This window comes from Cupressus sempervirens, chromosome 4 (assembly GCF_028749045.1).
Source record: "Cupressus sempervirens isolate cs-2001-9-10 chromosome 4, ASM2874904v1, whole genome shotgun sequence".
Classification (NCBI taxonomy): domain Eukaryota; kingdom Viridiplantae; phylum Streptophyta; class Pinopsida; order Cupressales; family Cupressaceae; genus Cupressus; species Cupressus sempervirens.
The window spans coordinates 221,618,457-221,906,814 of NC_143121.1; the positions used below are offsets into that span (position 1 = coordinate 221,618,457).

The 288,358-nt window shown below is 34.9% G+C and overlaps 2 protein-coding genes across 2 annotated transcripts; both read right to left on the reverse strand.

Moving 5' to 3' along the window:
* Positions 1 to 167,869: 167,869 nt before the first annotated feature.
* LOC149560798 (heavy metal-associated isoprenylated plant protein 2-like) lies at positions 167,870 to 168,949 on the reverse strand. Its single transcript, XM_089823668.1, has 3 exons — positions 168,757 to 168,949; positions 168,596 to 168,674; positions 167,870 to 168,366 (listed from the first exon to the last, which is right to left on the reverse strand). Exons 1-3 carry the CDS (start codon positions 168,760 to 168,762, stop codon positions 168,230 to 168,232), a joined length of 222 nt encoding a protein of 73 aa, XP_089679794.1. The 5' UTR covers positions 168,763 to 168,949; the 3' UTR covers positions 167,870 to 168,229.
* Positions 168,950 to 209,984: 41,035 nt separating this feature from the next.
* Positions 209,985 to 212,764, reverse strand: LOC149560799 (C4-beta,C20-epoxidase-like). Its single transcript, XM_089824821.1, has 2 exons — positions 212,141 to 212,764; positions 209,985 to 210,744 (listed from the first exon to the last, which is right to left on the reverse strand). The coding sequence occupies exons 1-2, from the start codon at positions 212,518 to 212,520 to the stop codon at positions 210,147 to 210,149; spliced, it is 978 nt and encodes a 325-aa protein (XP_089680947.1). The 5' UTR covers positions 212,521 to 212,764; the 3' UTR covers positions 209,985 to 210,146.
* Positions 212,765 to 288,358: the final 75,594 nt, after the last annotated feature.

Consider the following 288,358-nt stretch of genomic DNA (forward strand, 5'->3'; position numbering starts at 1 on the left):
ATGCTATGTTCTTAAAGAAAAAATTTAATTCCTTTCAAATGTTTAAGTGGTATTTGGCCAAGATTGAAAAGGAAACAGGGAAGAGTCTAAAGTGCCTAACATCAAACACAGGAGGAGAGTTCAAATCAAAAGAATTTGAGACATTTTCCAACGATAAGAGAATTAAGAGACAAACATCAGCACCTAGAACTCCCCCATAGAATGGAATTGCAAAAAGAAGGAACTAATCAGTGATTGACTATGCCAAAACATTGATGATGGAAAAGAATGTTGCTCTAAATTATTGGAGAGAAGCTGTAAGTATAGCTATCTACACCCTGAACCTAGTGCAAGTCAAAAAGGGTACTAATGCAACACATTTTGAATTATGGTATGGTCACTTACCCAATGTTAAAAATTTCAAAGTGTTTGGTTGTTAGTTCTATATTCTTAAAGATTCTAGAAATGGAAAGTTTGATGTAAAGAGTGATGAAGGCATATTCCTTGGATACTCCACTAGAAGTAAAGCATATAAATTTTTGAACACTAACACTAACAAAATTGTGGAGAGTGCAAATGTAAATTTTGATGACCATATAGAAGTTCAAGTTGATGAAACTAGGAAACTAGAAGAGTATAGAACCTTTGTATACTTTTATGAACGAATGTCTGCTGAAGAAGAAGTTGTTAATCAAGTTGGAGATCAATAACAAGTTTCAATGTCAGTTGAGTCACAACCAATGAATGTCAAGCTGCATTTAGAAGTCACGTTATAGAATGAAGACAATGTACATTTTGATTCTGAAATTAGTATACATGAAAGCGATGTTGAACTACCTGAAAGAGATGTGCATAGTGACTATGAAGCATAAAGACAAAATATGGAAACTAGGATAGAACCAAGGTTATTCAAGTAAGTGAGAAAACATCACCCTGCTGAACAAATAATTGGTGACAAGGAAGCTAGACTAATGATAAGAAACATACTAAGAAATGAATTATGTCTGCTAAGAAAAATTGAATCCAAAATAGTGAAAGATGCACTACTAGATGATGACTATTATAAAGCTATGGAAGAAGAGATTGATCAGACAAAGAAGAACAAAACTTGGACTTTAGTTCCAAAACCAATTGATAAGAATGTGATTGGTATCAAGTGGGCATTTAGGAACAAGCTAGAAGAGAATGGTGAGATCACAAGAAATAAGGCTAGACTAGTTTGGAAAGGTTATGCACAAGAAGAAGGACTGGACTATGGAGAAACATTTGTCCTTGTTGTAAGAATGGAAGGAGTAAGAAATTTACTTTCATATGTTGCCTATAAAGGATTTAAAGTCTAACGAATTGATGTAAAGTCTACTTTTATGAATGGTATACTAGAAGAGGAACTCTATATTGAACAACCAGAAGGATTTTTTGATGAAAAAAACAAGGATATGGTGTGCAAACTGCATAAAGCACTCTATGGTTTGAAACAAGCACATAGAGCATGGTATGAGAGACTTCACAAATATCTTGTGAAAATAGGATTTGAGAAAATAAATGAAAACAAAAAACTTTATATCAAGGAAGAGAAAGGTAAAGACATTTTAATATCTAAAATTTTTGTTGATGATATAGTATTTGGAGGAAAAGATGCCCTATGCAAAGATTTTGCTGATTAGATGAAACATGAGTTTGAGATGTCAATGTTTGGGGAAATCAAATTCTTTGTTGGACTGCAAGTACATCAACTAAAACATGGCATATTTGTGAATCAATCAAAATATATCAAGGAGATACTCAAGACATTTGGCTTAGAGGACTCAAAACTAGTCAATACACCAATGGTCACAAGACACAAGCTATCAAAGAATGATGATTCAGCTGAACTAAATCAAAAATTGTATAGATCAATGATTGGAAAGTTACAATATGTGGTGCATAATAGACCATACATTGCATTATCTCCTAAGAGAAAATCACCTTATTGCAGTAAAAAGAATAATGAGGTATCTAAAAGGAACAGAGGATTTAGACTTATACTACAAGAGGTCTAAAAAGTTTGAGTTGAAAGCCTACACTAGTACAGACTAGGGAGGTAATATAGATGATAGAAAAAGTACCAGTGGAGGAGCTCTCTTTTTAGGTAAAAGTTTAGTCACTTGGACTAGCAAAAAGAAAAGTTGTACCTCACAGTTCACAGTTGAAGCCGAGTATGTTGTTGCTACTATCAATTGTACCAATATTGTATGGATCAAGCATCTATTGAAAGGTATGAAGGAAGAGATAATTGAACCTTTGATACTCTATTATGATAATACAAGTGCCATCAACGTATCAATGAATCTTATAATGCATGCCAAAACAAAGCATATTGCAATTAAGTATCACTATGTAAGAGAATTGGTGGAAGACAAACAAGTGAAGATGGAATATGTCAACTCAAAAGAAAAAAAAATTTGACATCTTCACAAAACCATTATCTAAAGATGCATTTCATAGAGGTAAGTTAGGGGTGATACCCCTATCCAAGGCTACTTAAGTAATAGCAAGATTGTCCCGCATCAAATGAGTTGATTCTTAATATGATATAAATTGATGCAAAGGTTATTTACTTTAGGTTTTTGCTTGAAGTAATTACAGTTACTAAAATTCCAAATAAGTCACAATCAAGGTGACAGATGGAGAAATTGAAGTTCCTATAAATGATACACTTGCATGATAACATGTTGAAATAATGTGTCTTTGGCATTATTTTCAAAGAGGGGGAAATATGCAAAAACTGATCAAAGTGGAAAGCTATAGTAAAGAGGGAGAAATATGTAAAGAAAATAAAATGTGAAGAGGAAAAATAGTAGAAAAGAAGGAGAAAGTAGATAATAGCTCAGAGGGAGCAAATAGCATTGACACAAAGCAATCAGAATGTGGATGACAAGATCAAAGAGGGAGAAGAACAAAAAGGAGAAGACAATGTATCGGCAAAAGTGATATCTCTAATACCTTGAGAGAGGAAGCTATCTACAAAATTTAGAGGGAGTCATAAGTAATTCAAAGTTGCTGATAGAATGAATAATTTTGGATACAAAGTTTTCTTTTTGGCAGTTGACTTATTGTTTTAACCTAGTTAGCATTTTGATAACTTGGTTGATCAGTTTGGTTTGCCATCAATACCAAAGAGGGAGATTGTTGAAATTTGATTAAAGAGAGATCATTAAAGAAGAGAGATTTTTGATAAAGAATTTTTTGAATCATTATTTTTTCATTGATGTCAAACTTTCTGTTTGCTAGAATGACAATTGCTTATATGATCCAAGTACTATCACTTAGTTGATTGATGAAGAGGATTTAATCAAAAAGATGTAACAAAAGAACCTAAGGGAAAGGTTGAGTTATGGTTGTGCAATGAAGTGCAAGGATTAGTTAAGACAATGGTGAAATGATATATTGATAATATACTTGTAGATACAGAGGTTGGCCACACTAAGAAACTCTAGAAGAATAATTTGTAATAAAGTTGTTTGCAAAGCTTGACTGAAGTCATAAGTGGGTGTTGAACAAGTTATTTCATGCCAAGTAGATTTTTAGTTGGTGCCGAGGAAATAAAAAATCTAGTGTGTGCTGAGTGAAGTAGAAGGAGTCGAGCAAGTTTAGGTGCCGAGCAAGCAATAGGTACCGAGCAAATAACAAGTGCCAAGCACTAGTAAAAACTTAGTTGATGCCAAGTGAATCCATAGTAGATGCCAACTAACACAGTATGTGCCAAGCATCAAAAAATCAATAGTGTCAAGTTGCTAAATTATTTGAAAAGTCAAAAGATCACCAAATTTGAGCCAATAAGTTTGTTACCTTGAATTTTGTGAACCAAGTGGAAGATAAAGATGATGAGCTGGTGGCACAAAATTCTAAGTGAACCATTTTTGGGTGAATTTAGATGGATTCTTAATGATGATTCTAGATGAAAAAAAAGATAAGGGGTAGATACATTATATCTTACCTGATCCATTTCAAACCCTAAATTAAGAGTGAGAAGAATAGAGCAAAAAAGTATTCTAGACTTCTATTTAAGGAGTCATAGGTCAAGAAGCAGAAGGTTGGTCAGAGAGAGTATATGGTGTTGAGGAGAAGGCATTAAGAATGAGGAACATAGTACAAAAACTTTGCTTCGATAGGTGACCACAGAAGTGATTGCATTGGCATAACGAACATGGAGACTCAAGGAGACAAAGCTTGAAAGAAGGACAAGCTATTAGAGCTACAAAAGCTAAAAGCTAGGCAAAATTGGAGAGATCAATAGAGATCTAAAATTTACAAGTTATGTTGTGAGTTGTATTAGATCAAAATCCCTTATTATTACTCTCTAGAAATTGTATCAGTTAGGGATAACATCCTATGGACTTAGGTTGGTTTAACAGCCATGTTGTAAATCCTTTAACAGGGTGACATTCCAAGTGAATGTTTTGAAGTCCTTTAACCAAGCTCACTTCTAACAGAGTGGTTGAAATCCCTTATCTGGGTCACATTTAATAGTGTGTTCTATAGCCTTTAAGAAGGCAAGCCTTTCACAGGGTATCACTTTAGAAGAGTTAAGAAGGAGTAGCATGCTACTAGTGGTTTTTTCCATATTTTTTTTCCACGCAAATCATTGTGTTATATGTTGATCTTTCATGTCTTATTCTTGCATGTTGATTTTTCAATAACTTTCTAAGATGAATGTTTAGCTTGGATATATGATTAGTTTAAAGGGCTCACTATACTTTATGAAAAAGTTTTATTAGGACATTTGGACCTTGAATAATTGATTCACCTACCGCCCTCCCCTCTCAGTTATTCTAAAGCATTTCCAACAGATGATGTTTCTTTTCTAGTTGATGCTAATTTTACATATGTGCAAGTAGTTGTTCCTAGTGTCAAATGGCTTAGGCCACTACCCTATGAAATCACTTTGGATGAGGCATCAACATCCATCACAACTTTATTAGTATAGGAAGTGGACAAGGGTGCAACCTCATTTGGCAATTATGAGGAAGCCAAATCCAAAATCATAATAGATTTGAAGAATTCTATGGTAAGAAAAAAGAAAAAAAATATTAAGAAGCTACAAGAAAGATTTGGTGAAGGAAGAGAAGAAGAAGAATAAGAAGATGAGGATAGCTTCTGCAAGTGAGACTATGAGCACAATTGCCACATCAATAGCTCAATCATCACCTATCACCTCCCAGCTGCAAGTATCTTCAATGTAAGTGTCAAGCACTTCATCTACTAAGTTGCAACCCTCTTTATCAGCTCCTAACTCATCTGTTGCAGCATGTATAGTAAGTTTGCTAGTTTCTTCTATAGTTTTGTCATCCATAGCTTCAACTATACCAATTTGTGTTCCAGTTAGTACTTTAGTTGTAAATATTTCAATTGGTACATTAACTATTGATACTTCATTTTTGGGAAGCACATCAATTTTGGATACAGTTAGTACCCCTCTCAATTTTCCTCTAGTTGGATCAATTCAAGTTTTTTCTGTTAGTCTAACTTCATCAACTATTGTTTCTATTTCTAAATCCAAGGAAGTAAGCACTGAAGTAAAACCAAAGACTCCACTAAAACTTCTACTTACTAGCAAGGAAATTGATGAGGATATAGACTTGGACAAGGAAATTATTATACCTAAGATAGATCTAGATACTGCCACAGTTGATGGAATGAGACTGGTCAGTCAGCTTTTAGAGCAAAGAGCAAGGCAGAAACAACTAAGAAATGAGAGAGATAGAGAATTCACTATAGTTGAAAATGCTAAAAATATAATTACTGAGGCAATAGGTGTTGATGTGGATTCATCTCAGCACATTCTATTACAATTAGAAGAGCTCATACAAAAGTTCAATGAGGAAACTTATGGCCAAGATAAACTTATAGAAAAGGCAGAGAAAAAGTTTGACAATAAACTGCTTGAGCATATTGCTCAGCAAATAGCCATTAAGCAAACAAAACCTTCTTCAATTTTAGCTAATCTTGAAAATTCTTTTACAAATGTAACATCCCTTTTTGCCAAGCTATGTGATGTTACCAAGTACACAAAAGAAATAAAGGTAAAATTGAAAAAAATTGATGAGGATCTAAAGGCCTGTGCTCAAAAGTTGCAGCTTGACCCCAGTTCAAGCTCCACACATCACATAAAGATTAGATTCCTATCAGACATGCAGTCAGAACTCTTAAGAGAGGAAGCAAGGATCCTGTCTACACTAATAAACATCCAAAACATGATCCTTTCTATCATGGACACAATGCAGAAGCACATTGCTTATTCAAAAACATTGATCCATGATAACAATTTTTTAGTTGCAAATCATATGATAGAACTATCAGCAAAAGTCTAGGTTGCACTTCATATCTGTAAATTTTTGCAAGAAAAATGGGATAAGACATTAGCTCTTATTCTTAAGGTACATTCTGAGTTTCTCTCACATTTTGGTGTCTTTGTATAAGTATGGTTACCTTTGGCATTATTGTCATAAAGGGGGAGATTATTGTGAGTGAGAGATAGTAAAAGTCAAGAGGAGTAAGAGACAATGGAGAAAATAAGGGAGAATATAATAGATTGATATATGTACAGTGATAAACTATGTATATACCATGCCATATGTATGGGAGAGATATGTAAAGACATGTAAGAAATGTATATACAACAAGTTTACAAAGATAAATTTTGAAAAATTAAATCCAGTATGTCAGTTTACACAATGTTTGGCTCATAAGTGTTTTTTTTGTCACTAATTCCAAAGGGGGAGATTATTGGCATTATATTTTATTTATCATTAGTGACAACACTTATTTGACTCTAAATGATTACCAAGCTCATCACTTAGTCTACAGTGTATACCGAGCATTTAGTGGTTATCTTGTAGCTTCATTACTTAAGTAGTTCACACTGAGCATTCCTGAAGCTACCAAGTGAGTGTGCAATACAAAAATTCACACCAAGAATTCCTAAAGCTACCAAGTGAGTGTGTAGTCCAGAAATTCACACTGAGCACTCTTGAAGCTACTGAGTGAGTGTGCAATCCAGCAGTATCTACCGAGCCTATAGTGTTCACCAAGCTTCACAGTGTCTACCGAGTCATTAGTTTGAGTGATCAAAGCTAGTGTTTATTGAGTGCATGATGATGTTGAGTAATGCAGTGGATGCTAGATATCAAAAGGTCACCAAGTTAGCTTGAAGAACTTGAGTTTTGTACTGTTTGGCCGACTCAGTAATATTTTGTCTACTTTTGTTTTGGCTGACCTTGCAATTGTAATTATTGGAATGGTATATATGTAATGTATTATATCATTTGCAATGTGTAAATATTTATGAATGTGTGTATCAAGGAATGGACATGTAATGCTTTGAGAAGAATAAATGTGAATTTCAACAAAGCAGAGTATTCAACAAGGTCTACAAGGAGCAGTAAAGATTCATCAGTCACAAGAGGTGATTTGTAATTCAAGGATCTAATCAGCAATCAAGTTGTAAGTAGATCCACTATTTAATCCTAACAGGTGAATCAATTTTGTAAATCCTTTAATAGGGTAGACTTAACAGTCTCTATATAAATCTCCTAACAGAGTGCATACTTCATTGTATATTTGTAAATCCTCTAACAAGGTGGATCTAGTAGTCCAAATTGCTCTTAACCAGGAAGATCATCAAAAGTGATCAATGTAAGCCCTAACAAGGTAACTTCATACTACAGTAGCAAAGTTTTGTGGGTATCATCCCCACCCCAGTTTTACTTTATATTTGGAAGGTTTTTGGGTCACCAAAATTTTGTTTTCATGTGTTATAAATGTTTATCTTTCTCATGCATACAGTAGATTAGATGAATGAATGATGAATGGATCAAGTATTAAATTGATTTAAAGTTTTTGAGGTTACTGATTCACCCCTTCCCTCTTAGTAACCTAGCTAGTCTTGATTAGTTCCAACATGAAGAAGATGAGCAACCATCTCTAGCCCCACTTGTACTCACACAAGGTCAAGGAGAGGACCAAGAAGAAGAGGAAGTAGAACATGATGAAGGTTTTGAGGGAGAAGAAGCCAATGAAGCACCTAAACCTACAGAGAAGAAGAAAAGTAATTCCAAGGAGCCAATAGTAAGGAAACCAAGGAAGGTTGTGAATCCAACAAAATAAAAGCTAGCAGTACCTATTACCAAGGCTAACACAAGGGCTACTAAAAAGAAAAATAGGAAGTTGACAAACCCAAAGGAAAAAGGACAACTGCTACTATAGAGAAGAGTCAACAAGATCAACCAAAGAGGAGGAATTATATAGCTCTAGTTGAATCAGATGAGGAGAGGACCGAGTGAGATAACAATAGTCAATTCCAAGTGGCAAGCCACAGTCCCTCTTTTTATTTAGATAACTTATGTGGTAACATTAAGAATAATGCAGATTTGTCAGGGTTCACACATGTTGAGTTTGAACAACTTGGAAAGGTGGAAATGAATAAGGTTGAGGAATATATATATAAGATGATGGCCACATTTAAGAAAATTCCTACTGAGCTTTACAAATCTTTACCCAAAAGTCTATATGGTAGAGTTGAGCAAAGGTGGCAATACAATTTAACTACTGAAAGGAACATAAGGGAGACTACTCTAGCTAGAGTAATGCCAGAATTGGATAAGTCATCTATGACTAAGGCCATTAACAAATACAAGGGGATATTTTCTCCCAAATACAAAGCCTTTAACATTTTATGGAATAAATTTGAGGAGGTTGTCAAAAAAAGCACCCAAATATGGAAATTTATCTATGGGTTGCAGATAGAAAAGGTAATTGAGCAAGCACCTAAGGAGGTAGGTGAGGACAAAGATGACCAAGAGGTAGTTGAGATTACCAAAGATGGAACTATCAAGGATGGACATGAGGGAGGCACTAAGAAAGAAGCAAAAATAGAGGCAATAGCTAAAGAAGAGTGGTAGCAAGATCAGAATATACTTGAGATTCATATGTTGAGTGCTAATTGTCCTCATGTGGAACAAGACAGTCAACAAGATACTATCAAGATCAAGGATGTTTCTAATAACACAGTGCAAAACATCAATCTTTTAAAAAAGTAAGATTTGAAGGGGATTCTACATTATTCAAATTTAGTTGCTAAAATTTTCAATAATCCTGTATTAATTAGTACAGATGAAATTGACAAGGTATCAGTAGGGGAGAAATAGAACACTAACACATCTAGTGTACCCCTTTCATCTACAAAGACAAGAGGTCCAAAAACACAATTGGGTGTCACCATCGACACTCATGTTTCAATTCTCATTGCGTTATATCAAAGAAAGGACACAGTGACATCAAATGTCAGCACATTGGTGCCAAATGCTTCAGTGCAAGTAGTTTCAACAGTTGAGAAGGATGGGACACAAGTCCAAATAGGTTAGGAAGGTAGTATTGCACCTAACTCATAGATTCAAGGTGAAGAAAATATAGAGAAGGAGAAGGATAGGATTGAAGAGTCAATTTTAACTGCAAAACTATAGGAATAGATAGCAATTTAGACATTGGTTACCCTACCAAGCTATGCATCTCCTATTCTTAGTCAAACTCTTCAAAGGCCAAATGTAGAAACTACACCATTGCAATCATCAAGGCCTAATCCTAATACATCTAAGGTTGGTGAAGGCACATCTTATGAAGATGTCACCTTAGATGAGGTGATTGAACTTTCAAAGTTTGATCTAGCATCAATCACCATAGAAAAATTGAGCATATTGCAAGAAGCTCTATCAAGGAAGATGAATCAAGAAGAAGGGAGCACAAGCAAAGATAAGTGCTATATGACATCAAAGACATATTTCTTGATGCATTCAGCCTCCTAGATCCTAATACAAATAAACTTATTCTTGAGAAAATAGTAAATTTAGTGGATCAAATCAGTGATGCAGACCTAGACACAAACACTAAACTTTTAGAATGGTCTAAGATTAGATTTTTAACAAAGGTAGATGAAAATATTTCTAGTGCCATTGTAGTTAGACGGGTTGATTTAGAAACCAAGATGGAAGATGTGAAAAAGGTGTTAGAGAATATATTTTCTCTATACACAAAGCTTTATGATGTGAAATTGTTCACACAAGAAGCACATAGGGATATTGACTAGTTGTAGGGATATTTAAAGACAACATGTAATATTCTTAAGTTGTCTCCTGATCATAGTCAAACTCATTTTCAAAGGTTGTTATATACTCAAGGTTGGCTAGCTACACTACAAGCACAAGATGCAAATACTAGAGCTACCTTGATAAATATTCAAGCCATGTTGACCCCACACATGGATGTGTTGCACAAGGAACTAGCCTTTGTAGAAACATTGATGAAGAAAGATGCTCATCTTTCTACTCATGAAGGTCTAGTAGACCTTGCTACCGAGCTAGAAGTTCAAATCCAATCTCTAGAGGTGACATGCAATAATTGTGATGCATCACTTAAGATTATAGTGGATTTCCATCAAACATATTTGGACAAACATACTATTCATGACATAAGTGTCAAAAAAGGGAGATATTAAGTAAAACAATAATTGAGATAGAAATGGAGAGATTTCCCAAAGGGGGGACTATATGGAAAAACAAAGTATGCCAATAGTTGAAAAAAAATTACTCAACAAGAGTATCATATTCAAATACAGCACAAAACAATCAACTCAAGGGGAGTTATGAAGTTTTGAAGTATGACTGATAAGTCATAATTTTTTCAAAAAATTGAAGATTTTGAAATTGTGTATGTGAGTCGAGTAAAGATTACCAATTATCTACATTATACTTAAGGTTATATATGCACAAAAAAGTGTTTTTCCACTCATGTCAAAGGGGGGGATTGTTAATCTATGATTGGATTTGGCATATGAGTGACCACACACTTAGTCATATTCATAAAGTGTATTCTAAGTAAGTAGTGCATATCGAGCATACGTTGTTAGATAATGCATGTTGAGCAATATAAATAGTATGTGTCTAGCACTAGTATGTGCCAAGTAGATAGTTAGTGCCAAGTCACTCTAGTGCCAAGAAAGTTAGTAAATTCCAAGTGAATAGTGGATATTGAGTTACAACATTGAAGATATAGTGGATTTCGAGCATTAGAGGCTTCAAGTGCCAAGTAAATAGTTTTGGACATAATTGTTTGTAATGGCACAAACTCCTATTCAAGTCATTTTTTAGTAGACTTAAGGATTATTTTGTGATTCTAGATGATAAGAACAAATCTATATTGAGCATACCTATGTAGTACATGTAACCAATTAAATTGAGGGATGTTCTTAAGTGGAAAAATTGGTGAATCACAATCATTGATTCTTACCTAACTCTAAGTCACCTAGTTCTTCTTAAGGAAACCCCTAAAGAGTTTGAAGAGTGAAGAGAAAAGTTTGCATGCATAAACAAAGAATTTATGGTGACTAATGACTTGTAAATTGAGATATAAGTTGCAAAATTAGTTAGAGAGATAGAGGAAAGTAGAGAAGAGGACAGAAGTGATACATTTGATTAGAGAGGATCAAGTATACACTAGTGAAGAGAAGATTTGATATCTAGGAGACCAGTGCCAACTGAAGGGTCAAAGCTGAGACATTCTAATAGGTGAATTAGTAAAATCTCTTAACTGAGTATTCCTAGCAGGCTTTTGTAAATCCATTAATAGGGTGCTTAATTCATTGTAAGTTGAAGTTCTTTAACCAAACACACTTCTAACACGGTGTTGAAATCCTTTAATAGGGTAAGATCTAACAATATTTGTAAGCCTTTAATAGGGTAGACCTTTCACATGGTAGATCATAGTTTATGATCAAACATTGTAACCTTCATTAGATACATTTTACAACTGTAGTAGTGAAGATTTGTGGGTATCATTCCCACCCCAATTTTACATTCTTGTTGGAGGGTTTTTGGGTAACCAAATATGTTGTGGCATATATATGTTGAATATTTATTTTCTTTCATGCTATGGATGAACATGCTTAGTTTGGTATTTCAGTTTACATGCAAATTGTGAGATGTGTGTGTGATGAATGTTTTAATGGATAAATTTTTGAAGCACTAATTCAAACCCCCCCCCCCCCCCCCCGGCTCCTCTCAAAGTTTACTTTCCCTATTGTATTTCCAACATATTCTTCTTCAATCACATTATATTTTACCAATCTTCCTCTTGGATCATGCCTTATGACAAATGATTAACCAAGTTTATGTGGAATGCCAACGTAAAAGACTTGCTCACATTGGATTAGAAGAACATAGGGATCATTTCTAGTTGGCTCAAATGGCCTTGTATTAATCATTGTAAATCCATTAGCATGTTCAATAAAAGCTCTATCAAGATCATTTTGATTTAGTTGTAGCTTGTACTATTTGACAATGAATAGAACTAGTTTGAAGGAATTAAAGTCACACTCAATTATATCGTCCAAAATTCCATAGTATCTATTTTCAGATTTTTGAGGATGAATTTCATTTCTAGATAAAATATTAGTTACCTAAAAGACTATAGTTATCTCATAATCACAAGTTCTCTTTGTGTTGTCCAACCTTTTATGCCATTATGATACATAGTTTTGTGGTGCTTGACCTATTATTTTTCAAACATGTCAAAATTATACATCCATCTATAAGTTGATATTAAACAAATAGGTCATGATAGATTAACTTATGCATACCTTTCCACCTCTTAAACCATTTTCTAGATCAATTACCATTGGTGTAACATTGTAATCTCAATTACGATGAGCTTCTTTAACCAATGAAGCAACACCTTCCCATATTAATGAGCAACCATTTTGTTGAGATTGTTCAATCCATATCATCATCCAATCAAGATTGTTTGCAATATACAAATGAAGTGCATCCCATTCACAAGCAACTATATAAACTAAATAGACTAGTTAGAAAGAACTTATATCAATAATGGATAAGAATTAATTAACTACAATAATATCTTATAATTGTTGGTAAAAAATTATTAATTGTGTATTATCTTTGAGGTTACAAAAAATGCCATATCATTACTAGTCAATATATGTAGAGCTCAATCAAGAATTGAAGATAGTTTCTTGTATTTCTCAAGCATTCAAGAGTTTGCCTAGTTTAGAAGATAGTGTCTACTAAGTTCACTCGAGTGACAAAGGAAAGTTTACAAAAGTTGAGTGTTAATTGAGATCACTTAGCTAATGAAAGAAATGTTGCATGGAACTAGTATTAACCAAGCTCACTTAGTTACCAAAGAAAATTTGTAAATATGTAGTTTTAATCGAGTTCACTTGGTTAACACATAAAAATCACTTTGAGTTGGTATCTCTTGAGCAGGGTTAGCTAACAAAGGATTTTCTTATTTTGGCATATTGAGTTCAATTGAATTCTTTGTTAGTTCTAGCCAACTGAGAAGATGAATACTAATTATTCTAAGTTGTTTTCAAGCTAACTTGATATTGTGTAAGACATAAATATAAGGTCAAGTTGAGGATTGAATGTGTGAAACAGAATTGAAGATTTGATGATGCTTAGAGAAAGTGAATTAGAAGGATAAGCAGTATATCCTTGTTGAGATTAAAAGATACATTTGATCAAGAAGGATCAAGTATATAAGCCAGAAATGAGATCTATAATTAGTAATTCAATTGCATCAAGAAATCAAGTCATCTCATTGTTACTCTCTAAACATTGTATCAGTGATCTAAATCTCTTAACAGAGTTGGCTTAACAACTATTTGTAAATCCTCTAACAAGGTGGCATTTCTATTGAAGTGTTTAAAGACCTCTAACAAGGCCACTCCTAACAGGGTCACACCTAACAGTGTGTTTTGTAACCTTTAACAGGGTTGGCTCCTAATAGGACTCACTTCAAAAGAGTGAAAATCAGTAACTAGTTACAATTGGTGGTTTTTCCCAAATTGGATTTCCATGCTAGATCTTGGTGTCACTTATGTTCATGCTATTTCTTTTATGTGTATGCAACTAAGTTCAAGTAATATCGATCATAGATAATTTCTTAAGATTTTCATGATAAGTAGATGCTAAGTTATTTTAGTGTTTACCGAGTTACAATATTTGTTAATATAAATTGAGTGCCTATATATTTGTCGAGTTATGGCAGAGTCTTGTTTACACTAAATTTTGATTTGTACTGGCATCTAAGGGATCTAGGATTTAGTTTTGTGGTAACTAATTCACCCCTCCCCTCTTAGTTACTCTTATTATATTTCCAACAATAATTATCTCTCAATTTCCTCAATCTACCTTTCCCCATCAAGTACTCCCCTTTGAATCTATTAATGGAGTTAGGATCCCAAATGTAATCTAAATGGATATTTGATGCAAAATTGGGAAGATATTCACTAATGTACACCATGGTCTAGTATACCATATATCCCTCCACCATGGAAGTTCTCTCAGGACATGCTCTTTGTTGAACCAAGCGTTTCAAAATTTTCAAATGCCTCTCAACCATCCACATTGACCTAGTTGGTACATGTCCACACAATTAAATCTCCTCAACTAGATATATGAGATAATGTTCTTGTGCATTGAAACAAATTGAAGGTAGTCACTTTTACATCTCACGCAAAAGCTAGGGAATCTTCCTCTTCCACTGTCTTATGTCTTTTTTATCAATTTCTTTAGATGAAAACCACCTAGAAGATATTCATTATTTAAAAATATATTAACAAGACTCTACAAAAAACTATACAATAAATTATAGAAAAAGAAGAGAAAGATGCAAAAATAATATCTATACAAAAAATCTAACAAATAACACTTATAACCTCATGTATTTCCCAATATTATATATAACATGTTTGACACTCATTTTGTCAAAGTTGTGTGGGAGAGATAGAGGTAACATGTACTGCAATAATAATAAAACTATCTTTTCAATATATTGTAAAATAAAATAATGAAAATTACATAATATTTTGCAAATTTATTGTAAATAGAGAGGAACATGACTTATCTTGAGGAAGGATGCCAACCACGTGTTTTCAACCCTAGCCCAAAATCACATTTCTTTGATATGAGACTATTTATGTTTGTAGAAAATCCAATCAAAATTTTTATTTTATGGCTTCAAATATGGTATCAATCTATTGATGTGTTAATAACTAGGGAATGTTACTCGTATTAATCAAGTTTCCATTTTTATATGATCCAATGAAAAACTTCAATGCATGATTGGATTCAAGAATTTCATTACAAATTTTGACCAAATTTTCTTTGTCATGCCTTCCATCCAATAGTTCCCATAGTTATCTTTGTTATATTCTTTCCAATATGCATAACATCAAACAAATGCACAATTGAGAGGTACTCATAGTACAGAAACCTACTAAATTGTTTAGGCTATATTAAGTCCTTTTGGAAGTTTCTCATAAATGCCTTGATGACCTTCTCGAACATCAATTGCATCATTACTAAACACAAGATATTATCCAAATTTAAATTTCATACAAAAACCTACATTAGATATGGAATGACATTACCTTGATGATTCATTCTATTGTATTCCAATGTCTAAATGTGAGGTGTCATTCTTCATGGCTTTTATGTTGTCTCTTCTTTCCCATTGAAAATATGTTTTTTGGTAATTTGATACTTATATTTTTGTGGGGAAAGTGTTTATGCTCATTAAACACCTACTTTCCTAAAAAAATTGAATGATGAGAGTTCATCTTTGGACTACAAATTGGACATGTAATTTTTCCCTTTGTCTAAAGACCTACAAGATCGTGTATAATTGCATGACATGTGTACTAGAAGATTCATATTTACAATTATTACACGCAACTTAAACATAAAAAATAAATGTATTAGTACTATTACATACCAAAAATATGCGTGAATAGTTTTACATACCAAAAAAATGTGTTAGCCCAATGGAGGGTGGAAGCACAAACTTGTGTCACCTTTGGTGATATCCGTAGGGGTTCTAGCCAAAATGGTTTCGACCGTAATGGTTTTAGCCCTAACATTTTTGGCCATATAGATGTGGCACTTTCCTGCGTCGATGTGGCAGTACGAGTTACAGTTGAAACCATTTTGGCTAAAAGGGTTTTGGCCATAACCCCTCTGGATTTATAAATATCTAAAAATTCCTCTCGGTGGTCATTTTCACTATTCAGTTTACTGTCGTGGCTACCAGGCAGTTAGAGTGTTTCAGCCATAACAAGTAGGTGATTTTTTTTTTTTAACTTTTTAGTCTTATTTTTATGTTTTTTAGTTATTACATGATAATATTAATTAAATGAATTGCTTTTAAGTTTTTTATTAATTAAATTAAATATATTTTAATTGTTTTTTTTATTAGTTGATAATATTTTAGTTACATTTTAGAAATCATTAACATAGTAAACATTCAACAAACCTATTAGTTACATTTTACAAAACATTAACATAGTAAACATTAACAACAAACATATTAGTTATATTTTAGAAAACATTAACATAGTAAACATTAACAACAAACCTTTTAGTTACATTTTAGGAAACATTAACAACAAATATATTAGTTACATTTTAGAGAACATTAACATAGTAAACATTAACAACAAATCTATTGGTTACATTTTTTAAAACATTAACAACAAACCTATTAGTTACATTTTACAAAACATTAACATAGTAAACTTATATGTCCTAAATAACATTAAATTTTACAAACCTATTAGTTACATTTTAGAAAACATTAACATAGTAAACCTAGATATGTTAAATAACATACATGCATATTTTTTATTCACACACGAGTTAGATGTGCATATTTGAGCTAGATGTTCACATACATGAGCTAGATGTGTTAAATAACATGTGCATATTTTTAGTTACATTCAAATTTGTACATATTTGTATACATACATGGTTTAAATTAAATTTAACTTTCAGTTTTATATGTACTTATGTATGTATATCTTAACTCTACATTTATAGATATCTAGATCTTTGCATATATCATTATGGCATCTAGTACTAGTGGAGCACCTACATCCTTAGGAGAGGCTAGTGTTCATGGAGAGGGTCCTAGTGCTAAGTCAGCCATAACACATAGACTGACATCATCTATTGAGGAGAGACAACGTTTATTTATAGATACTATTGCTAGATTATCTCGTGCTCTTGAGTATCTTGATTCTACATTGTTAGCTTCTACCACTCTCCCTAATAGGGAGAAGGTTGTTTCTATTAGATATGAGTTGTACTAGATGATCAAGATGATCTTTGTGTACAACCCATTTGATGATATTAGTATTGAGACATTTTACTCTTCCCTTTCTCACAGTGTCACTAGCACTGTGAAGTATTCACAGATCGATAGTCAGGTCTCCATTATTATGGTGAAGACCATGTTTTGCTTTAATATAGATAAGGCTAGGGTTAGAGGTTATTTAGTGAAAAAGTGTATAGATCAGCTCATCGCTCCATTTATATATCCTCAGTAGTTAGCCGCACATCATAGGTGGCCACAGAAGGATGAGTTTCCCCTTTATTTCTGCAAAAAATTGTTTGCAAAATTTTATTTACATCATGATGTCAACTATACAGATTTTCTAGGTCACATTGGATAGGGCCGAGGTCGATTATCAGAGAGATTTAGACCTGCGGACACCCTTGCACCTGTTAATAAATGGGCAATGGTGGGTCCAAACCTTTTGTTCATGCCGAGAGGTCCACAGATGACTGCTGCAAGCTTGAGCATTCCCAATGATATAGTCAGGACTCAAATATATTCTAGCATTTCCATAGTTGTCACATAGTTACAGGAGATATCTTCAGATAGATGTGGCAGATACATGTTATGATCTCGTGGTCCCATTTTGACAAGTGCATCCTCTAGCACAAGAGCTGATGATCTATATGAGATGGCAGATATACCATCACCACTAGAGGTTTCAGCCATATCAGATGTGCATGCATTGCACTGTATGGCATCTTATTTAGCATCTGATCTTTTTGGATCATATCAAGCATTTTCGACGTTCATGAGGATTCCTCTTTGTGACATTGGTGGACACATCAACTATATTTTTCCACGCACAACAAGACCACATCCCTCACAGAGATAGGAGGATATCCCTGCACATTCTATAGCACCTACTCCTATAGAGGGTCATACAACACCTATCCCTACAACACTTGTCCCCACACCTACCTGGGATCCTATAGAACTTGGTCCTGCTCCTAATCCTGCGCCTGCTCCTACTCCTGCGCCTGCTCCTACTCCTACTCCTGCACAACCTGGCCTTAGACCACCTACATTCTATGATTCAAAGATTACTCTATCACTACATGACCCAGATATCAATTAGATTGGCATAGCATTGCATGATGCTACGGTAAATATTGTGAATTTATATATGTCTATATTTATTTGTTACTATAATTTATACATACATATTCTTGAGTGATTCAATTTAACTTGTGTACATGTACATGTGTGTTCTATAGGGTCTTAGTGATAGTTTTTTTGTATTTTGGAGATCTTCAGACCCCGACAGATCCTCCATGACATGAGTCATAGGTATGTTATGTATTTTTTATTATATATTTGATGGATATATATATTGTACACATATGATATTTAATACATGCACATATACACATGAATATGTATAATTTTATAATTAAATACAAATTATTTTCATTTGAAATAGGGTGCAGATCCAGATTGTAGAGCCTTTTGGGGTCAAGGATCAGTAGGGGGATGTGGTTGATGTTAGTTTACACATGTGTCTATTTCATTGATGTTGCTAGGATATTTTATATATATGCATGTCATTTTAGATACTTTTATATCTAGAGATGTATGCTATCTCAGATACATGTGTTATTCTAGATACTTTTATATGGATATGTATGTTATTTCAGATACATGTCTTATTTCAGATACTTTTATATGGATGTACATGTTATTTCAGATACATTTCATTCATGTGACCTATTTTAGAGATATTTGATGTCTTATTTTGGAGACATTTTATATGGTATTTTGGATACATTTTACATGGGTATGTATACATTATTTCATAGATGTGTTATTTTACATAGATGTACATATTATGTTGATGTCTTATGTTCATGTTGAATGTATGTATGTTTTCAATATTTAATCAATAAATTTAATACATATTTAAGAACATAACTTGAGTACTAGAACTTAATGTCCTATGTACATGTTAAATTAATTTTTTAATGTCTTAATCTTTTATGTTTATGTATGTGTTATTTATGTTTCTATATATGTTATTCATCTTAATGCCTTATTCATGTTTTCAATATTCATGTAAATATGTATATGTTACTATTTTTAATGCCTTAATCTAAGTATAATTAGCTATATTTAATGACATGTCTTAAGGGTAACATATACATGTACATGTAACATATAAAGATTATAACATAGAATATAACATATACATGTAAGAACATTTAAAGAGTATGACCTAAAGAATGCATGTTACAACATTTAATTAATAAAATTTAATACATATAAGAACATAAAGATTATATGTACATAAATACATAAAAATAATAAAGGGGTTGTCTTAAGGAGAGGTCCTAAAAGGTGGTACTAAGGGGATGTCCTAATAGGTGGTCTTAAGGGGAAGTCCTAAGAGGTTGTCTTAAGGGGAGGTCCTTAGAGGTTGTCTTAAATGAGATATACATGTCTAATTTTGCATATCCGAGATAAATGATCCAATGTATATAAATTTATAAAACAAATATCTTGTCAACATTAAATGTGAAAGTATAAGAGCTATATAAACATAGCTGAACTAGAGCTCCACAATAAGTACATAGGTAAACTAGAGCTCCACAAACAATGTATTGTTACGATCCTCTCTAGTTTTTATTATCTCTAGAAGTCTTTCATTTTCTTCAATAGACAGCTTCAACTTTTGATTTCCATGACATCCTCTTCTTTGTATTGCTTCAAATTGTAACTTGGTTGCTATAACATGGTTACTGTAATGTAAAACCTTTCCTCTAGGCTTGTATTCAATAAATTCAATACCACTATCAGTTACCCTTGTTTGTTGATAATATGTTCCTTTGATAACAACTGATCCAATTGGATATGATTATTGATCAGCATCTGTAGTTCCTTCTAGCAACTTGTTTTTTGCTTTTGTGCATCTTAAAAGATAATAGTCCACATTTTCCACATTATCTGGTAAGGCTTTAACCACAAAAATATCTCCTAGATGTATATAAAAATATAGATAAATATAAATTCATTTTAGAATTAATATACATGTATATTAATTTATATATGTATATATGCACACAAACCTGCCATAACTAAATCAGAAATGTGCTCATAATCAACTAAATATATAGGATCATGAATGTCAATGTCAATGTCAGCATCTTCAAAAGGAGACTTTCTAACTATCTCCTTCAAATCCCAATGTGAAACATATCCATTCCCAAAATTTTCACATGCACTCACTAGATTGTCCTTAATGCAGTCATCACAAAAACATGTTTTCTCTCTTACTTTAATTACTAGAAGTTTATGGTTTTTTGTAGTGATCACTTGATGTAAACTTCTAATACCAGGAATCATTTGACAATTGTAAGGATTAGATCAATCAATCTATTACAAATACAAAAAATAATTGTCATATTTCAAAATATTTATATTTAATAAAAAACTCAACAATTTGATTTAAATACATTAAGAATAAATATAACTTAGTTCACCTTTCACTTCCCAAAAGTAACACTTATTGTATTTAGTATCTCGAGTAGAAAAATGAACTTTGCACCATTCAATAATTTGATTTGAACTCTTCAATAATTTGATTTGCACTCTCTATCATATTCCCTGTATGTACATACAATATGCATATATATATAATTTAAAATTATATATGCTACTAGTATTAAACATGCACATTAAATGCATATTTATTTACCTACAAGTCCATGTCGAAGTGCACACTTTATACATGCTCCTTCTCCATCATGCTCCCCTTTTCCATGTCCACTTTCAAAGAAATTCCATAAAAACCTAACATTGGTTCTAGCATGTTGCATTGCTAACCAATTAAATGCTTTTGCATATTTGAATTATCTTGTGAACATGAAACATGATAAGTATCTACAATTATCTATGTACATGTATCAAATCAAAATAGGCATGTACAAATAAATATAAGTTAAAATAAAGTTAAATAAATGTGTAAGTTCATGTATACTAACCTGCACATCCATTAGACCAAATCCAGTGCTCTAAAACATTTATTCCATGATTTCTAAGATCTTCAGAGAACATTGAAAAACAATGAACCACATAACTCCTATCATGAACTCTATCATCACAAATATAGAAATGAACCTCTTTGATGATGATGCGTTCATTTTCATCCAACCTTTCTATCTGATCCACTTCAAATTGTGTAGGTCTGTAGGTCACTTGCACAAATATTGCAACTTGTTTAGAATGATAATATTGCCCTTGAAGCTCTATTTGAGGTGCAAATGTATAATTCTTATAAAAATCTACAACTGAGAGTATACAACCAGGTGGAAAACAATTTTTCAAATCACGAAACTATTTAGCTTGCCATCGTGCACCATGACAATGTTGGATATGTGGATATATCAATGGAAAAAACTTGGTCATAAACTCATCATAACACAATTCACTCTCCTTCAATACAATTATTTTGGATTTGTCTCCTGTCTTATTTTGGTATGTCTCATATTCATATCTCATCCATGAAACCAGTGTGGTTTCACTAATATTCTCAATTTGCATTTCAAAAAATTTGTGTAAATCTCCACAATTTTCACACTAATTTTTGATGCATTACACTTTGAACTCATCTGAATCTTCTAATTTATGACATAATATGGACTTCACAAATTGTGTTGTACTATTAGGGATGACCAAATTAGGATCAAGTACTACCATAACTTTTTTATGTGATTGCAAGTGTAGACCAAATTCACCATGATTTCAACAACAAAAAGTTTCACACATCTTATTTATGCATACAAAGGAAGGATGTAAACTCTCAAACATTCTCTGACATATTTTCACATTTTACAATTCTTGCTTGAATGTTTGAAATAAATCACTTTGAGTTATATCAATGAAATGTTTTGGATGTTCAATTTTGGCCCTATCTCTTGATCTTTAATTTGTATAGTATCATGTTTCTTGGAAGAAACACAAGAATGTGTGGTCCAAAATTCAATAACTTGTCTTTTTGCATCTTCAAAAATTTTTTCTTTACAAGGAACTCTACAAATATTCACCTAGTTATTCTTAATGTTATCATCTAGCATATTTCTCCTCTTGATGTATCTCTGAATAGTTCTTCTAGATATAAGCAGTATATCAAAAATTGCATGTACCTATTTTCTATGTCAATTTTCTACTAGATATAGTAGTCATCAATGCTCTATGTGCATTACTCAAATCACCTCCTCGAGTTGTGTTGTCAATTTTGTTATAAGCATTTTGCAAGTTTTCAACTATTGTTTTATTAATATTATGTGATATAAAGGCCTCTCTCCCTCATTATTAATACAATGAGGGAGAGATCACTTATAAAGGCCTCAACAAATCTCCTAGAATAAGCTAGAAGACACTAGGAGATAAGTGTGACAACTAAGCATACATCCACATGAGGTGGAAAGTCCTCGAACAAGGTGAGAGGATAAGTATGACTTAGGAGAGAACAAACTCCTATATTGTCAACAACTTATAACAAACTCTTAGACTATAACTAATAAATGAAATGCATTTACCTGGTAAGCTTGAGTAAATAGAATAAATAGTTAATAATTAATTATTTACTCTAACATCCCCCCCTTAAGTGCAACTTAGGGAAATTCTTTAAGCTCACAAAACTAAGAAATGTAGAAATGGGTCTCGGAAACAAGGCCATGCTAGGTACCCATGTACAAATGCAAAAGATGCAACCTCTATAAATGGGGAAAGAGAGAAAATCACATGGGAATAACCCTCCCCAAAAAAGAGGTAAAAACCTAGTGAAGAACTAAAGAAGCCTCCAACTAGGGGAATGTCCCCTAAAATAAGAACAAGGAGTGATCATGAAGAGCATCACCGAAGCATGAAGAAGCTGCAAAGTCTTCCATCAGAAAGAAAACTACTGATCTGAAGAACCTCCAAGGAAGAAGAAGGCACGAATCAAGCATGTCTATCTGGTAGATGATCCATCTCACCAAAATGAATAGATAGCCAGCCATTGCAATCGCCTTGTATATGGGATTAACCACTGAATACATAGCTCACACTAACAAAACATTGAACCAAGGATGCATTAGAACAACAGTATAACCTCCCCTTAATGTAGATGAGGTGAGATGATAGGAAACTAAAAAAGGTGGGCCAAAGTCTCCTACAGACGAACCAAGAATGATGAGAGAGGAAGAGGGACAAACACCTATAAAGACACAATCACACTAACTCTGCATGGGGTTAATGTCATGGAAGGGACACTCACTTGACAAAGGGAGAAGACCTAAAATAGAAAACACCTATCCCCCCCATGGTGCTTTATAAAAATAGTGCATGTACAACTAACTCAAAAACAACGTTCATGAACCCGAAATGCAAAAGTGACACTTTATCTTAGTGCATATACAAAAGAGCTTACAAATGATGTTTACAATGATCAAAACTAAAAACAAGCTAATACAAAACATAGTACAACCCAAAACAACGGATCTCATACCAAGAAAATGACCCTCGGACCTAAAACACTCAAGATATCCAACATGGATCAAAAATGCCAAAACAATGATAGAAAGAGCATGGGGCAGAATCTGAAAGAAATAAAAGCATTTCTAAAAAGTATACAAAACCAGCTATAGACACCTAAATTTGATTACACCGCTTTAGTAATCTTATTTAGCTATCTCTAAAGGTATCATTAATTAAATTCTTATTTAATTAATCCTTTGCCATCCCCTAGCTAATTAATTTAATTAATCATCTATAGTTCTAATTGATAAATCAAATAACCTATCATTTATCAATTAAATCCTATTCTTCTATCTAAATTCAAAAATCTCCATTTATTAAATAAATCTATTTGATAAATAAAACCCTCAAATCTAATAACCCCTAAAGTATCCTAAAATCCCCTTTTTAGCCTAATCCACTCCATCCACCCATACTAACCAAGCTTAGCCACTAACTCACCCACCCTCATTGAATGCCATCCACTTGCATATCTCTAAAAAGCTTAGTCTAATCCTAAATCACCTCTAATCCCCCCCTAACCTTGTCACATTTTCTAAGTAAGCTTATGTTAGGATAAATCACGGACAGAAATAAAAACTACATGCAAATATAACCAATAACAGAAAATAATAGAACACACAAAAATGAACACAAGGCACCAAGATTTAACGTGGTTCACCCAATCCCTGGGCTACATCCACCAAACAGTAAGTCCGATCTTATTACAATCCAATGATTACAACCTGATTACAATCCATAATTCCTTACAGCTCAATACTGCCGCAAGAACCAATTTTGTATCACCACATATAAAAAAATACCCAACCCTAAGCCCTTTTATACAAGTATTAAACCGCTTTAGGGTTATAACATGTCGGCCATATGTTGGCCATAATATGTTGGCTACCATGTCAGCTACTACCCAAAAAAAAAAATTCGGGGCGATGCCCCAAACCCCACTATTTATGAAGTATGTACAGTACTTTCCTGATCAGTCACCACAATCTAACAATCTCCCACTTGGGGACTGATCAGGCTCCACACTAAACAACAATCTCCCACTTGGAGACTGATCCTGTAGCAATACAACTACCACATGGAGCTCCCATTGGATCAAACCGCCCTGGACTCTGTTGTTCTTTTATTCACATTTAGTCTAAAAGACCAACTGAAGCTAAAGAGGAGTTCAGCTTCTCCCTTGTTACAACCTTTGTCAACATATCTACTAGATTTTCATTGGTATGTATCTTCTCTAGCTTTAACTGTCCATCCTCCAAAACTGACCGAATGAAATGGTACCGCAACTATATGTGTTTGGTCTTAGAATGTAGAGTTCAATTCTTAGCAAGATGAATGGCACTTTGACTATCTATAAACAAATAATTATCCTTCTGAGGATATCCCAATTCTTCCAAGAAGAACTGAAGTCATATCATCTCCTTGGCTGACTCTATAGCAGCAACATACTCTGCCTCTGTAGTGGATAAAGCATTAATCTTCTGTAACCTAGAAACCTAGCTCATGGCTGCCCCACCAACAGTAAAGACATAACATGTAGTACTCCGTCTGGTATCAATATCCCCAGCCAAATCTAAGTCAACATAGCCCTGTAAATTAGTAGTAGAGCCCCCAAAGTGTAAACACTTATTAGATGTTCCTCTCAAATATTTGAGAATCCACTTGATAGCATTCCAATGCTCAAATCCTAGATGACTCATGTACTTGCTAACGACTCCCACTACATGTGCAATATCTGGCCGAGTGCATACCGTAGCATACATCAAGCTTCCTACAGCTGAAGCATAGGGTACCTTGGACATCTTATCCTCCTCTTCCTGTGTCTTGGGACACATCTCCTTAGTCAATTTCAAATGACCAGGTAAAGGTGTGCTGACAGCTTTAGCATTCTCCATAGAGAAACGTCGCAACACCTTCTCAACATAATCATCTTGAGATAGCGTCAATGTTTTGTTCTTCCTATCTCTGCAAATCTTCATACCAAGAATTTGTTTTGCTGCCCCCAAATCCTTCATAGCAAATGCATGTGCTAATTGGCATTTCAGCCCCTTAATATGATCCATGTTAGACCCAGCTATAAGCATATCATCAACATATAAACATAAAATAATGTAGCTATCATCATCCAACCTCTTAAAATAAACACAGTAATCTGAATGACACCTATTATATCCATGCTCGTGCATAAAACTGTCAAATTTCAGATACCATTGCCGAGGTACTTGCTTCAAGCCATATAAACTTTTCTTCAATTTTCACACGAAGTTCTCCTTACCTTTGACCTCAAAACCTTGTGGCTAAGCCATATATATTTCTTCATCCAAATCACCATGAAGAAAGGCTATTTTAACATCCATCTACTCTAAATGAAAATTTTTAGTAGCCACAAGACTTAAAACAGTACGAATAGAAGTCATTTTAACAACAGGAGAAAATATCTCATCAAAATCAATTCCCTTTTTCTGTGCAAATCCTTTTACAACTAACCTGGCCTTAAATCTTTTCTTACCTCCTTCCTCTTCGTTCAACCTGTAAACTCATTTATTCTGTAAAGCCTTTTTACCTACAGGCAACTTGCACAAATCCCATGTCTTATTTTTCAGCAAAGAGTCCATTTCATCTTTCATTGCAGACTCCCACTGAATCTTAGTATCCACCTGCATAGCTTCATCATAACTTTCAGGTTCACCAGCATCAGTAAGTAAAATAGAATACAAAGAGGGAGAAAACCTTTGTGGAGGTCTAATTTGCCTTGTTGACCATCTAACATTCACTGGTGTGTGTGGTATTTGTTGTTGCAGTTGTTACACATCATGAGGAATGGCTGGAACATCAGCTTTTGGAGTATCATCTAGCACTACATAATCATCTTCTTTCTTCTCATGTTGTTGCAATAGATCTTTGTACAACACTTTCTCATTGAATATGACATCCTAACTTCTAATAATTTTAAGATTTTCAAAATTCCAAAGCCTATAACGAAATTCATTAATGCCATATCCAACAAAGACACATTTCTTTGATTTAGCTTCTAGCTTGGTTCTATTTTCAGAGTCTATATGAGCAAAAGCTTCACAATCGAAGGTCTTGAGAAAAGAATAACTCACCTTCTTACCAGTCCATGCTTCCTCTAGAATACCACAGCCCAAAGGAGTAGAGGGACCTCTATTAATCAAATATACTGCAGTATTGACAGCCTCCGCCCACATGTGTAAGGGCAACCCAGCATGCAACCTCATGCTCCTTGCGCGCTCCATTATAGTCATGTTCATGCGTTCAGCCACTCCATTTTCCTGTGGAGTCCTTGGAACAGTTTTTTGTCTACGAATACCATTAGTGGAGCAATAATCTTCAAATTCATGACTGCAATACTCACCACCATTATCAGATCTGAGACATTTTAATTTCTTACCAGTCTCATTTTCAACCAAGCATTTCCATTTCTTAAAAGTTTGAAATAGATCAAATTTTTGTCTAAGGAAATAAACCCATACTTTTCTAGTTGCGTCATCAATAAATGTAACATAATAATGAGAGCCACCAAGGGAAGATACCTGGGCTGGTCCCCATACATCTGTATGCACAAGCTCTAATTTCTCCTTTTTGTTTTCCTTCCCTGTCTTTACAAAACTCATTCTCTTTTATTTTCCATACACACAACTTTCATAGAAATCCATATTCACACATTTTAGACTTGGTAAAACTTTCCTTGAATGAAGTACTTTCATACCTTTCTCACTCATGTGTCCAAGTCTATTGTGCCACAGCGCTGTATCAAAATCTACAGCAGCTATTTGTTCTCCCTGCTCAACTGCAGTAATTGTTCCTGAATATTCATTTTTTTCTAAAACAATCAAAGTAGAAGGAAAAATATGACCTTTACAAAGATATAAGGTGCCTACTTTCACACCTTTTTCTACTACAAGGGAACCTTTTGAAACCTTCCAATTTTTATCATTAAAAGTAACTACACAACCCTCATCACTGAGTTGCCCTGCTGAAATTAAATTCTTACTCAGCTTTGGAACATGTCTTACCTCATGTAGTAGCCAATGATTCCCATTCTGCAACTTAATCTTAATTTTTCCCTTTCCAACAATCTGACAGGGTTCATTATCCCCCAAATAAACAAGCCCAAAATCCCCTTGGACATAATCAATGAAATAACCTCTATGAGGTGTAGCATGAAATGAAGAGCCAGAATCTAAAACCCATGAATCATCAACACTCTCTAAAGACAGAAGCAAATCATCCTCTTCAGATTTGTTACTTACCACATTTTCCTCCTTGTCTCCATCTGATTTATCTCCTTCATTTTACTTTCGATTCCAACAATCTTTCTTTTTGTGCCCTGGTTTCCCACAGTACCAGCAATTATTTGGTCCTCTCGATTGAGACCTCCTCCCTTTTGACTTTCCTCTTGATTTCCCACAATTTCAAGAGTTACTTCCTCTTTCAGTCATTCTGCCCCTGCTTTGTGCATTTAAAGAACTTCCTGATGTAGATCCACCTAAGGATTTTCTATGAGTTTCCTCACTTAAAATAACACCGATCACATCATCATATTTTAGGGTACTAGATCCAGGAACAGAATTACTCACCACCATTACCAAGCCATTCCAGCTTTCAGGCAAAGAACACAAAATCAAGAGAACCCTAATTTCTTCATCAAAATTTATACCCACAGAAGATAATTGACTAGTAATAGTATTAAACTCATTTAAATGATCTGCAATAGATCCACCTTCTGCCATTTTCATATTAAATAAACGCTTCATGAGAAATACCTTATTTGAAGCGGAGGGCTTTTCATACAGTGTCGCTAGGGTTTTCATCAAATCTTCTGTCGTCTTTTCTTTTGTAATATTAAATGCCACCGATGGTGCCAAGCATAACCGAATGCTTTCGAGTGCCTTTCTGTCCAAAAGATCCCATTCAGCCTCTGACATAGTTCCCTGATTCTTGGCTTTTGCTTCCAACGGCTTCCATAAATCCTTCTGATATAAATAGTCTTCCATTTGCATCTTCCATAACTGGAAGTTCTGCCCATTAAACCTATCAACCCTCAACTTACCCTCATCTGCCATCGCTCCCACTCAACTATGAGACTCCCACTTAACCATGAGACTTTCCTGCAGAGGATAACTGAAAGACAACCTTTCTCTAATACCACTTTTTAGGATAAATGTCATGTCCCCTTTTCAAATAATTAAAAAATAATAATCTTTGCTAAGGCAGGCAGGCCCAAGAAAGTGAAGTTTCGGAAAAAGGGGGTTAATCTTTGGAAACCGTTGGACTAATAAATGAAAATTATTATTAAAATATGTTTCATTAACCTCTCTTGGATGTGAGTTATAGTTATACCCTTTTTTAAGGGGTTTGGAGGCATTTTGGGCTGATTGGAGAACTTGATTTTTGCTCATTCTTTGTTATTCTTCAGAGGCTGTCAAACCTGTGGAGAAGGAGACCCAAGAACGGGAGTTTGCAGGTTTCCAGGGAGACCCAAGAATGGGAGTTTGCAGGTTTCTAGGAAGGCTAAGGATGGGAGTTTGAAGCCATTCCATGTGCATGCTCATACAGAGTTTGCCTTTGTGCTGAACAGTGTAGATTTGTGGATTTTTGGGTGTGTTTTTTGCATGAGTTTGGTGTTTTCAGTTGAGCATTTCATATCAGTTTTGGTTGCTTTTGTATTTCAGACTTTAAGCTATTAAAATAGAGCTGAATATATGTATTGGGACATGATTAAACTTCTGAGATATTTTATTAGTGTTGTGTGGTGTTTCCGGGCATTTTTGTATTAATTTCGGGAGCCCGATGAGCATAGTTTTTGTCCTACATTTGAGAACTGTTGTGTAAAGGTTATATGGATATGGAAATTTCATTTTGTAGGCTGTTATGCTGCTGAAATTTCTGTAAAAATTTCCACTTTCAGATTTATTAATAATTGGTGAAGCTGTGAAGCTTTTGGCACAATTTCTGGCATACCCGATTTGGGGTTTCTTGAGAAATTTGGAGGATTTTTGCGATATCAGTTGTTTGATTTTGAAAATCTGATTAGAGGCATGAAATACCATATCAAATCAGAAAAGGGGACATTTCAGTGGTATCAGAGCCATGATCTTGCCAGCCTGAGGGTTTGTAGAAGTTTGTAGGTCAGTTTTGACAACTACCCAAATCTTGCATTTCAGTTTTGAGAACTACCCAAATCTTGCATGTCATAATTTATGATTGCATGTTGCTTCTAATCAGCTGCATGTCAAAATTTATGGTTGCATGCTACTTCTAATAATTTTCATGTTAGTTCTTGGTGAATTTTGTGGTTGTAGAAGTTTGCATTTCAGTTTTGACAAGTACCCAGATCTTGCATGTCAGTTTTGACAACTACCCAGATCTTGCATGTCATAATTTGGTGGTTGCATGTTGCTTCTAATCAGTTGCATGTCCAAATCTATGGTTTCATGCTACTTCTAATAATTTTCATGTTAGTTCTTGGTGAATTTGGTGGTTGTAGAAGTTTGCATGTCAGTTTTGACAACTACCCAGATCTTGCATGTCAGTTTTGACAACTACCCAGATCTTGCATGTCATAATTTGGTGGTTGCATGTTGCTTCTAATCAGTTGCATGTCCAAATATATGGTTGCATGCTACTTCTAATCATTTTCATGTTAGTTCTTGGTGTTTGAAGAAGTTATATCCTGTTGGGGTTACACTCTACTTTATCCAGAATGGACAAGTATAGTATAGAGTCTCAGAGGGAACGATCTTGGACAATTGATAGCTAGAGTCAAAATAGTAGAAAGGATGGTTATTTAGACATTCGAGATAAACTTATGAAAATAAGCCATGAATTGTCTAAACAGTTGGTTGAGCACCATCGTATAATGAATGACATGTTATCTGACCCAGCTAAGGTGGATAAGTTGACTGGATTTCTATTTGGCAAATTTTCTCACAGGACAGATGACACAATTCCCAAGAACTTGCATGAGGAGTTTGAGAAACTAGCTGATAGCCAGGTAGAGGTCTCAGATTCTACTCTGCCACAGGAGGTGGTGGGAAAGGATATTACACAGATTGATAGTAACGGTCAACTTGATACTCAAATTGAGACAATTGTTTACAGGTTGTCAAAGGGTGATGCCACAAGTATTCAGGATGGTATAGTTACAACAGGCAGTGACTACAGTGTAGTGGGTTTAGATGATGATTATGAGGATGTTGTTGTGTAGGATGGTGAGATACCTGGTAGAAATGAGAAAACATTGAGCATTCATGACTTTGCTGAGAAAGAGTACCAGGCACAGTTAGATGCTTCATCACATGAGGTTGAGGCAGGTAGTACTTCACATGATTTATCCCACCAGCTAAAGGTGAGTGAAGATAGTATTTTGACTTCATTATCTCATCATGATAGGTATGTGGAGTTAGTTGGTATTGGTCATATTACTCAAGTGAGGAATTTTCTTGAGTTACCAGCTGATTCTAGTTTACAGATATGGACTCAAGATTGTTATATTGGCATTTGGGATTTAGTTGACAGGAGATCTTTAACACTTTTTGGTAGCAGTGTTTGTTTGGGTGCTATCATGGATTTGATTAGCAGATTGCATGGTGTTGTCTTTTCTTGTGCTAGCAGCTTGTCCAATGTTGGTATTAGTTTTTATACACCAATGTTGGGCTTTGTTCATATATCCAGTCGACCATACTTGCTAGAATGTGTTGATGATATTTCATATTTGGCAGTGTGTATAGATGAGTTCCAGGATCATATTGGCATTGATGACATTCAGGAGGATGCAGTGGGCAATTTTGAAGACTTAGTTTCCTTGGGTATAGAGGAGTTGGACAGCAATGCTAATGTTTTTGATACTCTGTATGTTGATATGAGTTTTAGATTTGATTCACAGGATATGGATGGTAATACTCTAGAGACTAGTAACTTTGAGGATACTCCTTTAGACAGTGCATCAGAGGAGGTTTGTAGGAGACAGTCAAGCCAATGCCATCATGTGTCTAATTAGTTGAGAGTTAGTGACGAAGACATTGCTATCACTTGCCAGCATTTCGATGCTACTCGTCAATTGTTAGCAATTTATGGATGGGGTTCTCCTACTAGTGATGAGCAGGGAGGTAGTTATCTTTCCTTGACAGAGTTCCACTCTTTATGGGAGGCTATCCAGATTCTGAGATAGGATTATATGCAGTTGGTAGCCGACAGAGATTATCTTATGAAGTGGGGCAGTACAACATATGATGCATTGTTGGCCAAGGAAGATGAGGTGAGTGAGCTTACTGAGCAGCTTGTGGTGACTTCTGAGATTCTTGAGAGTACATAGTTGGCTTTCAAGGAGTCACAGTTTCATTTGGAAAAGGTGACCATGGAGTTAGAGTGACTACAGTCTTCACCTAATTCTATACAGTCACAAGCAATGGTGTTTGGTGATCCGAGGATGTCCATGGCCGAGATTGTCAGAGACAGTGGAGATGGGGATGCATCCATTCTTGATACTAACATTGGAATATCAGGTTCATTCCCACTAGAGTTAGGTTCAGTTGAGTTGGGTGTTGTAGCAGATTGTTGTATGCCTGACATGGTGGTGGCCTCTAGTATTGATGGCACAGAGACTAGAGATTTATCAAAGATCATGTGTGATGTTGGTGAGTCGGCAGTTGGCATGGTTCCTACTAGTAACACTACTCCCTTGGTGATATCTTTGGAGGTAGTAGTTAGTTCCAACATGGTTAATGATCAATTACAGTTAGTTTCATCTGGATTACAGTCTGAGCCACTGAATGAGATTGGTGCATTCTATCAGCATTACACTGTGAGGTATGCTCATCAATTTACCTTTGATGACCATGTTGATGAGATAATGATACAAAGATGTACTTTGGTTCCTAGTGCTTATCATCAGTTATGGGACAATTTGATGCCTCAAGATGAGAGTTGTAATGGGCATGACATGGCGATAGGTTCTACAGTTGACAGCTTGATAATACATGACTTAGAGTAGGAGTTTCAGAGTGATGCTTTAGCGGGTGTTGTTATTGATTCTACTCCTTTGGCTATGACATCTCCTGACTTAGCTGGTGATCAGTCATAGTGGGTTGTATCACTTGTTCATGGTGAGTTGTTGACTAAGGTTGGTTTTTTTTATCAAGATTATATTGCAAGGTATGTACATCAGTTAGCATTTGATCCTTGTGTTGAGGAGTTGATGGCAGGAAGATTTGGTTTGGGTTCCAATTCTTGCTATTTATCTTGTGATGGCTTTTCACCATCAGGGGTGCATGGTAGTTATGGTTATGAGATAGTGGTCAGTGATTTGCAAAATTGTGTTGACTGCAGGAGTTGTACAGTGTGTGGATTCTCCATACTTGGTACACTTTCATTCAAGAGCATTCACCATTGTTGCAGAGTTGGATTGTGCATTCCATATAGGCCAGTGGGATGCGTTGATGGTATTTACTATGTTGGTAGTTCGATTTGTCCACTTTGCTTGGGTTCTAATGTTCTAAGAGTTTGTGCCTCATGGGTTTTTGATTGTGGTAGTGGTGATTTCGGAGTTTGGTTGAGCTATAATTGTCAGTTTGATTATGGATTCCTCTTGGTCATATTGCAGAGGATATTGCAGGAGCCTGTGTTAATTGATAGTAGTGTAGTTCATGACTACATTTGGGATCCAGGTGGATTGATTGGTTTATTGTTCAACCATTGCTTGAGGACAAGCAATGTTTGAGAGGGGAGGACTTCTCATGTTCCCTTTTCAAATAATTAAAAAATAATAATCTTTGCTAAGGCAGGCAGGCCCAAGAAAGTGAAGTTTCGGAAAAAGGGAGTTAATCTTTGAAAACCGTTGGACTAATAAATGAAAATTATTATTAAAATATGTTTCATTAACCTCTCTTGGATGTGAGTTACAGTTATGCCCTCTTTTAAGGGGTTTGGAGGCATTTTGGGCTGATTGGAGAACTCGATTTTTGCTCATTCTTTGTTATTCTTCAGAGGCTGCCAAACCTGTGGAGAAGGAGACCCAAGAACGGGAGTTTGCAGGTTTCCAGGGAGACCCAAGAATGGGAGTTTTCAGGTTTCTAGGAAGGCTAAGGACGGGATTTTGAAGCCATTCCATGTGCATGCTCATACAGAGTTTGCCTTTGTGCTGAACAGTGTAGATTTGTGGGTTTTTGGGTGTGTTTTTTGCATGAGTTTGGTGTTTTCAGTTGAGCATTTCATATCAGTTTTGGTTGCTACTGTATTTTAGACTTTAAGCTGTTAAAATAGAGCTGAACATATGTATTGGGATGTGATTAAACTTCTGAGATATTTTATTAGTGTTGTGTGGTGTTTTCGGGCATTTTTGTATTAATTTCGGGAGCCTGATGAGCATAGTTTTTGTCCTACATTTGAGAACTGTTGTGTAAAGGTTATACGGATTTGGAAATGTCATTTTGTAGGCTGTTATGCTGCTGAAATTTCTGTAAAAATGTCCACTTTCAGATTTATTAATAATTGGTGAAGCTGTGAAGCTTTTGGCACAATTTCTGGCATACCCGATTTGGGGTTTCTTGAGAAATTTGGAGGATTTTTGCGATATCAGTTGTTTGATTTTGAAAATCTAATTAGAGGCATGAAATACCATATCAAATCAGAAAAGGGGACATTTCAATAAACCACGGACAGAAATAAAAACTACATGCAAATATAACCTTTCTCTGATTTTGAGCTAATTCAACCTCTTCTCTTTGCCACTCTAAGCCTCCTTGCTCATCTCAAATTCTTGTACTTTTCAAGAAGCCATCGAGTCTCACTTTCTCTCCCCATCGCCTTCTTGAGGGGGCATCTCTAAGTTTAGTCTCTCCTCTTCTTATTTGAGACTGGGGCAACTTTGTTGCTAAAACATCTTCCTCGTGTCGTCTCCATTCAAACTTATTTGAAATAGTGTTGTCTCAACACTATGTCAAAGAGGGGCAAAATGTAGACACCTAAATTTGATTACACCACTTTAGTAATCTTATTTAGCTATCTCTAATTAAATTCTCATTTAATTAATCCTTTGCCATCCCCTAGCTGATTAATTTAATTAATCATATATAGTCCTAATTGATAAATCAAATAACCTATCATTTATCAATTAAATCCTATTCTTCTATCTAAATTCCAAAATCTCCATTTATTAAATAAATCTATTTGATAAATAAAGCCCTCAAACCTCTTAACCCCTAAACTGTCCTAAAACCCCCTTTTTAGCCTAATCCACCTCATCCACCCATACTAACCAAGCTTAGCCACTAACTCACCCACCCTCATTGAATGTCATCCACTTGCATATCTCTAACAAGCTTAGTCTAATCCTAAATCACCTCTAATCCCCCCCCTAACCTTCTCACATTCCCTAAGTAAGCTTAAGACTTTCATAAGCCATGCAAAGTCAACAATCTCAACTCCCTCCAAAATATCTCAACCACTAAGCTTTGAATGCTCTTACAAAGGCCATAAAGACTCTTACAAGCCCATTCATTTTTCTTACAAGATATTTATGAAGGGTCTTTATGAAGATATTATCTCTTGAGCCTCCTTTGTTGACTCATCCATCCCCTTGCCTCCATCCACTCACCCTGTGACATGTGTCACTCCCTAGTTGGTGCTGACCAAGCATAATCCATGTGCTCCCCTTTGAGTGCATCCTAGCCCTCCTTAAGATTTCATCTCTCCTTGCATCTTAACCCTCCATCCCTCAAGCCCTTAGCCTATAAATTGAATCTCCTCCCAAGCCATTTCATCACAACCTTTAAGCCAAAGTTATAATGCTAGTTTGAGAAACAAAGCCTTTAAACCATACCCTTATAATGTCAAATTGAGAGCTCACAAGGCTACCAATTTTTCATTACCCATCCATCTCCATTGAAGCTAGTTTTGAGAACCTTGAGCATACATACCAAATTTAAGCAAATAGACTCATCCCTAAATCAAGTGACCATCCTCATTGGGAGAGCCATTCTATGGCTCATATTCTCATTTGAGGGTTTCACTTTGTCTCTCATATATGTTATGATTTTTATGCTAGTTAATGCTTTGTTTTCTTAATAGATTAGTATTTCTTGCTAACAATTTCTAAACTGATGTCTCTGCAGTTTGGCATCTCTGCCTGGTCTTTTGCTATCAGCACCACCACTATACTATCATCTCTGCATCCTTAACTATCATCTCCATAGATCAGCATCTCCGCAATTCAACATCTCTGCTCGGTTTCCTATTTTTTGTGCCACCAACCTAAACTTTCATCTTTGCAGATCAGCGTCTCCGCAATTCAGCATCTCCACCTTTTTCTTTTTCATCTCTACAGATCAGCATCTCCGCAGATCAACGTCTCTGTGGTTTGGCATCTGCGCCTGATGAATTGTCGTCTCTGCCTGTTTTTGTTGCATTTCTATTTTAACATCTCTGTTCCTGCACTTTTTAGTTTTAAAAAAAAAAAGAGTATAAATCAAATTTTAAATTTTGGTGGTTCCATAGAGTAGAAGTTTTTTTAAGCATTTTTACGCCTATCAAAAAGAACAAAAAAAGTTGATTTTATTTTCCCCATAGTTAAGCTTCAAATTTTGAAATTTTTGGGTTACTAATCAAATTGGCTTTTGTAGCTTTGCAGGTTGGAGCATAAAGTTGGCTTTTGTTACTAATCATGTTTCTTGCAAGTTCACCTTACATGGTTTAATGCTCTTGAAAAAATGAACTTGAATGCTTAAACACATTTTTCTTTGAATGAATGTTGCTCAAACACAATCTTGAATTCCATGGGTTAAAATTAAAGTTTTTCTTGGAATGCATTATTAAAACAAACAAACACAATCTTGAATGCAAAAGATCAGTTAACCATTGCAATATCTCACACTTCAATTTTTGGGCATAAAAAAAATCTAACTCCACATTTTAGAAATTTTTTAAGTTATAAAAACTATTAAAGACGCTTTGAGTGAGTTTGTAGTTGGACTCACCATCTTTAATCACCCATCAATTTAACCATTGGTTGCAATCTCAATGCCATCTATGGGGATGGGTCTACCTAAGAGGGTGTTAAGTGCTCCACAAAGATCAAACTCCACTCACTTAGGTCTTTGTAGTGGTTTTTCTAAGTTAGAAAATCTCTTGAATGCACATTAGCTTCGCTAACACTTCATTTGAGTATAATAATTGAACAAATCTTGAAGTGGAGGGTTTCCAGGTGCACGCTTGACAAATTGAGTTTCACATATCTTTGTTTTGGGCTCAAAACAAACTCACACTCAATCTTGAATGCCTAACAATCAATGAACATCGCTTGGTTTTGATCCATTTTCAATGACGCTTGCATTTTTTATGTTGATGATCTCTCGGCTTCCATTATGTTGATGACGCTATCAAGTTGGAATGAACATTGTATGCCATAATCACAAGTGTCTTCAATCATAACTTGCAAAATCTAAATCATCAATTGGAATGAATGTGTGTCTTTTAAAAACCAAGATCATGTATGTGGTCTTGTTTTACACTTTTTAGGAGGCCTTCTTGGGGATTTCATCACCCCTTGGATGACCTCAACTCCAGCATTTCGACAGAGTATAAAGATTGAGAGGTGAATCCAAAGACACCTCTCTTGGGATCAAAATTATGTCACTCAGGCTAAGCCTCAAGGAACTTTATACCCTTGAGAAGTGAAAGAGGAGAAGTGGGTTACCGCTCCTCTCAGCTATGTGACATATTTTTGGTTTCATCTATGAATTTGGGCCTCATGTACCTTGCGTATATCGAGGACTCCTTAGCTAAACCAAATTTCATCCTTGTAGAAAGCTTTCAAGGATGTTGGTGTGTTTGACGTGCTTGCTCCAAAATTTTGTCTGCTTGTTTGTTCATAGCTTTTGAAAGAATGTTTGCCAACTTTGGTCAAAATCCCAGAAAAGAAAAAATTTCCCTGCTCAAGGCATACTTAGTGTAGTCACTACCTCATTAGAAAATCATCCAAGCTCCGCCGCCGCAACTGAATCTGTCTAGTTCTTTGCTTTAGAAAAATCCCAAATCTAAAGTCCATCCAAATCATCCCCCCATCGAGCTAGCAACGCAATCCAAAATCACACCCAAGCCTTTAAAGATTTGTTTTCACTCTACCAAAATTTTGCTATCCAATCAATCCTACCAATCAACTAATCTCACCAAGGTTATCCCTTAGACAGAGCATTGTCTAGGGTAATCTAGCTTTGTCACTTGTATCCCTCATCACCTTGAGCTAAAGGTTGGGATCCACAAGTGGTCAATCTCATGTCATGCCCATAGGATCATTAGTCTATCCTCAAGTTGACATAGCCACCACCAAATCCAGTGCAAGGGAAAGCAAAAATCTCACTTTGGGACAGCATGCCCTTGAAGTCTTCCATCCACAGGAAAGCCAAAAATCTCCAGCCAATCCTCCTTAGGTCTCTCATACAGCTTTGACTCTCCCTAGGAAATTCTTCATCAGCCAATCCAAAATCTATGCTTAATCCAAATCCAACCATGAGCTTCCGTGTTCATCCATATGCAAGACCCCATCCCCATCCGACTCATTATCAAAACATAAAATCCCAAACCTATCATGATGTGTTCTGTCATATTTTCCTTGCTCCAGCCACCTCCTATTCCAATGATGATGAAAATCTTGTTGACTATGACGGTTATATTGAAAGCCTTAGAAACATTCCCCCAAGCATCCCCCAAAATCCACGTATTCTTCCAAACTATCTAGTCATGCCATCTGATATCCTAGCTTCTCCTTCATCACCCAATCAACCAAGCTTCCAATCTTCCACCCCCATCACACTAGCTATTCCTATCAATCCACCTCCACCTCTGACACATGAGTCTCCAAGGAATTTCTTAGAGGAAATACAAGAAAAGTTGCCTCCAGCAGTCGATAAGCCATGTCATCTAGTCCAACCATGTGAAGTAGTTAGTGATGAAGGTTCCCCATCTATAATATCACCTCCATCTCCCATTTCTATTATTGCCATACCATCCATCAAATTGCTTAAAATCCTTCCACTTCCCACAATCATCAAATCCCAACACCTGTCAAATCCCTCCAAATCCTATCCACATCACCTCCAAGCATTTCCCAAATCTACCATAATGACCCTTATGCATCCATCTTCTAGTCACCCATCTCCACTACCAAATCTTCCATCTATCCATCTGCTACCTTTGAAGAATCCATCTCTTCACCTCTTATCGCACCATCCACTCCAATCCAATCCTATCAAGATCTTGCCCAAAAGCATGTTGACATCCCCCAAAGCATAAATGAGGATATCATCGTACCATGTCTTCCATCCATAGTGCAGTCACCACCCCCTCCATCTCCCAAACCTTAAGCCATACCTCCTCTGCTATAGGATATCTTTTCATCCCATCAGCTAAATCAAGATCCTATCCTACCATCTCCTCTGCTCCATGCTTCCATCCTACCACCCATCCAAGCTATTCCACCATCTATAATCTATCCTCTTGGTTTACTTACATTCATCCATGGTGGCCCCCTCTCAGCAAAAGAATTAAGAATAGTATCTCCCCATTGTAGTACATCTAATAAATAACTTCTACCATTTTCTACAAGCAAAAATTTTCCTCGGCTCATTCAAATGCTCAATTGATGGCATTATCAAGGTCAAGGTTTAGGACCACAAGAGCAAGGAATCAGAATGCCTATTATCGCACAAAAGAATCCATGATTTAATGGTCTTTGATATGTATCCAAAGGCTCACCATCTAAAAGTATTGGTATATGCCATCCCCAAACCAAGCCTATCTCTAGGCCCACCATGTCAACTTCCCATCACTCCTTCAAGAAATCTTATGTCATCCCCCCTCCACCAACTTTGCAAACCAAAACAACCTACCATATCCCCCCTTCATCCACTAAATCCATTTTGGGTCCCTATGTCCCAAAATCGACCATCCTCCATCCTCCTATCAGCTGTCATAAAAATCCTATTCCATCCATTCCTACGCAAGATCAACAAAGGCACATATCAGGGCACATCATCCATCATCATCCCCCTACATGCTCTTCCATATCCTCTTCATCTCACAAAGCTTCTCCTAACCATCTTCCCAAATCTTACCATAACAATGTTAATGCCAACTTCAAAATGCATAAAGCTAAAAATCCGCATCCTAGGCAATCATATGTCTATTCTAAAAGACATACTCCAAAAAGGAAAAATCCAATCAAAGAATACAAAACAATACAAAAACCTATGAAAAGAAAATCCAAAACCATGTGGATCCCAAAAAAAAAAATTTCAAACCCAATGCATAATAGCATCCACCATTGCTAATCCCCCATCCAGTGACTCGTGTCCCCCATCTCCTAACTCCATCTTGGGTGCTTATATCCCCAAGCATGCTTCCACAAATCCACCATCAAGCCTGCATCTACCATCTATCCCCCATATGGTCTTTTCACACCCATCCCAACATTTTCCAATGTTGATCCTGCAAGCATCCCCATCTCATGCTCCTTTCCAGCCTTTTCATCCCTCCATCTCCTACCATCAATCCCATCTAATCCAATCTATTGCATAAATCACACATCCGGTGTACCAACAGCTAGCAACAAAATTGAACATTCCAATAGCCAATGAAAAATCCCAAAAAAGCCAAAAATAGATGAAGAAAGCCAAAATCATTCCAACTAAGTCCAAAGTCAAAAAGTCAAAAAAATAAAGAAAAATAAAGCGTCCACTGGTGAAAACTTGGCAATTCAAGTGCCTTGGACAAGTGCCATGATGAAAACTTGGCAAACAAGTGTCATACGTAATCCAGCCATCCCCAACTTAGCTTATCATCCTCATGTTGTTGGTCACATCTTGCCATCCAGCTACATCTCCCAATTTATCCACCTATCTTTCATCCTCCAGGTTTTATCTATCACTATCCACTTATCTTCTTCAACCTCACCCCATCATCCTAGCTATCATCCATCTCCCTAGTGCCTTCAGCTTTTCCATCCTAGCTTCAATCCTACCATCGTAAGACCTCCTTCCACATGTCATTTTCTGACTGGGGGCACTGTATTCCTTAGAGATCTTGTCTTTTCCATCCCCCCTTGTCATTGGTATCTCATTCTAGGCTATCCTCATGCAAATCCAATGTCATCCTCTCATTAGCCATTCACTCTAGTTCCATCTATCCTCTCAGCTACCACCAACCTTAGCATTGTCCCCATCCTTGGTCGCACATCTATCATCATCATTGGATGCATCCTGCCAAATCCATATCTTTAGCTATCACCTCATATTTAGCTTCTACATCTTGCACCAACTTGAGCCATCCCAGTATCTTATCATTCGAAGCTCCTGTACAGCTTGTAAATCTTGTACCTCAGCTTGTAACTCTTGTACCAAAGCTTGCATTATACCTTGTAAATCTTGTACCATACCTTGTATATCCAAATCTTGTCCAAAGCTTGTACCATAGTCCAGCTTGTATTATATGCCAACTCTTGTATCCTAGCTTGTATCCTATCACATGCACACAAAGAATCCCATTTTCCTTAAGCTTTTCGCAAATCATCTACCTATCTGCCTATCAACTATTGCAGACATCCCACTCTTCATGAACATTTCCATCTCACAAAAACCAAAACATGAACAACCTTGTACATTTGTAACATATCTTGTCCGTTAGCTTGTACATCCTCTTTAGCTTAGTACCATTGTATCTATCCAGCTTTTGTGTCAGTTCCTCCTTGATCAGCATTTTGCACACATCACACAACCCTTGGTTAGCTATTCCAATGCATCCTTTAGCTAGATTTCCTATCACCAAAGTGTTATCCTTCTTAGTTCAGCTTGACAAATGCATCACTCATCCAAATCCATTAGCTCAGGTGCTCTCTGATATATCCTTGTAGGATATAGCTTTCCACATGTCTGATCTTGGTCTGTTAGTACCTTGTCCTACCCATCTCGTTGGCAAATGGTTCTCTTTTGGATTTTTACTTTCTTTTGATTTGGAATCTTCCCTTTTGGGTCTTGAAATATCTTTTCCAAGCAATTTTTTTTTCCCTCCTCAAGGTTGCCATGATCTTCCATATCATGGTATACTACAAATGGGGCAATCTTAGCGTAAGGTCTTGATTAGGTCTTTTGTTTGTTTTTCTTTTCTGCTTGTGAGTTACCCAATGTCGGTTCCACTCTGATTCTTTCGAGATTCATGTGTGATGTTGGGGCAATCTTTGTGTGTTGTTAGTTCATCAGTCCTATGGACAGTTGGTGAAAAGGCCTTGATGTTCTTGGTAACCTTGGTAATTAACCAACAGTCCTATAGCAAATTTAGTGCTCAACTACATGGTGGTACTTCTCTTTGAAGTATCCCCCTACTCAAAAAGCTTCAATGGATTCCCTTCATCTCCATTATCCCCCATCCATATCTAGCATCCATCTCTCCTACCCCAGCTTGTGCCATCGTATCTCTTAGAATCAGTCATCACTCCTAGTCTTAGGAATCCACCAATCCAATCAATCCACCAAGCCTCATCTTTCGAGATCCACAATCCTAGTCCTAGGGATCTTTGAAACCCATCTTTTGCCAATCTGACTCTTTGAAATCATGTTGCATCAGCTTTATAATCCCATCATCCATCTCCCTATCCTAGATTTCTTTTGATAGCACTTTGCTCCTTCATCCTCTGTAATCCCTGAAGTCTTAAGCTTGCTTCCTTTTGAGCATCTGATCCTCCCTTTATCATTCTCCCTTAGTGAGATTTTGAGATAATTCAACCTCTTCTCTTTGCCACTCTGAGTCTCCTTGCTCATCTCAAATTCTTATACTTTTCAAGAAGCCGTCAAGCCTCACTTTCTCTCCCTGTTGCCTTCTTGAGGGGGCATCTCTAAGTCTAGTCTCTCCTCTTCTTATCTGAGACTGGGGCAACCTTGTTGCTAAAACATCTTCCTTGTGTCGTCTCCATTCAAACTTCTTTGAAATAGTGTTGTCTCAACACTATGTCAAAGAGGAGCAAAATGTAGACACCTAAATTTGATTACACCACTTTAGTAATCTTATTTAGCTATCTCTAATTAAATTCTCATTTAATTAATCCTTTGCCATCCCCTAGCTGATTAATTTAATTAATCATCTATAGTCCTAATTGATAAATCAAATAACCTATCATTTATCAATTAAATCCTATTCTTCTATCTAAATTCCAAAATCTCCATTTATTAAATAAATCTATTTGATAAATAAAGCCCTCAAATCTCTTAACCCCTAAACTATTCTTAAACCCCCTTTTTAGTCTAATCCACCCCATCCACCCATACTAACCAAGCTTAGCCACTAACTCACCCACCCTCATTGAATGTCATCCACTTGCATATCTCTAACAAGCTTAGTCTAATCCTAAATCACCTCTAATCCCCCCCTAACCTTGTCACATTCCCTAAGTAAGCTTAAGACTTTCATAAGCCATGCAAAGTCAACAATCTCAACTCCCTCCAAAATATCTCAACCACTAAGCTTTGAATGCTCTTACAAAGGCCATAAAGACTCTTACAAGTCCATTCATTTTTCTTACAAGCTATTTATGAAGGGTATTTATGAAGATATTATCTCTTGAGCCTCCTTTGTTGACTCATCCATCCCCTTGCCTCCATCCACTCACCCTGTGACATGTGGCACTCCCTAGTTGGTGCTAAACAAGCACAATCCATGTGCTCCCTTTTGAGTGCATCCTAGCCCTCCTTAAGCTTTCATCTCTCCTTGCATCTTAACCCTCCATCCCTCAAGCCCTTAGCTTATAAATTGAATCCCCTCCCAAGCCATTTCATCACAACCTTTAAGCCAAAGTTATAATGCTAGTTTGAGAAATAAAGCCTTTAAACCATACCCTTATAATGCCAAATTGAGAGCTCACAAGGCTACCAATTTGTCAGTACCCATACATCTCCATTGAAGCTAGTTTTGAGAACCTTGAGTATACATACCAAATCTAAGCAAATAGACTCATCCCTAAATCAAGTGACCATCCTCATTGGGAGAGCCATTCTATGGCTCATATTCTCATTTGAGAGTTTCACTTTGTCTCTCATATATGTTATGATTTTTATGCTAGTTAATGCTTTGTTATCTTAATAGATTAGTATTTCTTGCTAACATATTTCTCATATACACCAGCTTTCTAGAAATATAACATTTTCAAAAAATGGACATAGGACGCAAAAGATAAGTTTTTCGGAGTCAAAATAAGGACTTCAAACTTTGACTATAAAAAAAAGTATAAAACTACATCAAAGCCTGAAAATACCTACACCAATATCTCTATCTCAAAACTACCTTTTCGATGCTTCTTTTGAATTGAAAAATAACCTCTGTATGCTCAAGTTATGGCCAAAAAACTGAAGGTAGGTCAAAAAATGACCCTGGAGATGTGAAAGTAAGTTATGCTAATGTAGGATGATGTCATGCTAACATTAGTAGAACATCGCATTAAATTTGACAGCTTGAAGGTTTTCACTACAAAAAAGATGCCACATGGTAGGTAGATGATGTGGTAGGGGCCACATGGCAAAGTGCCATGTGGCAGACCTACCATGTGTCACCCGCAGAATGGGTGACTGCTGCTGACGAGGCTAAAAATGGCTAAGGCAAATGTTGACTATTCAAAACTAGTGCTATCACCATGTGTATGGTGACATGTATAGGGTGTAGCACAAAGTCGATGGTGCTAGAGAAGTGGAGGTGGTGTTACCGCTAGCGGAGCTTAGCAGTGAGGCTGCCTCGCTATATCATGCTGCCTACGGTACTCATCGACCTGTGCCTGATATGTCGCTCACTCGGCATGCAAGGTAGCCACCTCTCCCTGTAACTTAACTTGCTCCTCAGCATCAGCATGCACAGTCATACCCGCAATATCCCCAGCATCCACTCGTGCCTGTAAGGATGCTAGTGCCTCTTGTGTGCTATCTGCTCTAGCTCTCTGCAGCTATACCTCTACCTGTAGCTTGGCAACCTCTGTCCGTAGACTATCCCGCTCAGCCCTGACTATGTTCGGCTCCTCTCCTGGTACCTATCTCTATGGAGGCACCTGTGGTGGTACCTGTGCCTGTATCTGAGGACCCCTCTGTGGTGGCACCTGTACTGCTACGGCACCCCTCCTAGCAACTGCCCTACGACCATGTGGTCCCTGATGTGCTCCCTAAGCTGGCACTACTACCATAGCAGCCTATCCCCCATCTCCTGCACCATCTCCCTCTCCCTATGCCTGCTCTACTGGTGGCACTACTCCAGGCACTATCAATCTGACTGGCTGGTGTGCTGCCCACCACTGCGCATATGCCGGTGCCATACCAGCATCTCCTCTGTCCTAACCATGAACCCATGGCACTCTATCCAGCAGTAACCATGATGCTCGAGCAAATCGTAGTGTCATCCCCCGACCCCACAACCGACCATACTCACGGGTCACTATAGGATACAGGAATCTGTCTGGAACCACATCCTGGGTATGCCCAAACTACCGTCGCACCTGAAAAGGCATATATCGCATAATCACATGCACAGACTGACCAATAATCCAACAATCGATCTGAGTAAATGGGAGATACATCTGGTCCTTCGTATCGTCCTCACCCCTTGCTGCCTGTACTATCCCCCAGTGCTCCACTCCATCATAAGGAGTCTAGTCAAACATGATGACCTCGTCTAGGCACCTGCGCCAGAATTCCACTGACTCTGTCGATGTATACTAGATAGGCGGCCGATATCTGCATGCGCATGGCTCTCCAGGCTGCCTGGTCTCTCTCTGTGTGATGGGTCGAGTAACCTCGATGTGCTCCCACGACCAGACCATCAATAGTGTCAGACCTGGTCCCATAGTGCGCTGTGTCCGGTATGCACACATTTGTAAATCATGGTATAACTCTGCTAAGATGGTCTGTCCCCAGTAGTAGACCTCGCCATCCTCCTGTAATAGGGTGCTCAACACCCTTGCCCAGCCAATAGGCCACCCATGCCCTGCATGATCTAGTAGCATCTGCCATATCAAAGAGGCTAGATATACCGCCAGTGTCGATAGTCTCTGCTCTAGGGCTCCCCGCCAAGATAACCAGGATCATTGTATTGGTAGTCTCTGTCGTCGCCTACCAAAACACTCTCTCAGGAAGGGATCAGCTCCCTCAACTACATACTCTGGATATGTGCCTCTGATAGGCACTCTCAGGATCTGCCATACATCCAAGAGAGTGACGGTAGCCTCCCCTATCGGTAGATGGAAGCTCCCTGTGGGTGTATACCATCCCTCTATGAGAGCCGATAGCTGTGTTGTGTGAGCTCTCAAGTCTGGCCACTCATGGACATGCTCCAATCCACACAGTCGCACGTGTCCCCAATCTGCATCTGTCAGTCTCTCCTGTATCACCATAGTCAGTGGATAGTGCTCCCGTGACCTAAAAAGCATCGTGCCCTCCTGCAGCATGGACATGCAGTAAGTTAGTCTTTTCATTTTTAGAATGGGGCATTTTATGCTCGCCATTTCTTATTTTTCTTGTGTCGGGCGAAGACGTCGATCGGCAGAGACGCTGATCAGCGCAGACGCCAATTCGCGGAGACGCTAGTCTGCGCTTACGCAAAACTTGTGTTTTTGTCTCCACTTTGCTCTCAAAGATGACATGGCCCGCTCTATCATCTTCGACGCTGCTATCCCTTGTGCAGATGATAGACTATAGTCTGTCGTCTTTGTTGGTCTCGTCGCAGCTTTAGCATCTGCGCAAACGACAAGATGTTCCTTGTCGTCTCCACAAGCGCCGGTATCCTTTTTTTGTCGTCTGCGCAGACGACAAGGTGGAGACTGTCGTCTTCGCCCGGGATAGGTTTTCACCACATTTAGGGCATCATAAATGCATTTAACCTAATCTACCTATCAAATTATCAGGAGGATCAGATGACTCACTGGTGCCCCTATCGCGGTTGGCCTCTAATGCTCCCGAACGCGCTCACCAAGCTACAATCTCTCGATCAGGTCCATAGCTGCTCTGGATGCTCTTCTCGTGGTGTGACAATGACCTTCCTATGGGTCCCTTGGCGGCTTATGTAGGCCCTATGGACCCCGCTTGCGCCCTTCTCCGCTCTGCGCCGTGTCTGTCTCATGATTTCTCCATATATTCATCTTGTTTTTTTTCATTTCTTTCTTTTCCTTCTTTCTGTTCCATAACCTTTTCACAAAAATTGCCCAAATTTGTATTTTTTGCACAATTTCTGTGAGGGGGCATTAGGATTCTCCTTCCTTCTCTGGGGCAACCTGTATGTTCTTTGATATGATGCCGTGCCGACATCACATCAAAGAGGGGCAAAATGTATACACTAAAAATTGTCCTAAATGACTACATTAATCTAATTAATACTAGTTACATTCCTCTACTTATTTAATTAAATTATTTTAATTAAATAAGTTCATTTTTGCCTAAGTATTTAAATTTAATTTAAATACTTCTAGCTCTAATGTGTTAATTTAATTAACACATAATTCTCCACGTATTTCTTTTTTTTAAATAAATTTTATATATTTAAAAGCCTCCATGTTCCCATTAATTCTTCTAGACCTTGATTAAATTAAATTTTATTTAATTTAATCTTTATTCAAACCGCCTAGACGTACATGCATTCATATGAGTTGTCAGCACATCTTTTAAGCACATGGTGTCTACAACTTGAGAACTTTCTACACACATGTGCCACCTCATCATTTTATCCTCCCAATTAAGGATATGAGATAAGGAGATAAGGTACTTAATCCTTATCCTTATCCTTATCCTTATCTTCTAGACACCCTCTAGATGTTTCCTGAGAGTCTTTAAATAGAAGTCTTGTCTCAAGCATTGCATATAGAGGATTATTGGATTGCATTGATATGCCGTCGCTTTGAGTCTAGAATCAACACATTGAGAGCTTGCATTATAGGTACATTTTCATATGGAGTTCATAGGCTGCATCTTAGTGATTTGATAGTTGGTAAGATTTACATCTTGTATTGCATCTTAATTTTTGTTGTGCATGCATATTTATTTTACATTCTAGTTTAGCTTTCATTCTAATTGTAGCTTGCATTTTGCATATTTAGTTTACATTCTAGTTTTAGATTTCATTCTAGTTATACCTTGCATTCATTGATAGTTTTCATCATTTCATGTTCATTGCATCATAAAGTACCTTTGAGTGTGACTTCCTCCATAGTCATATCTTGAATGTATTTGTCTTTTCATATAGTCTAGGATCATATTGCACACTCACATTTGCACTTCCACACAAGGGATTTACTTATTGTTGTGTTTGTGAGAGCATACCAAACATACCCTCCATCAAGGATACACCAACAATGGCTACACATAGCTGCCCTTGTTGAGTATTAGAGGTGGTTGAAATTTTGGTTTGTTGGTTGCTTTTGTGAATTTCTTTTAGATTAGCTTGATTCCTTAGGCTTCTAGCAATTTGCACATTTTTCCAGCACACAGATGTAAAAACTGATTCCTATGATATTATCATCCTTAAACATGTAAAATATTATATTTAAAGACTAGTGTGCAGATTGGGACAAAATACTAATAGGTGATCACCAAAAGTGCTTGGGAAAAGAATGGCTTTCATGGCTATAGAGAAGCATCTAGAGATCTATCCATTGGAGGGTTATATTTTATTATTGGAATAATTTTGGTATGTCCAAGGGATGGTGTAAAAACTCAAATCAGGTCAAGATTGTGTCTAGAGAGGTGACATTGAAGAAGCCCTAGTTTAGGCAAGGGGTTGGAGGGTGATTTTGGGCTTATGGGTCTACACAACCAATAAACTAAAATTGAGGCTATATTTACTTTATTGGGATTGAATTAGAATACTGTAAAAAATCTCATGGTTTGGGAATAGGTATTGTGAGTACTTCCTTTGTAAGAGTGGGTATTTTTAGGCTTACAATAGGGCCTATAGTGTAACAGCAAGGACTCGGCCCAAAAAAACCATAACCAAATTTTTGATATGTTGTATTAAAGACAAATGGGTATCCAAATATAAAATTTATTTTTCTTATTTTTTGGAAAGTTTTGGAGAAAATAGAGGTGGAACATCATTGAAGGGCTAATTGTGAATAACTAGTCCTAGTAGGTCACATTTTGGGTTTGGGCAACAAATTAACATTTGGGGTTTTGTATACAATTGTAGCACCACTTCATCTTTACATTCCTTCTTTCATCTCTAGCATGAATCTTGGAGGATTTTAAATTAGAATAAAATGATCACATGATTTGCGTAAAATGGATTTACTAAAATGGATGTTCTGGAAATGCTTTTGAAACTTTCAAGCAAACACAATTGGAAAATAAAACTTAGTTTGCTAATGAAGCCAGTATAGTTGTAGAAATAGTTGTATCTCCATCACCAATGATCTATCCACTAGTGGAATCTTTTTTTTCAACAACTAATGAAAAATTAGAAAGTATTTTTTAATATCATGCTTAAGATTAGCATAGAGAAGACTATCTATGAAGATAGGTGAGACAAAAGAAACTAGGTCTTCTCTCTATGTTAGCATAAAGACATCTTAATCATGAAGGATTCATTTGTACTTCTAGCAATACAATTTGTACATGAATATATGGATGGTTAAAGCATAGAGAGTTTTGGAAGTTCACCTTTCTTCCATGTAGAAGGGTGCATGAAGGTAAGGCATAGAATTGAAAATGTTGGAGAGAAAGAAAGGAACAAGAAGTAAATGGAAATCCATCAAATAATGAAGGCTTTGTGTAGAATAACAAAGGTATTCTCAAATTCATAATGTATATCCTATAAAGGAGATCATTAAGCTTTCCTACTTTCTATGCTTCTGAGATATCTTAATACACCAATCATGATTTTCCTATTTTGGTGAATATAAAAATGATCATAAAAACAATGTGAAATGAGGGAAATAAAACTACCATTCTTCAATAGTGTGAGAAGGTGTCTCAATGAAGTATTTGTGTTCAATCTATTTGTGCATCCATTTCCATAGAGACTCGAATAAAACTAATTTCAACTCTTTATTGATCAGAGTGCATAGTTGCATCTATAGTAAGTAAGACCTCAATATATGAGTCTACAATTGTTTTTCTTCAATGCATCAATATTTTTTTTAAAAAATATTGGGTTAAATAAATATTATTTTGCCAAACATTTGTTAGTGTTAATTATATAACTATTTTTTGAAGTGAATTATACATAACATCTTTATATATTTATATATTGTGAATGATATTTCACATTCAACTAATCACCTCTAAACCATCTTTTTTTTGGCTAGATGTTTTAAACATATTTGTGAATGATGGAAAAACATAAGTACATTGTTGGTATTTCAAGTTATGGTAGTAATTATATAGATGGAGAAATCCTAGTTATAGTTAGTTTTTTTGTAAGTAAGATAAATGAAAGAAAATTTATCGTGGGAATCAAGCTATTGAGGAAAATAATTATAGGTAGATAAATGGAAATTATTTTAAAAAGATGCCTCATTTATTTACCTAATTGAGAAGGGAAAATTGTCAAGCTAGGTAGGAGATGCTTAAAATATTGTATGAATATTCTCTTTGTCAAGAGAAATTTTGAAAATGTTGGTGTATGGAATGGGATAATTGCATGTGTCTAAAGGAAGCTTTTGAGTATGGCCTTATAGATGTAGTGATTGATAAAGTATTTATTGAACTCATTATCCCTCTAGTGGTACTTTTTTATTATTAAGGGTTAATGATTGTTAGTTTTGGAGATTTGCAGCATCAAGGGATGAAGGATTTTTACAAGTACAAGTTAACTTCTTTTTCTAAGTTGAAGCTCTTATGAGAATCTTTTCTAAGATTTTTGGTTTATGTTTTTATTTTTCCTTTTATGTTGATGCTGATAAATTTGATGGATACATGTGTTATGAAGGTAATATTTTGGAGAAGGGTTTGAGGTTTTGTGAAGAGATCAAATATAGATGGTTTCTCAAAGAGCTAATGAAATTGTGATTAAGAATTATCACCCTTATATAGACTAAGATACCACTTAGAGGAGCTTTATCTAGAATATTTTAGTGTTTGTTATTCAATATTTTTGGACTACAAGCTCAATGGTTTAACTCAAAGCTCCATCTTATGAGGATTATAAGGCAATTCAAGGGATTTCAACTTGATTTTTTATTTGCATTTTTGATGAACTATTTTCTCAAAAATATGTACTATTTTATATAATAAGAATTTTCTTATGTGAGATTTAAGGAACAATCACTGGGAAAAGATGGATTTCATATTTTTTTGGTTCAATGTACTAAGGAAGGATTACGGCATAATACCTTTGGTAGAGTAATATCTACCTTTACATTTTCTACATAACTTTTGTTCAATTGTTGTCAAATACTATTGAGTTCTTGTATAAAAATATGTCCAAGGTTATAACAAGTCATTAATTTTTTTTCGTTCCCCATCGAAAATAGTAAAGTGATAGCTTTGAAAATGGCAATATGATAACATGGGAAAGATATTGATAATTAAAAGGACACAAGTGATTTACCATAACCTCTTTTTGATTCAAATTAATTTGGTAGACTAAAAATCAAACATGCAAAAACATCAAACTATTTCCCTTTTTTCATTGCTCAAGAGGTGAACCCCTTGATTAATACTAGAAAGAATGTCCTTTAAAATGAAAATTAATGTAATGAAGTGAATCAAATTATTTTTTTGAAAATAAATTGATTCCATGAAACTCCCAATTGAAGAGGTAACCGACTTACAATAATTCTCACAACATGAGATTTATTCCATTATATAATTTAAAATATAATTCAATGGAAGTATACCATTTGTATACAATTGTAGCACCACTTCAATATCTATAATCACTTTTGGCTCACTTCTTCCACTAGCTAACCCACTAAAGTTTACACTACATTACACTTCACACATAACTTATGTGGAAAGACCTATTGTGATGCAGGAGCATCTTGGCTGTATGAGCAATCTTGCATCACCCAAAAATATTTTTATTTCCAGTATTTTCTATTTTAATAAGGACTAGTAGATAGGGAGGTTGTTGTTTCTAGAAGCTTGCTATTTTTAGTAAGTATGTCATAAGAACTCAAAATGTTCTCATTTTCAATAGGAAGGTTCATTTTAGAGATATAAGCTTACCATAAAAATCTCATCTCTCCAACTTAAGTATCAGAGAAGTTATTGAGGATTTTCGATAGAAAAAATTGTAGAAAAATCTTCAAGCTCACCGTTGGAGGCCTTAGAGTGCCTAGATGAGGTCCAAAAATTTGATTCAAGGGTGCTAGCATGATTTCTTGCCTATAGTTCAAAAGCTGGCATTTCTAAAAAATGGTTATAATAGCCAATTGGAGCAATGGTTTGTGAGTTATGGCTTTCCAAAGTTGGGCTACCCAAAATTTCCAAAATAATTGTCAAAAATGTATTTGGCTGACTCTATATGTTTTATTAGAGTGTATCAGCCCTAGGTATTAAGTTTGAGCATCTAGAACCTTCTCAGGTGGCATAAAACTACCTATTTAAGAAAGGCCCAAACATTGTCTAGGATAGCTTTGGGTGATAGTTCGTAGCACTATCCTGCAGATTATTGTAATGAAGGCACCCATTTGGGTTAGCATATTGTAATTAAGAATTTTGTGATTTCAAATTTTCAACAATAATAAGAAGTCCATATTTTGTTCTCGCATTTCCTATTGTTTCCTTGTTTTTGTTACAAGTTTATGGTATTAAGGGAAGTCCCTTGCATCAAGTGGTATCAGAGCTAGAGTTCTTAAGCATGTGGATAGATCGCTAATTGTGAGGCAATTTGCACTAGGACCATGGTTTGGGCTAAGTGTGTAGAGAAATCACTGATTGTGAGGCAGTTTGCACTAGGGTTTTAGCAAAAGCGCAAAAATTCCTCCAAGAAGAGAGCATGGTAGAAGAGCTGTAGGTGTTACACCTAAGGTTTTTTGAGCCCTCTAAAGACAAATACAAGCATTGGAAGAACAAATGCATAGAGGAATAAATATTCCCATAAGAGACAAAAGTGAGGATGAGGATGGAGTAGAAGAAAATGCCAAAGCAGAGGTTGTTCTAAATCCAAAGGAAGAGAGGCTTTTTAGGACCATCTTCTAGATTGGAAAAAGACCTAAGTTTGAGGTTCCCACATTCTTGGGAAGTCTTAACCTAGAGGAGTTGATTGATTGGATCAATGAGCTAAAGGAGTACTGTGAGTATGACGATATTGATGATCTTGATAGGTTCAAGTTTGTGAAGGCAAAACTAAAGGGACATGCGAAGATCTGGTGTCAGGAGGTTCAATTGGAGTGAAATAGAAAGGGAAAGGACAAAATCACTAGATGGGATTAAAATGAAAGATAAATTGAAGTGAAAATTCATTCCCATGGATTATGAGCTTGATCTGTTGAAGAAAATGCAAGGGTTGAAGCAAGCGAGAAAATCTATTCAAGAGTATACTAAAGAGTTCTACTGAGTTCTCATTAGAATCGGCCATGTAGAAGTTGATAAGGAGAAAGTTTCTCGTTATCTTAGTGGGTTAAGGCTAAGCATTTAGGATGAGCTAAGTCTAGTTTGAATGAGTAGTATTGAGGAGGCATACCAATTTTCCCTAAGAGTTGAGGAGAAATTGAGCAAGAAGATTGACAATAAGAATAGTGGAAGGGGTTGCAGCAGAAGATCTGGAAAATGATCTTACGGAGACCATAATGATGATCAAAAGAAAAATAATGAGGCTAGAAGTAGCAATCAGAACCAAAGGGGAAAAAATTCCAATCATTCCCATGAGCAAAACAATAGAGATCAGAGAGGAAGATATAGAGGCTAAGGATCTAGAAGAGGAGGCTTTTGTGGAAAATGTTTTCACTATGAAGAAGAAGGGCATAGAGCATTTGAATGTACACAGTGCCAATGTAGGACAGATCAAAGAACTAAGGGCCCAGCTAGAGTTGTGTATGTTGATGAACATGCCAGATCCTCACATTTTGAAGACGCTGAAAGAGGAGAAGTCCTAGTCAACAAAAGAGTCCTACTAAGTGGTGAGAATGAACTTTATCAAAGAAGGAGTTTGTTTTGCACAAGGTGTAGATGTAAAGATAAGTGTTGTGAGGTGATCATTGATGGTGGAAGTACTAACAATCTAGTGTTAGAAATGATGGTCACTAAGTTGAAGCTGAAGAGATAGAAACACCCACACCCATACTGTGTTGCTTGGGTGCAAGATGACCACAAGGTCATGGTCAATGAGTAGTGCACAGTGAAGTTCAAGATCGGAAGCTACCAAGATAAGGTACTATGTGATATCATACCTATGGACATATGTCATATGTTGTTGGGTAGGTCATGGAAGTTTGATAGACATGTTGTACATGATGGGCGAGCAAATACCTATACTCTAACTAAGGATGGAGTGAAACATAAGTTGAAGCCATTGAGGGATAAAGAAGAAAAGGAATGTAGTGCTATCAGAATATGTTTCATTGATGGAAAAGAGTTCCTTAAAGGTATGAAACATGAGCATATGTGTTTTGCTTTAATTCCTAAAGATAGTAAAGAAGAAGAAGAGGAGGTACCTGTAGAAGTTGCAGAGATGTTGGAAGAGTTTTTTTATATTGTATCAGATAATGTACCCGATGGATTGCCTCGAATGAGGAAGATTAGTCACCAGATGGATTTGGTTCCAGGAGCTAGTTTGCCAAACAAGGCAATGCACAGAATGACACTAGCAAAAAGTGAAGAGTTGAATAGGCAAGTTCATGAGTTACTATAGAAGGGGTTGATTCAAGAGAGCCTGAGTCCATGTTCTTTACTACTAGTATTAGCACCAAAGAAGAATAGGGAATGGTTTATGTGTATAGATTCTCGAGCTATTAACAAGATCAGAATAAAGTATAGATTTCCATTGCCAAGAATGGATGATATTATGGACTATTTGAGTGGAGCTAAGTATTTCACACAGATAGATCTGAAGAGTGGGTACCATTAGATTCATATCAGAGAAGGTGATGAGTGGAAAATTTATTTCAAGAAAAAGGACGGACTGTATGAGTGGTTAGTCATGCCTTGAGTGGTTAGTCATGCCTTCTAGGCTAACCAATGCACCAAGCACTTTCATGAGGCTCATGAATGAGGTACTGAAGGAGTTTCTAGGTAAGTTTGTCATTGTTTACTTAGATGATACATTGATATTTAGTAATGCATTTGAGGAGCATTTGAATCATATCCACAAGGTATTTGAAAATTTGATGGAAGAAAAGTTGTTGATAAACTTGAAGAAGTGCAATTTTGTAAAGAAAGAGTTGGTGTATCTAGGATTTGTAGTCTTAGGAGAAGGTCTAAAAATGGACCCAGAGAAGTGAAGGCTATCCTTGAATGGCCTACTCCAAGGAGTGTGACAAAGGTAAGATCTTTTCATGGACTAGCTACATTTTACAAAAATTTCATAAGGAATTTTAGCAGCATTTGTGGACCTTTCAATGAAACAATGAGAGGAGATAGGAAAGAGTTTAAGTGGACTATAGGAGCAGATAAGAGTTTTAATTTTTTGAAATAGAAAGTTACTAAGCAGCTTGTTTTAGCACTTCTTGATTTTAACAAGGTGTTTCAAGTAGATTGTGATGCTAGTGGTACGACAATAGGAATTATTTTGAGCCAAGAAGGTAGACCTATTGCTTATTTCAGTGAGGAATTGAATGATGCAAAAAGAAAATATTATGTTTATGATTAGGAATTTTATGCTATAGTTCAAGCATTGAAGAAGTGGAGACACTATCTTCTTCCTAAGGAGTTTATTTTGTATACTGATCATTAAGCTTTGCAATATTTGAATATTCAAGGAAAATTGAACCAAAGGCATTTAAAGTGGGTTGAGTTTTTGCAGAGTTATATGTTTGTTTTGAAACACGGAAGTGGGAAGTCTAACAAAATTGTAGATGCTCTTAGTAGAAGACAACTTTTGCTGACAGAAATGTAGATAGAGATGGTTAGGTTCAAGGAACTTAGTACATTATATCCAAATGATCTTGATTTTGGTGAAGCATGGAAGGCTTGTACAGAACCTGTTACACTTGATAGGACAAAGTGGTTGGATTTCATGATCTAGGATAATATGTTGTTCAAAGGAAGCCAGTTGTGCATTCCTAGAAGTTTAATGAGAGAGAATCTTATCAAGGAGAAGCACAGAGATAAAACCATAGCTTTGGTTGCTCAAAATTACTACTGGCCATAGTTACAACAAGATATGATGAAGTTTGTACAAAGTTGCAAAACATGTCAGATGGAAAAAGGAGTGAAGAAGAATGCAGGGTTGTATCAGCCATTACCTATACCAGAGAATCCATGGGAGGATGTCAGCATGGATTTTGTTCTTGGATTACCGAGGACACAGCACGGGCATGACTCTATCTTTGTGGTGGTTGATAGGTTTTCAAAGATGGAAAATGTTATTCCTTGCAAGAAGACTAGTGATGTTGTTCATGTAGCAGAGTTGTTTTTCAAAGAAGTGGTGAGACTACATGGTCTACCAAAGAGTATAGTTTCAGATTGAGATACCAAATTTGTTGGGTATTTTTGGCATACATTGTGGAAGAAGTTGAAGATAGATTTGAAGTTTAGTTCATCACATCATCCACAAATTGATGGAAAGTAAAAAGTTGTGAATCATAGTTTAGGAAATTTGCTGAGATGCCTAGTTGGAGATAAACCAAAAGGATGGGATATGATTTTACCGCAAGCCGAATTTGCATATAATAATTATGTCAATAGGAGCACTAGTAAATCACCATTCTAGATTTTGCTGAACATTTAAAGAGCATTCATGAGGAGGTGAGGAAGAAAATCATAAAGATGAATACACAGTATAAGGCTAAGGTAGATGTAAAAAAGAGATATAAGGAATTTCAGATTGGAGATGATGTCATGGTTCATTTGAGGAAGGAGAGTTTTCCAGTGGGTACATATAAATGCAAGATAGTGAAAAGGCATGATTCTAGAAATGCTTATGAAGTGGAGTTGCCTACTCAATTGAATATTTTACCAATGTTTAATATTTCAAATTTGACCAATTACTATAAAGGAGGTGATGGAGATGAAGTTACAAAAGCACAGTGGAATATTCTAGCAACGAGTTTAGCTACAAAGGAGATTGAGAAGATACTAGATAGTCGTGTTGGCAAAAGTACCAAAAATAGAACTTATGAGGAATATCTGGTCAAATGAAAAGGGAGACTAGTTGAGGATTCATCATGGCTAGAAAAGGAGGAGGTAAACCATCTTGGTTTTCCTCTAAACACCTGAGACATGACAGGGTCACTTCTCAAATTACCCAAGGTGTCAGATTTAGGAACATCCTGGGTGTATGAGCAATCTTGCATCACCCAAAAATATTTTTATTTCCAATCTTTTCTATTTTAATAAGGAATAGTAGATAGGGAGGTTGCTATTTTTGGAGGCTTTCTATTTTTAGTAAGTTTGTCATACAAGTTTAGAATGTTCTCATTTTCTATAGGAAGGTTCATTTTAGAGATATAATATTACCATATAAATCTCATTGCTCCAACTTAAGTATTGGAGAAGTTATTGTGGATTTTTGGTGGAAACATTTGCAAAAAAATATTTAGGCTCATCGTTGGAGGCCTTACAGTGCTCGGATGAGGTTTGAAAATGAAACAGAAGGGTGCTAGCACAATTTCGTGTCTGAAGTTCAGGAGCTAGCATTTTTGAAAAATTGTTATAATAGCCAATCGAAGCAATGGCTTGTGAGTTATGGCTTTTTGAAGCTGGGCTACCCAAAATTTCCAAAACAATTGTCAAAAATGTATTTGGCCAACTCTATATGTTTTGTTAGGGTCTGTCGGCCCTAGGTATTAAGTTTGAGCATCTAGAACCTTCTCGGGCGACATAAAACTGCCAATTTAAGAAAGGCCCAAACATTGTTTAGGACAGCTCTGGGTGATAGTTTGTAGCACTATCTTGCATATTATTGTAATGAAGGTGCCCATTTGGGTTAGCATATTGTAATTGAGAATTCTGTAATTCCACATTTGCAAAAATAATATTTCCATATTTTGTTCTCACATTTGTTGTTGTTTCCTTGTTTCTGTTATGAGTTTATGGTATTAAGGGGAATTCCCTGCATCATATTGAGAATAAGAATATATTATTTAGTGGAGTTACATGTTTCAAATGCATTAATTTTGGACACATTTCTAGATATTATAGATCACAAGTAAATTAGAATGGACCAAGGTATGGAATTTCAATTTTTTCACATTACAAGTGTAATAATCTAGGGCATAAAACTAGATATTGCAGATTTCATGGATTTGTAAGCAATAGAATAAAGGCTAATGTTAGAAGGAATAAATATAAAGCAAGAAGTAATAATAGTATTAATTTGACAAAATATGAGAATATTAATAATACTTTTGTAAATGAAAATAATGGTGGAAATGAGAAGGTAGATAAAGGAAAAAGAGAAGAATATTACATCAAATAAGGGAGTATTGGTGCCAAGTTTTGAACCCTCTTCATAACCTAGTTGTCTACAATTTTTTAAGGTGGAGCAATTATACAAAGATTGTTCAACCCCTAATTTAAAGAGTTACATAGTACAAGATTGGATTAAGGTATACTGAGGTAAATAATTGATATCTCCTATCACAAACCTTGATATGGTGATATGAGACATTGTAGTGAAAATTCATGACTACCATATTTGAAGAAATGTTTTCTAGGTGATACTGAACTTATTAACCATAGAGAAAATTGAAAGGATTTAATAGAAAAAATTGGGCCATTCTTCTATGTTTATGTCGCTAGAGCTAGAGAAGAGTGAGCTAAAGGTGATTTGAGCATGATTTGTGCAAGAGATTTTAAAGTGTCTTGAGAAAACCCTACTTATATGATCCAAGAGGTATTTTATTCTTGCAAGCTTTGTTCAAATTTATTAATAAATCAAAATGAGCTAAGAAGGAGAAAATTTGTTTGGGGGTTTTCATGCTGCTAGGGTTTCATGTGATCTTTGAGATTCCTTGCATATGGTTCTCTGTCTGAGCTTTCCTTCTATATTTTCCACCTATCAAACTACATTTAATTTGGGATTTTTAGGCTAGTTTATAATGGCCCCAGTCAGTGGTGACCTAGTTGTTGATACTGGTGTTCACACTGCTACTTCAAAAAGCCATGGTGCCTCCACTAAATAAACATCCTCACAAATTCATCCCAAAGGTTTTTCATGAGGTAATCCTAATATTATCCTTCCTTTGCAAGAATATGATGCTACTTGTGATTGGTTAGAAAAGCATACCTTGATAGGGTATTTTTTGGGTAGGATTCCTCCTGAAGCTATGCTCTGAGAATGGGTTAACAAGAGCTAGACTCCTCACGAAGTCTACCTTGATTCTATGTAAAACCTTACCAAAGGTTTTTTTTATTTCATTTTGCCAACCAGTCTCAAGCAGATGTGGTGATTAATAATGGCCCTTAGTCTTTGCACTCCTCCCTACTTTTTTTTCAAAGATGGTTGAGAGACTTTGCCATCTCTGATGACAAAAACCTTACGGTCCATGTGTGCGTTGGGTTCTCGAGTTTACCAGGTTGCCATGTTGGCCTTTTATTGAGTTTATTACCAATACTCTTGAAAAAGTTATTACTAAGGAACATGAAATTTTTTCAATGCTCATCCTTAGAAATGCATATGCATTGAGGTTGATCTCTCCAAGGATCTCAAGGATTTTGTGGAAATATAGACTAGTTCTCAAACCTTCTCTTAGAAGGTGCTTTATTTGAACCTTCCCAACACCTATTATAGGTGTCAACCAGTGTAACACAAAATTAGGGATTTCCCTTTGGTTGTGCCTAGGGTTAAACCCTTTCCTAAGGAGGTCCCAACTAAATCTACAGAAGGGAAATAGAAAGATGAAGGGCTACGACACAAGGGTCAAAATCCCTTAGGTCCAAAATAGTCATATGTGATTATTGTTTTGGTTCCTCCTATTGCCACAAGAGTGCAAACTCTAGCTATTGTAGGGCCAAATCTAGTTTTCCTAAATTCAAACCCTAGTGTTTTAGAGGTTTCAAACCCTAGAAGTTCACAGGGGATCAAGGTAGCCATAAGGGCTAACACTTTTGTGGTGATTCGCACACCTCTTGTGTCCTCTTCCATTACAACCCAGAATGTGTGGCATTCTCATAGTCCTCTTGAATGTGTTGAGACACCAGAGAAAAGATAGGTCCTTAGTCCAGAGGATTTTCCTATTGGATTCAACCAAGCTTCCACTTTTTTGCAAAATATTTATTCCTCTCTTGAGGACAAGGAAGATATGGAACAGTTTTCATGAATTTTTTATCATGGAATGTAACAGGTCTTATGGACCTCTCTAGAAAGTACTATGTTAGGGATACCCATCATAGACTTGGTAATTTAGATTTTCTCTGCATGCAAGAGGTTAGAATTTTTAGTTTCATGCTTTCTTCTGCATGTCGCATCATTTGGTCAAATGGCATTATGTTTTCTTCTCAAGAAAAAATTGGTAAAGGTGGTGAAGTTACTCTATTGTCACCTCATCTTCATTCTGCTATTATTTCACATGGTTCTCACCCCACGCACAGAATAATTTGACTTGTGCTTTCTATCAACAATCATTCCTTAGAGTAGTTAATGTTTATGCTTCCAATGATTTTGTGGAAAGATCTAAATTGTGGGGTTGGATGGCAAACAAATTGCCTCCAACTACTTGGGTTATGTGTGGTGACTTCAATATGGTTGGGGTGGCCTCTAAAAAGATGACATTTTACCTTTTTGCTAGACAGTTGGGGAAAGGGAAGACTGGTACTACATGCATAATAAATTGGGCCTTTATGATCCCAATTCTAACCACTACCAACATAGTGGGGTCTCACACACTTGGTCCAACTTTCAAGTTGGCTCTAACCGCATTCTAAAATGTCTCAATCATTCTATGATTACTACACAATCTTTTTTCTCTATTTCTAAGGATCGAGATCTACCTATCATTCCCTTGCCAAATGTGACATTATCATACCACTATCCCATTTATTTTTACATCTCTTAGCATAAAATTGTCTAATGTGTTGTCAAGACTCAATTTTTCTCAATATGTTAGTGCTAACGCATGCCACCACTATTTCTCATATCCTATGTGTCTAGAATTTGGAGCCATGTCCACATTCCCAAACCAGTTAGATTCAGTGGTGGAATGATGCCATCATCAAAACTATAAGATTTTTGTACATCTATGGGTGGCAATTGGTAGTTTTCAGATACCACTCTTATGAATCCACCACCACAGCTCTCAAAAAATATTTTGAAGCTCTCACCCTCAACCCTTTTGATGTTGATTTGCAAATTCAACTTTCCAAGTTTCATCATGACAAGCAGGTTGCAGATAATTATGTTTCTCATGGGGCCCAAATCAAAGCTTGCCTCCATTGGTTAGAGGTTGGTGATAAGACTTCTAAAGAAATTTTTTCAAGCTCTTAGAGCTCATCATACCAATTTTAGGATTAAAAAGATTAAACAAGGAAATTATGTTCTTTCTAGTGTTAGGATTAAACCTTAGGCAAAAATAATAATTACATGTAAATGTAACCAATATTAAAAAATAATAGATTACACAGAAAAGAACACAAGACACCAAGATTTAACATGGTTCACCCAATCCCTAGGATATGTCCACCAAATAACAAGTCCAATATTATTACTATAAACTAATTACAACCTGATTACAATCCATAATCCCTTATAGTTCAATATTGCCACAAGAATCAATTTTTGCATCACTCCTTATGAAAATGCCTAACCCTAAGCCCTTTTATACAAGTAATTGTATGTTGTTTTAGGGTTACAACATGTCAGCCATATGTTAGCAACGTTGGCCATGGTCAAAAAAAAAATTTGAACCCCAAAGATTTTATGAAGTATGTACAATACTTCCCTAATCAGTCCCCACAAACTAACATCCAGTCTCCCTAACATCCTACAAGCTTTTGTGCACCACTATGAAAATGTGTTTGCTTCATAGGGAAATTTGATTGTTTGAGAGGAAGCCCTTAAAAACTGTATTATTGTTACTCCAAACTGCCTAGCAGTCAAGCAATGAGCCTTCTGTGAGTAGCTTCTCACCATATGAGACCTCAAGTAGGCAATTTTTTCTTGGCTGATGAAAAATCCCCTAGGTGTGACAGGTTCCTCTGTGAGTTTTACAAACATCTTTGGGAGGCTATTGGTCCAAACCTACATAAAGTTTATCTCAAATCCTATCATTCCAAGAGTCTAAGAGCTATTATTGACAAAGGAAACATCAAATTCATACCTCAAGCTAGAGATCCCGAAGATATCTATAATTAGCAACCCATTACCTTGCTTAATGTGTCTTATAAGATTATTGCTAAGGAAATTTCTCTCAAAATCCACCATCTCTAACCCTTAATTGTGCGGCTAGAGAAAATTGACTTTATTATATCCAAGTATATTCTTGACAACATCATTGTTGCCTAGGAAGGCATGCAGTTGGCTCACAAGTCCAATCAGCCATCAATATTTTTAAAAATTGACATTGCTAAAGCTTATGACTAGATCAAATTGCCTTTCATTTTGGCTATGCTTCAAGCTCTTAGTTTCAGCCCCAATTTTCTTCAATCTATTGAAATGCTTTTTGGAGATGCTAATGCTTGTATTACTATCAATAGCTCTCAATCTAAATCCTTTGGGCTCTTTCATTCCATCTAATAGGGTTGCCCTCTAGCTCTGGCCTTATATGTTCTCATAGCTGAAGGTTTTTGATACTTGCTAGCCCACTCTGTTTCTTCTAGTTTAGTACATGGCATTTCCTTACTAAATTCCTCCTCCTAGTTGGTCAATGGTCACTTTGCTGATGATTCCTTTCTCACTCTTTTTGAGGATGAGGAAAACATCATTAATGCCTTGCAATTCCTAGATACCTTTTTTCAAGCTTCTGGCTTTGCTATTCAATGGCACAAAATGATCTGTTATCAGTAATCTTTTCTTCCAGCTCCACCATGGCTTCACTAGTTCTAATGGAAATGGGTCACTTACGAGGAGATATTTCAATTTATGGGCATTCCTTTTGCCTTTCAAGCCTTGCCAGTTAATTTGTGGAATGTTGTTTCTTATCAAGATTGAAAAAAAGATTGACTATTGGCATACTAAACCGCTTTCTCTTGAGGGGAAATTCCAAATTTTCTCAAAGCTTTTGGCAGCTACACATGTTTATTATTATTCCTATTGGGCTCCCTCTAAAGCCTCTTATTTGAAATTAGAGAGATTACTTTGTGACTTTCATTGGGCTTCTGGATCTAACCATCATGTCTTCCATAGAGTGGCTTGGGATAATTGTTTCCTCCCCAAAGAGTTTGGAGGCCTTGGCCTTCTTTCCACTCAAAAGAAAGGGCTTTCTCTTTGTATAAAATGGATCATTTGCACCATAACTAGAGATGAAGCCTAGAAAGTTTTGGTTCAGAATTGCATTTCTTCTGGCTTTCCTATCAATCGACTTGCATGGAAGGGCATTAGCTTTCAAACCCTTCTTATCATGTGGGAACTTGTGCACATATAGGGATCTTTTGTTATCAAGAACATCTAAAAAGCTTGGGAACCTATCAAGCCTTGGCTTTGTTAGTCTAGTGATGGGTTCCGAGATGGACTATCTTTGAATCAACAGAATATTTGGCGGTCTCCTTTGTTTTCCACCTAGGGTATCCTTTTGGCCAAGACTCAAGGTGACTGTGCTCTACATTTTTTTTAAACATGGCACCAAGACCCCTAAGGACCTCTTTTCTAGGGTCACTATGAGCCTCAGATTATGGGAAGATATGGAAATTTAGTTTCATATTGCCCATTCAGATTGGCAGACTTTTGATCTATTGGTTTCTAATTTTCCAGATCATTTACTTCATAAGGTGGGTATTCAGTCTATTCATCCTTGGTGGACTGACTAGAAATGGTATTCTACCACTCCCTTCACTATCTATAAGCCTAGCTTGGGATATCATTGGCTTTCTCCCCATATGTTGATGGTGGATACTATCAACTAGTGTTGGCATTTGTAGTCTTCTCTCCCTTAGTGGAGAAAGCATTTTGACACTATTTGGAATTCTATTATGAAGCCCAAGATTTTCCACTTTTCTTGTTGTCTAGTTTATCAAGGTCTTCCCCTTGGGCCTTGGCTCAAGCATATTGGGGTTCTGGATCCTTATTGCCCTTTCTATGGGCAGCCAAAGACTTTTTTGCATCTCTTTAGGTTCTATAGATGTGCTTAGCAGTATTGGCATATGGTTATTTTGGGTGATTGCCCCAAGTTTCCCAAGAAGTTCACCCAGATTTGGCATACCTTCAAGATGGAGATTTTGTTTACATTATGGAAAGATAGGAATGATATTATTTTCCCTCATATTTTTCTTAACATAAATGTTACTTTGTATACTAAAGCATGCATTTGTAATAATATAATGATACATATTCAAGTACAAGCCAATAAGGTGGCTCTGGAGGTGGTCCACCTCAAGGAGCTACTTAACCACTGGGGTAATGTTCCTTGTATGATCACTAGAGTTCTACCTGATGTCTCTACTAATGTTACTCTTCCCAAGGGCTGTTGCTAGGGGTGTAGCTCTTTAGGTTTCCACTCACACACGCCTTACTCATAGGCTTCCCATCACTGCTCTCTTAGTAGTGGTGATGGTGGTTGGCATTGCCACTCAGTTTTTTCCATCCTAACGTGGCACAAGGTGGTCTCTAGGCTTGATGGCTCCCCCTACTAGTGCTTGGCATATTGTACCTGGTAAATGGCCCATTCTTCTAGATTTAGCCATCTCACCCCTAAGGATTGATAAAAAGGATGAAGCTCAAGCTCCTGACAATGTTGCTAATGGTTGGATTGTTCCTAGCCCACCTGCCAATCCTAGGGATGACTAGCAATTTCATGATCAAGATGAACCACCACCCTCGGTTGGAACTACTTTGGTAGCCTAAGGATGTTTCTTATAAAAAATTTTGATGAATAGTTGTTGATTCTAGTTGAGGTTGTGTGAACTTTCACAGGGTGATCTTGTATCCCCCAACCCTTTTTTGGAAATTGTAACTTAGTATATTATTTATTAATTGAAAAGGACTATTTATCAAAAAAATTATTAATAGTTGTTCATAGTTTAGTATTATATAGACACTTGAAAAATTTATGACATTAAGGAGAGAACATGATACCATTTTAAGAAACACTTATTTTTCTCAATGGAAGATGATCTAGGAGTGCATTTTCAAAAATCCCTAATGATTTTCTTCATGTGGAATATATATGCATATACATCCACTACAAGTATAAGACCATAGGGAATTTAGGCATTTGGAATGATTTGAATGATGTTTATAATGAGGAAATAACCTTTAAGGATGAATTCAAGTACTTAGAAAACCTAAATGTTGTGCAAATCATGAACTTTGTGGAATTTAATAAGATTTAATGGATCAAATTCATGGTAAGTATAATTCATGATTAGTTCTTTTGGTGAGGAGATAAACTAATCAAAATAACCAGGGGACTTATCTATTTGGTCACTAGATTTGGCAATGCTATAATCATTCCCATTGTGTCCAAGTTAGTGAAGAAGAAAGTGGAAAGGAACACTAGATCTAAATGGGAAAAGTGAGAAGTGACCCTCACAAACATTAGACAAAAATAAGTGAGATTAATTTCCAAGATTTTAGGTTATAGTAGCTACATAAATATTCATCAACAAAAAATATGCATACAACTTATAAGATAGTTTTTTTTCTATTAGATATAAGGAAAACTCATTTCAACATTGGGTTACCACCTATCTAATAGAAAAGGGAGGAACAAGTAAGTAACTAATCTATGGTCTATATAGATCTTCATTAAACATCAAACCCTACTACAAAAATTCAAAAATTTATAGATTTTTCATCAAATAAGAGACTAATAGCTTCTTTTATAACACTTGTCAAATTAAATTTCTATCCAAGACATCCATGGTAATGACCCATCTGACCGCCTAAGCCTTAGGGCTCCATCTCTGATCACTATATTTGAAGCTCTCATTAGTTATTTCTAGGGTAATGATGGTGCATGGGGAGATGCATGGAGTTGTCCCCTCATTTAATTCTTCTTTTTTTCAATAAATAATATCATATTTAGGGCATCATAACTTTCAGCAATTTTTTTCACCATTCTACCCAATTTGGTTTTACTAGAGCATGGTCCTATCACAGTGTCATTGTTACTTTTTTGAACTCCACTATCCCTATGTCCATCCAAATTTTTAATTAGTTTTCTTATCTTGATTTTATATACCATTTCCTTGTGGATACCCTCAAAGGTGTATGGTTCATATATCTCATCCTTTATATCAAATTTTAGTCATCCATCTTTCAGTATCTTAGCACATGCATTGTTTATCCTCACTACTTGTTTATCTTTCACTTTATAGTTAATAGTGACTTGCACACAAATTTTATGCATAATGAGTCTCTATAGAGACTCAGTAAGGATTTTACTCCTATCTTTAAATACATCATGATTCCTAATTAACCAAATAAACCAAAGCAAATAAAAGGAAAAGACAGCCTAGGATGCATTCAAGTGTTTGGGAAGTCTAGGGATGTTTCCAGTAATAGAAAGGAAAGAGAGGAGATCATTTTTTATATGGATGTCAAACCAATTCTAGATCTCTTTAGTGAAATCACATTCTAAAAATAGGTGTGACATGGTCTCAGGTTTGGAGCAGAAGGAGAAGGTGAAGGGAAAACCATCAACATTGTTTAGATTTGGTCCATGTATTATGATCTAAATTATGATTCCACTTGACATTGAGATACTCAAAAAATTCATTTTTATTTGATAGCATACAATATAGGTATTTAGCTTTGGTGGGAAGAGTTTGGTGCCATCGAGCTAGGAAAGGAGGGTAAGTCTATCAATCTCATTGCCACAAACTTGAGGAAGTTTGGCTTTTAGCTAGGCTTCCTTAAGCACTGCAGATGTTCTTTTTTAGACGAAGGCACCTAAAATTTTGAGGCAAGGTTCACCCAGGATATCAATTGGTTATTCAAACTTAGGTTGCTAAAAGAGTGAATTCTTATCCTATCCCATATTTTTGTTGAACAACCTTGCAAGAGAGCAAGAGGTCTTCCTTTCCTTTCTAGATTCTACCATGGGGATCTTTCTCCACACAACTTGGCTTGGTTGTCTATCAAATCAGCCCCAACCACCCATTGTCTCACTTTGTCCCAAGCTTTCTAGGGAGTTTTAAAAATGAAAAAGGTTTGAACTTTAATCATCCATTTACTAGAGATTAATTCATGAATATGCATCCCTTTCCATTCTTTTCCACTACAAGGAACACCTCTTGCAATGTTATGTCTTATCAAAATCTTCCAAGGTTCATTTTCATTTATAGACCTAGCAATCCATTTAGCTTCTAGTATAATTCCTTGCAACCTTAAGTTCTTCATCCCCATCCCGCCTACTTCTTTCCTCATAGTGCACCAGCTCCATTTAATTTCATGTCTCTTCTTATTACCTCTTCCATTGGACCACAAGAAATCCCTAATATTTTTTTAAATGTAGCAAATATGATATTGGTTAAATAACTAGACAGAGGAGTAATATATGGTGTATATTGATAATATCTTTTGGAAACCTTGTACTCTTCTAGCTAGAGATAAGTAAATGTTATTCCATTTGCTAAGTTTATTGATAATCTTCTCTTTAATTCATTCTCACATTATACTCAGATTTGGTGAGACTGAAAATGGTATTCCCAATTATCTCACAATGTGTGTAGGGCCACCCCAAGAGAAGCCAAATTTATAATACCATGATGGAGGTTTCTCCTCCCATCCCAACATTGTGGACTTTACCAAAGACACTTTTCTTCCTAAGGCTTTACAAAATATATCCATCTTGTTTGATAGATTAGTAATATTCTCCTCCATCAATTCAATGAGAAGAGAGGTGTCATATGCAAATTGCACATTGTTGATTTCCTCCTTGTTAGGTAACTTAATTCCTCTAACCCTAGGTGATAGAGTATTATCTCTGAGGGTATAGTGCAAACTATCAATTGCAATTAAAAATAAAGAAGGGGAAAGCAAGCATCCTTGTATTATAGATCTTGTAAGCCAAAAATATTCTGATCTAATGCCATTAACTTTTATAGTAGCATGCGCTTTTGCCACTAGAATGAACACCATTTTGATGAATTTTTTGGGGAATCCCATACATTCCATCATCAATTCTATAAATTTCCACTCGATTCTATCATATGCCTTCCCATAGTCTATCAAAAAAATACTTGCATGTTGCCTAGAATCTTGGGCCCATTCCACATTTTTCCATTAGGTAATTAGGTTTTCCAATATCTATCTTCCTATGACAAATCTAGTTTGTGTGAAATTAATGATATAAGGTAAATCTCTTTGATCCGAAGGGCAACAATTTTTGCAAGGATTTTGTATGAAATTTTGAGGAGTGTGATAGGTCTCTAGTTCTTTATCAGGGTATTGTCACCATCATTCGGTATAAGTTTGATAAGTCTTGAAATAACATTAATAAGTCTTGCCAAATCCATTCTATGTGAGTCTTATAGAATTCCACAAGTATTTCCTCTAGTCTCGGGGCCTTATCACTATTCATCTTGGATATGGCTTGAATAACCTTATCTTTAGAGATGAGAGAACTTAGTCTATTTTTTTCTTCATCTGACACCTTTTCTAGGATTAGTTTCCTAATTCTGATCCTTTCACACTCCATGTCCAACTTTTGTTCTTCTAACATAAAGAGATTGTTGCAAAATTAAGCAAAAGCTTTTATAATCTCTCTAGGTTTAGTAATTAGGTTATCTCCTTCTCTAATAGTTGGGTAAGGCCACAATAATGGTTCCCACTTTTCATCACAAAGAAATTAGATGAAAAGTGGGAAAATCATCTTCTAGGGGCTTCGATTAAAGTCTATACATTGAATGAAGCCCCCCTAGGGCTTCATTCAAAGTTGTGGTCATAGGGGCTTTTTTCAAAGCCTAGGGCTTTGAATGAAGCCTTAGGGCTTTGAGAAAAGCCCCTGGGGCCAAGAGGTGGTTGAAAAGTGGGCCAGGGGGCTTCATTGTAAACCCCCTTGTGGCCAATAGGTGGCCAAAATGTGGGTCAAGTGGCTTCGTTCGAACCCTCCTAGGGCCACCAGGAGGCCAAAAAGTGGGCTAGGGTGCTTCATTTGAACCCCCCTAGGGTCACCCATATAAGCCCTTAGGGGGCTTTGAATGAAGCCCCTTCATTTGAAGCCTCTCCAAGGGCTTCATTCGAAGGTTGCAAAATTGGAAATTTTACAAACTTACTCAAATTTCTATCAATTTATCCCTTTTGAGGGTTTAAAAAAGGGCTCAACAAGTCCATATTCTAAAACTAAATATAGATAATTGTTTTACTCTAAATAAGCTTTCCAATGACTATATTTTTAGTATATATTATTTTTATCATGATGTTTAATTTTTAGTTTTATTAAATATAGGTTGTCTAGCCATTTCACAAATCTAGATTTGAAGCTTTGAGAAAAATAGATAATGAGAAAATTCAAAAATTCAAAAATATTTCTAGCAAAGGTATGTGTGTTGCCTTTCTATAAAATCAAGAAAAAAATCATTTCAATAAATACAACTAAAATTATATTGATAAAAACAAGTTATGTTTAAGTTATAATTAGCATCCCTTTGCCACTAAATAAAATCTATATTTTTTAATGAAATTGAATGAAACCAACTAAACTTGTTAGATATTGATGTAATTATTCTATCCTTGAAAGAATTTTGTCATTATCATTTTTTAATTTTTTTTATTATCTCGATCAAACGACTCGTCACTCATTGAAAATGCCAATTTTCATATAAACCACTTCTTAATGGAGATGGAAAAATGGACTTCAATTGAATTATACTTTTAGAAACTAGATAGAAAATTCTAAAGGTCACTAGTTTACATCATCATCAAATTATTTACGGTTCTGTAGCAATATGCATTTAAAAATCAAGTTTTTCTTAAAAATATATACTTTAGTGTCAAACTTGGCCAAAAAGAGGGAACCATTACCATGGCCTTACCTATTTCCAATTTTGTCTCTAGCTTCCTTATTTTTAATAATCTAGAAGAAGTATTAAGATCCTTTATCTCCATGATTAATCTAATTAATTATTGCTCTAGTCTTGGCCTCCTAGATCTTAATATGTTGGATTCTGCTCTGCACATTTCTAGCTTCCACTAGAGCCTATTGGTGAGAGCAATTGTGTTTCAAACTAAGGTATTATGCAATTTTGTCTCCTCCCTTCTCATATCTTTGGGCCTCTTTTTCCCCATAGTCTTAAAGACTTGTCTCCAACTCTCAATCATTATGTTCCAACTTATGGTAGCATCCGAGTGTTTAACCACATAGTGTTTAAACCATCTTACCATAATTTTGGTGGCTTTGAGGTCATAATCTTTTAGAAGAGTAGTATTTAGGGAAAACCCTTTAGCTCTATGAGTGTTATCCTTTGGTTTTCCAATCTAGATAATATGAGCAATAATGGAATTGTGATCAGATAGTGTAAATGGGTGAACCTGTACATTGGATGCTTCCTCTAAATTTTGGAAGGTAGAAGTATTTCTATTAACATAGAATTTGTCTAGTCTAGAGCAGAATTTGTTTTTCCCTTTCTGGAAATTGGTTCATGTATACCAAATTCCCTTATGGTCATCTTTTGTACTAGCCATTGGATCAAATAATAACTTATAAGATAGTTGTTGAGCATGAAAATATTACAATTTGTGAGATCCTAAGGTAACAACTACTTGAAAACATAAGAAGGATAAAGCATGAAAAGTCACAATTCTTTAGATTTGTGATGCAAGAGCATCTTGAGTTAGGAAAAAAATGGAGAGAGAAAGTGACAAAAATTAGAGGGAAAAAAAAGAGAAAAAAATGAGAAAAGAGGAATTTCCATTTTCAAGGTTCGTAGGTGGTGTAAATAGAAAAATAAATTAAAAATGGTTGCCATTCCATTTATCAAGGTGTGTAGGTGGAATTCTAGAAGTTTGTGGACATTCCCTAAATCATGCATTTAATATTTGTAGGTCCACATGGTGGTGCTTAGTTGTATTTGGGTGGGAATTAAATATTTGTTGTAAGGTAGTTACATTTACCTTTTGTCACACATTGGTTGTGTTTGTAACATCTTGGGTGGTAAGTGCCTATTTAAGAAAAGCATATGAGCATTTGTAATGAAGCTTCAAGGTGTGATCTCTTCTTAATAGAAGCTTGGCAAGAAAGAGGAAGCTAAAGGGTGAGTTTTCCTGAGTCTGTGGAAAGAGAGCCAAATGTGAGGCAATTTACAGCAAGATTATGGTGGAGTTGTGAGTGTGTCGACATAGCGCCAAATGTGAGGCAGTTTACACTTGGATCTTGGATTAAGTTGGAGAAGACCTAGTGGATGTGGTTTAGAAATAAGGAGGTTTCTTGGTGGCTTGTGAGCACAAGTTGAGATCTTGGAGGTTTCTAGCAAAGTGTAGATCTAGACTAGCTAGTGTTTGGGTTGCATCTTGAGGGATCTTTCAAAATTGTTATTTTAATTGCTATTGTATTTGGTTATATTTGGGAAGGCCTTATAGTCTGGCACATTGCATGTAAATAGTTATTTGATGAATAAAGAGTTGCATTTGGTATCAGATCTTGCATTGTTATTGTGTTTTCATTGTGTGATTATTTGCTAGGGGCTAGAACATCTCCTTTTGGAATTCTCCTACCTTGCACTATGTCAAGTAGTATTAGAGCCAATTTGTTCCTAAGTGTGTAGAAAAATCATCAAAGTTGAGGCAGTTTGCACTAGGATCTTGGGAGGACATGTTGATTGATCTATGGTTGTGAGGATGGAAGGTTGATCTTGTTCAGGAAGATTGATCTATTGGTGATTTTTTGTAGAGGGTTTTGTTGTGGTCTCCACAACACACACCCCATTCCTTACTAGGAATGGGGACCCCCTACCTTTTTTCGACTCCCAGACTCATAGTTCAAGAGTCAGAAGAAGAAAAACTCGATCAAATAAGTTAGAAAGTTGAATAAAAAAAACACAAAAAAAAATCAAAAAATGGAAAAAACAAAAAAAAAACCCAAAAATTGAAAAATCACCCCAAATTTATTTTTTTTTAAAAACATCTCTTGTGCATGTGCATCGAGGCACACGCTTTGTAAAGACAAAGAAGAAGGGAGGTTATAAAACCTCATTCCCCTTCTTATCATTTTATTTTTCTTTTAGAAGAGTAAAGAAGGGAAAGGTATGAAAACAAACCTCCCCCCCCCCCCCAACCTCCATGCAGCCTCCATTCAGCCCCTACGCACGCGTACGCAAGCAGCGCATGCCCTTTGGGCCACATGCAGCATAGTGCTATGCACACTCTCTGAGCCACGTGCCCTTCTAGGCCACGAGTTGCGTGCACCCTTTTGGATGCAGGCGTCGCCACCATGCCCCTTTGGGCTTGGGCTATGTGTGATGCGCGTCTTCTGGGCTGTGCCTGGCATCGTTGTGTGCCCTTTTGGATGTGCACACGCGACCACCATCATGCCCTCTTGAGTGCACGCACACGGTCACCACCACGCCCTCTTGAGCAGGTGCACGCATGATCACCACCCCGCCCTCTTGAGCGCGTGCACACGCGGTTGTCGCACTGCCATGCCCTTTGGGCTGCCATCGCGTTTCAAACCCCATTTTTTAAATTTTTTTTAATTTTAATTTAATTTTTTTAAGTCAAAAAATCCAAAAAAATAATAATAATATTATTAATTAATTAATTAATTAATTAATATATATATATATATATAAATTATTTTTAAAAAAACATAACAAATAAAATAAGTTCTAGGAGATCTTTTTTTTTTTAATGTTTTATATATATCCAATAATTAATCATTCTTTTTCTCTTTGTGATGTGTAGGTAATATAATCAAATGGCGTCCATATCTAGATCAATAGAAAAACCAATTGTGTACAAGTTCCAAGGCATAACCTTGAAGTCACGGTTGCACGATGAACACTCTGAGATCAAAGACACAAAACTTGGACACATGGGCTTGGGAGAGTTTTTGAGGGTTTGTAACAACCCAACTTAAAGATCTTCTTTGAGATCCACCTTAATCTGGTCTGGATTAGTAAATGTAGCATCACATCCTAGGACCGTTTAGTCAGCTGAATTGATTATGACCTTATCTCGACTTTTTGTTCTTGAGGAAAGGGTGGTAAAGAGCATCACTAGGGAAGTGGTCTTAGATCTACGACCTGATAATATCAAGAGGTTTTTTCACCTACCTAGAGCTGATCATTTTATCAAGCTTTCAAATGAAGCATCTAAGAGGTGGCATAAGGATCATCACCAAGATGCCATCGACATCATATATTCCTCATACTTCATTGAGAAGCCATCTCGGGGAAAGACAATCAGTAAAGTAGATATGACTCGAGGATACATGAAGGATGACATTGGATATTCAATCATTTTCCTGAGTAGAGTTATGGGATTTCCTGCAACGGGTCATCTAACTCCATTCATGGTTAACTTCATTGAGACCATCAGACACACAAAGATGCCACTGGATTGGGCCACCATGCTTAGTGAGAACTTGTGTGATCAGTTGCGGATAGTAAAGGACAAAAAGAAGGTCTATATGACTTCTTATGTGGTATATCTACTTGCAGCAAGAGCCACTGACTATCTCGGGTTGTACAAGAAGGACAGTATGTAGTATCCTAACACATGGCCATATATAGTTTATCCTCAACTAGTTAAGAAGAAGCTCTCACCGCAAAGCAAAGAGTACAGGATTGTGAATGATGCCTTCATCTTTGCCATCATTTGATTCATCGAAGGGGATTATGGGAAGAGATTGTCTAATGAGGCCAAGGCACAGATCACAGCTCTTGGTGCATATTTCATCCAATTTTGAACATTCACATAGATTCAGGTTGGTGGTGCATCCATCCATCCAAAGAAGTTCCCAAGATACCCAAGTCACAAGTTAGTTCTAATGGAAATTTCTCGGCAGATTGAGTCAGCTTATGAGAGGATCAAGAAACAATGAAGGCCTTGTTGGGATTGGCCTTTTGTAATTGGAGCATACCAGGTAAAGAGAAAGCAGGATATCTCAACTTTCGAATGGAAATGGAAAAATTATCCTCTCGAAGAATATAACTCTCCCCAGCCATTCTTTGACAATGTTGGTAAAGTGGAAAATCTAGTAGGAAAAGAGTTCTACCATGAAGATGCCATTGAAGATCATTGGATGAATGCCACAAATGACTATGATGTTCCTATCAGGGACTATTGTAGAATGACTTTGTATTTAGCAGAGAAGGCTCTCCATTTGACCATCCCAGATGAGATAAGGTTACAAGATTCGTAGGAGCTACTGGATCCCTTATTCAATACAGATAAAGTTGGTGAAAGACCCATCCTAAATGCAAAAATTGATAGAGAGGAAGGAGATGATATTATTCATCAAGCAAGATATGTCATCAAAATGACAAAGAGTTGGATCAAGAAAACCTTTCCACTTGATCCAATTCTGGACATAGTAATATTCCATGCACATGCTCACCTAAAAATGGTAAAGGGGAGGAAAGTCACAGTTCCTATCTTTGCACTCCAATCTCCTATCAGGCCAGAAATAGTCTACCAGCTTGATTTCCCAGTGGGATACTACCATCCTTCAGAGAAGAAAAAAGAAAAGAGGAAGAGAGCCTCTCCTCAGAGGATCTAGATAGAGCATGTTGAAGAATAGGCCCCTTTGCATCAACATGAATCTACTCCCCAAGACCCTCAAGACCCTGGAATTTCTCATATCTAGGTTGATTTTCCATTGCCTCCTATTTTGTCAAGCCAACAAGAAGAGGGAGAGATTCCAGAGACATCCATTCATCTAATGCATGAAGAGCTCGCTTCTCCTATGGTTCCACAAAAGCAAAGGAGGGTTAAGGTTAGAATGAACAAGAGGCAAAGATTTCATAAAAGATTAGTGCCTAATCCATCTATTCCTGAAACCATTCCAAAGGAAGAATCAGATGAGGATGAAATAGAGTCAGATGGGGAGAAAGAGAAAGTGTCTCTACAAGGGAGAACCCGACTAGCCAAAGCCACAGAATTGGAAAGAAAGAAGAATGTCACAGATACCCCACCACCCACCCAGGCTGAAACAGTAGAACTATGTTCTTTGGAAGATGAATTACAATGATGGGTGAATGAGAAAAGGGAGCTAGGTGATGATATTCTCTCCATTCCAGATTTTGATTTCATGCCAATGGGTACAGAATTGGTTGGAGATAAGATTAGAGATACTCCTACTGGTGAATTTCAACAGCAAGATTGGATGTAGATGCCACCTGAGACACAAGGTCCTCATCCAACACCCCCATCTTCACCTCAAGATATGATGGTAGATAAGGTTTCAGTGACACTTCCACCTCTGAGTTTAGAAGGAATTATCATTACAAGGAGAACTAGAACCAAGGGTTATTGATGAGCCCTCAAAAGAGGCACAGGTAGTAGAATGTATACAACAACCTCCCCAAGAAGTTGACGATCAAACTACGAGATCTATAGAAATTGAGACTACAGAAGAAGAACCCTCATAACAGGAGACTCCGAGTAAGAGCGACAAAGGGAAGGAGGTAGTTGAACACATCCCTTCATCATCTAGAGCCAAGGTTACAGAAAGACATATCCCAAGATGGTTCCAGAAGGAAATAATGAGAAGTGCTAAGCATCAATTCCTTGCTTTAGAGGATGATATTTGTGACATTGCAAAGATTTTGAACAAGCCTGACTCTCCATTACAAGATGCAACACCATTTGCATTCATTACTACTACTTGAAACCAGGACTTATTTGCACAGGTGGCTCACCCTCTGAACGGTATAGATGAAGAAGTTGTTAGCCTTTAGGACTATGAAATGAAGGATATCATGTTAAGAAATCCTACACAGGATACTTCTCAACAGATGATGACCATGGGAGTCAAGGAGGTTCTTAACCATATGAAACATGATGAGATTAAAATTAGAGCACTTCGAAGGCAAGTTGAGATCTTGAAAGGATATCTAGCTGAAGTTATTGGTCCTCTTGATTCTGAATGCCCTGAGGAGACTTTGACACCATTCTTAAAGAAGGGGAAGATGTATGGCTCAGTCCATTCTTGAGAGCTTGTCAGGATTGGAGAGACAACCTTGAGGATAGCGATGTCACTATAATTATAGGAAGTTTGAAGTTATTACATGCTACACAAGACAATATTGATAAGATCGTGGCAATTTTGAGGCAGGACTTCAGTATTATGGATGAGGTATGGGTTTGGAGCAAGGATTTGCAAATTTTACAAGCCATAAAAGGACAAAGGTACCGCATTCTGATTGATGTATATATTGGAGAAGAGCTAGACATGATAGATGATTGGATAGAAAAGATTGCAGAAGGAAATAAAGTGATGGAAACATTGCATGATGAGATACATAGGCTCAAGGACCAAGCCTGAGAGTGAATTTTGGAAGCAGAAAAGTTATATAGTGATGAATGCTTGGATATTTTTGAAGATGAAGAATGAGAGAAGCTTTTACCAGTTGAGGTAGTTGTGGAAAACTTTAGAAAGACTTTAGAGGAAGCATCCAGTGATGAAGACATTAGACAAGCCTTGAGGAAAGAAGAAGCATTGTTAGAGTTGGATACTAAACTCAAAGATTTTACAGAAAATCAAATTAAGGTGGACAACTACAGACAGAAGGTCAAAGATAAGTATGAGGCTTTGGATCTTCCTGATGCTGCTAAGATTACTAAGATTATAGAGAAATTCAAGGGCAAACATCCAAACATATCTTTAGGATAAAGATGAGCAAAACCTAGATGCCAGAATTTCAATTTTGACACTTAGTAAAATTTTGAGATTTTGACCTAGTCGAGGTCCGCAGCTTCGTAGGTCTGTAGCTCCACAACTCCGCAATTCAGAGGTGCACTGACAGTTGACTGCCAGTTCCAAAAATAGCACTTTCCATGCATTGGAAATGCATTTTGATGGTAAGTTAACTCCGACACACATTAAGTGAAGGGCCAACTTCTATTTTTGGTGTCTCCATGCACTTCTACTTCGACTGATGGCTTCCTCCTACTTTCTCTCTCATGCTTTCATTGTTTTTGACATGTAAAGGGCTCATGCATCCAATTAATGAATAAAATATGGATGAAGTCCTTCTAAGCACCAGTTAGATTACCAGTTTGTATATATTTAGTTTGTTTTAATGTTTTAAAAGCATTTTATTGCATCAAGATATCTCTCACTCTCAACACAAATTGAGGAGATGATTTCTTATAAATACCCCATTGTAAAATGTAAAAAGGGCTATCATTATTATGCAATAAAGTTATGCTTTTGGTGCTAGCATCCAGAGTGTAGTTATTCTTTCCTGAATGTGCCATTGATTTGTGGATTTTATTTATGAGATTTTAATTGAGCCAAAGGTTTATAGCATTGTTTTTGGTTGTGCGATCTTTTAGTTCTGGTGTTTGCTACAAATATATGAATTTTGTTGACATAACAAGCTTGAGAAGAGATCATCCGATTGTGTCTACATAGCTTTTTGTCTCGAATGAACGCACTTTCTATGGCCTTGCAATTTGATGAAGAGTGAAACATCATTTGATTTGTTAAAGATTCTCACCGACAATTGCATCAGTGGATTCTAGGAAGCGCTGCTCCTATTTTCATTGGTTTCCTACAGATTTCTTCAAAGGTTTAACTCACAACATTTGTGTTCTATAGCTTATGTCCGTTTAGGAATTTCAATTTCAAGTTATTTGATTTCATGTTATTTTCTTTCAGTTTCATTTTTTTTATTTGCTAAACCCCCTGTTAGAATAGGACCTCATAGTAGTTGCATTGTTAGAGTTGCATTCATCGAAAAATAGAAAATACAAAAAATATTGTTCTTTTGGTGTGATATTTTTAGACAGTGAATAGATTTTACTTGATTCCAAGGTAAAAGAGTTTTTGGAACCAGCAAAGGCCTCCTCATGAACATTCACATTTATCTTCTACTGAGTGGATTTTGGTACGTCGCAAGACAAACACTGAACCTTGGAGTAGTTCCTTAAAAGATTTTCTTTACAAGAGAGGAATTACACTATGGATTCTTGTCATTGACCTCATGCAAAATGAACACCCAACAAGTTTGTGAAGATCTTGGAAGATGGCTCTGAGAGGATTGGACCCTAGGATTATTGTAAATCTCTGTGATATAGTAGAGAGGAGGATTCATGAGACAATAGCTCCAATGGATGTTGTTGTGGATCCTACTTTTTCTAAAAGAGATGAGAAATAGAAGAAGGAAGTTGTGTGTTATTGGACTTGGTTTCTACCAATCTACAAGAGAGTTTTCTAGTTAGTTAGAAGACTTTTTCTAGAGAGAAGATGGCATATCAAGGTCGAGGTGGAAGATTTTGGTTTTGTTGATTAGTTTGAGGAGCCTGCTACAGAACCTACAGAGTAATTGGAGTTTGTTGCTAAGGATATTCCTAACCTTGTTGATGTTGGGATGGAGATTAGTTTTCATGATCAGTTGGTTGAGTCTGACATGGAGATTGCAGAGCACTCAATCGTGGATGATCTGATTTCTATTGGTGGTGACTTGTATGTTGCAGAGCATCTTGTTGTGAGTAATGAGATTGTTGGTGTTGTGAATTTGGAATGTGTTGATGGAGATCTACATATTGCTACCGATATGGAGTTTTTTTTTGCTAGTATGGATTCACTAGTTGCTAATGTGCATGAGGGTTTTCTGATGAAGCATTATGTTCAATTTGTTCCTGGGAGTGAGCATGTTGATTGGATGGTTGAGATTTTAGTGTTTGGCATATGGATGAAGATGTGGATGATGTGCAGATTGGCTTTCTTGTCCTTGACGAAGTCGAAACCTTTGGTGAAGATGAAGATGGTTGTAGATCTTTCTTTTGGCATCAAAGTGTGGGGCACACTTTTTTATCTACTTGGGAGTTCGATGCAACAACATCTTGCATCAAGAAAAAAAATTGGAGGAGAGAGAAAGTGACAAAAATTAGAAGGAAAAAAAGGAGAATAGAGGAATTTCTATTTTCAAGGTGCATAGGTGGCATAAATAGAAAGACAAATTAAAATAGTTGTCATTCCATTTATCGAGGTGTGTAGGTGGAAATCTAGAAGTTTGTGGACATTTCCTTAAATCATGCATTTAATATTTGTTGGGCCACATGGTGGTGCTTAGTTGTATTTGGGTGGGAATTAAATATTTGTTGTAAGGTAGTTGCATTTACCTTTTATCCCACATTGGTTGTGTTTATAACATCTTGGGTGGTAAGTGCATATTTAAGCAAGGGATATGAGCATTTGTAATCAAGCTTCAAGGTGTGATCTCTTCTTAGTAGAAGCTTGGAGAGAAAGAGGAAGCTAAAAGATGAGTTTTTCTGAGTCTATGGATAGAGCACAAAATGTGAGGTAGCTTATAGTAGGATTGCAATAGAGTTTTGAGTGTGTTGACAGAGCACCAAATGTGAGGCAATTTACACTTAGATCTTGGATAAAGTTGGAGAAGAGCTAGTGGCTACAGTTTAGAAACAAGGAGGTTGTTTGGTGGCTTGTGAGCACAAGTTGAGATCTTGGAGGTTTCTACAAGAGTGTGGATCTAGACTAGCTAGTGTTTAGGTTGAATCTTGAGGGATCTTGTAGAATTGTTATTGTAATTGTTATTGTATTTGGCCATAATTGAGAAGGCCTTACAACCTAACACATTGCATGTAAATAGTTATTTTATGAATAAAGAGTTGCATTTGGTATATGATCTTGCATTGTTATTGTGTTTCCATTATGTGGTTATTTTCTGGGGGCTAGGACATCTCCTTTGGGGATTCTCTTACCCCTCACTACATCAATTTGGTTCTTCAATATTTCACTCATTTTTACATATAATTTACAAGTTTCCCAATATGTATCCTCATGCATGGAGAGAAGACATTCCTACTACTGAATTAATCACAAAACACTATAGAATGCAAGATAGAAAGATGATTGATAATGATTTATTTAAAATATTCAAAGGTTTTTATACAAAGATGAGACAACAAGTAAGGGTAGCAAAGAAATATATTTAGAAGTATGTAGGAACTGTTGGCATAAAGTTATTTTCCATTAGTGACAACACTCATCTTACAGTTCACACCGAGTAATACAGTTCTAACCGAGTAATACAATTCACACCGAGTAATACAGTGCAAACTGAATGATGGCAACACAGTTCAAACCGAGCACTGGCAACACAGTTCAAACCGAGCACTGGAGACATAGTTCAAACCAAGCACTGAAGACACAGTTTTAATCGAGTAAAGTTGCACTTAGTGTCAACCAAGTAAAGTTGCACTTAGTATTAACCGAGTGAGGAAGCACTCAGTGATAACCGAGTTGAGGAGGTTATTGAAGAAGTTAGTTTCTACCAAGTGACACTATATCTACCGAGTCATAAATGGTTACCAAGTTCCAAGCAACGTTGTATGACTAGTATGAACCGAGCCCCTACCTCTATCGAGTGCATGACGATGCCGAGTAATGTAGTGGATGCCGCATATTAGAAGGTCATCAAGTCTGTCTGAAGAACTCGAGTTTATTTTACCATTTGGTCGACTCAATTATATTTTGTTTACTTGTGTTTGGCTGACCTTGCATGAATAATTATTGGAATGGTATATATATGTAATGTATTATAGACATTCAAGTGATATAGAGATTCAAGAAGACATACAAGATATCTGGATGATAGTGCAAATTCATTAGCAGAAAAGAATACTCAACAAGGTCTACCAGGAGCAGAAATGATTTCATCAATCACAGAAGGTGATCTACAATAAAGAACTTAGTCAAGTTGTAAGTTGATCTATTGGTTCATCCTAACAGGTGAATCATTTTTGTAAATCCTTTAACAGGGTAGACTTAACCATCTTTATTCAAATCTCCTAACAGAGTGCATACTTATAAAGTATGTTTGTAAATCCTCTAACAAGGTGGATCTAGCAATCCTCTGTGCTCCTAACAGGGCAGATCACCAAAAGTGATTATTGTAAGCCTTAACTGGCCAACTTCATACTGCAATAATGAAGCTTTGTGAGTATCATCCCCACCCCAGTTTTACTTTCTATTTTTGGAAGGTTTCTGGGTCACCAAATCTCTGTGCATATATGGTTTAAATGTTTAATAGTTTTTATGCAGCAGGATAGATAAGTAAATGTTGTGTATGGTTGACTTAAAAAAAATTATTGTTACTAATTCACCCCTCCCCTCTCAGTAACCTATTATATCTTGAATATTTCCAACAATTGGTATCAGAGCTTTTTGGTTCTCAGGAAAAAGTTTGACAGCTTGAGCAAAGATCTAAGTTATGGAGATATTCAGATTGGAGAAAGTGATTGAAAATGAAAAGCTAGATCTAGAAATGGCCATGGTTCAACTCAAAAAAGAAAAGGAGCATCTTTCTCAGTCCCTAAAAAGAAGAAAGGAACTTGCAAGACAAATGAATGACCATCACTATGTTGAAGAAAAGATTGAAGATTTGTTAGCATCAAGTAGTTTAGAAGAAGCTGACAAGGCAATCAAAGAACTTCTAGAAAAGAACGGATCTCTGCAAGAAGAGGTGAGAAAGCTCAAAAGAGAACAAGAAGTCCAATCCATCAGGTTATGTGAAGTTTTGGAACAGAGAAACAAAGCAAATGAAGACTTAGAGGTAAGGAATAATCTATCCCTTCAGCATGAAGATCTTATAGGACAACTATCTAATGCAAATGAAGAAATCATGATTCTAAGATCTGAGAATGAAAGTTTGAGAAATGATTTAATCACTGAGAGACAAATCAATGTAAGTTTACATAGTGATCTAAGAGCTGAGAGACAAATCAATGAAAGCTTGGAAAATGACCTAATCTCTGAAAGGCAAGTCAATGAAAGAATGATGAAATCCCAAGCAGATATGAATCAATTGAATTTGCAAAATGAGCAGAATCTTCATAGACAAAAAGGTAAAGCTGGTTTTGGATACAATGAAGAAGGTGAATCTTCAAAACAAAGTACCCAAAAGAATCAAAAACCTACTTGCAATCATTGTGGAAAGTTAGGTCATACATCAAAAAAATGCTGGAGCAATGGAAAAGCAAAATTCAATGGTAAATGTTTCAATTGCAATCAGCATGGTCACAAAGCAAATGAGTGCAAAGAAAAACCAAAATTTGAAGGCAACTGTCACAAATGCAATAAACATGGTCACAAGGCATTTTAATGCAGATCCAAATCATTCAATCTAGCTGAACAACTTGTCAAAGCCATATTTGGATGGGACTACAACACCTGGTGCATATGTCATTATTGTGGAGAATATGGACATACTGGCATAAATTGTGCAAGACATCACCTAAGGAAGAAGGACACTACTGTAAGGTGCTATACATGTACAAAACTTGTTCATATAGCTAGAAATTGTATGAATATAAAAAGAATTGAAGATGAAAAGAAAATGAAAGCAGACAACATCCGGAAGCAAATGAAGTAACAATGGATTCCTAAATCTACTGAACAAGATAAGTCAAGCAATGGCTATGTCACTCAAGAAATGAGTGACTCCATCATTTCTAATTAATATTCATAAAAGAAAGTATGGAATTGCATCCTTCAAGAATCATTCTAAGCAGTTCCAAAGGAAGAAAAATGATCAGATTAATATGCAAATACACTTTGATCCCAAATCAGTTCAAGACTTAATCAAGTTTGGTCGGGTGCAACAAAGTTTCACTCATCGAGTTGTATCTACCAAGCGAGGTCAGTTCATGACCTTATCGAGTTAGGTTGGTACATCAATATTTTGTTTTGATAGTCGAGTTGATAGTATCTACCGAGCAAGTGGATGACAACCTGTCATTTCATCTACTGTTGTACCAAGCATTTATGATGAATGCTTCGTCAAAAAGGGAAAAATTTGATCCCATTCTTCACTACGAACTTTGAGCTAAGTTATCTTTTGGGATTCCAGAGAAAGCTTAAAGCAATTTTGAGCAAAAATTTTTTAGAGCAAAGAATCTATTCAGAATTTCTCTTCACCTACCGAGTAGCAATGGCATCCGATAGCAACAGCTCCAAGGCAAAGAGAGGCTCAGAAATGCTGGTTAAAGGTGTGGAATGGAAGGCACTGAACTTCAAATTGGCACCAGTAATTGCAGAATCACTTGACCCTAACGGTGCTCAGTCTCAAATTCCTCCAAAGGTACTCCTTATAAATGACATTCACTCTCATTTCAAATGTTCCATTCAAGAACTTGGAAACCTAGAAATTGATAATGCCCTAGGTGAAATGAGCATAGATGGGAATTTGAAACCTGAGCATAAACACCTTGAAATAAAAGGGTTAGCCCACATTTCACATTTACCAAGAAATTTTCAAATTAAATGGGTTAGGTATGTACTCAGCCGGGTTCACAACAGGCAATTGTGGTTAGAGCAACCAGTGCTTATCACAAAGAAAATGATTAACAAAATTACTGGCCTTCCCATATTGAGCAAAGCTAAGACTACCAAAACCATAGGTCGGGAAGAATTGCAAAGGCTAACCCAAGCAGAATGGGATGGTAGAGGAGTTAAGCTCAGTACAGTAACTGACGTTGAATTAAGATTTGGTATTTACATCATTGCTCATAAAATTTACAGTTCCAATCATCCAAACAGTGTACCTTGCAAAGCAATAGATTTAGCATTTAAGATAGTAAAGAAGAATTTTGAGTTTGATCTATCTGAATTGCTTTTGTCTCAATTTAATAAAAATATGGAAAGCATAAGGACTTCAAAGAACAATTCCTGCAAATTCGGTTCACTTTTGGTCTATTTATTTTTCTATGTTCAAAAGTCTTTTCTGTCAAAAGGATCAGTAGTATGGAGAAAAGATATTCCCATTCTTTATCAAATAAATGAGTTTATTGCAGAGTTAGGAGAAAATTTTGACAGTGTTTTGGATAATTACTTTGAAGATTTTAAGGAAAGAATGAACAATAGGTTCCGAATTCCACCTAAACTGGTTGAGGAATATAGAGAAGATGTATGCTTTATGGTAGATTGTGACAAGGTATACATACAGGTAGTCAAGCCCCGAGTTGCATGGGTGAAACCTCTTCCTTATGAGGTTAATATTGATGAAACCAAAGACATCATAGAATCACTGGTGAATGAACCAGTAGACCCAAAGCAACCAGTCTTTGGAACTTATGATGAAGCTAAAGCTAGAATTGAGCTTTCAATCAAAATCCCTCAGGTCATTAGCAAAGGAAAGAGGAAGATTGCAAAGTTAAAAATAGAAATTGGTCCTTTGATGATTATTGAAGGGAAAGGAGAAGATGATGAAGAAGAAGAGGAAACCAAGTCAGAAAAAGAAGAGGAGCCTCAATGGAAGAAAGGTAAGGTGATTATCACCAAACCTAAAAAGCAAACCACTGCAGTCTTCTCCAGGAGAACAAGATAGGGGAAGAAGGAACTTGTATTTGTCAAGCCTCCACTCACATTTGAGGCAAGTTTGAAGCAATTAGAAGAAGGTACTAGCTTCACAAACTTCAAAGCATTGAAGTTTGAGACAAGAACAGAACAGGAGAAAATGCAGATTGAAGAATTGGTATTGAATAAAATGGGAAGATGGAAATACTCTCCTGAAGAGATTGCCTCTTAGATCCCTACAGAACTATTGAAGAGGTTGCAACCAAGATGGGAAATTGCAACCAAAACTTTCAAAGATATCTTTGAGCGAACCCTAAAAAATCTCCTGTCGAGTCTCACTGATGCAAAAGTAAAGAAATCACTGAAAGATCATGAAGGTAATATGATGATTAGATTCCACACTTGCTTGATATTAATCAAATAAATTGAGCATGTTGTCAATGATGCAAAAAATATGTGGAAACATGCCTATCATCTACATAAACCCAGTGAGGATATTATTGAAATCAAGGACAATAACAGCAGTGATGATGATATTGAAGATATTCCAGGGGATCTGCATTCAATGATGATAAATGTTGAGGAAGAATTCAAGGAAGATGAAATGGAGGAAGAAGACAAGGAAGATGAAATGGAGGAAGAAGAAGCTGATCAAGCTAAGGAGGAAGACGATCCTATAAAAATTGCAGCCAAAGTCATTGCATCTCTTCCTCACTCTCCACCTAAAGAAACTACATCAACTATGGAGATAGCCTCTACTAGTGAGATTGTGTGTACAATAGCTTCATCAATTGCTCAATCTTCACCTATCTCCTCTTAGCTCCGGGCACCATCTATGCAAGTGTCTACCACTTCATTAATCGAGTTGCAGCCATCTTCATTGACCGAGGCATCATCAGCTACAGCAGTAAGTTCATCAGGTATATCAACTTCTACTGCAGAGTGTTTAGTAAGTGTACCCACTAGTACTTCAATTTTGACAACTTCATCTGCTCCAATTTTTGCATCTGTTAGTTCTCCCATTCCAACCTGTACATCAATCTTGGGAGGAACATCAATTTTTGATACTGTTAGCACTTCTCTTAGTTTTCCTCTAGCTAGTCCTATTCCAGTTTTGTCAACCAGTCCAGCCTCATCAACTATTGTTTCAGTCTCAAAGGGAAAAGGTGAAGACACTACAAGAAGAGCAAAAAGATACATGATTTCTAGCAAGGTAGTGGATGAGGAAATAGACTTGGATAAGGACATTATCATTCCTAAGATAGATCTAGATAATGCATCAGTTGATGAAATGAGAATGGTCAGTTAGCTATTAGATCAGAAGGCAAGACAAAAACAACTGAGGCATGAGAGAGACAAAGAATATAGTATTATTGAAAGTGCTAAGAATATTCTAATAGAGGCTATAGGTGTTGAAGTAGATTCTACTCAACACATTTTGAATCAGTTAGAAGAGGTTGTATATAAATTAAAATGAGGATACCTCCGGCCAGGAAAAATTGATTGAAAAAGCAGAGAAGAAATTTGACAATAAGGTGCTTGAGCACATTGCTCAGCATATTGCATTAAAACAAGTAGAACTGTCTACAATTTTGAGTAATTTTGAACATTCTTTTAATAATGTAACTTCACTTCTTGGAAAACTTTGTGATGTTACCGAGTATACTAAGGAAATCAAAGAAAAGTTGAATAAAATTGATGAGGATATGAAGGTCAGTGCACAAATGTTGCAGCTTGACCACAGTTCAAGTTCATCCCATCATCTCAGAATAAGATTTTTGTTAGAGAAACAGGCAGAATTGTTGAGAGAGGAAGCAAGGATCAGGTGTACCCTAATTGACATCCAAAATATGATCCTTCCTATCATGGACACAATGCAGAAGCATATTGCCCATTCTAAAACATTGATTCATGACAAAAACTTCTCAATTGCAGATCATATGATTGAACTTTCTGCAGAAGTTCAAATAGCACTCTCCACCAGCAAAATTTTGCAAGAAAATTGGGATAAGACATTGGCTCTTATTCTCAAGGTACATTCTGAGTTTATCTCTCATTTTGGACTCTCTGTGTAAATACATATTGTTTAATTTGGCATTATTGTCAAAAAGGGGGAGATAGCACACTCCAAGAGATAAATCATTATGTAATGACTTGTAAATACTGTGCATGTTGTATGGGGGAGATACATGTAAGAAAGATATGTGTAATAAGACTTGCAAAGATCAATTTTGAAAATTCTGAATTGTATGTCTATTTTTGCACATAATTTTTTTTGTCACTAATGCCAAAGGGGGAGATTGTTGGCATAAATTTATTTTCCATTAGTGACAACACTCATCTTAAAATTCACATTGAGTAATACAGTTCTAACCGAGTAATATAGTTCACATCGAGTAATACAGTGCAGACCGAATGATGGCAACACAGTCCAAATCGAGCACTGGCAACATAGTTCAAACCGAGCACTGGAGACATAGTTCAAACCGAGCACTGAAGACACAGTTTTAACTGAGTAAAGTTGCACTTAGTGTCAACCAAGTAAAGTTGCACTTAGTATTAACCAAGTGAGGAAGCACTCAGTGATAATCGAGCTCAGGAGGTTATCGAAGAAGTTAGTTTCTACCGAGTAACACTATATCTACCGAGTCACCAATGGTTACTGAGTTCCAGGCAATGTTGTATGACTAGTATGAACTGAGCCCCTACCCCTACTAAGTGCATGACAATGCCGAGTAACATAGTGGATGCCGTGTATCAGAAGGTCATCAAGTCTGTCTGAAGAACTCAAGTTTATTTTACCATTTGGCCGACTCAGTTATATTTTGTTTACTTGTGTTTGGCCGACCTTGCATGAATAATTATTGGAATGTTATATATATGTAATGTATTATAGACATTCAAGTGATATAGAGATTCAAGAAGACATACAAGATATCTAGATGATAGTGTAAATTCATCAGCAGAAAAGAATACTCAGCAAGGTCTACCAGGAGCAGAAATGATTTCATCAATCACAGAAGGTGATCTATAATAAAGAACTTAGTCAAGTTGTAAGTTGATCTATTGGTTCATCCTAACAGGTGAATCATTTTTGTAAATCCTTTAATAAGGTAGACTTAACTGTCTTTATTCAAATCTCCTAACAGAGTGCATACTTATAAAGTATATTTGTAAATCCTCTAACAAGGTGGATCTAGCAATCCTATGTGCTCCTAACAGGGCAAATCACCAGAAGTGATCATTGTAAGCCTTAACCAAACAACTTCATACTACAATAACGAAGCTTTGTGGGTATCATCCCCACCCCAGTTTTACTTTCTATTTTTGGAAGGTTTCTGGGTCACCAAATCTCTGTGCATATATGGTTTAAATGTTTAATAGTTTTTATGCAGCAGGATAGATAAGTAAATGTTGTGTAAGGTTGACTTAAAAAGTTTTATTGTTACTAATTCACCCCTCCCCTCTCAGTAACCTATTATATCTTGAATATTTCCAACAGGAACCATATGTATTATGGTTGATAGAGATAGAAATTGTATGGAGGTAGTTGAACCAAGGGTTTAATGGATGCCTCCCATGGGTTATGAAGTTGACCCCTTCATTGTTGTATAATATGTTGATGCAATTCTTGCATTAAAAAATACCCTAATATAGAGAGATGTGAAACTTGTGAGGAAAATTATAGTAAGGTTAAAATTTTCATACTAGAGGCTCTTTGTTATGAAGTTGACCGCTTCTTTATTGAACAACTCTACTACTAAACCACATGACAATAGTAAATTTTGCAACATGAAACATGAAGGTTATACCCGAGCCCTCATATTAATTTTTTAGTGCCTCCTCTATAATCCTCCTTTGTTAGGGACTGGTAGCCACTAGGATGATTTTCTGGTGAGTCACACATTCTATGAAAAGGATTACACAACTCCTTAGATCATGTGCATGTTGTGACCAGGGCACTGAACGTGGGACTTATTGACTTGAAGATATAATGATAGGTGAAGATGCAAATGAATTTCTTCTCGAATAATATGAAGATATTCATGTTGGCTCAAAAATCAACTAAAGGGATTTGAGCCATAAAAATAGACACTATATCATCTGAATGGAAATCATTCAATCAAAATTTAATGACTTTTAGTTTCCCTTCCATTCTCAAAAATGTTATGGACATTGATCTCTTACCTGAATGAAGTCGCACTTTCCCTTGTGTGAAGGAAATAGAGTGCAAGACCCCTCCCGGGCACTTGCAATCTGGAGGATACAAAATGAAATGTTTTCTTTTCTTTTCTTTGTTTATATACCGACAACATCAAAATTTTGACAATAAACTTAAGTGTCATTGAAATTTGGATGAAAATATTAAGTGTCATCAAAATTTTGACCAAAAAACTTAAGTTTGGTCAAAATTTTGACCTTATCAGGATCATATTAAAAAAAAAGTGGATTTGACAAGCCAAATTGACCTGTCATCAAAAATTTTGGTTGAAAATGGAGGCCTAATGTATTTAATAAACTAGAAATAATTTTTAATTAAAATGAAAAAAATTACTTAAATTAAGATGATTAATATCTCACCTCATAGTTGACATGCAATCATCATTAAAGATCTTTTTTTAATAGATTTTCCTTTATAATTTTTTGTGCTAGGCTACATATTCCACTCTAAATTCACATCATCATATATAAATCATCATTCAATTGAGCCATCCTCTCTATTAAAATGATGTAATTCGAATATCTTGTCTAGATACATGTTAAATGATAAATTCCTTTTTTGAAGGATTGTTGAAGAGAGCATTGAGGTTTGGTGGTTGCAAATGAATATTTGGATATTTCTAGTTTGCATCACCACTTTCTTTCCACATTCTAATTCTCCTATGTCATTTAATATATTATTTAACATGTGAATAGGATCCTAAAATATGTTCTTGTAAGCATTGTTTGCTCATTCTCTCAAATCTAGGCATTACCTTTTGTTTATTGATGTTGGGAATTTGATAAGGGAATATCTCATACATCCTAAGTTGTCCTAAGGATAGCACATTGTCTCCAATCCCTTGCTTAGTTGTTTCTACATCTCAAAAAATGCCTCCTTTGATTTTAGTATGCTTGAGGATGGCTAGGAAACATTACTCTCCCCTAGTCCCCATAATAATTCATGACTTTTTTAATTCAAAATGTGAGTTATTGTGAAAACACATCCCTCATTAATGTTGACTTTGTTCAATTCAAACAAATCTAATTTAAAATTCATCACTAAAATTGATTAAGATTTTAAAAGATAAAAGAATTTTAAAATATTGTCTTTCACACCTATGTTGATAATATTTTTTATCTAAGAAAAATAAGCATATTAAATCTCATTTTAAAACCTATAAAAGTGTTGGTATAATTTTTTGAACTATTTTTTGTTATATTATAATTTAATTTGGAAATTAAAAATTTTCATCTTTTATATGTATTACAATTTAAAAAGAAATATAGCAAATATGGATTTTGATGGAAATGGCATTATCTGTATTTTGACTTATATAAGTGTGCCATTTGAAATCATACAATCTAATATTATTTTATAGGATTTCAAATAAATCAAGTAAATAATATATTGTTTGAACTTATCTTTAAAGTGTTGATAATTAAAAATTTCTAGTTTCTAAATATAGAGCCCTTCAATTTGTATCTATAATAACAATGATAATGGAATGTGGCAACAATGAATTAGTACCACTATATGTGCCAACAATGAATTTGTACTATTTTATTCAATATTCATTATCTCAACAACTTTGAACCCTATCATTGGCTTCTAATAATTATGTGAACTTTAGCAACTCATGATATAGTATATCATTTTTTTATAGTTTCTAAAATGCATAGAGATTTAAAAATAAATAAAACTAGCTTATATATATTCTATAATGTATATATATAGGGAAGCCGAGAGATATTAGGGTAAGTGCACCCAGTTGTGGTGCCAAAAGGGGGGTATAAGTGGCCACTTTTTTTTTCTAAAAGCAACTATTTATGAACTTTGACAAGAATTTAAAGATAGTTACATCAAAATTTTAACATATGACAAAAACAAAAGTAGTAGTCCTTTGAATCTAGTTTGTAAACTACGAAAAGAATTTCAAAATGGTTTCGTTTTAGGTCCTCAAAAAAGGGGGCCACAGAAAGTGGTACTATTTTTTCAGAAAAAACATAACATAGTGCAAAGTGTGGCCCCCCTAAAATTTTAACTTTTTTTTGAAATTATTTAATCGCTCTGGTCAAAAGTTACCTAACACCATGTAGTTTATCACAGATTTTTTAAGTAATTTTATTATATGTATTTTTTTAATGAATTTTGCAATTGGACACATCCCAAAAATGTGAAATATTTGTATGCTCCCACTAGAAATGATTGAAAATAATCTAAAATCAAAACTTCTTTTTTTCAAAGTGTGTAGAATGGAGTCTAGTTTCTTAAAAACTAAGTTGTTGCAAAATTTGATGAACGAGCTAAAATCTACACCCCAATTAGTACATATTGACTTTTGACAAAAAAATAGACATACAATCAAAAGAAATTATATTTGAAAGGCTTGAAATAGTTCAAATTCAAAATAAATTATATGGTTAAATAGCTAACACGAAGATCTACAATGTCAAGTAACCTAATTTTATTGATGGTCAACCATGAGGAAACTTGAAGGAGAGCACACAAGAAAAATCAATCATTTTTTGTATTTTTGTTGCAAAACATGTCTCAAACTAGTTTAGAGAGTCCAAACCTTTGGGTTGGATCTCCAAGGAAAATCCAAGCCTTAGGCTTGGTAGAATCCAAAGCTTTAAATAGTGTGTGTGCACCATAGGGCATGTGCACTATGTAACATATTTTTAAATTTAGGCTTATATAGTGTCTATTCCCTATAGTGCAAACACACTTTTTAAGCCTAAATTTCAATAGAGAGGGAAGGAGAGAGGGTATGAGATAGGGTAGAGAGTAAGAGAGTAGAGGATGGGGAGAGAGTAGGAGATGGGAGAGGGAGGGAGAAATGGAGAGAGAGAGAGAGAGAGAGAGAGAGAGAGAGAGAGAGAGAGAGTAGGGGATGGGAGAAGATGGGATAGTGATAGAGGGGTAGAGAAATGGAGAGAGAGAGAGAGAGAGAGAGAGAGAGAGAGAGAGAGAGAGAGAGAGCAATGTGTGCAAGAAATATATAGTAAAAGAGAGTGGGAGAGAGATTTAGCTATAGAAATGGAGAGAGACAGAGAGAGAGTGAAAAAGGATGGTATTTGGGGGGAGAGGGGGAGAGAGAGAGAGAGAGAGAGAGAGAGTAGGGGATGGGAGAGGGTGGGATAAGGGGAAAGAGAGAGAGTAGGGGGTGGGTAGGGGGAGAGAGAGAGAGAGAGAGAGTAGGGGAAGGGAGAGGGTGGGATAGAGAGAACATAGGAGATGGGACAAGGTGGGATAGGGAGAGAAAGACAAAGAAATGGTGAGAGAGAGAAAGAGAGTAGGGGATGGGAGAGGGTAGGATAGGGGGAGAGAGAGTAGGGGGTCAGACAGGGGGAGAGAGAGAGAGAGAGTAAGGGGTGGGAGAGGGAGAGAGTAGGGGATAGGAGAGGGTGAGATAGATAGAGCATAGGGGATGGGAGAAGGTGGGATAGGGAGAGAGAGAGAGAGAGAGAGAGAGAGAGAGAGAGAGAGAGAGAGTAGGGGATGGGAGAGGGAGAGGGAGAGAGAGGCTATGGCATGGGAGAAGGTGGGATAAGGGGAGAGTGAGAGAGGGAGAGTATGGGTGGGAGAGGGAGACAGAGAGATATTAGGGGATGGGAGAGGGAGAGAGAGATAGAGAGAGAGAAAGAGAGAGAGAGAGAGTAGGGGATGGGAGAGGGTGGGAGAGAGAGAGGGAGGGAGGGAGTAAGGGAAGGAGAGAGATAGTAGGGGTAGGACAGGGTGGGATGTGGAGAGAGGGAGGGAGAAATGGAGAGAGAGAGAGAGAGAGAGAGAGAGAGAGAGAGAGAGAGAGAGAGAGTAGGGGATGGGAGAGGTTGGGATAGAGAGAGCATATGGGATGGGAGAAGGTGGGATAAGGAGAGAGGAATAGAGAAATGGAGAGAGAGAGAGAGAGAGAGAGAGAGAGAGAGAGAGAGAGTGTGGGAAATGGGACAAAGAGAGAGTAGGGATAGGAGAGGATGGGATATAGAGAGTAAGAGAGGGTGGGATAGAGAGAGAGAGAGAGAGTAGGGGTGGAAGAGGGAGAGAGAGTAGGGGTGGGAGAGGGAGAGAGAGAGAGAGTAGGGTATGGGAGAGGGTGGGAGAGAGAGTGAGAGGGGGAGGGAGGGAGAGAGAGAGAGAGAGTAGGGGATGGGAGAGGATGGGAGAGAGGGAGAGAGAGGGAGGGAGGGAGGGAGGGAGGAAGGGGGATATATATTATATATATAAAGAGAGAGAGTAGGGGGTGGGATGGTGGGATAGGGAGAGAGGGAGGGAGAAATGGAGAAAGAGAGATTGAGAGTAGGGGATGGAAGAGGATGGGATAGAGAGAGCGTAGGGGATTGGAGAAGGTGGGATAGGGAGAGAGGGATGGGGAGAGAGAGAGAGAGAGAGAGAGAGAGAGAGAGAGAGAGAGTAGGGAATGGGAGAGGGGGAGAATAAGGAGAGAGAGAGATAGAGATAGAGAGAGAGAGAGAGAGAGAGAGAGAGTAGGGAATGGGAGAGGGAGAGAATAGGGGATGGGAGAGGGTGGGATAGAGAGAGAGAGAGTGAGAGAGAGGGTAGGATAGGGAGAGATAGAGATATATAGAGAGAGAGGGGGGGATGGGAGAGGGTGGGATAGGGGAAGAGAGAGAGGGGGGAGGGTGGAGAGAGAGAGTAGGGGATGGGAGAGGGAGAGAGAGACTAGGGCATTAGAGAAGGTGGGATAGGGGGGGAGAGAGAGAGGAGGGGGAGGGAGGAAGGGAGGGAGGGGGAGAGAGAGAGAGAGAGAGAGAGAGAGAGAGTAGGGGTTGGGAGAGAGTGGGATAGGGAGAGAGGGAGAGGGGGAGAGAGAGAGAGAGAGAGAGAGAGAGAGAGAGAGAGAGAGAGAGAGAGAGAGAGTAGGGGTTGGGAGAGAGTGGGATAGGGAGAGAGGAGAGAGAGAGAGAGAGAGAGAGAGAGAGAGAGAGAGAGAGAGAGAGAGAGAGAGAGTAGGGGATGGGAGAAGGTGGGATAGGGAGAGAGGGATGGAGAGAGAGAGAGAGAGAGAGAGAGAGAGAGAGAGAGAGAGAGAGTAGGGGATGGGAGAGGGTGGAATAGGAGGAGAAAGTGAGAGTAGGGGTGAGAGAGAGAGATTAGGGGATGAGAGAGGGTGGGAAAGGGAGAGAGATTTTTTAGATAGTGTGTACACGCTATAGTGCATACACACTATATGCACTATATGAAAACACCAAAAAATGGTTATAATGAAAGATTGGGTCCCTACTAACCCATATTCTTTTTTTTGTCTATTGTTGTTCTGTTGTTCTAACAGAAAACATGGGTTTCATGTTGTTGGAAGTTAGCAAACACCAAATTCAATCATTGGATAAACTATTTGAATGCTATTTGAACATTCTTTAATGCTATTGGAAGCTAGAAAACACCAAATTCAATCATTGGATACACTATTTGGAGGCTATTTGAACAATCTTTCTATAGAAAAGGTTAGTGTTGTATATGAGCAATGTTAGTATGCTAATAGAAACCAAATTTAAATAAAGCTTCTACAAACTAAACAAAATTCATAAACTTCAAGATAGACTAAGATGAGCTCTCAATTGAAAATATGAGCTATTAATGGGCTCTCTCAATGAGAAGCTCTCTTGTTGAGTGGCTTTATCTAAATGGATAGGATGTATGCTCAATATGCTTCCAAAGGCTTCAATGGATGATTGTGGATTTTTGGTGTGGATAGATGGCTTTAGTATGGATTTGGCTCTCAAAATAGCATTATAACTTTACTTCATGGATTGTGTTATTTTGAAAAGGGGAAGGATCCAATTTATAGGCAAGAGGCTTGAGGGATTGAGGGCTAAGATGCAAGGATGGGAAAAAGCTCATGGAGGGCTTAGATTGCATGAGAGGAGAGCACATGGATTGTGCTTCCTTACAACCAATCAAGGAGTGACACATGTCACATGGTGAGAGGATGGAGGAAAGGGGAAGGATGAGTCAACAAAGGAGGCTCAAGGGATAAAATCTTCATAAAGACCCTTCATAAGTGCTTTGTAAAAACATTTATGACTTTGTGGGCTTTATAAAGTTTTGTAGTTGAAGATATTTGTGAGAGATACCCTGAAATTGAAATTTGAGGGTTTAGGGGGGTTTTAAGCTTGCTTAGGGTTGAAAAAATGATTAGAGGAAGGGTTAGAGATGGCTTAGGACTAGGCAAGTGGATGGCAAGTGGATTGCAATTAATGAGGGTGGGTGAAGGAGGAGATATTTGTTAACTTTGGCTTGGGTTAGTAAGTCTTAACCCATGTTTAGGGAATGTGACAAGGTTAGGAGGGGATTAGGATTAGGGTTAAAGACATCTTCTAGAAGAGTCTAGGCTTTGGATGAGGATGAAGACTTTCTAGAAGAGTCTAGAATTTCCTAGGATGAGGATGAAGACTTTCTAGAAGAGACTAGAACTTCTTAGGATGAGGATAAATTAGATTTTTAGGAAATAAATAAAGTTTTATTTATTTCAAGGGTTTGGGTTGAGGAGATATTTATTAAAATATTTTTAATAAACATGAGGATTAATATTTAATCTTAATTAAATATTTTGAGTTGGGATTAGGGGTAGCAAATGATGGGATTAGCCTTTAATCAAAATTAAAGAAGGATTAGAAGATTTTGGAAGAGGTTATTGGTTTTAAGGAAATTGGCCAACTTTTGGAAAAAAATAAATAAATTATTTATTTTGGGATTTTTGGTCAATTTATTAATTAAATAATTAATAAATAAGGAAATAATGTTTAATTAAGATTTAAACATTTTTGGGAGGGATTTCTTAATTAAATATTTTTAATTAAGATAAAGAGATTTAATGGCATAAAAATAAATTAATTAATTAAATAATTAATTAATTAATAAATGATGATGTCATCAGCAATTTTTTAGAAAATAAAAATACTTTATTTTCTAAAGGTTTTTTTAAGTGTCTACAAGTGCAGTCCATATTTAATATTCTTTGTTACTATAGAGATAAATTTTATTATGATTTGACAAGTTATTTAATATATAGTGAATTTATTGAAGTTTGTATGTTTGAATGAATTGTTATTTGGAAATGGTTAGAAATTTGACAATTGTTTAATATATATTATGTATTCATTGATATAATTGTAATTTATATATGTATTTGAATGATTTTTAATTTACAAATTGTAGGTAATTCAAATGTTTGAATAATTTGACATATAGAAATCATCATCATGCCAAGGAAGAAATCAAAAACTCAACAACAGAAGAGAGGGAGAGAGATTTGGCAATTAAAAGAGAAAAAATGAAACTACTATGTGAATAAAGAAAATTACAATGCAATAATGAAGAATTGTCTTTTGAAGAGGAACATGAACTACCAATACAAAGAAGAAAAGATGAAGAATTAGAAAGACAAAGAGAATGAATGAGACTCTTATGCTCAAGAAGACAACTAAATTGTGAAGCTACACCAACTTTCAATGTTGGAGTCATGTCATCATCTCATGTTGAAGAGATGCTAATTTCTACATCTGACAATGTACACACTCCATCATGTCATGTTGAAGGCATAACATCAACATATCAAGTAGGTGATATTTGTATCTTTCGCATCTTATTGCCAAGGCACACCATCTTCAGTTCAAGGTATGCAAAACACTCAACCTTATGTTGATGTTCAAAATGTTGAGGGAATGGAAGATATTATAACACCTTCTAGAATTCATTTTGGAAGACAAAAATATTTGATTGACATTGATACTAACATATTGAAATCAATGCCTGACAAGATTAGCAAGTCTACTTGTCAAAGCAAAGTTAATCGTATGTGGAGATTATTATTTGAAGAATTAAATATTATAGGTCAATGTCAATTATTTGTTGAAATGATGAGGAATTTGAAATTTAGGCCCGTCATGAAGATTATTGGGCTAAGAACGATGGATGATTCAAATGAAAAAAGTAGTGTAAAGAATCTAATGAGTGCATATGAAAAAGTGGGTTCTAAATCATAAACCAAAGATAGTAATATCACAAGACACGTACTTACATCGACAATAGTAAGTACCCAAATGAAGAAAGATTGATTCATGAGAAAGACAAGAAAAATATTGAAAATTGGTAGAGGTACCTAAGGAGAGCCATGGTAAGGCATGAGAGATTGGAAGATCCAACAAAAAATGAGTGATAGACATTTAGCAATAAACTATCATGAAAGGATAAATAAATTAGTGAAGATTTGAAATCATTGATTGAAGATTTTTGCACAAATAACATGCATGTTTCCCCTAATCAAAGAGATGTTGTAAGAAGGAGGATTGGTAGCTGAAATCATGACCCACATGCGAAATATTTTTTGGACTCAACTCAAACAATTTTTTGCAAAATTTATTGGTATTTATCCTCAAATTCAAATAATTCAAAAAATTTTTGAGATGGGTAAAACTTTTTATGTGAAGATAAATCACACATGCACAACTTGTTGTAAGATACATGTTGAATTTTCTAACCATTTTGATGCTTTTAGGCATATATGTTTTTTTTTGCATTCTAAGTTTGTTTTTTAAGATTGTAACATGAATGAGCCACCTAGATCTTTAATGGAATTCATATCCAATATTTAATGTGAAATAGGGGACGGTCAACAATTTTACAAGATGTTATGCTTGGATTGTACATTCTTATTTTGTGATTCTTTGCAGCTTTTATCAACTTGTAAACATATGGATAGTACACATGCAATTGGAAATGAAATAGTAGACTACGAAAAATATAAGATAGTGATATATACTTTAAAAGATGAGAAACAATGTAAAATATGTGATTTAGGAGTTCATGAAGATTTTTCATGAGAATATTATTTATGAGTATGCAAGGCATACACATAGAGCTCGATAGTTGGATTTGTAATTCAAATTGTGCAAGGATAAATTTCCATTGGATACCATTATTTTAGTTGTAGACTTCCTAGAGAACTACACACTACAACCACAAAATGAGGCGCAAGCAAAGTATTATACTTCTCAATAGGTTTTCATATTTGTTCACATAACATTCATGCATTCACGTACAAGTATAGAGGATGATAGGAAGATATTGAGGGAGTACCATTTTTACATCAATGATGATTGATCATATTCTATAGAGTTTTTAAATGGTTGTTTTCTAATATTCTATGGAGATTTAGCTAACAGGGGTATACCATATCACTAACACAATATTTGGTCAGACAATTGTACATCTCAATTCAAGAATACACAGATGTTCTATTGGTTGAGAAGGATGCACAAGTTGTCTAGAATTCAATATATGTGAAATTTCTTAGAGGTTGGTCATGGAAAGGGAGAGCACAATAGTGCAGGTGTTGGATAAAATTGCTAATTGTGTATTTTCTTTGATGTTACACAAATGTCATATCAGCCACCAAGACAGAGTCTACCGAGCTCAGATGGTTAGCAAAGCAATTTATAGTGACTACCAAGCATTCCTGAACATTACACAGGAAAGTTATCTTTTACTGAGCTCACTTGGTAAGCAAAGGCAAGTTAGCTTTTACTGAGCTCACTCGGTAAGAAAAGGCAAGCTAGCTTTTATTGAGCTCACTCAGTAAGCGAAGAAATGTTATCTTTTACCGATCTCACTCGGTAAACAAAGGAAGGTTAGTATTTACCGAATTGACTCGGTCTCTGAAGGAAGTTGAAAGGTTTGCAGTGTTTACCGAGTTTCACTTGGTTAACATGGGGAAACCATTTTGAAGCAGTGGTCACCGAGCTGGGTCGGGCAGCAAAGAATTTTATGATTCCAAAGAATTAAGTTTAATTGTTTTGTGCAGCTGACTGATTTATTTAGTTTTGTGTTGTTGTAAACTTGTAATTGAGATGACTTAAACAATCTGTAAGGTATATATGAAAATTCAAGTTGTGAATTCAAAAGAAAGGAAGTGAATGGATGCAAAAAGTGCGAATGTATAAGCAAATACATGAGCAAATGTTGAGGAAGAATTTTTCATCCCTATGAAGCTGCAAAGTTGCATTCGATCAGTGAGGATTTAATGAAGCAGAACAGAGATCTGTATTCAGCAAAGATAAGTTGCATATATCTTAGATCACTTCATTTTTTCTTTCTAATCATTGTAACAATGATTCAAAATCTCTTAACAGAGTTGGTTTGATAGCCATTTTTTAAATCCTCTAACAAGGTGACAATTTAGTTGAATTGTTTTAAAGACCTCTCGCAAGGCCACTTCTAACAAGGTGATCAAATCCTCTAACAGGGTCACACCTAACAGTGTGTTTTGTAACCTTTAACAAGGTTGGCTCCTAACATGGCTCACTTCAGAAGAATAAAAATTGGTAACTAGTTACTTGGTGGTTTTTCTCAAAATTGGGTTTCCACGTTAAATCTGGTGTCTCTGGTGTTCATATTATTTCTTTATGCATGCATGTTAAACACTTTAAAGGCTTAATAAAGTTAATAGAACATCTATCTAGTTTCAGCATTTATTTGTGTGGTTATCTAGTGTTAACAACAGCTGTATTTTAAGACATCTAAGGATCTGTAAGAAAATTTTTGTGGTAACTAATTCACCCCTCCCCTCTCAGTTACTCCATCTCTATTTCCAACAATTGGTATTAGAGCTTTTGGTGCTTGCAGGATAAGATTTCAAGGATCTAAGCCAAAGATTAGGATGTCTTACAAAAGGGAAATCCCAAGACTTAACAGAAATAACTTCTCAGCATGGTAAGGACTGATGAGACTTCACCTAGATCCATTAGTGATATAGGACTGAAGTACCTTGATGAAAAATATGCAGAACCAGCTAGTACACTATCTGTCAATGATATTGCTGAAAAGAAGACTCACAACATTATGATGATAGATATAGCATCTGCTTTGAGTTATGAAGAATTTGATGATAGCAAGGACTACAAATCTGCCTTTGAAATGTGGGAAAAGTTGAAAGAGATATATGGAGGAGATGATAATGTTAGAAGAGCCAAAGCAAAAAGTCTAAGAGGACAATTTGATCAAATGAGAATGAGAGAGGATGAAAACATTGCAAAATATGTTGAAAGAGTTAAAGCATGTGTCAGCACAATCAAAGCTTCTGGAGGAGATATCAGTGAAGAGATAGTTATAAGAAAATTTCTTAGAACTCTCCTTCCCATTTATGCAATCAGAGTCTCTGCAATTCAGGAAAGAAGATGTGAAGCAAATCATAAGATAAATCTAGAGGCTATAGTTGGAAGATTGACTGCATTTGAACTGGACAAGTTTGATAACTATATTCCAGCTTCCAAAAATATTGAATCAGCATTTGAAGCCAAACTTTCACTCAAGGAGAAAGGAAAAAGGAAATCTCAGTCAGAAAGTGAAGATGAATCAAACCAAAGTTTAGACAGTGATCTTGAAGTAATTGAAGCCCTTCTAGCAAGGAAATATTCTAGAGGTAGAGGAAAATACAAAGGTAAAGTACCCCTAATCTATTTTTCATGTGAAGAAGTTGGTCATATAGCTGCTAGATGTCCAAACAAGCAAAATAAAGATGAAAAGAAAGATCAAAAATGGAATGGCAAGAAAGATTTCAAATCATTCAAGGACAAAGGTAAGAAAATGTGTTTTATGGCTAAAGATTCTAATGACTCTAATGATGAAGAAGAAGACGAGATTGTCTATATTGTTGTAAAAGATGAATCTAATGATGATGAAGAAATGGCACTCATTTCTCATATGAGAAAAAATGATGCATGGATCATAGATAGTGGTTGTTCTCATCACATGACTGGCAACAAAACTAAGTTTGAATACTTTGAAGACTATGATGGTGGCAGTGTAAGATTTGGTAACAATGAACCCTGTTGTATAAAAGGAAGAGGAAGAATTCCCCTAACCAAAGAAATTATATGCAATAATGCCTATTGGGTAGAAGGACTAAAGCATAATCTGTTAAGTGTGGCACAACTACTAAATAATGGAATCAAAGTAGAATTCATGCATGGTAAAACAAGACTGCTGGATGCAAAAGGAAAGCTGATTGGATTAGGCACTAAAACTAAAGGTAACTTGTTCTATCTTGAACTAGGTGAATGTTCATGTTTCATTGCTCAAGTTGAAGAAAGTTGGTTATGGCATAAAAAGTTGTGTCATGTAAATTTTAATAATCTGGTACAGATAAGCAAATTCAAAAAAGTAAAAGGCATTCTCAACATAAAGAAACCTAAGGTCGGTCTATGCAAAAATTGTTAAATTGGAAAGATGGGAAAGACTAGTTTTAAAAGTAAAAATTATTAGTCTAAAGACATATTAGAAATTGTGCATACTGATTTATGTGGACCCATTGGAATTGAAAGCTATACTGGAGAAAAGTTCTTCATTCTTTTTATTGATGATTACTCAAGAATGATGATAGTCATGTATCTAAGAAATAAATCAGAAGCATTTGAAAAGTTCAAATGGTATTTGGCCAGAGTAGAAAAGGAAATAGGAAAAAGATTAAAATGCTTAAGGTCAGACAGAGGTGGAGAATTCATTTCACATGAATTCAATAACTTTTGCATTGAAAGAGGAATCAAAAGACAGGTATCAACACCTAGAACACCCTAGTAGAATGGAATAGATGAAAGAAGAAACAGATCCATCAAGAGCATTGCTATCAAATACTGGAAGGAAGCAATCAGCACTACAGTCTATATCTTGAATCAAGTACAGCTGAAGAAAGACTCATTCAAAACCCCCTATGAGTTATGGTATGGCTATAAACCTAATGTAAGTTATCTTAAAGTATTTAGAAGTAAATGTTACATTTTGAAAGAATCTAGAAAAGGCAAATTTGATGCAAAAGGTGATGAAGGTATATTCCTTGGATACTCATGCACAAGTAAGGCATATAGATGTTTGAACTTGTCTACTCACAAAGTCATAGAAAGTGCACATGTGAAAGTTAATGAGTTTGTAGAAAGGATTGAAGAAGAAAGCAAAATGGAACCAGAAGATTATAAAAGGTTTTTCTTCAGTGAACTTGATACAGTACTAGTTACATCAAAGAATTAGGAAACTTCTACTCTCGAGTCATATGAAACCGAGTTACAAGAAGTTCAAATCAAGCCATAGCAAATCGAGTTAAATTCAGTATCTACCAAGCAAGTATTTATCGAGCAAACATCTACCTAGAAAATATCTACTAAGCCAGAACAGAAAGAGCCTGAATTTGAAATGAAAAAAGATAATAATGAAATCCAATCAAAAGGAAAGGAACTTGTATTAGCAAAGTATGTCAAGAGACATCATTCAGCAGATCAGATCATTGGAGATAAATTTGAAGGAACCATGACAAGAAATAAGCTGAAAAGTACTTGTTTACTTGCTGATTTTGAACCTAGAAATGTCAAAGATGCATTGGATAATGATAGTTGGATTGAGGCTATGAATGAAGAAATAGAGAAAATAGAGAAAAATAAGACATGGACTCTTGTACCCAGACCTCAAGACAAAAATGTGATTGGAACTAAGTGGGTATTCAGAAACAAGTTGGATGAAGATGGTAAGGTATCAAGAAACAAAGCTAGACTAGTATGCAAAGGATATGCTCAAGAAGAAGGATAAACTATGGAGAAACTTTTGCTCCTATTGCAAGATTGGAAGGAGTCAGAACCTTATTAGCATATGCTACTCACAAGGGATTCAAAGTTTATCAGATGGATGTCAAATCAGCATTCCTCAATGGTATACTAGATGAAGAAGTCTACATTGAACAACCTAAAGGTTTTGTTAATCTAGATAAGAAGAACATGGTCTGCAAATTACACAAGGCATTGTATGGTCTGAAACAAGCCCCTAGAATATGGTATGAAAGATTGCATAAATATCTTATTCAGATTGGTTTTCAAAGAACTAATGATAATAGTAGCTTGTATATTAAAGAAGGACTAGATAATAAGATTGTCTTGGCAGAAATATTTGTAGATGATACTATTTTCACAGGGAATGATGATCTGTGCAAAGAATTCTCAGAACAAATGAACAAGGAATTTGAAATGTCTATGTTTGGTGAGATCAAATTCTTTGTTGGTCTTCAAATTCAACAAAATAAAAATGGTATCTACATTACTCAATCAAAGTACATCAAAGAGATATTGAAAAAAAATTGGAATGGAAGATTGTAAACCAGTTGGGACTCCTATGTGTACCGGATTAAAACTTACCAAGGAAGATGAATCAAAGGAAGTAGATCAAACATTGTATAGATCTATGATTGGAAATTTGAGTATGTAGTTCATACTAGACCAGATATTGCCCTTACAGTTGGTATTGTAGCAAGATTTTCAGCAAAACTAAGAGAAAACCATTTGATGGCAATCAAAAGAATAATGAGATATTTGAAAGGAACTGAAGAGTATGGTTTATGGTATAAGTTTGGAGGAAATTTAGATTTGAAAGTATTTACTGATGCTGATTGGGCAGGAAACCTTGATGACAGAAAAAGTACAAGTGGAGGTGCATTCTTTCTTGGAAAAAGGTTGGTTTCTTGGACAAGCAAAAAGCAGAATTGTACATCTCAATCAACAGCAGAGGCAAAGTATGTTGCTGCAGCAGTAAACTGTTCTAACATTGTTTGGTTTAAACAGTTGTTGGAAGGCATGAAGATGGAAATCAAAGAACCAATTGTTATGTTCTGTGATAATACACGTGCAATCAACATATCTAAGAATCTAGTGATGCATTCCAAAACAAAGCATATTGCAATAAAATATCATTTTGTCAGAGAATTGGTGCAAGATAAGGAGATTAGATTGGAATATATTCATACAAAAGACCAAATTGCTAACATATTCACAAATTACCTAAGGATGCATTCTTGTATCTAAGAGGTAAGTTAGGGGTCACTCCCCTATCTGAAGTTCACTAAAATAAAGTTTTAGTGATGCATCAACTCATACCAGATTGAAGATCTATCAGTTGATGCAGCATAATCAGGAAACATTGCATATGAATCAGTACTAAAGGTACACTAAAATTCATATGAGTTTGAGTTTTCTTTGGCATGTGTTGTCAAAGAGGGAGAGTTTACTACTGTCATATCTCTCTGAAATTTGTTCAAAAGAGTTTTCTATCTTAGAGGGAGAATTGTTATATTGACATATTGTGTTGCCATACAAGTGAAAGACTTGTTTTCAAATTTCATTTCTGCTATGACATGTTGTGTTGCCATCAATGCCAAAGAGGGAGATTTTTGGATACAATTGTTAATTGTGTATTGTCTTTGATGTTACACAAATGTCATATCAGCCATCAAGATAGAGTCTATCAAGCTCAGATGGTTAGCAAAGCAATTTATAGTGACTACCGAGCATTCTTGAACATTACATAGGAAAGTTAGCTTTTACTGAGCTCACTCGATAAGAAAAGGCAAGTTAACTTTTACCGAGCTCACTCAGTAAGCAAAGGCAAGTTAGCTTTTACCGAGCTCACTCGATAAGCAAAGAAATGTTATCTTTTACTGAGCTCACTCGATAAACAAAGGAAGGTTAGTATTTACCAAATTGACTCAATCTTAGAAGGAAGTTGCAAGGTTTGCAGTGTTTATCGAGTTTCACTTGGTTAACACGGTGAAACCATTTTGAAGCAGTGGTCACCGAGCTAGGTCGAGAAGCAAAGAATTTTATGATTCCAAAGAATTAAGTTTAATTGTTTTGTGCAGCTGACTGATTTATTTAGTTTTGTGTTGTTGTAAACTTGTAATTGAGCCGACTTAAACAATCTGTAAGGTATATATGAAAATTCAAGTTGTGAATTCAAAAGCAAGGAAGTGAATGGATGCAAAACTTGTGAATGTATAAGCAAATACATGAGCGAATGTTGAGGAAGAATTTTTCATCCCTATGAAGCTACAAAGTTGCATTCGATCAGTGAGGATTTAATGAAGTAGAATAGAGATCTATATTCAGCAAAGATAAGTTGCATATATCTCAGATCACTTCATTGTTGCTTTCTAATCATTGTAACAATGATTCAAAATCTCTTAATAGAGTTGGTTTGACGATCATTTTGTAAATTCTCTAACAAGGTGACAATTTGGTTGAATTGTTATAAAGACCTCTCACAAGGCCACTTCTAACAAGGTGATCAAATCCTCTAACAGGGTCACACCTAACAGTGTGTTTTGTAACCTTTAACAGGGTTGGTTCCTAACAGGGCTCACATCAGAAGAGTGAAAATTGGTAACTAGTTACTTCGTGGTTTTTCCCAAAATTGGGTTTCCACGTTAAATATGGTGTCTCTAGTGTTCATTTTATTTCTTTATGCATGCATGTTAAACACTTTAAAGGCTTAATAAAGTTAACAAAAAATCTATCTAGTTTCAGCATTTATTTGTGTGGTTATCTAGTGTCAGCAGCAACTATATTTTAAGACATCTAAGGATCTGTAAGAAAAATTTTGTGGTAACTAATTCACCCCTCCCCTCTCAGTTACTCCATCTCTATTTTCAACATTAGGTGCATGCATCAAAAGAGACTTAGCTCATGAAGAACTAAAGTACAAAGATGGATCAACATTGATAGATGCAAAATCCATCATCTAGTAGTGTAACACTACAATGGCTCCAAGTAAGTAAGGTGAGTCTATGCTTCATAGATTTTTTTAGTTGATAGATAATACTAACATTACATCATATGAGGATTGTTGCACACTAATAGGATCAAGTGAATTACACTCTTTTAGAAGCTCTGATGCAAGTTCATGGAGTATCTACACACATAGAATGGCATATTATTGTCCATCATGTGTAGAGGAAAGTTGGGATGAGTGTGAGTCAATAAATGAGTGGACAATTGAGATATATAGGTTTTGGACCCAATTGACACCTATCATCCCCCACAAGAACTGGAAATGGTAGAGATGGATTCATCCATTGACTTTGACCACTTGTCTGATCTAGTGCAACCTGGTAATATATATCTTTGCAAATTCAATATGTAACTTTATAACTTTTACCTAAGTATTTACTAAATTAATGACCACATTTTTGTACGTTTATCACTACAGGTCATGTTTTTTATGTTATTGCACCTAAAGAGAATGAAGAAGGGACAAATTATTATTTGTGTCATTGTGTCTAGGCCAAAAAAAAATTGATCGCTTAGTTATAGATGGTGAAGTTTTCAAGTACCATATCGATGCAGTGGTTGTAACTGGCATATGACTTAGACAATATTCTATGAAGAACCCTAACTTGTGGTTATTCGAGGATTGGAAAACAAAGAGGAAGATTCTTCATTATTCAAACCTTGTTATCACATCAAATGTTCACTTGATAAAATATGATGGAAAACCACATAATAAGACTCTTTGGAAGTTTTGCAAGTCAGACCATGAGGCAATATTTGAGAGATTAAAATGTCGAGCAGATATAGTTAGTTCATTAGATTGAATAGGGAGAGAGGGAGGGAGAAATGGAGAGAGAGAGAGAGAGAGAGAGAGAGAGAGAGAGAGTAGGGAATGGGAGAAGGTGGGATAGGGAGAGAGGGGATGCATGGAAGAGATGCTACTCTTGAGGAGACGCTGAAGAGACACAACCCTCTAGTAGGTAATAAATAGTCATTCTGAGAATCTGAAGCAAGTGCATCCAATAAAGAAAAGGAACATCATTGAAGGATATATGCATATATGAACATTAACCAATAAAAAATATAAAGGAATACCAATATTGAGTATTGTATATAACAAACATTTTTCCAAACCAAAGGCAATAAGCCATTCATAATAGTCAAACAATTAAGAACTAGATATATATAAACCAAATTATTCTTATATTTGTATACAGTATTATTGACCAAATCAGAATTAGCAAAATGATATTAGACATAATCTCCATTACAATAACATGGAAACTTTTTTATTTTAATAGTTATATTCTTTAGTCCCAAAAAGGGACATTACAAATATTGCTCACTAATCCTTTACAAAAATGTTTACAAAAAATGGCATGTACTTAGATGAGGACATCATATATTGCAAAAATCCCACACCGAAGTAGTTGGCTAGCCACTCAAAAAATACTAACTAAATGCAAGTGGGATCATAAAGATACCTTAATAAGCTAGTATTCCCTTTACCCATGTAACATCTTGGTCATCTACTTGACCAAGACATGTTTGGGAACTAATAATCTCCATTTAAACTAAAATCTCTAGATGCAATTATATTTGTTAGTAAAGGAGATGGACCCATTTGATCTACAATAACTTTATATTCATTAGGATTTCCACTTCTCTTTGATTGGGATCTACCCTTTTGCCAATTTGGGAAATCAACGGGTTTATTCATGGACCTCCTGGAAATTGGTCACCTAAATGAGAACCTTAAGATTTATTAGGAACTCCATGAAAGAAATTAGTACCTTAAGAAGCTCTCCATTTTTTAGCTAAATTAAAACCTTGGATTATAGATGGTTGGCCTTCATTCTAAAAGAGTGAGATTGCCTCACCAAAGGTGGCAATGAGATTTTTGTTTTTCTGTTAAGATCATTAATATATTTTCATGAGAACTTTGACGGATTAGGCCCAGCTTGAGTATCTTGGCTTCCCAAGTCTTGTAAATGCAAGGCCATTGATGAATAGGCATTTATAATTGAAACATCTATGGTGCTAGAATGAAGTGTGTAACTAGATTATTTTCCTACTAATGAGCCAATTTGAGGCTTCACTTCACATTGCTTCATGGATAATTCTATAGCACTTGTTACTTCTCTATCTAAAAAAAAAAATTATATATACATGTGCATTAAAGAGCTTCTGTCACTACTTGAAATGGTTTGTCATGGGATCAAACTATCTATTTTTTAAGCTCTAGCTAGCTGGGTAAACTCTAGTCCCAAGCTCATCTCGTCGTGTTGAGTGCTTGAACGTTCTCAAGCATGCCAAACTGAATTGACCCTAAGAATCACTAAATGCCATAGGGAAGCAATTTTTGACGAAGCATATCCTAGAGCTCGTGCAAGGTATGGATACAATTCTAGGTGCTGCAAGGTTATGTTGCTGACACCTACAATAACCTCTCTCACTTTTTGAAGATTGGATTCCATTTTGATTTTGTGGCCCCATCTCGAGTGATGTTGAAACTTGTAGTGTTGGCCAGCACAAAGTTGCCAACTAGTGAACCTCTCCAACCATTTATTGTGGGATCAAACTATCTATTTTGTTAGCTTCAGGTGGCTAGGTAAACTCTAGTCCCAAGCTTGTCCTATCCTATTAAGTGCTCAAATATTCTCAGGTACACCAAACTAAATTTGACCCTAAGAGTCACTAAATGCCATAGGGTAGTGATCTTTGATGAGGCATATCTCAGAGCTCATGCAAGGTATGGATGCAATTCTAGGTGCTACAGGACCATGTTGCTAACACCTACAATAACCTTTCTCTTTTTTTGGAGATCGGATTCCATTTTGATTTTGCAGCCCCATCTCAGGTGATGTTGAAAAATTGTAGTGTTGGCCAATACAAAATTGCCAACTAGTTCTCTCTCCAACCATTTATCATGGGATCAAACTATCTATTATGTTAGCTTTAGGTGGCTGATTAAACCCTATTCCCAAGCTCGTCCTATCCTATTCAGCACGCAAACATTCTTAGGAATGCCAAACAGAATTGACCCTAAGAGTCACTAAATTCCATAGAGAAACTATCTTTGAAGGGGCATATCCTAGAGCTTGTGTGAGGTATGGATGCAATTCTAGATGCCAAAAGACTATGTTGTTGACACCTACAATAACCTCTCTCTCTCTCTCTTTGGAGATCAGATTATGTTTTGATTTTTTGGCTGCATCTCAGGTGATGCTAAAACTTGTAGTGTTGGCCAGTATAAAGTTGCCAACTAATGAATCTCTCCAACCATTCATCATGGGATTGAACTATCTATTTTGTTAGCTTTGATTGGCTGGGTAAACCCTAGTCCCAATCTTGTCCCATTCTATTGAGTGCTTGAATGTTCTTGGGAATGCCAAACCAAATTGACCTTAAGAGTCGCTAAATTCCATAGGGCATCGATCTTTGATGAGGCATATCCCAAAGCTCATGTGAAGTATGGATAAAATTACAATTGTTGCAAGACAATGTTGTTGACACCTACAATAACCTCTCTTGCTTTTTGGATATCAGATTCCATTTTGATTTTGTGGCCCGATCTTAGATGATGTTGAAACTTGTAGTGTTGGCCAGTACAAAGTCATCAATTGGTGAATCTCTCCAACCATTCATCATGGGATTGAACTGTATATTCCATTAGCTCCAAGTGGTTGGGTAAACCATGGTCCCAATCTTATCCCATCCAATTGACTGCTCGAATGTTCTTGAGCACACCAAACCGAATTGATTCTAAGAGTCACTAAATGCCATAGAGCAATGATCTTTGATGGAGCATATCTTAGAGCTTTTGTGAGGTATGAATAAAATTTTGGATGCTACAGGACTATATTTTTGACACCTACAATAATCTCTCTCTCTTTTTGAAGATTCTATTCCATTTTTATTTTGTGGCCCCATCTTAAGTGATTTTGAAACTTGTAGTATTGGCTAGTACAAACTTGCCAACCAGTGAATCTCTCTCACCATTCATAATGGGATCAAACTATCTATTTTGTTAGCTCTAGGTGGCTAGGTAAACCCTAGTCCCAAGCTCTTCTTGTCCTATTGAGTGCTCAAACATTCTCGGGCATGCCAAACCAAATTAACCCTAAGAGTCACTAAATGCCATAGGGTAGTGGTCTTTGATGGGGAATATCTCAAAGCTCATGTAAGGTATGGATGCAATTTTGTGTGCTACAGGACCATGTTGCCAACACCCTCAATAACCTCTCTCTCTTTTTAAGGATTGGATTTTGTTTTGATTTTGCGGCCCCATCTCGAGTGATGTTGAAAATTGTAGTGTTGGGCAGTACAAAGTTGCCAACTAGTGAATCTCTCCAACCATTCATCATACGATCAAACTGTCTATTCCATTAGCTCTGGGTGGCTAGGTAAACCCTAGTCCCAAGCTTGTCCCATACCATTGAGTGCTCGAACGTTCTCAGGCATGCCAAACTGAATTGACCCTAATAGTTAATAAATGCCATAGGGTAGTGATATTTGACGAGGTATATCCCAGAGCTCGTGTGAGGTATGGATGAAATTATGGGTACTACAAGATTGTTGACACCTACAATAACCTCTCTCACTTTTTGGAGATCAAATTCTATTTTGATTTTGTGGCCCCATCTCGAGTGATGCTAAAACTTGTAGTGTTGGCTAATACAAAGTCACCAACTGGTGAATCTCTCCAATCATCCATTATGGAATCGAACTATTTTTTCCATAATCTCTAGGTGGTTAGGTAAACTCTAGTCCCAATCTTGTCCTATCTTGTTAAGTACTTGAATGTTCTCAAGCATGCCAAACTGGATTGACCCTAAGAGCCACTAAATGCCATAGGGTAGTGATCTTTGACAGGGCATATCTCGGAGCTCATGCAAGGTATAGATGAAATTCTAGGTGCTACAAGACTATGTTTCCAACAACTAAAATAAATTCTCTCTCTTTTTGGAGATCATATTCTATTTGGATTTTGTGGCCCCATCTCGGGTGATGCTGAAACTTGTAGTGTTGGCCAATACAAAGTCACCAACTAGTGAATCTCTCCAACCATTCATCATGACATTGAACTATCTATTATGTTAGCTTTGAGTGGCTAGGTACACCCTCATCCCAATCTTGTCACATACCATTGAGCACTCAAACATTCTCAGGCATGCCAAACTGAATTGACCTTAAGAGTTACTAAATATCATAGGGTAGCGATCTTTGATAGAACATATCTCATAGTTCATGCAAGGTATAGATGAAATTCTAAATGTTACATGACCATGTTTCCAAAACCTAAAATAGCCTCTCTCTCTCTTTTTAGATATTGTATTGCATTTTGATTTTGTGGCCCCATCTTGGGTGATGCTAAAACTTGTAGTGTTGGCCAGTACAAAGTCTCCAACTAGTGAATCTCTCCAATAGTTCATCATGGAATCAAACTATATGTTCCATTAGCTCCATATGGCTAAGTAATCCCTAGTCCCAAGCTCATCCCATCCCGTTGAGCACTTGAACCTTCTTGGGCATGCCAAACTGAATTGACTCTTAGAGTCACTAAATGCCATAGGGTAGTGATCTTTGATAGGGCATATCTCGGAGCTCGTGTGAGGTATGGATGTGATTCTGGGTGCTACAAGAATGTTTTGCTAACACCTATAGCAACCTCTCTCTCTTTTTGTATATTATATTTCATTTTGATTTTGTGGCCCCATCTCGAGTGATGTTGAAACTTGTAGTGTTGGCTAGTACAAAGTCGCCAACTGATGAATCTCTCCAACCATTCATCGTGGGATCAAATTGTGTATTTTGTTAGCTTTGGTTGGCTAGGTAAACCCTATTTCCAAACTCATCCCATCATGTTGAGTGCTCAAAAATTCTCGAGCACACCAAACCAAATTGACCCTAAGAGTCATTAAATGTCATAGGCCAGTGATCTTTGACAAGGCATATTTCAAAGCTTATGCAAGGTATGGATGTAATTCTAGGTGCTACAACATCTTATTTCAAACACCAACAATAACCTCTCTCTCTTTTTGGAGATTGGATTTCATTTTGATTTTGAGACCCCATCTCGAGTGATGTTGAAACTTGTGGTGCAAGGCAGCTAGGTGGCAACTAGATATGTCATCTCATCCAATGATGGAGACTCATGATAGAAGGTAAAGGGGTGATCATACACCTCATTTTGAACATGTTATTTTTTAATGGTAATAAGGTAATCCTTGTTTGTAAGGTCAAGGAACTTGAGGTCATCTATAAACCCAAGTTGCCTTAGTCCTAAGGATTTTTTTCTTTTTTGTTTTTTTTGTTAATAAGTTGACTTAAGAAATGTTTTGAGAGTCATTACACCTTATATAAGTGCTATATATTACCAAAAACCACTTGATTAAGTTCTAGGAAGTGTTAGTGCAAAAATTGTATTTTGCAATAAAAATTGCTAACTTTTTTGCAATTTTAGCAATTTTTTGGAAAACGTTGAAATTAACCTTGTAACCAATCAAACCAACTAATAATTGGTTGGAATGGATGTCAAATGTTGAAAATAACCTCCATGAAGTTAGAGGAGGCATAAGGTGTTGGTGATTATTAATTTCTTTTTATATGGCAAGGAATCACTGCTGATGTTAAACTTGTATATAGGATCATTGAGTTTTTGTCAAATATCATTACTCCCTATTTTAGAACAGAAAACTTGTAATTTGTTAGAATGAAACACCACTTTAGCTTCATGTTATCACTAAATGGAGTTAGTGGAAGATGTTAAGGATCTTCTTGGTTGTCTTAATAGCGATTTCATGGGTTTGAAACATAATCACTTCCCTTTGTGAAGAGTTGGCCAAAAATTAGAAAATTACATATTGTTGCAAAGAAAATACAGTCATAGGATGTTGGAAGATTTTTTTCACTCATAGGATGTTGAAGAATCTCTTGTAAGGATGGAATAGATGATAGAGTGAATTTTGTGAGATAGTTATTAGGTGTTCCTTGAAGTGTCTAAGGTGTTAGTTTGAAGCAAGGAGTTGATTATGATCCATTTCTCAAATTTTCTCATTTTTCTCTTATTGCTTCCCAAGTCTTGAATAGGGAAAGTGATCAAGTAGTTTTGTAAAGTTGGGTAGAAGTTTGTTCAGTGCTATAACCAAGTTGGAAAGAGTCTTTGAAGACACTTAAGGTGGCAAAGGTAGTTTGCCTTAAAAGTGTTCTTGTTGGGAATCCACTAGTTGTTGGTGTGAGCACTCTACATCATTTTGGATGCAAATTGCATTAAAATGAAACACATGAAATGTACTTCAAATGTAAACAAGAAAAATGAGATATATATTATGACAACCAATATTATCATACATGAACAAACATATAATATATTATGATAACCAATAACATCATACATGAACAAACATATAATATATTATGATAACCAATAATGTCAGACATGAACAAACATATCATATATTATGATAACCAATAATGTTATAAGTCTAATAATTTCATGCATCAAATATATGTCATATATCAAATATAAAATGTCATATATACATCAAAATATGTCAAATATGTTCACTAACATAAAATCCAAGAAATATGTCCACTAATGCCTATACATGTGTGTCTATCCCTATATCTTCTCCTTCCCATGAGGGGAAGGAAAAGTCTTCCTATAAGTCTTCGATCATTGTGTGGAAGGAGATGATGGGGATGATGGGGTCTTCCTCAAATCCTCGCTCGTCCTCTTATTTAGGCTCCTCTCTAACTGGAGCTTATACAAATAAAGTAGATATGAATCAATAATTATTATACATTGAAATCAAATATATGTATACACAAAATTAATTATTTTCTTACCGCCATCAAATAGTCACTCTATACATCCACCTCAAAGGCTCGTGGATGATCAAGAGTAACAAGGCCCTACAACAATTCAATAAATATAATCACTTGATCATACTTATAAATACCATTTGAAATTTCAATAATAACTATTATAAATAACAACTAAAACTATGAAAACTCTTTCATACCTCAGTCAATGGCTCTAAACTAGCCATCATGGCAGCAACTCCATGATCAATGGACTGGCGAAGATGAGGAGTCTCGGACGTCAACAACTACAAATCATATAATACAATTTACATGTAACATGAAACATGAAACAAATATAATAAAATGAATTAAATTAACATGAGACAAATGTACCTCTACGAAGCTTATATCATGTCTAGGCTCAGAGTCCCTTGTGAATGTCTATGGTCTAGTAGAGAACTGATTTTTTTTGTCAATCCTTCATATGATTACTTAATAAATGTATGTATTAATTTAAATGATTAGATTGATACATACCTTTCAACTCATTGACAAGATGTAAAATGGGGTTAGCCAATCTGTACTAGGGCCATCAACACTCTTACCCTAAATTTTGAACAATGGCAAGACATGCTAATTAATTTTTCATTCACTGTACATATGAAATGTGATCAAATTATTTTATTATAATTGTAATTTACCTATGTGTCAATGCCAAATATGTTATTGAGGAACTCATCAATGACTAGCCCATCATCCATAGTGTCTCCAACATGACTGCCAAATGTGCATAAGGATCCACATGATGTGCACATGTGACTATGACACAAAGAAGGCTCCTCCTCAACTAATGGACTGGCACATTGAATGAGGGTCTATGTCAAAGCATTGATAGTCCTTAGAGTATTGGTCTCTACATGTTCCTTCACTACTAAAAGAATAATCACATGCTCATCCTATAGCTTGACAAGGGGCATCCTATTTACATTAGAGTCATGATGTGCCCCTAACCTCTCAAATGATGACCCCCCACCTCTACCCTGAGAATGTAACATACCAAAATAATTGGGGATCTCTCCAAGGATAAATTCACAATATAATTTCTTTAAGAAATACATTGGAACCTCATGATTATTGCAGGGAGGGGCATCAAAGACCATCCACCATCTATCCCAAAAGTTATGTCTAATATCATCATGTATGCACTAATGGATGGGGAACCTTTTAGTTGTATATTTAACAGTGTCTTATTCTCCAAGTTTTTTAAACAATGCACATATGCTACCTTTTGCTATTTCATTTTTTCTTACATCTTTATACGATAAAAAAAATTCATAATATCTTCTTTGTTCTTCTCTCTTAACATGCAAAATATCCAACTGACCACTAAAAGAAGCTACATGGCTCATAATGGACTCAAGAGAGGATGCCAATTGTGCTCTCATAGGATTAGTATTTCTGCAAGCTTTCAACCTACCAATGATTGCTTCTAATTCATTTTTTCCTCTTTCTATTTCATTCATTATATTTTCTTGAGTGCTAGAAGGAGGTCTTTGAATCGGTGGACTTGCAGAAGTTGATTTTGATCTTGTGGAGGGTTTTGATTTTGATCTTGTTGATCAGGCTTGGGATTTGGTGGTTGATTATTCACATTTCCTGATAAGAAACCAATTCTATTTTAAATAAATAAAAAAATTTGAACCAAAACTAAAAAAACATATAAAAAAATGAAAAAACAAGAGTAGAAAATATACTACATGATCCCGATCTTGATCTCCGACAATGAGGAGGCATTTTGAGGAGGATATTGAGAAAATTATTTAACTTTTACAAACCATGTGCACATTGTTGAGGGGAAAGAAGGCAGCAACAAAAACAACTAACATGAAATGAAATGGGATGCGGGTTTGCAGCCCATAAATAAAAACTTCTAAGTTTTTAAACCGTGCAAGCACTTTGGCTTGGGCTCCACAAGCCTAAGGCTTGTGGAGCCCAAGCCAAAGCATGTGCACACTTTTAGAATTGTAAAAATCTAAGTTGGGTTTCATCTTTTTAGCACCGCAACTTGGTGTATTCACCCATCAAGACTTCAATTTTTAAAATATATATTATTTTATCAATTATTAAAGTAATGCCTTGAGAACTCTCACCTTCCCTATATTTATTATAGAATATATATATATAAGCTAGTAGCAACAACATACTAATAAGGAAGAACCAAAAAATTATTTGTTGGTAATTTTCATGTCCAATAATTTATTCCTTTTTCATCATTAAAAATAGTTTTAAAGAAAGATTTACCATATAGTGTGGTGGTGAACTTGAGGTTGTATTATTGTGCTAACCAAGGTTCAAATCCTTATAATCTTTTCCATGTCCCCTCTCTCTATATGTATTAGTTTTTATTTAAATAAATAATATTTTACAATAAATTTTCCATAACTATAATAATAGTGGTAATTATAAATAGCTTTTTCACTTAGTAATTTAACATAATAGAGTTTTAAAATTAAATATTTACTTTTTAATATCATAATCTAATATATTAAATTAAATTGATCAATATCGATATTACCAAATTAGGGAGAAAAAAAAAAGTGTAGAAGGAAGAGGTGAAAATAATGCTTGTGGAACCCAAGCCAAAGCACGTACACGCTTTTAGAATTGTAAAAATCTAAGTTGGGTGTCATCTTTTTGGCACCACAACTTGATGCATTCACCCATCAAGACTTTAATTTTTAAAATATATATTATTTTACCAATTATTAAATTAATGCCTCAAGAACTCTCACCTTCCCTTTATTTATTATAGAATATATATAAGCTAGTAGCAATGACATGCTGACAAGGAAGAACCAAATAATTATTATTTGTTGGTAATTTTCATGTCGAATAATTTATTTATTTTTCATCATTAAAAATAGTTTTAAAGAAAGATTTACCATATAGTGTGGCAGTGAACTTGAGGTTGTATTATTGTGCCAGCCAGACTTTTTATTGATGGTAATGAAAGTTAAAACATTTTGCTACCTTTTAATAGACTCATATTTAATATGATTTTATAGCATCAAATTTAAAAATTATTTTATTCTTGCCATTCAATTAAAATGATAATGTTTAACTACATTTTCCACGATTTGGCCATCTACATACAGGAAAAAGAAATATAATAAACTAATATTTGATTACCTTAAAAAAAACTATACTATACATAAAATATAGAAATTACATTATCCTCTTCATAGAAAATATATTATATTTTTTAATATTAGTATACAATTCAAGATAAATTTTCATATCATTTTGTAAATAAAAGTTAAATGAAAATAATAATTAAATCTAAATTCTAAATTACAAATGTAAAATGAAAAATATAATCTTATATTACTCAGGAAAACCAAATATAAACCAAAGCTTTGTAGCATCTTCACAACCTTACTATCGAAATAAAGAAACCTAATTATAATCATCTACCATAATTCCAAGAGTAAGCCTTGTTCTTTACATGTATTTTATTCTTGAATTGAAACAAAGACCACTGGCACCCGAGCAAAATTATGCTATAAAATCTCTAACACCCTTTGAATCTTGTGCTATTGGAATAATGAATTTATTATTATCCAGCCAAGGACAAATAGATAAGTAGATGGTATTTCATCACCGCAAAATGGTATTTCCTCACTAGAAAATGGTAAAACATATAAAGTTATTTTGCAATAAAGTTATTCTACAACATCAATGATGATGATGCTTTTTCACAACGAGGATAAGACATGTTGCATGATGTGCATAGTGATCAATCACACTCGTTAGTAAATCCCTTTTTATAGTGCCACAATCATGACTCCCAACAATAAGAAAATGTACTACAAACTTTGTGACTACTTCACAAAGTCTATGAATGGTCAAAGATATTGCAATTAAAAAATTTCATTGATGTGTTGGTAGTAAATGTCAAAATCAAGTAGGATTTTAATGAAGAGGGAATCAAAATGCAATAAAATCTATACCTAAATTTTTTTATGAAGAAAATATCACAATGCAAGAAAATTTGTACCTTAATTTTTTATGAGCAAAGAATCAAATTGGCTGAATAAATAGTCCATGCTTTCTAAATCAACACTATAATTTCATACCGAGAGAAATCATTTTCCCCTAAATTCCAAAACAATGAATAGAGACACTAAAATATGAACACCTAGTATCATGCAAATGAACAATAAATCTATGGGGAATGACATTAAAAAAAATTGAAAAGGATTATATAAAGAACCCTTTTATACACTACCAAAAAAACCTTCTTATAAGCTCATCAAAAAATGATTTTTCCCCTCTAAGAAATTAAAATCCCTCAATTTTTTCCTTATCAAAAAGCCAATTCGCAGAAGCACTATTTATTTTGATGTTAATCTTGTCAAAACACACAGAAGAAGATGTTGAAGACCCTCCAAATGACTACATGCAAGAAATGGTTATCAATGTACTGAACATTAACTGGTTGGTGAGAAATGGTTATCAATATACCAAACATTAACCGGTTGGTGAGAGAAAAATTAAAAATTGTGAAAGAATCTATGTTCCAACGGATATATTATTAATAGTTAGAAAATGGTCTCATCTGGCATTGATATTTAGTTATATTTTGGTTACAACTACTCATGCTCAAAAAAAATTCCTATTTTTGATTCCGGAGTTTCACGATTTTCGATCCTTCACAAATTTAAGGACCTTTATGTGACTGAAGAGCCTCTCGACTAAAAATAGAGTTGTGATTCTTATTAAGATGATTTCAATATTTTATACTAAATATCAATGTTGAAGATAAAATTCTTATTTATAAAAAATAAATAAGAATTAGCTCCCCGAGACAATTTCTCACCATTAATCCTCAACAAATACAACATCTGAATAGAGCAGAGTCGCACTCTCTGCCTGAATTGATTTACCAAATTTATCAACAAACATAACCTGTGACCTCTGAATAGCCATGTAACTTAAATTAACTATTTCTTTTATTTCTACTAAATCCCACCAAAAATTGTAACCTATGGCATTTCATCATTGAGGAAGGTTACTTTGGGCAATTTTAACGGTTACCATTCCTGTATTCTTCTGACACTTTCTTATTTTGTTAGCAACTTCCACTAGATCTGCTTCTCCAATGACAGTCACAGTGCCTTCAGTGTTATCCACTTGTATAGACTCACCACCTGTAAAATGCATAGCATACAAATTATTCATCCAACAATAAAAAAAATCTATGTTTGAAGTTGAATTATATATACCATCTATTCTTGCAGCAGCCTTCATGACATCTTGCTTGCATTTGCAGCAATATATCTCCACTAAAATCACTACGATCCTCTACAATAACAAAATGCCTAATAATCTTAGGATGAGATAAAATAAAGTTGGCTTCAAACTGAATAGAGTAGAAATCCAAATCTTCATTATAGAAGCAACTAAAGAAAAAACTGTGAAGAGTTATAGTTATTCTTGGATGCTTGAGAAGATCTTTGAAGAGCCTATTTATTCTAAAATTTTGTTCCATAGTTGAGAGAGTTAGGAACATATATTTTCAAAGTCAGTGATAGAAGAATACATTACATGCTTACAACTTATTGATGTAATCTTATAATAAAAAGTATACAACTAAAGTGAAACAAGTAATTATATTTAAATTTCAGCTTCTTCAAGAACAAGAATCTTTTTGATGATTGGGATTGTTGGGTAGATAAAGTTGTAGTGCTTTAATCAATTTAGACAAGACTTTCTCTGATAATTGTAATAGTTTGCATTAAGAGGGTTGTACAATGATGAAGTTTTTGTAAAGACTATAAATTTGGTTTTGAGTTTGTTTCAAAACTTTTTTGTTTCATTGTATGATTAATTTATTGTTCATTTCGTTGAAATCTTTCATTTTTTTAGTTGAAACCTTAGAAGTATTGATTTTGGACACGTTGGACAATTTCCACATTCTGTGAGCTTTGTATGGATTAGATCTAGACAATGGATGACAGTTGGATTGAATCTTAAGTAATTGATCTTTTCTATATGCATGTGCACTTTTTTTTTTACTTGTACACCACTCGGTGTAGTGGTGTCAAAATATTGGTCCTCGTGACTGAAGGAAAAATTTCGATGAATCATCTTTATCAATCTCATTGGCCCTTCCATTCTTGATGCATTCGAAGTCAGCTATGTCTTGATTCTCTATACAAACCAGCACCTTGTATCTTCCCATGATAGTCCAATACTGTTGATCTTTATTTGACTAAATGATTACCATTGGATTGGGATAAGCTTCAACAAAACCTAAAGGTATTGAACAACCATAGTTAAAAAGCACATAATTATTAAACAAAATCGGTGTTTCAAAGAGCACATAAATATTTTGTGTGGTTTATTTCTTATTGTAGGATCTTTAATTTCTCTCTCATGTTGTTGATTTATGACTCTTGAATTTTATAATTAGAATTGGCTAATATCTATTAAATAATTTTGTTGTTTATTAATCAAGAAGAAAATATCATATTGATAGTTATCATACCATTTAGGATCGGATAATAGATTAAATAATTTTATTACCTATTAATCAAGAAGCAAAATATAATACAAGCAAATGAGAAAGAAAAAGCCGGATGAGTGCATTAATAGTATATTTAGAAGGGGAAGGTAATATATGAAGAGACCATTTACTTCGCCCACCAAAGTGAGTCTATCTGAGCTATTAAAATGGGTGTATAAAATTTTTAGTAAAGTAATGTAAAATAATAAATGCTTATAGTAACAACCCCACTTAAAATTATGGGTGTTGCGCTAGGACATGGGGATACCTCCTACCATAGAAAAAAACTCCCACTTAAACACTACTTCTAGGTAGGTGGAGAAATGAGTTTGATCAATGTGTAGCTTGATGGGGTACCCATATAAAATGGTGCTTATCAGTCCAAAAAGAGAGAGGTCATCGTAAAGAGAAATTACAAAGAGAAAAACCATGTTCCAACCCATTAAGTAGCACCTCACATTGGAACTGAATGTGAAGGAAGATGAATGTAGGTTTCATGAATCATGTGCCCATACATGTGCCAATGTTGAGGTGTAGCAATACAAAATATTTCAAATAGTTGCCAAAGAAGATGAAGTAATGATGCAATCATAAAATCACTCATATAGTTAGTAGTAAAATAAATTTCTGACCTTAATTTAAAACAAAAATATGTCACTTGTAAACTTATTACATAAAATACAATGTGATAGAAATGACAATGGGTATGATCATGTAGTTTTCACCTTTGGCAAGTGGGAAGGTGTTGGAATTTGTCAAGGACAACAGAAATTTAGGAAAAGTATCTAGACACAACCTAAAAAGAAAAATTGATGCTTTACATATTAGTTCAACATTGACTAAATTTTCTTCTTCGAAGAATGATAGGATGTCATTTTTCGTCCTTTAGTGAGTTTTGGATTCAAACTGTCTTGAAGTGATCCTTGTCTCATTTGATTTTGTAGGTTTTGTCTCTTGTTTGAGAAAAGGTTTGTTTGTCTTCTTGGTTGTTTTCTTTTTGGGTTTGGTAATTTTTCCATTACCTTGTTGATCATGTTGTATAAGATTTTAGGGTCCTTTAAAAACCCATCTTCAATTAGTAACACCCATAAAAAAATATTTTTAACTCAAGCTTGCAACTCGCTATTACATTACTAAATTTTTATATTAGAAATAAGGAGATCAAAAATACAAGAGATCGCACAGTATCAAAGTTCAGAGGCCAAGCCTCACACCATCAAAAATGAAGTATATACAACGAAACAAAAAAATAAAATCATAGACCATGACACCAAGTAAAGCACATCAACCTAGGTGTCCACCCAAGCCACCTAGCCCAAGGGACCATCCATCCACACCTTGCTTTTTAGATCTTGAATTTGATTCTACACGTAAACCATCTCACTAGAAGCATTGTGAGGTCTTCTTTTAATCTCTTTGCTAAACCTATGGAAGGTTTGATTGAAAACATGTATATTATCCAGGTGCAACCTCTAGAAATATCCATTATTAACCTCATTCGCAAAAAAGGTAGCATGACCGTCCTTGAGCAGCCTCTTGAATTTAGCCTTGTTGATTTTCATGGTCATCTGAATCTGCGAAAAAAATTTAAAATATGTGAGACTTCGAAAAATCTCAGTAAGCATTTTGGGGATATTTTGAAACCTTTCTTCATTTCTACACTTCCAAATTTGCTATAAAATGTAAGATGAGGTAATATCCCAAAACATATATTAACATCTTTTCTAGCATTAGGGATAAAGCCAGTAATAACTTCAAAAATACTGAAATTAGAAGGGATAGAAATACCAAACATTAACCAAACCTCTTTGGAAAAAGTGCACTCAAAAAAAATATGATTTCCCATTTATGGGGTTTTGCAAATGCTGCAATAGTTAATATTAGAGAAAGAGTTCCTAATAGGCAGCTTATTGAGAATAAGTAACCATTTAAAACATTTAATTTTAGGGTCAATAGAACTTTTCCAAAGATAATCAAAAACCTTCATCCAAGAAGAAATATCCAAATCAGTATTACTAAATTAAAAAAATTTAAGTTTTTAATTGTCATATAATTTAAGTTAAAAAATAAAATGTATCATTAATATAAATAGTGGTATAGAATATAATTTTAAAGTCATTAGTAATTTTTTAAAAAAATTATAATTGTTACAATTATCTATGAAAAAAACAACTTATTATATAATTATCCAATTTATAATAGAATAAAAATGATATGACGTCTTCATTATTAAATATAAAATATAATTAATTAATTAGATCGTAATAAATACTTAAGTGTGTGTGTGTGTATGTGTGTGTGTGTGTGTGTTTCTTAATTATTAATTTAAGGTGGTATGTATGTGGATGGAATGTAGGCCTAGAGTTTTATGGTCTATATGATAGATTCACATGTATTTTTACAAAATCCTATGAATGACATTTTTATTTTATTTTTAATATTAATATAATGTATTTAACTATGTTTACTGGTAAATGATAACTATTGGGTTGCACCCTTAATATTACTATAAAACATCTAAATATTACATCAATTCAAATTTCCTTCATTCTAGTTGACTTAATCAATAATATGTCCAATAGATGCGTTGTCAAAAAGCATCCCTTCAAAGAAGTCATGTGCACACACCAAAAGGTCTTTTGGAAAACAATGGAGAAATGCCCTAAATAACATTTACATATCTTCCTAAAATATGTTATCTTAATGCACACTCTAAACTTTATTGCAACATAATTTTATAGGACAAGCTACAATCCTTAACAAAAAAAAAGAAATATCACCCCTAAGATCATTACCCTGGCCTACTCTACCAACCTATTTTCCACCCTTGTTTTGACTAGATATATCATACCACAAGTTACATGCTCTTTTGAATCTCCCTCTATCATGTTTACATTTGTAAAGCCATGATGACGAGGCGCTAGACTAGATTAAAGGTTCTTGGTTGATGGACCCTTGAACGTGTTGAATGGGTGATACAAACCCTAGTTCCTTTTGAGCTAAACTAAATGACACACACTCCCTAGAGAAAACTAACAAATGCCAAGACTCCTATATGTCTGACCTTTCAATGATTTGTGTGACAAGATCTAGAAGACCTTTACCTTGAACAAACAATTCTATCCAAAGTATGAAAAAAATGAAAACTACAAGTCAAATATGGGTCGACCCATGATACTCCATCCTTGCTCATTTGGATTCAAACTATCAAGATTTGACAACTCATTCTTCTCTAAAACTAGAATTTTGCAATTCAAGCCTAGAAAAGACTTAATTCCTACTATCCCACTTAATGCACTTTTTTCCCTTGTAATTAAAATTCCTTCCAAACAACCACAAAATAATCACTCACTCTCTCTCACACACACACACACAGATTAAAAGTGAATTTATTCTTTATGATTAACTAATTTTGAAAAATGCACTTGAGAGGCCATTGTGTAGAACATTAATCCAACCAAAATTTGCATAGAGCCAAACCCAACACCATTGGGAGAAGGGTCATTTCAGGTGAAGGTGATCAATTGGATCCTCCTATTCTTTACATTGATTCCACCTTTGAGAACCTTGAAAGATCATCACCTTAAATACTTTTTATTGTTAAAATATTATTTGCAATATAGCCCAAGAAAATAAACCTACTTTGGGTAGGGCAGTCTTATCCTAGCAATTTTTCAATGGAAAATTATTATTTTTCCTCTTGTTCATCAAAATAAAAACCTATAAGGTACTTTTTAAATATTGCATATATCAAGAAAATAACATCAGAAGAGGTTCATATAGTGTTAATGTCTACTCAGTTCAACTACAAAGAAAAACTTGTAAGGTACTTCCATTTTCATCCTTGCAAATTATCCTAAGAGTAAAATTGTACATAATCCCTAATCCAAGGGACCTATCTTTGGATTAGAGTTTCCTTGATGGGTTGTAATAAAATAATAAAAGCTAGGGTATCCTACCAAGTGTCTATCCAAAATAGATCATTCCCACCATCACGGACATACGAAGAAGTATAATATGTAAGACCATATACTTAATTTTTGCATAAAATTCCTTATGCAAGAAACCTTTAGGAAATTAGGAGTTATCAAAACACGTTCCAAGAGATCAAGTTGTCCAAATATTTTCCTCCAAAGTTTAAACCCATTTCCTATGAGGTTTCTTATGCATCATTTGTACTAATTTATCCCCAATATGTTTTTATAGGTGACTTTATTTCTAAGACCAATCCCACCATTTTATTTAGTTTAACATATCTTCCCATGCCACTAATGCAATTTTATGCTAAATTCCTCCAAACCTTCAGCCAAAATTATTAGGATTAACCACAAATAAAAATAACAATTACATACAAATATAACCATTACTAGAAAATAATAAATCGTATAGAAGAGAACACAAGACACAAGGATTTAACGTGGTTCACCCAAATCCCTTAGCTACATCCACCAACAACAAGTCCAAAATTATTATTATCTAGTGATTACAATCTACAATCCCTTACAACTCAATACTATTGCAAGACACTACAATATCATCATACATTATGAAATCCCTAACCCTAAGCCATTTTGTACAAGCGTTTGTCGCTTACAAAATAAGGGCTAGAATAAGTCATCCAATAGAAAAATAATAGTCAATGCCTTTTAGAATAGTGAGTCATTTTTTGCTCTAAGGGCATTGTCCCTCAACCCAACCCTATACTGTGACAAGCAACGTACTTGGGGCACTACCCCCAAATCCCCATATAAATAATCTAGGGGGAAACTGCATCGAATAAACCTTCATGTCTGATTAGTCTCCACATCAAAAAAAAATGATTTCCTAAGAATCTAATTCCTCTTATTGTGCATGCCTAAAGGTAGGGTCATACATAAGGTATATGTGAATACCCAAAATGATAGAAAAGTATGCTTAGCATAACCACCCAAAAAAATTGCTTATCCTTCCAAGAACCCATGTTGTATCTTGTTCTATTTTTTACATGGTTGCATAGCTTACTTATTCAAAGACCCTTGCCAAGTGGAATACCAAGATATGTGCATGATTCAAGCTATCATTGACTAAATCCCATGATCTATAATATGTCCCTTTCTACTTAAGGGTTTCTGTTGAAGAAAAGAACTAGGGATTTATGTTTACTAGCCTCTTGAGTATTACTTGAGGTATGTCAATTCAATGTGTTTTTTATATAGTGGACCTCCCTTCACTTGGTAGTGCTAAAATAATGGTATTATCCATGAATTATTAATTTGATACAAGGGGTAAAGTGATTATGACTTTCAAACCTTGAATCAGGTCTATCTCTACATTTTTGGATAGAGATTGACTAAGAACTTCAACTATTTCTATGAAAAGAAAGAGTGATAATGGATCATCTTGGCAAATGCCCCTATATATTTTGGAAAAATCATTGGGTGATCCATTCACCGGGGAATATAATATTGATGTAGAGATGCATGTAAAGATTGTTGAGAATGAAAAAATCCACTATTTTAAGAAGAAATTTCTCGTCAACCCAAGCATAAGCCTTCTTTATCTCTAGTTCAATAGTCATGTGTAATGTTTTAATTGTTTTAATGAAGTGTATTTCTTTTTTAGCATAACTATGTTGGAAACTACAATTGGAACAATTGTAATGTTTTCATTGATGTCAAACATTATTGATAATACATTTTGCTATCTAATTTCAATGCCATATCTAGATGATTGATGAAGAGGATTTGCAAAGTTGGTCATGGCAAAAGCACCTAGAGGAAAGGTTGAGTTATGAGAAGAAACTACAATGGGCACTTGATTAGTTAGACTTTGACAAGATAAAGTGATTTTTTAATCATGTTATTAGTGAAGAAGACCATTGAGCTAAAGCCTTGAAGAAATTATCAAAGATTGACCAAATGCATAGGCTTGACTGAGTAGTAGAGAATAAGATTAATGAAGTTGCATTTGATGTCGAGTGATGTTAGTGTTGAAAGAGTGCTAGTATAAGCTGAGAAGAATTAGTATCGACCAAGCATCAGTATTGACTGAGAGACAATATATATGTCAAAAAAGAATGATAGTAGTGACCAAGTAACCTAGTGATGACCGATTGTCAGATCATAGTATTGATCGAGGAACAACATTTTAATAGTCTATGAGAAATCATGATTTTTAGCCGACAAAGTTGATTTCTTAGAATACGTAAAGTTTGTTGAAGATAAGGATGGATGACCTAATACATTTAAAGAAAGGTAAATTGTGTTTACACATAATTTCTATGCAATGATTCAAGGAGAAGTTTGGAGAAGTTTCTAGAAGAGAAAAGAAGGGATGACATGATGGAAAGATTCGATGAATCTAAGTAAACCTAAGATCTATGGTGATGAAAAAATGAAAAAGACCAGAATTACAGGTATTTAAGGAGGTATAAGGGCTAAGTTTACGTGTGTGTGGAAAAGATTAATAATGCATGTGAAGACCTAAAAAGGTTGGAGCAGTTTGTTGATGTTATTGATTGGTGAACTTAAGTAGAAGGTTGAGAAGAGCTGAGAAGAGGTTTAGTGTGATTGCTTGAAGGGTTGCCAAGTGAATCAAAGACTGAGATGAAAATGAAAGCTAGTTAGTGGATCAACATGTGAGCCAAATAAAGATCTATATTTGCAAAGTGAGTTATGTTTATCATATTAAAACTTATTGTTACTTTCTAACCATTGTATCAGTATTGAAATCCTTAATCAAGGTTGACCTAACAGTCATGTGTAAATCCTTTAATCAAGGTGGTATTCTAATAGAATGTTCTAAATTCTTCTAACAAGGCCACTCCTAATAGGATGATTAAATCCTTTAACAATGTCACATTTAGTAGTGTGCTTTGTAACATTTAATATAGTTGGCTCCTAACAAAGCTCACTTTAGAAGAGTGAAAATTGGTGACATGTTCCTGGTGTTTTCTCCCAAATTGGGTTTCCACATTAAATCCTAGTGTAAAACTTGTGTGAATGTTATTTGTGATGATTTATTGTTAATGCTTATATTCTAAAAATCTGTTATATTTAGGATAGTGAATTGCTATTTTATGTTACTAAATATTTACTATAGAGACTAAGCTAATGGATGTTGAGATCTAAAAAAGTTTACGTGTTTGATTGTTCAATTGGCACCTCTAAACCTTGAATAACTGATTCACCTCCCTCTTATTTAATTTGAATATTCTAACAATTGGTATCAGAGCATTGGTGCTTGTAAAAAAAAGTTTGAAGGTACTTGAAGTTAAAGATCAAGATATACAAAAAGGAGGTACCAAGATTGAACAAAGATAACTTCCCTACATGGAAAAGTTTGATGAGGCTACCTCTATCTAGAATTAGGGATGTTGGAATAAATTTTGTGGACAATCAATATGTGGAGATAATAATCTTTCCCCTGACAGCTTAGCAACTAAAGGAGAAGCAAGAACACAATCAAGAAATGTTGGAGATTGCATCAACCTTAAGCTATGTCAAGTTTGATGACATAAAATATTGTAAAAATGAAAAGGAAATATGAGACAAACTAAAGACCATCTATGGAGGAGACAAGAATGTCTTGAGAGAAACATTATAGAGATTGAGGGGTAAATTTGATGAAATGAGAATGTCAAAAGGTGAGAATATAGTCCAATATTGTGGGAGAACCAAAGAGGTTGTAAATTCTATAAAAGGAGCCAATGTAAAGATTGATGATGAAGTTGTGATTAGCAAGGTATTCAGAACTTCCTATTTATGCTATTAAGGTATTTTCAATACAAAAACTGAGATGTACTCTAGGTAATGACCTAACTCTAGAAGTTGTGATCGGTAGACTTACTACTTTTGAAATGTCAAATTTTGATAATTTCACTCCTACCACTTTTGAATCTACTTTTAAATCATAGCTTGTTTTTAGAAAGAAAGAAAAAGGGAAATATGTAAAAAGTAAAATTGATGTTTCTGATGATAAACTTGATAAGATTGAGGCACTGATGGCTAGAAGACTTCCAAGAGGAAAAGGAAAATACAAAGGTAAACTTCCTATAATCCATTTTTCATGTAACAAAGTTGGTCATATTACTGCAAAATGTCTTGACAGAGAAGATAAGGATGAGAGAAGGGAAAGCAAGTACAAAGTAAGAAGAGATGACCAAGACAACAAGAGAAACAAGGATTACAAGGGAAAAGGTAAGAAATCATGTTACATTGTTGAAGAATAAATTGATGATAAATCTGAAATTAAGGATGAATAAGTTGTCTATGTTTCTATGAAAGAAGAATTTGGTGAAGATGAGAAAACTACATTAATTTCTTATGTTAACAAAAGTGATAGATGGATAATTCATAGTGGTTGTTCAAATCACATGACTAGTGATAGAAGTAAATTTGAGAACATTGGACCATACAAGGGTAGCTATGTTAAATTTGGTAATGATGTACCATGTCTTCTGAAGGGAAGAGGATCAATGCAATTGACTGATAAGATCAAATGTGACAATGTTTATTGGGTTTATAGACTTAACTATAACTTTTTGAGTGTTTTTCAGTTGAACAAATTGGGATACAGATTTTAAAGCTCATCATAGAAAGGCCAAGATATTTTATGTTTTTAGTAAATTGATTGGAAGTGGTGATCAAACAAGTGGTAACTTTTTCTACCTAAATTTATCTAACGAGACATGTTTGTTTTCACAGTATGAGGATATATGGTTATGACACAAGAGGTTATGTCATGTAAATTTTGACAATTTGGCTAGCATTAGTAAGATGAAAAGAATAAGAGGATTGCCAATGCTGAAGAAACCTGGTAATGCTATGTGTAAATAGTGTTAATTGGGAAAAATGACAAAGTATAGTTTCAAGAGAAAGACGTATTCATCTAATGTTAAATTTGGCAATGATGTCCATGTCTTGTGAAGAGAAAATGATCAATACAATTGACTACTAAGATCAAATTTGACAATATTTATTGGGTTTATGGACTTAACTATAACTTGTTGAGTGTTTCTTAGTTGAACAAATTAGGATAGAAAGTTGAATTCCATCACAAAAAGGCCAAGATATATGATGTTGGTGGTAAATTGATTGGAATCGGTGATCAAACAAGTAACTTGTTCTACCTAAATTTATCTGATGAGACATGTTTATTTGCACAATATGAGGATATATGGTTATGGCACATGGGGTTATGTCGTGTAAATTTTGAGAATTTGGCTAGCATTAGTAAGATGAAAAGAGTAAGAGGATTGCCAAAACTAAAGAAAATTAATAATGCTATGTGTAAACAATGTTAATTGGTAAAAATAAAAAAAAGTCTAGTTTCAAGAGCAAGACATATTTGTCTAATGATATTTTGGAATTGATTCATACTAACCTATGTGGACCTATATTTGTTCAAATCTATTGTGGAGATAAATATTTCATTCTATTTTTTAATGACTATTCTAGAATGATGACTATGATGTTTCTTAAATAAAAATATGATGCTTTCTTGGTGCAATGTAGTGCAAGTCAAAAGTATTTTGCATTTTTGGTCATTGTAGGAGTTGGTCAAATGAGTTTGATAGTTGTATGATTCTATTTTTTCTCACTTGATGTTCCCTGGTTGAAAATGCAATGCTTTTTATGCTTGTACGACATCATAAGGCCTGTGAGATAGAGAAGAGAACTTTTTCTATGATGTTGCACTACAATATCATTTTGAACTTTTCACATAATCACAAGTTAGTTTTAAGAGATAGGATTTCATGTTGCGATATTGCACTATTTTTTATTTTTGTTCTTTGCACGACATTGCAGGTCTTTTTTTCTGAAGGAAACATGTAGTGTAGTGGTGTGCATGCTAAAAAAGTAGTGTGTTTTTGTGCCTGTGTTAATTTTTTTAGTGACTATGATGTGACCTAAGAGCTAAATATTTATTGCCTAACTAGTTTTTGGAGGTTTTTCACACAACATAAATGTTTTTTCTTCCTATGTTTCCACTTGAAGAGAGTATGGGCATGAATTTATTGGTTGGGGAAATATTTATTAGCCCATTTTCTATCACTTCATGAGAAGAATTTTGTACAACATTAGATTTTTTATAATTCTTTCTTGACTTGCACTTTGTAATCTTAACCCTAGTTGGTGGGAGTTTGAACTATATTAATGTAATTAAGTTGTGTCTGGTCTCTTTAAAAGGCAATTTTGTACATATTTTCTAAGATCTTCTCTATTTGCATTTTTGCAATAGCTTTATTCTTCGCAACTATAATTCCTTTTGTCTTTCATTCATGAAATACTTGTTTCACCTATTCTTTCATTTAGCTATCTTGTATATATTTATGCCTTGTGTTAGATGCTTTTTCTATGTTCTTATTTTTCATGTTTTGTTTATTATTCTAGTAAATGTTGCAATGTAAAGTTCTCCTTCCTTTCAACATTTTCTTAGCTTCTAACCTGCATACAAGTCCTTTGGAGATAGATTAGATTTTAGAACTATGTAGTTTAGTGCTCCATTGATGTGTAGTGCATAGTGCCTACCCTCGTTTACCTTTTTCTAGGCACATTGTTGCTATTATTATCGAACTATGTTAGACTAGTTTTATGTTGATGGATTAGTAGCATTGTTTTGAGACTATCAGACACTATGTTATGGATTCAATTGATGTATGATGAGATTATTTAGACTCTACATTTCATGTATGCATGATGATTATTACATTGCTTTCAGTTATTGATGATGATTAGTTAGATGGTTTATTATCACATGTGTTTTATTATGGATACTTACCCTATACTTGCATGTGTATGGTGTGTGTGTTTGTTGTTATGTATGGCATTTCTGATGTGGTTAAGGAAGGGAGTCATAGTCACCTGCTAGTCAGGATCTACACGATGTACCACTTCCTTCCATTGTCTGTTTAGCTTAGCATTATATATATTGTATGTACATGTGTGGTTTTTATGTAGGTTGCAGGTACCGAGTATCGACTTCCCTAAATTGCTAGGATGAGCGTACCCTATCGCACTATCTCAATGGTAAGAGAGGGGAGATAAATTCTCAAGTCCAAATCCCAAACCCTTAAACCATTTGTTCTAGAGAGATAGGACAAGTATCTGGATATTTTACCTTCCGAATGTGTCGGATGACATAATTGGTGATTTTTAACCCTTTAGACTAATTTTGTATGAATTGTTCTATGATGGATTTTTATATTTTATCTTGGAGGTCTATGGTGAATTTTCTATTAATTAAGTCTAAATTAAAAGATTTAATTAATAATTTAATTATTTGGGAAAAATTAATATAATATCATGATCTTTGATATTTTGATTATAATTAATTAAATGAGAATTAATTGAGAAAAAGAATTAAATAAAAGAAATTAGAAATTAATAATAATAATAAATAAATAAATAAATAATAATAATAAAAGTTATGAGAGAATTAAAATAAAAGTTATAAGCTTGCCTAGGAGTAAACGCACCTCTTGATTGCACATATGTCAACAACACAGGAGTTAGTGCACCAATTAAGCACATGGTGTCTACAACCTTATGACTCATCTAGAAGGTTGGAAAGAGCTCATGCTTAGTTGTCAACACCTTCTGGTTGTTTCTAGAGACATTCTAGGTGCTTTCTGAGAGTTCTTTATATTCAGGCACTCCTAGAAGCTTAGGGAGAGTGTTTAGAGAGCATTTTTGGAGGACTCAGGAACATGGGAGAAGGAAGGAGCTTGCTCTACAATTTCTAAAGAGAAGTGAATTAGCATTAGAATCTGGGTAGACTCTTGTGATTTTACCTATGTTATTTTTGCTTCTTGCACTTCTTGTCTTCTTCGTGTCTTCTAAATGCTTTCTAAAGATTTTGCATATCTTGCTTGCATGCTTTTGTTATGGGTAGTTAAATTCTATATGAGAAAATCCCCTATGCGTAGATCTAAGAATTCTATGGGCTAGGATTTTAAAAAAATTGTAGGCAAACCTATTAGAATGATTAATAGGTAAATCTAGAAAAATTATGCTATATTTGCAAGCGTTATTGTGAAAGGTTCCTTGTTTAAAATATGCATATATGTTTATTAATCTGCATACATATACACATACATAAATATATATGTATATATGCTATGATATTCAATATAATTTGCATATATGTATATATACATATATATATATATAATAAATTGCAGTTAATAATTGTAAATCGCGTTTGAGAGAATACATTTTAAAAACATTATTTGAAATGCATTTTTAAAAAATATATTTTTTAATGTGCAGTGGAGGGACGAAATTCCCATGCCCATGTGCTTTGTATTACATAGGGTACCTGCAGTCGCAGGAACTGCGACATCAGTAGGTACCGTGTACCCACTGTCGTCGTAGGCCCTGTGACAGCAGGGTACCTGCGTGCATGCCACGGGTTTTATATATATGTTGCAACATTTTTAAAAAAGATTTTTGTATCAAAAACTTTACATTCGATTTTTCTTAATGATGTTTTAAAACATTATTGATATTGTTAGATGTTGTTAGTTTTATATTTATTTATTTATATATCTATATATATACATACATATATGTACATATATATACTAATAATTAATATATTATATATATACTAATAATTTATATATATATAATTTTAATGAAATTTTAAATATTTAAGATTCTAAATAAATAATATAGTTTTAAAATTAATCAATTTTCTTAATTAGAATTTGATCTAATTAAGGTTAATTGAAAGTTATGATATTTAAGTTATTTAATATTTTAATTCTTCTCAAAATTGTAAATTGAGTTTTTGAAAAATGATAATTCATTATTAAAATAAGAATAACGTATAATTCCTAGAACATTTAGGAAATTGAATTTTAAGAGTTAGAGGGAAAAGTTTTAAACTGTCAAAACAATACATGGGTTAGGAATACGTACAAAGTGTTTCTCCATTCTATATCTAAAACTGAAAATGAAAACTTAGACCCTTACACATTACTCAACTATGTATTTTTAGCAAACCAAAACATGTGTTTGCATTATGTATTCTCTATGCTATCTGTTTTGGGTTTTTGGGTTGACTAGTGTTGACCAGTTATAGGACATCTACCAGAGGCTTGGGGGTTATGATTATGATGTCATGATGATGTCTTGATTTTGATCTTTATAAACCCAACCATGGTTATGTGATGGTATGCTCTATGAGATGTTGTATTTACTGATTGTTAATGCTTTCCAGTCTTCTTGTGTGAAGCTGAGATTCATATGTATGAGACATTTGACTTAACCATTTTGAGTCATCGATCAATTATACTTGAGTTACTTTTCAGTCATTTGATGGAATTGAAATTGTTATCTGATCTTGATGATGTCATGTTGTGACATGTTTTGACTCAACCATTTTGGAGTCTTCGATCAGTATTATTTTGAAATACTTTTGGTTGCTTATTAAGAACCAATGATTATTGTGATTCTCAAGGATACCTTCAGTTTCCAATAGAAAACTATTGTGGTCATGATTATCTATGATGCTTTTCAGTTGACTCATGGAGATTTGATGTTTATATTGTGGATTATCTTTTGTGATTTTGAGATTTATGATTCCATGAGCTTAGGGTAGGTTATCTACTTGTAGTGTCAGGAAGTGGCTTGCAATGGGGGTCAGGGCCCTAAGAGGCTGCCAGGGTAACTCATTATAAGTTTCCTTGATAAGTGAAAACATTCACACCTAATACTAACTAAATGAACCTAAAAAGATAATTGTTTTGTTCTTGCCCATGCCTCAAGTGCTAGTACAGACTAGGATGGGAGCAGAGAGAATGCTTCGTTGCGACCTTGCATTTCGTAGTATGCTTCATCTATATGAGAGGATACTAGTGGCCGCACAGGGATCACTAGGGGGCCAGGGTCTATTGGGAGACTACCAGGGTAACTCTAGCGTGATCCGTGTGATGACACTTTCCTGCTTGCATAGTAGGTTTTCTACATGTCTTTGTGTGCCTCTAGAAATTAGATGTCAAATTTGTGTTGAAACCTTTGAGTTAGTATACTTTTAGGATTCCTTGACTTCGAGAGTATTTATTCTATGTGATTTGAAAACCTATTTGGAACTTGAGATTATCTCCTCAGCGTGGCGGGAGTGGACCATTTAGGTTCCACGCGGTCGGGTGGTAGTTCTTTATTACTCTTATCATTTGAGATCCGTTTGAGACACCATAGCTAATGCATTCATGATTATGATGGTGGACATGTATCCTTACATTGATGATTTGCACATTTTAGATGATGTTATCTTATGCTTTACTTTGCATGTTAGATTAATTTTTGCATATGATGTAGTATGATTTAGGAGTGACATTCCTACTATGTTAATACTGATGATCTCTTCGATGATTTGGAATGTTACGCATGGAGGGATGGCTAGGACCCACGATGGTATAATGATGCTATTAACGGTTGGGAGGAACCATGCACTTAAATATTTATGTTGATTACTTATGGTTATCTCTTATGATGATGTATCATGTATGATGTATGATTTCATTTATGTTGTTGCATCGTGGATTAGATTCAGAATGATAATATACTTTATTGCACATATGTATATTATTTTATGCCTTTCATACCCTATAACATGTACAGTGGATGATTAAGCAATCTGAAATGTAATTCTAAAAGGACACTTGCATATTGTTTAGAACATTGGATTTATCATTATTATTTCATGGGGATGTGATGTTAGATGAATAGTTAATTTAGATGTAATTCAACATTGAGGGATCCATAAAGAATGTAACCTGTTATGTATGTTTATGTTTACTTTCATTTGGATTGTTGCTATTGCTTCCGTTATTGTGTATAAGTGGTATTTACTTTCATGTATTTTTAAAATAAAATAAAAAAATGCTACCAAACTTAGTGAAACTTTAAGTTAATTCTTTGGATCCCTTGGCGGGGCATTACATAATGCATTTTTAGGCAAAGGTAGTAACCAAGTTTAGATTTGGTGCATCACCCCCTTTCCCTTTCAACATTTTAATTTCATGCAATCCTTCTCCCTTTTCCTTAGAAGTGGCAGTTTAGGTGCACCCTTCTTGTTAGGAAGTCAATTGTTTCAACCTTAGAGTGCAAGTCCCACACTTGGAGGTTGTTTCCATGTTACATGAGATCACTTGAGGGTCATACCTCGAGCAAGGGTGCAAAATTTTGTGTCAACAGTTACTTTTAACAAAATAATATGGCCTTATAGCCATATTAAGATCACTCTCTTCCCTAGTAAGGACTCTCTTGATCTTAGGTCATTGACCATATTAAGATCGCTCTTTTCCTTGGTAGGGAATCTCTTGATTTTAGTTCATTGACCATATTAAGATCACTCTCTTCCCTAAGGGTTTCTCTTGATCTTAAGAATTATCTATGTTAAATCATGTGTATCATTTTCTTATAACTCTAGGCTACATGTACATATAGACTTTCATATATAAAGTATAAATTATACATAAAAATAAATTACCATAAAAAATATATTCATAATTACAATAAAAATATACTCATGATCATACCTTCCTTGTCTTACTCGATCCATGTGTCTCTCCTTAATTATTCCACAAAGAATTTTCCTTAACATGAGGCTGCATTATAGTAATTTAAAGGTGATATTTTGTAAGATATCCATATTTTCTTATTTTTGATCGGGTATATATTTTATATCCTCTTTTTATCATATACAACTCTTTTCAACTTTGTTGATACATTGGGATTGGGCATGAGGTCATGTAGTGTCTTCTTCAATATATTTTTTCCATGAATAATTACTTGATTTTTCCTTACTAACACTTTTGATATTGTCTTCCCATATATATATATATATATATATATCCATATTTTAAATAAGTTAGTGATATGATTTTTCTTGCCTCCAAATTCTTATGGACCCAATTTAAATATCTTTATCAAACAGTGCAAACCTTGTCTTTTAAACCTTTAGCCTTTTTATGGGATTGATTTACTAATAGAGTGAGTTTGATTAATAATATGTTTGATTATAATATGTAATTGGTGATTCCAAATGTTATTATGTTTATTGATCATCTAATTTTATTATTACTATATTTTGTTTATTAATTTAGATGCTAATTATACATATTATTTTATTATTATTATTAGAGTATTGCTAGGTGTTTATTTATCAAATATTGTTTAAGACTAATATGAGCAGTATTTTAGTTAATAATAATAAGTATTTATTAACCACTTTCCTATATTGATTAATATTGTTGATTAAGAGTTTTAGTAATTAAATATATTTTAGACATTTAAGATAATTAAATATGCAAATATGGGGTTATGACAAACTCCCCACTCTTACCTAGTTGGTGCTTTCATCAAGCTTAGTGACACTCACAATTTGAGGATTCCAAAAATATTCAAGTCCTTTAAACTTGGTCATTGAAACCATTCCATATCTTTAGTTTTCTCTTGAATACATAAAAATCGATGTTGGTCAATTTTTTTTCCTTGAGTAGGACTATTGATCCCTTACAAAATTTCAATTAATCATTGACTAAGTACTACTTGTTAAGGTCATTAAGACCACTAAAATCCCATAGTATATTTCACGCCCAAAATTTTGGGCAAAACATAACTACAATTTTTTTTGAAAGGTAAACTTAGGGTAAACACACACACACACATATAACAATTCATAATTAGGTTGTCAGTGTGTGAAATGAAAAATAGCTTGGTGGTTGCACCTAATAGGAGGGTTGCATGTTTACTTACATTTATGATCATTGTGATTCAAATGATACACTAAGATATGTAAATCATAATGGTTTCGTTGATGTGACATGTATGAACTAATTTCATTTCTCTCTAAATCCTCTTTGTAATCAAGGATGATACCTTATTTGGTTAAATTTGAGATACTCAACATTCGTCGCCTTATTCAATAACATGTGCAATTAGAGAAACATCACTTCTAGGTTTGCAATGATGTATTTTATTAGCCTTAGGCATTAAGTATGTATCACAATTTAACAATTCTCAATATCTCTCTAAGATATGTCAAATAGGTCTCAAGGACAAGAGTGACACCCAATTAGAAAACCCTAACATTACTATAGCACAATATAGATTCCATCTTAATTGGCTTATGGTTTATTGTTTAGTTTCCACGACCTAGATACATGTAGGGACCTCACACATAGATAGTACCTTGTATATAAGAATTCAATGTCGATCACATAATACGTAGAAACCTTATTGCAATTTTCTCCTAATTTGATTTTATGTTCATATGCAAATTACAACTTCAACTATTAGAACATACAACACAATTTTAACTGCTAAACATCTCATGTGTAACTTTACTTATAAAATTCCCCCATAATAATTCACTGATAATATATATATATATATATATATATGTTAGAACCTATATACAAATTCCTATCACAACACATCTTATTATGCCTTATTGAGTAGATATGCGAGTCTTAGCAACAATCCATGTCCTACTTGAAATAAATATGACTACATTCAGTCTTTATAATATCGTTAGGTATTTACTTCATAGTTTTATTTTAAACTTACCTGATATAGTCTACTCTCTAATGAACATATATGCATCACACACTTAAGTTAATAGTTTGTTCATTGACATGAGCAATTATGCCTCGAGTAATATGTATGCATTGAATTTTATATCAAATTTAGGCTCCTATATAAGTTCAAAAAAAATCTATTAAATTATACATTATAAAATATAATATATGTACATTCCATGTATATTTTATATAATATAATATATAATGTTATATAATCATATACATTGCAAGTTATATTAATCATCGAAATATAAAGTTATATACATATTAAATAATATATAATATATATTATATGTATTAAATAATACATAGTATATGCTATTTAACATATACATTAAATGGTATAAGACTAAGGCTAAATTAAAGTTTCAAATATCCTAATCTACTTTATTCTAACCATTTACTAATTGTTATTATTCTAATTAATTTGATATACCAATCACCTAGTTTCTAATCATAATTTATAAACCCCTAAACTAATTTTATCATTTCCTAAACTATCCCTAACTATCTTCTAACATACATCCTCATTCCCTATACAATCCCCTAATAACTTCTAACCAACCCCTACTTCCTATTCCTAACCTATCCCTATCCAAGCCAAGTAGCCTAACCACTTCATGAGAACCTCCCTAGAGGTGGGTACATTGCCCAAGCCTGACATGACTGGGTAGCATACTAGAGCCTAAAAATGCATAGGATGGAGGTTCTTAGGGTGTTCCACCCAAGACATGGGTCGACCAATGAAAAAGGAGTGAGGTCAGTTTGCTTTTTTGACTCCTTGTAACCTTTATAAACTCCCTTCCAAGTCACATTCATGCCTAGGATGGTAGAGAAGGGTGCCTAACCAATGAAAATATGAGGATTAAAAAACACCCAAAAAATTATAACACAATCTACCCAAAAAATATAGCAAAGAATAGAAACAAACAAGTTAAATTTCCTCAAAACCTTTCCTTGCTCAAGTCAACATCCTACCTTGGGAGATGGTACACACATGGGGTCATGGATGAGAGGGGAGTTGCATGTAGTATGAGGTAGGATAGGGTATGGCTATAATGTTTATATATTAAAAAAACATGTATTTCATTTTTTAAAAGCGATGGCCGCCTTGGTGAGTGGAGGTGTCATGAGTGTTTATAAATATATTTTTCTTTTAAAGCTACTTTTTATACCTTATTTTCTTTGAAAGGGAATTAGTAGATTAGAAATTTATTGTCTTCTTTTTTTTGTTATAAGAAACCTTATTAAGTTGACATCAAATCACATGATCTTCAAGAGTTGTTGATATTTTCATGTCTTAGGCTAGTTATGAGATTTTATTATTGGTTTTCTATATAGGGGAGTCTAAGAAATATTCCCAATGATTATTTTAATGGACTATAATAGGGAATAAACTAATTATGTCTTCTCCATACAAAATCTAGAGAGTGAAATACACTCTCCCAGCACTTGTTTGCTCATGCATGCTTGCAAAAATGATTTTCCACTGGTTAATTTATTTTTCACCTAATGGTTTGTAACATGGATTTTAATTATAGTGTTATCTTTAAATCATCTAATTGCATTTCTTATTGGTACCTATTGGATCATTTGAGACTTAGAACTTGAGAATTCATAACTTGCTCTTCTGTTGCGAGATAAATAAAACTGAGATATGTATTGCACTTTGAACAAAAATACTATGGGACTATGATTAAAATTGAATATTGAACTAATTACATTATGAAAACCATTTTCAAGATCAAGTACAATTTTGTAAACACAACTCCTCTTCAGGAACATACTCATTTATTTCAAATGAACATTGAGTACAATATGTCATCTACTCGAGAAGATTACTTGCAACATTTAAACTACTCCTACAATGATATTTCAACTTTTCAATTTCATTACATACAAATGCATATCAATGCAATAATGATACAACTACTCATAATTCTTTCACAATTCCTTCATTGCTACCATGCAATCATGCATCACAACAATATGAGTAAGATGGAGAATTTTTCATTTCAAGTACAAATGTACAATGACAAGTTTTCTCCTTCATGCTACATTCACATGATAATCAAATATAAACTTCTCTTATTGATTTCTTGAGCCCAAAAACCTAAAAATACATGAAAATGAGAACCATGAAGGATCACCTCCCAACTTAGGTCTCATTGAGGCCACCCATTGAGCTAAGAGAACCAAGACTCAAATAGGATTACAACCATACAAGCTCACAAATGAATAGACAACACAAATTATAACATTAACATCCCCAACCTTGCCTTCATAATGATTCACAATTGGAATCATAAACATAGCATGAAGTTGGGCTCTTCAAGAAGAGATTTTCCATAGGAATACAATCACATAATTGAAATTTACCATGCCTCTTCAAAGCTTCTCACAATACATTCTTCTCTCCACAAAACTTCACTTATCACCCCCAAAGCACAATGTCAACAACTGTGGCTTCAATGGAGCCCATATTCCATGAAATCTATCTCTTCTCCAACAGAAGAGTTTCTCAACTACATTGTTAAGCCCGACTAACCCCTTCACCCCTGGCTTGTCTTCCCTCCCAAGAGTGAATGAGGCCTTCACACCCAAAAAATACATTAATTTCAAAACAAATAAAATCAAGAAGAACAAATTGCAACAATACATCATACCCTTTCAACACAACACAACAACAATTTGCATTCACATTCCTACATGAACATAATTGCAACACCATTATTCGAGATTCAATGGAAGAACAATTTCATGGCATGAAGCACCAACCTTGATCCAATCAAATGACAATGAAAGTTGAGTAGAGCTCCCTTTTCAGTAGCTTCCAATTCTCGAATAACCCTAATTGTCTCTAGAATTAGAGAGTGGGTGAACATTCAACTAGTTTTTCCTCAACCCTCTAAAAAGGTCTCAAGCCTCTAACCCACCCACTAACTCAATTATGGTAAAAACATAAGGTCCACTTTCTCTTACACCATTGTCCCTTGTAAAAATTAAATCTTGGCCAAGTGTGAGGGTGAGAAAAAGGTTATGAAACAACTCCATTTTCGAATTGCTTAAGGAGTGATGAGTTTAGAGGGTCTCCAAAGTTATCTAGACCATTAAATGGTGGAATTTAGTCCCCTAACTTATAATATTATCATGTGGATACCTAATTTCCACTAAAATGACACTTTAGGACCACTTTTAAGCCTCCTACAGTCACTAAGAAGTTTGAATTCGAAATTCAACATGATGGTGACTTCTCCTAACCATTCATCCAAGTGGGGTTAACTTGAGTACTTCATTGGGTTTAATTTTAGGTTAAGTGACTTCTTGCCAAAAACCCTAATTTGACATGTCATCCACACATGGACATTACAAGTATCAAGTGACACCTAAAACACATTGCACATCACAATGACATGTCTCTACTTACAAAATGATCTCAAATCTATTACACACATACAATTCATGTTTACACAATAAACACATAACAACGAGGTTTTGAATCTTTCCAATATATTCAACCTTGGCTTTGTTGTGTTCACATAAGTTTGGGTCATGGTTCTCCAATTAAATTCCATGGTTCAATTACATGCACACTAAATTTGAGCATTAGTTGTCCAAGGAAAAATCATATAAAGATACATGGATGAACCCACAATAATGGGTTCCACTTTAGTGGGACGAAGGAACAATTGCAAAATTGCAAAAAATTGAAATCGAAACTTTCATATGTTCAATGTGAACACTTCAAATATGTTCGCAGCAAACATATTTTAAAGTATGTTCACAGTGAACATCGAAAATGAATTTAATGGACATTCGCAACAAACATACTAATTAATCATGTTCGTTGTGAACACATTGAAAATAGAAATTCGACATAAAAACACCATTTTTTCCCATTACTATTCATTTTTATGGCATTGACACAAGGGTTGGAGCGAACGTACGATACTAGTGAGCACCCACCCGTCATTTTCCTTCAAATTCTCATCCTCGCACTATTCAGGTATGTGTATATAGTATTATTTCAATGTTTTTCATGTGTTTAGTGTTTTCAAAGCATATTTTAATGTTTTTAATGTTTTTAATGTTTTCAAAGCATATTTTAATGTTTTTTCTATTTTTTATGTTTTCAAAGCATATTTTAATGTTAATTTAATATTTTTTTTTTTATTTATTTATGTTAAACTTAATTATATTAATTTAGAAAACATTAGAAAAAACATTAGAAAAATATTATATAAAAAATATTAGAAAACAAATTTAGAAAATATTATTAAAAAAATTATAAAAAAACATTATAAAACAAAATTAGAAAACATTAGAAAAAATATTAGAAAAACATTAGAAAATTTATAATAATATAAAATTTAGAAAACAAATTTAGAAAAAACATTAGAAAAACATTACAAATTTTATAATAATATAAATTTTAGAAAATAAATTTAGAAAAACATTAGAAAATATTAGAAAAATATTAGAAAAAACATTTAAAAATATTTTTAAAAACATTAGTCTTGAAAATTAGAAAACATTAGAAAAATATTTTAAAATATTTTTTAAAAAATAGTGTAGAAAATAAAATTTAGAAAAATATTTTCAATATTCATATAATTTTATTAATGTTAATGTACATGTTATTGATTTTTTAGTACATCTTAATCTTTTATGTTTACATATATGTTTTATTCATGTTTCTGTATATGTTATTCATCTTAATGCCTTATTCATTTTTTCAATATTCATGTTTATGTATATGTTATTCATCTTTATGCCTTAATCTAAACTATATAATTAATTATATTTAATGACATACATCTTAAAGGGAGATCCTAAATTATACATAAGAATGCAGATTAAAATATACACATAAGAATGCAGATTAAAATATACATACTTTAATTCATACATATATGTATATATGTTCATGTTAAATGTAGACATGTATGTTTTCAATATTCATGTTTATGTATATGTCAAATTCATCTTAATGTCTTAATCTAAGTGTAATTAAATGGCATTCTTAAGGGTCCAGATCCTAAATTATACATAAGAATGTAGATTAAAATATATTTTTTATTTTGAACATAGATGTATGTATATTTTTTCATGGTTAAAAGTAGACATGTACATGTGTTCAATATTCACATTTTTATATGTACATATATTATTGATCTTAATGTCTTATAACTAAGTGTAATTAACTATATTTAATGACATGTCTTAAGGGGAGATCCTAAATTATACATAAGAATGTAGATTAATGTATATTTTATTTCATAAATGTACATGTAAATATGTTCATGTTAAATGTAGACACATGTATGTTTTCAATATTCATGCTTATGTATATGTTATTATTTTTAATGCCTTATTCTAAGTATATAATTAACTATATTCAATGACATGTCTTAAGGGGAGATCCTAAATTATACATATATAAGAATGTAGATTAATTTGCATAGGTAAGAATATAACATACATACATACATAAGAACATATAAAGAACGTATGACCTAAAGAATATATGTTACAACATTTACTTAATAAAAGTTAATTATAAGAACATAACTTGATTATATACAAACATAAAGAATGTACATCATATAAGAACATGTAAAGATTATATATGTATAAATGCATAACAACATTAACTTGATCATAAGAAAACATAAACAATGTCTAGACATAACCCTAAAACTAACTATAACCAAGCTAAAAGATAACTCTAACCATATAACCCTTTAACCCTAACTCAAACTCTAACCCTAATTTCTAACCCTAACTTGAAAATTGTAACCCTAATTTCTAATACTAACCCTAATTTCAAACTCCTACATATTTACACTTTCTTAAGACCAATTATATATACATGTCCACACTAACTTAGCTCAAAAACAAAGAGAGGTACCTAGATCTACTTCTATAAATATGTTAACAAAGAGAAGGAAGATATTATACAAGAAGTTCATGCAAGGTTCACAACATTATCTATCCATTTTAATTCTTTTGTATCTACCTAGAACTTAGTCATCACCATCATACCCATGGCTCTAAATTATCTAATTGTAAAGTTACCAGTATTATGTTGCCCCTAGAAAAATAATAGTCAAAATGGAGTATGCACATGAGTTGTATTTGATATACCTGATCATTCGCCAAAGACCATAATTCACAATTCCTCACTATAAGTTTCGTCAATCCTCAACTAGATTCAATAAGCATTATTTGATACCAAATGAGAGAGTTGATCTCTAGTTTCTTAGATTTGAAGCACAAGAAGCAATTGTGAAGGTTAGGTTCTAATCTCGTGGCTTACTATTCAATTTTCAAAGGTTCAACTACATCATCCTCTCTCACATAGTAATGGATATTTCAAAGTCTCTTTATATTGGGGCATTTAGAAATTGGTCTACTATCAAATGTTCTCTTATTGCTCAAGGGTTAGAGTGAATCCATTTATCTCTCCAAATTAATGAAGAACAAGGGAAAATATGTGATATTTAATTTTTAGTTTTGAGGATGACATTAAATTTATTTCTCTTCTTTGTCATTGGTCATTATGGAACTTTTAGTCTAGCCCAATTTAGCTAAGGTTGCAAATGAGGGATCCCATCTCAGGTGAATATATCATATTAACATGAATAGTCCTAATCCACCAGCTCAATATCTTGTTAGGGGTACAATTCCCATGGGTATACTAGCCCGACAAGCACTTGAGTACTAAGTTGTAGATATGAACTTTAACAATGTCAACTTGAAGTTTTAAATATGCAAGCACATTGAATTTCTTAGGTCATAAGGACCGAAATCATAAAAGCCCAAAGGTTGTTTGAACCTTAGTATAAACATTAATAAAGAATTATTTAGCTATCATATTAGACCTTGGACAACATATCTCATGATAAAAGATTGAGATTCTTGTAAATGATTTAAAAACTATTTTGGATAAAAGCTTGAAAATAAGGGATTAAAAAAGGTGTCAAAAGTTAACACATGCATTTATTATGATAAAAAATTGAGTGCACATGCATTTTTTATTTCATAAATCTAAATTATAATACAACATCTTTAATCAAATGATACTATTTTCACTTATTTGAAAACAACACACATTAAAATACATTATTATATATTATGACACTGTATTATTTTTATTTTAAGGAAAATATAGAAAATCTAGCTAATTTAACACATTTTTAATTAATAATAAGTAAATATATTATCACTTTCTTATTATATGTTTGAAATTTTATTTTGAATAAATTATTGTTAAATGAAATATAGAAAATCTTATTGGTAAGAGGTCAAAGCCAAGATTAATAATAATTATTAGGTGTTGCCATTAACTATTATTAGTATTTATGAATCTCGAGTAGACTCAAACCCAAGACCTCCCAGATAAGAGGCTCACAATTTACCATTGTGATGTAGGTTCATGCCTAAAATATAGAAAATCCAAGTTTACTTATTATTTGCTTATTATATTTACTTATTATTAATTAAAAATGTGTTAAATTAGCTAGATTTTCTATATTTTCCTTATAGAAATAACACAATGTCATAATATATAATAATGTATTTTAAGTGTATAGTAGACTTAGCTAATTTTTAATTAATAATAAGTAAATATATATAGCTAATTTAACACATTTTCATTTTTGAAAGTTTATTTTGAATAAATTATTGTTAAATGAAATATAGAAAATCTTTTCAAAACATGTCATAATATTGATAAACTTAGAAGACATTCTCGTGAGAAATGGATTCATGTGAATCACTACTCTTGAAACATGGATCAATGAGATTGACTCATAAACTATATGATTAATTCCTTATAGAAATAACACAATGTCATAATATATAATAATGTATTTTAATAGAAAACTTGAATTGCTCTCATATAGTTCAATGTTTTGAATTGCACTTCTTAGAAAATTATAAAAACATATGAACCCTTTTATATTTCTTATACAATTAGTAATCAAACTACAAAATAGGAAAACTATATATATATATATATATATATTGATGGTTTATGGACCAATGTGTTCAAATTTATAATTAATTACACATGTTTAGACTAAATTTAGAAGGATGACCAACCTTTGTGACATCACATGTGATGTCTCAACAAAATGAATTTACTTAGATTATCACATGAAATCGAGCAATATTTTGAATTGATCAAACTTTTAATTGCATATTAGCAAGTTTTGATTATCCCTAAATAACTCTAACTCTAACTCTAACTCTCATATATGTATGTATATGCATTCAATCATATATTTAAATTTTATTAGATATGTACATGTTATAGATTATCTAGACATGTGTGATGTACATTCAATTACATGTATAATTTTTAATAAAAAATAAAAAATTGTGTGTATAGTAGACTTAGCTCTTGATACATTTCCACAGATATGGCTTCACATGATCAGCTTGTTGTGGCTCCTGTTGCAACACCTGATGCAGTTCCTATTGCAACACTTGATGTAGTTTCTATTTTGGCTCCTCGTATAGCTCATCATGTTGCTCATGGTGGGGCTCATGGTGTACCTTGAGGTAGGGCTCATCATGCGGCTCATGTTCTAGCTCCTAGTGTGGCTCTAGGTGGTGTAGGTCTTGGCGTGGCTCCTGGTGCGACTCTTGTTCCAAGTCAAGCTACACCTGCAGCTCCTACTGGAGGTCCTACTGCACCACCTCCATGCATCAAAATTGATGCTTTATTTGCATTTTTAGAGTAGGAGGTTGCTAGACTACAATGGTGTATATTGTCCTTTGATGATGGTCTTTATAGAGACATATGTGCTACTATATGTAGGAGTTTACATGATCTAATAGCTAGATTTAGAGCTCACCATTCATTTACTCCTGACATATTAGCTTCCATATCTAGGGAGCTTAGGGCTGAGATTTCAAGAGATGCATCTTTTGATGACATCAAGAGGGTGGCCCCTAAAGATCTCAGCAAAAGAGATCTCTTTCCAAGATATGAGGGAGCACTGGGTAGGGTGAGAGGCTACCAAGTCACATGATGTAGATATCTTGTTATTGCTAGCATGATCTATCCTCAATTTTTAGTTGCACATGGTCATTATCCTAATAATGACCAGATACCTCTTTATTTTGCACAGTAGTTGTACACTAAGTTCCACGTGGGGCTCAATGTCAACTACTTGGACATTCTAGATTATTGTAGATAGGGGCATGGTTGGATCATAGATCCTGACCAATATCACAGTGCACATCATCTGCCACCTCCAAATGTCAGACAGTTTGTTGGACAGAGATTGCCTCCCATGACTCCAGCACATGTGCCTATTGCAAATAGAGTTGTCATTGCTTCCCAAATAGGAGCAATTGATACTATTGGAAACATTGCATCTGTTAGAAGTTGTAATATTTCCTTGGTGTGTTTATAAACCAAGGTTAGACCTCCTTTCTTTATTTTTATAATATATTAGGATATAAGCCAAGGTATCCTAATATATTTCTTTTTGTCCTTTTTCCACTACATCTTATTTTGGCCTCTAGTGGAATATGTGAGGACAAATATTTATTGTAATTTGTAATTTAGATTATTCCTCCTTAAGAGGAATCTCACACTTGGCCTCACACACTTATGAATGGTGGAATTCATAGACATGGGAGTTACATTCTAACTCCTCTCTCTCATCTCTATTTAAGAGATGACCCTCCTCTCTCATTTCTAATGAAGTTTCTTCATCTTCTCAATTATTGTATGAGCGATTGCTCTCTTGCTCTCTCTCTTTTTCTTCTTAGGCTTTTCATGCCTCATTCATAATGTCACAAGGGATTTTCTTTGCTTTCCCCTTTCCAAATATCTTGTCTCATGGTGTTGGATCTTGAAGCTTTCTCTCTCCTATCCTATGGTAATATCTTTTCATGCATTAACTCGCTTAGATTTTTTCCTGGTATTGCTTTTTTACATATTTCTTTTTCCATTTCTAACATGGTATCAGAGCAGTTTAATATTTGTTTTGAGTGTTTGCATGAAGGTACTATTCGAAGGAAACTCTTGAGAGAGATTTCACTAATTTCTTTTTTAAGCTTTTTAAGTTGGAAGAAAATGATTTTTTCTTTTCTTTTCTTTTTGGGTTTGGCTAGTTTACCGCCAAACTCGATTAACCTCTGTTTGCTCTAATTTGTGCAGGTTACTTCTTATTTTCTATTAATTTTCATCTAACCCTCTTTGGAAGGCTTGTTCTATCTTTCTACAGTATCATTTTGTTACATTAGTTTTTAATTTGAAATGTTCAAAATATATATATGCTAGCTTTTGATGGGTTATAATCTTTTATAATATTGAGGAAAGTAATCCACGACGGTCCCTGCACTTCCAAATCCTGTGACCTACCAGAGGGTTTTCTATGCATTTGTTCACTTTTTTTTTTCACTAGAACAAGCAGCAGCAGATTGCACTCGTTTTGGGCATCGAGCAAGCGGCTGATTTCAAGAACCAAATGTTGAAGACAAGAATAGCTCAGAGTAAAACCACTAGCCCCCTCCGGAATGAAGATTTGGTTCCCAAGCTGCACCTCCTCTTCCTCCACCTCCATCCCCTTCCTGTTCTTGTTTATCTTTTCTCTGTCACCTCTCCATCTGTATCAGGCCCAAGTTATGTACTGTTAGGAATTCCCGCACCTCAAATTATTGACTGAATTTTATGCTTTTTCCTATTGATTACAACCAAATTTGTAAAGCCACAAAAAATGTAACAAATTTCCTGTGTTATAATTTTGTATGGCTAGGGTTAATTGAGGAGCGCACAGGGCTTTTTTACCATCAAAGGCACTTTCTCATGCACCCTTCGCGAAAGCTTTCATAGCAGGATTGGGCCCCTGAATCGTTTGAATTTAAAATTGATTTTTGAAAGACTTGCCAATCCCAACAAAGATGACAGTTACTGGCCAGACAGTTGACTGTGGGGGACGTTAAATGATTCAAGGTCCACCAGATTTCCAATCTCTGGTGTAAGAGAAGCAGATAGCCTGTTCCGACTGAGGTCCAACCCTTAGCAATGCTTCTCAAATCTAGTCATCTCTCAGGCTTACTGCAACGTCCGCAGCCCATCACGTTCTCCCTCTCCCTAAAATGTGTGATAGATAAACCTTTGACCTAATGTTGGCCAAGCCATCGCTGTGAACAGTAGCTGCATCAGAATGCCATGCTTCTGGAAATGCCTCGTCTGCTTGAGTACCCATCCACACAGACAGTATCCGCTCCCCCTTCACCTTCGATTCTCAATTCTTGTCCTCCAACTGGTACCACTGAGGCACCAGGGGATTATCAGGTGGAACCCTTGTGGGCACCTCGTTCAAATCAAAGCTAACCCTACCAATAAATCATCCTTGACAAAGCTTTTATAATTCATTTACGTTTTTTTAATCATAGTAGAGAAACTTACCTATTTGGGCCAAAATGATAAATCTGTTCAAGTTTTTAGGGTTTTTGAGTTACCCATTCTGCTGTATTCGCTATGCTTGTTCTTACCATTGGAACTGCACTATTTACTGCACCCTTTGTAATCTAATCAGTCGAGTGTTGTGTAAAATGACGACTATAGTGGAGACTTCAAAGGATGACGCTACTCTTGCCGTGGCTCGTTTCACTGCAGCAATGGCACCAATCTTCCATTTCAATAAGGTATGCTTGCTCATCTCTATAATTATATGTTAGATTTACAGTAAGTCCAGAGTTAGGAGGATTGGGCCCCAACATATACAGCAGACGAATTTTAGTTTTTATTTTTCCACTATAAATTGAGGCAAAAATTCTGCCTCTTCTGCCCCACCTTCGTGTGCCTCCCTCTCGCCTTAGCTATTTTTCAAATTCAAGAGAATCAATCCTTAATTTAGAACTGATTTTATTCTTTGTGTGGGTTTCTCATTACTATTTTATTCTGTGTTGTTTCTGCAGTATTTGCGTTTAAAACGTCTCTGCCATCTCATTGTTTTATAATTTCTTTTCCTACCTAATCATGGTCAAATCTATTTTTCTTGTTTCAAACAAGTTTTTAAAAAAAAATTAAAAAAAAGAGTACTTCTTATTGGTTTCCTTTATGACAGATTTAAGAATAAAAATTTTTTATAAGAGTTTTTTTTTTCAAAAGACTAATTTTCAAATCTTAATTAATTGATATTTAAAATCTTTTGGTGGGCTAAGTTTTCCTTACGTAATTTTTTTTTTCTCAAATATAATATAATTAAATTTAAGTTGATATATTTAGAATAAATATTATATTTAAAATAATTATTATATTTAAATAAAAATCAAAAGGGATATGTGGTTTGAAAAATAAATTAAGTTGCTCAAAAAAATTAAGTTTAAAAGTTATCAATTTTTTTTTTTTTTTTGCTTATTTACTTTTTTATATACTAAAGTTTAGTAATCTAATAAATAATTCAAGTTTATTATTCTTCTCACTTGTGTTCACCTTGCATGGAGATTTTAACTGATATCTAATAATTTATACTTATTGCTCTTCCAAATACTTCTTATTTATCTAAAATTATTCAAGTTTATGAGTTATCTTACACTATTGCCTTCATTATTTAATGATTTGAGTTAATTGATCTATCTGCACATGGTTGCAGTTTTATGCTTTTATAGCATCGTTCCATGCCCATGTTGGCACTTTATGGTTTTATACCATTGATATATATATATATATATATATATATATATATATATATATATATATATATATATATTGTAAGTTGCATCAGGAGCCAATTTATCAAGGTTAACTATGGTGGACCCGACAGTTTTTAACTGACTCATAGTTGCCTTATCTAGTCGTGGAGTATCCCTCCAACCTATAATTGGTGTGCACTTACTTCAATGGAGTTTCCCTCCATTTGTTCCTCTTTGTTCCTCAATGTGAGGATGATATTTTATGGGGATTTCCCATTTCAATCTCCTTGTCTCCTTGGTGTATGCTCCTAGTTTTGATTTATTCATGGTATGACTTCCTACACCTTGCTCATTTTTGATAGGTGACGAGGCTACCATATCTTGGAGCACTCCTATATTGGAGACTCTATTTGAGAAGTTGTTTTGACCCATGTTGATCTTTTTTCCTCATGGCAATGGTGTTGATTGTCCATGATGGATTTCTTATTTGAAGGCAATATGTTGTTACTCCTCATAAACCCTTCCTTTGGTCCACATCGGCAATAATTCTTGGAAAAATTGTAACTTGAATTATTTGGTGCTTGAGGCACATGTTCTACTTATTTATTATTGTCTCTCTTATATTTCTTTGATAAATATACAACGTGATAATGTTCTGCATACTTTATTGCCTAGATCGTGGGTCATGTAGGTGATGGAGTCGCGACCCATTCACTTGTAGTGGGTGACTCATTAGTGGACTATCTATATCCATGTGATTGACGCAATATTGATGCAGGTTTCATTTGTTGGCCTTGTCTATGGTCATTTGTGTATTCATATGTTCTGTAATGAGAGATTTATTGCATCTATTTTGATCATTTGAGCTTATGGCTTATTTTTTAGATATCATGTTAACTCCATTGCATGTTGGTGAACACATTCATTTATTCTCATCTCTCTTAGTTCCTCCTTGATTAAATTATTATAACTTCATTTTTTTTACTAACTTGACCATTCAATGTAATTCTACTTGTGGATAGTTGTCTTGTTTTTTGTTCTCTGCTTTTTTTTTCAGGTGATCCATCAAGGAACCTTCTCGATTTTTCACATATGAAGATGTGTCTATGCTTCCACTTGATCACATTCAAAGGACTCATGTACTTCTTTTGGATCTGAAAATGTACCATATGGCCTAAAGACAATCAAATTACTTCATATTGAAGATTAAGTTGTAGATTGTTGTGAATTATGGGTTTAATACCCCTTGATATAATTACCCCAAGTAAAGATTAAAGGGGGGTGTTAGAAGTTGTAATCTTTTCTTGGTGTGTTTATAAACCAAGGTTAGACCTCCTTTCTTTATTGTTATAATATATTAGGATATAAGCCAAGGTATACTAATATATTTCTTTTTGTCCTTTTTCCACTACATCTTATTTTGTCCTCTAGTGGAATATGTGAGGACAAATATTTATTGTAATTTTTAATTTAGATTATTCCTCCTTAAGAGGAATCTCACACTTGGCCTCACACACTTATGAATGGTGGCATTCATAGACATGGGAGTTACATTCTAACTCCTCTCTCTCATCTCTATTTAAGAGATGACCCTCCTCTCTCTTCTAATGAATTTTCTTCATCTTCTCAATTATTGTATGAGCGATTGCTCTCTTCCTCTCTCTCTTTTTCTTCTTAGGCTTTTCATGCCTCATTCATAATGTCACAAGGGGTTTTCTTTGCTTTCCCCTTTCCAAATATCTTGTCTCATGGTGTTGGATCTTGAAGCTTTCTCTCTCCTATCTTATGGTAATATTTTTTCATGCATTAACTCGCTTAGATTCTTTCCTGGTATTGCTTTTTTACATATTTCTTTTTCCATTTCTAATAGCATCTATGACCACTAGTATCACATCTGATTCTATTGGTCATTATATTCATAGTCGACGTCCTTGTCCACCTAGTCGACCATCTCCAGAGGCATCTAGTAGCACTTCAGGCACCTCCTCTGATGATGCATATAGAGTTGTTGGGCTACCACTACCAGGTGATGTTCGTGCTCTTTCAAGACATCAGACACGTATGGATTTGGCACTATATTTTTTGGAGGATATGTTGCAGATTATCAGTTACATTTTTGATACACAAGGGATGCTAGTTCACTTAGTGATGGATGCTATTAGACAGCATCAGAGCCTTGTAGTTCCACAGACACAGGCTGCCACACCAATGACAGATGATACACCTATGCGTAGCTCATAGTATTCGGCACCAGGCTCATGGCACTCTACAGATGACTCGAGCATACGAGTTGGAGATGTCAAGATCGCAGATGAGGGTCTTGATGATTTTGGTGAGAAGTTGCAAGGCCTGTCTGAGATTGATACTAGTTTGAGCATGGGTATTTCATCGTACATGGAGATGTTATTCTGACCTGACAACCATGATTCTACACCAATATCCAGCCAGTTAGATAGCCCACTTCACTCATCATTGCTAACAATTGGACATGGTGCTGAGGGTGGTTTAGTAGGTGTCAGAGTTTCAAGAGGTGCATTGATAGACAATACAATGGAGTCTGTTGATCATCCTCCACCTTTGGAAACCCAGGTGTGTGTGTATATATATATATATATATATATATATATATATATATATATATATATATATATATATATATATATATATATATATATATTTGGAGGGCTTCGTTGATGCGCCTCGACGAGAGAATGTACAGGAGACTCGATCAGAGGGTCATTCTGTTAGTATGTGTCTTGAGGGGTCCCTCTAGTAGTAGTAGATCTTTATATATTTTTTGATGCATTTATTTATTGGAGACAATTTACATATACATATATGTGTATTTTAGTACCTTGACATGACACATGCATACATATGTTTTACTATTTATTTGATTATTTAGTACTTCAGTAGTTAGATGATCACATGCATATATGACTTTTTATATTTTGCTATGTACATGTATTTATTCGAGATTTATAGTTTGCATATGTATGCATTTCAGTTGTAGAGATATATTAGATGTAGATGTTTATTCTTGAGACGTGTATATATGTGTATGTGTTTTTTTTTTTTTTGTATTATAGCTATAGAATGTTCATGTTCTTGAGACATGTACATGTGTATATACATGTGTTATTTTTTTTTGTATTATAGTAGACCATGTATAATTTTTAGATTATAGCTTTTAAACTTTAGATTTTATTGTCATCATTATAAAATAATCAAATTAACTTCTCTAAATACCTACTTCAATAGATAAATAGTCAAAGAAGTTCCAAATTGATCTCTATGAACCTAATGTAAAATTTTCAAAATTAATAATAATTTATAGGGTGATTGAATTGAATTAATATAGGTGCTTTAAACTACTAAATTAACCCAAATGATTTAAATTAAATAAATTTAAAACATTATATTTATTTGTAATCATTATATGATATAAACAATTAGTGGGACTAAAGATATGTAAATTTGGTAAATCAATTAATAGGAATAAAGATACAGTTTTTTTAAAATTTATTAGTAGGAAGTTAGAAAGATACATATTTCTTAAATTATCAATTACTAACCCGCTAAAGTTAAATATTACTTTTATGTGGATAAAAATATGTTAATTAGGTAAGCCAATACATTATTTAGAAAACTTTTACAAAATATAATATTTTAAAACATATTAATTTAAACTAATTTAAACTAAGAGTATGACCATAGATGTAATAAACTAATGATCTAACTAGATGAACTTATTAATCTTACAATTTTAAAAGCACATTTAAATCACTTATGAAATTCTTCAGTTTGAAAAAAAAGTTGATAAATGAATTTCAAAAAAAATATTAAATTATCTTTGATATATACATATCTATCTTTAATTAATTATTCTGTAAGTTCGAACTAACTTGTATTGGGCCTATTTATATCAATTTGTTAAATTATTAAATTCATCCATTGTACAATTAATTTATTATTAAATTATATAGCTTTTTAATAAATTGATGATAATTAAGAACTTACGATCATACAATTAAAAACACATTTAATTCAAGATGAAATTCAATAGTTTGAAAAAAAGTTGATATTTAAGAATTCTAACATATTAAATTATCTTTGATACATGTGTATCTATAGATAATGATGGTGTAAGTTCGAACTAACTTCTAGCCTATTTATATATCAAGTTGTTAAATTATTAAATTCATCCATGGTACAATTAATATTATTAATTATATAGTTTTTTAATAAACTAATGATAACTAATCTAGTATGATTGTACAATTAAAAACACATTTGATATAAGATGAAATTCAATAGTTTGAAAAGATGTTGATATTTAAGAATTCTAACATATTAAATTATCTTTGATACATATCCTAATGATTGTGCAAGTTCAAACTAACTTGTATTGCCTATTTATATCAAGTTGTTAAATTATTAAATTCATCCATGGTACAATTAATATTATTAATTTATATAGTTTTTTAATAAACTAATGATAACTAAAAGTATGATCGTACAATTAAAAACACATTTAATTCAAGATGAAATTAAATAGTTTGAAAAGAAGTTGATATTCAAATTATTATAAAATAAATATCAAATGTTAGTTCAACTATGATGTATACTTATAACATGTAATATCTTCTCATGATCTTCACTATCTAGTCTCCACTTGCGACATGCACGCTTAACTTTGACTGGATGTAGACAAAGCTTGGTACCAACGACCAGACGGTTGTATTTTAAAACCTTTTTGTTAGGTTGATAATCAACAAAGTGTATTCCATGTTAGACTATTTTGTCTTGCTTCAAATATGTTCCCTCTTTCACAACAGAACCTGCATCATAGATTTAAGTATTTTAAAATTTGATAAATATAAAGTTACATACATACATACATACATACATACATAAATACATACATATATATATATATATATATATATATATATATATATATATATAAAGTTACCTATGGGGAACAACATTCCATCAATTTCTTCAAGGTCATATAACTTTGTCCTCTCTACAGTACATCGCAATAAATAATAATTGACACCTTCATGATTTCTAGGCTCAACAATCACTGCAAAGACATCTCCTACATAACAAGTATACATGTGTATGTGTACAGTACATATATAAGACATTTCAAATTAATAATTAAATAACACTTATTGAGATTAATTTTTATGATACTTACCTACTTTTACCAATCCAGAGATATGATTATAATCATCAGAAATCAATGGAATATCATCAAAATTTTCATCATCTTTATCAAATGTATCAGTAACATCAAGTGGTACGAAAATCCATGCACCTGTATATCTACGTGCTTGATTGATGCATTCTTTATAATCTTCATCAATGCAGTTGTCACAAAAACATGAATATTCTCTTGTCTTCAATGTCCAATTGCAATTATCTATACTCATGACTGAATGTAAGGAACGTGTCTTTTCTATCGTCTTGCAACCATGCATGTTTTTTCTATTAACACTTGAAAGTTCATTAAATTGAAAATATGGACAAATTAAATTTAAAATTCAATGAATTGAAAAATAAAACTTAACAATAAAATTTTATAACTTAATTGCATAAAAATTAAACAGCTGTACACATCCATATCTGATATCTCCCAAAAGACTCCATATGGTACTTGTCGACTTGTTGTTGATGATGTCCCGACCTCATCTAATGCAAAATGTGTCTTACACCATTCAACAACATCATGTGCATCATTTACATAAACTCCCTGATAATTCATTTGATACTTTCGTAGAGCACATTTGATGCAAACTCCAGCACCATCATGTTCACCTTTTCCATGGCCACTCTCGAAGAAATTCCATATATGTTTTATATTCTCATTGCGATCATATCTACATAATGCATAAAATGGTCTAGATGATTTGAACTATGTGACACATTCATCAGACCAAACATAATGTTTATCAACATTTATGTTTCTTTCTTTCAAATAAGGAAAAAAGATATTGAAGCAATGTTCGACATAGTGAATGTCATGTTCTTTATCATCACTTATATAGAAATGATATTCCCTTTTAATTACTCATGCTTGAACTGTACTTTGAACACCATCCAAATCTAATTGCTCATGTCTATAACAAAAATGTACCATGATAGTGACCTGCTTAGAAAAGTAATAATTTAATTGAATTGCTTTCTGATGAACAAAGGAATAGTTCTCTGTAAAATCAACAATGGATACAATCATTCCAAGTGGAAAATTATCTCTCAAAGTTTGAAACTTTTGTGCTTGCCACTTTGCAAAAATTGCATGATGAATATAAGGTTGAATCAAATTCTTAAATTTGTCCATAAATGTTAGAACAGGTAACTCCTCTTCAACATATTCCAACCTTTTTGTCTCTTTTCCCAACTTTGTTTCATTCTTGACATACTTGTAACTTTTGCAATTCAATTTTTTTATTGCATCAATATTTTCAATTTTCAAAGGAAATAGAGCCAATTCACCACATGTTTCACATAATCCTTTGATGCAATTTATTTGACCAACTAGATCATCTATTTTGTCACATAGAATGGATGATATAAATTCACTTCTCCTACTAGGAGGATCAACATGAAAACCATATGTGTCTTCTACAAACTTTCGAAATACCTAATAGTGGAGATCAAACTCAATATGATGATGACAACAACATGTTTCAAACACTTTTTTTGACCTCACAAAGTATGGCTTCAATTTTTCAAACAACGTTTGCCCAACTTTTACATTAGGATGTTCACTGCAAAATGACACATATAATTCATACTGTGTTGTGTCCAACCAATGTTTTGTATGATGTTCATATTGACCAAATGCAATCCTATGCATGATAACATCTCTATTATTTGATGAAGGACGAGTGTTATCAATCCAAAATGATATGACTAAATTTTTTAATGACTCTTCAATCCTATCAGAATGAGGTGCTCTACACATGATTGCCCAATTGCCCTCCATAGTACCATCATCCACAATTAATCTTCTCTTAACATATTTTCTCATTGTTTTCCTACTAAAACCCATTTCAGACGAAATTAAAGATATTTGTCTATTTTGGGTCATATTCTTATTTACAACAGACATCAACATCACTTTTCTTGCCACAGACTTATCTATAGTTCGAGAGTATTTTCCTATGTTTCTCAAACTTTGTTTAACATTTTCAATCAAATTAGTTTGCATGCTAGAAAATCTTCTCTTCTTTGATGTTGTGTCTACACCTAACAATTTCAATGCCTCTTGCAACTTCTATTGTGTAAGAAAAAGTGAAAGTAACTGAGCTTGTTCAAGTGTTTCAGTGTTATCAAATTGAGTCATAATTTCGCTTCTCTTCTTATTCATTGACCTTTTCTTAGACAAATTTAATGGTTGAACAATAGTTGCAAGTCTTATCAATTTATCCACATCCATTTTAACTAAATGATCTAATTTTTTTGGAGAAATAACATTCTTTATAGATTGGAAAATATTTAGGAGTTCATCCATACCAGTTCCTACACCTGATCCCGAACCTTCTTTGACTTTTGTTATTGGAATTTCCACAGGGAGCGATCTTGAGCCTTCTCCAATACTCATTGTTTGAGATTCTACAGGGAAAGATTTTGACCCTTCTCAAATTTCTATTATTTGAACCTCTGTAGGGAGCGATCTTGAAACTTCTTTAACATTCATTGTTTGAGATTCCATAGAGAGAGTTCCTGACCTCTCTCCCATATCCACTTCTTCTACTTCTGTCGAGCCTTCTTCAACATTTCCTTCACCTTGTTGGTTGGCTGCAACAAATTTATAAATAAATCAAATTAGATAAAAAATAAGATTGAAACATAATTAAATTCAAAATCATAAAAAAAACTAATATATATAATTACATACTTTGTTTAATTCGATAATAATGTGCCACAGTCTTCTGAAGATATCTTTGTTCTACTTCATCATATCTCTTCCTTGCATATTTGTTTTGCCTTCCTTTCTTGTTTCCCATTATAAAATCATTAAAAAAAAAAATTTACTCCTTGCCTCAACATAAATTTCATGCAATAACTATATAAAAATATCATTTTATGAATTCACAATATGGCTTCATTATTTTTAAGCTGACCTATTTGAAGCCGACGTCAACATTTTTTCTTTTTTCATGTTCGAGCGAATGCAAAGAAGTGAATATGTTCGCGTGAACATATCAAGTTCAATTTATGGTGGTCAAAAAATTTTGGACCTCATGTTCGCTACAAACATGTGTTTACAGTTAACATACGTAATATGTTCATAGCGAACATTACATTCGTAGTGAACATGCAAAATTACATTTTTTGGGGCCCTTTTTTCTTTTAATTTTTTTTTTGCTCTTTCAACACCCATAATTGCAAATAAATGATCTCCTACTATAAAATAAAAAATGCCAAAATGTGCTACTCGGAGCAAGCTTTCCAACGACTATAATTGTAATACATATTTTAATCATTAAGACTTTCAAAAATGAGTTTAACTCATTATAGGTTCATTACCGATTGAACATCAACTGAATTCGAAACTTTGGAAAAATTAGTAAATTAGGTCAATTTTTTTTTGAAAAATATCTAGGAAATAGCTTAATGAGTTAGCTTTCTATTCAAAAAAAAAAAAAAAGATTTATGATAAATTGACTTCAAGCTATTTGTGTCAAAACGAACGTATGTCTGAATTACGATTGGTGTCACTTCAAAATTTCATAAACTATACAATATTCAACCAAATCGAATCAAACCAAATGCATCCTTTGGATATTGATGTTACAAATACAAAGCTGAAAGAATTACCTCATTATCTTTTTTAGAAAAAAAAGTAATGTGTGTTAAATGGATTGTCACTCTTTAAAAATATTGAATTTTATTATGTACCACTTTTTGGAGGAGAAGAAAAAATTGACATAAATAATTTTTTTTTTAGATTAAAAAATATGGTTAGAAAGTAGGAACAGAGTACTAAAAATCACTAGTTTATGTCATCTTGAAATTATTTATAGTTTTAGAGATATAGTCACTCGAACGTGAGGTTTGTTTCAAAAATATTGATTTTAGTGTCAAAATTGGTCAAAAAGTAGAACCCATTATTGTGGGATCACCCATTGTATGTATATATGTGTACAACCAATTGGCATTATATGATTGCATTCACATTAAACATACATATAAATTTATCACAATTAACTCTTCTATTCTAAACAATATCTTATGAAATACTTGTAAGATCAAAATATCATAATCTTCACAACAACATTAATTCCTACTTAAACATTACCACTCTAACATTCCAAGTATCATCATGATTTATTTTCTATCATAACAATGAAGCGCCACAAGCATATTCATTAAATAATTAACATATAAGGTGAGTCCTAGTACACCACATCAATAATGATCATCAAAATGTAAACATCATAAGTAAATGGATAATGTAAATCATTGTCCAACCAAAACAAAAGTGTGTCAAAACATCAAGTCATAGGTGTCAAAATGTGAATAAATCATCTATGCCATGATGGCTCAAAGTGAGGCCTCACAGTATGAGCCCAATGGTCCCTTGTGAAGTGGACACCCTTCCCTAATCTTGACATCCATGAAAAGTTTCTTTGAACCTTTGACTCTCCATCCAGGGTTCACAATTCCTTGCAGGAATTTTTTACATGGTCTAACATTTTCTATCCACAATTAGGAACAATCTTTGTGGATCTAGTTTTTAACTTATACCAAGCTTTACACCAACATTAACCCTTATGTCATTTGTGGCTACATCTCCCTAGTTCCCAAAGAGAGACTCTTCTTAGTTTCTAACACCTCATCATGCACATCATTCAATTAGAAAGATTAGAAAGCTTTCCATTTGGAGTTGATTCCAATTAGGGATAATTTCTAACTCTTCAAGGAAATCTTTTCTTCTAATCACATTATTCATAACCTCATAAGATACTATTATATGTTCTCCTAGTTGTTCTCGCCCCCACCCACCCAAGATTAAATTGGGTCTTTCTCAATATCATCTTGTCTTGTTTCCTCTTTTGATGATATTGATGTTTACACAATTTTGTGAATTCATCAACAAAATTTCCCCTCTATTCTTGTTTTCTCCCCTGTGAAATTTTTTAGAGCTTACAATATCCTCCATAAACCCCTTCTCTCTTTCTCCCCTATATTGTTTGTGGCAAGAAATATTTGTATCCTGGAGGGCTTCTCCTAAGTATTCTCATTCCAAGTCATATTCAACTTTTGCTTCTTGTGGCTTTCTTGCTCATACATATTCAAATTCAATGCAACATTCTCCACCAAGCCTTTGTACAATATGGCACCTCCCTTAGCTTATAGTTGATATGGACAAACAATTTTCTATGTGCTATCTCTTGATGTATTAGGGTTAGGTTTTCTTATCCCCTTTTTGAGATTTTAGGTTTTTGAACAACTAGGCTCTAGATGCTTACATGTAAGGCATTTATCCTCAATTTTAGCCTTATACAACTATTTGTCATTCTATACAATTATCTTTGAATCATCCGCATCATCTTTGTTTACAAGGATCTCCTCAAGCAATCAAGCTTGGAATTCACATTTCCAAAAATGGCATTTTCCTTCACTGCTAAAAAGTTACTTAGGACATCGCTTTTCATAACCAAAGATTTAAAATTCTAGTATTCTATTGGGAGTTCATCCAGGGTTACTTAAACTAGTTTTGTCCTATAGTTGTGATTTAGAGGATTGAAATCTAGAACCCATTCTATTTTGAGAAAAGCTTGTCCCTTAAAGAGTATATCTTCTTTCGAATCTATGCTAATATATTCTAGATGAAGAAAAATCCATTAGAAAGGGTCTTAACACATACTTGATTATTGAATTTCTTGATCCACTAGTCTTTGATATCAATTTATCAATCTCATCTTTCACACTATTTCACATAGAGGGCTATACCCTTGGTTTTTGTTGAATGTTCTCTCGCTCAATGACATTGCATTTGCCCTTGTGGCAAAGATATGGATCTTCGAAGATACTTTTCCTCGTCTTTCTACCTCTGCCCCTTGCCTAAGGATCCCTGTATTCTCTACAAAATTCACATTATTGGCTTTTTCACACCACATTTTTTATTATATTGAAATAAAATAAATAATAGACCTATAAAATAAATGTCTTAATAATGATATTTCTAGGCTTCAGTGATTTTTTACAAAAAAAATATGATAGTTTATACTTTTTTAAATTTCAAACAAAGGATAGGGGAAACGAGTCAATTGTTGCCCATGTGCCAATGTTGCCACATTAACCGTTACCTTTCCCCCCCAATTACCGTTGGAAAAAATCCCTAGTACTTGCACTCAGACATGCCAAAACAAATCACCATGAACACCAATAGTCGTTCACTTCTGTTCATTTTTTAGTTTTCTTAGTTGCTGATTGGTCCATTTGTGCAAAAAGTACTATTTTTTAGGTGAGTGGCTAATGCGGGGTCTTAATGGGCGAAAATTTTAAAATGGTACTTTAAGATCACCTCGCACTGTAGAGCTCCGTAAGTGTGTGAAAGCCTAAAGGTAGCTTTAAGCTCTTCACTCACCTATGGAGGTTCACCGAAACAATGTGTGGCTAATGGGTCATTTCTCCAATTTAAACACCAAACCAACATTAAATTTTCGTAGACAAAATGGTGTGATCAGAAACATTGATGATAAAATCACATACACAATGGAATCCAGAAATCTATGAAAATAATAGTGGTAACGGTCAAATTGTAGACCTGTATAAAATAAATATTTAAGAATATAAAATATGCGATAAAAGTTGAAAAATTAAATTAAAAAGATGGCTCCCGCTGCTCGATCTGCTCCCGCTCAAACGGCCCCTGCTCTTTTTGCGACAGGAGGAGCCGTTAATGGTATGGATGCATGTTTTCCCAAATCGACAAACAGGTCAGCTCTCACGAAGTCTTCAACTAAGGTAAGGGTTTCTGCTTCTAATAACTCTGTTTTGATATCTGATGGCTCTTTTCCTGTTCTGGCCACAACCATTTTCAAGGATTCAAAAGCGACCAAACCCCTGAAATATGCTGCCAAATCCCCTGTTTTAGAATTCGGTGATGAAGTTGTGGTAGGAGAAAACTAGTTTGATTCTCATGGTTTGATCTGTCGTTTCTTCCGTTCATGGCCAATTATTCCAGACCTCAATAAATGGATTACCGATCACTGTCAGCCGCACCTGAAACATAATATGGAAATATACCCTTGTTCTCGAGGGTTTTATTTATTTATTTATTTTTTTGCCTCATTTGATTCAACCGAAGATCGAGATTTTATATTTAATCATGTTTGGGTTTGGGAGCAGAATTTCTTGTTGCTAAAACTTTGGCATGCAGATTTTAACCCTCCAACTCAATCTAGATTTTAACCCTCCAACTGAATCTTTCAATGTCTTAACCTTCCTCTTCAATTTTGGATTGAGTCTTCTTTTCAAGCAATAGACAACTCCTTGGGTGCGCTGTTGGATTTTGATGAGGATACTTTATATTTTTCCCACACTAAAGATCTGTTAGGAGATATCACTCTTAAATGACTATTTTAAAACATCACACATTAAGGAAGAAATTAAGTTGGGAAAATAAATCAATTTTTACTTTAAGTACTTTTAGTGTAGAAATCAAGCTTTAATATATGATGTTTGAGGAATTTATTCTTAAAATCACTGACCGTTCTTAATCTCAAATCTTAGATTATATAGGAATTCCCTTGGGTTGTAAGCAATGATGCATGTGCTATTCCTTTGCAAGACCATAAAAATCAAACATCTACAAATTTAGATCATTTATCAATTCAAGATGCAGCCAAAGTTGCAAGTTCTCATCCTCTGCAGGATCATAAAAGGGAAATCTCTTCTATTCAAGTGAAGGCTTCTTTTCTTTGGGTTGGAAACATTAGTTTCAAAGGGAACTGTCCAGACAAAATGCACCAAAGACAAAAAAAAATCAAACATGATTCTTTTTCAGATTCACGAAAACACATCAAAATTTTCTCAAAAAATTTGTTGTTTTCGATCAAAAAATATACAGATATGAAGATTAAATGCTGAAAATTTCAAAAAATTTCATTGTCTTCATTTTTAAAAATTTAGTCAATAGTGCAATTTGTACGAAAGATAGCCATGTCCATTTCAAAGCAAGTGCTCCCCATAGCCCAAAACACTTTTTTTCTGCAATTGCTCAGATTCTTCTCAAAGAGAATAAGAAACAAGATAGAAATAATTTTATGAAACCTCCTCCAGACTTGGCAAGAGTTGAAGACTATTCATGGAGATATTTAAAAAAGTAAAATCACAAAGTAAATATTCATAGGAGGGTTGTTCAAATCTGGTTGATTCTGTTTCTTTGGTTGCTTAAGCTCTTTTCTGGTACTGCTCTCTTGTTCTTCCCTTCTTAATAAAATTAAATTTATATCATTCAAATTTTTAAAAAGAATTGATAAGTTGTCTTAATTTGCATTGTTATTTACATGCCACATTATTTATGTCATATTTTTATGCTATAAATAGAGGTTTTCATCCTCTAAAAACAGCTTATAAACTTAATCACATGTTTTGTGGGTATGTTTCTTAAAATGCTTTTTAAAAGTACAGTTCATTCCCTTCATATGTTCGCATGATCTTTTTCCAAAAAGGTGGGTATGTTTCTTAAAACGCTTTTTAGAAGTACAGTTAATTCCCTTCATATGTTTTTAATTCTCTTCATATGTTCACATGATCTTTTTCCAAAAAGCTTCATGGCTGCCCCTTTTCATCACTGACGCCATTTTTTGTCCTAACTTTCCTGTTGGAACAGGATAAACTTTTCTTAAAATAGTTCATGTTTGGTACATTTAGATATTTTAAGTTTATATTAAAAGATTAATGGGTTTACTCAGATTTATTTTGTGAGGGATTTTTATTACTATAATATGGTAGAAAGTAGTTAAAACTTAAATTTAGATTAGTTTTTTGGTAAAATAATTCAATTTGTAAGATTCATATTTTTCTAATATAGATCTATGAATCTAGTATACTTGATAACTGATCTATTTTCACAATTATAAAAAAAATCAGCACATTCACATTCACAATTTTATTTTTTTGTGTTTTGTATTGCCACGGATTTGTGCTGGATCCTCAAGCTGAGGCTTGGATCCTTGAGGATCTGCTGCTGATGGATCCACAGGCAGAATCAAGGCTTCTACCCGGATCCTCAAGGATCCAAGCACAAATCCGACAACTAAGTCAAATATTAATGAACTTGAATTTTATATCAACTAAACACTGAAAAACATTGAGTTTTTGCTGAAAAACTGATTTATTTTATAAAAACTTCATATTGTATCAATAAATATAAAGCATATATAAAATTATAAAATTAAAAAGTTTCCATTCATTACTTTTGTATACCCATCAATGCTATAAATTATCTTTATCAGCAAAAACATTTTTTCATTTAATTTGATTTGTGTAGAATTGTTACATCCACGTATATCTAGAAATCGTAGTTATAACTGTTTATGTATTAATCTAATCATTCCTACAAATATAGTTATGAATTATTCTTTGGTTTGAGTCTAGATCTTTTCGGGGGCGGGGGGTGGGTGAGAGACGACTTATGGGTTAGTCTTTGTTCAAACTCAACTTTTTTGGAGTTTTGAGATTATTGTCACTATTTGGTTTGTCTTTTTATCAAAACAATGATACCACAAAACAATGACAACTAGTTATGTATTAATCTAATCCCTCCTACAAACACGAGTATGAATTATCCTTTGGTTGAGTCAAAGATCTTTTAAAAGAGTAGGTTTGTTTCTTCTATAGGTCAGTGTTTGATTCAAACTCAAAGTTCTTTTAAGAGCTTTGGAGTCAAACTTTCATGATTGTAATGGTTTTGAATTTATTGTGAGTTATTTTTTTGTCCTTTTCTTGTGAGGCATTTGTTAAATTTTTGAATTATAAGATTTCAACATCAATTAAAACTCTTTACAAACCCTCTTCCAATTCATAAGTCTATACAAAAATACTTAACTAATCAAAACAATAAATCAAGAACTATTGTGAAACACTCATCTCTCTTACTAAGAAAAAATTGACAATAGCCTAACATGTGTATTTATTGTTAGTGAAAAAAAGACTACAATGCTATTTTCAGTTAGTAGATTGCTCATGATCATAACATTCTTAAATTTTTGAAGGACAATAGAATAATATCAAACATAAAATATTTCACATTAATCCATAATTATAACATTCTTAGAATTCTAAAGAATAATAGAACAATAAATCTGTTCAAGCTTTAGTCCCTGCCTTTTCTAACTAGTGGGAAGAAAATTTTGACCGAACAAAGATTTTTGGACATAGTGACTCGAATTCGTAATAGATCATATTTTGTTGGGCAAGAGTAGCTCCTTGATTTGGAATGTTAAATGGAAATCATATTGATGATAATGTAGTCTGATTTCTCTGTGGGAAGCTATCGATTATCTGAGTAGATTGATTTCTTTTTTGCTGTTCACAACTTCTATAAATACAAGTATTGACTTTGTATTCATTCTCAATGTTAATAGAAAGCAAATTAAAATTAATATAAATGCAATAATTTTGCTTCTTAGTATTCTTGTTCTTGTATGTCACATGAACCATTTAGATATATGAAGTATCACTCTATATACTAAAAGGCATTATGTACAATTTGAATATAAATAATCATTCATCAAATACATGTAGATAAAAATTAAGTGCAGAGTATAGGATGAGCCCTATTTAAATAGTTCAGTTGAGTAAGTTAATCGATAGCAAATGTACAATACTTTTGTTGGTTTTATATAACATATCATGTTTAAATTTATTTAAAAAGAACTATTTATAAAAGAAGGGCGAAAACCATTGTGTGATGGTATATGTGAAATGGATAGTACAAGAACCGTACAAATAGTCACAGAAGAGAATTATAAATATTTGCACAAAAGTATGAGGTAAATAGAGTCTAGAGTATAAGAGTACTCTATTTAACTACAATACAAAGTGTTAAAGAAAACTAAGATAATTGGCAGACTTAAAATTTTTATAACTTACATAGCTAGATTTCACATTTGCTATATAAAACAGACCACACATAGCAATTTTCATCCAAAGAGAACTATCCAACATGTAGAAATTGCAAATACCGACCAATGTCAAACAATTTATGAAAACAAAGAGAATTTCAGAAATATGAAAAAACCTTCTAACACAAGGGATCAGACTCATGTTAAAAATAAAAATAAAACTGTCAATAAAACATAATTTGAATACTTACCAGCCCATGCCGCTTTCCAGCTTGAAAAGCAACCTTTCATGATAGTATAGGAAATTCAACAATAAAAAATGAAAAATGTATCCCATGCTAATGCAGGCTACCCACATCAATATATCTTTGTAGTTTCTGAAAACTAATTTTTACACATGTCGAAAAATTTGTTGATAACATTAAGAAATTCTATACCTATCCCAAACCTTTTTAATGAGTATTTTATACCTTGCAAATTCCTCAGTGTATCGAGAGACTGGCTAAAGCTGGTACTAAGATCTGGGTTCATATGGTGGAAACTGCCATTAATACGAGAGCTATTTAAATTTTTTTTACTTGCAGTGGTTTCAATTTTTTAAAGTTTCCTTTCTATATGCTTATAAAAGATTTGGGTTTTTCTGATACTTTGATATGTTACACATGAATTCTGCTTGCAGAGTTGCATGCAGTTTGTTTAGACAAGGAATAGAACAATCATTGATTACATTCACACCCAATACAAATGCAATAGAGGCATCAAGGGACAATAAACAGATTGCAAAGGTAAATAATTGAAGTGTTTAATATTTCTCACCAAAATGGAAGGCACTATTTAAGGAGTGGCTATTTTTTAGTTTAGGGTTCCATTGGTAGAAGATGGTATTAAATGTTCGTAAGGAATATAATGTTGGAAGATTGTTTGATTTTTCCAGCTGGCAAATATAGAATCCCAAGCTTGTGGAAACTTAGTTTTCAAACCCTCATCACAAATCCAACTACACTCACAAAGCCCCTAAACCATACAATTCCATTTGGGTTCTTGCTAGAACATAATCCACGTATTTGCTTGATTGTTGATGTATTCGATGCTGATTTCCCTAATGAAGGAGAGAGGTTGTTGCCCATCCAATTGCCACCAAAATAAAACATCTAGAGGTACATAGCATAAGATTTATGTCCGTAATCTACAAAAATTTGAAACAATGTAGCAGAACCCAAACCAGGTAAAACGAGACAATTGTTTGAGCATAGAAATACAAGCAGAAAACTATGAAAATCAAGGCAAACACTTCTGAAATAAAAAGACTTCAACCTAACATTTTATGGGCACCATTAATCCTAAAAGAAAATGAACCAGAACATAAGAATTGGAGGAAAAAAAACAAGTCCAGTCTCAAATTTACCTTAGGTTGTAACATCATTTTCTTCAGATGATAATGAGAAAGTAGATTCAGATCAAAAGATTTGTAAGGAAAATATTTCTTTATTTCAACTTACAGAGAAGGCAAATTTGGTTCAGATAATATCATTTAATAGACAAAATAATCAGACTTGGGTTCTCCAACTTTTCCAACTTTAAGAAAAATCTATTTTATGCACCATACTTCTCATTCTTCTTAGAGCAAAATAATTTTCTCTACATGACTACAGTCAGAAGTGGACAGGTGCATAAAATGAAAATAGAGGTGTAATTCACCAAGATATGCCAGCTGTTCTTACGATAAATTTTGGAGAATTCTTACTAACTAAAACAAAAAGACTCCCCAAAAATAGCTTCATTCAATAAGAGAGCCACTAATTGAAATTAATATTTCAGTGAAAATACTGCACTATGCAAGAACTTTGCTTTTAGGCATAAATAATTACTCAGTACTTATTTCAAGAATCTAACTAATATGAAAGTGTGCAGTGAAAACTATAGTCTCCTGTCTTAAAAGCAGGCACTAATAATTAATTACACTGCATTCCACACTAATCCATCATCATAGATTAACATTCTTTGAAACCCTTAAAAAAATCCATTATCATAGACTAACATTCTTTGAAACTCTTACAAATAGCAGAATAATTTTTATCCTGAAAAGAGGACTTTACAGCACAAACTCACCTTTTCTAATTGAACAAGTTATGAAAATGAAAAAATACCATTCTCCTTTAAAACCCCCAACAAAGAAAGCAGCTTAACGAAACAAACCCAAACTCATTGGCTCAATTGATTTAAGAATACTATTAAACAACATAATCTGTGGCCTAATTTCAGATTATATTGTAGCACACTCCTAGCAAGATCGAAATCTATGACATCTCCATTATACAGAAAATGCACCAGATGGTTGTTTTTGACCTTTCTTCTTATTAGCCTGCAGCTTTAACAGTCAAAAGTTTTGCATTATTTTTGGACTTTCGTAGTTTCTTGGCTATTTTCACAGGATCTGCTTCCCCAGTGACAGTTACAGTGTTCTTGGAGCTGTCCACCTGTATAGAGTCAATGCCTGCAAAATCACAGCATATAAATTATTGCATTCATCAGTAAAGATCTTTTCTTTCTTAAGAAGCAGAAGCTGAGATTAATTATCATCTATTATGATAAATTATTATTATTATTTATTAAATTTAAGTACATCTTATTCCAAAATTTTTTAGATAAAAGACTCACAATTTACTGTTATATTGTAAGCTCTGACCTGAGAAAATTTTATATTTAAAGATTGAAGTACATACCATCTATTTCTGCAGTAGCCTGAAAGATACTCTGCTTGCATTTCTCACAATATATATGTACAGAAAATACTACAATCCTCTGCAAAAACAATCTATACATTATCCCCATGAACAAAATTAAGCAAACTTGACTTCAATATCATTGGAATAAGAATCCAAACCTTCATAGTAGAAGCAGATTAAGAGAACTTCTGAAGAATTATAATTATTCTTCAACTCCGTGAAAAAACCTTGCTATCCTGAACACTGTGTCCCATTCTTGGTAATGTCGAGAATATATGGCTTCCATTTACAGTCAAAACAGGGAAGATGCTTGCCTGTTTCCTTCAGTCCCCTTTTTCCTAGAGGAAGCTTATTTCTGCCACAATTGATAGTTAATTAAATGGGTCAAGAAAAGTAAACAGTAGGACCCATTTGCACAGTGGTTGAATACATCACTTTCAGTCTCTTGAAGGTTATGAGAACTTTCTACACAATAACCTTGCAGTTATGATCCGTCATTGTAGACTTTTTATTCATATTCCTCTCCCCTTCGAATGTCCATTTTTCGCCGTTGTCACACTTGCGTTTTCACACGGCCACACATAATGGTTGGTACTTAATCTTTGCAACCCTTAAAAAACAAAGATAATGTATTTCTGAGTGTTCATTTTTTTTGAAAAATGAATTAATTTTTAAAAAAGTCCGTATCATTTATATAGGTAGAATATGAATTATGTCATTGACTAAGAATATAATTTCAAGTATTATAATTAGATGTAAAAACATTTATAAAATTTAATACGTTCTCATTTTTATAAAATAAAATAAATTTAATCTAAAAAAATATTTCATAACGACAATATATTTTCCTATAAAAGTAATGATAAGCATTCAATCAAAAAAATATTTTTATTTGATTAGTGTCATTATATTTTATATTTTATATATTTAATATTTTACTTAATTTTGTTTTCAAGATATATATATATAGTGCTAGTATACTTCGACTCAAGACCACCTCAAGAATCAACATTTAGAGTTTGTAGGCTCTTTTCAGTTTTTGTTTTTAACTCTTACAATTCAATGGTAAGTTCTATTTTTCATTTTTTCTTAAAACTAGTAAGTTCTATTTTTTAGTTGCCTTTGTCAAAGAAAATTTCTAGATTTATTTTGAATATTTTTTAAAACATTTCTTTAATTAAATTTAATGTTTCACGATTCATATAAACAAAATAATGTTTTCCATGTGTCGAGACTCAAAATTGAAGCATTGATTTTGGGTATCATTCAAAAATTTGAGTCAAATTAAGGCCTTATAAACGTTTTTCATGCATGTGTACCCGATCGTCATTTTGAGGCCTATGATGTGTCTCATGTGTATAACACCTTTCATTAAGTATATACATGCATTCTATTATGATAAGTTGTCATTTTGTGAAGTATCATTTTGAGCATTGCTCAAATTTACATTCTTGCCTTAGTGTCAAACATCCTCAGGAAGCCTAGTTTGCAATTGAATATTTTGCACTTGGTAAAGCTTCATGACTCGCTACTTTGGGAGTGTTTAGTATGCATACTAGAGAACCTATCTTTCAGATTTCAAGTCATTTCGATATGTTTTGACTAGGTTTTGAATCTCTCAAAGTTGGTTGTTTATTGTTGTCATGCTGATGCATATTACTCTGTATTCCAGGTAGCTCTATTTGACCAGCTGTAACTTTGACTCAATTGACCCTTTTGAGAAAATTCTATTCGCATTGCATTCTAGGGGTCAAAGACATGCTATGCTCCAGATTTGAGCCTATGATGAATCTGTTTGATTAGTTTTCAAATGTGATTCCAAATACAATTTCTAAGTTTATTGGTGTCTAAAAGTGAAGATTGATTGGTAGCCCTGTTTGAGATGTTATAACTTTGAAACAGTGATTGTTTGAGCCAAATGGATTGCACTATTGTGTTCTACTCTAAAAACACTTCAAGTATGCCAGTTTTCAAGTCTTGACGAATCCGTTTGCACAATTTCTCAGGTCCATTCTATTTGTGAAAACCACTATTCTGCTAGTGTTACCATTTCTGCAATTCCAAGTACCCAACTTTGAACACTTGCCAAATTTGCCCAATTATTCGTCATTAGCCCAAATCACAGACTCATACTCTCCACATGATAGTAAACTAATGCTCCAGATTTCATGATTTGATTAAGCCAGTGGTCCAGTTTATTTTTAATCAGTAGAGAGCTCAATGGATCAATTGTGAGGAGTTTAATGGATTAATTTGAAGTCGGTTGTTTGAAAAACATTTTTTTAATAGCCGGACCCACTTTGGAGTTTGACTAATTACATCAGATTGATAGGACATCATTGGAATTGATTATGTCTAAGGAGATTGTAGTATCCTTGATCATTAAAAATGTCTTTCATTCTGCCCTTGTCATCATTCAAGAATGAATAGATGTGTGGGATTGTACACAGAGTGAGATACAAAGGAGGGAGAATGTTAGAGTGAGCTCTTGTGATGCAAATAGTTTGCATTCAAATTGGTCTATCTTAGCTATTTTGTAAGGAAAACTAACACATTTGGGTGCCTTAAAAGAGTGATTAAAACACTTAATGAAAGGACGATGAGGCTTATTTCAACCACTAAAAGATGATCAAGTTATTGGAGCTTTAAATGGTTATATGTTTTATCTCCCAAATGGTCTGACACCTAATGCAATGGACACTAAAGTGGACAAATCCATTTTTTTGTGTAGACATGAAAAACAAAAACCATGACAGAGCACATGGAATTTCCAATGTCCCCCATCTGTTTTGCAGGTGTTAGCCTAGTCTTTTGCGAAATCTGATTGTGAGTTATGAGAGGTGTTGGATTGACTTCAACTTTGGGGTTTGCGATAACAATTATAAATGAGTTTTTAGTTTTGAGAGGGATCATTGTCACTTATAGATACATTGTGAAATTGGAAAATGTATAACACTGCAGGTGGTGAATTTTATGGTAGGAGCTCATGTTGTTTTGTTGGAACAGTTTTGAAATGTGCATTTAGCTATTTGTGATGAAGGTTAATGGAGCCTAAGTCAAAGGAACTTGTTTCAGCAATTACCCATATCTAACACTACTGTATGACTTTAGTCTTGTAACAATTGGCACTAGGATACCCAATTTGTCAAATATCCATTCATCTTGTTGCAACATGCGATAAGCACAAACATACAGTGGAGGGGCTCAATGTAGAGATCAAGAGGGACTACAACTTTCTTTGTAGGGAAAGCTGGAGGACGATGTGTTGGTGCATCAAAGTTTATTGTATAAGTTAAGCTTTGTGTCATGCCCAAAATGTAAGGGCAAAACACACAATTTTGTTTTTTAAAAATTAAATTGATTTTGATCTTAATGTAACTTAATAAGGAATATGATCCTAAATTCAGAATTCAAAAGGGTGATGAATAATCCTTAATCTAATTTAATTGTATTTCTAATGAAACTTAACAATGAATGTGATAACTTGGTGATCACAAGGTGGGATTATTATTTCATGTCAATATTCAAAACATCGCATTGAAACTCCAATACATCAATTGCCTTTCAATATCAAGATTGAAAACTTAAAGATGCTTCATTCAAAACAACATCTATCATCCATTTTCTTACATACATATGCACAAATTTTAAATCACATGAGATCAATACAAGGAGTCTTTCATAATCATTTTCCTTTCTCTATTATGCATCCTGGTTCAAGGCTCCATGGGGAAAGAACCAGAAAGAAAACCCGATGTTATTGCCAATCATTCACAATATAATTTACATATAATTTACAATTCAATGATAAACTCTTCAAACTTCTTCACAAGACTTCCTTCTTTTAACTTCAAATCTTCATGGAAACACAAGGAGAACAAGAGCTGACCCAAGGTGATTCAACACAACACAAATAAACAATTCAACATACACCCAACCCGGTTTAACACAATAGATCCATCCATAGGACCCTATTTAGGGGGGAGGTGGATTTTCCCAATGGGAGATGTCAATCACCATACCTTAATATAGCCCTTTCGGGGCTAAAATCTCAGGAACTTTCTTTGTTCCACAAATGCCCTTTCGGGGCCAATCCAACAAGGGATTTCTTTCCTTTCCATACTCAAGATTTCACAATATCAACAAGGTATGTGATGTCCAGTAGGGGCCCATACACCCTACCCTTTTTTCCCTCCTCTCACCATGAAAGGAGACTCTGCACCATTGAGGTCCAACTAAAGCCCTACCCCCAACATGGCCACTTCTTCCCTATCCAAGGGTGAGTAATGCCAAATACACCCCATGAAAACCCCTCAAAACAATACATCAAGACATACAAGGAAACATCAAGAACAACACAAAAACCCCTCCAAATCAACCCAACATACAAGCAAGCAACATGTAACAACACAACACTATATGCAAGAACAAGCATGATCAAACATGGAGAAAGCAAAATACAAGAGCCAAGAATCCTACCTTCCCCAAGGAGTTATGGTAACAATGGAGGTTTGAGAAGAGCTTATCCTTTTCTTCCTTCCATCCCAACTATCTTCCAAACTTTCTCTCCAAAACTCGAGATTGGGTAACCCCCTCAACTAGTCCAAGAAAGGCCTCTAAAATCCTCCTCAAACTCAACCACCCAAAAGGGTTAATAACTTCTCCCACCCACTAGCAATTCTAGAAACTCCTCACTCAACCCACACTATGGTTAGACACTAAAAGGAGGTGGGGTAAGACAACTCATGATAACCACATGCAATTTTCGCACAAAGGCAAAAAGGGACTTTTTGAGTGACCTCAAAAGTCAACAAAAGGGGCTTAGGGGTTGGAAAAGACCCCTAACCCATACCCATACCCCTTGGGTAAAATAATTACATGTTTTAAAGCCTTAGGAATATGTTTGGAACCAAACAAAAGCTAGGAAATAATTAGGACCATCTAACAACTCTAGAAATGCAGATTAAGCACTAATCCGGATTAAGGGTGACTAAACTCGATTAAAAACCAAATTAGCAAACTGACACTAACTTATACCAACTTGGGTCCAAAAGTTACACACCTAACCCTAAACAACATGCTGAAGAGCATAAACAATTCACGAGTGCCAAGTGCCACTATAAGAACATAGTTACGAACATTAACATTTATTGACCATGGAAAGATACATTCATACATCTCACAAAATAATTAAGTTACGAGCAACATGGTTTCCACGAATGACACATAGGGATCAGTTTCGTTCCTCCGTCGGGTTTCTCAGCTAAAATCCTGCACACTCATTGCACACATCAGTAGCCCCAAAAATCAAATGCACATATATTCAACACTTATTTGGATCATTACATAAATCAAAACATGAATCTCTCACATAATTAACTGTTTAATTGATTTCTACTCACATTTAATCATCAAAAATCACATAAATCAATAAAACACAACTTATTCATTAATTTAGATTAAAATGCTAGAAAAATCATCGTTAGACATGCATATACTTAACATCATAAGCATTGCCATTTAAGGAATACGGAACTATCATGACATAAAACTTAATCATCGGGATATCAAAATCAACACCCTTACCATCAGGTGAAAATGCCTCGTATCATCGTTAGTAAAAAAAAATCTTAATGTTTAAATAGTCGAGATAATGTAGTTTGTTCTTGAATTACTTGATTATTTAAAACATGAATGTATTAGGATCACAATTCTTATTAGGACGTCTAAACCATAAAACATCATTTCATATCCATTCTAATCGCCTACAACAATTTTAAAAAGGAAATTCATATTTAATAAGTACATGTGAGGAGGGACCTTACACTTTGTCATGGATAGGTCTAGGCACTGTGACCTATTGTAAGTCTAATTCAACATCATTCCTTTCAGACCCGCCCAAAATTGTCAAATAATGTTGGGGGTTGATTGTTGGAACATCAAGGTGAATAATGGAGCAATATGAGTGAGTACGACATGATGCACACAAAATTGCAGAGGTTCTTCTTGCATAGGCCAATGTTAAAGCATAAATTGTGGCGACCATACCAATGGGTTGTTTTAGCTATCCATGTGTAATGGCAAGGCAACAATGTATTTGAATAGAGATGCAGATTAAGGATGAAATTGCATCCCCATTTGCAGTGCACGTAAAAGCATAAAACATAAAAGCTTCTCTCTGCAATCTCACATGAATCATCGTTGGATTGTCACCTTGATATCCTTGAATGGTGCATAGGGAGACATACGACGAAGGCGAATGTAATTAAATTGATTTAAAGGTTGAATTAAATCCATGAAGCAAATAGAGAAACTCGAGACGTTTCAACAAGTCAAAGCCATTAATGTTTATGTTTCCCCAAAGAATTTGCATTCGATTGAGTTGTTCGTGGAACTTATGGACTGTGTGAGTCAAAATGGATCATCTGACTTGTGTCCAAGTGGATGTGATAATCCGTAGGAGGCATTGAAAAGTGATTAAAGGCCAAACCAATGCAAAAGTAGTTCCGACCAAGTGACTGGCAGTTATTCATGTGTTCAACGATTAAAAGCATGGTTAGAGGATACATGTTCTGACCGCACGACTAACGACTAGGTCACTTCAGTTAATGCACAATTAGAGGTTAGAGCTACGAAGGCGCGAGAGCACATCATGTGGTTTCAGTTGGTGGTTTTGTGCAATCGACAGTTAAGGAACTAGTTTTAGGCTAGTAGTTCTGACCACACGACTGCAGTTATTCACGTGTTCAACAATTAAAAGCGTGGTTAGAGGATACATGTTCCAACCGCACGACTAACTAATAGTAGTTAGTCGTGCGGTCACTTCGGTTAACACACAGTTAGAGGTTAGAGCTATGAAGGCACGAGAGCATGGCACATGGCTCTGTGGCTCTTGAGCAGATAGGTGGTAGATCCATGAGCCAATTAGATCATGATATGTGGTGATAATGTGGTGGAGGTGCCAAGAGGATGCTAACATCATCAGTGACTATGTAGAGCCAACAAATCAGAGAGCACCACGTGTCAAGTGGCTGGTCAACGAGGTTTGACTCAAAATGGAAAGTTGAGAGAAATTTCAAAGTTGCAAAAAATAGTTATTTTATTCATTTTTTTAGAAATGAACGTACAAGATTTTTAAAATTGAAACCTGATTTTATGTATAGTTTGAACTTTAGCATAATTTTAAATATTTGCAAGAAATTAGGGCCTCTAAACTAGTTTTCAACCTATAAATTTAAATGGCTTCCTTGGACATTTCTTCGAGGCCAATATAGACTTATCATATATCGTCGAAAAGCTCTTGACGTTTACTTTTCAAATATACCATCAGATTTTGCACATGTATTGGCGGGAAGTAGCAATGATCAGTTTTGTCCGAGGTACTCTTTTTCAACTACATCTTGGTGTAGGCAGTTCAAATTCAGTTTGTGGCTAATCGATTAGATGGGTATGCGCCAAACTTAGAGAGATTCATCCTAGTAGTATTAATTTGTCTCTAAATGAGTTTGGTAAGGGTTTTGGCAACTTTTGTCAACAAATCATATATTTTATTAGAAAGGGGTTTTTCCCATCGCTTAGAGAGATATTTTCAGAGTTTTTTTATTTAGAATAAGGGGATTTGATCCAGTTTTTAGTTGTAGAGAGAAGAGAGAGGCTTGGCTTCAACATATTGAAGATTTTTAAGTGGACATGTGTCGATTCTAGATAAGATTCAAGAATCCTTCCTCATCTATATCTTTCTTTCTTCTTTCATTATATAGGGTTGGTTCCAAACTTATGGAGAGGGTTCCAGAATTTTGGACAAGTTTCCATAGCTATGATACCATGGAGGTTGGATTTTGTTGGATCCAAACTATTGAGCAGAGCTCTAGCTATGATTCCACGATCTTTTTGTAGCATTTTTCTTGTATGAACAACAATAATAAAGATAGAGTGTTGTTCAGTTTTATTAGGTGTTTCATGAGTCTTTCATACATCTTGAATGTACTTGTTTCGAAGGAATGAATACAAAGATAAAAAAAGTTATTTAGTTTCATTCTGAGTCTTGTCTCCTACCTCTGATGTTTGCAAGCTTTTGTGATCTATGGACGAAGAACATAGGTCCAATTGTATCTCGTTTTGAGTTGTATACCTTGATGTGTTTTTCTTTTGGTTCAAAGAATCAAGTAAATGCTTGATATATTTTGATAGGGTTGTAGATTTCATGAGAAGGACGTTTGATAATTTTAGGTTCAATATGAACATTGATGTCTGATTCACAAAGTGATAGGATAGATCTGATATCTTGATGTATGTGATAGATCATCGATATCTTGAATGTGTGTTGTGATTTGTGGGATACGCAATGGATAGAGCACTAATAAGCTACATAATCAATTTAGTTTGCTATTGCATATAGGGTTTTTCTGATTCAAATTCAAATACCAATTATCCATTTTCTTTTTTTGTTTAGGAGTTGAAAGGATACCCTCACTCAGCTTATGGATTTCATAGGTTTTGTAACTTGCTACTACATACCTTTGTTATTGCATGAGGATAGGAGAAATAAGGGTTTAATCTATTATGTATAGATTTATATGTACATTTTGAATTGGTACCATATGAACGAATCTTAAGGTCAACCCGCCTAGGTTTTGCAGAGCCTGAAGTAGAAGGAGTTCAGCCGTATAGTTGGCCCAGGTTCTTGACAAAGTGTGTCTATCATAGGAGATAGTTGCCCTTAGATGCAATCTTGTCTTGGCTACCTTGTATTTAAAATCATTATTAAATTAGGAGCCAATGAAATAGCGACTCTGCTGGGGAGTATGTGAAGCAATTCATTGTTAAAAGTACTATAATCTTTGGTATATTTTATGCATTTTTAGTCATGTCTTCAACTATGTTTTTCCCATCCGTGTCACCAACAAAATGACGACTTTGTTGGGGAAGTATTGAATTCGAAAAGAGATTTAATACAAGAAGAAGAAAGGCATGAAAAAGTTTGCTAAAATAGTAAAATTGTGATGTGTTTTCCATTTCTTTGCTGAAGATTCATGTCTCCTTGTGGTTACCTTATTCAAGACAACAACAATTTAAGAGTTGGATGAAAATTGTGTGCTACAACCATATTAAGTTTATCACCAACCAGTTTAGTTGAGTGTTTTAAAGTGTTGTTGTAAAATTTGGAGTCAAGAATGATCAAATGTATTTTCCCCCTTTTCCTAAGTGTGTAAATTTCCAAGAGTGGTTTGATGATCTACAAGTTTTCCTATAAGTTGAAGGTCTAGTTCAGATTTGTCAAGTGACATCTTTTCTCACAAGTGTGAGTGTCGACTCTAAAATCTCTATACCAGTTGCAAATTATTGTATGTAACATATTTTAAAGGATTTTCTACTTGTGTGGGTAGATCTAAAGCTTTTGTGAGTAGTTCTTGATCGGAAAAGAGAAGTTATAAGTTCTTGATTGATAAGTTTAAGTGTTGTATGCATCTGGTGTTTTAAGAAGTTGAAATGTTAAAGTGTAAATCACATAAGTGATTTCATTGTTCTCATTCAAGGAGGTGGTGGCTCTACATGGTTTTTTAATGAATGGTGTGAAGAAGTTCATGTTTACACTCGTGCCAAATCATCATATCTAGTTGTAGCATCAACACTTGAAGGTGATTTACTTTTAATGAGTTTTCCTTTCATGAAAGTTATGTGATAAGAACCATTGCCTCTATTCAGTGATTTCAGCATTAAGGAAAGATGTAGAAGTTTAGTTTTAAAATGGAGTCAGAACTTAGATTTGAAAATCTTTGTTTACTAAGTCATGAAAGGGTGGTTGAAGATACTTTAAAGTTAAGAAAGGAACTTCGTAATTAGGTTATCAGCTTCATAAGAATTATAGTAGGAAGCATTCAATGTCTAAATGATGTTCAAGTTTATACGAAGTTTAAGTCAACGCTCACAGAATTGCATGTTTCTTTAAGAACTAAGGAATCTTCATTGCCCATTGCTTTCCTAGAAGTTTTCATGCCCGATTCAATTGATTGGCCAACACATTTGAGATTACAAAAGCTTTTGCAAATTGAAGAATATATCAAGAAGACGAAGAGTGTTTTTTATAAAAATAGAAGTCATTTTGAATCTTCTAATAGTGATAGTGAATTTTTTGATATTCAGAATGTGTGATGAATCCATAGATAATGAGAATTTTTCATTTGATTGTGGAGAAAGGAATTCAAGTTTTAGTAAATCAGATGATTGCAGTCAACATAAAAAAGATGGATATATAACTGAGAATGAATCATGTGATAATATGTGTGAGTGAAGAAAACTATAGCAACATTAGAGATAACTCTTCTTGTGATGAAAATGAGTATGGTGATGTACCTAGTGATGAGGTATTTTGTAGAGAAGAGGAAATATGTTGTGATAAGGATTCTAATTTTTCAAATTGTTCTACCGATGATACTACTATTATAAGTATTTTAGATCAACCAAATTATGATCATAGCTAAGGAGAAAAAACTTGTGATGAAGTCTTGCTAAATGTTGATGAAATTTCAGAATTATTGGTTCGTAATTATGAAAGGTATGCAAGTGTTTCTAAGGATGCTCCTAATTTCCCAGTTTATGTTTTTTCCCACGATGAAGTCCTTTCCCCAAAGTTTGATGTTGAATGTAACATAAAATTAGAATATTATGTGTCAAGTTTGTGAGGTGTATATGACAATAATTCACATGCCAATACACATGACAACTTATATGATGTGGGAAATACTACTAAGGGGGGATTTAGTACCGATTCAAATTTTTCTAATGTTGATGCTGCTACAATAAGTTTTGATTGTTCATATGATGAAAAGGAAATATTTGGAAGCTATGATTCTGATTCTAAGTTTTAGTTTTGTGTTGATGGGTCTAGTAATGATAAGTTTGATAAATTCGAAGTTCATTCTAATGAGTTTTTGAAGAAAGATTGACAATAATCAACATGTTGTATGTGAACACTTTCATGATATGTTTTGTAACTTGGCAACTAATCCATTGTTTGAAGAATGTAAAATATTTTCAGAACTTTTTGTATCTGATTGGATGAGCAACATGATTGCAAATAAGGAGAAATCATATTTCATATACCCTTCATATCCAAATACACAAGGTGAGATTCAAATCCATGATATATGTGACTCCTTGAGTCAAGTAAAGTACAAATCCTTTGTGTTTCCATGGGATAGCATGCATAGGTCATTTGATGGAAGTGAATTTCAGTCTAATTTTGAAATTCGAGGGCATGTTGATATGTACTTTCATAATGAGCAAGTTGTAGGGAATGATTCTAGTTTTTACATACATTATGAAAGTGAAGATGTACAGTTTGTTTTGCTAAGTGAATTGATTGAAGATGCTAATTTGATTGGTGAAACTCATGTAAGTGACATTCTCATCTTACCTCATGAAAATGGAAGTGAAAATCAAGTTTATGATAGAGGTAAGAAGTTTTTTTGAAGCTTGGTGGCCTGAGGCCATCATTTGTAAAGTTTAGAAGTAGTTTTCTTGCTTTCAATAAAGTTGTTCGAGAGAAAGTTTTGGAGTGATCTGCGTCTTCCAGAGATCTGAATCCTTGCCATGCCCGCAAGGGGCATGCATCCCCGAATAGAACCATTGTTCAAAATCGAAGCACTAATTTTGAGTACCATTCTAAAATTTGAGTCGAATTAAGCTCCTATAAACACTTTTCATGCATGTGTACCCTACCATCATTTTGAGGCTTATGATGTGATTCATGTGTTTAACACCTTTCATTTAGTATATGCATGCATTCTATGATAATACGTTGTCATTCCGAGTTATTATCCCAATTATGGTCAAAAGCACTAAAGTTATTATCCCACATTCACAGGGTTAGAGTTCTTTGAGCTATTTTTATATACAAACACACAATATCCTTAGTGTCTTAAATACACATGTCTTATGGACAAGTGGAATCTTGCGTGTGGGGCTCCCGCCCAACTGGTGGGATAGGAAAGTTAATTTTGATAGAGAAGATAGACGTGGTAATGATGACATGTGACAACAATGTGGACCAATGATAGAGTGCCATGCGACACACAATTCAAGGAAGTTGAGCTAGGTGAGTAGATGACTTGACACATATTTTGAGACAGAGGTGTGAATATGAGCGTGACACATGGCATGCATCTTGAGGTGTGCCCAGTGGTCTTGTGGTCGATAGTCATTTCAATAGTTAATAGTTAGCAATTTTGACCAAACAAAGTGGTTTCAATTGGCAGTTTTGTGTGTTCGACAATTAAAGAAACAATTTTGACTGCACGACTTGTGGTTAGTCACGTGGTCGGTGGTTAAAAGCATGATTAGAGGATAAATGCTCTGACCATGTGACTAACCACTAGTTGTTAGTTGCACGGTCACTTCGGTTAACACATAGTTAGAGGTTAGAGCTGCAAAGGCGTAAGAGCATGACACTTGGCATTATGGGCCATGTGAGCAGATGAGGTGGCAACTCTGTGAGCCAATCAGATAATGACACATTGTGATGATGTGGCAGAGGTGCCAAGTGGATGTTGACATCATCAATGGCTGTGTAGAGTTAGCAAATTAGAGAACACCACATGTCAAGTGGCTGGTCAACCAAGTTTGACCTAAAATGGAAACTTGGGAGAAATTTGAAAGTTGCAAAAAATAATTATTTTATTCATTTTTTAGAAATGAATGTACATGAGTTTTTTAATTAGAACTTGATTTTATCATATAGTTTGAACATTAGCATAATTTTAAATATCTGGAGGAAATTATGGCCTCTAAACTAGTTTTCAACTTGCAACTTTAAATGGCTTCCTTGGGCATTTCTTTGAGGCCAATATAGGCTTATCATATATTGTCAAAAAGCTATCAATATTTAATTTTTAGATATTCCATCAAATTTTGTAGAGGGATTAGTGGGAAACTGCAGTGATCAGTTTTTTCCATGATACTCTTTTTCAACTGCATCTTGATATACGCAGTTCAAATACAATTTGTGGCTAATTAGTTAGATGGGTATGCGCCAAACTCAAAGAGATTCATCCTAATTGTATTATTTTTCCTCCAAATCAATTTGGTAGGGGTTTTGGAAAAGTTTGTCAACAAATTAGATATTTTATTAGAAAGGGGCTTTTCCCATCATTTAGAGAGATATTTTCAGAGTTTGTTATTTAGAATGAGGGGATATGCTCCCATTTTCTATTCTAGAGAGAAGAGAGAGGCTTGACTTGAATAGATGGAATATTTTCAAGTGGACAAGTTTCAATTTCAGCTAAGATCTTGTATTCCTTCCTCATCTATATCTTTCTTTCTTCTTTCATTTTAGAGGGTTGGTTCCAGACTTATGGAGAGGGTTCCATACTTTTGGATAGGTTTCCATAGAGGTGATACCACCAAGGTTGGATGTTGTTGGATCCAAATTATTGAGCAGAGATCTAGCTATGATTCCACCATCTTTTTGCAACATTTGTCTTGTATGAACAACAATAATAAAGATAGTGTATAGTTATGTTTTATTAGGTATTTCATGAGTCTTTCATGCATGTCTAATGTACTTGTTTTAAAGGAATCAATACAATAAACATCAAGTTATTTAGTTTCATTCTGAGTCTTGTCTCTTGCCTCAGTTGTTTGCAAACATTTGTAATCTGTCGACAAAGAACATAGTTCCAATTGCATCTCGTTTTGAGCTATATATCTTGATGTGTTTTGCATTTGGTTGACAGAATCAAGTAAATGTTTGATATATTTTGGTAGGCTTACAAATTTCATGAGAAGGATGTCTAATAAGTATGAGGTTCAGTATGAAAATTGATGTCTGATTCACAAAGTGATAGGATAGATATGATATATTGGATGTACGTTGTGATTTGTGGGATACCCAATGGATAGGGCACTAATAAGCTACATGATCAATTCAGTTTGTTTTTGCATATGGGGTTTAGCTGATTCAAAATCAACTACCAATTATTCATTTTCCCTTTATGTTTAGGAGTTGAAAGGATACCCTCACTCAGATTGTGGATTTCATAGGTTTTATAACTTGCTACTGCATACCTCTATCATTGCATGAGTATAGGAGATATAAGGGTTTAATATGCTTTGTATAGATTCAGATGTATGCTTTGAACTAGTACCATATGAATGAATCTAAAGGTCTACCCGCCTAGGTTTTGCAGAGCTTAAAGTAGAAAGAGTTTAGCCTTATAGTTGGCCTGAGTTCTTGACAATTTGTGTCTATCATAAGAGATTGCTACCCTTAGATGCAATCTTGTCTTGGCTACCTTACTTAGATTAAACAAGCTAAAAGTGAGATCTCGACAATTAAGATAGAAAAATAAATTGATAATGAAAATTATGATTAAAATAACATAGTACAATTGATAAAAATTAAATTATTCTCATAGTAATCAAAAAAATTTCCCCATCTTGTCATATGTAAGATTGAACTATAATATATTTTCAACAACATTCAACTAATGTTTATCCAACCTTATATTTTGTATCATTGCATGGTTTCTAATTTAATTAGGTCTCTTTTTATGAGGTCCCCAAGGCCTCCTTTGAAAGAAAATAATATATCTGTGCAAGAATGGTGACTAACAATTCTTCATAAATAACAATAAAAGTATTATGACTTCACAATGGGCTCCCTTAAACCTCTAACTCAAATGGGGAAATAGAAGAATAAAGTATGTTTACAACGTAAGCCATTTGATCAATTAGATAGCGATCTCATCTAGCGAGAGATTAGGAGTTGCCTAAAGTCTTCTTGGTTGTGGTACACTGCTTCTCATCTCTCAAGTATGCACCACTCCTTGGGTCATTTATGAATATCTATAATAGAGGTGATTGCACAAGTATATTTCCAAAAATTACAAGGATCTCACAATTATTTTTTTAGCATTGATCACCAAGACACGTTTGGAAATGGTTAGAATATTTATTTTGTCTAAAGAATGCATTCATAGAGTGATCTTTTAAGTCTACAAATGACTAGTCTAGCATGGCACTATTATGTATTATTCTATAGAGGAGACTTATATGAGACTATCTTGTATTTTATTTAAAGGGCATTTAATTGTTTACTAAAAGAGACATACATATTACATTTCTTGTAGGATTTGAACTTGTAACTTCTCTTTTAAGAATAAAAGTTAACTACTATTAGGTAGGGATTCTAATAATGGAGCTTAATCTCTATTTTTTGAGGAAGAATTTAGTCTTATGAACAAAATTCTATTTTTGCTACATGATTATTTAGAAATTTCTCCTCCAAAATAAGAACTTTTACTTTTTAGTGTTGCATATTTAAGCAAGTTAAAAAGGGGTGGAGCAAGAAATTGGCCTAGCCACTGTATACACTTTAAAATTGTCAAGTCAATTGATTAAATATTTTATTATTTAATTAATACTATTCCTTTATTAGCCATAATAAAGTATTTAATTTTTAAGGTTAATTTGCCTATGTTATGCCATACCGTCATAAGTCTCTAAGATTAGTCCTATTAAGTGATTTAATTAATCACTTAATTATACACTCATGATATGACTAATTCTCCTAGTCCACATCCCTTTTCCAAGTCACATTATACATCACACTTGCCCCTATAAATAATTTAAATTAATTATTGACTAATCCTATTTGTTATTATACACAAACCCTACTCCTAAGGGGTCAGAAAGGACCATGTGTCCTCAAAGAAATGACTTTGTCCTAGAGACACTTGCCTTCAAGTGACTTAAACCTATGGACACTAGTATCTTTGTGAAAAATTCCTTGCCACCTCCCCTATAATCTATTGGATGTTCAATCCACCTCACTTAGTCAAGGGTGACTCATGGGACACTTGCACCAAGAGTCCCCATGAGAATTGATTCTTACTACTCTTCTCTCAAAGGTTTTTGTGAGATGGATGACACATGGCTTCCCATTCCACATCAAACTCCTTTGTGTCAATGTGAGAGGAACATAACCCCTATTCTTCCTTTCACATTCCAACAATTTCTCATTTTCTCTCCACTTCCTCCAATAAGTGAATCTCAACCCTCCACTTGTCCAACTTTCACTCATAATCATTGGGTTTTTGGAGCAATAGGAAATCATAGAAACCTAAGAGAAAATTAACATCCTAAGAGCATTTCAACATCATCATATCATTCTAATATCATTAGCATAGTATCTTCATAATATCATTAGGATTGTAATTAATTCATTTTGTCCCCCATCCATCTTACATATTAAGCATCATGAGATTTTCATTTTAGTATTAAATTGGAACCACACAAATCTCCAACACCTTCAAGCTTCTTGAAGGAGTTGGTCAAATCTGAGAGCTAACCTATCAAGAAACTCAAAGCTAGGAGGACAATGGAGACAAGCTCCATTTGGTAAGTGAAGGCAAAAATCATATTTTTATTCATTTTACATTTGTATTCTTCATGGTGTATGCATATATCAACTAGATTTAATTGTTTTATTTATTGTTTGTTATTGGACACATATTTTGCATACATTTTTTGGCACCCAACGTGGGGTCTAACCCCTAAAATTTATTTTTTCATTTTAGTTTTTACGTGTGCATATTTTCATAGGTCATTTCTATGCATCCATCTAGTAAAGATGCACATTTATATCTTCTAGCAGTGCTTCCATCTTTTCACCAATTTCTCCTTGCATACTTGCGCATTCATTCAAGCTTTTTTGATAGAGCCCTTACTTTCTACGCATATTTTTATGACATTTGCACATAAGTTGTATTTTGCCATGCATTTATTCTTCTTGCACTATTATCCATCACTCTATGCACTTTCATAATCTTGCATATATATCATGTGCATATACTTTCTATTGCTAAACCTGTGTACTAGAAAACTATGTATATGTTTTGTTCTTTGGCTCATTTGTTATTGATTCACATATTTTATTTTATTTGTAACAACTTGACTAGTTGTTGTTTTGGTTTCTAGATAATAGGTTATTTTGTAGGTGGAAATACTGAAGACCCCACTTGATTTTTCTAACCCTTATTTACAAATATTGTGAAGGGGTTGTTAAATGAAAACCAAAACTATTATTTGGAGTTTAGAATACAACATGCTCTTTAATTTTCATATGTCTTCATTAGATTAGAATATCTTTGTTTTATGTGTTTTGTGTATTAGACAATTTTCGTTTACCTAGATTGATACATCCATATCCTCTCCCCGTTCCATTCATGGATCCTGGGAGTAAGATAAATTTATATTAATCTTTAGAGGACTTACCTTCCAAGCATCCCATAAGGATAGGTGATAGGGTACAAACCAAGTGGTAATAGGCTAAGGCCAAGCTCTTCTAAACCATTATAAATAAATATCCATTGTGGTTAAAGCTACATGGAGTGGATGATGTTATGTCAGGATACAATTCTCTCTTAGTACCCGTGTGGTGCATTAAACCCTATAGAGTAGAGTGTAACCTCTATAGGTCGAGGGATCCACTTAATGGGTGTAAGTTGTTGAAAGAATATCCTTCCAAATGGATGACCTTACTAAATACCTTGTTGTATAGTCCAAAAACCTTCTATCTATTGACATTAAGGTTCCTAAATACATCCCACACTACTCATGGATTTTTGCAAAGATAACGTTTCCTTGGGATTTCATCACCCTTAAAATTTGAAGATTGATGTGCTTGAGAAAATGGTACATTGTAAGGGGGAGCCTATGCCTCCAAGCTTCTAGGCTACCTACATTGAGTTGGTACAACTGGACCTAATCCAAGTGGGAATTCAACATATATTGTCCTTGATAAGTTATAACCTTAGGATTATAGTGAATTTGTGCATTTCATACTAGAAGCAAATTTTAGGGATAATCATTCTATTTTACATTGTGTATAATTTTCTTTCCAAAAATATTTAAAACATTAAAAAATTTAGGAAACCAAAAACCAAAAACCTTAGTTTTTAGGAAAAAAAAAAAGTAATTTCACAAGATATGCACATTCTTTCATTATTCATGTGGATCTATTCACTATATTTTCACATTCATCAACACTAGATCTACACATTTATTCAGTAGTTGTGTGCATCTATTATAATCTCTCTACCCATACATACCTAAATACACATCTAGAATAATGAGCACATAGGGACATTTTGAGTCAAAACAAAAATCATTTTCAGATAACCATTAAGCTATTGTTTCCGACCAATAAACATTGGATACCTTTAGTACACAAATTCTAGTTTGAACCTCATTTTTATTTCCCTTATCTTCCATATCCAATATCACTTTGTCATAATCAAACCTTTAGTGTTGAACATATAATAGCTTAGCAATTTATCATCCTCAACTTACAAGCCTACATAAACTTTGATAATTTGTCAATATTATAGTGAGTTTATAATCTCCTATATAATTAGGTTGTCATTATCAACCTGATTCATTCAATACTTAATTTTTTTTTTTCATCATTCAACGAACACTTTCATCTTCAACATTTAATAGTAGTTCAAACTAGATCACAAAAATTGAAGGAAAACAATATCAAGACAAAATGGAAGGAACAAGTGATAATGAGAATGCATGACCCACACAACTTGCTAGGACTTCTTGATATTCAATGGATGATGAACCAATAGATTAAGAGATTAAGGATGCCATGAAAGATCATAGATTTCATAAAATTATGAAAATAATCTTATACATATACAAAGATATGTACTTCCTCATACTTTCTCAACAAGGTGTTAAATTACCAATTAGTTTTGACCATCTCAACTTAAAAACACCTCTAGCTAACAAGGTTCTAATCAAGAAGGTTCAACCTAACAAGGTCCTACTTAAGAAGGTTCAATATAACAAGGCCTTACTCAACAAGGTTCAACCCAACAATGTCCTATACAACAAGGTCCCAACAAACAAGGTCCATATCAACAAGATCCAACCAACAAGGTCCTAATTAATCAACAAGGTTATAAACTATATGGTTCGAACATGTATAGTTACAACATCAAAGGATTCAACACATAAGGAACAAACTTTAATATAGAAGGAACCAAAGGAACAAATACCCAAGGTGTTAATACATATGGGGCAACTTTATCTTTGGACCCTCTTTTACAATAGATCCAAATGCTTTAACAAAAAATCAAAGATATTCAAACTGGATCTTTAATAGAAAGCTACACCTCAAAGGTTATCTGTCCATGTCCATTTGACAAAAAAATATCAATGGTTCCATTTCCTTCTTAATTTGAGGTATTGAAATTTGACAAATATTAAGAAAATTTATATCCTCAAGTTCATGCTAGTTAATTTTGTGTCACCTGCATTGAAGTAGCTTACAATGAGGCTTATCTTTGGAGACTATTTTCAAAAAGATTGAGAGACCAAAATATGCAATGGTTTTCTAAGTTACCACCTGGTATTATGTCTTTTAATGAGATAGTTGAGAAGCTTGTGACACATAATTTCTACAGTATTAGTGAGATTACTATGCTTTATTTTTGCAATACACAACAAAAGAATGGGGATCCATTTCTCACTTTCTTGCAAAGATGATGCCAAAAAGTTTCTATTAACTATACCTAAACTAGAAAATATGGATTTTTTTTCACATAACCTCACACTTGAAATGAGCTATATAGTACAACTTCAATGTCCCCCAAATTTCAAACAACTTATAGAAAATGGTATTAAAATGGAGGAAGCTATGATCTAGAAAGGTGAAATAAAACTCTATTCTAGAGATAATGGTATCTACTCAAATTCAAACAATAATAATAATTCCACTAGCAAAAATTAGAAATCAAAATATTGGAATAAGAACAAGAACATTGTGAATGTAGAGTTGTGGACAATCAAAACGTTAAATGATTACAATTTTTTTTGAATCTTGCAAAAAAGTTGACTACTCCTCAAGCAAGTCAAACTACTCAAAATGTTCACAATAACCAATGAAACAATAAATCATTTTCAAGACAACATTTTATACCAAAAAATGCACATTCTCTCCTTTAGGTGATTCTCTTGAATCCACATTAAGAAGTTAATCACAAAGAAACTTGTCACTCTTCCTAAAGTTAGAGACTATGAACCAAGAGTGAAACAATATTGGTGGAATGATAATGATTATTGTCAATTTCATGAAGGAAAAGGACACAAAATAAATGATTGCTAAAAATTGAAACATATAATTCAAGACTTGAAATACAATAATGATGTTAGGATTGAAAATACCTCAAATAAGTCACATAGTGCATTCAAAGATCCACTTCTTGGTGCAGGGCACCTCCCCTCTTTTTGGTTTTTGGAGTTTTTAAGGGTTAGTTAAGAGGTTGTGTTTGTTTAATAAGATCCAATGGTCCTTGGAGTCCAACTGGTCCCAATGTGTTTGTAAAAGAGTCAAAATTTCTCTTAAGGTCCTAGAGTTGTCAAAAGTTTCTCAATGGGTCAAAAGTTGCTAGGGATGGGAAACTAAGGTATTTGGTTAGTTATTAGGTCCTAGGAGTCCTAACTAGGGTCCTAGAATAGGCCTAGATGTACCCATTTGATCAAAATATGTAAAGAGCAAAAATTGTTCAAAAGAGCAAATTTTACAATTTTTGCAAAAAGTTGCAAATGATGGTTTGGGCAGTTGTAACCACCCATGCTCGGGTATTTGAGCATGGAATGTATATTTTGGAAGGTTAGAATGATTTCCACTCATATTACCCACATGTGATCCTATCATATAGACAATTACTATGATTTTCATTATTTTTGCAGAGTTTTAATGCCCTAGTATGACTGTGTATGGATTGGGATAGATGATCCGACTTCTAGATTTTTTCGTGTAGTTTTTCATCTTTATTTTTCATATTCAAACTTAGTCTCAATTTTTAGGGTTGGAGAGGTGTGGAAGTTTTCTTGGTGATTGGTTTGTGATTCACATTCACGGGGCTGCTATCACTTAAATGGCTCTAACCTGATCATCCATAGTGGAAAATGTATGAAACCTTGTGTGATGATAGGTTAGACTATTTACATATGTTTTTTCCTTTCTTTTTGAATTTTTATGTTTGGTTTTCAAGCTATGGAGTGATGCCTAATGTTGACTGCTGGGAGTAGGTGAGCTAGGACATCGCAAAGATGTTGTTGTAGGGCACACCCATGATCATACTTGGTCAATTCAATGGTATGTTTAGAAGACCTAGGATGTTACCTTGATGAATCAAGTGGTTGGGAAAGTTGGGTTGAAGTTTGAAGGAATCTAAAGGTCTTTTGGTGAAAACTAGTCCAGAGGCCTAAAAGATAGCCTAGAAACTAGGGCTTGAGGGTGAACAAGGTTTTGTGTGTTTTGACACTCTATAAATTTGGATTCTAGAAGTGCTATGTGATAGCTTTCTGAATCAAAAATCCTTTCATGGGGTTATGTGTAAGGATTTGGAGAAATGGAATAAAACAATGTTGTTAGACCTAATGCAAATAGTCCTAACTAGCCCTATTTGAAGATACTGAATTTTAATGATTGTTGATGTGACTAGAGGTGTTAGGCAAGGTCAAGAATGATATGAATGGTACCTACAACATCAGTAGGAGCCAAGGAAGGGTGAGAGTAAGATCCTAAGCAAGGGTTAGGGTTCTAGAGGAAGGAAGGGCTAGTAGGAGTAGTGCCTTAACAAGGAGGATTAAGTCTACACCAATCCAACTACACCTAGGAGACAATTTGGATAAGGGTCTTGGAGGCCAAGATTGGTGGAGAGGAAAAGAAAAAAAGAGCCATTGGATTGTTCAAGGATTAAATTCTTAATTAGGAGTGGTTAAGTGTTAGAGCCCTCGTCCCTTTGCATTAGAGTGGTGTCAAAGACAACTTTCAATTTGGTTTATGTTATATATGGAGGATAGCCAAGAGGTTGATAATATTTCACCCAAGGCAATGAGCAATGGTGCCATAGTGGAATTGGTCAAGAATTTATTGTGCAAGGCCAATCAAGCAGAAATAAAGAGTAAGAAGAAAATCACAAAATGGGGAGATGAGATTGAGGAAGATGATGATAGGCAAACAGGGGAGACATTTGATATGGGCAAGGATCCAGAGATGGAGAAGGAAAAGAAGGCGTTCTTGGATGCCTTTAAATCTCTTAACAAAGACAATATGGGGCATATTCCTTATTACAGTGGTAGCTTGAATGGAGAAGAATTGTTAGATTGGATAGAGGCCATTGATAATCAATTTGATTACAAAGAAGTATAAGAGGAGTAGAGAGTTAGCTATGCCAAGGCTAGACTCAAGGGATCAACATTAGTATGGTGGAATATGATGCCAGATGATAGGGTAAGATCAAGGAAGAAGAAGATAGTGTCTTGGGAAAGGATGAAGATTAGGTTGAGGGCACAATTCCTACCCATAGACCATGAAATACATATATATCAAAGGTTGCAAAACATAAGGCAAATTGATCTCATAGTGAGTGCCTACACTAAAGACTTCAACAAACTAAGTCAAAGAGCAAAAAGACAAGAAGAGGAAGTGGAAAGAGTGGCAAGGTACCTCAATGGGCTAAGATAGGAGATTCAAGATGAGATTAGCATGATGGCTCCTGACAGTATGCATAAGTGCTTTCATCTAGCCTTAAGGGTAGAAGACAAGGCTAGGAGAAGACATGATTCACAACAAAGGGGAAGAAGTAATAGAGGTTTTAGAGGTAGGGGTAGCTTTGGCAGAGGACAAGGACCAAGTAGGCCTAAAGAAAATCAAACAAATGACAACAATGGGGGTAATCGAAACAAGGGAACATTTCAGAGAGGTGGATATAGAGAAAGAGGACCACCTAGAGGTAGGTTTCAATCCCAAGGTAGAGGCAATTCAGTCTTCACTAGCAGGTGCTATAATTGCAATCAAGTAGGTCATACCATGGGAAAATTTTCTAAGAAGGGTTCCACCTCATCCATGGGAGAAAGGAGAACACAATTGGTACAAGAGGATGACACCCAAAATATCACATCACCTATTTCCAAAGTAGGACCAATATTTGATGGTGAGAATTAAATGTTGAGAAGGACTTTGCTAAAGGTTCATAGTGTGGTAGAACCACCTCAGAGGAAGAGCTTGTTTAAGACCACTTGCAAGTCACATGGGAAGATTTGCAGAGTCATAGTGGACTTTGGTTCCACTAAAAACATAGTATCAATAGAGATGGTAGATAAGTTGAACCTCAGGAGGGCACCCCACACCAGTCCCTATAAGGTGTCTTGGTTGAATAAGGGCCAACAAATAGTGGTGGATGAACAAACATTTGTGGAGTTTGAACTAGGGGAATATAAGGACAAGGTTCTATGTGACATAATGCTTATGGATGCTTGTCATCTGTTGTTAGGGTGTCCATGGTAGTATGATGTGAAGGCTATACATGATGGGGAGAAGAATAGTTATGTGATCACCAAGTAGGGCAAGAAGTTTCATATGGACCCTTTGACTGAACCTAAGGAAGAGAAACATGTGGGGACAAGTGTAATGTTATTGAGTGGGAAGGAGTTCCTAAAGGCTATGAAGAAGGAGAAAGGATTTTTTTGTGCAGTAGTGTAAGACCTAGGGAAGAAACTAAGGAGAAGGTCCATGTACCTCAAGAAGTGCAAAAGTTGTTGGAGAAGTACCATGAAATAGTGGACAATGGGCTACCTAGTGCATTACCACCTATGAGAGAGGTAAGTCATAAAATAGACTTGATACCAGGAGAAAATCTACCTAACATGGTAGCCTACAAGATGACTCTAGAATAATCAACAAGATCACCATTAGATACAGATTCCCTATGCCCCGAATTTAGGATTTGTTAGATAATTTGGGAGGATCTTGCTACTTCTCCAAGGTGGATTTGAAATTAGGGTATCATCAAAGTAGAGTTAGGCTTAGTGATGAGTCAAAGACAACCTTCAAGACAAATGAAGGATTGTATGAATGGCTTGTAACGCCCTTTGGCTTGACAAATGCCCCAAGCACCTTCATGAGGTTGACGAATGAGGTGCTAGAAGACTTCATAGGTAAGTTTTTCATTGCATATTTGGATGACATTTTGATTTTTAGCAGGTCCAAATAGGAGCATATGAAGCACTTGGATATGGTCTTGAGGAGGCTACATCAAGAGAAGATGATGATTAATCAAGAAAAGTGTGAGTTTCTAAAAATTGAATTAGTATATCTTTGGTTTGTTGTTTCTAATGGGTGTATTAAGATGGATCCTAATTGGAGTGGATAAAACCTAAATGCATAGGAGATGTTAGGAGTTTTCACGGGTTCGCATCCTACTACATGAAGTTTGAGAGAGGGTTCAATCATATATGTGCACCCATTCTTAACACTATTAAAGGAGGTATAGAATGTTAGTTCAAGTGGACATAGGCAACCTATAAGGGGTTTGAACTATTGAAAAAGAGGATTGCAACCCTACCTACCCTAAGGTTTCCAAACTTCAACCAACTCTTTGTTGTAGAGTGTGATGCCAATAAAGTAGCCATTGGGGTAGTGCTAAGTCAAGAAGGACACCCTATGGCATTCTTTTTTGAAAAATTGAATGAGGCAGAACATAGATTCTCCACTTATGACCTTGAGTTATATACAATAGTCCAAGCCTTGAAAAAGTGGAGGCACTACCTCCTACCAAGGGAATTTCTAGTGTATACAGACAATCATGCCCTTAGCTTCTTGAATGGGCATGAGAAGTTAAATCAAAGACACCTCAAGTGGGTGGAATACTTGCAGACATTTACCTTTGTGGTCAAGCACAAGAAAGGTGTGAGCAACAAAGTTGAAGATGCTCTTAGTAGGATAGTACTAGCTATATAGGAGATACAATTACAGAGTGTGGGAATGGATGATCTAAGAGACCTCTACAAGGAGGGTAAAGACTTCAAAGATGCATATGAGGTATGTGAAAAATTCAAACAAGGTTTCAGAGTTGATTTAATTGATTACATGCTATAGGAATGTTTTCTATTTAAAGGACACTTATTGTGTATTCCCCAATGTTCCATGAGGCATAATATAATCAAGGAAAAGCATCAAGGAAGTTTAGGGGGACATTTTGGGGTAGACAAGACACTATAACAAGTCACTAGGTACTATCATTGGAGTGCACAAGGGGAGTCATTTGCAAAACAAATGAAGGAGTTGCATGAAGAAGTTAGGAAAAACTTGCAAAATCAAACCAAGGCTTACAAGGCAAGGGTAGATAAAACAAGGAGGGACTTATAGTTTAAGGTGGGGGATTTGGTGCTTGCTTACCTAAAGAAGGAGATATTACCAAAGAGGTAGCCAACTAAACAACTGATGAAGAAGATAGAGCCTCTAAAAATCTTACATAAGTTTGGGAACAAAACCTATGAAGTGGAACTTCCTCCTGAATTGGGGATCTCACCCATTTTCAATGTGTGTGATCTGTTTCCTTACAAAGGCAATCATACTGATACTGGTTAGCACACCATTGCATACTTGGAGGAAACTAATTGGGTTAAAGACTTTCCCACTCCCCAACCTTTGCAATTAGACAACATAGTGGACTCCAAGGTGATTAAGAAGACAAGGAAGGGTGCCTACAAGACCTATTTGGTGAAATGGAGGGCACTATCGGATGCTGGAGTCACTTGGATGACTGAGGCAAATATTCTGAAGCATGGGGTCAGCATTGAAGACCTCCTAACTCAAGGGAATTGAGTTCTTTGTCCTCAGGGAGTATGGTGTGGGGCACCTCCATTATTTTTTGTTTTTAGAGTTTTAAAGGGTTAGTTAAGAGGTTTTGTGTGTTTAATAAGTTCCAATGGTCCTTGGAATCCAACTGGTCCCAATGTGTTTGTAAAAGAGCCAAAATTGCTCTTAAGGTTCTAGAGTTGTCAAAATTTGCTAGGGATGGGAAACTAAGGTATTTGGTTAGTTATCAGGTCTTAGGAGACCTAACTAGAGTCCTAGATGTACCCATTTGATCAAAAGATGTAAAGAGAAAAAATTGCCCAAAAGTTGCAAAGTTGTTCAAAAGGTTGCTTGAGCAACTTTTGCAATTTTTGCAAAAGTTTCAAATGATGGTTTGGGCAATTGTAACCACCCATGCTCGATTATTTGATCATGGAATGCATATTTTGGAAGGTTAGAATGATTTCCAGTCATATTACACATGTGTGAGCCTGTCATACAGACAATTACTACGATTTTCATTATTTTTGCAAAGTTTTAATGCCCTAGTATGACTGAGTACAGATTGGGATAGATGATATGATTTTTGGATTTTGTAGTGTAGTTTTTCATATTTATTTTGCATATTGAAACTTAGTCTCAAGTTGTAGGGTTGGAGAGTTGTGGGAGTTTTCTTGGTGACTGGTTTGTGATTCTCATTCACAGGGCTATTGTCATTTAAATGACTCTAACTTGATCATCCATGGTGGAAAATATATGAAAACTTGTGGGATGATAACTTAGACTCTGTAAATATGGTTTTTTCTTTTTTTTGCATTTTTATGTCTGGTTTTCAAGCTATGGAGTGATGCCCTAGGCTAACTACTAGGAGTAGATGAGCCATGATGACAAGATGTTCTTGCAAAGCACACCCATGATCAAACTTGGTCAATCCAATGGCATGTTTAGAAGCCCTACGATGCTTTCTTGATGGTTTGAGTGGTTGAGAATGTTGGGTTGAAGTTTGAAGGGATCTAAAGGTCTTTTGGTGAAAACTAGTCCATAGGCCTAAAAGATAGCCTAGAAACTAGGGCTTGAGGGTGAACAAGGTTGTGGGTGTTTTGAGATTCTGTAAATTTGGATTCTAGAAGTGCTAGGTGATAGCTTTCAGAATCACAAAGATTTTCATTGGGTTATGTTTAAGGATTTGGAGAAATGGAGTAAAACAATGCTGCTAGACCTAATGCAAATAGGCCTAATTAGCCCTATTTGAAGATAATGACTTTTTAATGATTGTTGATGTGACTAGAGGTGCTAGGAAAGGTCAAGAAGGATATGGAGGGTATCTATAACATCAATATGAACCAAGGAATGGTGAGAGTAAGATCCTAAGAAAGGGTTAGGGATCTAGAGGAAGGAAGGGCTAGTAGGAGTAGTGCCTTAACAATGAAGATTAAGTCTACATCAATCCAACTACACCTAGGAGGTAAGTTGGGTAAGGGTCTTGGAGGCCAAGATTGGTGAAGAGGACAAGAAAACAAGAACCATTGGATGGTTCAAGAATTATATTCTTAATTAGGAGTGGTCAAGTGTTAGAGCCCTAGTCCCTCTGCATCACTTCTTGATCATGAGAAAGGAAGTTCCTCTAGTACTAAAAATGATAATCAAGCTAGCTACAATGGGACCTAATATAATTACATTAACTACATATCTAAATGTGATCTTTATGAATACTATGCATGAGTATAAACCAACTAATGTTACTTCTATAGGTTAAGTTGAAGATAATGACTTTTTAATGATTGTTGATGTGACTAGAGGTGTTAGGAAAGGTCAAGAAGGATATGGAGGGTATCTACAACATCAATATAAACCAAGGAATGGTGAGAGTAAGATCCTAACCAAGGGTTAGGGATCTAGAGGAAGGAAGGGCTAGTAGGAGTAGTTCCTTAACAAGGAAGATTAAGTCTACACCAATCCAACTACACCTAGGAGGCAAGTTGGGTAAGGGTCTTGGAGGCCAAGATTGGTGAAGAGGACAAGAAAACAAGAACCATTGGATGGTTCAAGAATTAAATTCTTAATTAGGAGCAATTAAGTGTTAGAGCCCTAGTCCCTCTGCATCACTTCTCGATCATAAGAAAGGAAGTTCCTCTAATACTAAAAATAATAATCAAGCTAGATACAATGGGACCTATTATAATTACATTAACCACATATCTAAATGTGGTCTTTATGAATACTATGCATGAGTCTAAGCCAACTAATGTTACTTCTAGAGGTCAAGAAAAAGTCATTCTTCAAGGCGCCTCATCCAAGATGTCTCAAAACAAGTCTATCTATATACCTAAGTTCAAGATTGATATGTTAAAGAAGTACAACATTTTGGATTAATTGAAGAAAACACCTGCACAAATACTCATACTAGAGATTGTGCAGTTGTCACTATCCCATAGAGAAATTCTTGAAAAGGCTTTATTAGAAACTAATGTACCTACAAATCCAAATCAAGATCAATTCCAAGTTATGATGATACATTTGAATACTCCACATTTCATATCTTTCATTGAATATATTGACCTTTCTATTCACCAATCTCATAATGTTCCCTTTTATATTGAAGTCCTAGTCCAAAGTCATAAAATCAAAAGAGCTCTCATAGATGGAGGAGCTGGCTTGAATATATGTACTTTAAAATTAGTCCTTGCATTGATATTTTCTAAAAAAAAATTAGATCCTTGTATGCTAAATTATGTGTAAATGAAAACAAATGCATATGATCTACTTAAGCACACCTCATAAAGAATTGCAAATGAAATAAACTAAAAATAAGACTCTTACTTCAATTCACCCAAATGAAAATCGCGTCCATTGTCCTCCTAGATTTGAGTTCTTAGATTTGTGAGCTCTTAGATTTGAACCAACTTATTTCTTCAAGATACTTCAAGGTGTTGGAGAATAATGAATTCCAATGCAATTCTATGAAAAGATCCTAGAGTACTTCTAAAAACTAGATGGAACAATGAGATATGGTAAGAGAAAACTATGAACCTAATGAGGCCATAATAACAATGCTATGAAAATGATATTGCAAATGCTAATGGATTCTCAAAATTTCTAATTCATTGATGGGATGCTACAATGTTCAAATGCTCAATATTTCCTATGATTTCTAATTATCATGCAAATGGGAATGATGGTTCCTTTTATAGAGTTTTTGGAGACCCTAGCCTAGGTGGCACCATCCAACTATGGAAAGTGAAAGTTGGACAAGTGTAGGGTAAGGATTGAATTGGTTGAGAGAGGTTAGAGAAAGGGGGAATTAGTTGGGATGTGAAAGGAAGAATAGGGGATATGTTCCTTTCACCTTCATGCAATGGTATTTGATAGAGAGAGGGAAGACACATGTCACTCGTCTCACAAAGACCATTGAGATAAGGGTGATGAGACCTCACTCTCAATGATGACTCTTTGTACAAGTTTTCTATGAGTCTCCTTTGACCTAATAAAATGGCTTGACCAACCATTAGAATGTAGGGGATATGGCAAGGGCTTTTTCACTAGGAGACAAGTGCCCCAAAGACCAAGTCATGTTAGGGAAATTGTCCCTGTGATTCACTCATTAAGAACACATAGCCCTCTTTGGCCCTTTAGGAATATGACACATAGGTGATGACAAATAGGCTTAAATAATACTTAATTATGTAAGAATTAGCCTTAGGGTAGAATTCACCCAGGATCAAGGAACTCAATCACAAGCACAACAATAGACCAAGAGAGTATGAGTAGAATGAGAATATATTATCTCAAGCATGTACATACACACTAGGAGAGCCTATATGTAAAGGCCTCTAGAAAGCTTCTAGAATGCATAGAAGTCAGCAACATGATAAGTCATACAACCAAGCACATGTCCATCAGATATGGGTTATCCTCCATTAAGCGCAACAGTAAGTGCGATGATGAGAGGATAAGCCTACAAAGGTGTAGCACACAAAATAATGTTGTAGACACCATGTGCTTAATTAAGAGTGCAAATAACTCCTATGTATCTCACAAATAAATAATAAAATAATGCATTGACCTAAGTAAACTTAAGTAAAGTGTAATAAGAAAATACTTATTTACACAAACAAATTAAAAGTAATTATTTATGCAAATGTGAGGTGTCATGTGACATGGACTAGGATAGTGAAGATAACCTAGGTGAATTAACTAAATAATTTAAATAATTTATTAAAGCTAATAGAAGAAAGATTTTAATTAAATATTAAATTAATTGACTTGACAATTTTTAAGTGTATACATGTTTCCTCTCTTTGAACTAATGTGCTTGTTGTATTGTTTCAAAGAAAAATAGCACTGCAACCCTATTGCCCCTACACCAAGACTTTGGACAACACAAACTAGTAGGATGCCCCCTCGAAAGATTGATCAATGTTTTTTGAAATTTTTCTGTTGATCAATCTTTTCATAAGAAAATGTAGAAGAAATGTCAAATATTGGAAAATGGTGCATTTATATATCAACATACAACATTCCTAAGCAAATAGGTCACCATGGCTATTACTATGGAGGAAAGGGATGCATGAGTCATCATTTACACATTTGGCAGTTGGAGATTAGAGAGGAAAACCTAGAGCGAAGATGTCATTCCCCATACCAAACCACTATTTCAAGCATGTATAGAGATACCATAGGCTATTCAACTACGATGAGCTAGTATGTCATTGATCCCTCTAAGTGTTTTTGTAATTTAGCATAGATTTCTAGATAGATTTTATAGGTTTTGATATAATTTTATATAGGTTGTAGATAGGTTAGAACATTTTTTAGAATTTTCAACTGGTGCAGACAAATGCACAATTCCAAAGCATGGATGCATTGGCATGATGCATCCATGTGTAGTAAAATGAAGAAAATTTGTAGCTACTTAAATATAAAATGAAATGTGCATGCGTTCTATAGATTTGTGCATTTGCTAAATCAGTGAATGCATGTAGGGATTATGCACACATGTTTTAAACTGTTGTGCATTCATTAATTATGCATCTTTGTTGAGGGGTTGTGCACATATATTAAAAATTTTGCGCATTTGCACAAATATGTGAGATTTGAATGTTATTGTGCATGCATCTAGGTCTTATATGCAAATTCGCAATGAAATTATGAATTTGATGAATTTGGAGATTATAATATAGGAAAACTTAGGTACCTATTGAGTTAGGTTATTTGGTAGGTTTATCGACATGATTTGATTATTTTTATGATTGAATAATTTGACCTAATTAGGCATCATAGTCACAAAGTGTGCTAGATTCTTACTTAGGTAGAAATAAATGATTGATTTGTCTGATAAACATGTGATGCTATCAGTTGTCGGATACAATAGTTAAATCAAGATTCAATTGTCTTGATCTTAGATTTTTCAGATTGATTATTTCATGCTTTTTTGATTATTATAGAAGCACATAAAAAATATTCTAATTTTGAGGGAGTGATTCCCAATGACCCATAGTCTGAGATTGGTGTTGACAGAGTGTGACAAAGTATTGATCTCTTGTTGTATACTATACCATGCATTTTATTGGCTTGAGATTGATGCAGGTGCACCTAGACAAGGATATGGACACATGAAGACTCAATGCATCAAGGAAGACTTCGAGGCATCCAAAGGACACATTTTGAAGCCAATGATAACATTTGGAAATGATGTAATGATCCAAAGTCCTAAGGGTCTTGATAAGGACCCTAAGACCAAATCTAATGTGGAAATATGATGCCAAGATAAGTCAATTTGGAGTGTAAGGAGTTTAATGATGTAATTAGGTTACAAGATGATTATTTCCAAAGTTATAGGTCTCTAGGAGTTTATTTAAATAGAGTTTAAAATTCAAATTTTAAATCCCAACAGCTAGTGCCATTTAGGAGGGAAACTTTCTTAAGGGTCTAAATGGATTTGTAATAATTTGAAACCAATTGAGATTAGTTGAGACATTTTATAGAAACCTTATATATCTTGTTCAAGATATGAGGAGGCAGTCGTGGTATGCAGATGGTATCATTTGTATGAATTGTGGTATTTGAAGCAATAAAGTAACTAATATCTACAACTTTCCTTGATAGTTTGATTGTTTATGTATTTTGAAAACTTCTAATGATTGTCAAACAACAATAAAAACCTTTGGAAGAATTGTGCATGAATTAAGAATTCATTGTATTTTGATTTCTCATTATATTTGTTGACAAACTCAAGAATTCAAGTTATTTGCAATAGTCCTAATTGTCCCAAGGGTTTAATGTTCATTCCATGAATGTTGAATGTTTGATTCTCATGGAATCACCTCAAATTAGCATGTATTATAGATATCTAACCATCTTATGTGTAGACAGTGAAAATTGCAAGCGATCACTAAGAATTGGTAAAGGAAGGTACATGAATTTTGTTGGTTGGATACAACGTAGAAAATCTATTTTAACAAGGGTATGTTCTTATGATTGGAATAGTTATACCATGTCATTCTAATGGTGAATCAACTTTTGTTTGGTAAAAATTGGGTTTGGAAGGTTGACATAGACAAAGCCTTAGTTTAGTGAGGGTTCTGGATATAAATTTGGGGCTCTTATACTTGGAGAGAGTCCATAGGACCAAATTGTTTATATATTCCTTTAATTAGAGACATATTATTAGTATGTTAAAAAGGAACCAAGGTCAAGAAAGGATTTGATATGGTTTCTTTGTAAATGTGGTGTAATTTAGGCCTAAAAAAATGAGAGTCATCCATTTAGCAAGGGCGGCCCAAAAAAACCTATGTTGCTTTTTTATATATATTATGGCATTCTCAAATGGGTATCATAATCCTTAATTTTTTTTTAAACGTAATTTCTAAAGTTTCCAATAAAAGTATTAAAATTAGTCACTAGAGACCTAATAGGGAATTAGGCCTATTTGGACAACAATTTGGGTTTGCCTATGGGATAGGTGCTTGAAACTTTCAAAGTTGATAATTTTGGTTGGATAGGACAAGAAAAGGCTTTTAGAACCTTTGTAGGCCATTGGGATTTTTGAGTTCACATTTTGGTACATTTGATCCATTAAGGGCTTAGGAATTATTGTGAAGTGATACAACCCTTTGAAGCAATTAACTAACACTTGGGTTGGAAACCCTAAAGCCCCAATTTCTCTATATCATAGTGGTATCAGAGAAAGTTGAATTCTTTGGGAGAAGGGTAAGTGTATATGTTTGAGGAAGTGTTTGAAACCTTTGGAGAAGAGACCCAAGAAATGCCTCAAAGAATGACTAATGCTGAACTTGCCAAGCTTGTGGAAAAACAAGCAGAGGAGAATTAGAAGATGAACAAATAACTAGAAAAGTTAAAGACCAAGGTGGATAAAAGGAAAGGAAACAATGAACAAGAGGGAAATGAAGGTAAATTTTTTCATTAGGGATTGGGAGTCATTTATCCTCAAACCCCCTTTCAAGGTTTATGGATCAAGGTACCCCAATAACCTAACAAGATCTTTAGTGCATGCAATTTTTGGGGTTTGGGAATCAAGTGATCCCCAATCTTCTTTTGAGGGTTGGGGACAATGAGATCCTTGATGCCTCGATATTTGAAGAGTTGCCATTTCTAAACTTTGAAATTTAAGGTTTTCTACAATGTAATCTCATAAAAAAAAATAATGATTTTGGGAGAATGAGATTTTGTAGGGGAGAAATTTAAGCAAATGCTATGAAACAACCCTTAACAAAAAAACCTAAAGAAAATAATAGGGAAGGGAAAACTGGGCAAAGCATACAATATGAAATAAAAAACATAAAACAAAGTGAAAAGAATCAACCTAAGCCAGAAGGGAGAAACCAAATGAAGACCAACTTTGAAGGATGATGAGGCACACACCATGACACTCTAGTCAAAGTGATACCTTCACAACCAGACATACATAGAGCTCAAGTTAACAAATAAAGAATTAGGGGTGAAGAGAATATCACAACTCTAGAGGGAATGCGATGTAAACAAATGAGGGTGGAACCCCCATTTTATAGTGCCTTGAAGTATGAAATCAACATCTTGCTCTTTAGATTGATAGAGTTCAGGGTGTTGGGATCATTACCAATAAGGGAGAAATTTGTACTACCCTAGTCTAAATGCCTAATATCTTTGTACTAGGACCCCCTAAAGGTGTGACACTTATTTCAAGAGGAGGGTCGGATGGAGAGGCATGACCCCTTCCATTTTTAGCTACCATGTTCAAACCATAAATTTGTAAAATTTTGAGTGGGAAGTTGTAAAGCTATTAGAGAGATCACTATATAATATAAATGTTATTTTATCTATATCATTAAATGTACCTATTGATATGAGTTTTATTATGTTTTATAATCCTTACAATTAAAATTTATTCAACACAAGTTTTACTTTTATTTTTATTATTTCCATTAAATTCTTGTCTTTTTTATTGAACCAATTTTATCAAGTTCAAGTCTCCATGGTCTTTGGATTATATAGATCCATGAGATTTATTATGCTATTATCTTGATTTATCTTAATATATTCCCTTTATTAGATCTCCACCAACATTTTCACTGGAAAGGGACATGTTTTAAGGGAGGAGGTGGTTAACTAGTTACAATATGTAAAATCAAATGAGATTAATATAAAGAGAATATCAAGAAAAGGTGGCCATTGACACTTCATAATTATAAACATATTGATAAGGCCGAACAAACATGTACTTAATTGTTATACCCCTAGAACCACCTTGAACAAATATCAAACTTGTTAGAGTAAAGGGTTAATTTAATTTAATTTATTAAATTACCTTTACTCCATTCTTAAGATTTCACTTTATGCACATGTATTTCCATTTAATAATTAAATATTAATTATTAAATATCATTTACCTCTTAGGGTTTTCCTTTTAGGTTTTACGATCTCCTTCTATAAGGATTGATCAATTGTAAATTTCATTCATTCTTTTAAGTATGATAATATATTCTTCGATATTTTCAGAGCCAAACCATTGCCTCTATTTTGTCTTTTCTTCTCAATGACAAGTCCCTGCATGTAGGTGTTCTTCAGATTTTGTGGATTAGTATTTCTCAAATCCTTCATGGTATTAGATTCGGATCTGTTGTAGGTTATTCCTATTTGGAGAAAAAGAGGAATGAGGGTTTGACATGTCAAACAGATCTAGTTGTTTTTAGGTTTTTTTAATGAAAATAGGCCAATCTCTAAATTTCAGAGCACTTTGAGGCCAAACAGACCTCATGATTGGATTTAGAGGACGTTAAAACCCCTATTTTTATATAAAATTTGTCAAATTTGGACAACATTGACTTGGGAGGCAATTTTTTTTGCATACTAGGGCTATACAACCTTAACACGCATTCCAAGAGGCAATTGCGACATTGTTTTTAAAAATTAAAAAAGCGGCTAGAAAAGTCGCTACAGTTTATTAAACTATGTGGCCATCTTTATCCATCACGGTGGTTAACTAACCGTGTGGGGGTTAGACTGTGCTGTTTGTGGTTAGTGAGAACATTGCCGACAATTAACAGACCACACTGCTCACCAACCACCATAGCTTGGCTGCTAATCTCACCGCCTCTGCCAACCCAGTTGCCTTTGTTTCGCTTACAGGCCACCACCGCCCAACTCCACCCAGCCCATGGTCACATGGGGTGCTTGTGGCTAAATTTTTTAAGCTCCTTCAATTTTTTTAGCATTTCAAATTTTTGATTGCACATCCAAAGGCCCTATCGATTTTTTTGCTCTTACTTGAGCATACGTTATCATTTCTTGGAAAACCAAATATCATCAAAAAATTGATTCTGAGACAAACATCATAGTGAAGGTATTTTTTGGATTTTTTTTCCAGTTTGGTACTTATTTTTTTGCTCGAAGTCAAATGATGCTTTCTATCTTCTAGGGGTATAACTTGCTCGTTTTAGCTTCCTTTTCTAATCCAAAAAAAGTGCCAAAAAGCTCTTGTCGAGCACTTTCTAGATTCTTTGTTATTTCACCAGTATTTTTTTCCATGTATTTGTGATACTCAACTAAAGCTTTTTTTCTCTTTTCTTGTATACACATTCCTTCTAGTAGCTGGGGTTTGGTTTTTTGCATTGTGGGGTGTGTTTTTTCAATTATTTTTGTTACAACATCAGTCTATTGAAAAAATTCAAACACTTTCTTAAAACAATGACCAAGACCTCTTCTTGTCTAGTTCTTCTAAACCCACATAACTATCATAGATGGAAATCTGCTATGCAATGACTTCTCTGTTCAAAGGGTTTGTGGTCTTGTTCAGATACAATGCATCCAGTTTTTCATAGTCAATATTAGACTTTACATCACAGGAATAAGATGGACAAGGCCATGGGTCTAATTTCTTTGAGTGTTTCAGACAACTTACAACTTTATCTTGATGAGTGCACCACTCCTCAAGAAATGCGAGACAAGTTCAAACACTTGTTTGGTACCATCAACAAGTTCATAGCCCTTCGGATTGAGGCAAAGCTTACTTCACTTGTACCAAATGTTTTTCCCTCTATTGAGGACTTTCTGATTAGGTTCAAACAACAAAGAACTTTGTTACACGGGTGTGAGAAAGTGAAGGGAGATAAGGAGTGCATCTATCTAGTTTTGTCAAAGCTTTGAGGAAACTTTTAGATTTTCTCTTATACCTTCCGTTCCACTATGGTTGCTCTATGTCCTAGATTTACCATGCCCACTTTTGAGGTTTTACATGATTGATTGACTAGAGAGAAATCCAAGCTTACATAGTTGGATACTCTCATACAATCAAAGACCCAAGCATTGGTTGCTTAGACATCTATAGGGAAGTCAAAGTAGAAACCAAAGCCCAAGTGAGATTCAATAGGTAGTGAGAGTTCCTCCAAGCCTACTCTTAAATTAGATTCTCAGAAATCCACTCTGAAGGGTAAATCTTCTTAGTATGGCGAGTCTTCCTCCAAGACTAAGAAGTTTACAGGTGATCCTTGCAGTTTTTGTGGCAATGAAGGACATCTAGTTTCCAGGTGTTGGAAACATCTTGAGGCTTTAGAGGAGGCCATGCAACAACATAGTATTGTTTCTCTGAAGCCACCACCTCCTCTTTTAGGGAAAGGACATTCTCTTTCTGCACGAACATTGTCTTCTTCATTTAGTTGGATTCTTGATTCATGTGTTTTCCACCATATGACACACTCACCTGATTTGGTTACCTCACTTTCTCAGAGTGTTACTATGCAAATTACTGTTGGTGACTTTGCACACCTTTTAGTTTTAGGTTCAGGCACTATCTCTTTCAAGGGTGGTTCAGTATAGGATGTTCTCTTGGTTTTGACCATTTCTATGAACCTCTTGTTTGTCTTTCAATTTTTCATTATGGCTCTAGTAAGACAATTGAGTTCTCACCACATGATGTGGTTATTCGAGACCTCTATGATCCTAACTTGGTTGTTGCTACTGGGAGTGTTGATCTTTAGTCTTACTTATATCAGTTTGATGGCTTTGAGAGCTTCGATTCTATAGGTGTTTCTCTTATTTCTCATGTAGATACAGTGAGCAAGCTTAGGCATGAGTGTTTTGGCCATGTCAACTACATATATCTACAATAGATGAGTTCAAAAGAGCTAGCGATTGGGCTACCTCAGATCTCTTTTACTAACGATGTTTGTCAAGTTTGTGCACTTGGAAAACATCACAAAGATCCATTTCTAATAGGTAGATCCACATGTGCTAAGGCACCATTGGAGTTGATACACAATGATCTTATGTCATTCCCCACTCCATCCTTTTTAGGTGCTCACTATGTTCTTACTTTCATAGACAACTTCACTAGATGCACCTAGGTGTACTTTTTGAAGTACAAGTCTGATGTCTTTGATTCATTTTGATTCTTTAAGACATTTGTGGAGAACCAATCTGGTCTTTCTGTTAGGTGTATATGCATTGACAATGGCAAGGAATATGTGAATCAATCTTTCAATTATTTTTGCACTGAGCATGGTTTACAACATCAGTTCATAGTTCCCCATACCCCTCAATAGAATGGGGTTGCACAGAGAAATAATAGGACATTACGAGAGATGGCCAATTGTATGATACAATCTCAAGCTATGAGTTCTTCATTTTGGGCTAAGGCTATCAATTGTGCCAACTATATTCAGAATCAGATGCCTCACTAGGAATTACAACATTTGACTCCTGAGGAGGCTTGGACTTATGCCAAGCCCGATGTTTCTACATTCCACATTTTTGGTAGTGAGGCTTGGGAATTTATTCCAAATGCTCAATGGAAAGCCATGGAGAGGACGAGCTGACCACTCATCTTTGTTGGATACTGTGAGGATGTGAAGGCGTAGATGTTGTTTGATCTTGATTCCAGAGATATCTTGTTTTGGCGAGATGTCTAGTTTGATGAGCGTTATCTTCAAATAGAGCCTCCATCACCAACTTTTTCCTCACTACTTAGTATTCCTCTACTCCTCCACATGATTATGTATCCTTTGAGGAAGATCTTGATATTGATCCCCCTTCTCCACCTCCACCATTTGTTCAACGAGTGCCCAAGTGGGCTCATGATACTCATATGCAACAGGACCTATGACAGGTGATCCTTCAGATTCTCATTGCACTCGTGATCAAACTTCTGGTACTAGACTATTGAGTCATGTCATTTTAGATGATCTGTAAAGTTTTTCATAGGTGACATGACACTTAGAGTGGGATAGGACTATGGATGAGGAGTACTCTTCTTTGATGAAGAACCACACATGTGATCTTTGTCCTCTTCTGAAAGGAAGAAAGTTGGTTTGGTGTCATTGGGTGTACCGTACCAAGTACGTTGCAGATGGTTCTATTGATAGGCTAAAAGAATGTCTTGTTGCAAAAAGATTTTCAGAGCTTAAGGGTATTTATTACTCTAAGACCTTTGCTCCTGTTGCCAAGATGAATTCTATTCGCCTTGTACTCTCTCTTGTAGCTTCTTAGGGATGGACAATTTTTCAGATGGATGTGAAGAGTGCCTTTTTGCATGAAGAACTACACGAGGATATCTATATGGAGTAGCCTCATGATTTTGTGTAGGACTCTTCTTTGATATGCAAGCTTCAGAGGTCTTTATATGGTCTCAAACAAGCCCCTCGAGCTTGGTATGAGAAGATGGATCCCTTCTTGCTTGCTTCACAATTCACTTGGTGTCATTCTGATCCTATAGTATAAATTCATCATCATGGGGCTAACATATTGATACTTGTGCTTTATGTAGATGAACTCATCATTTTAGGTAGCTCATCCACCGTGATTCAAAGTGTTTAATGAGCTTTGAGAGAGCAGTTTGAGATGAAAAACCTTGGACTTTTGCCGTATTTTTTGGGCCTGCAAGTTGTTTAGTCTTCGAATGGGATAGCCATACTCCAACATAAGTATGCTCTTAATATGCTTCATTGATTCAACATACTTGACTGCAAGTCTTCTCCCACACCTTTTCCACTAGGTGTTATTTTATCTACCACTTGCACTACTCCTAAAGTGGATTCCACTTTATACAAACAACTTGTGCGTAGTTTTTTGTACTTGACACACACACATCCTGATATTTCCTTTGCGGTTGGACTTGTCTCTAGATTCTCACACGATCCACATAAGATTCATTGGCCAGCTTCCAAATGTATCTTGAGGTACATCCAAGATATTACATGCTATGGTATTCACTACACATCAGGGGATCCTTATATTGTTGGTTATACATACTCATATTAGGCTGGTGATATTGATGATCACAAGTCTACTTCTGGATTTGTTTTCTATCTTGTTTGTGGTCCTATCACATGGTCTTGCAAGAAGTAACATTCTCACACATTATCATCCATAGAGGCAAAGTACATGACAATTGTACTAGCTAGTCAGGAGGTTTCATGGCTTCAACAGTTGATGACGGAGTTTGGAGTTCCTCCTAATAGTTCCAACTTTCTTTGGTGTAACAATTAGAGTGCTTCCAACTTTCTTTGATGTGACAATTATAGTGCTATACAAATTGCCCACAATCCAGTTGAGCATCAGAGGACCAAGCACATTGAGCTTCACATGCACTTCATCATGCATCTGATTCAAGATGACTCTCTTAGATTTGAGTACCACTACTAAGTAGGTTGCAAACATCTTCATTAAACTTTTTGCATCCTTGTGGTATGTTCAGCTATGTTTTATCCTTGGGGTGAAGGTAGTAGTCCTTGAGGGGGCCTCAGTGATGAGTCCTCCTTTCCTTCTTTTCTTTCTTTTTAGCTTCTTCTCTCTTTTTGGAGTAGGGTTTTTCCCACGTGGTTTTCCCTATTTCTCTATTTCATAAATATTTGATTGTAATTGAGTACTTCATCAGGATTTGTTTGCCGAGACCCAAGTTTGCTTTCAACATTGTAGTTTCCTTGCTTTTTCTTGCATTGCTTGTAGCTACATTGTTGCTCATCTTAAGGGGGGTGTTAGAGCAAAGGGCTAATTTAATTTAATTTATTAAATTACCTTTACTCTCTTGTTAAGATTTCACTTTATGTACATGCATTTCCATTTAATAATAAAATATTAATTATTAAATGTCATTAACCTCTTAGAGTTTCCCTTTTAGGTTCTATGATCTCTTTCTATAAGGATTGATCAATTGTAAATTTCATTCATTCTTTTCAGTCTGATAATAATTTATATTTTTCCATATTTTCAGAGCCAAACCCTTGCATCTTCTTTGTCTTTTCTTCTATGTGACAGGTTCTTGCATGCAGGTGTTCTTTGAGTTTTGTGGATTTGTATTGCTCAAATCCTTTGAAACCTATACTTAATTGTTATATCCCTAGAACCACCTTGAACAAAGTTGAGATGTTACTAAATCAAAGTGGACATAAAAGAATCAGTGCACACAAAATATTAGATGCGAAGGTGAGGAGATTGTGTTAGCTAAAAGTCATTATCTCATCCTCTACAAAGAATGTATTTGATATTTCATTTAAATTTATTTTTACTTGTTTAATATTCAAATAGGTTTGCATAGATAAAAGTAAATAATCTTAGCTACAGTGTGTGGTACAAAAACCTTTTCTTTTTTGGATAGAAATGTTACTAATTAAAAAATTATACTAATATTTTCATACATATTAGATTTAAGAATGAATTTGTTTTATAGATGATAGAAGTGGACTTTTGATGTGCTTTTATTCTCTCACATGAAATAGTGTTAAAAGTAAAACATTTTATAAAAGTTTAAATACATTTGAATAATTAAATGATGGAAAAATATAAATTAATTTTTATTCTATTTAGATAAACAATGTGAAATGTAAATTTATTTTATAAGCTTCTTATTTGAGAGGTGGAGTTCAAGTCTACTCGAACTTAATAATTAATCTTAACTATGGCCTCTTATCAATTGAAAAAATATATACCCATTTTATAATTATTCATCATTAATAATTTGTGAGAATCTTCATGATTAATTAGATATTAATTGGATATGTAGTACACTTATGCTGATTATTATTATTATTATTAAATGTGGGAATTCGTTTGCAAAATCTTTTGGATAACTCTCCACACCACTCTCATGGTAACAATTTCTATTCATTACTGTCATCTCGTAGAACTTCCCAACTTCTGTGCTGACTGTTTTTTCCGGAAAAAGGCTAACTTAAAAACTAAAAACTTTAGATGGACGTTTCCAGAAGTGGAAGTGGAAGACAAAAGGAGAGCCATTAATGACCAACAAAATAAAGGTAGCATAGTTATTATAAGATGACAGAAAGTAGAGTTTTTTTTTGTACTTTTTGGCTTTTTGTTTTTTCTAGGTATATGTTATTTCATAACCAGATGAATGAGTAACATACATAAGTTGTTCTATCATCCATTTCATTGTAAGGTTCAGGCATTCAAAATGCGTGCAAAGTTATCAAGGTACTTTTCTTCAGGCTCCGTTGAGAAACTCTGCTCATTCATTAACCTCAACCGCTTCTTGGGATGCCAGAAGTGTGCATAATCTGCATAAAGAAAGGGCTTGTAAAGCCGAGGATGATCATTGTCCACCATCTGAGGAGGTGCATCTATGAGGGTTTCATCTGAGAAGAAATAAAAGAATGGCACTGACACACGTGAACAACCCTCACATACCACTCTGTGTGTTACATTGTGAATCCTCCCATTACTCCATGCTCTAAATGAATCACCCATGAAAACCACGAGACTGTTCTTCAGAGGTTTCACATCTACCCATTTCCCTGATTTGCTTTCAACCTTGAGCCCCCCTATGTTATCTTGGTACATTACCACTATAAAATTTTGGTCAGTGTGAATTGTAGATCCTCCTTTTTCATGGGGAGGAGGACAATAGTAGTTCATCCTCAGGTGACCCACAAATTGAAATGAGGAATAGTACTCGCTTAGCCCATAGCTTCTCAGGATCAATTTGATGATATTGATTGTCAGCTCTTCAACACCACGGGTGTAAGATTCTATGATTTTGCTGCGAGGAAATCACATTATAATCAAAGTGGGTTCCATCTTTTCACAAAAAACATCATCAGATTTTACAGCCACAAAAATAATTCAAATTGAGTTCTACCTTTCCACCAAAAAATACGTCAATTATAGCTACAGAATTAATATCTTCAATTTGGGTTCCATCTTTCCATAAAAATTTCATCAGATTTACAGCAACAGAATTAATATCTTCAATTTGGTTTCCATCTTTCCACAAAAAAATTCATCAGATTTACGGCAACAGAACTAATATCTTCAAAATTGGGTCCTATCCATCCACAAAAATTTCATGTTTTAAAACAACAGCAATAAATCTTAAACCTTGGTCTTATTTTTCCACAAAAACATCATCAGATCTTACAGCAACATAAATAAATCTTAAAACTGGGTTCTATTTTACCACAAAAATATCATCAGATCTTACAGCAACAGAAATAATATCTTCAAATTGGGCTCTGCATTTTCACAAAAAATCAGATCTTACAGTAACAGAACTAATATCTTCAAGTTGGGTTCCATCTTTCCACAAAATATTCACAGCAAAAGAACTAATATGTTCAAATTGGGATCTCTCTCCACAAACAAATTATCAGATTTAAAATTTACAGCAACAGAAATAAAATCTTCTCGACTGTTACAGAGAAGAAAGGTTTTCTAAATCTCTTTCCCAAACTCATTCTAGAGTGTTGGGTAATAGGTCAATTTGTGCGAGGCCCTGATTTATCTTGGCACAACCCAACTTTCTCTTCTCTTTATAGTTTTGGCAGCATTGCCGCCATTAGACTGGTTTGGTGTGATCCATTGTTCATCGTATCTGTTTCGTTTGTCTTTTGATCTTGTTGAAAAGTTTTTCTTCATGACTTCTACCATCAACTATGTAAGTATATTTCTTCAATTTGTGCAAGGCCTGAAATCGGCTATAAGAGCGACCCAGCTTTATCTATAGTTTTGGCAGTATGACTACAGTTGAATGTCTCGCTCTTTTTAGTCTAGTTGAGTGGTTTGGTCTATTTCACTGCTCATGGTACATCCTTCTCTGTCTCCTGATTATCCTATATAAGATATAGTGCATACTTCTTCTACGTTACAGATCAGCAAAACAAAACAAGACGAGAGAACAAGGCAGAACAAGAGTACTACCCATTTCATATTATACAGGGTTCAAACCCTTTTGAAACCCCCTTTTCGATATCAGAAACAAACTTCAAGAAGTGAAAAAACTAAATTGATGGATGCTGTAAGGAAAGACCTCTACAATTATTTCTCAATTTTCTTTATCAACTACCACATTTAGGGCTGCTTCATCAAAATTCTCACAAAATAATCTCCTATAATTGATAGTTCAAAAAGAAAAGGGTAAATTTACTAAATGCAAGTACCAGACTTCTGGATTTCCCTGAGGCCAGAGGTGCCCGGAAAATTTCTTGATTGCAGTGGGATCTGGTGCTCCGGGGACACCGATGCCCTCGTAAAAGAGCAGCCCAGCTAAGTCGGCCATATAGCTGACATTCCATCCCTCTGAACCGTGTTTCTGTTTGGTCTCTTTGGGAAGTGCAAAGATTTGTCGAGCAACTGAATCCATCTGATGAATAATCTCTTCCTTGATCCCATGATTCACAACCAGAAAACATCCCCATTCTTCACAAGCTCTCCTCACTTCAGCAAAAGTGCTTTCTGTGTCATGATCATGGAGGCCATTGCTTAGCAGAGAAAGGTCAAGGATAGGTACTTGTTCTTCATCATTTATCTCACGAGACATGGTGGAGATGGAAACAGAAAGATTAGATGGCAATGGAGATTATAAGGAAGCTTTTTCTGCAAGGGTATGAGTTCGACCGAATGGTTCATGGCCTCTTAATCATAAAAAAATGTCTCTTGAAGTTGCAAAACAATTCACCTAAAACTGCAAGTTCTTAACAACTCAGAAATTCCCTATATCTTGAAAGCTGCAGTAATATTTAAAACTCAAATTTCTATAAAGACTCAAATTCCCATACTCGAATAATTGAAGTATGGGATACTATATTATTAACGCTGGTCGGTACCTTGGATGAGCATTTTGGAATTTGTATAATTTAGGCTGTGCAGCATTAGTGTCTTAGATTTTTATAAGGTATGTTTTCTACTAAATTGTTTTTCGGGCACAATTTCGGTCAGTCTTATAATCAGCCAGACTTAATCAGCAAGACTTGACCCGTGGTGACCTCTTTAAGAACTTTTCAACTTCACAATTAGACCCGGCCCATTAACATCCTATAATTTTGAAGTATAGAGATTTGAGTTTACATTATTTTGCAGCTTCTAAGATAGAGATTTTAGAATATTTTAGAAGATTGAAGTTTAAATTGTTTTGTAACTCTACATATATAGAGATATTTGCAAGTCGTGGGAATGGATAAACTTCTTAGTAATAAAAAATATTTAAACATAGTTAATTGAATGTCTATTGGTATATGAAGGCTTTCAAATAGTTTAAGACTTGTATCTATAATATTTAATTCTTTTAGCTTTTCTATAGTATGTATGTTATGGTATATTCTTGTAACAACTAGCACATTTGATATTAATGTGTTTTTGATATCTATTAACACCTATAGATTGTGGTTATATAAGAAAAAATGCCATTGTTGCCATTGTTTTATTCATATTTTATATCAAAAACATTTTATTCTAGAATACAATAAAGATTATAAAATTGACATATTTTGCCAACAATATTGTGGTATTATCTTGTAATAATGTTTTGAATGAAATGGAGAATTCTGCCACTCAGTGCAAAACTGGCCCTCTTGGGGATGGAATACAATTCTAGGACAAACTTAATGTAAAAGAAAATGGGGCAAATGGTAAGAATACTTGAATAATCTAATAGTACACATTAATAAAAAATTGATTTAATACACCCAACTTCCTATCATTAGATGATTTACAATTGATCATCTAACATTAAATGATAACAATACTCTAACAACAAATCCCTTCCTATTTCTGCAAAATTTGCAACTAACCAACTAACAATAACCACTCTAACAATACAAATTCATCTTGAGTGAAATTGAAAATAGTAGCGAATTCTCTAATGTCCAACAATCTTAAAGTCTCCTCTAAACAACCATCTTGATCTTTCCATGTATAAGTGAGTGATTTAAAAGAACCTTAATAGAATTGTTAATTGTAAAGGATTTCAAATGTGTTAGCTTTTATTTTTTATAAAAGGTAAATGAAAATGATAATATGGTCATTTGATTTATATAGGAACTTTTATTGTCATTTAATACTAAATAATAGTCTTAATACATATATTAATATTAATATTACACATTTATCAAATATTTTTTTTAATGGATATACATTTGCTAAATGTTGTGTTGTATATACATACATATATACAGATACGTGTATATATATACATGTGTGTGTGTGTGTGTGTGTGTGTGTATATACATGTATATATGTGTGTATACACATATTTATATATATACATGTAGATATATACATATGTGTGTGTGTGTGTGTGTATATATATATATACACACGTATGTATGTATGTATGTGTATACATACATACATACATACATACATACGTACGTATATATATATATATATATATATATATATATATATATATATATATATATCTCCCCCCCCCTCTCTCTCTATATATATATAAAAGAGAGGGCCTTCTCTTATAATATTTTTCATCTATTATGCTCAATATATTTTTCTTACATCAACTTAACATCATTACTACCAACTTACAACATTAATTTTCTTATTATTATTTTTATTTATGTATTGTACTAGGAAAAGTGATCTCTTAAGCTTATTTATATATTTATTTTTGTTCCCCATTTCTTTTTTATATTTGATTATTAAAGACCACAAATAAAACATAAACACATTTTTTAGCAAACCCATTTTTTGCAAATCATGCAATCATAGCGTGTCTGGTCAAGCAATTCAGTGCCTGATATTTATTTCTACACTTTTACATCTTATAGTTTTTTTTGTCATGTGACTACACGTGCACCACAAGTTGGCAAGGTCAACAATGGTAGGAACATATCAGTTTGTTCTTGTTGCAGTCACAGTTGTGATAATGATGGTGGGTGTGGCCTTTCCTACTGAAGCTGAGGTATCTTCTCCCATCACTTCTTTGACCACAAGCACTAGTTTTGTAATGGGGGTGACCTATGTTGCAATTGATGTTGTTCCAACAAGCATACTTCACCTAATAGAGATATTTCCATTCTTGAGAATGATGATTTTAAAGATCGTGTAAATCAATAAGACCATGACCTAGCATAACTACATTTGACCAGAGAGTTTGAGAACAAATATGAACAATATCGGGGCTTGTGAAAATTTTAAAACCAAGGTGTCACTTGACCTATTTATTATCATGAAAAAGACATGTCTAGAGTTTCCTATATTGGTCTGTTAGAGGTGATGGAGAGTTTGGCAACCTATCGGGCTTGGTGATAGTTTCCAAAAAATGCAACTTCATGGAAGGCAATTGCCAATAGTCATGGATTAATCCCATATTTAATGACAAGAGAAGGATAGATGGATGAATCCTTCTCTGTAATTACTCTAGTTTTTACCATTTGATTTGATGTTCACTTGAAATTATGAAAGTGAACCTATCATTCTTTCTTTGTTAAAATTACAAGCACCAATGCACCTTGCCAACGGATAGGCATTAGAACCAACTGATAATATAATTGGTAATGCTATGAATGTATGTAAAAGAGTCATATTAGTTGTTATGTTTTAATTGATGTCAAGTCTTAGTTGGCTAGACATTATGTTAATTTAGTAGATGAAGAGATTTTTATTGATGAAGGGGATTTGAAGAAAGGATGTTGAAGACTGAATTGATAAGTATGGTATTCAATGAGAATTTTAAGGAGTTGGACAATGCTAATTTACTACTGGTTTGATTATTTCATAATCAAGTAATATTATAAAGTATTGAGCTACACAAGCTTAACTGAGTGACAAGGTTAAAGAAGGATGATTGTATTTGCCAAGTGACTATAGTGTTCGCCAAGAAATTGGAAAAGTAAGTGAGAAACTCAATATTTCCTAAGCGAAACTAATGTTAACCAAGAACTATTTTACCTGAGTGAAATTTTCATTGAGTAACATAAAGAAGAACACAAGTGTAAAGATGGAATCTAAGGCCAAATTTTGACACAAAAATGAAATGTTCAAGATGATCAAAGCAACAAGTCAAAGTTTGTTACATGAACAACGACTAGGAGAATTCAAGGAAGTTTTGATGATGGAAATTGAAGAAGGATAAGGAAGAAGTCAAAGTTTTCTATGAAAAGTTCAAATTTCTATGGTTAAGTACATTGAATATGAGATCAACGATTATGATTAAGAAACAATAAAAGGAAGAATATGGAAGCACATAGAAGACTACATAATGAGATGTTCAAGACAATTTTAGGCTACTAGTTGTTGCTGATAATATTACAATGAATGCGAAGTGCTTATAGGTCAAAGAAGTTAAAAGTGGAGACAGGTGAACTGAGCAAAGTTGGAAGAAAGGAGTGAATCATCCAGTGAAGAGAACATAGAAAGGAGATAAACGTGGAAGCTCAATCAGAGACAAGAACAAAAAAGAGATTTGAACAAGAAAGGTAGTGCTATACCTAAAAAAATAATTTTTATACTATTAATTTTTAATTATTGTAGTAGAAAATATCATAGACTAAGTGGACCTAACAAGTCTTTGAAGTTAGCTGCCACTTGTAGGGTTGTTGGTCTATGCCTTGAGGTTTACTTCCTTGAGGTCACCGGTTCAATTCCCCTTCGTAGTGGAGAAGGGCTATAGGCTAGTTTCCCTGATGGGACTTTTGTACCAAGTACCTACTCCGCTAGCCTGGGGTATAAGACTGGACTTTTCCCCCAAAGTTTATCTCACTCCTTTAGAATTAAAGGGTCCTAAATGGTTTTATTGAGTATTAATTGGTGGTAGAAGTGTATTGTGATATCTATGAGGCCACCCTGGTCACCTTATTTTGGTTGGTGACCTATTTCACCTATAGTCTGTTGTATCTTTTGGTCGAGCTCCATTAAATTTTTTTTATGTGTAAAGGGTTTCAGGCACCCTTCAAAACTTGTTTTTCTTAATAAAAAACAAGTCTTTGCAATCCTGTATGGTAAGATCAATTAGTGGTGTTTATAAGTCCTTTAGAGAAGACAACTTTTTAGACAAAATCAAGGAGTGATAAGGTCTAGATGATCTTTTATTGAAATCCTTTAACAAGTGCACATTACCAATGTGCATGTAACCTATAACAAGGTGGTCTCTTAGCTAAGCTCACCTTAGAAGAGTGAAAATTTTGGGTTGTGGATCCTAGGTGATTTTTTTTCCTTTACAAGGTTTACACTTTGAAAACCTTGGTATTAATTGTGTGAATGTTGTTATGCTACAAGTTAATTTTCATGTTATTTTCATTTTATTGCAAGTTGGTAACAACTAAGTTAGTGGTTGGTAATAACTAAGTTTTCTTACTATTAGTTGGTTAAAAAAGAATAGCGAATGAACAATTTGGAGTAAAGTATTTGAAAGAGTTAAATGATAAGTTGAATGTGTACACCAAGTGATTATTGATGAAGTTTATGAATGTTTGTTTGGTGATGAAATTGTTTGAAGGGGTTGTAGGATAACTGAACATAAATGATTGACTCCCCCCATCCCCCACCCCTCTCTATTATCGAGCAATTAGTATCAAAGCACAATTCTTGGAGAAAGAAGTTTAAAGGAACTTGAGCTAATGACCTAAGATGTATAAGAGAGAGGTACCAAGACTAAACAAAGAGAATTTATCATCATGTAAAGACAGAATAAAGATGCATCTATCTAGAATTAAAGATAAAGTCATACATTGGTTGGAACATGAATACACTACCCTTGCTGGTCCTCTAACTATGGAGCACAAGAATGAGAAAAGGAATCATAATATCTTGATTATTTAGATTGCATCTACACTCAATAATGTCAAGTTTGATGATATCAAGAATTGTACTACTACTAAAAAGATGTGGGATAAGTTGACACTTGTACATGGCTAAGATGATGATGTAAGAAGAGCAAAAGATTAAAGTATTAGAGGGAAGTATAATGACATGAGAATGAAAGAAGGTAAGAACATTGTAGAGTATGTAAATTGAATCAAAGTTGTGAGCGCAATCAAAGTTGTTGGAGGTGCTATTAATGACTCTAAAATTGTAAGTAAAGTTCTCAAGATTGTTTTGCCTATTTATGGTATCAAAGTTTCTATAAATCAAGAAGTGAGAGCTATGCCCAATAATGTATTGATACTTGATAGTTTAGTTGGTCGGTTGACTACATTTGCATTGAGAAATTATGAAAATAGTATGGTTATGAATGGAAATCCATTTAAATATTCACTAAGCACTGAGAGTTCCAAGAAAGAAAAGAGAAGTAAAGAATAAAGTGAATCTAAATCTAAGGATGATTTGGATGAACTTGAAGCATTATGTGCAAGAAGTTTGTTAAGTGGCAAAGGTAAATACAAAAGGTAAATTGCCTCTCATTTGTTTAAAATGCAATGAGGTTGGTCACTTTGCTGCGAAATGTCTAACATAAGTAGAGTGATAGATATGAAAAAAAAGACTAAAAGCATAGGAAGAAAAAGGATTACAAAGACAAAGGGAAGAAGTCATGCTACATTGTTCAAGAAGGGCACATCAAGACTAGTTTTGATGATGACAAGGAAGTAGTTAAGATGGTTTATGTTGCAAATCAAAGAAGATTTAAATGGAGAAAGTTATGAAAGTGAAACCACCCTTATTTCAAATATTAACAAGAATTATTCGTGGATTATAGATAGTGTATGCTAACATCACATGACTGGTGATCTAAGTAAGTTTGATAAATTTAAGTAAATTGATGTTGGTGGAACTATTAAGCTAGGTAATGATGTTCCTTGTCCAATAAAAAGTAAAGGATCACTAATATTGAATGATAAAATTAGATTTGATGATTCTTATTGGGTACAAGGACTAAAGTACAATCTTTTGATTGTTTCTTAGTTGAATAACTTGGGCCACAAGTTGGAATTCAAGAATAGAAAGGTCAAGATCTATAATGATGAAGGCAATCTGATTGGTACATGAATGCAAACAAGAGGTAACTTATTCTATCTTGATCCTGCTATTGGGACATGCTTATTGTCTAAAATTAAGGATGCATGGCTATGGCATAAAAGGTTGTGCCATGTAAACTTTAAGAACAAGGTGAAAATTAGTAGAAAGAAAAGAGTAAGAGGCTTACCAAATCTACAAAAACTAGAGAATGTTATCTGTAAAGAATGTTAGCTTGGTAAGATGACAAAGTTTAATTTTTGAAGAAAAATACACATGTCAAATGATATCCTAGAATTGGTACATACTGATTTATATGGTCCAATAGGTGTTGACAACTACTATGGTGACATATATTTCATATTGTTTGTTGATGCCTATTCAAGAATGATGACTATTATGTTCATGAAGGTAAAATCACATGATTTTGATATGTTCAAGTGGTATAAAGTAGAGTTGAGAAAGAAACTAGAAAATATTATGTTTAAGAATTGATAGAGGTGGTGATTTTATGTGTATTGAATTCACTAACTTTTGTGTTGAGAATGGTATTAAGAGACCGTTATTGGCACCAAGGACAACACAAGAAAATGAGATTGCTAAAAGGAGAAATAGATCAATTGTGGACTGTGCAAGGACACTGATGATTGAAAATGAGGTTGATCAGATATTTTGGAGAGAAGCAAGTGGTATTGTTGTTTACACTCAATTAAGTTCAGTTGAAGAAAGGAACAAGCAAGACATCCTATGAGATTTGGTATGTTCATACATCGAATGTAAGTTATTTCAATATCTTTGGAAGTAAGTCTTATATTCACAAAGATGTAAGAAATGATAAATTTGATGTTAAAGGAGATGAAGGTATATTCCTTGGCTATTCATCTAAGAGTAAATATTATAAATGTTTAGACAAAGCTACTGACAAAATTATTGAAAAAGAAACAATAATATTTGATGAGTTTGTAGAGAGGAACGATGTGGAAAGAAAGAAGGAACATGAGGACTACAAAAAGTTTGTATATGTCTATGAAGAGGGTCCTAATACACCACCTGAAATATGACAAATATCCACTAAGCATCAATCAATATCACCCAAATTACAAAATGTGTTACCCGAGCATCAGATAATACAACCCAAACAAGAAACTATACCCCTACCGAGTGAAAAAAATGTTAAAAATCAAAGAACTAAACCTTTATTGGCCAAATATATGAGAAAGAATCATTCCCTAGATCAAATCATTGGTGACATAAGTGTTGGAGTACAAACACGAATTACATGATTGCTAATTTTGAACCATGAACACTAAAGGTTGCATTGGACAATGAAGATTGTGTTAATATTATGAATGAGGAGATTGATCAGATGGAGAAGAACAATATCTAGACATTAGTACTAAGACAAACAAGAATGTGATAGGAACCAAATATTTATTTTCATAAATAATATGAATGAGAATACATAAGTGGAAAGAAACAAGGCAAGACTAGTTTGTAAAGATTATGCTCAAGAGGGAATAGAATATGGTGAGACTTTTGCAACAATGGCAAGATTGGAAGGTGTAAGAATATATTTTTTGGCCTATTCTACTTACAAGAAGTTCAAAGGATATCAAATGGATGTCAAATCTACATTTCTAAATGGAATACTTGAGGAGGAAGTATATATTAAATAACCTAAAGGATTCATTGAACTTGATCAAAAGAACATGGTTTGCAAATTGAATAAAGCATTGTATAGATTGAATCAAGCATCAAGAGCATGGTATGAAGGGTTAAATTCTTATTTGATTAAGATTATATTTGCTAAGACAAGTGACAACAATAATTTATGTATTTTAATGTGACTATGAAAGCATGGTGTTGATTGCTGAAATATTTTTGGATGACGTTATATTTGGAGGAAATGGCATGTTGAGTAAGACATTTTCTGATCAAATGAGTACATAATTTGAAATGTCAATGTTTGGTGAAATAATTATTTTTATTGGATTAAAAATCTATCAAACAAGGAAAGGTATATATGTGATTTGGTCAAAGTATGTTAAAGAAATTTTTGAAGACATTTTGGCATGGATGAGTCTAAGCTAGTCGGTACACCTATGGTGGCTGGAGTGAAATTATCAAAAGAAGACACCATTGGAGAGGTAAATGAGACTCAATATAGATCTATGAGTAGTAAGTTACAATATATTGTACATAGTAGACCAAATATTTCACTTGTTGTTGGAATTGTTGCAAGGTTTTCATCTAATCCAAAGGAGACTCACATGATTGTTGTGAAAAGGATATTCAAATATCTTAAAGGAACTAAAAATTGTGGCATGTGGTACAAACAAGATAACAACTTTAATCTTAAAGTCTGCGTAGATGCTGATTGGGCTAGTAATATTGATGATAGAAAAAGTACAATTGGTGGAACTTTCTTTTTAGGAGAAAAATTGTAATGCCCTGCCCGGAGATCCTTGGAACAAGGATGAAATACAAGCCAAGATATATATATTTTTAAATAATTATGAATGCACACAACATACAACATATGAGGATAACAAAGATCGTATTAGAAGACTAACCAAACATCCTAACACCAACGAATCTCCAAACACCACTATTGACCAAAACGACTAACAATGAAAGACACAAAACTAAATTCAAATTAAAAATGTGACACCAAAGGATTGAAGAACAACTAAGAGGGCACCCTAAATACTTCTCGAAAAGTTTGGATCTTACGGAAAAGTGCCCGCTATCCGCCCGAATATGATTTTACAAAAACTAGGCTATACTTTAAATCAACATTAGGTGATACTTCCCAATATCATGTGACCTTTCTCAAGAAGGGGTGTGACACATTAAGGGTTTGGGAGATACTTCTCTCAAGGGCGTGTAATACTTTACCAATATCATATGATACTTCTTCAATGAGGGTGCAATACTTTCCAGTATAGCATGATATTTCTTCTTAAGAGGTGTGATACTTTCCAGTATCATACAACATAACTCTAATGGGCATGTGATACATTATTGTATCGCCTCATGCTAACATGTGGTTGCCCAAGAAAATAAGAAAACTCTTAAGGACAAACAAAAGGGGTAAAACAGAGCTTAGAATCTCCACATTGGGGAGTACAAAATCCATAATTCAAGGCGTAAACACTCGAACACAATACTAAAAGATGAAAACATCATCTAACCATCTAACAAGTAGTGAAGGGAAAGTATAGAAGGAAACATCACAGTGTATTGGAACAACATCGCAATAAATAGAAATAACATCAGAATAAATAGAAATAACATCACAATGAATAATACAAACAAACTAAGTACACAGTTCCTCCCAACCATAATAGCATAATAAGACCATCATGGGCCCTAGCCATCCCCTGCACATAACATCCCAAGCTACCAATCGGATCATCGTACTATCATATAAGGACGTCACTACGAAAACATACTACAACATAAGCGTAAGGAAATCTAACATGCTAGGAGTAAATCACAAGATAATCCTACAGATATGGATAGCATCATCTATCATATGCTAATCATTGTAATAAGGAAATGTGTCAATAAATAACATCATCTAAACATGATATAAAAGCATCCCAATGAAAGCATAAATCACAAGAAAGCATACGCTGGCACATGAAGCACCAAGTGAAAACATCCAGCAATAGTCGTACTAGGACAAGAGACCGTCTCTATACACCAGTCCCTAGCAGTGGTATAGGTAGTTATGCCTCCCAACCACATGGAACCCGTAGGCCCACTGGTACCATGCTAATGGAGATACTGATCCAACCAAAAACACACACAAAGAAAATGTCCATGGCTAACACACATGCCAGACAGTATGATGACTGAAACCAAGACAAAGACAATGCATACACTACAGGCCCTGGTCAGATACTCAATGGACTACTAAGTAGGGGATGACATCATGGACAGTCGCTTGGCATCCAAAAGCCCAAGCTAGTATTGGTAGCTACTCTTCTCAATAGAAGGTGCACAACCCAGACAACAACTCTTCTCGACAGAAGCCCCACAACCCAAATATTTTATTATCTTATAATTATTACTATATAGTATTTAATTTAGTTGTCTCTTATATAAAACTTCTTTTGTCAACCAATGGGAAATAGTCATCAGGTTATAGGATAGAAGCCCCTGCATATGCTACCCTACCCTACCCATGCTCATCCAATGATGAGTGCCCATAGGTATGAAAATTCCCAACCCAACCCCAATGATCATAACTTTTGGAAAGTACCATAGAAGATCGGGCCTCATAAATCACCCAAAAAATGTATGTGCACATACTTGTGTGTGGTGCACCACCATCACAAAGATCATAACACAAGGACTGGATGAGAACACAATGCAGTAAGTCACTCAATCGAAAACAAAATTGGGAGGATGGATGCTACACACATCCCAATGCAACATAAAAGTGTAATAAAGGTCTAACCAACATCCAAATAGATGATCTAGGTCCATGACCAAACTTCTGGCAAGAAAACCCAAGAAAATAGGGTAGCACGCAAAATGAGATAGAAACCCCCCAAAAATAGGAAAACTTCGAAATTAAAACTTATTTTTCCTTTGGGTACAAAAACCTCAAAAGTCCAATAATATTTGTGTTTAGACACCATATGCAAAAATGGCCAACATAATGACACAAAACCCCAAACCCTAATCACAAAATAGGCAAAATGTTCATACCTGACCAACTGGGTAGAGCTAGCCAACATAAATGGAGGGGAACACTAGTTCTCAGCCTCCTAACAAACTATTATTGGAAACAAAAGCTAAAACAAAGCAGAAACAATAAAATGAGAAAGTCCTACCTGTCAGCGAAAGGGGCATAAACCAAAATCAACTCAATAAAACAAATAACCCGTCGATACTACTGAAAGTGATAGCAAAGCACGGTCTCCTTGAGGTAGATCCAACAAGACTAATCTCATGAAAAACCCATGCTCAAAGCGCTCATAATGAATAAAAATCCAATCCTTCAGGAAGAGGATATCAGAAAAGCTCTCAACTTTGTATTTTCAAAAAGTGAGAAGTGAATAATAAAATTCCTTTTTGAATACTTTCTCACTTTTTAAGCGAATAGTCAGATAGGGAAAATAGCCAGTTAGACTAGCTAGACTTTGAATCAACCCAAATGAAAATAGGTTATTCCTCATAAAGGGAATTCACCTAAGGAAAAGCTGCCAAAAATTAAATTTGAGAAGATTCAAAGCCCGAAAACCCAAAATCACAGAAGTCACTAAACAACTTTCTCAACAATGCGAACCTCTAAATGAACAGACACACTAACTAGTCTAATCACATGATGAAAATGAGTTTAGATTTAATAATCATGAAAAGGTTTTAATTTAAAAAATTAAAATAAAGATACATCGATCATATAGGGATTATATTTGTAAAATATGAATAGCTGAATTACTAACTCCATGTGCCACTGCTAGGGATATAATTCTTGCACACTAAAACATACAATCATGTGTAATTGCATAATAATATCATAGCTAAAGCAATAATGCATTAAATACCTAATTAATCCATTTACATCACTCATGTTCGCATAAAGCATAAAGAGACAAGAATGATGTAAATAACCATAGCATAAAATCCATCACATAACATAATCAGAAAATATGTCCAAATACTAGATAATCAGATATCATCATAGGTATACTGCCATCTCAATATGGCATCAACATGCAAATATGATAAATTGAATAACATAATAGTAAAGCATCTATGATATTGAATCAAAGTATAACATCTAACCCTTAGGTAATCTCAAAGTACATATAATAAGAGTATCAAGTATCTCTCATATCAAAATAGACAAGGTATAGACTGCAAACACGAGAGGCACTACATCCTCCCCCAGACTACCTACTTGATGTCCCAACCTCACAAGGTCAACATCTATTATTGTAGGATACAAATGGGATCCAAAGTATGCTACCTATTTTCTACCTACAAAGCATCCCAATCAAGAAAATGGGTCACTTTTGGAATAAACTGCCTCAAAACAAAAGCATGAAAAATATTGTGTATGTGCGATAGGCTAGGTGGCAATGCTATTCAATAAGAAATAGGACCAATCCTCTCAAGGATCTCAAATGGTCTAAAAAACATGGCACCAACTTAGGGCCTTTCCCATAATGCATGGGGCTCTTCCTCAGATGCACTTGCAAAAAGACCCTGTCACCAATAGAAAAGTGACGATCCAACCTATGGGCATCTGCATACTTCTTTTGCCTATCCTAAAAAATAACCAAATGCTCCCTAATGGGAACAACCTATTGCTCCATATCTTGAAGCATCTGTGGACCCAAGAGAACTCAGTCCTCTAAGTGATCCCAACTCAAAGGGGTACGACATGGTCTACCGTACAAGGCTCGAAAAGGTGACATGCTAAGAGAACTATGATACCCATTGTTGTTTGCAAACTCAACAAGGTACAAATAGTCCTCCCACTTTACCTACCTATCCATAACATACATGCGAAGCATATCCTCTAGAATCTAATTCACTGGTCTTTGGGTGATAAGCCAAACTAAAATTGAGCTACACACCTAAAGCATGGTGGAGAGATGTCCAAAGTGCAAGAATAAACATTGGATCTCTATCCAAAATGATCTGACGAGGGATCCCATGCAAGAAAACATGCACTACAGAAGAAGTTGTGTAAGATGCTCTCATGGGTGAAAAATGCGCTACCTTGGACAATTTGTTCACTATCACCATGATACAATCATGTCTCTGTGATGACATGGGTAATCCTGCGATAAAATCAATAGATATCGTATCCCATTTCCACTTTGAAATGGTATGTGGCTCCAAAAGACCCACCAAATGTTGATGCTCTGCCTTCACTCTTTGGCACTCAAGACATCTAGCAACAAAATTAGTGACATCGTGCCTCAACCCTACCTAAATGTACAACTATTTGAGATCAACATGTATCTTCTTAACACCAAGATGTGTTGAATATGACACACAATGCACTTCTAACAAAACTAAGGTACAAAGATCACTTGACATAGGTACATAGATACACCCTAAGTGCTATAGTAATCCATCAGACTCAAGCAAGTACCCAAAAAATCTCCCCTCGAGGTTATGTCCAGAATCGATCTCTGCCCTCACCTCCTGATACCAAGTGTCACTAGGAAAAGCCTCCAAGATATGGCTTGACAAAACTACTCCTAATGAAAAAATTGATACCTCATGTTGCCTCCTACTCAAGGAATCTATTATGACATTCTACTTCCCTTTTCATCAAAGTCATTCTTGCAGAAGAATCCCATCCAACAATGTTGTTGTGCATTCAGGTTTGGCTGAGTAAAGATATATTGTAGGCTCCTATGATTGCTATGCAACTCAAACTTATGTCCTAAAATAAAATGCCTCAAATGGACAAGGGCATGCACTATGACCATGAGTTCAAAAACATGAGTGGGGTAGTTAAGCTCATGGTCCTTGAGTTTCCTAGACTCATATGCAATTATGCTACCATCCTACATCAACACCACATCCACTCCTTCCAATGAAGCATCTATGAAAACCATGAAATCACCTATAGGATCAGGCATTGCAAGGACTAGCGCACTAGTCAAACACTCCTTAAGAGCATAAAATGTTGCCTCACACTAGTATGACCAAAAAAACTTCTTCCCATAAAAATACAAACTTTTAAGACATTAGTGGGTATCAACCAATCCATGTGTAAGTTGCCCATGAGTCACCATGTTTTAAAACTTTTTCCTTGGATTTTCAAAGTCTTTCCTTCATTGCTCCACGTATTCGTCATCATCTGAAGTGTTGTGCAAATCCTAAAATTTTTCTGTCATAGTCCCTTCTTTTGAACCACTTTGAACCACTTCAAACCTCGGTTCAAAGTAGATCAAAGTAGTTCAACCAAAGGTTTACACTAATGAGTTTTCTTGTAGGGAGTGCACACCCATCTGGTAGAGTGTTCTTTGGAACCACTTTGAACCTTGGTTCAAAGTAGTTCAAAGTCATCCAATGATAGAGTTGTCTTGGTGAAATTAGATTATGGTGTACAATGCATCGTCATTTTGCAAGGCATTGATGGTTATGTTAGAGTGATGATTTAAAGGACATTTTTATTCGCAATGCAAAATCATCATTATTAGAAAAAGTGGAAAATCTGTGACTAAAAAAGGGATTGGATGTTGCAATAAAGCTAATCATTATTGGTATAGCCAAAAAGGGGAATTATTAAATGAAATGGTCATATCAAAAGGCTTTCGAATGTGCAATTTTTAACAAGAAGTGATTTTTCATTAATGCCATATAATGAGCTTGTACTTCCGCATGTAAGTGCTTTTCCTTCTTAAAATGAGCTTGAATTTCTTTTTTGTGTTTATCGTGTGAAGAGTTCAAAGTTTGGAGAAGAAATTGTTAAGGAAGGAAGGGAAAATCATTGTTTTTTGGTGAATTATAGGTGAGAAACATAGAAATCCTTGTTTTTGTTATGCATCTATGTGTTTTTCAAGAAAATCAGTTTGAAGCCTTGCTATTTTGATTAAGGATGAAGTCTATTTTGCATTTCTTTAGCAATATTTTGAGTCTGGAATGTAGAAAGCCTTTCATAAGTGATACAAATTTAGAGGGTGTTAAGGTAGAGAATTTGCAAGCAAATTTCCTTGAGTATGTCGATAATTTGAAAGGGTGCATGGAGGTTTTAACCAGCGGACTACTTGAAGCTGTGTATTTTCCCCCATCTCTTTTGAGTCCTGAGTTGCTCTAGATGTGTATTAACCACTATGATGTTAGGAGCAAATTTATTGTAAGCAAAGATGGTGAAAAGGTAATCTCAATTTTGAGGGACACTATTGCTTTCATATTGCGTCTACCTGAGGGTACTTTTGCTACATTTTCCCCTGTTCAAGCCTAGGATGAATATCAAGAAACTCCAAACCAATTTCGCAATAGCCTGGCTAGGAAATGGACCGAGACCATGTATGGTAGAGGTTCTAGGCTACCCAAGGTCATCATGAAAGATCACCTTAAAACTCATATCCACAACCTTGTGGTGTTATTACATAGAGTCAAAAGTTCTACTAATGTTCTCCTCTTTGAGGAATGGATGTACATATATATAGATTTTTTTTTGAAGGGAGAATAGTGGATGGATTGGGTGGAGATTATTACTAGTTCACTAAGGACGGAGCTTAAGCATGCCAAGGAGTCTAGGGAATATTTCTATATGGCTTCCTACTTGACTTATTGTATTGCTTGTGTTTGTGACCTTACCCCTCTTCCTCATGGAGGCTAGAGTGAAGAAATAATGGTGTACCAATATTGCCCTCTACTACAAAAGGATAAAGTACTAGAGAACTTTAGGAAGGTTCATGATGTGCTGATTAAAAATGTGCACACGACTTTAAAGAAAACACCAATGCCTAGGTTGTCTCTCGAAGCTCAAAGGTTAGTTCAACAATATTGAAGTTATTTTATACAATTTTCTAGGTTCACTTACTTAAGAATAGGCAGATTCAAAGAGGAACTTGTTAAACTTCCTTGATATGCCCTGGATTACTTTGTCATAGTTGAGATTTGCAAGAACTATTCTTTGTTGTTAAGAATAATCTACTACAGGGGGATTGGGAGACAACTTTCCTAATTAAGTTGGGTTCTCTAGTCTGTAATAGTATGACTAATGCCTCTATTATTGGAAGCAATTTACTTGGATTCAATTTTGGTTCCTACCATAGTAGAAGAAGCTTTGATAGTAAGGGATATGCAGTTCAGATTCTTGGGCTTGTAGGCCACTCATCAGCAACCCCACAGTTAGAGGATTTATGCTAAGATTGTAAGGACGAGGAAGAGGTTTTAAGGAGAGACCATTCAAGGTTAACACTACAACAAATCAATTCCCTGAGGTTGAAGTTCAAAACAAAGGGGGTCATTGAGGATAGCTCAGATATAGTTGAACCAGGCTAGGAAGAATCTCATGAATTGAAGTCATTGGCAGTAGATTGGAACTAGGATGAAGAGGAGTATAAATCTAAGAGCTAGATTTATATTTACTTACACAGATGACTGGCTAAGAAACCATAGTAAGGAAGCTATCAATGAACCCTCTTTAGGAGTGGTTTCCTTTTTTGAACCATCAAGTTCTAACATTCCACTTTCCTCTCCTATTGTAGGTAGTTAATTGGTTCAAGGTAAACAAAGGAGGACGCCCATCCACACACAAAGCATGGCTCTGAGAACTAGGTCCCTAGATAAATCTAAGGCCCTTAAGCAACACAAAGTTCAAACAAAGAAGATGTCAGCTTAGGGGCAGTATTCAACGAATGGTCTCAATTTCTTAGATGGCATAGATGGTGATGTACAGTTCATCAAGGCTCCTAAGGTGGATCAACCAAAATTTATGACTCCTGCTAGAGACCCTCAGGCAATTTCTGTAGGCCTTGCTATCCTTGCCTGGCTATCCAGCACAATCAACAAGAAAAGAAGTCTGCAACCAGTTATATTACCTGTGAAGGACATTGTAACTAACTATGCTACATGGGATTTAAAGGTTAAGAAGTAAAAAATGGATGTCCAGCTAACCAAGGACCGAGTGATTGGGAAGATAACTGCTGAAATAGCCACATACAAGTAGAAAACAGAGTCTGACGATATTGATGATGAAGGTTTCAGAGTTACCTCGGTTGAGTTAGGGACCATTAATAGAAGCACTGGTAATCACTTCTTCAAATTATTTGCTGACCACATGCTAACTCAATCTGAGAAGGACAGCAAAGAGAAAAAGGAGCTTAAGGGCATTGTAATGACTATGGCAGCGTATATTGATTCCTTGATGAATCTTGGTGCATTAAAAATTGTTCAAGCACCCCAAGCTTTTGATCTAAATTTTGTTGGAAGTCAACAACTGATGAAGTAAATGCAAATGGGAAAGTTGCTAGCAGATGCCATAAAGGATTGGATGGAAGTCATTATTAAAGAAGGTAATAAATTTATTTTGGAATTTGTGAATGCATATGTTGAAGGGGAATCATTGCTAGGAGAGATTTAAACTTTGATCCCCAAGTGGGAAGCAGAGCAAAATCAGTGTCAGGTGATTATTTTCCAAGTGACTGAGATAGAGAGGTTTGGGGTGCTCAAGTTTCTGAACAAGAACCCTATGAAAAATGTAGATCCTTGAATTTTGTTTGTCATGAAAAACAACATGAGTTGGAAGGAGTCAATTTATAAGGAGACAATTAAAGAAGTGTAGGGCATCGAGTACAATGTCACTGGAATGCACAAAGAACTCCTAAAAGATATGAAAGTAGTAAATCCAACGGGAATCCTACAGTTTGATGACAAGAATATGGATGCTGAGACACTAACTAAGAGCTTCAATGAAGCTATTGAACAAATTAGGGATAATGAATTTCCTTGTGCCAATGACTTCACTGCATTGGCGAACATTGAGTTGCTTAGCACCAATGATTTCATGCCATGTCAGAGTTTGAAGATAAAAGAATTCAAATGGATGAAGGATGTATGTAGGGCCAGGTTGCTGAGCCTAAAAAATCCACATTCCCACACGATACAAGAGTTAACAAACACTTTTCAAAGCTGGAGGTTAGTGTGTCAGATCGTGGGTGAGGAAGAGAAGACTGGCGGTGATACTTGAACAAGATAGTTATTTAGTTACATTTTGACATCTATTTTATAACTGCTTTCATGTTCATAACTATTTCTTGTTTTGACAAAAATCGCTGGGTTTTGATGGAAGCTTTTTGAATTCTGTAATGAAACTATAAATCCTAGTGCATTGAACTTATTAAGTTTAGAAATAGATAGCTAGAAATTCTGATAACTAGATACTTTTATACAGTAATCAAAGGATAGAATATGGATGTTTTGCTTTTGAATGATTACATGAATGACGAAGGTTTAACACACACACACACACACACACACACACACACACACACACACACACACACACACACACACACACACACACACACACACACACATCATCTTGAAACCAGCTTGGAAACTTAGTGTCCAAAGTGTTTAGACCATTGTTACTTTGTGAACTCTAGTTTATTGGTTCGAGATATTTGATTGCTGTTCTTACTGTAAGTTTGTTTCAATTAAGGTGTTTGAATGATTGATATCAGTTTATGGTGTTATTCATTCCTTTGAAGTAGATGTTTTGTGGAAGCATGGTACAATAGATGTTTATTTTTGTTGTTTGTATTAATTCTTACCTCACTACTAAAGAGTAAGTGAGAGATCCTTACACACTTTCTAGTTAAAGTGCAAAGATAATTTTGAATTTATTGCAAATTTCATAAGGGAGTTGTACCTTTAAAATTAAGATAGAAGATCAAATAACATGAGATTTTCTCAACTGTTGTGGACATTTTGTAATTTTTGAACCTTGGGCATAGAGTGAATTTATTAAATAGTTAAAAGGACAATCTATTCACCAATTGATTTTTGGTGACTCTACTGGGGAGAGTCCCTTTTTGAAGAGAACCTAGTCTTTGCAAAGCTATGAATAACAATGGTTCTCCCTCATCATGAGGTTTTCCCTATATTACAACCAAATCTCAGATTTGAGGATATCTAGGAAGATATAATCTCAGTCTTGAATTCAACTGCGTGGGCATTACGCTGAAGTAACTAGCAATATCAACAAGTATTAATTGTTTTAGAAAGAGAAGAAGAAAGGGCTGAGTTATTAAGAGGGATACCAGAAGTTCAAGAAGAAGGGGTTGTCAATAAACTTGCTCAGGTGCCTGCAAGAACTTAAACTTAAAACTAAGAAACAGAGCTGGCTACATGTAGATATACAACAGGGGAAAGAGAAAAGGGAATTCTTGATGAGAACTTTGAGCCACTAAAGAATTTCAAGTTTTTGGCAGATTTCAACGACCTTGAAAAGAAGAAGATCAAATCTTGAAGTAGACCTAGTTCACCACCAAAACAATCTCCTCTTTTCCCTTTAGTACAATCTTTACTTCCATTAAATACTATTGTCCTAGCCTATATAACCATCCAACCCTTACAAGTTGTACCACTTAACATGGCTACCAATCAACCTTGGAGGCAAAACATATGGCCTTTGAATCTAGGAGTTAAACTTGTAGCATTACCCAAAGGAGCTACTCAAATTTTACCTAAGTTCAGTGGAGATGGAAAAGCTTCAACAGATGATCATTTAAGTTCCTTTCATTTAGCTTGTGCTATTATAAGCATTCCTACCCAAGAAATCACTGTAAGATTGTTTGTCTAGACGTTAACTAATGCCACTGCTGATTGGTTCAATCACTTATCCCATCAATCCATCACCAATTGGGATGATATGAAAAATGCATTCAAAGGTAGGTTCAAGGCCTCTGAAAATGAATGTTCTCTATTTTCTCAACTTAGTCAGATGAAGAAGGATATGCATGAACCTATGAGAGAGTTCATTACCAAATTTAATAGGTTGATCCAAAGAATGCCCACATCATCCAAACCCAGTGCATAAAACTAGAAATAATTCTTTATTAATGTTGTTCCCTTAGATATAACTTTCCATCTCATTAGAGATGCCTGTGTCGATTTGGCTACTACTCAAAGATTAGCTATTCAATTAGAAGATGCATTTATCAATGCTGGTAAATGGAAAAGAGAAGTACAAACACCACAAACAGTTTCATCTTCTACCTCTACAGATCCTATTTTCTAGAAATTGATGAATGATATAGTGATGATGAAGAGGTAGCAAAATAAAATACATGGCCCTTATCAGACTCCTTATCGGGACATTCAAAGACGAAAACAACCTCAAAATTTTGGTAAAACTCCCCTATTGACTGCTCCTCAAATGAGACTACAAATTGAAGAAGCTCCTAAGGAAGCAATGTGTTCTTTTTATATGACTTCAGACCATGACGAATGAGAATTTCCTAACTGGCTCAATTGTGTTGAATTAGTAAAAAATTCTCTTGCAGCAGAGAAAATGTCGTAAAATGAGAATGTAGAAGGTGGAGATTTAGGTGCTTATTTTCTTGAGTATGAGTCTGATTCAAAAAGAGGGGGTAGTGTTTTTATGACACTTCAAGACCTTGCTTGCACAATGATGACTAGAGGTCAAAGAAATAAAAAACCTTATCTAGTAACTAGCCAAAATATGTCAACTCCTAAGGTAAGGAACATATACATGCTGACCCAACAAAACCCATAGAGCCAAAAATTCTATCTAGAAAGGAATCAACGACTAGTACATGAGCATTTGATATTGTGGAATTTTGTAAATCCTCTTCTATATCAATTTCTCTAGCCGAGTATCTGAGACTTAATCCTAAGGAGTTGGACAAGTTAGTTCAATATGTAAAGGGAGGTTCTACCACTAATGCACATTTTTTTGATGATGTTTCTGAGAACTCAAAGGCTGTTAATGAACCTATTTTTGTGTCTAAAAGGTGCACAAACAATGCCTCTTACCATGAGGCATCTGCTAACTCTATTCAAAAGGAAATGGAAGATAAAAAGCCCAATCCATTTTATATATCATTGCTATTAAATGGCTAGAAGCTCAATAATTGCATCATTGATTCTGGAGCATCAGATACTATTATGCCCTAGCCTATTGCAAAGGCTCTCAGTTTGGAGCTCACAAAAACCTTTGGGTGTTGCTATTCTATGGATGGGAAACAAGTACCCCTTGTTGGTCAAGTGAAATATGTACAAGCTATCCTTTATGCTTGTCCAAAAATAGATTAAAGCTTACCATTCTTGTAGCTGATATACCAACTAGCTATGGAATGCTACTCAGCAGAACCTTCTATAAGGATATGGGTGGGGAAATTAAAATGGATTGGTCAAAAGCCTATATTCTAGTAGGAAAGAAGAAAATAAAGCTGGAGCCCGAGCCAAAGAATAAATATATAGTAGTACCCTCAGATAACCCCAAAGCACAAATATTGTATGAGGAATGTTAGTTTGGAAATTATATTATTCTACTTGAAGAACCATGCAAATAAGAAGAGATAGTAAGTTCTGAAGAAGCCCTATGGACTCTAGAATTCGATGGAAGCTGTTCAAATTTAGGTTCAAGCATGGGTGTTGTTCTCATTTCACCTTCTGGGGACATTTTTCCTTTCTCTTTTAAATTAGATTTTCATAACACCAATAATACTGTAGAATATGAATCACTGCTTCTAGGTCTGCAAGAAGCCAAAGAAAAATGAGTGAAGTAGTTAAAAGTGAAGTGTGATGCTAAACTTATTGTGAAGCAGGTAAGAAAGAAATTTTCTATTAAAAATGATAGGCTAAAGCATTATAGAAACCTGGTTTGGGATGAAATTGAGTCCTTTAAAGCTTTTTCTATTGAATTCATACGTTGTTCCCAAAACACTAAAGTTGTTTCTTTAGTTGTTTTAGCATCATTGTTGTTACCACATCCAGAATTTAAAAATGATATTTATAGGATTGAGATGATCTATACACCTAGGGTTCCAGACAATGTTAATCATTGGCAAGTTTTTGACGATGATATGCAATTGAGAGAATTCCTTGAATGTGCTGGTGATTTTGTTGATACCTTCTTTGAAGGATCTAATCATGAGGGTAAATTAATTGGAGAGGAATTAGCTAAATTTGGGGAAGTCATTCAACTCAAGGATAATCAGATTCCCAAGGGATTGATCTCTCTAGAACACCTATTTGGAAGGAAGGATGACAGTGCCCTGAAAAGAAATTTTTATTCTGATAAAAATGCAAGAGAACACGATAAAATTAATATCGAAATCGAGGAAGATCCCAGATGGATTTCTATTGGTAAAACCTGTTCCAAGAGGGAGAAAGATAGGCTGACTAAGCTTCTTACTTAGTATCAGGATGTTTTTTAAAGAATTTTAGAAATGATGAGTTTGTCTATCATATACCTTTGAAACCAGAGGTAACCACTTTCAAGAAAAAGCTCAAAAATTATAATCCTAAAGTATTTGAAGCTATTTTTAGAGAAGTGGAGAAAATGTTAAAGGCTTGCATAATATACCCAATTCATCATTCAACGTGGATAGCGAACATTTTCCCCATGAGAAAGAAAAATGGTGAAATAAGGATTTGTGTGGACTTTAGGAATTTGAACCAAGCGAGCCTCAAAGACAACTATGCGCTTCCCACTATGGATCATATTTTGCAGACGGTTGCTGAATCTAAGGTCATGTCAATGCTTGATGGCTATTTAGGGTACAACCAAATGTGTTGCACCAGAAGACTAGCATAAAATAGCCTTCATTACTCCTTGGGGCACCTTTGCTTATAGTCGAATGCCATTCGGTTTGATTAATGTAGGAGTGACCTTTCAAAGAGAAATGAACTCATACTTTAAGGATTTGAGGGACAGGATAATTGTGATATATCTTGATGATTTGACCGTGTACTCTAAAAGAAGGAAACATCATTTAAGGGACCTAGAAAAGGTGCTTGATAGATGTAGACAACATTTCATATCTCTAAATCCTAAAAAGTTTGTGTTCTTTGTGGAAGAAGGCAAACTGCTCTGACATAGTGTCTCGAGGGATGGCATAAAGATTGATCTAGAAAGAGTAAAGGCAATACAAAAATTGTCCTTACTCATCAACTGAAGCAATTTGAAGTCTTTCTTTGGTCAAATTAACTTTTTAAGATGCTTTGTTCCTGAATTCTACAAAAAGGTGAGGTATATGTTAGAAATGATGAGTGAGAAACATCCTTTCAGATGGCAAGAGGAAGGTAAGAAAGCTTTTGTAGACATTAAAATAGCTATTTCAAATGCTCCTATGCTAGTGAGACCAAATTTCAGAAAAGATTTCATCATCTACTACTATGCTTTAGAGCATTCCTTATCTAGAATTCTGACTCAGAAGGATGATCAGGATAATGAAGCCTTAATTGCCTTCATGACTATCCCATTAAAGAAGCACGAGTTAAACTATATTAAAAAAGAGAAACACGCATTTACTATGGTGAAAGCATTGAAGCAATTTAGGTATTACATTATGTACTCGCATTCAGTTGTGTATGTGCCAGAGGTAGCAATTAAAGGTATATTAACTCAGTAGGAAGTTGGAATGAATAAAAGAGCTATATGGGTAACTAAAGTTTAGGAATATGACTTAACCATTAAGCCTACTTTCTTGGTGAGAGGGCATGGCTTATGCAAAATGATAGCTAAGAGTAAAGATCCATTTTTAATGATGTTGGAAAAACACCTATTATTTTATTGGTTAACCTTACAGATCCTTGGTTCTCCAATATCGCATATCTTCTAACGTATGCTGAATGTCCTCAAGATATGAGTTACAAAGAAAGGTGAAATCTTAGGCTGCTAAATATGTGATTTCGAATGGTATTCTATATAAAAGGGGAATTAATGGAACCTTTCTAAGGTGTGTAGATGTGGAACAACAAGAGAAGTTGTTAAGGGCATATCATTTAGATTTCTGTGGGGGACACTTCTCATCTATAGTAACTGCTTTCAAAATTCTCAAAAACTACTTCTACTAGCCTAGTATGTTCAAAGACGCTTACAAATTTGTTAAGAATTGTGAGAAATGTTAAATTTTTACTTGTCATCCTCAGTTAGTAGCTTTAACTCTTAGGCTAGTAGTTATTAGTTAACCTTTCCACCATGGGGTGTTGATTTTATTGAACCATTAAACCCTCCATCGAGTGTTGGACATGTATATACATTAACAACTACTGACTACTTCACCAAGTGGGTGGAAGCTATCTCAACCAAAAAGGCCAATTCTAAGGTGGTGTGTGATTTCTTAATGGAATATATATTTGTCAGGTATAGAATTCCCCAAAAGATAGTCTCTAATAATGCAACTTACTTTTCATCTGAGGAAATCTCCCTTTTCTACTATGAACATAGCATATCAATAGCCCACTCCTTAGATTATTTTCCACAAGGGAATAGATAGGCAGAGTCCAACAATAAGAATTTAGTAGCTATCATCAAAAAATTGGTGTCTGATAATTCTTGGGATTGGCACAAGAAGCTGTATGAGGCATTATGGGTTGACCAAATTACTCCTAAGAGAGCTATAGGCATGGCCCCATTTGAATTGGTGTATGGAATTGGAGCTCAAGTGTCATTGACTTTGGAGCTATCTACTACTAAACTGCAATCAGTAATTGAAGACTAATTCTTTAAAGACTGTTTGGAGAAAAGGATAATGTACCTACACAAGATGGAAGATGAAAGGGATAAGCTAGTTGATCACATCACTGAGCATCAGATGAGGGTAAAATTTTTTTTGACAAGAGAGCCAGACCATGTAGTTTCCTCAAAGATGATGAAGTGCTCCTCTGGGATAGAAGGAGAGAACCAAAGGGGGTGCATGGAAAATTTGAGTCTCTTTGGAAAGGTCCATTTACCATTTTGAAAGTCATTGGACCTAATACCTTTCACCTGAGTTATCCAGATGGAATAGTTTTTCCTTTTACCTACAATTGGCAAGACTTGAAGTTAATCAAGTTCTAAATCTTGTGAAGTCCCTAGTCCTGTACATATCTTTTTGGTTTTTTTTTTGTTTCTTGTCTTTCTTTTCCTATTGTTTTCTTTGTGTTAGGTTAGTTCTTGTTTTAGCTTTTTTGAGTTCTCTGTGCACTCCACGTACCTAGTCCCTAGTTAGAGCCTAGTAAGTTTCCCATGAGTTGCCATGTTTTAAAACTTTTTCCTTGGATTTTTGAAGTCTTTCCTTGATCGTTCCATGTATTCATCATTGTCCAAAGTGTTGTGCAAATCCCAAAAGAATTCTATTGCAGTCCCTTCTTTTGAACCACTTTGAATAACTATGAACCTCAGTTCAAAGTAGTTCAAAGTAATTCAACCAAAGGTCTACACTAATGAGTTTTCTTACAGGGAGTGCACACCCATCGAACAAAGTGTTCTTCGAAACCACTTTGAACCACTTTGAACGTCGGTTCAAAGTAGTTCAAAGTCGTTCAATGGCAGAGTCATCTTGGTGAAATTGGATTATGGTGTACGATGTGTCATCATTTTGCAAGGTATTGATGGTTATGTTAGAGAGTGATGATTTAAAGGACATTTTTATTCCCAATGCAAAATCATCATTATGAGAAAAAGTGGAAAATCTACGGCCGAAAAAGAGATTGGATGTTGCAATAAAGCTAATCATCATAGCACAAGGCTTTCAAACATGCAATTTTTAACATGGAGTGATTTGTCATTAATGTCATATAATGAGCCTGTACTTCTACATGTAAGTGCTATTCCTTCTTAAAATAAGCTTGAATTTCTTTTTTTGTGTTTATCGTGTGAAGAGTTGAAAGTTTGGAGAAGAAAATATTAAGGAAGGAAGGGAAAATCATTGTTTTTCGATGAATTACAGGTGAGAAATATAGAAATCTTTGTTTTTGTTCTGCATCTGTGTGTTTTTAAAGAAAATCTGTTTGAAGCCTTGCTATTTTGATTAAGGATGAAGTATGTTTTGCATTTCTTTGGAAATGTTTCGAGTCTAGAATGTAGAAAGCTTGTCATAAGTGATACAAATTTAGAGGGTGTTAAGGTAGAGAATTTGCAAGCAAATTTCCTTGAGTATGCCAATAATTTGAAAGGGTGCATGGAGGTTTTAACTAGTGGACTACTTGAAGTTGCGACTTTTCCCCCATCTCTTTTGAGTCTTGAGTTGCTTCAGATGTGTATTGACCACTATGATGTTAGGAGAAAATGTATTGTAAGAAAAGATGACAAAAAGGTAATATCAATTTTCAGGGACACTATTGCTTCTATATTGCGTCTGCCTAAGGGTACTTTTGCCACATTTTCCCCTATTCAAGCCCAGGCCAAATATCAAGAAACTCCATACCAATTTTGCAATACCTTGGCTAGGAAATGGATCGAGACCATGTATGGTGGAGGTTCTAGGCTACCCAAGGTCATCACAAAAGATCACCTTAAACCTCATATCCATGACCTTTTGGTGTTATTGCATAGAGTCAAAAGTTTTGCCGATATTCTCCTCTTTGAGGAATGGATGTACAAATATATAGAAATTATTTTGAAGGGAGAATAGTGGATGGATTGGGCAAAGATTATTGCTAGTTCACTAATGACACAGCTTAAGCATGCCAAGGAGTCTAGGGAAAATTTCTATATGGCTTCCTACTTGACTTATTGTATTGCCTATGTTTGTGACCTTACCCCTCTTCCTCATGGAGTTTGGAGTGAAGAAATAATGGTGTACCAATATTGCCCTCTACTACAAAAGTATAAAGTACTAGAGAATTTTAGGAAGGTTCATGATGTGTTGATTGAAAATGTGCACATGACTTTGAAGAAAACACCAATGCCTAGGTTGTCTCCTGAAGCTCAAAGATTAGTTCAACAATATGGAAGTTATTTTATATAGTTTCCCAAGTTCACTTACTTAAGGATAGGTAGATTCAAAGAGGAACTAGTAAACCTTCCTCGATATGCCTTGGATTGCTTTTTCATAGATGAGATTTGCAGGAAACTATTCTCTGTTGTTTAGGATAATCTACTATAGAAGGATTGGGAGACAACTTTCCTGATTAAGTTGGGTTCTCTAGTCTATAATAGTATGACTAATGCCTTTGTTATTGGAAGCAATTTACTTGGATTCAATTTTGGTTCCTACCATAGTAGAAGAAGCTTTGACAGTAAGGGATATGCAGTTTAGATTCTTGGGCTTGTAGGCCACTCATCAACAACTCTGCAGTTAGAGGATTTATGGCAAGATTGTAAGGATGAGAAAGAGGTTTTAAGGAGAGATCATTCAAGGTTAACACTATAGAAAATCAATTCCCTGAGGTTGAAGTTCAAAATAGAGGGGGTCATTGAGGATGGTTTAGATATAGTTGAACTAGGTTGGGAAGAATCTCATGAATTGAAGTCATTGGCAGTAGATTGGAACTAGGATGAAGAGGAGGATATTAATATAAGAGCTAGATTTATATTTACTTACATAGATGATTGGCTGAGAAAGCATAACAAGGAAGCTATCTATGAACCCTCTTTAGGAGTGGTTTCCTTTTCTGAACCATCATCTTCTACATTCCACTTTCCTCTCTTGTTGTAGGTAGTGAATTGGTTCAAGGTAAACAAAGGAGGATGACCATCTAAAGCATGGCTCTAAGAACTAGGTCCCAAGCTAAATCTGAGGCCCTTAAGTAACAAAAAGTTCAAACAAAGAAGATGTTAGCTCAGGGTTAGGATTCAACCAACAGTCTTGATTTCTAAGATGGCAGAGATGGTGATGTACAGTTCATCGAGGCTCCTAAGGTGGATAATTTTTTTTTTATGACTCCCACTATAGACCCTCAGGAAATTTCTATAGGCCTTGCTATCCTTGCCTAGCTATCTAGCACAATCAACAAGAAAATAAGTCTGCAACCAGCTACATCACCTATGAAGGACATTGTAACTAAATATGCTACACAGGGTTCAAAGGTTAAGAAGCTGAAGATGAATGCCTAGCTAACCAAGGACCTAGTGATTGGGAAGATAACTGCTGAAATAGCCACATACAAGCAGAAAATAGAGTCTGATGATATTGATGATGAAGGTTTCAAAGTTACCTCAGTTGAGTTAGGGACCATTAATAGAAGCACTAGTAATCACTTCTTCAAATTCTCTGCTGACCGCATGCTAACTATATCTGAGAAGGATAACAAACAGAAAAAGGAGCTTAAGGGCATGGTAATGACTATGGCCACGTATAGTGATTCCTTGATGCATCTCAATACATTAACAATTGTTCAAGGCCCCCAAGCTTTTGATCCAAATTTTGTTTGAAGTGAAAACTGATGAAGCAAATGCAAAGGGGAAAGCTACTAGCGAATGCCATAAAGGATTGGGCGGAAGTCATTTTTAAAGAAGGTAATAAATTTATTTCAAAATTCATGAATGTATATGTTGAAGGGGAATCATTGCTGGGAGAGATTCAAACTTTGATCCTCGGGTGGGAACTAGAGAAAAGCTGGTGTCGGGCGATTATTTTTCAAGTAACTGAAGTGTAGAGGTTTGGGGTGCTCAAGTTTCTGAATGAGAACCCTATGAAAGATGTAGATCCCTGCATGTTGTTTGTCATGAAAACCAACATGAGTTGGAAGGAGTCATTTTATAAGGAGACAATTGAAGAAGTACAGGGAATCAAGTACAAAGTCACTGGAATGCACGAAGAACTTCTAAAATATATAAAAGTAGTAAATCCAACAGGAATCATGTAGTTCAATGATGAGAATATGGATGGTGAGAAACTAACTAAGAGCTTTAATGAAGCTATTGAACAGATTAGGGATAATGAATCACCTAGTACCAATGACTTCACTACGTTGGTGAACATTGAGTCAATGTTGCACCTCAACAAGGATGTCATGCCACATCAGATTTAGAAGATAAAGGAATTCACATGGCTAAAGGATGCATGTAGGGCTAGGTTGCTGAGCCTGAAAAATCTACATTCACAAGCGATGCAGGAGTTCACAAACACTTTTCAAAGCTAGAAGTTGGTGCGTCAGACTATGGGCTAGGAAGAGAAGATTGGCGGTGATACTTGAACAAGATAGTTGTTTAGTTACATTTTGACATCTATTTTATAATTGCTTTCTTGTTCATAACTGTTTCTTGTTTTAACTGAAACAGATAGGTTTTGATGGAGGCTTTTTGGATTCTGTAATGAAACTATAAATGTTGGTGCATTGAACTGATTAAGTTTAGAAATAGATAGCTAGAAACTCTAATAAGTAGATACTTTTATACAGTAATCAAAGCATAGTATATGGATATTTTTCTTTTGAATGAATATGTGCATGAAGAAGGTTTAACACACACACACACACACACACACACACACACACACATATATATACATAGATATATAGATATATGGTGTTCAAATTGTCTAGACCACTGTTACTATGTGAACTCTAGTTTATTGGTTCGAGATATTTGATTGCTGTTCTTATTGTAAGTTCATTTCAATTAAGGTTTTTGAATGAATTACATCAGTTTATGGTGTTATACATTCCTTTGAAGTAGATGTTTTGTGGAAGTATGGTATGATAGATGTTTAATTGTGTTGTTTGTATTGATTCTTACCCCACTACTGAAGAGTAAGTGAGAGGTCCTTACGTTCTTTCTGGTTATAGTGCAAAGATAATTTTGAATTCATTACAAATTTCATAAGGGAGCTGTACCTTTAATATTTAGAGAGAAGATCGAATAACATGAGATTTTCTCAACTGTTGTGGACATTTTGTAATTTCTAAACCTTGGGCATAGAGTGAATTTATTAAATAGTTGAAAGGAAAATCTATTCACCAACGCCATGATAGTTCGAATATTCTCCAGATTGACTACAATTCTATCACCAGTGATGATGTGTCCCAAATACTTCACCTTTGACTGGGAGAACCCACATTTACTCAAGTTGTCATACAATTGATTATCTCTCAAGTGCCACAATACTTGATGTAAATGGACTTCATGTTCTTCCATAGTATTCAAATAGATCAATATGTCATCTAGGAGTACAATGACACACTGATCGGGGTAAGTGAAAAATACTCCATTCATCAAACTCATAAACATTGATGGTGCATTCATTAACCTAAATGGTACAACTGTGAACTCACAATGCCCATACCATATATGAAAAGCTATTTAATGAATATCAGCCTATTGAATACAAAGCTGATGGTATCTAAATTTAAGATCAATCTTTGAGAACACTTGTGTTCCTTTCATCTAATCAAACAAGTCATCTATCCTTGGCAAAGTATAATAGTTCTTCACCATCACCTCATTCAAGTGTCGGTAGTCGATGCACAAATCCAAAGAACCATCCTTCTTCTTCATGAAGATGATTGGTGCACCCCACAAGTATACACTAGGAAAAATATGGCCCTTGCCCAAAAATTCCTCCAACTATAATCTGAGCTCACTCAAATCTTAAGCAGTCATGTGGTAAGGAGCTCATGAAATCAATTCTACTCCTGGTACAAGATCAATCCGAAAATCAATATGACACTATGGTGGCATACCTAGACTCTCCTCAAGAAACACATCTGCATACTCATGAAGGAGTGTGTGATCATTAAGTGTCACTATATGGCTCTCAAATTCCTCAAGATCACTAATAGATAGAAGAAACAACTAACAACCCTTCCACACATTCTGCTTTAGTTGATTAGCTAAGATCATGTGAAGTGAGACTAGTCTAGGGACTCCCAAAAGTTCCACCTATCCACTTGTGTCATCAACACATTGTATCATTTTATGGCAGAAATCGATGTTCACGTGATAGGTGGCTAACCAATCCATGCCCAACACAATGTCATATGATCCAAGAGATAGAATGCATAGATCCACTATAGTGGTAAAGGTTCCCAAATTCAACACACAATTTCTAACCATCGAGTCAACAACCACTTTGGAACCCATAACTAACTCAACCTGCCACCTATTAACTTGATGCATTACTACTAGCCCAGATAGATGAACAAGAGATGGTGATATGAGAGAATCTAAAGCACCAAAGTCAAATAAAATTGAAGTAGTAATACCATACAATGTACCTGTAGCCTTGACTACTATACCTTGATGATCCGATTGACTATTGTTAATTGTCACAAAGACTCAGTGATTCCTACCTGTATCTCCCACCACAGGCTTAGATCTCACTGCGCCCTTATGGGGTCCTAAAGATGGTTTGATGGAGCACTCAATAGATCTATGGCTAGGCTAACCACAAGAATAATAGTTCCCTATAAAGCTGGAACCTATTCCATGACCACCTAGAGTAGCACTAGGATATGGTGCACTACTCCTAGAATTCTGCTAAGCACACTAAGGAGGATGATCCTAATAAGATTTCTGCCCTCATTTCTAGTTATCTCCTTTCTTTCCTGAGGTACTAAACAACTACCCCCTTTAGCCCTCTACTGATAATGACCTTTATTACTGCCTTGAGAGGATTCTGATTGTTCTTGGCGCTTTCCGTAGGACTAGGTAAACTAAGCTTCCTATCTTGAATTTTGACAACTTTGGTTCTAAGAACTAGATTTGATACTAAAACCTCTAGCCAGATTATCCTCTACTTTACATGCCTTCTCAATAATAAGAATAAGAGTCCTAGGTTGATGCATATAGACTTCTCCAATAAAGGCATCATTAAGGCCTCCAATAAAATGATAAGCTAGGAGTAAATCATCATGATTGTAGCAGGAATACTATCTAAGCTCAAAGAACTAGATTTCTTACTAATCCACTATCATGTTCTCTTGTCAAATCAAATGGAACTCATCAGTACAAGCCTCTCTAAACTGAGGAGATAAGAATCTCTCTTAGAACCTTGCCTCAAAGATCTCCCAAGTCAGATCTACAACACTAATTTGGAGCTTCTGATTTTCAATACTCCACCATATAGATGTGTGGTCTCTCATCTGCATAATCTCATAACATGCCTTTGAATTGGTTCCATATAGGTACATGAAGTAGCACTGCATCTTAATAACCAAGTTTTGGCCTTGAGACCACCTCCCTTACCATCATACAATGGCAATTTAGATTGATGAAGAAACTTCATAATATCCAACTTGATGGAATCTTCATTGTTGTAGTCCCTACCACCCCAATGGTACCCTCTACCCCCTGGTGGAGTAAGAGAATGTTCATGTTCATGTTCCTCCTCTCTATGATCTGAGTAATGGGAATCCCCATGATGGGACCCCTCCTAGTTATGATCCTACCAGGGTTCCTCTACATGAGGGCCCAACCAAGAAAGAATCTCCTAGAGCACTGATATCAATGCCCCCAAGTCATTCTTATTAATGTTATTACCTTGTTCTCTCTCTCCTTCCTGGCATCCCTCTTCTTGGTGCTCTTCTCCACAGTTACTACTATAAGTATTCTATATGAGAAATATGTTAGCAAGTAATACTAATCTATCAAGAGAACAAAGCATTAACTAGCATAAAAATTATAACATATATGAGAGACAAAGTGAAACCCTCAAATGAGAATATGAACTATGGAATGGCTCTCCCAATGAGGATGGTCACTTGATTTAGGGATGAGTCTATTATGTGGATGTGGGATGTATGCTCAAGATGCTCAAACTATGCTTCAATGGAAATGGAAATGGAAAATTGGTAGCCTTGTGAGCTCTCAATTTGGCATTATAAGGGTATGGTTAAGGCTTTTGTTTCTCAAACTAGCATTATAACTTTAGCTCAAAGGTTGTGATGATATGGCTTGGGAGGGGATTCAATTTATAGGCTAAGGGCTTGAGGGATGGAGGGCTAAGATGCAAGAAGAGATGAAAGCTTAAGGAGGGCTAGGATACACTCAAAGGGGAGCACATGGATTGTGCTTGTTTAGCACCAACCAGGGAGTGACACATGTCACAGGGTGAGTGGATGGAGGGAAGGGCAAGGGTGAGTCAACAAAGGAGGCTCAAGGCCTTAAAGACCCTCATAAATGTCTTGTGAGAGAAATGAATGAGCTTATAAGAGTCTTTATGGCCTTTGTAAGAGCATTCATGGCTAAGTGGTTGGGATATTTTAGAGAGAGTTCAGATTGTTGACTTTTGCTTGGCTTAGGAAAGTCTTAAGCTTACTTAGGGAATGTGACAAAGTTTGGGGAGGGGATTAGAAGTGATTTAAGATTAGATTAAGCTTGTTAGAGATTTGCAAGTGGATGACATTCATGAGGGTGGGTGAGTTAGTGGCTAAGCTTAGTTAGTATGGGTGGATGGGGTGGATTAGACTAAATGAAGGGTTAGGGATAGGTTAGGGGTTATTAGATTTGAGGGATAGATTTATTAAATAGATTTATTTTATAAATGGGGATTTTGGAATTAGATAGAAGAATAGGATTTAATTGATAAATGATAGGTTATTTGATTTATCAATTAGGACTATAGATGATTAATTAAATTAATCAGCTAGGGGATGGCAAAGGATTAATTAAATAGGAATTTAATTAATGATGCCTTTAGAGATGTTTTAGCAACAAGGTTGCCCCAGTCTCGGACAAGAAGAGGAGAGACTAGACTTAGATGATGCCCCCTCAAGAAGGTGGCAAAGAGAGAAATGAGGTTCGACGACTTCTTGAAAAGCACCAAAAATTGAGACGAGCAGAGACACAGATTGGCAAAAAGAAGGGGTTGAATTAGCTCAAACTCTCACTACGAGAGAATGATAAAGGGCTATCAGAGGCACAAGAGGAAGCAAGCTTAAGACTTCAGGGGAGATGGAGGATGAAGGAGCGGGGCACTATAAAAAGGAATCCAAGATAGGGAGATGGATGATGGGATAACAAAGCTGATGCAATAGGATTTTAAAGAGTCAGATTGGCGGAAGATGGGTTTCAGAGATCCCTAGGACTAGGATTGTGGATCTTGAAAGATGAGGCTTGGTGGATTGATTGGATTGGTGGATCCCTAAGACTAGGATTGTGGATCCCTAAAACTAAGAGTGAAGATTGATTCAAAGAGATACTGATGCATAAGTTGGGGTAGGAGAGATAGATGCTGGATATGGATGGGGGATAATGGAGATGAAGGGAATCCATTGAAGCTTTTTGAGCGGGGGGATACTTCAAAGAGAAGTACCACCATGTAGTTGAGCACTAGATTTCCTATAGGACTATTGGTTAATTTCCAAGTTTACCAAGAACATCAAGTCCTTTTCACCAACCGTCCAGAGGACTGACGCACTGACTAAAAAAAAATACGCAAGGATTGCCCCAGCATCACACATGAATCCCAGAGGAAGCAGTGTGGAACTGACACTGGGTAACCCACAAGCAAAAAAGAAAAACAAACAAAAGACCTGATCAAGACCTTATGCTCAGATTGCCCCATCCGCAGTATACCATGATATGGAAGATCGTGGCAACCTTGAGAAGGGAACAAAAAGATTGCTTGGAAAAGAAATTTCAAGACCCAAAAGGGAAGATTCCAAATCAAAAGAAAGAAAAAATCCAAAAGAGAACCATTTGCCAACGAGATGAGTAGGATGAGGTACTAACGGACCAAGATCAGACATGAGGAAAGCTATATCCTACAAGGATCTATCGGAGAGCACCTAAGCTGATGGATCTGGATGAGTGATGCATCTGACAAGCTAAACTAAGAAGGATACCACTTTACTGACAGGAGATCTAGCTAAAGAATGCATTGGAATAGCTAACCAAGGGTTGTGTGATGTGTGCAAGATGCTGATCAAAGACGAATTGACACGAAAGCTGGATAGATACAATGGTACTAAGCTAAAGAGGATGTACAAGCTGACAAACCAAGATATGTTACAAATGTACAAAGTTTTTCATGTTTTGTTTTTGTGAGATGGGAATGCTTGTGAAGGATTGGATGTTTGCAATAGTTGATAGGCGGATAGGTAGATGGTTTGCGAAAAGCTTAAGTGAAAATGGGGTTTTTTGTGTGCATGTGATAGGATACAAGCTAGGATACAAGATTATTTACAAGCTAGAATATGGTACAAGCTTTGGACAAGATTTGGATATACAAGGTATGATATAAGGGATGATACAAGATTTACAAGATGAGGTACAAGATTTACAAGCTGTACAGGAGGTTTTTACAAGCTTCATCAGATTTTGGATATTTGGTTGGAACACCAAGGGAACAAACAGGTGTTTAATGGGATGGTGGGTGAATGGATGAGGGATAGGATAGTGATAGATAATGGATTAGTCTTAGTACACAAGGCACCTGAATTACCAAGTTTTCACCAAGGTACCTATCCAAGGTGCTTGAATTGCCAAGTTTTCACCATTTGGATGCTTATTTCTCTTTACTATTTTTTGTATTTTTCAAAAGCTGGGTATACCAAGGATCTTCAAGCATAGAACTTCTTGAGATGAATGATGTTAGTAGGATCATTCAAGAGTTCTCCTTCTGGTGTAGATAGCTGATAGGCTCTAGAGCCAAAGGATGTAGTGACAATATAAGGACCAAGCCATGTAGGTTCAAACTTGCCTTTCTTTTCTCGATCGGCTTGGACTTTCATATTTTCTTTTAGGACCATGTTGCCCAGCTGAAAGTGTCGTGGAAGCACCTTCTTGTTGAAATTCCTTTTAAGACAAGTTTGATAGACTGTGAGATGATCATAGGCTTGTTGTCACTTCTCGTCTAAGAGATCTAGCTGGGTGAGCTATGCTACTCTATATTCTTCATCTGATATTTGCCCCTACAAGGATATGCACAAGGAGGGAAGTTCAACCTCTATTGGTAGTACCGCTTCAGCACCATAGAATAAGGAGTATGGAGTTGTTCCTATGGATGTACGGAAGGAGGTTCGATAGGCCCATAGGGCAAGATTTATTTGTAGGTGCCAATCGCGGCTGAAATCATTGACAACTTTCTTTAGGATTTTGAGGAGAGTTCTGTTGGTTGCCTCTGCCTGGCTGTTACCTTGTGGGAAATATGGGCTAGAAAAGTGGTGATGGATATGGAGGGAAGTGCATAATTCTTCCATATTGAGATTTTCAAAGTTACCTCTGTGGTTGGTGAAGATGGTGGATGGGATGCCGAAGCGGCAAACAATGTGGTACAAGATGAACTTGGAGACCTAAACTCCTATAGCTGAGACTAGGGGGACTACTTCCACCCACTTAGTGAAATAGTCTATAGCTATTATTATCCATTTATGTCCATCAGATCAGAGAGGTGTGATAGTTCCAACTAGATCAAGGCCCTGACAAGCAAAAGGCCAAGGTGGTGCAATAGGTTGTAGATCTTGTGCTGGAGCGTGCACAAGATTTGCATGCTGTTGACATGGGAGACACTTTCTGACAAAGTCACAAGAGTCTTCTTCAATGGTAGGCCAATAGTAGCCTGCTCTAAGGATTTGTCATGCTAGGACAATACCACTCGTGTGGGCACCGCAAAGTCCAGAGTGTACTTCTTTTAATGCCATCGCGGCCTCATTTTCATCTAAACATCGAGAGAGAGTATTGTGATAACCCCAACAATATAGGGTATTGGCTATGATAACATAGTGGGATGATTTTCGGATGAGGTTTTGGCGTTGGGTACGTGTGAGGTGAGGGGATATGATACCATTGTTAAGGTAAGCGTGAATCTCATGGTACCAAGGGGATTGGGGACCAACCAAGATACAAACACGTGTTGAATCCTCATTTGCATAGGTGGGTGTGAGGAGTTGCTCGACTAAAAAATCATACTGTGTAGCTACTTGGGGAATTTCTTAAGAGTGAGCCGATAGTAGCCATAGTGTCCACTACTTTGTTCTGCATTCGAGGCACTTGTCTAAACTAAAGCTTTGTAAAATGTTGGGTTATTTGATCAACTAGCTCTTTGTAGGGTAATAGATTTTCATCCTTGGTTTGATATTCATTTAGGGCTTGCTTGATGATGAGCTGAGAATTGCCAAAGATTTGTAACTCAGTGATGTTCCATTCTGCAACTATCTTTAATCCTGCTATGAGAGCCTCATATTCAGTTATATTGTTGGTGCTAGGGAATTTTAGCTTGAAAGCTTTTGGAATGTAATCTCCTTGAGGTGTGACCAACAATATTCCTGCCCCTAATCCATGAGATGTGTATGAGCCATCAAAATAAAGTTTCCATGGGGGCTGTTCTTCAATTAGGCAGATATGTTCATCTGGAAATTCTGTAATCAAAGGATATGCAACTATTAGAGGTGCATCTGCTAGGTGATCTGCTATAGCTTGCCCTTTGATTGCTTTTTTGTCTACATACTGGATGTCAAATTTGCTAAGGAGCATAACCCATTTGGCCAAACAGCCTGTTAGTGCTATTTTGGAGAGCATATACTTGAGAGGGTCAATCTTGGAGACTAGTTGGATGGTATGACTTAGCATGTAGTGGCGAAGCTTTTGAGTTGAGAAAACAACTACCAAACAAGCTTTTTTCATAGGAGTATAATTGAGTTCATAACCAACTAGGGTTCTACTAATGTAGTAGATGGCTCTTTCTCTGTCGTAGTCATCGAGCTATGCTAGAAGTGCCCCTAAAGCAGTAGGTGTTATTGATATGTACAAAATTAGGGGGTGATCAGGAACTGGTGGAACCAAGATAGGGGGATTGGTGAGATATTGCTTGAGCTGATCGAAGCTGCGCTGACATAAAGGACCCCACTTGAAGTTCTCATCCTTCTTCAGTAAATGTGCAAATGGTGTACACTTATCTGCAAGCTGGGAGATTAAGTGTCAGACGGATTGAAGCTTTCCCTGAAGAGAGCGAAGCTGTTACAATGTCTGGGGAGGAGGCATGTCTAAGATAGCCTTGACCTTCTTGGGGTCGATCTCTATACCTTGTTTAGAAACTATAAAGCCTAGAAGCTTGCCAGATGTGACCCCAAAGACACACTTCTTGGGATTTAGCATGAGATGATATTTGGCTAACCTATCAAAGACTTTCTCCAGGTCAGCAAGATGATCCATGAAGGTGTGAGATTTAACCAAGATATCATCCAGATAATCCTCCAAAATGCTATGGATAAGATCATGGAAAATGGCTGTCATAGCTCTTTGATAGGTAGCCCCTGCATTCTTTAGGCCAAAAGGCATCATGTATTAACAAAAGGTTCCCCAAGGGGTAGTGAATGTTGTTTTATGCTGATCCTTTTCTGCAATCTTGATTTGATTATACCCAAAAAAATCCATCAATGAGGGACAAAATTTCATGCCCAGCTATAAGATCTACAATCATATCTATGTTGGGCAAGGGAAAATCATCTTTTGGACAAGCTTTGTTAAGATCTCTGAAATCAGTGCAGATTCTGATGTCACTAGAAGGTTTAGTGATGGGGACCATGTTGGAGATCCACTCTGAGTAGTCAATAGGTCAGATAACCTTTGCAACTAACATTCTTTCTAATTCATCTTTGACCAGTAATGCCACCTTGGGGTGCATTTTTCTAAGCTTTTGTCTAATGAGCTTGATCTTTGGATCAACTGCAAGATGATGAACTAAAAGCTTTAGGTCAAGTCCTGGCATGTCTTGATATGACCATGCAAATCAGCCAATGTTCTCTCTTAAGACCTCAAAGAGGAGGTCAGCTTGGTCTTGTAATAGGGATGCAGCAATGTGAACAAGTCTGGGGATCTCTAAAGAATCGATGTTGACTTCTCTAGTATCCTCAATTAGAATAGAAGACACCTTTGGTCGATTATCTTGAGGAGGCAATGCTAAATCCTCATGTTCTGCTTGTGATTCTGGATTTTCTTGATGAGGGGTTCTTTTTTCTGCCTTAGCTAGTCCCAGATTCACCTTAGTTCCAGTTTTGGGTGTATCGAAACTAGGTTGGGGATTTTCTCCAAAATACCTCTTGGGATCTAGCTTATAGATATAGGCAAAATCTAGCTTTGTTTTCTTGTGAGGTGTTTCAGCTCTCATGAATCTCAGAAGTGCTTCCTCTGATGTGAAGTCATCAATGTGTATGACGATTGGTTGGTCCCAATCTATGAGTTGTGGATGGGCAAGTGGTAGGTCAATGAAATGGATGGATAGTTCTTGGAGAACAAAGTCTCCAAGGGAGATTTGGTCTGGGATATTGTCGTAGGCTCTCTTTTCAACTTCCTCAAGAATGTCTTTAATTTTGACAAGGTTGCGATGAATGTTTGAAAAAGCATGACCGTTCTCATTGGTGGCCCCAGTTGTGGGTATGCCAAAGCCAAGACCTAACTTCGTTTCCCACTTGTGTGCTTCGATGGGGTACTGCATGCCTCTTTCTTTTGGTCCTAGACCACCACCTTGATAGTTCCATTTTTCAGTGTCGAGCTTATGTTCTTGGGGATACTTCTGGCTAAAGTGATCAAGTCATGCTTGATTTCTTGGAGGTGCATCCTTATGTAACCAATTGTTGACATCTGGAGTGAGCTCCTCATGAAGAGGGATTTTTGAGGATACAAAGGTTGTTGGGCCAAATTGTTTGTATCGAGGAGGTGGAATCTCCTTAGCTTTGTGATATGTCAGTCATCCATGGGCATGTGGATTAAGTGGGAGTGCCCCGACAGCAAATACATCTGACAGACTATACTCTCCACAGCCTTTGTTATTGATCTTCACGGTAGACAGGGTGGAGGCGAGGATGGTTTTTGGGTCATTACAAGTGTGGGATGAGCTGGCGATGGATGTGCCGATATCAATTCCAGGGAAATGGTTTACATATGAAGCTTCAACTGCATTGCAATAAGCAAAAAGTTTTGGATCGGCATGGATGGTTACCTCAGTGCCTTGATGCAGAAATTTGATGCACTGATGGTAAGTGGATGGAACGACTTTCATGGAATGAATCCATGGGCAACTGAGGAGGATGTTAAATGGTAGGTTTAGATCAATAACATGGCAGAGTGTTTCTTGGATGACTGGCCCAACCTTGATTGGCAGCAAAATAGTTCCTTTTGTGGTTCTTTCCAAGTTGTCATAAGCTTTGATGGTGATAACCTCATTGATGATATCTGCCTCAGTATACCCAGCTTGTTTTATGAATTTTAGGGTGCAAATATTCAAGGCTGATCCATTATCTATCATTACTATTTTCACAGAAAAATTGGATACCATGATGGCTATGTGAAGCGGAAGGGTGTGATCTAGCTCGACCATGGGTATGTCGGTGGGTTTGAATGATAGGGCACATGAGGATGAAAGGTGTCCAACGAGATTATGAAAATCAGTAGCGTTGATATCTGAAGGGACACAGGATTCTATGAGAGCACTATCAAGGATGCTTTTGTACACAGGACTGGTGCAGAGAAGGTCTAAAATGGAGATTTGGGCTGGCATGTTCCCAAGGTGTTCTAGGATATTGTATTGTCTTTTTGATGGAGCTAATGGTGTTGGTGACACTGGTGGGCCTGCAATATTAAATTGTGCTCTTCGAGTGGTGATTGCACACTCATTATTTGGGCATTGGATATTTATAACATTGACAGAAGGCTCTTTCTCAGATATACAACCTATGAGGCTACCATAGGCTATATAGGATGAAGTGTGGTCATTGTTCTTCCCATGCTGTTGATTTGGCTGACGGTTGTTGGTGTTGTTGTTGTTGTTTTGGATAGGTGCTTTTCTAGGATTTTGGTTGTTGTGAGGAGGAAAAGCATTTTGATAGATCTATAACCTGCATTGGGAGAGGTTTGGGCACCAATGGTAATTTCTTTCCAATCAATGAGGTCCTACACATAATCTTTCAGTTTCATGCACCTGAGGGTAGTGTGACCTTTTACCCTATAAAATTTGCAGTACTCATTATCTTTGTACCATGCAACTTTGGATTGGCTTGGGTCTATTTGCTGGGTAGGAGGAAATTTGATGAGGTTTTCCTTGACTAATTTCTCAAAAATGACATCCAATGGCTCACCAAGGGGTGTATAGTTTCTAGGTGCATTTGGAATCTGGGCTTTTGCCCTACAACTACATTGATGGTATTAGCTTGATTGCTAGATCTTTGGAAGTTGGGTCTTGGATTGTGGTTTTGATAGCTTTGGTTATTCTACTGTTGGTAGTTGATAGCTTGCTGATTGTTTGGTTGATATGGTGGGTTGGACTGATTTTGGGAAGGACCAACAATATTCACATGTCTCGTGTCAATGACCCATCTATTGCAACGTGCTTGTTTTTTTTCCAATACCTAGACTTGTCATTGGAATGTGATTGGTTTTGTTTGGTTTCATTGTAAATCTTGACCACACCATCTTTAATGAGTCCTTGCTCAAGGATCATTCCTTTCTCTTTGATATCTTTGTAGGTCTGCAAATAGTTCATGGTTATGTGGTGAGCCAAGCTAGGATGGGCATTATCAATAAACATTTTCACCAAATGGCACTCTGGCAAGGTGCAACATATGCGGGTGGTAAGGGTTTGCCATCTTTTCAGATATTCAGGAAGGCTTTCTTCAAGTTTTTGCTTAGTGTGGACAAGATCAACTACTGATAGCTTTGTTTCAACAAGATGGGCATATTGGGCTACAAATGCCTCAGACAATTCAGCAAAGTTTTTAATTGTGCCATATGGTATTCTATAAAACTATTCAAGAGCTGGTCCGACCAAGATTTTGGGAAAGAGACACAAGAGGAAGACGTCATCGTATGCCACTTCTTCGCAATGCATGTAAAATTCTTTGATATGTGTGACAGGGTCTCCTTTTCCTCTAAATTTGTCAAATTTGGTTGTCTCAAAATGTTTGGGAAATGGTGTCATGGTAATGGCTCTGTCAAATGGGTAAGGACACACATTCTCAAACTTGAAAGTTTTTGGATCATTTCCCTCTTGGATGTTCTTCAAAGCTGTCTTCATGGCTTCCCATTCTAAATTAATGGGTGATGGCTGGGGTGCCCCCAATGTAGGAGTGCCCTGAGGTAGGTATGTGCTAGATGGGGCAATGGAATATGGATGGCTTTGGGGTATGGGCTGGTAAGGATTGTACATGGCTTGGGCAACAGAATGATGGATGATGGGTTTTTGAGGTGGAGGTGGCACATATTGCTGCATGTGTTGCGAGGATTGCTGCTGGTATGGGATTTGAGGTAGGGATTGAGGGATATAGGTTGGCTATGGGATAAATGGATTTCTTTGTGGAGGTAAGGTATAAGATGGTTGTGAAGCTTGGGGAAAGGATCGGGGAGCTTGTGGAACTTGACTTTAGATTTGAGGAGTTTGACCAATATATGTTGGTTGTGCCCCCATTTGGGAAGGTATCTGCATGGCAAAAGACGCCAAGTAATTGGTGGTTGGTGGTGGTGGATTTCCTCCTAGAAGTGGCATAGAAAAATAGTTGATGATAAGAGGTAATGGATTAGTTGGAGGTGGAGGTGGTGGTAATTGAAAGCTTGGGAATAGAACTGATGGGGTTGGATAGCTTGGTGGCTAGATTTGAAAGCTTGGTAGAGTGGTGGCAGTAGTTTGGGTCACTTGAGAGCTTGGAAAAACATTGGCAGTAGCTTGTGGGGTTTGATAGCTTTGTGGAGTGAGGGTAGTAGCTTTTAGATTTGTGGCTAATGGCACTGAGCTCCAAGGACCTAGTGGAAATGATGGAATTGTGTTCTGAGCTGAGGTAAACAAGTTGGGGGTGATGAAGGGTTGATTACTTGGCCCCATGGGTGGCATCCCTGTTGTATATTACTGAGGTTGGCCAAAGATGCTAGCACTGATTTGGGAGATGGGTGGATTTGGAAGGTTGGGTTGGGGAGCAGCAGCAGCAATAGTGAAAGGAGTGAATGATGAGGTGTTTTGGGCGAAGAGGGTTTGGGATGGAGTGGTATGGACCAATGGTGGAGTGGTGGTGGTTGGATTGGCTTGTGGAAGGGAGATTTCAACTTGAGTGGAGACTGGTATGTTTGGGTCTATTGGATCAAAAGGATTGGCTTGAGGTTCTTCTTTTGGCACATATTGAGGATAATTTGAATCATAAGAGCCTATGGGTGGTGGTAGCTGCCCAAACAATGGGTGAGATGGATCTGATAATGGAGGAGGTCTTCCAAAGTCAAAGGCTCCTACATTGTCCCTTTGAAATTTAGCCATGATTGTCTCTTTGTTCTTGTCTATAATGGCGTTCACCAATACTGCATTTCTTGGTTGGTTCATGAAAGCTTCAATGTCAATAGGTGATGGTGTAGCTTTTTCTAGGCTGAAGGATGATTGAGTGCTCAAGGGGGGTGATGCAGTTCGATCCAAATGATAGGGCTCCATTGTTTCTTTCTTCTTGGCTAAGCGAGTGACGGGTGGCATGAAAATGTAGAATGTTCCCTAGGGATGAGATGCAACAATGCTGATGGATGCAAAAGGGGAAGGCTTTTCTATGCAAATGATTTCCTAGGTTGAGGCAAAGCTATATGAAAAAACCTAAGGAGGATTGGGTTGGAGATTCTAACTTCAAAGATATGTTGCCAAATCGTGAAAGGTCTGCTTTCCTATGTGCAAGCTTGGTGGTGATTGTGTCAACTTAAGGATAGATTGATGATCCTTTAGGAAGAACACGAGATTGACCACTTGTGGATCCCAACATTTAGCTCAAGGTGATGAGGGATTTCAAGTGACAAAGCTAGATTACCCTAGACAAAGCTCTATCCAAGGGATAACCTTGGTGAGGCTAGTGGATTTGGAAGATGTTAGGAATGGCAAACTTTTGGCAAGGTGACAACAATTTTGAAGGCTTGGATGTGAAGTTTTTGGATTGTTGGCTAAATGGTTTAGAACTAAATGAGATGGATGAGCTAAAATGCTTAATGAGAGGACTAAAGATGGCTGGCTTTCCTACAAAGATGACTCTAAAGTGAAGCTTATGCAAGAAGATGTGGAGAAACAAGGGTGTCTAATCATAGAAGTCATGCCTAGTTGGTAAGGCATAAGCATTGTTAACTCCTGGATGTTGGTTAAGTTGGATAGTGCGATCTAACCAGACGTCTTGAAGGGCTTCGTCGGCAGCTTTGTCCTCTGCTTTGTGGAGTTTGGCAATTCGAGGGCTTGGTGTTATTTTGTTTCTCTTGGCTGAAAGTTCTTGGTATGCCTGAGATGGCTTGAGTTTGGCCTTGTGAAACTTCTGTTTTGGTTTGGGTTGTTCTGACGTAAATTCCTGAATCTGCTTGGCTTTGAGAGATCTTGGTTATTTTGCTTCAACTCGTTCAACTTCTGGAACAAGCAGTGACTACGCTAAGTATGCCCTAAGCTAGGATTGACCAAGTTTGGAAAACATTCATTTAACAAATAAAAAATCAAGCAACAGATAGGAACAACCAGATAGAAGTTTTTGATTCTCAGAATGTGATACTTGCGCCAAGGAGTGTGTATGTTCTACAAATGTTTCAATCAGTCACTTCAAGCACATTAACATCCTAGATGGTTTTCTGCAAGGCTGACAATTGGTTTAGCTAGGGAGTCCTCGATATATCCAAGGTACATGTGGCCCAAATCCGTAGATGAAATCAAAAAGATTTCACACAGCCAAGAGGAGCGGTAACCCACTTCTCCTCTTTCACTTCTCAAGGGTATAAAGTTCCTTGAGGCTTTGCCCGAGTGAAAAAATCTTTATTCCAAGAGAGGTGTCTTTGGATTCACCTCCCGATCTTTATACTCCGCTGGAACGCTGGAGTTGAGGTCGTCCAAGGGGTGATGAAATCCCCAAGTAGGCCTCCTAAAAAGAGAAACAAGGTTTTGGATCCTAATCTTATGCACCCAAGATGGCCTTGAAAGATGACAAGGGGAGAGAAGACTTAGATCACCTTGGGCTAAAAAAAACACTTGTTCTTTTACCAACTGACTCTTATGTGTGTTGATCTAGACTTTGCAAGTACTCATGTTTAAGAGACAATGTTCAATTCCAACTTTGAAGCACTTAACAAAAGTAAAATCGATCGAAGAATGAATACAAGAAGAAGAGTTAGGGTCAACAAAAAAGTAAACCCGCGCGTCCAGAGGCCCTCCACATCAAGTATCGATTAATTTCTTTTAAGGCATTCAAGAGTTGGTGTGATTTTATTTTAAGCTCAAAACAAAAGTGTGTGAAATTTGATTTCAAGTGCGCACCCAGAGGCCCTCCACGTCAAGAGTTGTTCAATTTTAAAATCCAAACTTGAAGTGTGATCGATTTAATCTAGATTTTTGGACATTGAAAAAATCTTATAAGTTTAAGACAAACCCTCAAAAAGTGAATTGAGTAAAATCTGATTATGGAACACTTAACACTCTCTTAGGTGGACCCATCCCCATAGATGACGCTGAGATTGCAACCAATGGTTAAATTGATGGGTGATTAAAGAGGGTGAGTCCAATGAAGAAACTACTAAATTTTATTTTTGTTGATTTGTTTTTAACTTAACAAATTTTTTAAGTGTTCAAAAACTAACTTTGCCTAAGTTGCATGCAAAAGAGAGATTTGTTTGTTCTTTTTAATGCACCAAAAATTAAGTGTGAGATATTGCAATGTTGAATTGATCCTTTGCATTCAAGATTGAGTTTGTTTGTTTTAAGCATGCATTCCAAAGAAAATTGATTTTAATCTATTGCATTCAAGAGTGTGTTTTGAGCAACATACATTCAAAGGGAAATGTGTTTAAACATGCAAGTTCATTCCAAGAAAAACTTTAAAAACATGATTAAGTTTGTTGCTCCAACTTGCAATAAGACAAAAAAAAAAATTGATTAGTCACCCAAAATTTTTCAAAATGAAAGCTTAACTATGGGAAAAAAAAATTAACTTTTTTTGCTCTTTTTCCTAGGCGTAAAAACGCTTAGAAAAACCTCTACTCTATAGAACCACCAAAAGTTAAAATTTAATTTATACTCTTTTTTAAAATTAAAAAAAAAAGTGCAGAAATAGAGATGCTAAAACAAAAATGCAACATTAATAGGTGGAGACGATAGTTCATCATGCGAAGATGTTAAATTGCAGAGACGCCAGTCTGCGGAGATGACAGAGAAAAAAGTGGAGATTACAGGTTAGTTTGGCAGTACAAAAAACTAGAGACAAGTAGAGATGCTGATTTACAAAGACGATGGTTAGGGTTGGCGGCTACGGAGATGACATAAAAGAAGAGGCGGAAGCAAAGATAACAGATAAGGAAAAGTGGTGGCAGAGACGACGAAAAGCCAGTCGAAGACGCTAATCTGCGGTGACGACAGATGAGGATGCGGAGATGACAGTTTGGTGGCAGCATCGACAGCTGAAGACTAGGCGGAGATGCCAAACTGCGAAGACGTCAATTTGGTTGTGGAGACGACAGAGTAGCTGACGGAGATGACAGTTTGCAGGCACAGACGCCAATCTACGGAGATGACATTGTGCGAAAAGAACTAAAATGCACGAATTTTTTTTAGAATTTTTTTATTTTTTGATGATTTTTGAATTTTAGAGGGTATGTCTTCTTTCCAAGTGCGCCCTTCAACTTGCAAAAATAAGCAAAACACCCTACAATCCACTCAAACAACAAGAAACATTAGATGGTTAGTTAATAAAAGTAACATATAGATTGAAATGGATGAATGAATGACCCATAGTGGGGTCCCACTGGGCATGCCAAAATGTATATGAGAAATATGTTAGCAAGTAATACTAATCTATCAAGTGAACAAAGAATTAACTAGCATAAAAATCATAACGTATATGAGAGACAAAGTGAAACCCTCAAATGAGAATATGAACTATGGAATGGCTCTCCCAATGAGGATGGTCACTTGATTTAGGGATGAGTCTATTATGTGGATGTGGGATGTATGCTCAAGATGCTCAAACTATGCTTCAATGAAAATGGAAATGGCAAATTGGTAGCCTTGTGAGCTCTCAATTTGGCATTATAAGGGTATGGTTAAGGCTTTTGTTTCTCAAACTAGCATTATAACTTTAGCTCAAAGATTGTGATAATATGGCTTGGGAGGGGATTCAATTTATAGGCTAAGGGCTTGAGGGATGGAGGGCTAAGATGCAAGGAGAGATGAAAGCTTAAGGAGGGCTAGGATGCACTCAAAGGGGAGCAGATGGATTGTGCTTGTTTAGCACCAACCAAGGAGTGACACATGTCACAGGGTGAGTGGATGGAGGGAAGGGCAAGGATGAGTCAACAAAGGAGGCTCAAGGCCTTAAAGATCCTCATAAATGGCTTGTAAGAGCAATGAATGGGCTTGTAAGAGTCTTTATGGCCTTTGTAAGAGCATTCATGGCTAAGTGGTTGGGATATTTTAGAGGGAGTTGATATTGTTGACTTTTGCTTGGCTTAGGAAAGTCTTAAGCTTACTTAGGGAATGTGACAAGGTTAGGGGGGGATTAGAAGTGATTTAGGATTAGATTAAGCTTGTTAGAGATTTGCAAGTGGATGGCATTCATGAGGGTGGGTGAGTTAGTGGCTAAGCTTAGTTAGTATGGGTGGATGGGGTGGATTGGGCTAAATGAAGGGTTAGGGATAGGTTAGGGGTTATTAGATTTGAGGGATATATTTATTAAATAGATTTATTTAATAAATGGAGATTTTGGAATCAGATAGAAGAATAGGATTTAATTGATAAATGATAGGTTATTTGATTTATCAATTAGGACTATAGATGATTAATTAAATTAATCAGCTAGGGGATGGAAAAGGATTGATTAAATAGGAATTTAATTAATGATGCCTTTAGAGATAACTAAATAGGATTACCAAAGTGATGTAATCAAATCTAGGTGTCTACAGGTACCACCATAGCCACCGGGTCTATGTACAAGAGGCATCACTAACAAAACAACAAGTTAATGTTAGAACAATCAGATCACAAGCATAAAAGTCAAAAGCATGAACCAACGAGGTATCAATTAATCAAACATAATATAGTAATACACAACACAAAACAAAACCACAGTGGAAGCATAACACATAGATCCCAATGTTGCAAACTGGGCTCTGATACCAGATGTAATGCCCCGCTCAGAGATCCTTGGAACAATGATGAAATACAAACCAAGATATATATTTTTCAAAACAAATATGTGATACTTTACTAGTATTGTATGACAATTCTTTAATGAGAGTGTGATAATTTTTGATATCACATGACATTTCTTCCCAAGAGGTGTGATACTTTCTAGTATTGCACAACAAAAGTCTAATGGGTGTGTGACACATTATTTTATCACCCCATGTTGACAAATGGTTGCCCAAGAAAACAAGAAAATACTTAACGACAAACAAAAGGGCTAAAATAGAGTTCAAAACCTCCACACCAGGGAGTATTAGATCCACAATTTAAGTCATAAACACTTGAACATAGTACTGAAAGATAGAAACAACACCTAACCATATAAAAAGTAGTGAAGGGAAAGTACAAAAGGACACATCATAGTGTATTGAAACAACATCGTAATAAACAAAAATAACATCACAATAAACATAAATAACATCACAATTAATAGTACAACCAAACTAAGTATGCAGTTCCTCCCAACCATAATAGCATCATAAGACCATTGTGGGCCCTAACCATCCTCTATGAATGATATCCCAAGCTACTAATAAAATTATTAGTACTATCATATGAGGACATCACTACTAAAACATACTACAACATAAGCATTTGGAAATCTAACATGCTAGGAGTAAAGCATAAGATAATCCTACAGATATGAATAACATCATCTATCATATGCTAATCATAATAATAAGGAAATGCATCAATAAATAATATCATCTAAACATGATATAAAAGCATCTCAATGAAAGTATAAATTACAAGAAAACATACTCTGGCACTCGAAGCACTAAGTGAAAACATCCAACAACGGTTGCACTAGGACAAGAGACCATCTCTGTACATGAGTCCCTAGTAGTGGTATAGGTAGCTATGCCTCTCAACCACATGGAAACTGTGGGTCCACTCCCACCATGTTGATGGAGATAATGATCCAACCACAAACACACACAAAGAAAATGTCCACAACTAACACACATGCCAGACATTATGATGACTGAAACCAAGACAAAGGAAATGCATATATTATAGGTCTTGGTAAGATACTCAATGGGCTACTAAGTAGGGGCTGAGATCATGGAGAGTTGCTTGGCATCCAAAAGCCCAAGCCAATATTAGCAATAACTCTTCTTGATGGAAGGTGCACAACCCAGGCAACAACTCTTCTCATCAGAAGGTGCACAACCCAAACATTTTATTATGTTATAATGATTACCACCTAGTATTTTAATTTAGTTATCTCTTATATAAAACTTATTTTGCCAACCAATAGGAAATAGTCACCAGGTTGCAGGATAGAAGCCCTTCCATATGCTACCCTACCCTACCCATGCTCATCCAACAATGAGCATCTGTAGGCATGCAAATTCCCAACTCAATGCCAATGATCATAACTTTTGAAAGTACCATAGAAGATCAGGTCTCGCCAGTCACCCAAAAAATGTATGTGCACATACTTGTGTGTGGCACACCACCATCAAGAAGATCATAAGACAAGGATTGGATGAGAACACAATGTAGTAAGTCACTCAACTGAAAATAGAATTAGGAGGGTCAATGCGACACACATCCCAATGCAACATAAAAGTGAAATAAAGGTCTAACTGACATCTAAATGGGTGATCTAGGTCTACAACCAAACTCATACCAAGAAAACTTGAGAAAATAGGGTGACATGGAAAATGAGGTAGAAACCCCAAAAAATTGGAAAACTTTGAAATTAAAGCCCATTTTGCCTTTGGGTATAGAAACCCCAAAAATCCAATAATATTTGGGTTCAGACATTGTATGCAAAAATAATCAGCATAATGGTGCAAAACCCCAAAGCCCCATCCCAATACAAGGAAAATTCTCATACTTTGACCAACTGGGCAGAACTAGCCAACAGAAACGGAGGGAAACACTAGTTCTCAGCCTCCTAACAAATTGCTACTAGAAACAAAAGCTGAAATGAAGTAGAAACAATAAAATAGGCAAGCCCTACCTAACAACAAAAGGGGCTGAAACCAAAATCAACTCAATAAAACAAATAACTCACTGATACTTCCGAAAGTGATGGCAAAGCAAGGTCTCCCTGAACCAAATCCAACAAGACTGATCTCATGAAAAACCCACACGCATAGCTCTCAGAACGAACAAAAATCCAATCCTTCAGGAAGAGAATTTTAGCAAAGCTCTCAAATTTGTATTTTCAAATAGTGAGAAGTGAATAATGAAAACCCTTTTTTAATACTTATTCACTTTTGGAGTGAATAGTCGATTAGGGTAGATAGCCAGTTAGACTAGCTAGACTTTGAATTAACCCAAAAAAAAAGAGGTTATTCCTCATAGTGGGAATTCACCTAAGGAAAAGCTGCTAGAAATTATATTCAAGAAGATTTAAAGCCTAAAAACTCAAAATCACAGAAATCACTAAACAAATTTCACAACAATGTGAATCTCTAAATGCACAGACATGCTCACTGGATTAGTCATATAATGCAGATGAGTTCAGATTTAATAATCACCAAAAGGTTTTAATTTAAACAATTAAAATAAGGATACATTGACCATATAGGGACAACATTGGCAAAATATGGATAGCTGAATCACTAACTCCATGTGCCACTGCTAGGGATATAATTCCTGCTCACTAAAACACATGATCAAGTGCAATTTAATAGTAATATCATAGGCAAAGCAATAATGCATTAAATACCTAATTAATCCATTTACATCACTCACATTTGCATAAAACATAAAGAGACAAGAATGACGCAAATCACCATAGCATAAAATTCATCACATAACATAATAAAAAAATATGTCCAAATATCAAATAATCAGATATCATTATAGATCTAGTGTCATCTAAAAATGGCATCAACATGCAAATATGATAAATTGAACAACATAGCAGTAAAGCATCTATGACACTAAATCAAAGGATAACATGTAACTGTCAGGTCATCTCAAAAGTACATATAATAAGAGTATCATGTATCTCTCACATCAAAATAGAGAAGGTACAAACTACAAAAACAAGAGGCACTACAAAGATTGATAACATGGATAAGCAAGAAATAGAGTTGTATTTCACAATCTGCTAATGAAGTTAACTATGTTGCTAGTACAATCAATAGTTCAAATATTGTACGGATTAAGCAACTATTGGAAGGTATGCAAGAAGAGATAATCAATCTTATTGTTATTTATTGTGATGACACTTATACAATAATTTTTTCAAAACATCTAATGATGCTTGCAAAAACAAAGAACATATCAATCAAATACCGTTATTTGAAGGATTAAGTTCTAGAGAAATAAGTGAGGCTTGGATATGTAAAGTCTAAAGAGAAAATTATGGACATATTTTCCAATCCATTGCCTAAGGATTCTTTTGAGTATTGACGAGATAAACTTGGGGGTCTTGCCCCTATCTAAAATTGACTAGGTGAAGATGCATATTGCATCAATACATGGATGAATTGTAATATTTTTGTGGATTTGATGCAAGAGTTCACACTTTAGGAACATTTATGAAGTTGTGAAGATGACTATGATGAAATAGATGTATATTGTACATGCAAGGTACAAGGATAACTACAAGGTTAATTGAAATTTATAATGACCTTTGGCATTGCTATCAAAGGGGAAGAAGTGTACTAAAGGGAGAGAATGAGTAAGAGAGATGTATCTAAAAGGGAAAGAAATGTATCAAAAGAGAAGAAGAGTAATAAAATAATACTGAGGGAGGGAAATATACAAGGAGAATATCAGAGTTATTGTTGAAGATTTTATCCTAAGGGAGAGATATGTTGAAGAATATTTTTTATTATTGAAGATACAAAATGAGTTATAGAGAACTTGTTGTCGAAGAGAAAGAGTTGAAAAGTTTTATTATTGATAATGTTTACATTTGATTATCTTATGTAATGTAAAATAATACGCTATGTGTTTCCATCAATTCTAAAGGGGGAGATTGTTAGCTGCAATTGATAATTTAATTGGTAATGTTATGAATAAATGTAAAAGAGTAGAGTCATATCAATTGTTATATTGTCATACATCAAGTCTTAGTTGGATAAAAATTATGCTAATTCATTAGAGTACCATATCATTATATTGATGAAGAGGACTTGAAGAAAGTATGTTGAAGATTGAATTGATAAGTATGGTATTCAATGAACACTTGAAGGAGTTGGATAGTGATAATGTAATGTTGGTTTGATTTTTTTATAATCTGGTAATATTGTAAAGTATTGAGCTACACAAGCTTAAATGAGTGACAAGGTTAATAAAGGAAGATTGTATTTGCCAAGTGACTATAGTGTTCACCAAGCAATTGACAAAGTAAGTAGAAAACTCAATATTGCCTAAGCGAGTCTAATATTAACTGAGTACTATTTTACTCATGTTATGTTCACCAAGTAACAAAAAGAAGCACACAAGTGTAAAGATAGAATCTAAGGCTGACTTTTGATGGGAAACTAGAATGTTCAAGATGGTCAAAGGTATGAGTCAAAGCTTTCTTCAAGATCTATGTCTGGGAAAGTTTAAGGAAGATATGACGATGGAAATTGAAGAAGGATAAGGAAGAGCACAAAGTTCCATGAAAAGTTCTATTTTATATGTGGTTAAGTACATTAAATATGAGATCCACCATTGTGATTAAGTAGTAATAAATGAAAGAATCTGGAAGCACAAAAATTACTATTTAAGGAGATGTTCATGATAGTTTTAGGTTGTTGGTTGTTTTTGATTGAATGTTGATGATAATATTGTAGTGAATGAAAAGTTGTTAAAGGTGAAAGAAGTAAAGAGTGGAGCTAGGTGAATTGAGTAGAGTTGGAAAAAAGGAGTTAATCAACCAATCAAGAGAATAGAGAAAGGAGATTAGAGTTGAAGATTAGATAGATACAAGAAAAAAAGGAGATTTGAATAAGAAAGGTAGTGTTATAACTAGACATATCATTTTTATACTACTACTTTCTAATCATTATAGTAGAAAATCTCATAGTCTGAGTGGACCTCGCAAGTTTGTGAAATCCTACATGGTGACATCAATTAGTGGTGTTTGTAATTCCTTTAAAGTAGGCCACTCTTTAGATAGGATCAAGGAGTAATAAGGTTGAGACAAGGGAGGTCAAGTAATTAGGGCCAGAGGCACACATAACTATCAAACCACCTTGCTAAGTAAACACAATGGAAGAGAACATAGTAAAAAATCCAAGGAGAGAGAGAGAGAGAGAGAGAGAGAGAGAGAGAGAGATGGCAATAGTTTTTTATAGATTCATAAAGTTATCCACAAAAAGTATGTGCCAAGCATTAGAAGCTATATAATGTTGAGTTGCTACATTATTTAAAAGATCATGAATTTGATGGATCTAAGCTAAAAAGTTTGTTTTCTTGGTTTGTGTATGATAGGTGGAAGATAAGGTTGATGAGCTAATGACACAAAATTTAAGGTGAACTATTTTTAGGCAAATTCAAAGAGGATTCTAGGAGAAGTTTCTAAAAGAGATATGGAATGTGGGGTAGATACATTGTATCCTACCTAATTCATCTTAACCCTAATTTGGATGATGGAGAATGAGTGGAAAAATATCTTAATTTTCTATTTATAGGAATGGTTCATCATATAGCAAGGTTGTCATGTGTGAGAACCTAAGGAAGACAAGGAGTCAAAGGTTTTCCTTCATCAAGTGACCTAAGAGAAGAATCTATAATGGCATGTTAAGCAAGACGACTGAAGGATATGAATGCTTGAAGGGTGAATAAGCTCTCAGAGGTGTAATCTATGAAGGCCAAGAAGAATGGAGGACTGAATAGAGATCTATAATCTAAAAATAAAGTTGTAAGTTGTATCAGATTAAGCCTTATTGTTACTCTCCAATAATTGTATCAGTTTAGGGAAAATCCTTTGGATTAAGGTTGACCTAATAGTCACTTGTAAATCTTTTAACCGAGTGACATTCCAAGTGAATGGTCTAAAGTCCTCTATCAAGGCTCACTTCTAACAGGGTGATTGAAATCCTTTAATGGGGTCATATTTAACAGTGTGTATTGTAACCTTTAATAGGGTTGGCCTTTCACATGGCATCACTTCAGTAGAGTGAAAAAGAGTAGCATGCTACTAGTGGTTTTTTCCAAATTGGGTTTCCATGTAAATCATTGTGTCAAGTGTGTTGATGAATCAATTATGTTTCATGTTTACATTTTTGTAAGTTGATTTGACAGTAACCTATAAGTTTTAAGTGATTGCATAATCTTATAGATGCATGCATGATGAATAAATTTTTATGGGTTCACTTTGTTGTGAAAAGTTTTATTTATACATTTAGACTTTGGATAATTGATTCACCCCCGCTTTTAGTTATTCTAAAGTATTTCAACAATTGGTATTAGAGTCATCTCCTTAAGAGGACTAGTTTGAAGGTACTAGAAGCACAAAGATCAAGATGATAAAAAGAGAAGTACCCATGATCAATAGAGATAACTTTCCTGCATGGAAAAATTTGATGAAGCTACACCTTGGAGGACTTGGAGATATGAAAAATCTACCATTACCACTAAGCATGTTAATCCTATAGGAGCCCCAACTACTAAGAATATGAGAAAGAAGAAAGAACACAACCAAGCAATGTTGGAGATTGTCTCTACCTTAAGCTATATTGCATTTGATGATATCAAAGGTCTTGATAGTGCAAAGAAAATGTGGGATGTCCTAACCATTATCTATGGAGGAGATGCAAATTTTCTAAGACCAAAAGCTAAAATTCTCAAAGAGAAGTTTAATGATATGAGAATGGGAGAAGGTGAAAACATTGCTCAATATGTTGCAAGGATAAAAGAAGTTGTTAATGCAATAAGAGGAGCTACTAAAAAATTAGATGATGAAACTGTGCTAAGTAAAGTCTTGAGAACACTATTGCATGTATATGCTATTAGAGTTTCTACAATTCAAGAACTAAGATGTATACTAGGGAATGATATATCATTTGAAGGTCTGGTAGGTAGACTCATTGCTCTTGAGCTATCTAACTTTGATAATTACAAACTTGAGATTATTGAATCTGCTTTCAAAGCTAAGGTATCATGAAAGGAACCCAAAGAGAAGAAAAAGAAGAAGTATGTGTCCAGTGATAGTTATATATATTAGGAGGATGTAGAATAGCTTGAAGCACTACTGGCAAGAAAATTCCACAAAAGTAAAGGTAAGTTTTGTTGGATAAAATTGGTTAATTGAGTGTTGTCTTTGATGTTACACAAATGTCATATCAGTCATCAGAAAGAGTCTACCGAGCTCAGAAGGTAAGCATAGTAGTTTACAGAGTCTACCGAGCGTTGCTGTATATTACACTGTAAAGATAGCTTCTACCGAGCTAACTTGGTTAACGAAGGAAGTTGAGTACTTACCGAGCTCACTTGGTGATCGAAGGAAACTGTGACAAAGTATTTACCGAGCTGGGAAGGTAAGTGAAGAAAATTTATTGTTTACCAAGCTGGGAAGGTAAGCGAAGAAAAGTTAGTGTTTACCGAGCTGGGAAGGTAAGCGAAGAAAAGTTAGTGTTTACCGGGCTGGGAAGGTAAGCGAAGGAAAGTCAGTGTTTACCAAGTTCACTCAGTGTCCAAAGGATTTTTGCACAATTCACAGTGCTTACCAAGCCTCACTTGGTTAACACTAAAGATCATTATGGTACAGTGTTTACCGAGCTGGGTTGGTTAGCGAAGGATTTTTGAAAATTGTGGAATTAAGGCTAAAATTGATTTATGTGATGAATGTAGCCGACTCACGGTATAATTATTAATAATTTTAACTTGTATTTAAGGCTGACTTGATAATCAGAAAGGTATATATGAAGGATCAAGTTACAAATTCAAGTGTGCATGTGTGGATAAGATGTATGTGCGAATTGTGAAGGTGCAAGCGAATTTTTGAAGGATTAGATATCCTTGTGGAGCTACAAAGCTTTTATGTGATCAGAGAGGATCTAGTGAAGCAGAACAAAGATTTGTATTAGCAAAGATAAGTTGCATTATATTCAGATCATTCATTGTTACTTTCTTACAATTGTAGCCGTGATTTCAAATCTCTTAATAGAGTGGGTTTAATAGCCTTATTGTAAATCCTCTAACAAGGTGACAGTTCAGTTGAATTGTTCTAAAGACCTCTAGCAAGGCCACTCCTAATAGGGTGATTAAATCCTCTAATAGGGTCACACCTAACAATGTGTTTTGTAACCTTTAACAGGGTTGGCTCCTAACAGGGCTCACTTCAGAAGAGTGAAAAATAGTAACTAGTTACATTGGTGGTTTTTCCCATATTGGGTTTCCACGTTAAATCTGGTGTCTCTACTGTTCATGATTGCTGAATTGTTTTGGTTATCAGTTCTTAATAATTATTAGTATTTGCTACATTATCAAGTTTCAATAATCTGTAACTAAGATCAAGATTTTAGACATCTAAGAGACTGTGAAATGTTTTTGTGGTAACTGATTCACCCCCTCCCCCTCTCAGTTACTCCATTCTCATTTCCAACAATTGGTATCAGAGCTTTTTGGTGCTTGCAGGAAAGGATTTCAAGGTTCCAAGCCAAAGATCAAGATGTCTTACAAAAGAGAAATTCCAAAACTTAACAGAGATAACTTCTCAGCATGGAAGGAATTGATGAAACTTCATTTGGCTACTGTTGGTGATACTGGACTAAAATACCTTGAAGAAAAATATGAAGAACCTTCTGGCACATTGTCAGTTAATGATATTGCTGAAAAGAAGACTCACAACAATATGATGATAGACATAGCATCTGCTCTCAGCTATGAATAATTTGATGACACTAAGGACTGCAAAACTGCCTTTGACATGTGGAACAAGCTAAAGGAGATCTATGGAAGGGATGATAATGTGAGAAGAGCAAAAGCAGAAAGTCTAAGAGGACAATTTGATCAAATGAGGATGAGAGAGGATGAAAAAATTGCAAAGTATGTTAAAAGAGTTAAAGCATGTGTAAGTGCAATCAGGGCAGCTGGAGGTGACATCAAAGGAGAAACAGTTGTAAGCAAAGTTCTTAGAACCTTGCTTCCCATTTATGCAATCAGAGTCTCTGCAATACAAGAAAGAAGGTGTGAAGCAAATCATAAGATAAATCTTGAGGCCATAGTCGGAAGACTAACTACATTTGAACTAGATAACTTTGACAACTATGTTCCAGCCTCCAAAAAAATTGAATTAGCATTTCAAGCCAAGCTCTCACTCAAAGAGAAAAGAGAAAAGAAGATAGAATCACAGTCATAAAGTGAAAATGAATCAAGCGAAAGTTCAGACAGTGATCTCGAAGTGATTGAAGCTCTACTAGCCAGGAAATATTCTAGAGGCAGAGGAAAATACAAAGGTAAAGTTCCTCTATTCTATTTTTCTTGTGATGAAATTAGTCATATTGCAGCAAGGTCCCCAAACAAGAAAAACAATGATGAAAAGAAAGATCACAAATGGAATGGCAAGAAAGACTTTAAATCATCCAAGAATAAAGGTAAGAAATCATGTTTCATGGCTGAAAATTCTAAGGATTCTGATAATAGTGAGGATGAAATTGTTTATATTGCTATTAAAGATGACTCTGACAGTGATGACGAAGATAAAATGGCTCTTATCTCTCATGTAAGTAAGAATGATACATGGATTATAGACAGCGGTTGCTCACATCATATGACTGGTGATAAAACTAAGTTTGATCAGTTTGAAGACTATGATGGTGGCAGTGTGAGGTTTGGTAATAATGAACCTCATTTCATAAAAGGAAGAGGAAGAATCTGTCTATCCAAAGAACTTATATGTAATAATGCCTACTGGGTTGAAGGTCTCAAACATAATTTGCTAAGTGTTGCACAATTACTAAATACTGGATTCAAGGTAGAATTCATGCATGGAAAGGTGAGACTATTGAATGAGCAAGGAAAGCTGATAGGATCTGGCACCCAAACTAAAGGTAACTTGTTCTATCTAGAACTTGATGAATGCTCATGTTTTATTGCTCAAATTGAAGAGAGTTGGTTATGGCATAAAAGGTTGTGTCATGTCAATTTTGATAATTTGGTAAAAATAAGAAAATTCAAGAAAGTAAGAGGCATTCCTAACATTAAGAAACCTGAGGTTGGTCTATGCAAGAATTGTTAGATTGGTAAAATGGAAAAAACTAGTTTTAAAGGTAAAAACTATCAGTCTGAAGATATATTAGAAATTGTGCATACTGATTTATGTGGACCCATTGGGATAGAAAGCTATATTGGAGAAAAGTTTTTCATTCTTTTTGTTGATGACTATTCAAGAATGATGACTGTCATGTATCTAAGAAATAAATCAGAAGCGTTTGAGAAATTCAAATGGTATTTGGCAAGAGTTGAAAAAGAGACAGGGAAAAGGCTGAAATGTTTAAGGTCAGACAGAGGTGGTGAATTCATTTCACATGAATTCAATAACTTCTGCATGAAAGAGGTATTAAAAGACAGGTTTCAGCACCAGGAACTCTAGAACAAAATGGAATAGCTGAAAGAAGAAACAAATCCATTATGGATTGTGCAAGAACCCTGATGATAGAAAAAAACATTGCTATCAAATACTGGAAGGAAGCCATCAGCACTGTAGTTCATACCAGGCCAGATATTGCTCTTGCAGGGGATCTTGATGATAGAAAAAGCACAAGTGGAGGATCATTCTTTCTTGGAAAGAGATTGGTTTCTTGGACAAGCAAAAAGCAGAATTGTACATCCCAATCTACAACAGAGGCAGAGTATGTTGCTGCAGCAGTAAACTGTTCCAACATTGTTTGATTTAAGCAGTTATTACAAGGAATGAAGATGGAAATCAAAGAACCAGTTGTTATGTTCTGTGACAATACTAGTGCAATCAATATATCTAAGAATCCAGTGATGCATTCCAAAACCAAGCACATAGCAATAAAATATCATTTTGTCAGAGAATTGGTGCAGGACAAGGAGATCAGAATGGAATATGTGCATACAAAAGAACAAATTGTTGACATATTCACAAAGCCATTACCTAAGGATACATTCTTGTATCTTAGAGGTAAGTTAGGGGTCACTCCCCTATCTGAAGTTAACTAAAATAAAGTTTTAAGTGATGCATCAACCTATGAAAAGTTGAAAATCTATCAAGTTGATGCAGCAGAGTATTGAAGTCATTGCATATGAATCTGTACATAAGGTACATTGTAATCCAGTTGAGAGTACTTTTGGCATACGAGAAGAGCTTTTACTGTGTTGTATTGTCTCTGGCATGTGTTGTCAAAGAGGGAGAGTAAAACTATAATATCTATTCTGAAATTTGTAAGCATTTGTAAAGGGAGAATAAAACTGTCATATCTTTCTGTTATAAAATTCCTTCACAGAGGGAGATTACTAAAAGAGGGAGAAGTTTCTATCTAAGAGGGAGAAGTATTATGTTGACATATTGTGAGAAAGACTTGTTTTCAAATTTCATTCTGCTATGACATGTTGTGTTGCCATCAATGCCAAAGAGGGAGATTGTTGGATACAATTGGTTAATTGAGTGTTGTCTTTGATGTTACACAAATGTCATATCAGTCATCAGACAGAGTCTATCGAGCTTATAAGGTAAGCATAGTAGTTTATAGAGTCTACCGAGCGTTGCTGTATATTACACTGTAAAGATAGTTTCTACCGAGCTAACTTGGTTAACGAAGGAAGTTCAGTACTTACCGAGCTCACTTGGTGATTGAAGGAAACTATGACAGAGTATTTATCGAGTTGGGAAGGTAAGCGAAAAAAAGTTAGTGTTTACCGGGCTGGGAAGGTAAGCGAAGGAAAGTCAATGTTTACCGAGTTCACTTGGTGTCCAAAGGATTTTTGCACAATTCGCAGTGCTTACCAAGCCTCACTTGGTTAACACTAAAGATCATTATGGTACAGTGTTTACCGAGCTAGGTTGGTTAGCGAAGGATTTTTGAAAATTGTGGAATTAAGGCTAAAATTTATTTGTGTGATGAATGTAGCCAACTCACAGTATAATTATTAATAATTTTAACTTGTATTTAAGGCCGACTTGATAATTAGAAAGGTATATATGAAGGATCAAGTTGCAAATTCAAGTGTGCATGTGTAGATAAGATGTATGTGCAAATTGTGAAGGTGCAAGTGAATTTTTGAAGGATCAGATATCCTTGTGGAGCTACAAAGATTTTATGTGATCAGAGAGGATCTAGTGAAGCAAAACAGAGATCTGTATCAGCAAAGATAAGTTGCATTATATTCAGATCATTCATTGTTACTTTCTAACAATTGTAGCCGTGATTTCAAATCTCTTAACAAAGTGGGTTTAACAGCCTTATTGTAAATCCTCTAACAAGGTGACAGTTCAGTTGAATTGTTCTAAAGACCTCTAGCAAGGCCACTCCTAGTAGGGTGATTAAATCCTCTAACAGGGTCACACCTAACAGTGTGTTTTATAACCTTTAACAGGGTTGGCTCCTAACAGGGCTTACTTCAGAAGAGTGCAAAATAGTAACTAGTTACATTGGTGGTTTTTCCCATATTGGGTTTCCACGTTAAATCTGGTGTCTCTAGTGTTCATGATTGTTGAATTGTTTTGGTTATCAGTTCTTAATAATTATTAGTATTTGTTGCATTATCAAGTTTCAGTAATCTATAACTAAGATCAAGATTTTAGACATCTAAGGGACTGTGAAATGTTTTTGTGGTAACTGATTCACCCCCTCCCCCTCTCAGTTACTCCATTCTCATTTCAAACAAGTTTAATGGTAAGTTACCTATCATTTGCTTCAATTGCAATGAGGTTGCTCATATTGTTGCTAGTTGTCCAGAGAAGAAGAACTACAGAGGTGGTGAAAAATACAAAAGTAGAAGAGATGAAGACAATATGGATTACAAAGGAAAAAGGCAAGAAGTCTTGCTACATTATTGAAGAGGAAACAAAGGATGATTCTGATGAACATGATGATGAAGTGGTGTATGTTGCAATGAAGGAAGAATCTAATGAAGATGAGGCAACTGCACTTGTGACTTGTGTGAGCAAGAACGATAGATGGATCATTGATAGTGGGTGTTCACATTATATGACTGGAAACAAAAGTAAGTTCATTACAATAGTGTAAGATTTGGTAATGATGCACCATGTTTGGTAAAATGAAAAGGTTCTATCAAACTGATAGATAAGATTTTGTGTGACAATGCTTATTAATTTGAAGGACTTAACTATAATTTTTTGAGTGTGTTACAAGTGGATAATTTGGGATGTAAGGTTGAGTTTTAAAACAAGATTGCTAAGATATATGAAATGGATGGGAAACTAATTGTAAAGGGTGATTAGAGTAGAAGTAATCTATTCTATCTTAACATAGAGGATGCTACTTGTCCTATTGTAAAATTTGATGATGTATGGCTATGGAACAAGAGGTTATGTCATGTCAATTTTGATAACCTAGTCAGTATCAGTAACATGAGAAAAGTTAGAGGTTTTTCTAAGTTTAAGAAGCTTGATAATGTAATGTGTAAACAATGTCAAATACCTCTAAAGAAATACTAGAGATTGTTCATACTGACTTGTTTGGTCCAATTGATGTGCAAAGCTAATAAGGAAATAAGTACATTATGCTAGTTGTTGATGATTATTCTAGAATGATGACAATTATGTTTTTGAAATAGAAATTTGATGCATTTCAAATGTTTAAGTGGTACTTTGCAAGAGTTGAGAGCGAAAAAAGTAAAAGTCTGAAGTGTTTGAGATCTGATAAAGGAGGAGAATTCACATCAAATGAGTTTGAAATGTTTTGTAATGACAAAAGAATCAAAAGACAAACATCTACCCCTAGAACACCTCCACAAAATGAAATAGCTGAAAGAAGCAATAGATCTATAATGGAGTATGCTAGAACACTCATGATGGAGAAGAATGTTACTTTGAAATACTAGAGAGAAGCTGTAGGTACAACCGTCTATACCTTGAATTGTGTACAAGTCAAGAAAGGTACTCATTCAACACCTTTTGAACTATGGTATGGATACTCACCCAATGTAAAATATTTTAAGGCATTTGGAAGAAAATGTTACATTCTTAATGACCTCAAGAATGGTAAACTTGATGCAACAAGTGATGAAGGTATATTCCCAAGATACTCCATAAGAAGTAAAGCTTATAAGTGTTTAAATACTAATACTAACAAAATTGTGAAAAGTGTAAATGTGAATTTTGACGAAAATATAGAGCTATATGAGGCTGAACCTATGAAAGAACCAAAAAAATACAAATCATTTGTATACTTTTACGAAGGTATACCTACTGAAGAAGATGCTACAAATTAAGATACAAACTAGCATCAAGTATCAGTGACTTTTGAGTCACATATCATGAATGCTAAGTTGAATTAAGGAATCAAGCTATGTTTAGATGTCGAGTTACAAAATGAAGTGGGAGTACATTCTGATTCTGAGTTTAGTATACATGAAAAAGATGCTAAGTTACTTGACAAAGATCGACACAATGATTCTAAAGTTGGAAGACAAATTGAAGAAACTAGAGCTAAGCCAAGATTGTCCAAATATGTCAGGAGACATCATCCTATAGCTCAAATAATTGCAGACAAAGCTACTAGACTGATGAAAAGAAAAAAATTGAGAAATAATACATGTTTTTTGAGCATGAAGGAGCCCAAATTAGCGAGAGTTACATTAGAAGATGTTGAGTGGAGTAAAGACATGGAAAAAGAGATTGAAAAAATTAAGAAAAAAAAAACATGGAGTCTAGTTCCTAGACCAGAAGACAAAAATGTGATTGACACCAAGTGGGTATTTAGAAACAAGCTAGATGAAAGTGGTGAAGTCACAAGGAACAAGAAAGGATTAGTTTGCAAGGGATATGCACAAGAAGAAGGAATTGACTATGGAGAGACATTTGCCCCTATTGCTAGGTTGGAAGGAGTAAGAACTTTACTTGCTTATTCTACATACAAAGGTTTTAAAGTTTATCAAATCAATGTTAAATTTGCATTTCTAAATGACTTATTAGAGGAAGAAGTTTACATAGAACAACCAAAAAGTTTTTTTTGATATTAACAATATGAATATGGTATTAGACTATACAAAGCTCTATATGACTTAAAACAAGCACCAAGAGCATGGTATGAGAGACTTCATAATTATCTTGTGAAGATTGGATTTGAAAGGACTAATGATAACAACAATCTGTACGTGAAGATAGAGAAAGGCAAATGTATTTTTTTATCTAAAATATTTGTTGATAATATCATATTTGGAGGTCAAGATTCTTTATGTAAGCATTTTGCAAATTAAATGAAGTAAGAATTTGAAATGTCTATGTTTGGAGAGATCAAATTATTTGTGGGTTTACAAATATATCAGATGAAATATGGTATATACATCACTCAGTCAAAGTATGTCAAAGAAATTTAGAAGACTTTTGGATTGGAGGATTCCAAACCAATAAGTACACCTATGGTGATAGGACAGAAGTTGTCAAAGAATGATGATTCAGTTGAGGTGAATCAAACATTATACAAGTCTATGAGTGGAAAATTGTAATATGTAGTACATAGCAGATCTAATATTGTATTATCTATAGGGATAGTTGCAAGATTCTTTGCTAATCCCAAGAAAATAATTTGATGGCTATAAAAACAATTATGAGATATTTGATAGAAACAAAAGAGTTTGATCTATACTATAAAAAGAATGAAAAATTTGAATTAAGAGCCTACATTGATGTTGATTGGGTTGAAAACATTGATGATAGAAAGAGCACTAGTGGAGGAGTATTTTTCTTAGGCAAGAGGTTGGTTACATGGACTAGCAAGAAACAAAATTGCACCTTACAATCTATTGCTGAAGTTGAATATGTTGTTGCTGTTGTAAATTGTACAAACATTGTGTGGATTAAACAATTACTCAAAGTAATGAAATAAGAGATGACAAAACCAGTAACACTTTATTGTGATAGTATAAATGCTATCAAAATATCAAAGAATCCTATGATGCACACAAAGACTAAGCACATTGAGATCAAGTATCATTACTTGAGAGAGTTAGTTCAAGATAAAGAGGTGAACATGGAATATGTTAACACAAAAGAGAAAATTGTTGATATCTTCACAAAAGCATTACCTAAGGATGATCATGAGTATCTAAGAGGTAAAATAGGGGCGATACCCCTATCAAAGGCTATCTAAGTAACAAGAGGAGTACCTTGCATCAAACATGTTGATGTTCATATATTACACATTGATGCAGTAGATCTTACTTTAGGATTTTCCTAATAATCAAAGAATTGGAACTTTAAATCAATCATAAGCAAGGGGATAGAGGGAGAAATTGAAGAAACTAAAAATGTTTATATCTGTAATGTTAAAGATGAAAAGTCTTTGGCATTGTTGTCAAAGAGGGAGAGTTTTACTCATCAAGAGAGATAGACTAATCAAGAGGGAGAGATTATATCAAAAGATTGTTGTCAAAGAGATGGAAAGTTTTACTGATATTAGAGTGAGATAACTATTGATGTTAATTATGATGAGGGAGATAGTAATATGCAAGAAAGATGGAGAAATCCTAACATCTACCTAGTAAGAGGGAGTATAGAGAGGAGTTATAAGAAAAAGTTTTAAATCTATTTAGAGGATGGAAGTTGTTGATAGAGGGAGAGATTTCAATACAAGTTTTCTTTTTGGTATTGTCTTACTGTTTAACCTAGTTAGTTTGGTTGAACAAGGTATTTACCACCTAGTTGATTTAGTTGATCAATTTGGTTTGCCATCAATGCCAAAGAGGGAGATTGTTGAGAATAGATTGAAGAAGCTAATCAAAGAAGGAGATTGTTGAAAGAGGGAGATTGTTGAGAACATACAAGTATGACAAATATGCTTCAATCATTGTTTTGTCACTGATGTCAAACCTTCCTTTTGATGGTGAGATAATTTCTTATAAGACTCAAGTACTATCACTTATTTGATTGATGAAGAGGGTTTGATCAAGAGATGCAACAATAGCACCTAGAGGAAAGGTTAAGTTATGATTATCTAAAGGAGTACAAGAATCAAATAAGATAGTGGTGACATGATGTATTAATAATCTACTTAAGGTTGTAAAGGCTAGTTACACTAAGAAAGTTTAGAAGAACAAGTTACACAAATTTTGTCTACCAAGCTTGACCAAGTAGATAGTAGGTGTCAAGCAAAGATAGTGCAAGCCGAGCACAAAATTAGTTGGACCTGAGTAATAGTTCATTCAAATGTATGTCGAGTAGAATAGTAGATGCCAAGTAAAGTTTAGTTGATGTTGAGCACCAGTAAACTTTAGTTCATGCTGAGTAATTTCATAGTGGATGCCAAGAAATGTAGTATGTGCCAAGCATCAGAAGCTAGATAATGCCAAACTGCTACATTATTTAAAAGATCATAAATTCGATGGATCTGAGCTGACAAGTTTTCTTTCTTGGATTGTATGAGCTAGGTGGAAGATAAGGTTGATGATTTGGTGGCACAAAATTCAAGGTGAACCATTTTTAGGCGAATTCAAGGAAGATTCTAGGAGAAGTTTCTAGAAGAGATATAGAATGTGGGGTTGATACATTGTATCCTACCTAATCCATCTTAACCCTAATTTTCACAATAGAGAATGAGCAGAAAAATATCTTAATTTTCTATTTATAGGAATGGTTGGTCATGAAGCAAGGTTGTCATGTGTGAGAACCTAAGGAAGATAAGGAGTCAAGGGTTTTGCTTCATCAAGTGACCTAAGAGAAGAATCATGGCATGTTAAGCAAGAAGTCTTAAGGATATGAATGCTTGAAGGTTGAATGAGCTATGAGAGCTACAATGTATGAAGGCCAAGCAGAATGGAGGATAGAACAGAGATCTGTAATCAGAAAATGAAGTTCTAGGTTGTGATCAAGCCTTACTGTTACTCTCTAACAATTGTATTAGGCTAAGGTAGATCCTTTGGATTAAGGTTGACCTAATAGTCATTTGTAAATATTTTAACTAGGTGACATTCCAAGTGAATGGTCTAAAGTCCTCTAACAAGGCTCACTTCTAATAGGGTGATTGAAATCTTTTAATAGGGTCACATTTAATAGTGTGTTTTGTAACCTTTAATAGGGTTGATATTTCATAAGGAATCACTTCAGAAGAGTGAAAAAGAGTAGCATGTTACTGGTGGTTTTTTCCAAATTGGGTTTCCATGTAAATCATTGTGTCAAGTGTGTTGATGAATTAGTTATGTTTCATGTTTATATTTTTGCAAGATGATTTGATAGTAACCTACAAGTTTTAAGTGATTGCATAATCTTATAGATGCATGCATGATGAATAATGTTTTATGGGTTCACTAAGCTATGAAAACATTTATTTATACATCTAGACCTTGGATAACTGATTCCCCCCAAGTTATTCTAAAGTATTCCAACATTAGTAGCATGTTACTGGTGGTTTCTTTCAAATCGGGTTATCATGTAAAGTCTTTGTGTCAAATTGTGTGAATATTTTTATGATGTTTCATGTTTATATTTATGCAAAGTTGGTTTGACCTAGGAGAGTAACCTACAAAGTTCAAGTATTGTATTATCTAATGGATGCATACATAATAAGGTTTTATTGATATGGGTCTACTAAGCATTGAACATTTTTATTTGTACATTTGGACCTTGGATAGTTGATTCACCCCACCCTCTCAATTATTATAAAGAATTTTGACAATTTCAACTATCCTTCACCTTTTGAATTTGTGTATGAGCAACTTGAGGCTCCCCCACTCATTCGACATGATAAAGTGCCTAATCACCATCTTCCTACAAAGCAAGCTTGAATTACCCTAATGATATTTCTGTGTCTTACACCTTGGAATACATAGAAGAATTCCTCTTGAGCTCTTGATTGGACAACATGGTTTACATAGGAGCCTTCACCTTCTTACTAAATCTCCTTCATCTAATAAATAAGTAAACAATTCTTATAGAAATTAGAAAGCATTGTTTTTTTCCCTTATGTTCATCAATGTATATGATCTAAAGATGAAATACATTTTAGTATATCTTTTTAATATTCATTGAGAAAAAATATGATCTTTTATTATTTAGGAATGTGGTGTCATTTTTTATATCAATTATGGGTAACATTTAATTTTTGAGAAATGATTATAAATCTTAAGAATGTAATGTGTGGGTTGTAGTTTATTGATCATGGAGTATATTTTATCATATGATCCATATATAACAACCCTATAGCTACATGTCCTAGTAGAATTGATACATGTGGAGCACCAACTGCTTGAAGTGTGAGGTAGTTTTAACTTATTTGTGAGCACCAAATATTGCTTTCAGTGTGAAGCATTTCCTCCCTATTTATCTCAGTTCTAAGTAATGCTTGATAAATAATGTACACAATATATAATATACAAAAAAAAATCCCACCTTTGATTTCAAATCAAATAAATATATCAGTTTAATATTGGCTTAGTTAAACATGGTTGTAATGGGAAATCTAGATTCAAACTTAGGTGCAATAGTAGGAAATGATCCATAAAACTAGTTTACCAATCAATTTTCATATTTTAGTTGACTTTCATATTATTACAATGTTGCATTATCATTTCCAACTCTGATTGTATATTTCAAATGTCATTTTAATCATTCTAATATAGAGTGACATGTATTTGTTTTTTATGAATCATGCATTATCTAAAGTAAATATTTTTGTTGTACTCATGGAAATAATGAAATTCCCTAATTACAACAAGGAGAGTGTGAAGATTTTGTCTAGTATAGAAGACTAAAAAGATGAAAGTGATGAAAAAGATAATGATGAACCTTCTGTTGTATATTTAGGAACTACATTGAATAAAAATCCCAATCAAGTTTATCCTTTTTATTTAACTTTATTGATTAACAATAAGTTAGTTATGCATGATTGCTTCAAAAGAAATAGTTAATATTGTATCTATTGATGTAATGAAAGAAATTGGTTTAAAAGTTGATACACCTTATGGAAAATGTTTTTTTTTTCTCTTTTTTAGAAAAAGTGGACGAGCCACTATATATATATATATATATATATATATATATTAATAAAAACTAGCTCAAGAGCTCAACTAGGAAAGAACTAGAAAGAAAACCTAACATCGTCGCAATATATACAAATGAAAATCATTGATATTTACAACATATTATATCGATGACGAATTCAAAGTTACAAAAAGTAGGAGGATTCCCACTAAAAAATAGAAATCTTTGAAATTTTACATTTTCATAGTCGAATCAAACAACATGCATGGAGGACTCAAAAATCAACCAAGATAACCAACATTGTAAAACATGCCTGGTGTTGGAAAAATTAAAACACAAGAAATAAGGGATCCTTTAAACTAACATTCTTCTATGTCCTCTTAAGAAGCACCCTTGGCAGAAGTGGAAGGCATACCAGGTTGTAGAGAATAGCCCTAACCAAAATTTGAACATGGTAAAGGATCAACCTCCCAGCCCAAACCCAAACCTTCAATGATGATAACTAATTTATCAATGGAAGAAGGCACATTTTGAGTTGTAGAAACTAGGTCAGACAAAATGACTTAGGGATACTGGTGAGCCCAAAATATCAAGCAAAGAAAACGCAATTTTCTTCATATGCTTAGCTAGTTGATGACCCAACACCCATGTAGTGACTTGCAAAGTTTGTGTTAGGAATTGTGAGTTATGATTTTTAAAGGACTTTGGCAATGCCTCAAAAGTCAACATGACTTCATGTTTCTACATGAGTAAAGATCTAGAAAATAAACCACCCACCAAAGCATTACCAGCCCACAAATCATAGCTCTGCATCACCCGTTTCAACTTATTATCAACCCAAAATTCTAGTTGGACCACCTTAACAACAACAATTTCTAGGCGTGATGTAGATTGTAATAGGTCCATAGCATTAGACAAGAATATCGATACCAAATTAGAAGGAAACAACACATGTCTTGTAGAAGCAGAGAAAAAAATCCTCCCCAATGATGGTGCAAATCACATGATGAATGGAGTATAGATCATTTCCTCTAGTTGGTATCATGAAAAATGTTGAATTTAGATTTCCTACATATCCTTAAGTTTCATATAGAACTGATATAACTATTGTAGAAATCCTTACAAATTACAACTTTTTGTTGTCCAAACAATGGTCAAACTTGGTCAAAGAACATGCCTAACTTCATTTTTCTTTTTCCACTATACTAGTTGATGGGAAAAAGATTATAATTGAAAGAGATCCAAGGTCTTATTACTTGCTTGAAGATTTCAATTTTGATTCTAAGATTAAAATTTTCAAGTCGAATATGGACAACTTCATGTTGACATTCAGTCAAGTTTGTTATTAGTGACAACACTTATTCAGATTTTGTATGGCTACTAAGCTCATTGAAAAATCTACAGTGTTTTCCATGTAATTTAGTAGCCACCGAGAACTATAGTTCCTACCAAGCATTTCAGTGGGTACCAAGTGAATTCAGTTAGTGTGAAGAGTAACAATTCAAACCGAGTAGAATCAGGCAGTGTGAAGTCTAGCAATTCAACCCAAGTAGTTCAGTGGTTACCAAGCTTTACAGTTTCTACCGAGCTAACAGTTCAAGTAAAGCAAAGTTAGTGTTAATCAAGCTTTATGGAGATTAGTGTTTATTGAGTGTAGTCATGGTAAATGAGTAATTCAGCTTCTACTGAGTTATATAGTATTTACCAAGTCACAAGTGCAGACTGAGTTTGAGACTACTCTAAGATGATTAGTATGGACTGAGATTCTACTTCTACCAAATACATGATGATGTCAATTAGTGAGTGGATACCGAGTATTAGAACTTCACCAAGTCAGTCTTCAGAACCTAAGTATCTACATGTGGGCTGACTTTGTAATATTGGTGTTAACTTGTATATTGGCTGACTTTGTAATCTTGTAAATTAGATATATATATATATATATATATATATATATATATATATATATATATATATATATATATATATATATATATATATATATATATATATATATATGTAATGTATTGTATCATATCCAAGGTAGTATGAAAAGAGTAAATAATGTAATATAGAAGCATGCGAATGTGAATCAACAACAGACAAAGTGTATTATAAGGCCATATCAGTAAAGGAGTAATAGAGTCATATCTATCACAAAAAGGTGATCAATACTTCAAAGAATCTCTATCAACAAATTAGTTATAAGTAAAAGATCTACTATTTCATCCTAATAGGTGATCCAATCCAAATTCTTTAATAAGGTAGACTTAACAATCTTTTCTAAAATCTCTTTATCGAGTGCACAGTTAATTGTGTGTTTGTAAAACCTCTAACAAGGTGGACCTAGCAGTCCTAATTGCTCCTAATAGGGCAGATCATCAAACGTGATCATTGTAAGCCTTAATAGGCCAACTTTAAGCTACAATATTAAAGTTTTGTGGGTATCACCCCCACCTCAATTTTACTTTCTATTTGGAAGGTTTCTGGGTCACCAAATTATTGTGTTCATGTGTTATGAATATTTTATGTTTTATAGTTTCTTGTGGATACAGTTAGATCTGATATGATGAATTAAATGCTCATTAGTTTATTGCAATTAAGATATGAATTTGGTAAAGTTTTTGAGGTTACTAATTCACACCTCCCCTCTCAGTAACCTAGCTAGTCTTGAATATTTCCAACAATTGGTATTAGAGATTCGTGGTTCTTAGGATAAAGTTTGACAACTTGAGCAAAGATCAAGGAAAATGGAGATATTTAGATTTGATAAGGCAATTGAAAATGAAAAGCTAGATCTAGAGATGGCCATTGCACAACTCAAGAAAGCTAAGGAGCAACTTTCCTAATCCCTAAAAAGAAGGAAGGAATTTGTAAATCAAATGAATGATCATCAATACATTGAAGAAAGAATTGAAGACATTTTCCCTTCAAGCAGTTTAGATGAAGCAAATTATGTAATCAAAGAACTCTTAGAGAAGAATGGTTCCCTGCAAGAAGTAAGAAAGCTCAAAAGGGAACAAGAAATTCAGTCAGTAAGGCTATGTGAAATCTTGGAATAGAGGAATAAGATGAAAGAAGAAATGAATGGAAGAAACAATGAGATCCAAAACCAATCCCTTCAACATGTAGATATTATGGATCAAATCTCCAATGCAAATGAGGAAATCATGAGCCAAAGATAGATCAATAAAAGATTAAGAAATTATCTAAATTTGGAAAGACAAATCAATGAAAGAATAAGAAGCGAACTGAGATCTGAAAATAAAATTAGTGAAAGATTGAAAAATGACCTAAATACTAAAAAGAAAATCAATGAAAGAATGATGAAATCCCAAGCAAACATGAATTAGCTAAATGAGTAGAATCTATATAGACAAAAAGGTAAAGTAGAAATTGGATATAAAGAAGAAGGTGAATCCTCCAAACAATGTGCTCAAAGGATTCAAATACCTACTTGCAATCACTATGGTAAGATAGGTCATACATCAAATAGATGTTGGAGTAATGGTAAAGCAAAATTCAATGGTAAATGTTACAATTTCTATAATCATGGTCACAAGGCTAATGAATGCAAAGAGAAACCATAATTTGAAGGCAAATGTCACAAATGCAAGAAACAAGGTCACAAGGCATCAAATTGTAGAATCAAGTCATTCAATCTAGTAGAGAAAATTGTGAAAGCAATATTTAGTTGGGACTACAACACTTGGTACAAATGTCATTACTGTGGAGATTATGGACACATTTTCATGAACTATGTTAAACATAACACAAGGAAGAGAGATAACACCATAAGATGTTTCACTTTTATCGAACTTAGTCATCTAGCCAAGAATTGCATAAATATAGGTAGAGTTGAAGATGAAAAAAAAGAAATTATATAACATAAGAAAGAAAATGAGGTAACAATGGATTCCTAAATCTACTAAGGAAGCCAGTTCAAGTAATGATGGTCATGTCACTCAAGAAGTGGGTGACTCCACCATTTCTAACTGAGTTGACTTCTCTACCAAGTAAGGTAAGGTCATAGACTCCACCGAGCAAGGTCGAGAGTAACAAGTCACACATGTTTGATTACCAAGTTATGAAGCCTTCACTGACTAATAAATTGAATAGTGGATGACAACCTATCATGCATAATGATATCATCATAGTTACCTTTGTACCAAGCATTAATGGTGAAGTTTTAACAAAAAGTAGAAGATCAAATTCATTTTCACTAATAATTTTAAGTGTTATTGTGGTCAATAAAATTACAGAGTGATCAAGTGACCTTGAGCAGAATTTGTAGTAAAGTTTTTCAAAGTTTTTCATAACCTACCGAGTAGCCAGGACAACATCAAGTAGCAGCAACAAAGCAAGGAAAGGGTAAGAGATGTTGTTCTGAGGAGTAGAATGGAAACTAAAACAATTGGAAGAATTTGCTAGCATAACCAACTTAAAATCATTGAAGTATGAAACTAGGACAGAGGTAGAAAAGAAATAGGTTGAAGAGTTAGTGTTAACCAAGATGGGAAAATGGAAGTTCTCGCTTGACCAGATAGCCTCCCAAATCTCTAATGAATTATTAGATAAAATAAATCCAAGATGGGACTTTGCAATGTAAATAGGAAAAGATATCTATGCACAAACCCTGAGGCAATTGCTACCAAGCATAACAGATGCTAAGGTAAAAGAGTCCATAAAGAAAAATGAAGATAAGATGACTCTTAGATTTAATACTTGTTTAATTTTGATAAAGCATATAGAGCATATGGTTAAGAATGCCACAAGTATGTGGAAGAATTTTCATCACTTGCATAAACAAAGTGACTTCCCTATAGAGGTTAAGGATGATGACAGTGATGATGAGGAAGAAGAAGCATACACTGAACCCACACATTTTGACAATGAAGAAGTTGAAGAAGACAAAGAGGAAGAAGCTACCGAGGAAGATAAAGAAGATGACGAGGAGACTGATCCTATGAAGATAGCAGTTGTAGTCATTGCCTCACTTCCTCACTCTCCAAGAAAACTAGTAGCTACATCAAGCTCAGAGATAGCTTCTACAAGTTTGATTGTGACCATAGTAGATACATCAAATGTCCCCCACTCTTCACTCCCTCACAACTCAACACATCACTAATAGAAGTGTCTACCACTTCATCTACTGAGCTACAACCTCCCTCTTCTTTAGCTCTTTAGTTAGAATCATTAGGCATAAGAATAGTAAGTACTACAATTTTGGATTTTATAGTTTCAGATACTTCTATAAATACTTCAGTTTTCGACTCAGTAAATATACCAGTTAGTATTCCATTTGTTGGTACTATATCAACTTTCACTGCTAGTCCTACTATGTCTACTATTGTTTCCATTTCAAATTCAAAGGCATTAAGTACAAGGATAGTTGAACCTAAGACTTAATCAAGTACAAGATTTCTAAGTAGAGGTAAGGAGATAGAGGAGGATATAGACTTAGATGAGGAGATTGAGATTTCCAAATGGGATTTTGATAATATCACTACGGATCAAATGCATATAGCTAGTCAACTCATCCAAAAGAAGGCAAAGCAAAAGAAATTGAGAGAGGAGAGAGACAGAGAATATAAAATTATAGAAGATGTCAAGAATATTTTGACTAAAGTAATAGGTCTTGAAGTTGATACTTCTCAACACATTTTGTTCCAATTAGAAGAGGTAGTCTAGAAGTTCAACGAGGACTCCAGTGGTCAAGAAAAAATAATTGAGAAAGTAGAAAGAAAAAATTGATAATAAAGTTCTTGAGCACATTGCTTAGCAAATTTCCATTCAACAAGTGGAGCTTTCCTCAATTTTGACCAATCTTGAAACCTCTTACACAAATGTAACATCACTTTTTGGAAAGTTATGTGATGTTACCAAGTTTACAAAGGAGATAAAGAGAAAATTAACAAAGATTGATGAAGATCTGAAGGCTAGTGCAAGGCAGTGGCAACTTGACCCCAGTTCAAGCTCTGCATATCATATGAAGATTAGATTCTTGTCAGATATTTAGGTAGAGTTGTTGAGAGAAGCACGGATTCAATCTACATTGATAGATATTTAGAATATGATCCTTCTCATCATGGATACAATGTAGAAGCACATTGTTTACTCAAAAGCATTGATCCATGACAACAACTTGTCCATTGAAGATCACATGATAGAACTCTCTATATAAGTGCAAATTGCTCTACATACATGTAAAGTTTTGCAAGAGAAATGGGATAAGACTCCTACACTTATTCTCAAGGTACATTCTAAGTTTCTTTCTCATATTGGTGTCTCCATGTAAATAAGTTTTGAATAAATCTTTGGCATTATTGTCAAAAAGGGGGAGAGAAACATATTATGCTATACATGGGGAGAGATACTTATTATGTATAGTGAGATACTTGTTATGCTATGTATGTTGTATGGGGGAGAATCATGCAAAGGAAAGAAAGTGTATATAGTAGAGAATTTGTAGATATAGTATACTATATCTACTTACAAAGATAAATTTTGAAAAATCTCAAAAATAGTATACCATACTGAGCCTGTACCACATTGTGATGCATATAAGTTTTGGCTGATAAGTGTTTTGGTCACTAATGCCAAAGGGGGAGAAAGTTTTTTATTAGTGACAATACTTATTCAGATTTTGTATAGCTACTGAGCTCATTGAACAATCTATAATGTTTTCCATGTAATTCAATAGCCACTGAGCATTATAGTTCCTATCAAGCATTTTAGTGGTTACCAAGTGAATTCAGTTAGTGTGAAGAGCAATAGTTCAAACCAAGTAGAATCAAGTAGCGTGATGTCTAGCAATTCAACCTGAGTAGTTTAGTGGTTATCAAGCTTTATAGTTTCTACTGAGCTAGTAGTTCATGTAAAGTGAAGTTAGTGTTAATTGAGTTGTATGGAGATTAGTGTTTACCAAGTGTAGCCATGGTAAATGAGTAATTTAGTTTCTACTGAGTTACACAGTATTTACCAAGTCACTAGTGTAGACCAAGTTTGAGACTACTCTAAGATGATTAGTATGGATCAAGCTTCTACTTCTATTGAATGTATAATGATGTTGAATAGTGATAGTGGACATCGAGTATTAGAACTTCACCAAGTCAATCTTTAGAACCCAAGTATCTACATGTAGGCTGACTTTGTAATATTGGTGTTGACTTGTATATTGGCTGAATTTGTAATTTTGTAAATTGGATTGATATATATGTAATGTATTGTATCATATCCAAGGTAGTATGAAAAGAGTAAGTAATGTAATATAGAAGCATATGAATGTGAATCAACAGTAGACAAAGTGTATTGTAAGGACATATCAGTAAAGGAGTAGTAGAGTCATATCTATCATAGAAAGGTGATTAGTACTTCAAAGAATCTCTATGAATAAATTAGTTGTAAGTTAGAGATCTACTCGTTCATCCTAACAAGTGATCTAGTCCAAATCCTTTGACAAGGTAGAATTAATAGTCTTTTCTCAAATCTCTTTATCGAGTGCATACTTAATTGTGTTTATAAAACCTCTAACAAGGTGGACCTAGCAGTTCTAATTGCTCCTAACAGGGCAGATCATTACAAGTGATCATTATAAACCTTAACAAGCCAACTTTAAGTTGCAGTATTGAAGTTTTTGTGGGTATCATCCCCAACCTAGTTTTACTTTCTATTTGGAAGGTTTATGGGTCACCAAATTATTGTGTTATGAATGTTTTATGTTTTTAGTTTCTCGTGCATGCAGTTAGATCTTATATGATAAATTAAATGATCATTGGATTATTGCAATTAAGATATGAATTTGGTAAAGTTTTTGAGCACCCCTCCCCTCTTAGTAACCTAGCTAGTCTTGAATATTTCCAACACTTCTAGATCAGTACTTGTAAACCAACCTTAAATATTTTTGATCCTATTGAAGTACTTGTGCAAAAAAATCATAAATACATGGTAGATGTAAT

Coding starts and splice junctions, on each gene's coding strand:
- LOC149560799 (XM_089824821.1), bottom strand. CDS start 212,520: ATGTCTCGTGAGATAAATGATGAAGAACAAGTACCTATCCTTGACCTT. Junction 210,745..212,140: donor CAGGGAAATCCAGAAGTCTG/GTACTTGCATTT, acceptor ATTTCCTCGCAG/CAAAATCATAGAATCTTACA.
- LOC149560798 (XM_089823668.1), bottom strand. Junction 168,367..168,595: donor GGCTACTGCAGAAATAGATG/GTATGTACTTCA, acceptor GTGATTTTGCAG/GCATTGACTCTATACAGGTG.